Here is a 288358-nt window from a genome sequence, read left to right on the forward strand (position 1 = left end):
ATACTGAAGAGGACATCCAACAGGGAAATGCTGAGAAGTAGGCCCACACAATGCTGCAGAAATGGTAGCAGAATTCCCAAAACCTTTCTAGCTCCACAGGCCAAGTTGTAACATGTTACAGACCCTCCTTTGTTTTGAGACCTTCTCCACTGGTCAAGTCGTAAATTCACTCCCTACCAAAGTTCCCGATGATTTTAGAAATGTGGCATCTAACGTGCAGTTAGATGCAATAGAGATGAAGCATCCAGTGTCCCCACTTCTCCCTGAAGTTAGTCACCTGGGACAGGACCATTTACAGCAGCCAATGTTCTCACTCTGTCTTGCTGTGTAGCTCCATTGCAACACTGATGTTGATGGGGACCCTGCCACGGTACAAACCACGAGCAGGAGCAGGGAAGTGGTCATTTACACAGCATAAAGTCTAGTTTACTGGCACGAGTCAGCATTTAAGTGTTCGTAAACTAGTTTTCTGCTTGAAGACTTGTCCTTTTTAAAACCAAGTTCATCAAATTGTCTCAAATGGATTTATGGTACTGAAACATGTAGCTCAGCCATGTGAAAAAGCACCCAGACCACTAATACTGCTTTGTTTCCGATACATTGTTCATGCATTTGACGCCAGATAATGCTAACAAGAATTTGTTGACATTATCTACCCAGATATTTCATAATCTGGCATGTTTGTTATCCACAGGAGGAAGTCACTATTCTCTGATGGATGAAACCTCACAAGCTTTTGTACAAACAGTCATATGATCCGGATATCACCAAAGATGGCTAGTTTGATGATGCCAAGAGAAAAAAAAAAATCAGCTCACATAATAACAACAAAAAGTAATGAAACAATTATCAAAATAGAATATTACAAGAATAATGTGAATCACCATTTTATTTCTACTATGAATATTATGTGGGCTCTAGTGATGGTGCGTTTAGTCTACTGCCAGTTGCCGCTGCCAAGGACAGAAGCTGCAGTGCTATGCTGCCGTCCATGGCCAGTCACTCACCGCAACGTCCTTGAGCAGAAGCTCTACCGAGTGGCACCTTTGCTGTGACAGTCCAGCTCTTCCTCTGATGTCACTTGGTGTCACTCCCTGCCTGCACAGCCCGACCTGGCCCAGCCTTGTCCAGCCACCACCTACATGGCACGTAGCACCAAGAAAGAAGGTGGGAGCAAGAGTCCTATAGACTGCTTTGGCTGCTTTCAGCAATGTTTTGACACAAATGCCAAGTAAACACACCTAACTGCACTATCACCCCAGTGCCTGGTTGTCTATAAGGAGCCAGATCTCCCCTAGCCAGAAGCAAAACACGGGGCCCTGGACCTTTGGAAAATTTGGGGCTCCAAGCTTATCCTGGAGGATTTGTGGTTACATGGCATAAATCAGTGCCTGTTTCTTAGAGACAAAGTAGGTAAATTGGGAGGATGAAAGCACAGAGACATACCCTTGGCCAGTGGATCTTTGTGAGAGGTTTGGTGCCTGACATCTAGCTGTTCTCTGACTGTCATTGTCACAACTGGGATGCAGATCAGAATAAACTGTGAACTCTTTGCCTCCTTTTGCCCCAGAGCTGTGAAAAAGCAAGTGTTACTCATTCCTTGTATTTGAAATAAAGGTTCATTTTTGACACTGATGAATCCAAAGGAAAAAGAAACAGGCTGAGTTAAAGGTGATATGTTAAAAATGTCTTCTCTTTGAAAAGATTGTAAATATCATATGGCTTAAAATAAGAGCAGTCCAATCCCTACTAAGGTACCAAGTACTGTGGTGGCCAGCACTATGCTGATGAACTTAAAAAAGGATTTGCCAGCAAAACTGACAGGTTTGTGGATGCCAGGTACACAGTCTTGGTGATTTCTCTTTACAGTTCATTAATAATAATCTAACTTCGATTATCTGCAAAGCCCATCCGCATTCTTCACAGCTCCAGACAGTGGCTTCTTAAATACTAGGCTTTAAATAATGAAGCAAGGCTGCAAAAGTAATTCAGTGGAAGTTTTCTCTCCCTTCCCCATGTATGTAGACTTCTTTACCACATTATTCCTAGGAAAAGCTAATGCCACAAGGTAAAATAGACTTTACACACATTCATGGAATTTACTCTTGTAGTTTCAAGTCTGGGGATTTCCCTGGTGGACCTTGTTCTTTGAATCAAACACAGGACATTTCTAGGCTTGAAATTCAGTGGTTGTCTATCAACACATCAACGTAGGGCTGCTTCTCAAACTGAGGAATGTGGAAACAAAAGGAAGCACAAAACACAATGCATCTCTTTTTTAGACAGTATGGCACTTTCTCTCAAGGTTTCCAACTTTTTGATGGGACATATCTGGTCATCATCCATGTCAGAAATCTTCTGCGGGTGGCACAGGTAAGGCATCAGTCCCCTTAATGTTCAACTCAAAAGTCACAGAGTACACTGGAGGAACCCTTGGGTGGTATGAGGTTTCCTTTGTGAAGTTTACTAAGCATTTAAATTCATCCACTCTCCAGCCCTCCCCCAGGGGCTTTCCCAGTAGAGAATTTCCTAGAGAGACGACGTGCCATGTTAGTGGTTCCTGACATCTGGCTCTTCTTATCTGTCACAGCTTGGATTCAAACCAAAGCAAACACTGAGCTCCTTCTGCGTAGTGCTAAGAGCTCAGTTCAGTCCTTCACTGTTGCAAGGCAAGGGGTGAGGGGGAGAATCTTCTTGTTGAATTCTGCTCTAGTCTTCCCCAAATCTTGTTCCAGAGTCAGCGCAAAACCTGGGAGACTACTCTGGGGACAGGCTCTTCTGTTGATGAGGAAGATGAACGGGTCGTTACACCACACTCAGGGATTTGATGAGTTTGGAGCTATGATGAATGAGCTTCTTGTCAAGTGCCTTGGCTGGCGTTGACAGCTAGCTAGCTAGATATGTAGACAGATTTTGTAAATAGATTTTTGCCTATCGGCATAAACTGTTGTCTAGAGTTTTTCACACTGTCCATGGTTTCCTGGGAGGCAGGGCTTTGCTGCACTTAAATCCTGAGGCTACCTGAGGCACCACAATGCTTATCTTAACTCTGGCCTCTTGGAAAGCAACCTATGGCCTCCTACCTCACGAGCAAAGCGGCAAGCAGCCCAGAAGAGTGTGCTGTGGTGCGGGATGGGAGGATGCAGGTTTCAAGCAGGACAGTCATACATATAGCTGACAGGGATGTTGTGAAACAAGGTACATGCTCCTTCTATTTAAGAATGCTCTGAAAGTAAGCAAATCTTATAAGTATGGATTTCAGTGGTAGCAAACATCAAGGATTTTCTTTTTCAATCCAGAACTATTAGTGTGCAGTTGATTTTTTCTAATACACTTTGTTATTCTTTTCAACGGGACTAATTGAAAAGTTAACTAAATTTGTTAACATCTAAAGCATTAAAATTTAAAGAATTCACAATCTCTAAAACTGGTGAGGAAGTAGCCATTAAAATGCTCAATACCAATAGCACCCCATTAGACAGTCTTGCTTTTCCTCTCATACAAATAGATGTTCAGCCCCTTACCTGAGTTGCATGAATCATCTAGCATACCAATGTTATACTCAAAGGCCTCAATTCCTTGAAGGAGAAATTTGGCATAGCATAGTTGATGCTCTTAATCCCTCCTGCACTGCCGTAGAAAAATCAAGGTGTGCTCTGTAGCAGAGCTCCCTGCTGTTAGCAGGACACAGACTGAGATGGACAGTCCTATGTGTTGTGTCTTGATATTTCATCCCCATACCGCTGTGGCTTTCTGGAGTCGTGTGAAGAAGAGTTTTGAGCCTCTCTGATCACTAATATCCAAAAGTTGGGAACAGACTAAATTTGAAAACATCAGCAAAGAAAGAAAAACAAAATCCAACACAAATCTGACTCTCTATATAGAATATGGTTTGTTTGTTTGTTTTGGTTTGCTGTTGTTCGTTTTTTTGAAGACATTAACAATTCTCTCAATCTATGCAGGTTAACAGCTGCTGCCCTGTCCTTCCTGATTGAGTGGCAGAAACCAAGGTGGCAGAGAGCAGAAACTGTTGGAGTTCCTGATTTTAAAGTAGTAGAGATAGGAAAAAATACCTCAAGAGTGTAAGCATCCAAGGAAACAACTGCTTGAATCCAACACTGGTACTGTTAGAACTGAGGAATCATTTCACTGACCATCCTGTTCTATTTGTCTCTGCAAGTGCTAAAAGACCTCACAGCCAAAGCCAAAAGTTTGTTGTTGTTGTTGGTTGGTTGGTTGTTGTTGTTTGGTTTTTTTTTTTTGTGTTTTGTTTGTTTGGTTTGTTGTGGGTTGTTTTTTTAAAAATTTTTTTTTAAATTATAACATTGGGCCAGATACTCTCAGTCTTGTTAAGGAACATGCTCTTCCGAAGGAGTACCGGTTTGGCCTATCTACCCCAAAGTAAATGGAAGTGTCACCTTGCCCGGCGGTTGATGGGCTCAAACTGCCGGACTGTATTACAGTTGGATACCTCAGGTGGACTGACTAGCTATGTGCTCCAATAGCGAGTATATATAGCTAATCTAAAGATTGGTTTCATATTTCTTCTTTATTCAAATATACTAGTGCATTCAGACAATCTCTGTAACAGTTCCCAGAGAAATAACCACATAAGACGTGGTCTGGTACTGCTAGTGACAAAGGTCTTCATTTCAACGAGAGCAGAATCATGGTCTTAACCCCTAAGGCTCAACAGTAATTTTTGTTCCTGATAAATGGTGACTAAACTTCTGATTATACTGCTGCAGCATTTCAACAGATGCCTGCTTAAACAGGAAGGAAGTCCATCCCATTTTTCAGAAGTGTCTTTAAGGTTTCTACCTCTAAATTTGTTCCAAATCACTCAGAACTGACAAAAGGGAACACTGACCAAAGTTCATGCTGTTACCCCTTCAGCAGGGAGCTCCCACCTCTGTGGGTACCCCAGGACAGACCCTGCTACCCACCCGCTCCTTTCAGCCTGCAGACCCCAGTCCTGTCGTTCTGCACCAGCTTGGCCATCACTTCACAGGACACCAGCGTTCAAGCCTGCTCAAGCACTGCAGCCACAGCCTCTGCAACATTTATTGTTCAGACCTGACAAGTTTCAGCTGATACATAAAGATGTTTTAAACAGTAGTCCAGAAAGCCTGGCTCCAACTATGTCTTCCTTACCCACCACTGAACTGAGAGGCAATAACACAAGACATATCTTTATTTTATTTTGGTGCCCTGAATTGCACCACACTTGCTCAGTTCTCAGTCTCTGCCCAAACTCACTCCCTCATTTTCTCTTTGTGTGGGGACTCTCAAGTCGTGAGTTGTGCTCAGGTTAGATGCCTGAAATAAGAGAGGCAAATTCTACAGGGTGTTTGCACAGTGCTGAGCCCAACAAAGGCTCTTACGGCTGCTCTGCAGTCAAAGCTATGTATTCCTTAGACCTTAGGTACCAGCCATTGGCATGTTGTTATCAGATTTCCTATAGAAAATCTGAGATGAGGCTGTGAGCAGAAAAATGTGTAAACTTATGCCAGGAGCACAGAGATCACATCCTCCTCATTACCACTACGCAAACACTCTCTCACATTGCTTTGCCCCTCAACCCACTTCCCTTGTCCTCTGTCTCTCTGCCCTGGGTTCACTTTGCTTCAGTCCTTTCCACACGTGGTGTGACACACACAAGTCACCTACGCACCCTCTGAATGGCGTGACACTGTGTCGCGCTGGCTGCCACTGATCCTAGCCTCTTACTTGCTAGGTTTTTGTGAAACCCAGGCTTGAAAGCTGTTGCTTGGTCATTGAAATATGTTATAGTAGCACACTACTTTTGCATCTTCTTCTTGATTCCCACAGATTTTAAAACGGCAAATTCTTCCAATATAAAAAGCATGATGTTTTTACAGGAGTACTAGTGCTTATGGAAGGAGCCAGCCCCTGGGAGATAAGAGGAACATGGAACACACAAGAAAAATTCCCAGCCTTTGTGACGTTTACTCAGAATAGATGTCCTTTCCTAAGCATTGGAAATTATTTCGTTTGACAGTGAATTGTTAAACCGTAAGTGTTCACTTGGGTTTCAAAGGCCTAGGTTTCCACAGAGCATGTCTAGGCACTGCCTCAGTTACAACTTTCCTTTCATGTTGACTGAGTGACTCAAAACACACACACCCTTTAACCAGAGAAGCTGTGGTGGAAGGAACATGAAAGCTTTGCTTGGTTTGTGCATAACGCACATTCATAAAACACTCTAACACCTGACCTCTGTTTACGAGCAGAATCTTTCTTTGCAGTTCGGGTCATATTCCCTAAGAAGGGAAGAAAAACTGTGCCTTCTGTCCAAGTCAGGCCCTGAACAACTTTGGCTTCTTCATAAAGCTCTCAAAAAATCCTGAAGGCAATGGTGTGTAATGAACTAGTGCATAACAAGATGGAGCAAAAAAGATAGGATGTTTATGAAGAGGAAGGGTTAAGATCTGTACCACAGTATGCAGAGAACAGGATGAAAAGGCAGCAGGCTGCAGCAGGCACACCATGGCACCATGCAGGCCGAGGTGAAGAAGGGCAGAGCAAGGTTAATTCACAACCCTGATAATTCAGTCAGTCAAATGCTATTTCAGAAGGCTTAAAACTCACTTAACATGCATGCTAGTTGCATTAGCAACCGCTATTAAACAACAAAATTTATATTGCTCTCTGAGCAAATAAAAATCTGACAATGAATAATGGAAAGTTAATGTTTAATGCAGGACAACTTCCATCCTCTGAACTACGTACTGTCAGGCTTACAGTAGCTACTTCTCACAGTAAGTCTGGAAGAAGAGTGCGGCTGGTTGACTATGCTGGGAGTGATTCACTTAAATAACCAAACGGTCTCTGGAAAAAAATTTAAAACATACAGAGAAGATCATTCTGCTTCTCCTACCTCTTCCCTTATAAATAAAGTGCCATCCACAGGATGACAGATGGCTCAGTTTGGTCCACTGACCTTTTCGTTACTAAGATTTCTTAACATCTGCATGCATCATTCATTCACTGTGTTATTCTGAACCTATGTTTATTGAAAATGTCTAGCAAAAAGATCCAGAAAAGACAGCTGGCAGTCCAGCAGAACAGAGAGGGTGACAGTCCCAGAAGGGGTGTGACAGCAGAAGACTTTACTAACAGTGCCAAGGCATTTCTACTGCAGTGATGGCACAGGCTGGTCTTGAGTGTCCAAAATGTTTCCAGCAACCCACTTAAAATAGCAGTTGCAGATTAACTATAGGAGACAACAAATAATCAAATACAGGAATCATCTAGTCTTAATTGTTACAAATATTCTGATGTGCTAAAAAGATTAATTGCTCCAGGGTATGGCTTTTCAATTTATGATATCCAGAAGATACTTCTGTACCTCTCAAGACAAATGTCACTTTATCAGTGCAAAAAGAAAACTAAAAACATACCCTGCCACTATAGCTCTATAGAGACAATATTTACATTAAAAAAACCCAACAACAACAAACCTGTCTCTTCTTCCTTCACCTTAATTTTGGCCTTTTTTTTTTAGGTAGGAAACAGAAAAGTGATAAACACGTAAGCTTCTCAATTTCCCTTTTTAATCTGCTTTAAAGAAGATGTAAAAAGATGAGCAAAGCAAGGTGGGATTGTACAGTAAACTTACAGTTCTTCTACAGTAAACTTAATTTCTACCTGGAAAAAAATAAATAGGTCAAATTTCTTGAGAGGATCACTATCAAAAATATTTCAGAGAAGCATGAATATGTAAAATACACCAGGGGAAATGTATTGCAGAAATTATTTATTTCATGCCAACTTAACTCTTTCACTAGATATTTTAACACACATTTCAAAAATATATCCAGTACAACAATAATTTAGAACACTACAGTGAAAAATTTATAACTCAGTGTATTTCAAAACAAGGTATTATGCATACATACTTGCATCATAAGGCAAAAGAAGATAGTCTATCCATAAGCAGCACTCCTACATTCTATCCTTGATAAACACTGGAAAATGAACATCTTCTATTACTACACCTATACTTAAAAATTAATTCCCTTATCATCCAGATACCTCTACAGAAATATAAGGTATTTCTATAGAAAATAATTAATTTCTACCGTGATGGGTAAGCCATCAGTCTGCAACTATTACAATTCACAGGAGTATGTAAAATATAACAATATTATCCTGAAGAAACAACTGAAGTTGCACCTTATTATTGCCTGCCAATTACAACTAAAACACACACGCACAAAACCATGCTGAGGAATACTTTCCAGTGCATTTTAATAGAAACAAAGAATAAACCTGATGGGGCTTCCCATATGACTGGAACAGAAGATACCAAATATAATGCAACATAATCAATGACAGCAAGTAATGTTTTATAAAGGGATCTAGTTCAAGGTGCTTTTACGCTGGGAATGCCGGGTTTCTGTTAACATAATCCAATGGTGTAGGAGTGTCTCAGCTTTAGATTAGACTACTTAATTAGAGGCACAGGTAGTACTGGAGAACTGCCATGAAGCAGCACATACTCCTGCAGAGCCCATTAGAGAAAAAGACTGTAAAAGTTTCAGAAAGTTTATAAGATGCACAAATAAGTTGCTCTGAAAAAATTAATAATTTTCTGAATTTTAAAGAACAATTAAAAGCTAGAAGACAATACATACTCTAAGTAGTGTTTTTGTTAATAACCAAGATGCACATATTTGTCTGTTATGAATAGGTCAGATTTCTTTAACAAACCTCATAAAAAGTTTTCCTCCATAAAGTGATATCTATTTGGTATTGTAAATGCCCCTCAGATTGCAAGTAATTACAGCAATAATGAAAACTGGAACAAAATACTGTATTTTTCACATAGCACTTACAGTATTCCACAATAAATTAAATAAAAGACAAATTACCATAATCACAGAAAATCAGACTAATCACTTTTTAATACTTCATAAAAATTATTATCATAGTTGTCATAGCAAGAATAAATACTGAAAAGATAACAGTTTTCGGCTATCCCCATTAATACTGTCAATGACAATTTTACAAGTGCAATTTTGATTGCAATATAAAGGCAGATTATATATCATGATTTTATCCAGCAGTGTAAGTTACAGTAGTATAAAGTTTGTTGTTTCTTAACATGTTATCGTACCTAAATAATAAAATATACCATAGTTTCTCCAAAGTGTCACTATTAGCACATAGTAGAAGTTGTATATCCTTACCTTCCCTCATAAAAAAAATCCCTCATCACTGAGAGCTGCACCTTTCCTAAGCAGAGTGCAGAGGACTCATTTCCCAATACAGATATCAGAGTATGTATATTTGTATATTTGTAACTGCCTGAAAAAAATATACCTACAAATTTAGTAGAAGTAGTAAGTTTGACTAGAGCTTTTTGCTATTCATACTTTTAAAGAAATCTAGTACTGACACAGCGTGAAAGTAGTTACTGTTTTCACTCCCACTTTTCAAAGTTCACTACGACTTGCATGGATTCTTTTCACTGGTTTAAATCTTTGACATGAAGATACTTAAACATTCGTACTTAACTTGGGTGAGTTTTTTGGTGTCTTTGGGGTTTTTTTGGTGTTCACAGCTGAAAAGGAAACTGCAGAAATGATGATGAAATGGAAGCATAACCTAACTGCTCAGTAATTCAGAAAGTGAAATTAAAAAGACAATTGACATTTTTTAGCTGCAAATGAATATGACTATATACTGACAGAATAAATAAACCAACTTTCAGTTCACAAAAGCACAGTTTGCAAGGCAGTTATATTTTAAATCACCTAAGCTGGAGTATCAAATGTGATGCAAGAACACGATTAGCCTACAGTACAGTAATGGCTTCAACATATCAAAGCTAGTTTTAACTTTTTTTAGCTGTGGTAGTGTTAGAACTAGAGCTAAAGTGGCAATGAACTTATCAAAAGTTGCTGCAATTTGGCTAGGAATTGTCATAGAATCACAGTTTGGCTTGGAAGGGACTTTCAAAGCTCATCTAGTCCAACCCCCCTGCAATGAGCAGGGACATCTTCAACCAGATCAGGTTGCTCAGAGCCCTGTCCAGCCTGGCCTTGAATGTCTCCAGGGATGGGGCATCCACCACCTCTCTCAAGTGGGGTAAATCCTTAGGCATGTAGCCCCCAAGCAAGTTCTCCATTATTTGTACTAGCAGTAAGCAAATTAGTTTAGAACTAGCTCAAGTACACAGCAAATGTTGTGCAGGCATATCCCTTAGTTCTATGATGTTTTTTAATACTTGTAACTCTATATTTCTTTGTTGAAAGTCTTCCAGATTTAGCCACATGAGCTCACAATTGCTCTTCAAAACACACTTTAGATTAATTTGCCGACAAATTGCACATAATTATAGCAAGAGTAACTGCTTGTCAGCAATGAACGCTATGGATGAAACCTGACTTCACTAATCAACCCTGTATTTAAACACCCAGCATCCAGGGAGCATGTGACACCAGGGATATCCAAGTGGAATCCAGAGGAGAACTCCAGCACTTACGGAATTTGCTGTTTGGAAGGAAGGGGGTCAGGCAAAGAGTAAAGTCAGAACCCTGAATTTTAGGAAAGCCAGCTTCCAGCTCTTCAGGGAGTTAGTCAGTCAGATCCCCTGGGAAACTGCCCTCAGGGACAAGGGAGCAGAACAGAGCTGGCAGATCTTTAAGTATGCTTTCCACAGAGTGCAAGAGCTCTCAGTCCCCAGGTGTAAGAAATTATGAAACAAAGGCAAGAGACTGGCATGGCTGATTCAAGACCTGCTGGTCAAACTAAAGGGCAAGAAGGAAATGCACAGGCAGTCGAAGCAGGGACAGGTGTCCTGGGAAGAGCACAGGGACACTGCCCAGTTGTGCAGGGATGGGCTTAGGAAGGCCGAGGTGCAGCTGGAGCTGAACTTGGCAAAGGATGCAAAGAATAACAAGAAGGGCTTGTACAGATATGTCAGCCAGAAAAGGAAGGTCAAAGAAAGTGTACTTCCCTGGTGACCAAGACTGGCAAACTGGTAACAATGGACAAGGAGAAGGCTGAGATACTCAACAACTTTTTTGCCTCAGTCTTCACTGGCAGCCTCTCTTCCCACACCTCTTGAGTGGAAGAACTAAAACATAGGGACAGGGGGAGCGAAGTTCCTCCAACTGTAAGAGAAGATCAGGTTCATGATCACATGAAGAACCTGAACATAAATATGTCTATGGGACCTGGTGAGATGCATCTCAGAGCCCTGAGGGAACTGGCAGTTGTAGTTGCCAAGCCACTCTCCATGATATTTGAGAAGTCATGGCAGTCAGGTGAAGTTTCTGGAGACTGGAAAAAAAGAAACATCGCACCTGTTTTGAAAAAGAGTAGAAAGGAGGACCCTGGGAGCTACTGACCTGTCAAACTCACCTCTGTGCCTGGTGTGCTGGTTTGACTGAAAATGGGTTAATTTTCTTTGTGCAGTTAGAAACCTTTCATAGCTAGCACGGTCATTATTTCGACTTAGTTTGAGAACAAGCAGATAACACCCCAGCACAGAGTTAATGTTTTTAATTGCTCTGGTCTGAGAGCCAAGGACATTCTGAGCGCTCTGCCCACAGGTGTGAGGCATCGAGGAAGGGGGGCATGGATGGGGCAGAGCTTGACTGACATCCAGACTGGTCAATGAGAGTATTCCATCCCATTAGTGTCATGCTAATTATTTAAGAAGAAGTTGGGAGTCGGGATCTTCTGGTGTTGTTTCTTCTGCTATCTCTTGCTCTTGCTAACGAGCCGGAGGAGTTTCAGTCGGGACGTTTAGCTCAGCCTTTTGCCATCCTGCAGAGGCCTCTTGGCTCCTCTGCCTTTTTCCTCTCTTTTTCTCTCTCTGGGATTGGCTGTTTGGACCAGGTGTGGCTTGCTGGCACTGGCTGCTCAGTTGTGCACAGAGTTCATAAGGAATTGCCTTGAGTACCTTTTTTTTCTATTTTATATATATATATATAAATATGTACTAGTAGTGTATTAGTATTTTGTTATTTTATTAAACTGTGTTTATCTCAATCCAAGTTTCTCCCTTTTGATTCTCTCCCCCATTGGGAGACACCTGGGAAGATCACGAAGCAGATCCTCCCAGAAGCTATGCTAAGGCACATGGAGGATAGGGAGGTGATTCGAAACAGCCAGCACAGATTCACCAAGGGCAAGTCCTGCCTGACTCACCTAGTGGCCACAGTGACTACATCAGTGGACAAAGGAAGGGCTACTGATGTCATCTACCTGGACTTCTGTAAAGCCTTTGACACTGTCCCCCACAACATCCTTCTCTTCAAATTGGGGATATGGATTTGATGGGTAGACTGTTTGGTAGATGAGGAATTGGCTGGATGGTGGCATCCAGAGGGTAGTGATCAAGGGCTCAATATCGGAATGGACACTGGTGACCAATAGTGTCTCTCAGGGTTCCATATTGGGACCAGTACTGTTTAGTATCTTCATCAAAGACAGTGCGATCGAGCACACCTTCAGCAAATTTGCAGATGAAACCAAGCAGAACAGTGCGGTTGACACTCCTGAGGGACAGGATGCCATCCAGAGGGACCTGGACAAGCTCAAGAAGTGGGTTCATGTGAACCTCATGAGGTTCAACAGGGCCAAGTGCAAGGTCCTGCACCTGGGTCAGGGCAACCCCTGGTAACAACACAGGCTGGGGGATGAAGGGATTGAGAGCAGCCCTGAAGAGAAGAACTTGGGGGTGCTGGTGGATGAAAGATTGGACATGACCCAGCAATGTGCACTTGCAGCCCAGAAGGCCAGTCATATCTTGAGCTGCATCACAAGGATCGTGTCCAGCAGGTGGAGGGAGGTGATTCTGCCCCTCTGCTCTGCTCTGGTGAGACCCCACCTGGAGTCCTGTGTCCAGCTCTGGAGCCCTCAGTACAGGAAAGACATGGACCTGCTGGAGAGGAGCCAGAGGAGCCACAGAAATGATGAGAGGGCTGGAACAGCTCTGCTGTGAGGACAGGCTGAGAGAGTTGGGGTTGTTCAGCCTGGAGAAAAGGAGGCTCTGGGGAGACCTTATTGCGGCCTTTCAGTGTTTAAAAGGGGCTTATAAGAAAGATGGGACAGACTTTTTAGCAGGGCCTGTTGTACCAGGATAAGGGGTAATGGTTTTAAACTAAAAGAGGAAAGATTCAGGCTGGACACGAGGAGGAAATTTCTTATAATGAGGGTGGTGACACACTGGAACAGGTTGCCCAGAGAGGTGGTAGATGCCCCATCCCTGGAGACATTCAAGGCGAGGCTGGACGGGACTCTGAGCAACCTGATATAGTTGAAGATGTCCCTGCCCATTGCAGGGACCTATAAAGGTCCGTTCCAACCCAAACTTTTCTATGATTCTGTGATTCCATGACCGCTTGAGAGATTTTCAGAGCTCTAATTCCCATGCTTTCAAAGAGCAGCCATTGGTTGCTCCATCACTCCACTGCAACATCAAAAAAGGTCAGTGGATTCCCACCTCAATTTCTATGCTAGCAACCCAAATCCCACTGCCATTAATTTATACGGTCGGCTCCTCTAGTTATTGTATCCCAAAGAAAACTGTACAGAGGACTTACACCAGGGACTAGTTAGCTTTTGTATATGAAATCGTAACCAAGCTTCCACTGAAAATTCTGTTTGCAGTCATTCCACTCATTTCTGAGAGGTGAAAAGCAGGCCCCAAGAAAACTCAGTCCAACTCTCCGAAGTCAGCAAGAGCCAGGTAAAGATACTTCACAAGCATTCAGAACATCAAACATTCCTTCTATAATTTTTTCATTAGCACTGAATTAGATCCCTTTGTAGTGACATTTCAAGACCTAAAGAACTTGAGCTTCATTTCATCCAAAGATTTTCACAATAAGCTTTCGGGCAATTAAATGAGATATAATTTTTTAAAAAGGAAATATTAAGTCTAAGAACATTCATGTGGATGGATTTCTTAGAACATATAGAAAGTTGAATTCAGGATAGCATTTCTAAGTACATCTAAAATAAATTAATTAAGTGCTAACATAAAGTTGCTAAAGAGCAATCTGAATAAAAAGTTTCATTTTCTTGACTTCCAGTCCCTGACACAGCCATAAGATTTTGATCAAGCTTTTACAATACGTAGAATAAACTAAAGTAGTGCCCTCTTACAGGTGATCTGGAAATTGTGTGAGCTTGAATGCATGCGGGCATGGCTGTCATTCAGTGTATTCACCTAAAATAATCATCAGTTCTGTTCTTACGTCTTCTGATTTATTAATATAATTATTTCTATACAAATAGAGTATTTTTTCTCCTTCATAGTAACAATTCAGTGTTTTAAAACAGGCAGATCAATATATTACAAATAACCACTACTGTTAGAACACATAATGTACTAAATCACAGGAGGTAGTTAGATCCCCATTAACAATTACTTCAGAAAACAAAGACTATTTTTAAAAATTAGTAGAACACCTCATTAATTAAAATATACTTTTAGAATAACTAATACCCAGCTGCTTTAAGGGATATCCGTTTTTTAAGCATGATAAAAAAAAATTAAGACAGAAAGATGTTCTCTTTCAGTTTTCAACATAACTTTGCAACAAGCACATAAGAAAACTTTCAAGTGGTAAAGACATAAGACAAACCGCAATAAAGCAACGTTTTAAATTAATCAATTTTTCAAAGATATCATGAATTTGACCACATCTTTTACCTTATGATTACACTTGAAAATTCATTCAACTAACTACAGTTTAAAAATTTATCTACATCACAATGTAATGTGAAGCTTTTTTACACCGTTATAATTGGCATTTTTGAATGGCATTCAATTGAATAAGCATTATTCTTTTTGCAACAACTTACTGTAAAATACAGGCACCTTAAAAACAGACAAATAATGCAACCTGGGCATTTGGGACATCAAAAGTGTTTACCATTATCTAGTCATGCTATGTATTTCCCTTCTTTTATGAAATAGTCTACAATTTGAAGCTGTGCCTTAGGTGTGTGCAAATTATGTTTCAGCATCTAACTCAATTTTCACATTATATTTCTTTTACATTTAAAAAACCATTAGTATGCCAAGATTTTCAAACATTACAAGTGTAAAAATCTTAAGCAGACATCATATTGTCGATAATGTATTCTTGCTATTGCACATAGACTCACTCATATGACAGTGAAACTCGGGTCCATAATCAATTTCAACCATTTAAACATGCTACAATCATTTATCTGCATATACTGTTAGAAAAGAAAAAAATATAGCCTTTCTTGACCAATACATCTTGCTCCAAAATTTATGCCACTAAATGCTAGGAAGAACAGCCTGCCATGATATTTGAGAAGTCATGGCAGTCAGGTGAAGTCCCTGGAGACTAGAAAAAGGGCAACATTGCACCTGTTTTGAAAAGGAGTAGAAAGGAGGACCCTGGGAACTACTGACCCATCAACCTCACCTCTGTGCCTGGGAAGATCATGGAACAGATCCCCCTAAAAACTATGCTAAGGCACATGGAGGACAGGGAGGTGATTCGAAACAGCCAGCACAGATTCACCAAGGTCAAGTCCTGCCTGACTCACCTAGCAGCCAGTGACTACATCAGTGGACAAAGAAAGGACTACTGATGTCGTCTACCTGGACTTCTGTAAAGCCTTTGACACTGTCCCCCACAAAAACCTTCTCTCTAATTTGGAGAGATATGGATTTGATGGGTGGACTGTTTGGTGGATGAGGAATTGGCTGGATGGTGGCATCCAGGGGGCAGTGGTCAAGGGCTCACTATCTGGATGGACACCGGTGACAAGTGGTGTCCCTCAGGGTTCTGTATTGGGACTAGGACAGTTTAGTATCTTCATCAATGGGGATCAAGTGCACCATCAGCAAAATTTGATGACACCAAGCTGAGTGGTGCAGTTGACATGCCTGAAGGCCCAGAGGGACCTGGGCAAGCTCAAGGGCCTGTTGCAACAGGACAAGGGTTAATGGTTTTAAATTAAAGGAGGGGAGATTCAGGTTAGACATAAGGAAGACATTTTTTACAATAAGCGTGGTAAAATACTGGCCCAGGCTGCCCAGAGAGGTGGTAGATGCCCCATCCCTGGAGACATTCCGGGCCAGGCTGGATGGGGCTCTGAGCAACCTGATCTAGTTGAAGATGTCCCTGCTTATGGCAGGGGGGTTGGACTAGATGACCTTTGAAGGTCCCTTGCAACAAAAACTATTCTATGATTCTACGATTCAATCATTCTGCTTATACAGGGTCTGATTCAAAGACCACTGAAGCCAAAAGAAGCCTTAATTCAATTCAGTAGATTTTGGGCTAGGCATAAAGGTCAAATAGAAAAATTATATAAAGTGTTTACTATAGTAATTGATATAACTGCACTTTGGGTGCATCAAGATGCCCTCACAACCTCTCTTAAAATATAAAAAAATTTCATCTAAAAATTGTCTTCCTAAAACTTGCAGTGCTACAGTTCAAGGTATATTTATTAAGTTTACCCTCTATTAACTCAATTAACAGTCTTCTCTTTTTGGTAATGACGCAAAAGCCCACACTGATGCACAACAATATCTACAATAGAAGAAGCATATTCTTGTCATAAGCAGTATAGTTATCACACAAGTGCATTTCCAAAATAGTTGTTCCTTCATATTCTTTTTCTAAACAAAAATGGTCTTTTCTAGTTCAGCGATATACCATTAATACAATATTTTCTAAGCAATAAGTAGGAATAGATTTCCACGGAATTTTCTTTAGCTTTGAGGAGTTTAGACATCATCAAAAATTTTGCTTCGAGACATTGACAGGTATCTTCCCCCAGGCTGGTACCTGCAGAATCAATTTTAAATATGAAAAAGTATCACAGGAAGTAAAAAAATAAAGACCCATGAAATCATACAACTTTCATTGTACTCTTACTCCTTCACTCTCAATGAATTACAGGATCTGAAGTTCTACTGAATTACTGTTTCCATGAGAATTTCATAAGTAGTTATTAAACTAAATCTCATGTGACCAAGAAAAACACTGACACGAATACTGGGAGCCTTAAAGAACTTTTTTCCCTGATACAAAGGAAAGTAGAATGTTTTTGTTGAACCGAACTTTTTTCCTCTTTAAAAAAACCAAAATATCCAATAGCAAAAATAGTTTGAGTGATTAACAGAACAACTAATTCGGTATTCCTAGGAGAAATACAGTATCAAAGACAATGAAAACAAAAGGCTGAGTACTTAGTGGGAAAAAGAAGCTTCACAAATTGTTGGTCAAATATATTTTAAAAGCATTTTAAAAGCACAATTAAGTTCCAGTGCAAGCACAATGTATTTCCTCCCCAGTGAACTTGCCAAAACCTGAACATACACACACACACACACACACAGAATGCTTGTAGTTATTGCAGGAGCTCTAGTTGTAAAACTCAATGTTACATGAGCTCTTTCTAAGTGAATTGAGATTTCATACGCAATTATTCTTGATTTATTACCTCTATGAAATGAAAAGCAGGTTGCTAGAGGAAAGCTCAACTAAGCTCTGTGGCTCCAGATTTTCTTTTTAAATAAAAAGTTCAGAATGTTCCACTCTGCACAGTCTGTTATAGGTCCCAGAAGACTTCAGATACTGTACTTGAAAAGTATTTGCTCCAAAAGAATTATATATGCATATTGCTATTTTTGCAGACTACTACCCCTTTCACACTCTACAGAAGACAACAGCTGAGAGAATGGCTAGGCTAGTTCCTCTTTAAACTCTTGTGCTTAAAAAGAACAAACTTTTGGAATGTGGTGACATTAGGCTAGAACAGTTAAGTTGTTGACACAAACTAAGATTGCTGAATCAATCTGTAAAACCTGGCACTGTCATTTAACGGCATTCTTTGCATGTTTTTGAACTGACATTTATTAATATTTGTTGACATTATAGATATAAGTCAACCGAAAGCATTTATGATTTTTAAAATTTGATTAGGTATGCTGGTTTTAGCTGAAAAATAATGTAAACTATAACTTTTTGTAAGGGAATTTAGAATTATTTCTCATTAAATGGTTCTACATTGTAAATACCTAGATAAAAAAACACCCATAAATGTATTGCTTCTTATTACAAATAGGAACAGAGCTTAGTAGTTATACTCTATTTCACAGTCAAGGAAATTTGGTGTTGCAGTCAAACCCATAGAATCACAGAATTGTCCATTATAGATGTGATATGCTGTGTACTCTAGGACTTCTTGTTCAATAAGATCAGATTTTAATTTACTCCAGTAGTTCCAAGATTGGATCCCCAGGTGTATTCCTGCAACTTCTGGTCTTGTAATACTCAGTTTTATTTCTCGCAGCCCTTTACGACGGTTTTTGCACAGGGAAATCAAGTGAGCTTTCTAAAGTCTTATAGGAAACTATAGAAAACCTTTTATTGTACATATACATGTAATTCTTCAGTTCTTTCACTTCTGTTTTTATATGCAGTATTTTTCATATTATGCCAATACACAAAATTATATTCAACCTTCAGGTTTCAATTGGCTTTAAAACAAATCCCATACCATGGGAGAAAAGAAAGAAATGAAAAGAGCTAGGTGAGACAACAAATTTTGTTTACAAAACTATTTTTATGAAACCATCTGATATAGCTGTCATAGTTCACAAAACAGAAGACATTAGTATCTTTTAATTGTAAATAACAAAGATTCCTCACCTTCCCACATCTGCTTCAAGAGGGTCATCACTCATCGACTCTGCATTAAAATCCAAAGGTTCTGCATCCTGGAGGAGTTCTATTCTATCTCTTTCAGTCCTGCCATTTGATCGGGTATATTTTGATAGTGCTGAATAGGTAAAAGAAAGGAAAGCCTCATTTACTCTATGAACACCTTGGCGTATGTGGAGACATAAAATATAAAAGACGATAATAATGATTTGCCAGTATCTCATCCAAAGTGTAAATGTGATGATTTAGAGTTGATTCAATATTAAAGCAAATCTGGCTACATACTCAAATTTGTAGTATTTCATTTTTGTATCTCCAGAGCAATGTAACTATAACTTTTCTTTTACTCCTTAAATAGCATAATATCTGCTTAGCAAAGAATTAAAAAAAGAAAAAGAAAAAAGAGAAGTTATACGCAAACTTTACTTTTAAATCTATCAATCATTCATTCACTTCCCCAAACTCCCACTTTAACTAAGCTAGTTGGATGGTTTTGGGTTTGTTTTTGAAGAGGCAATCTCATGAAGTAATTAAATATAGGTTTTTTGCAGTTCACTTTGCCTCATTCACTAGGCTAGTACCTACAGATTGTTTTGGTGTTGGATTGCTACATATTTATATGGTTAACATTTAAATATAATTCCATATAATTTCAGTTAGTCTACCACTGAAAATTTGAGTTTCCAACTTTGTAAAGAGGAGGGAGAAACCTACCAGAGTTGTCTCAAAGCTTCCCTCCTCGTCCCTCTTTTTCCTTTTTTTTTCAGTTTCACTTACTTGTTAGCTTACAAGAGCATATAGAATACATAAAAAACATTAACACTGTGACAAGCTTTTTGGAAGTTTAGAGCATCCACAAAAGAGTTTTTGCTAATAGACATTATTAAATGAACACATATACACTCATGTGATAGATTATTTGCTTTATATTTGTTGATCATTTATCTGATTATTCCATTATTCCAGTCTGAGACTTCACTTGTAACTAGAAGAGGTAAATTTTAAGATTTAAAACTCCCAACTTCAAGACATATCCTAAATAAATTCTCTTTGTTGACAACTGCTACTCTAATTGCAATCATTGTATCCCATAAGATCATGTAACTGACACCAGCCAGAATCTCCAGCCTCAGCTAGCTGAAGTGTTGAAGATGGAAAGAAACACAGCACTCTTTTCAGGTGTCTTTAATGGGCAAGATGGTACTGTGCCACGGAAGGGAATATATCAGCGCATCATCCAAGACAAAAAGGAATCTATTTGAAGCTACTCATACAAATGGCACTGTGCAGACAAGATACTAAAAAACCAAAACGAGCTCAGCTCAAAATGCGCAAAGCTTACGTCTATTGGTATTGGTCTCTGAGAAGCTGGATTCTTTTTGGTCTGTGTGGACAACTCTGTTTCTAGTGGAATCATCTCTATTTCCATACCGCTCCTTCCATTCCTGAAAAAAAATGACAAAAATGAAAACACAAGCTGTGATAAAAAAATAACACAACAAAAGCATACGTAGGATCAAGAAATATTCCAGACCCACTATTTAGAGCTAATTGGTCAATTGCATCAGACTATGAACATAATATTTTGAAAATGGTTCTGTTCAGTATCTTGACACAGAAATAATTTTTGTCTTGTTTTAAACTCAAGATATGTCCCTTCACTAAAGCAGTTACCATAATGGTTCTTAAGAAGAAAGACTTGCAGAACTACATATTAAATCTGTACATGAAGTTCATTAACTGCTCTAAGTCACAGTGAGAATGTTGCTTTTTTGGATTTCTGCTTCCATCTAGTGGTAGAATGGTAAAATAACCAGATGTGGATAGCACCAAAAAAAAAAAAAAAAAAAAAAAAAAAAAAAAATCGGACAAGCCATGTTTTCTAAGCTTGTTGTTTTGTTGTGTTTCTATTCCACCACATTTTAGTACGTACACATATTAGTATGAAGTACAATGAAATACTGAAGAAGAAAATGTCTCATGCTTTTATTAGGACACAACTTCATGTCTCAATAGAAACTCCTCCAATTGCTGCAATAACTTTAATATGTTTCAGATGCAGATCTAGATCTCAGATCATGGACTGGTAGGAACTGGTATACTCAGAATTATTGTGTTAATCTATACCATCTTACAGTTCTAAGCTGCAGCAGGATCAAGCATTAAATCATGATCCAGAAGATAAGACTCTCTGAAGCCCCACAAGTTTCAAGAATGAATATACTACAGTATTTAACACAAACTCAAAAAACAGGTAACATCTGAAATCGTATTTGCTGTTGAATTAAAATTGCTGCTTAATGTCAGATCAGTTTATTGTATACTAAATGCATCATGCATTTGCTGCTACTTGGTTTCACAATAAGTTCAAGTTCTAAAATTATGAGATGGAGGGAGAGGATCAGAAGACAGGTCTATGCAGTACTGGCTTGCATAAAGAATTGAAGTACTCCTGACCTTGAAAAGACGAGTTTTCAGTCCCAGTATTATCTTCCTTTCTGCAGATAATATTTTTCCCTTATTTTAGTCTGTTCATTCTTTGTATGCATCCTTTCAATTTACCTCTTTCATTGTGACTTTCTATACTAAATTCCAAATGTTATAACTTAATGAAAACTAAAGCTTACAGTTAACTAAAGCTGCTTAAAATGAAGCTGTCTGAATTATTTTCTTATCCGGATTGACTGCCTTTACAAATCTTCCAATTCAATATAATTTGAATCAAACATTCGGTTTGTAACTCTGTTAACTTGAGTTAACAGTATTAATTCTGTCTTAAATATACCAATTACTTTCTAATGAGCACACAAAGCAACAGGTAAGTTTGGGAGAAGCATACAGTCTCCATTTCATTGATTACGACGACATTGCAACTGTAGTTATTTCAAGCAGAGCAGTACCAACAGAAAAAACTGATAATATGACCCTGCTTAATGCTTATTGCACTTTTTGACATAGACTGTTCTCACAGAACACTGAGTAACAAAAGTGTCCAAGTAGCATGACCACAATCACCCTCTTACCCTTTAAAATTAAAAAGTAAATTATTTTTTTCCCCTCAGCCAAGACTACTCTGCAAGATTAAACTGATTCCATCAATTATTGGAGATTTATTTTTTTGTGAAATACAACATACTGAATTAGATAGCAACGGCAAACCCTATCAGATAGCGTAGTAGATTAATATAATAATTAGCCAAAACAATCTCATACCCTTCTTCTGTTTTCACCTTCTTCCTGCCTTTGTCGTTTTCTTTTCTCTATAAATTAAAAAAAGTAGTTTGAGCTATATACAAGAAAAATAATTACCATTGTTTTAAACAAACAACAGAAATCCAAAGCTAACCAGCAAAGATTCTTATTGAAGTTGATGGCTTATACAATTAAATAAAAGCAAAAGACAGAGCAGCTTGTCTATCACTATGAAGTTTTCTATTAAAACGAATTCATCATGATGATATCTCAGGTCAAGGCATAACATCTGGATACCAGTTGGCAAAAAAAAAAAACCTCTTACAGATAGTTGGAAAAAGTATAATGTTAAGAAGAAACTTGAGCATTATTGCACCAAAATCTTGCTGAAGTTCTGTAAAGGCAAACATATGGCCCAAATAGTTCATGTCCACATCCGCTATTAAGATGGAAGTGGAACATCACAGTAACAAAGAAAGAGAAACCTCTTGTTTAAGGGAATGAGAGACACTCCTCTTTCTCCAAAAAAAGAAATACTGCTACTTTAAGTAAATTTAGGTTCTGTTTTTCATAATCTATGAAAGAAGGGTAAAAGTATTCTATAATATAACACTGTATCCAGAGATTTTAATATCTAAGCATTTACTCAAGAACCACAACAGCTTTTAACAACTTTCAAGAAACACTTCCAATTTAAAAAAAAGCAAGAAGCTCTCCAAAACAGCACATAATTACAGCTTTACAGAACAGCATGCTTTGTGTGATAAAACACAGCTGTTAGTTGAAACAGCAAAAAATCCTAAAGAAAATGACAGAATTTGGGCAGCTCAATCAACACGTTTACAGAAAAAAAAAAAAAAAAGATTAAAATGAGTTTGTTGATGGTAAAGACAATTTAAGTGCTAACTATCCTTTGTGCCAGATTACATAAGCACCTGCTCAGGTATTATTAGATCAGTAATGACTTCAGAGAAGCACCACTTATTTGCAGTGTAAAATCTTTAGAAAAATCTAAAATGCAGATATTGCATGAGTAAACCTAGTATTTTGCTTCGGATGCCAATGAAGTCAATCATTGTTTATACAGCAAACACAGAGCTGTAACTCTACTGCATTTTGTGCAGCAGACTGCCTCAGCAGTTTTTGAAATATTGACAAGCTATATGGAAGTTTTTTTGTGCAATGTTTCAGACAAATTTAATGCAACAACATATAATATTTTGTAGAAAAATTAGGATAGAGGACCTAACTTACCTCTTCTGATTAGCTCTTTTCCTTCATCGATCAAATCAGAGGTCATTTCGCTGTCCCCCATGAACTGCTGGAATCCCAAAAGATTCAAACAACGAGTTCCTAAACTGGTAAAAGCAGAAGAACCAATTTCCTTTGTTAATTTACAATGAATAGTTTATATTATACTGCAAAATGTAAGAAAAATTATTCAGAAATGTATGGACAATTAAAGCAAAAAAGCAATATAGAAGAAAAGACAGATTATTCTACTAGTTGAGAAATCAGAAAATTTAGAACAGTGACAGGTTCCTAAATCCAACTGAAAAGTGATGGAATGATGCCACTCAAATAGTGAGATAAAACTGTTTATAGTCTGAGAGTAGTGCAAATTATTTAAGGTAAGGCAATTGCTTGAAATATTCTCAGATATAACAGAATTTCTACCTATGATATCTCATTGACTCTTCTTTGTCAGAAGATGATTACTATAAAAATTCTGCCTATTATAACTTCCGTGTTTTTTAAAGAGTAATAACATAGGAAAGCCACCTGGATCTCAGGTTTCACTCAAGAGAAATGCGTGGCACACTCTTACACTGTAGGGATGCTGGCTGCCACTTTGGATAACTGTTATGCAGCAGTCAGGTCTTGCTCCATCTTTTTTAAGCTAGTCTTGGAACTACGTATCCTGAAACCAATTTCACCTTTTCAACTTCACACCAGAACAGAACTGCTGGTTCTGTTACAGTTTTCCTCTCTGCAAACTGGAGCATCAATATCATGTTCAAAGTTGGCTTCACTGTATATCTGTGCTGTAAAGTTTTTTTCCTATACTATCTGAACTTTAAGCTTGCTGGATTAAACAAGGGAGAGAGCCTTCCTTGATAGATTTTAATTAAACATTAAGTTTTGCACTTATCTGAATTATTAGAGGGCACTGAAGTTCATGCAAAGCAATCTCTCTTTTAGTTTATTTTCTTTCTTTTCACTATGGCATTCTAGATTCAGGATTAACACAGACAAAAAGTCACACAAATTATTTTCTCGTCATTAGGTTTCCTGTTTACTTTTCATTTTAGTGGGGTTTTTTTGTGTGGTTTTGGTTGGTTGGTTGGTTTGGTTTTGTTGTTTGTTTTCTTTTTTTCCTACACCACTACTTTTGTCACCTAACCTAAAGATAAGCAGTGAAAACCTAGGACTGACTCCTTGTCATTTTACTATCTGTGGATGCACCCAGGGTATTAATGTACATTCAAGGCATTTAACTACAATATATGACTCACAACACATATATTGCTTCTGACTGAATGGTAATGCAAAACCGATGAAGTGAAAATAAATGTAGCCCAGCAAGGTCAGACAGAAAGTATCTCATCCTTTACAGTGGTCAAAAGCAGACATCCTGAAATATAAGGATAAAGCAAGCATATAACAGTGTTTTCTGCAGTTACCCTGCCAGTCTCCAACAAACTGTGGCTTGGGGAGACAAGATCAAATGATCTAAACCAGTATGCTTTCAAATGGAATTCTGCTAATGGATCAGAGATTTGTTATAAGTCTATTAAAAAGTTCACTACATAAAGTTTCTGCTAATGCTTTTTAGCTTATTAGAAAAACCTTGCTGATAACATAGCTTCCTCATGGTAATATTGATGGCAAAAGCAGAATCCAAACGTTTGTGGGCTCCAAAGTTTAGAACAGATCAGACCTCAAAAATCTATGAATGAAGTTTGACGGGGAAAAAATGCCCACAAACTCAGTTATGAGTTAATACAATCAATATTCTTAAAATATACACATTTCACAGATATAAATAGCAAATTATTGTTTTAGTTTTTGTATTTTTATTAATATGTCACAACTCAACTGCTGCAAGATGAGAAGGGAATCTCTTCCTGATTGCTGAAACTAATATTATTAATGTAAAGAAACATGGAGGATCTATCTTGCAGATCTCTTACCTAAAGTATGTGGCAATACAAAGAATGACAACAAGCATTGGGTAATATATATAGAAACCATCTGCAATAAAAGACAGCACCCTCATGGATCCCATTATCTGAAAAAAAAAAAATCCATAAGAAACAAGCTCTAATCAGATATACTCTAAATATATCCATAAAGATTGTGCCACCTCCCTGTTTGCAGTCCATAACACACAAATACACAATCTTTTACAGTTACTGAAACATAGATAAGTATTATCATCACAAATCTGATGCAAACAGTTGACCCAAAATGCCCAGATACACAGGCCGCCTCTCACAGTGTACCCACTTTGAGGTTTCTAAAATGCTAGATCTTCTTGTCTCACCTAATCCAGAACCAGTGGCAAATCTGGTGACTCTTTTCATCTGCTGTGAAAGGAGTCTCTGGACAACAATAAGAATCTACCTGCTAACAGCCCAGGTATGAGATGTAACATGGTTTCCTAGAGAAACTGTTGTTCAGTAAAACCAAACTCACTAGTTTCAAATGACAAGTTAGGTTTGCTCCCAACGATGCCCTGTATGCTAAAGCACGTGGAAGGTAAAGCGATTAGGATATGAAGCACAGTCTGAACTCTTCACCATAGTACTCTACTTTCTTAGGATAACGAGACTGAAACAGAAAAAGTGATCTATCAATGACACCTGTGTAGCTAGTAAACATTGCCAAATGCCTGGTCTATAAGCAAGTATTTCTACCCCATTTAATAGTACTGAAACGATTAGAATATCTGAATCTTACTATAGGAAGTATTTAAAAATATATTGCCTATTCTCCAAACCATAGATAAGCCTCAAAAACACATTTTCTGTACTTACAGATGTATAAGCAGTTGGCTGAGTCTTTTTGTGAGAGATCGTTGCGTCCATATGGGTCAAGCCCAAAAAGTTCAAGCATAATGGTGGAGTAAGACGGCAAAATAACCTGCACGAATGCAAGTGGCAACAACAATTTAAATAATTTCTTGCACTAAAAATATTAAGAAATCATAACTGGATATATCACAGAATAATCATGTACTGGTCATTAGGATTTATACCCATATGTCTATAAATGGAAGAATATAAATGAAGGTTTCATGCACATTTTCAATTGACTATTTGACAGAATATCTGCAAAATATATGCCACATACTCACATGCCACTGAAAAGGAGACTGTACGCATCTGTCTGATGATGTGAAGCTAAGTAATAATAGTTAAATACACGGATCCTGAAGACGGTAGAGTAAACACAAATACTTAGGAAAAAGATGGTAAGAAAACAGGCCATCTAGGGGGAAAAAAAAAGTTATTTGAATGCAGAACTCTGCTAAAGGTTTTAATGTATTCAATACATAATTTGTACATGTAACAGGTAGACTGCAGTCTAATTTTTCATTTCAAGATGAGACACCACCACCAGCTCTGAGAAAAGTTTCAGTTGTTTTTTAAGTTGAAAATGATACTTTTAACATTCTGCACTTCATATAAGCTAACACAACTGACCCTAGGAATGTTTACTTTTTTTTGTTATGTAAATGAAATTGTTGTAATTGCCTTAATAATTACTATGACTGGTTTGACATTTCTTCTCACAAAAAGTGATACAAATAATGTTTTCAATTCAACCTATTTTGTTAATATATTGGAAATTTTCAGCTCAGTTCCTTTACTGGTCAGTTTGTGCACGCATACGCTAGCCACACCTGTGACTGGATTTCTGGTCAGCAGCAAATTCCTGTTCAGGAAAGAGAGATCATGTACACGGCTGATTAGACACAAAGTCTAAAAACCTAAGCTCCAAGTTAATGTTTAACAAATTACACATCATACTCAGCTCAACTGAGTATCCACATATTGGAAAGTTGTAAGAAGTGGCAAAAGGTAGACACAGAAACAAAGTTTGGTATTATGAATTTCAGAGACCTTCTGAAAACAGATTAGTCAGAGATATATTTTTAAATCAATCTGGTCTACTATTATTGTAATAAAAATCTATCTGAAAATATTTTTGTTGAGCAATTATCCCAAACTTACCTCTATGTATATATAATTATATGTCTTTTCTGCCAGCTGAATGAAAACTGCAAACAGTGACAAAACTGGTTTTGTGCTGAAAAACGTGCACTCTGACCACACAACAATTACAGAAAATGTGGCCAGAACAACTGCAAGCACCCTGTAAAACCATGGTCGCAGAAGACATTCCCAGTACCACTCTGGAAAAAACAAACACACACACATCCGGAATGGATTAATGAAGATTACACAACCAGAAACAGAACTCCTTCACAAAAGTGTTATGAATTTCTTGCACACACACCCTTAAAATCAAGGCTGGAATCTGTGGGTCACACACTTAATTTCAGGGCTACTCCAATAATATTATTGGCCTGCCCTGGAAATAACTCATTACTGGTGCACAACAAATTAGAAGTTAAAACACAATTAGGAGAAGACACTTTCTAGAAAGATGCACAAGCAGCCGCATCTCCTAATGTTTGGTACATGACAGATGAAGAGTCCCTTCCTCTTTGATTTACTGGAAGAGTGGTGCCACCTCAAGAATATCCCACGAATGTAGAAGGTAGCCATGATCCAATAATTTAAAGTTGCTATTTTTCTTCCCTTTTCTAAGGCTTGAAAGTTTGCTATTGCTATTATAACATGTAACTGCTATTAAATTTGTAAAAAAAATTAAGCTTATGGTCAAGTGCATTAACCAAAACCTGATGGCTATTCCATTACATAAATGCATTGAGATACATATTTGGTTCCCTCTATTGTAACTGAACATTTTACATAAACCAATTGGGTCTTCTTACAAAACAGTAACCCTCGTTCCTTTACATATTCAAAATGTGCATGACAGCACTTACCAACAGTTGGTGTGTAGAAATACTGAAAAAATTTATTCTCTGGTTCCTGGGAATGAAAGGTATGAACAAACTGTCGAGTTGCACTGGTTTCATTTTTTGCCACATCTTCTAGATAAAATGCTTGTTCTAAAAGAATTTGCCACTGGACCTGTGTACGACGATGTCTCTGTACTGAATAGATTACCTATAATAAATTCCAAGATATCATGGTTACGACATACTTGTTTCAAGAGACGAGAGAAAAAATTTGCAAAATCCCTTCAAATGTCTACATTATAGAGTTACAAAGATGAGTCCTGCACACCCACAGTCAATTCTCTAAATATATAAATCATAAGAGGACTATATACATGACTGCTGAGTTTCACAGTTCTTTCATCACAATCTATCTGCAGCAATTACTTTTTCCAACATGTCGCTTTATTTTTGCATCTTAGTTAATACCAGACTTTTAATACTATTTCTTTAGAATGCACTGTCTATCAATCATTACAAGGTTTACTCACAGGTAAAACACTGTCAAGATACAGCACAACAAGAACACTTTTATGGATGAGAAATTTCATCTGGACATCACTTGGGATATTAAATTTCTGTATTTTCTTTCACTAAGAAAAGTTTATGTTAAGTAGCAATCCCAAACTCCAATATACTCAGCAATTCAGGTAAAGCGCATTGAAAAATGTTTGTTTGACTAGCATTTATTCTAATTACACTACCATAATAAATGAGAGGATGCCTCACTTAATATACCTGCTTGTGAAGTTTGACCAAACTTTTTTCACTTGGGTAATTGTTCTGTCTTTCATCAAAATCTTCATAATCGTCCATGTTCCTACCCATTCTTTCCTGGTACTCAGTAGGACACTGGAAGGAAAAGGGAAAATTAACTGGAAGACAAAGGAGCACCATGTGTTCTTCTTAATTATTTGTAAATATTTAGGACATTTCACGCAGCTGAAAAGCTCACTCTAAGCACAGATTTTTCTCTTCCTAAAATGCTACGTATGTTAAAGTACAATAGACAATTAGATACATCATAAGAAAGCATTCCACAAAGACTTTGAACCCGAAGTCTGGTCAGAAACTCAGAAGATGCCAATTAGATTTTATATTAAGAGGAAAAGAAAGCAATGTACAAGAATTCAGTAGATGCGGAAGTACCCTCTCCCAATTATGGCTGAAGATGAGCAATTTGTTACCTTTTTCAGTATTGTATCAACACATTTTCTCAAAGGGTGGTTATACTTGATACACTCGCTTACTTTACGGACTTCCTGTTGAAGAAAAAAAAATATGAGTTGTTTCATTATGTTAAAAAGATTAAAAAATTTAACAGGGTCAGATAAGAGTTCCAGCCCTCCCAATGGAAAAGATAACCATCAGGGCTTAAAAACAACAGAACTTCCTAAAAGCCACAGCTTTACTAGACAACTAATAAAAGATAATTGAAGTATTATTTATAGGGAACATTATACTTTTAAAAAACAAACAAACCCACACATGTCAGTGTGCAAACATTACTCTGTGAACATCTGGAGGATTGGTTTCTATGTATGAATGCTGAAATGGAAAATACTTTCTTGTTTTAGTTGTAGGTAAAGAGGAGGAGCTTCTATCTTACCTGGTTTAGTTTCACTTTTATTGCTTTAAGCAGCTTGATGAATATCCTTTTACACTACTTCATTTTATATCTTCCTCACATTTATCTGCACATAGATCACTTCTGAGACCATTCGGCATTTAAGTACTAAAAAGATGCTACCTAACAGCTAGATAAGTTGTGTCGGAACTGACTCTAGCAGTTTATCAGGCTTAGTGAGAACTAGATTCTTCATCCTACTGGCAATCCAGAGATAATCTTTTGATGCTTTTTTGTTATTGTTACAAAGGGCACTTAAAAAAAAAAGATGTCAGTCCTAGACTCTGGAGGACAGAAATAATTGTAAAGGCTTAGAAATCTTGTGAAATAGGATGATTAGGCAGACAGAAGAATTGTGTTTGTGCGGTGTGACACAGAAGGCTAAATGGATATAGACAGTCCTTCAACATATAAAAGGGTGTTCTAATAGAGGAATGTCAGTCATTCTAGATGCCCTCTGAATCTCCTGAGGGAATGACCACAAGAGATCTGTTTAGTCTCTGGCAAAGAACTTTTCATTATGTAGTGGGATTATGAAAAACAAACAAGCAAACAAAATTCCACAAGAATGTCTTAAGCGTCAATCCTAACATATTCAGGCCTGTCAAGTAGAGCCCTGGACTGGAAAAAACAACTGGGATGTATCCTCAAGTATTACATTTTCTTGTGTCTTTGGAATCTCTGATAAGGGAAGAAAACAAAAGCCTAAACTAAACTGGGTGAGAGATAAAATGTTGTGACTTATTTGACACAGCAGCCAGTCATAATATTGACAATCAAGTTCTCAGAGTCAGTACCAGCATTCTTGAGAATTTTTCATTATTTTCCACACATTTCAGTGTTCCTGTGAAGGCTGAAAATCAAATATTGGCCAGCATTTCTAAAGTATAGTGCAATTGTTTCTAGACTGAAAGAAGAAAAAAAGTGGACAAATAAAAGTGAAGGACCAGTACTGTTCAATATCTTCATCAATGCCATAGATAGCGGGATTGAGTGCGCCCTCAGCAAGTGTGCAAATGACAGCAAGACTGACACGCAAGCTTGTCGATTGACGCTCCTGAGGGACAGGATGCCATCCAGAGGGACCTGGACAAGCTCGAGAAGTGGGTTCATGTGAACCTCATGAGGTTCAACGAGGCCAAGTGCAAGGTCCTGCACCTGGGTCAGGGCAACCCCTGGTAACAACACAGGCTTGGGGGAAGAATGTATTGAGAGCAGCCCTGTGGAGAAGGACTTGGGGGTACTGATGGATGAAAGATTGGACACGAACCAGCAATGTGCACTTGCAGCCCAGAAAGCCAATCATCTCTTGAGCTGCATCAAAAGGAGCGTGTCCAGCAGGTCGAGGGAGGTGGTTCTGCCCCTCTGCCCTGCTCTGGTGAGACCCCACCTGGAGTCCTGTGTCCAGCCCTGGAGCCCTCAGTACAGGAAAGACATGGACCTGTTGGAGAGGAGCCAGAGGAGACGCAGGAATGATGAGAGGGCTGGAACAGCTCTGCTGTGAGGACAGGCTGAGAGAGTTGGGCTTGTTCAGTCTGGAGAAGAGAAGGCTCTGGGGAGACCTTATTGCAGTCTTTCAGTGTTTAAAAGGGGCTTATAAGAAAGATGGGACAGACTTTTTAGCAGGGCCTTTTAACGACATGGGGTAATGGTTTTAAACTAGAGGAGAGGAAATCCAGGCTAGACACAAGGAAGACATTTTTTACAATGAGGGTGGTAAAATACTGGAACAGGTTGCCCAGAGAGGTGGTCGATGCCCCATCCCTGGAGACATTCAAGGCCAGGCTGGACGGGACTCTGAGCAACCTGATCTAATTGAAGATGTTCCTGCTCATGGCAGGGAGGTTGGACTAGATGAGCTTTGAAGGTCCCTTCCAACCCAAACTATTCTATGATTCTATGGTTGTATGAAGTGCTAAACTCTGAAACAAGGTTTTATCATACATTAACAATATAATGTATTTTATGTTGTGTATGATATAACCTCAGAATCTGTCAGTCACTCTACCTGACTTAAAGGACAATCTAGCACAAGATAACAGTCTAGTAGGAGACCCTCTTTTCAGGGAAGTTTGCTGCATTCCTGGGATTTAAATTAGGGATGTCACGACAAGACTAAACAGCTTAATATAACAGGCTGGAGAGTTGGGTGGAGATAAATTCAATGAAATATCAAAAAGAGATTTCAGAGTCCTGGGAAGAATGCTAGAAAATCAGGAGTGTAGGTTACTGTTTTCCGCAATCCTCCCAGTAACATGGGGAGACTTTGGAGAAACAGGCAAATGCAGGAGATCAATACCTGGCTCCAGAACTGGTGTTTCCACCAAAACTTTGTGTTTTTAAACCATAGAAGAGCGTTCAAGGCACAAGGTATGTTCCGTAGAATAGAATAGATTAGAATAGTTCAGTTGGAAGTGATCTACAGTGATCATCTAGTCCAATTGCCTCACCACTTCAGGGCTGACTAAAATATCATTTATATTAAGAGCACTGTCCAAATGCCCCTTAAACACTGACAGGCTTGGAGATATCAAGTTCCCATGGCTATCAAGTTGCCAAGTTCTTCACACCAGGGACTTTTTCTCTTTTGATTTTTAGACATTGAGTGTCATCAAGTAGCACACTATGATGATTCTCTTAATTTACTGGTACTTCACAGTAAGTTCACAACATTTACGTTTTCTTGCCACAAGTGCCCAACACTAGGAAATTCAGAGATGATTAACAGCAGCCTTTACTTCATAGTGCAAGCTAGTTACTTACCTCCATAATATCCTCTAAATTCTCCTCTGCATCTGCTTTTTCAGTCATTAGTTTGGCAGCTTTGAAATAGGTCTTCATGAGTAGATAACCCCTCTTGGCCCCATTCCAGTGAGAACGGGGAATTTCCACCAAACCATAACCCAAAAGCAACACAAGAAGAAAGAGACCCCATGTGTTTGCAGCAGCTATCCCAATAGTCTGAAGTTGGTTCCTAAGGAAAAAAACAAGAGCAAAAACAAACAAAAAAAATGCAAACAAACGGCATCCTCGTACCACAACTGCAAGAAAGCAACCTTGAAGTCTCACACTTTGGTCACAACAACCCCATGCAACGCTACAAGCTCGGGGAAGAGTGGCTGGAAAGCTGCCTGTTGGAAAAGGATCTGGGGGTGTTGATTTACAGTGGCTGAACATGAGCCAGCAGTGTGCCCAGGTGGCCAAAAAGGCCAACAGCATCCTGGCTTGTATCAGAAGTAGTGTGGCCAGCAGGACTGGGGAAGTGATCGTGCCGCTGTTCTCGGCACTGGCAAGGCCCCACCTCGAATCCTGTGTTCAGTTTTGGGCCCTTCACTACAGGAAAGACATTGAGGTGCTGGAGAGAGTTCAGAGAAGGGCAACAAAGTTGGTGAGGGGTCTACAGCACAAGTCTGATGAGGAGCAGCTGAGGGAACTGGGGCTGTTTAGCCTGGAGAAAAGGAGGCTGAGGGGAGACCTTATCGCTGTTTACAACTACCTGAAAGGAGGTTGCAGCATGGAGGGTGTTGGTCTCCCAAGGACTGAGCAACAGGACGAGAGGAAATGGCCTCAAGTTGTGCCAGGGGAGGTTTAGATTGGATATTAGGAAAAACTTCTTCATAGAAAGGGTTATTAAGCACTGCAACAGGCTGCTCAGGGAAGTGGTGGAGTCACCATCCCTGCAAGTGTTTGAAAGATGTGTAGATGTGGCACTTAGGGAGATGGTTTAGTGGTGGACTTGGCAGTGTTAGGTTAACGATTGGCCTCGATCTTAAAGGTCTCTTACAACCTAAATGATCCTATGATTCTAGGTATCTATGCACCAACATGGCTTCCACGTTTACAGGAAGAGACTTTGTGTATCTGCCATAATCTCATGTTTCTGCCCTTTCTGAAGGGAAGACAAATATTTGTTCTCAAAGGAGTATGTTCCTTTAGGAAACAACATGAATTTAGCAAACTTATTGAAAACCAGGTCAAAATACCATACTGCCAGTTACTGTAAGAAAAAGCCTCAGAACACAGGATTTGTATTCAGAAGTGGAAATTGAAAGCAACTAGGCACTACATGACAGTGTTTACTGCTATATTTAGTATGAAAGACTGTTAGCAATGTTATGAATACTTACCTTATGGCCTTTAAATAGCATCTACAGGAGACAGAAGCACTACACAGGAAATACTGACACAGATTTTTTGAAAGATGTTATTTTGAAAACACTGAGAAAGTTTCTACTAACTTCGCAAATGCTTTTGTGGGGAGAAAAAACCTAATGCATTGCAAATATAAGAGGATTCCTCTCCCCTACTTATCAAAATCAGAAAACCAGGAGACAAATTTCTACAAATAGCAAAAAAATCCCTTTCCAGAAAAAAGTTAAAAATTTCCAACTGTCTAGAAAAAATAGTATTAACTAAAATGTGGTGGTTTTTTTTTTTTTTGCTTTTTTGTTTGTTTGTGTTTGTTTTTGTTTTTTTAAAGACCCATTTCATCTACAGAAGAGATCATCTGGGACAATTTCTTAAGAACTCATGCAAGTGCTTACATTATTCTTACCATTGTAAATTGAAGTTTGGGTTTACAGCCACATATATTAAAAATGCTCCAAAAATCAGCAAGTAAGTGCCATAATAAATTGCGTTCTCAATCAATGCAGTTTTAATCTTTCCAGTAATGGAGAACCCTCCTGATCTGGCATATGATTGCATGAAAGGCAGAAGAATCCTAGGAGCAAAGCAAACAAAACCAAACCACATCAGCCAAACAAAACAAACCAAAAAATGTAGTTTAGCAGTGGTAGGATACTGAGGCAGGGGTGCTGAAACTAAAGACTCCCAAGCTTCCAACAAAATTAGCTAGTTACATGTTTTTATTCTACATGTACTGGTCTGATGGAAAACGTTAAACAAGCTGACTTTAATAATAAAAAGCTTTGTTATCAAAGAACTTGCTACCAACCCTGATATTCTTGACTGAGCTACAAAAATCATTATTTGATGTTAGGTTGATAAGAAACCACACATCAATCTAGCCCAAAAGCATAGACAATGAGTTTGCTGTAGCTGTATCTATAGCTTTATATAGGATTCCACACAAAACCAAATAATTTAATTAGTTCTCAAAAATTACCCAGGTTTTTTGTGGAATTATTTTGGTGTTCTGCTGCCCAAAATCACTTTTCTTTTCAGACAATCTATCCATAAACACCTCCATGGGTAAACTGCTCAGTTTCAACTACAAAATTTAACCAAGAATACATGGTTGCCACCTGAAAAGGTATAAAAAAAAAAGTATGCTCAATAAAGTACAGTAATTATTAGAGAAATTTCACTAAAAATAATATATGATTAGATAGCTTTGTGGAATAGTGAGATATATTCTTAAAGAGTATGCTATGACCGTTAAGATGTTACACTTAAAAATTATATCTATATTATAGCCTTTGTTACATGCTTTTGTCTTACTTACCATGTTAAAAACTGCGACGTCCAATAGACAACACGCCAGAAAATTGGCATAATTCCATCAGGAATATAACTCCATGGTTTTAAACATTTTGGCTTGCTGCAACAATGTAAAGAAGCTTATTGTTAGTTGTAACATCAAGAGTATAAAAAAATATTTTCTATAAATTCCCCTATCTAGAAAGGTCTTTGAAAGTAGCATAGAAGTAATACACTACTATTTGAGTAAGTACTCAACCATCAAGCATCTCAGAAGAAAATAAACTGACCCACCCTTTAAAAATATTTATCATTCTCCGCTCTGCAAATAACATATCTGGATAAGACAGCTTTCTTAGAGAAAAAAGCAGTAGCTCAAAGACTAAAGAGAAATAAGCAATTAAGCAATTTAAGGTAACAAGTCTTCTGTTTGGGCAGGAAATACTTTTTTTCATGCAAATAAAAACACTTCTGTAAGCAGAAGACCATTCAACTTTAGCTAGTGCAGCAGGTTTTTAAAATATATCTAGGGACCCCATCACCCAGCTCTAATACCCAGAGCATTTAGTGGTAAAAAAGATGTATTACTTGTTTCTTCTGTCACCCAGCTGGGTTTAGTCAGGCTTATATACACTTTGATTTGTTGAGCCAAAACTCTTCTGACAGGTAGTGTTTGCTTCAGAAGACCAGAAGAGCTATGAGAGTCTTTTAGTTTAAAGAGACCAAAAGACAAAGTGCTCATCCACACTATGACAGTTCAATTTTTTTAACCCACGCCTGTCTAGGTAATGAAACAACAGTGAGGCAAGGGGCAATAAAGTCAATTTAATAAGAGTATCTATTGAGAAATAACTGGTGTTTTCCAAGATCAAACTAGTTAAGCCTGAGTGGTGAGTTTTTATGTACACCACCTAAATATTTTCAAAACTATCAAACTACCATAGAATGAAATGTAGAGTGACCAAAGGTTTCAAACAAAGTTTTAAGATCTGAGTAGCACCACCACAGTATCTGCTCGATTACTACTTAAATTGATACTTCTATTTGATATATTCAAGTCACATATAGTACGACATCCACCAGCATTTTCTGAAACTATAGGTAAACTGAAAGGCTATGGAATAGTTTTCAAATTATGTATTTACCTAAGATTAGGTAATCAGCTAGAACTACTGTATAAATTCCTACCAATAGATGCAGATGCACTTGTCTTCACTTCTCCCTCACCTTCCTGTATGCTTACAATCTTCAGACATCATATCACACAAGTAACACCTGCTTATTAGCCTTAAAAACACATTACAGTCCTACCATTTAAAAAGAGAAAATCAGAAATACTTCTTTAAAAACAGACTAAATAAAAAAACATATAGCTGATACCTTGGAGCAAGAGTACCATCAGAGCCATTACTTTCTGCAGGGCTGGAGTTAACGGCAAGTTTGCACCGATTATAAATAGTCTAAAAGACAATTAATCTTATATCAGTGACCAGAAAAAGGTACAACATTTATTTAAATACCATAAGGCCCATTTTTAAAGACATTTCCTGTATTCCGGGTTTACATATGGGAGCAATTACACTAATAAACACTTAAACCAGCATGCAACCTACAGGACAAGTAAATAAAAAACTTAGTGTTTTTATGTTGCCTAAGCAGATTAAAAAATTGCTATAAACAAATAATGAAATTTTAAAACGTTTGAAATAGACTTTTTTATCTGAAGAGATCAACAAAAAATAAAATTAATTGCAAACACAGACATTGTCATGCAAAAGGTAACAAGTGTTTAGTTTAGTAAAATATTGTTTGGAAAAATTATTTCCTGTTTAAGATATTGTTGCAATTATGACTAAAAAAAATACCATACACATTTTACACAACTAAGCAGAAAATCTCACAAGTTTCTTACCGTACTGACATCCAGAGGCAGTATAAATACAATAAGAAAGCAGAGATACCAAGCCAACAATGTTGCTACAATCACCAGCCTATGCTGTTTCTTGAAGTCTCCATACCGATGAAGTAGGAATAAGGCCAGAAAAAAGACAAATACTATCTCAATGCCCAAAGCTGCACCACTCATTATTGAATGTTCACTCCAGCCACACAGCGCAGCTCACTTAAGAACACAGATCCAAACTGTAAGAAAAAAAGACATTTAATTACATTAAAATCTATGGAAGATATTTATGCAGAGAAGAGTTGTTTAACAGACATTTTTAAACATACTAATAGACTTTACTTCACATGACAAGAACTCTGATCAGATGAAGAATAAGATTTTCAGCAAAGTGTTTTAAAGTCCTCTGCAGAAGTCAAAATATTATGTCATTCCAATTTTGCAATTTCTAGCAACAATTAGGACAACGCCTCTTCATCTTCTTGATATACAATAGATCCAGAAATCAAATCTGTCATTGAATAAGACTATAAACCAAGTTTGTAAGTCCAGTATAAATTTGAAAAGCAAATCTCTTCTGGTCTTTTCTTTCTTCTAGAATAAATCAACTAATTTAGACAAAGGGTTATATGTTTAATTTAAACATTTCTGGAAATCAAGTGAACAATTTTTTAAATGGACCGTTCCTCAACTACACATTTAAATGGTGTGCTCAGTTAACAAAGCATAGAAACACAGCAAAGTGTGTGTTAGTCTACTTGTGATGTACCTGGTTTAGGTTTGAAATTTCATGTAATAAGTGGGGAACATGCTAGCTAATTCACCTTCCTGACCCTCTTCTATTTTTCTTCAGAGAAACAAAGGTCCCAATCAATTTGTTACTAGTCTTGCCATAACATGGTTTTGCTTTGCTCATCTTTCTGGGTTTAGTTTCTCTATGTTATTGTCAGGACTGCTGCAAATGCCTAGAAGGTTCATATGTCTTCATACAGGCATGCTATTATGCAAAGGGCCAGTGAGCTGCACAAATCTATTAGAGAAAATTTCACTGACTTGTTACATTGTTAGTTAAATGGCTTCTGACCTTTTAAATAAGCATCGTTTTACCACAGACATTTCACACATTAAAAAGTTTATTACTCTGGTCAGGCTAATTTGCTTCTCCACCAAGACTGCCATTTTAGTTGGTTTGACTTAACTGAAATGGCTTTTGCTGCGGCTTCCGCAGTTGCATTTTCAGTGTTTTTTGCTTTCCACTGGAACTTAAGAGATTTAGAAGAAATGCTACTAGTAAAATTTCCCTCAATTTACTTTTAAATCCCTTCAGAATTTGTAGAAGTGCAGCGTTTACTTTACTAATCTCTCAGTACACTGTTGAAGCAGATCTGTTATACATGAGGGCACGAAGCAGTGAAAAGTGTCTTATTTCCACTACCAAATCCCAGAGTTTGTGATGCCAGTACTCCATTGAGGTCACACAGGACAATCATTCTGTGATTTGGTTCCCTGACATGTTGTTTCCCCCCATTTTGCTCCTTTCACATTTAATTTCCAAATAGTGGTAGGAGTCTGTTTATGCCATATCGGCTGCTATACGCGGAGCATCCCATATTCTGAAAATAGGTCGAGTTACCTTCCCGTTTCTTATCAAAGATCACATATTTATTTTTAATCTTCTGCCTTTCATCTAATGCGTTTCTCAAATTATTAGCATTTCTGCTAGGTCAAAGTATCCCCTTACTATGTGCCTGTACATTTTGGCTAGATCATTTGTATATCATGAATGTAGGATATATCTAACCTATTTCTCAATCACTTCTCTATTCTATTGTACCATTCTTGTTTCCTCAGAAAACAGTGCCTTTTATGTTTATAGTATAGCAGCAAATTAAAACAGAAAAAATGAATGGAAAAGAAAAACTATTTATCACCTTTGTTAAGGCAGTGCTATCCGCCATATGTAGCTTTGTGTGCCTATTATAGCCACACCTTATGCTACGTGAACAAAAAAAAAATATACAGTATACCCTCCATTAGTCACACCTATACAATTTTTTACTACAGTCACACCTAAAGAGCTGCTATCAAAACAAAAGGTGAAATTTTTTTGTGCCAGATGCTCCACACCATAAAGGAACTTCCAAAAAGATTATAAAAACGTACTGAAAATGCTAAAATAGAGAAGGAATTGAGTCCTTCCATAACCTAACTAATTTTCAAAGCCAAAAGCAACTTTGCAGTTATCAAAGTAAACTCCATTTTTCTGCTCTTCACCTGGTTCTATTTTAATCTCAAAATAAAGACTGAGATGCCTGACTTTTACAAGACTGATGACAAATACAGTTATTTTGAAAAAAAGCATATGCATTTTCAAAATTATAGTTCAAATTTTTTAGACAGAAGCCACTTAAAACTAGTTCTTAACACAAAGAGCTTAAATAGAAAAAAATGACAAGGTGAGAAATGCAATGCTTGAGAGGAGCTCTCATTGAGAACTAAATCCTGCCTAACAGGACAGTCATATTTGGGACCCATGCTACTAGAACTACTTGTTATCAGACATTAACATATACTACTGCAGTAAATAAAGCCTGCGTCTTCCTGTGGCAAGCAGCATTTGCTTCTGACCCTGGCCGTTAGCTCAAAGAAAGGTAAGTTCCTTACCAATAATCCTGTTTCTTCATTTTATTTAGACAGGCTTCTCACTATTAGCACATGGCTCCCTGGTATCAGCTGGCTGTAGTTCCTGAACCCCTAAAGAATGTTATTCTGAGATCAATGAACTACTTCAGAAGACTTCTCTTGTACTGGACAACGTTCAACTGCTTAGAAGATGCTCCTATGAAGCAATGACAAAACGTAACAAAATTCCTCACTCTGAAGGAAAGAGTATCTATCCACATACCCTGTTTCTGAAAGTAAGGTGGCTACAGATTAAGACAAAGATCATCAAAAGCTGAAACACTGGCACTGGAAAGCACAACTTAACCAAAAAAGACAGAAAGACAAAGACATGCTCTAGTGTAGGCTCAGGATTTTCTTGCTATGTTTCAGACACAGGCAAAATCAGTAAGCTTTTAATTTTGTGAATGGAAGAGTTTGGCAACCCCTATACAGGCCATACATTTCAAACATCTGACATGAAAGCCTCTGTAGAGTCCAAACTCAGGTAATAACTCTTTGCAAACACCATAATGAGGTCAGTTCATACTTAATTCCCTTGGAGACTCCCTGCTATCAACAGCATTAAATTACCTTGCCAGCCTCAAGACTAACTACATTCATGACAATCCACATTACAAATGAACTAAACTACTCTGCCTGGTAAAGAAATGTGCAAGTTACTAAATGAAACAGCAAGAGAACAAAACACTCCCCACACTTTCTTAGAGCTTTTATACAGCACCAATTTAACATTCCCATATTATATTCCTAAGGAAGGGCTAAAAATAGTAGTGCATGTCTGTGAAGAAGGAACTTCTTCACAGTTACCAGATCAGACTGTACCAGTTTTATTCTTTTCAAACTTTGCAGGAAAGCATTTTACCAGCAGATTGTTCATTTTGCAGACTAATGTATTAATAATTGGTCCAGTCAGTCTAATAACCCCTGCAGTATCCCAGCTAGTGCCTGAAAAGGCCTGAACTGACGGTAAACATCACTTCACATGCCCTACAGAAATGTATAAACAGAAGTATAACCTGCATGATGTTCCCTTCATGTGTTCAGCTTATTATGGTGTCTAAATTCCTTCCCTCTACAAAACACAACACTGTTCTCTATCCTGTATCTGTGTAGCTGATACTCCTGCTTAAGCGCAGCCACATCACTCATTTGTATCCTTTCCCCTCCCACAAGCTTCTGAATCTTCAAGGCATTTTGATTTCCACTACCACACTCAAAAACGTCTGCAATCCCTCCCAGCTTTGTGCCTTAGGTTTTAATAATTACATTATTTCATTATGAAAACTGCAAAAAATACCGAAGAGTAGTTGACAAGGGACTGGCCTCTTAATCACAACAGCAGCTGTTCCCAACTGTTCTTCCCCAGCAAAAACATCCTGAGAAACAGAATCAAAAGTCCTATTAAAGACCAAATATAAGACATCAGCTGATCCTCTCGTATATAGCCGGCCTGTCAGTGAAATAAGTTAGATTATTTCAACAGACTGTCCTTGACAAACCAATGCTGTCTTTTACTCAGCTATTATATTCTAGATGCTTAGAAATAGCTTTTGTTCCAGACTTCTTTTCAGGAATCTAAAAGCAAGCAGACTAGTCTGCTAGTCTGTAGGGTCTCCCTGTCCTTAAAAACTAGTAATAAAGACAGTCACCATGCTTCTGGCTTTCCTATCTTTAGTACCTCTGTAATTTCTTTAATACTATAGCCTTTTGTTGTTGTTGTTCTTCAGGTATTCTCACATAAAGATAACCAAAGCGATTTGGAAAAGCCACATTTCTAGAAATCTTGGATACTTCAGGTAAAACACTTGAAGAACCAAGCAGCTAGACGTTTCCTTGCCTTACTCTGTATTTTCAACACCATAATTACATGTGAAAAAATTGGCACCAAGAAAGTTACCGAACTATGAAAGATATATCAAAGACAGCACTGGACGAAACTGAGTGAGAGCCACAGCATGTTGAAAGAATCATCTGGGCAACAGTATATCCCCTCTCAAGCTGAATGCACAACTCAGCGGCAGGTATAAACCGAAAGTTGCCATCTCCAGCAGAATATCAATCGCCAGTTCAATTATGAACTTCTGCCTTTCTGTCAGACTGCTAGTTCCTGTTGTTTCTTCCAGTACATTTCACTTAACAAAACAGTATGCCACAACACCTGTGATATGTTTCTGAAGCATGCCCTCCTCTGCAAAACTATGCTGTTAAGAATCCCAAAGTTAGACTTCACTTTACAGACACTTTTTGGACTGACAGAACTGCCCCACACTAAAAGCCCCTGACACTTCCATCTCTAAACAACAAAATGGGCTAAATTTGCATTTTAGAAATCTTTGAAAAAGAACAAGAATTAAAGCAATAATCTAAATAAATCCTTCAGGCATTTTCATATCCAAGTCAGCTTAGTGTGTTGTTGGGACTTCTTTTTCCTTCGTTTTTGGGGAGGAATTTTGTTTTGTGTTTTATTTCCTTATTACACATGGACCCTTGCAGCTTGGGGAAAGGTAAGTATTAATAAGCAGACAACATACAAAGGGCTGCTTAGTCTCAGCACAGTGAGAAAACTATCTAAAGAAAGAAAATAATCATGAACTGCCTGAGTAAACTGACCAGAGAAGTTATCCGATTGCACTATTTGAGAGAAATAAGCTCTGCGATAAATAAAGAAAACATAGTTTGCGTAGGTTTCTTCTTCCAAGAAACAATAGTCAGTCTATATACTAATTGATATTTTATTAGTACCTGTAATTTCAACTATACTGCAAAGAAGAAAAGATTTAGGACTGATTAAACATTTGATTGTATATCGATTTTAGGGAAACAAGTTTTGTATCTGTTAACAACAATCAAAAAATAATAAACTCCTGCCCTAACTCAATTCAAAATGGAAGTATTCTTTGCTTTGGTGGGAGATACCAAGTTCTCTACAGAAGCACTAAATACAATACTTACCTTACCAAGGAACAAAGACATTTTTGTGTTCAAAAGCAAGCAGGGACCATCAGTACAAACCTGTGGGAAGTTTACTTGCTTTTACACGGCACTGTCTTGTCCTCTAATGACAGACATTAAGTACCACAGAGACTGATGTTTTCGTAGAGTTTGGGGGAGTACTCTGGAAATACACACTGAAGAAAACAACTTGGTTGGAGGAACTAAAATAAAAGCAGATACAAAAGCTCTACAGCTGCAATAAGAATCTTAAAAAAGAACAGAAATTGCTACCTGGGCTGCCAGACCAATGCATGCACACAACACAGGTACCAGTATGGCAGTCAATCACATGATTACAACCCTAATGTAGCATTAAGACAAACTTAAGACTATTCAGTAATTCAGAGCTTTTTAAAAAATAATTGGATTTTATCCCCTTCAGCAAATTCTTCTTTCAATTTCCCATGCATTAACAGAGAAAAGTGAAAATATTGACAAAGAAAAAAAGGGGCTGCTGAACAGGTTAAATATAAGCAGCCTGGTTTTTTAAACTAAAAATACCACCTTTCTTTCATGTGATTACCACTTAAATAGCCTTTAGACAACTCTTCCATGACTTTAGCTAAAGCTGGAAATCGTTAACACATTTTTTTTAAGATTATATGAATGCTGATTTGAGTCACATCACCATCCATATGTGACTTAATAGCTGTGTACAATTTGACCTGCATTCTGTTACCATCTAAAATTTTATAGGCAGGTCTCTCCATCCTTACCCTGTAAACAAAGGACAGCATTCACAAGCAACTGACTGACTAAGAGCAGAGTAGTAGGTGTATTCAGAATTAGTTTTCCATCCCCACCAATTTCAAAACAAGTACTTTGGAGATAAAGCCTGAAGAGCTGCATTACTGAAGGAAAGCCTGATGTAAGTCTGAAACACGGTGCAAACAAACTGTAGACTTTAAACTACCATGCTGAGAGATAGGACCAGAATACAGCGGCAGTCCCTCAATTTCAGGCCTTCACAGTGAAGGCGTTTCCAAAACGCAGGAAAACCTTTGACGGTAAAATGTCACTGTCAGCGCGATTCTGGTCTTCCAAACCAGACAGTGCCAGACAGCTGGTGAAGCTGACCACTGCACATCCACTGGCCTGTAAGGGGCTCGGAATCAAAGTCTATGGACGCTTAACCAACACCAACATGCATGTCTTAAACGTGCGTGCTTGGAGTCCCCGAAGGACGGAAAAAATTAGCAGCTGTGAGCAGAAGCACGAAGACGCCGATTCCTGCCGTTGCCCCAGCCTCCCGCCGACCCTGCCCCAGCCCACCCCTCCTCACCGCCTCCTCAAGAGGGAACCCGGGACGCCCCCAGGGTGCCCCGCTCCCGACCCGCGCCACGGCTGCACCCGCGCTGCCCACGGCGCCGCGCCCGGCCCGGCCTGCTCCGGCGCAGGCCCCCGCCCCCCCGCGCCGTGACTCGGCGCTGCGGCTCCGCCGCGGCTCGGCCCTCCCGTGCCCGCCCGCCGCACGGCCCGCGGGGCCGCCCCGCTCCCTCACCGCGGGCAGAGGCCCCCGCTCAGCAGCCGGTCCCTCGCGGGTCACCGCCGCGCTCCATCCCCGCCGCCGCCCGCCTCCGCACGAGGTCTCAGATCGCCACGCAGAAAGCGGCGGCCGCGCCCGACTCCTTCCGCGTCAGGCCGACCGGGGCCGCCGCGGCCGCCAACATTTGCCTCTCGACGCCCGCCCGCCCGCCGTCCCCCGCGGCGCTGGCGTCACTCACGTCGCCCCGCCCCGGAGGCGGCGCAAGGCACTGTGGGTACGGCCCCTCCGCGCGGAGCGGGCGGGCGGCTGGGCAAAGGCGTGCGCGCGGCGAACTACAACTCCCGGCAGGCTGTGCGGCGGGCGCAGACCGGCTTCCGGCCGGCTGGGGCTGCGCCGCGCGCGCGGCGGAACAGCGCGGAGCTGCAGAGCGCGGGGCCGCACGGAGCCGCCTCCGGGGCATCCGCCGCCATGCACAGGTACGGGGAGAGCGGCGGCGCCTGCCGCCCGCAACGCCATCCCCGCCGGAGGGGCGGGGGAGAACCGCGTGGTGCCCGGGCTGTGCGCGAGCCCTCGCGGGGGCGTGCACGGTTCCCCCCTCTGCCCGGGGGTGCGCGTGGGCGTCCCGGTAGTCGGGAGCGCGCACGCGTCCCGGAGACGCACGCGTGGGTTCTTGAGGTCCCCCGAGCGTCCGGGGCGGGAGTGCGTGCGTGGGTCCCCCGGGGAGCCCGGGAGCGGGGACTTGCGTGCCCGAGGCCAGCGCGGGAGGCGCAGCGGGCGCGGGGTCCCGCGGCGGGCGGCAGCCGCAGGAGCAGCCCGCCCCCGGGCATCCCGCCGGCGCCCCCGCTGCCCGCGCAGGGCCCGCGGGAGGGACGGGGCGGCCCCGCTCGCCCGGCGGGCGCTGCTGGCGCCCAACGGCCGCCCCGCGCCTTCCCGCCGGCCGCCCCTTCCCCGCCCCCGTGCGGCGGCTGGTGCCGGGGCCGCGTCCGGATCCGCGGCGCGGCCTGCGCCGCCGCGACCGGCTTCTTTCGTGAGCGCCCCGCCCGCCTCGCCGCTCCATCCGGGAGCGGGGCGCGCTCCGTCCGCGGGCGGTTGTTGGCGTGAAGCCGCCTGGCCGAGCACACGCCTCCGCTCTGGCCGCTGCGTGTGCTCCCTGCGCCCGCAGCCTTGATTCCAGTTACTGCCCCGCACGGGGAGGTGGGTTACGCGTGACCGTGAGATGCTGCAGTACGAGGAGCCCCATCCTGTGTTCGGGGTCAGTCTGGGGGTACCTTGGGAGCTGGTGGGTTTTGCTGTGTCTGCAGGAAACACCTCCAGGAGATCCCATCCTCCAGCAGCAATGTTTCCACCAGCTTCACCTGGGACTGGGACTCTAGCAAGACCTCGGAGTTTCTCTCTGGCATGGGAGTGTCTGTCCTTAAGAAGGACAAGCTGGGCAATGAAAACACGCCACAGGACCTGCTGGTGTCATCCTGTCCTCCTCAGAAACGGCAGAAGGTGAAGGAGAAGGAAAGAGACTTTGTCATTGTGCGCCGGCCTCGGCTGCTCCGAGAGGCAGAGTCAGGTACTGTCACCCTGGTCCAGGTTTCATTTGCTCTTCAGTAGAAATGCAAAGTGGGCATCACAAGTCATTCATACTGTATTCTTTGCTTTTTTTGCTCTCTCCCAGAAGAATATGACTTCTAGATCTGATCGCTTTCAGGCTTGGGCTGATAAATTTTATGCAAGCCTTTAAGCAGAGGTGGTGTGTCTGGCTCCAGAACTGTGACCCGTGTCAGCCATGGTTGTCTCCTGCTGGGCCCTGCCAACCCATCTGTGTGTGCCGGGGGATTGTGCTGCATGTCCCTGTGTCCGTCCTTGCTGCCTGGGTCTTGCGTGGCACCTTGGTCCAGCATGGCCTTGAGCTGCATCTGTTGTTCTGCCCAGGGGGCCCATTCCAGGACATATTTTGCCCACATACCAAGCAGGGCCAGGCTCTTCACAAAATATGGCTGCAGCTGCCAGATGAATATGGACTATTGGCACTGCTATCCCCAATATAATCTTGAAACCTTGTGGAGCTTGACTTTTTTCTTTTTTTTTCTTTCCTTTTTTGCTTTTTTTTTGTTTGTTTTTTTTTTTTACATAAGCATCTAAGAAGTAAGATACTTGGTCCTCAGACCAAAGGGGTGCAGATCCACATGTCGCCATGCAGGCTGAGCTATGCCAGAGGGGCAGCATCTCCGCGTTGGAGCTGAGCTGTGAGCAATGCCAGGAACCCTGCCCGAGACCCACAGGGGAGGTGCAACGAAGGGTGTTAAGGCTCTTGGGCTAGAAAGGGACCTGTAGGGAAAGAGCAGGGCTGCAACCTGGAGGCCTTGGGCACTTGAAGAAGGGGTTATAGAATGCTGGGTTCCTTTGTCTGGTGTCAAAATGTGGTTTCAGTCTGCAGCAACTACGGAATGCAAAATAAGCAAAAAACTCTCTCCAGCTACTAGGGTTATATGAAACGTGGGAATTCCCTGCTTTTAAGTAAGAGGGAGTGCTGGGCCAGAGGCAGCTGTTGTTGAGCTCCACCACCCAGAAATCCCCATGTGAATGGCAGCACCTTCTGGAGCCTTTTATCTGCTCATGAGAAGTTGAGATCACACCATATTCTTTCAGATCAGATAATTCTTGTGGGGGTCATAGTTAGTATGCATGTTTTAAGGAAAAAACTTGGCATTTGCCAGTCATAAGAAGGCAAAGATGGCAGTAATATCTTCAACCTACAATGAAGAACTGAAAGGGGGATGAGTAGTGGGCTGACAGTGTAGCCTTCAGAGACTATAGAGGTGCTCTTAACAACCAAGCCAAACAAGGCATCTGATCAGCTTTAACTAGAACATGTTTCCTCTTTCCCTAAAGGTGTTTCTTGGGACGCACTTCCAGATGAATTGCTTTTGGCAATCTTTGCATATTTGCCCCTATATGATTTGTTGAAAGTTTCCCAGATTTGCAAGAGATGGCATCATCTTTCGTAAGTAGTACTTCTCATCATTTAGCAATAAGAAAACCTTTGCTTCAATAGACTGTTAAATGGTCTGGTTCTCGTCTTGTTTATTCATGTGTAATTCAATCTATGCTCTATGTGGGTTAAATGTGTGTATAATCAAAAGGTGGCTCACATTTTAACATTAGAAAGTTCTATTAAATGGCTTCCCTCCTCTCAGTTTTTAGTGACACTGTGGTTGTACACATAGTTCTGACCCTTAATAACTCACTAACAAGTAAAGTTCTGTGCTTTAGGTTTGATGAATCTCTCTGGCAGACTCTTGATCTGACTGGTAGAAATCTGCTGCCAGGAGTGATTGGACGGTTGCTGCCTGCAGGTGTTACTGTATTCCGCTGCCCAAGATCATGTTTGTGGAATCCACTGTTTAAAACGAGCAAGTAAGGCTTTTTCTGTGTGTTCTGAATCCTGAAACCACCTCTCAAGTATTCACAGTTTCTCTTTATTTTTGGTTTCAAGGTCTCCACCAGTAGTAGCATTTGTGCTGTCTCTGGAGTGTGGAAGAGCTGATCAGTGGTTAGGCGGGTCTTCAAATAAGAGGAACTCCATTCACCTGTCAGTTATTTAAAACCAATTGAATGCGATTTTTTTAAAGTATCAAGAACTATTATCCACTTGCAATTTATATCTCATAGAACCATGAATTGTCAACATCTCCAGCATTTTAATATGGGAAACTCAACAGAATTCTGTAACTCCAGCAGGATAGGTTTTCAGCTGTTATGATCTATCTTGAAAATTTCTTGAAGAGAGAAGTTCTGCAGTTTTGGCTGGTAGCTTAGCAGTAGGTTCAGTGAGCTTAGTAGTATGTCCAGTGTGCAGCTGAATACAAAAGTATAATTATTTTCTTCAAACTTTGCACCGTTTTAGTGTATTGAGTATATTTATGGTATGAGGCATTTGTGGAGCGGGTTTGAATGCAATTTTAGTAATCTGTCTTTCTCCTTTTTTTAGACCTCTCAAAGTTCAACATATGGATTTGTCGAACTGCACAGTGTCTGTTGCAGATCTCCAGAGTATTCTTTGTCGGTGTGAAAGGCTGCAGAACCTCAGCTTGGAGGGACTAGTGCTTTCTGATGACATCATCAAGTGAGTGTCATGTTTGGGAATATTCAGTAAATACCTCTTGTTTGGTGCTATCGTTTTGTGCAGGCTAGCAAACAAAAGCAGTTGAGAGTTGCTCATTGTGGGAGTCTTTTGAAATGGCACCTCACAGAGCTAGCTGGCAGGCTAAGTGAGCGGACTCTTTCCTCTCTGTCCTCCAAGAGATGAGGAGGAAACACACCTCTGGAAGAGTGTTTCTTGGTGGCTTTTTTTTCATTCCCCAGAGTAGTGGGAGCCTGAGAACTTGCACATCTCTCTAGGATTAACGTGTCCATTGGCTGTTCCCACAGCAAGCTGTACAGCAGATCTACTTTTATTTTCCATTTTCTGTTCTCTGAAGAGAACTTTGTGTTTGGCTTACAGGTTACTTTCTATTTTAAAGGGTCTCAGCAGCTCTCTGATCAGATGCTTGTTTTGCTTCTGTGTGGTTTCTCACTTCTTTGTTGAACTTCACACTGAGTGTCTGGAAGATTACAGATTCTGTCAAGCAGATGAACTGTTGTTTGGTTAAACTGGAAAGACACTAACAGGTGTGCGGTCAACCTGCTGTTCAATCACATCAGGTGGTTGTAGACATGCCAGGGACCGTAGGTCAGACGGCAGAAACTCTGAGTGTCCTGCTTTTTACTTTTGGCCTTTCTGATGCCTTGTTCACACCAGAGAAGTAAAAAAAAAAAACCCCACAAATACAGCAATATAGTTTGGCTTTTGAGACTAGATTAAAAGTATCTGAAAACTGGGTACTAATTAGCACCAATGATGGAATTCTGTTGCCTTGTGTACAAATACAGATACCGGATGTGAGGATTTTTCCAGGTTGGGCCAACTAGATGTCTGCTCTGGTCTTTCAAACAAATGCATTCAGGGGGATGCTATTTGGACATGTGTTTTCACACAATCACATAATGATTTGGGTTGGAAGTGACCTCTAGAGATCCTCTAGTCCAATCCATCTGCTAAGCAGGTTCACCAGAGCAGATCGCACAGGAATGTGTCCGGGAACGTTTTGAATGTCTCCAGAGAAGGAGACTCTCCAACCTCTCTGGGCAGCCTGTTCCAGTGTTCTGGCACCCTCCAAGAAGTTTTTCCTCATATTCAGATGGAACCTCCTGTGTTTCAGACTGTGCCCGTTGCCCCTCATCCTATCATTGGGCACCACTGAAAGGAGTCTGGTCCCATGCTCTTGACATCCACCCGTGAGATATTTATAAGCATTGACGAGATCCCTTCTCAGCCTTCTCTTCTCCAGGCTGAACAGACCCAGCTCTCTCAGTCTCTCCTCATAAGAAAGGTGCTCTAGGCCCCTCATCATTTTTGTGGCCCACTGCTGGACTCCCTCCAGTAATTCCTTGTCCTGCTTAAACTGGGGAGCCCAGAACTGGATGCAGTACTCCAGTGCAGCCTCCAAGGGCAGAGTAAAAGGGGAGGACAACCTCCCTCGACCTGCTGGTCACATTTTTCCTAGTGCACCCCAGGATACCGTTGGCCTTCTTGGCCACAAGGGCACATTGTTGGCTCATGGTCAACCTGTTGTCGACCAGAACTCCCAGGTCCTTACCTGCAGTGCTGCTTTCCAGCAGGTCCACCCCTAACCTGTACTGCTGCCTGGAGTTATTCCTCCCCAGGTCCAGGACCCTACATTTGCCCTTATTGAACTTAATCATGTTCTTCTCTGCCCAGTCCTCCAGCCTGTCCCGGTCTCGCTGGATGGCAGAACAGCCTTCTGGTGTATCAGCCACTCCTCCCAGCTTGGTAACATCAGTGAACTTGCTGAGGGTGCACTCAGTCTCTTCATCCAGATCATTGATGAACAGGTTGAACAGGACTGGAGCTAGTACTGACCCCTGGGGAACCCCACTAACAACAGGCCTCCAACTGGACTTTGCTCCATTGATCACAACCCTCTGAGCTCTGCCATCCAGCCAGTTCATGATCCATCTCACTGTGCACTCGTTCAGCCCAAACTTCCTGAGCTTTCCTATGAGGAGGTTGTGAGACATGGTGTAAAAAGCCTTTCTGAAGTCAAGGTAGGCAACATCCACTGCTCTTCCATCGTGTATCAGCCAGTCATACCATCACAGAAGGCTATCAGATTGGTCAAACATGATTTCTCTTTGGTGAACCCATGCTGACTACTGATAACCTTCTTTTCCTCCACATACTTGGAGATGACGTCCAGAATGAGCTATTCCATTACCTTTCCACTGACGTGACTGGAGTGACGTTGGCTTTCCTCCAGCCCTCAGGCACCTCTCCTGTTCTCCAAGACCTTTCAAAGATGAGTGTAGATGATCTCTAACCTGCTTCTCCTCAAGCAAGGGAACCTATTGCCAGACTTTCTCTTCTATCTCTAGGATCTGGGATTCCTGAGGGCCAGTTTTAGCAGCAAAGATGGAAGTGAAGAAGGCATTCAGTAACTCTGCGTTCTCTGTATTGTCTGTCACCAGGGCACCCTCCTCATTCAGCAGTGGACCTACATTTTCCCTAACCTTCCTTTTGCTGCTGAGGTACTTGAAGAAGCCCTTCTTGTTGTCTTTGACATCCCTGGCTAGGTTTAATTCCAAGTGGAGCTTGGGCTTCCTCACTGCATCCCTGCATACTCCTCCCCCTCTACTCTGCCCTGGTGAGACCTCATCTGGAATATTGTGTCCAGTTCTGGGTCCCTCAGTTCAAGAAGGACAGGGAACTGCTGGAGAGAGTCCAGCGCAGAGCAACAAAGATGATTAAGGGAGTGGAGCATCTCCCGTATGAGGAAAGGCTGAGGGAGCTGGGGCTCTTTGGTTTGCAGAAGAGACTAAGGGGTGACCTCGTTAATGTTTATAAATATGTAAAGGGTGAGTGTCACAAGGCTCTTCTCAGTGACAACCAATGGTAAGACAAGGGGCGATGGGTGCAAACTGGAACACAAGAGGTTCCACTTAAATTTGAGAAGAAACTTCTTCTCAGTGAGGGTAACAGAACACTGGAACAGGCTGCCCAGGGAGGTTGTGGAGTCTCCTTCTCTGGAGTCATTCAAAACCCGCCTGGACACTTTCCTGTGTAACCTCATCTGGGTGTTCCTGCTCCGGCGGGGGGATTGGACTAGATGATCTTTTGAGGTCCCTTCCAAACCCTAACATTCTGTGATTCTGTGATACTCTAACAGCCTCCTTGTATTCCTTCCAGATGGTCTGTCCCTTTTTCCACATTCCATAAACATCCTTCTTCCACCTGAGTTTTGTCAGGAGCTCCTTATTCATCCATGCTTGCCTCTTACTCCCTTTACTTGATTTCTTGTTCATAGGGATGCATCAGTCTTGAGCTTGGAGGCAATGATGTTTGAATATTAGCCAGCCCTCTTGGACCCCCTACCTTCTAGAGTCCAAACCCATGGGATTCTTCCAAGCAGGACCTTGAAGAGGCCAAAGTTTGCCCTGCTGAAGTCCATGGTTTTAGTATTGTCCTGCTTCCTCCACACAGGATCCTGAATTCCACCATCTCATGGTCGCTGCAGCCCCCAATCGTGATATCTCAAACCAGTTATTCTTGGTTTGTTAGGACAAGGTCTAGCAGCACACTTCTCCTCGTTGGCTCCACCACCATCTGTGTCAAAATGTTGTCGCCAGTGATCTGTAGGAACCTCCTGGACTGTGCGTGCTCAGCTGCGTTGCCCACCCAGCAGATGTCAGGGTGAATGAAGTCTCCCATGAGAACCAGGGCATGTGATTGTGACGTTACTTCCAGCTGTCTGTAGAAAGCCTCATCACCTTCCTCCTCCTGATCTGGTGGCCTGTAGTAAACACCCACAACAGTGTCCCACTTGTTAGCTTGTCCCTTAATTTTTACCCATGAAGATTCAACTCACCGCCCGCCCCCAGGCAGAGTTCAAGACATTCAAGTTGCTCTCTCACATAAAGTGCAACTCCTCCACCTCGCCTGGGTGGCCTGTCTTCCTGAAAAGTACATAACCCTCCATGGCAGCATTCCAGTCGTGAACTGTCCCACCACATCTCTGTAATAGCAATGAGGTCATGGTCCTGTGAACATGCATAGATCTCTGATTCTTCCTGTTTATTCCCCATGCTACGCGTGTTGGCGTACAGACACTTCAGTGAAGTACTCAAGCATGTGGGTTTCTCATGAGGGGTGCAGAAAGATCTACTGCAGCTGTGCGTACGCTTGAGGCGGTTGGCTCCCTGCTTCTCTTGGGAAGCAGCTAGGGAATGTTTGTTGCTGCTCTGATTGGTCCGGCATGTTCCCTAGTTGGACGTGGTTGCGTGAGCATCACCACTTTGGACCCCACCCCCCAAGCTTATGAATTTAAAGCCTGATTCACCTCACCCCTCTATGCTTGCTGTCTCATCCCACAGCATGTCACAGCATGTTTTGTTCTGGAATAACCTCCATCTTGCAGAAGTGTGACTTCAGAAATGGGATGATTGCTTTATCTTTTGTAGAGGTACAGTCACCTCTAATAAGCCATGGTTCTCCTCATCTACTCCACTCTCGTGAGACCTCACCTGCAGTACTGCATTCAGCTCTGGGACCCCCAACATAAGAGGCATGTGGACCTGTTGGAGCATGTTGAGAGGAGGGCTGTGAAAATGATCAGAGGGCTGGAACAGCTCTGCTGTGAGGACAGGCTGAGAGAGTTTGGGTTGTTCAGCCTGGACAAGGCTCCGGAGAGACTTTATATCCACCTTCCAGCACCTAAAGATGGCCTACAAGAAAGCTGGAGAGGGGCTCTTTACAAAGGCGTGTAGTGATAAGACAAGGGGTAATGGCTTTAAACTGAAAGAGGGGAGATCTAGATTAGATATAAGGAAGAAATTCTTCTCCATGAGGGTGATAAGGCACTGGAACAGGCTGCCCAGAGAAGCTGTGGATGCTCCATCCCTGGAAGTGTTCAAGGCCAGGCTGGATGGGGCTTTGAGCAACCTGGTCTAGTGGAAGGTGTCCTGCCCATGGCAGGGGGGTTGGAACTAGGTAATCTTTAGGGTCTCTTCCAGCCCAAACCATTCTGTTATTCTGTGGTGTGTGCTTAATGGCATGTACCAGGAGAGCACGAAAATAAATTGTTTCCTTTTAAACTTAGTAGTTTATAAATATGCAGACTTTTCAGGAGTTCCAGGTAAGTAGGCAAGTATCCCTTTCGAAGTTTTACTGTGATGCAGCAAGTACAGAGTTGAGATCCTTAGTCAATCTTAGGTTGGTCAGTTTACTAAAGATGCAGTGGGGCCTGTTTAACAAATAATTATGTGCTGGGGTCTTAGCTCTTAATCAGATGTCCTAGCAATGCAAGCAATGTTCCAATATTTAAGTTTTATCAGACTTCTTTTTTCTTCTCTACAGGAGTATTGCTAAGAATCCCAGTTTGATCCGACTAAATCTCTGTGGGTGCTCAGGGTTTTCTGCAGAAGCATTGGAGCTGATGTTGAGCAGCTGTTCTATGTAAGATAATAGTTTTTGCTATTCCTACTTAGTTCTATTCCTGAGAAAAATTATACTTTTTATTTTTTTCATAGACATCTCAATTGTACTTGTCTTTAGTATCTTTTTTTATGAGCCTGTTTGTGTTCCTAGATGCCTAACAGTTGATTGTTAGCTGAACAGTCAGGTAGTTTCTCTCTATCAAGTTATTTTCTTATTTAATAGCAAAGATGTACTTCAGTAGTTTTTCATGAGTTTCCTTAAAGATCCTTAAAGGAAGTCTTGTTAGTGAGTAAATCCCATTTATGTTCCTTTGATTATCATGTAAACTTGATTTTCTTCATGAAAGCAGTATGTGGTCCTCGCAAAGTGAAAGTATGTTTTTTTGAAACTGAAAAGTGGAATCCCAGAGCTCCTTTTGCAGAGTACAGCATGAATGGAAACAGAAAACATTTTGCCCTTCCATCCATGACAGAATAATCCTTCAGTAACCTTCTACGTCATGAAGCACTGTGTTTAGATTGACAGCTCCAGTAATTAAACCATCTGCTGGCAGGAAGTCGCTGAACCGAGCCCCAGTCAATCTGGGATTTATATCTTGATCTTTCTGCCGACTTCCTGTGAGATGCTGGACAATCTATTTAATCTTTGCTTCTGCAAAAGCATGTTTTTAATCAAGTTGCAAGTTAATGGACAGACAAAGCCCTAATCTTTCTCTGCCTCTCATGGGTAGATAACGCTTTATATTGCTTGGTCTGATTACTTGGATCATGAGCTCTTTAGAGAATGGTGGTCTGTACAGTGCACAGTGAATAGCAGATGGCAAACCTGATCCTAGGAATGCTAGTGGCAACTTAACTGTTTGTTTTTTCATTTACACAGAGATTGCCAGCTAAATACTCTTGTTGTGCTCTTCATTGTGCCTTTGTCCTCTGGTTACAACACCTGCACAAAACAGTTTGTCCCAGCCAGGAATGGTGATAGGCTATAGGTAGTCAAGCATATAAAAGAGAGTTAAAGTCACAGTATGGCCACCACTTATATAAAACTGTAAAGTATTTTATCCTAATTAGGATTAATTGGTCATCTGACCAAGGCTGATAATGGATAGCCTTTTTTCTGTTCAATGTGAACATCTGTTCAGTAGTAACAGATTCAGGTCACACACCAGAAGCAAGACGAAAAGACAGTGTCTCCACTTGGCAGTCCTGAGAGAGAACCATTTCACTTTCTAAGATTTTATTGAATCATTCCAGTTGGAAGTCACCTTGGAAGTCACTTTAACCCTTTGCCCAGAGCAGGGTCTAAATTCAGCACTGGCCAAGCTGATGAGGATGTTTTCTGGTTGGATCCTGAAAACCTCCGAAGATTCCACAGCCTCGCTGGGCAACATGCTCCAGTCCTTAATTGTAGCGAAATTTTTAGGAATGAATACAGGAAGTTGATAATAGACATGTTAAAAGTTTTTGCCTTAAAAGTATCAACTGTAATAGATAATATTAGAACTCAAACTGTATTTCAGTTATTCTTCCAAACAACACTTTGTTCATTTGTGTGTAGGCTGGAGGAGCTGAACTTGTCCTGGTGTGACTTCACAGCTGCACATGTCAAAACAGCAGTCAATCATGTTACTTCAAAAGTAACCCAATTAAATTTAAGTGGATACAGACAGAATCTACAGATGGCAGGTAAATAGCAGCATGGCAAACCTTTATCCCACTATGGGATAAAGCAGCAGGCCATAAATTTTCTTCTCGTTGGTGTCTTGGTAGGTTTCTACATCAATATTATTTGAATTATCCACTTGTTAAGTTGCTCGTGCATTTGACTTTTATGATCAGTGCTTTGGACCAAATGGATCTGTTTTGCTGAGGATTAAAAAAGTCCCTGTAATATATGTAACTGTATGCTGTAAGTCTTACATGTGTATCTTTTTAACAAAATTGTGGGGATCCAGTAGAGAAGATATAAACAAATTTATATGGAAGTGAGTATGCTGTAGAAAGCATGTTCGTCTTATTGCTGAAAGATGGACTGAGTCTATGTGATCTCTTTTCAGATGTCAAAACACTGGTGGAAAGATGCCCTTTCCTCGTCCATTTAGATCTAAGGTAAGAAGACCTGTGCAGCTAGTCCTTAAATCCCTGTGGTTCAGGGGATTGCAAACTCTGTAGTGGTGCAGGAATGACATAGCAGTAATTCATGATTGTGTAGGATTGCACAACCGGAAAACACTTTCTATGCTAAACCTACAAAAGATTTGCTATCTGGCACGACCTAATCTGGAGCAGGTAACTAGCTTGAAGATATTTTTATTACCTTAGCATAAATATTACATACATATATATGGGATTTGTTAACTAACAAGTGATCATAGGCAACAGGTGGAGTGGAATGAAATATTTAGATGCATACAGTTAATGAGCTTAGCATTCTAGAGAGGGTTTAGTTCAGCTCTGTTACAAATTTGTTACTTGGCCACAGAACTGTTAAAAAAAAAGTGTATTTTGATTTTGACCTGGTCAATTAAAATATTTTGAAATCTCAGTGTGTAATTATCTTCTCATGGCATGAGAAGTTGATATTTGTTAAATTTCTCAGTCTGAATTTTGGAAATAACCAAATTTACTGCTGCTTTATACTTAAACCTCTATTTCATATGCTTTCATGTACAGTGACAGTGTGATGTTGAAGCCTAAGTGCTTCCAGTATTTTCATCAACTCATCTTTCTACAACATCTGTGTCTTAGCCGATGTTATCAGATATCACCTGCTGCATTAGTGTAAGTAATCTTTAAATGGCTTTAGTTTGCTATTCATACAGAGGGTAAGTTAAACTTGCTTTATTTTAGGTTTAAAATTGCAAGTACTGTTTTGAAAAACTGACTGATATGAGGAATTAGGAAGAAGGAACTGAGATAAAATGACAGAGTGTGTACCTTTGAGAATCCAGACTGGAACCAAAGGTATCTGAGATAAGCTTTCCATGATGTCAGTCTGTACTCATGGAACTTGCTGCTCAGTGTGTGCATCGTGTCTTCCTTCAATAGCGTTATACTGCTGGTGCTCTTTACTGTGAGGTGCAGCTGGAGGTTCCAGTCCTGCCAGTGGCCAGGGCCAGTGTCAACATTAGGCTTTCAGTTATGCAGCAAGGAAGGTGTAGTCCTCTGAAGAGTTACCAGAGCTGACAGTACTTGCTGACTAGCTAATCTCTTTATATTCCTTTGCTTTTTGTGTGCAGCTGTGTCAGTTATTGGTTGCTGCTGAAACACACCTTAGTTACTTGCATGTGGGTTTTTCCTGCCTTTTATTAGTATAGCAGCTATCCATCTTAATCCTCTCAGGAAGGATGTCAATCCTGATGATCAACACCAAGGCGTTTTGAGAGAAACAGGACTATCAAAATGGGAATCTGAAGAACCTTTTCTGTAGCAGTGTGTGCTGTCATAAGCTTGTGTGTCTCTGCGTTTTGATTTTGTCCAATACTTGCTTACAGATTCACAGTTCACATGATGACTGGGCAAACGTAAATCAATCAAGAACTCAGGGCTGGCTGCTTTCCAAAATGTCCTAACAAACTGGAGACTGATAGTACTTAGGGGCTTGTGTCCTCTGAGCGATAGCCTGAAACTTCATGTGGGGCAGTTCCTTCCACTTGCTATAAATATTTAAGTCCAGGGAAACGGAATGAAAGGAACCAGTTTGTTTTCACTGTGTCTGAGAGAGAAAAACAGCAAGAAGCAATTTATTGAGCCAGTTTCCTGAATTATCAGTTTGGAAAACTAGTTTCAATTAAATATGTGCTTTTAAAAAGTGGGAAGGGGAATTTAGCTTAAGTAGTTCTCTTCTAAAAAATTAGTAGAAATGCAGTTATGTAGTTTGGGTATAGACTGGAAAAAAAAAGTTCAGGTTAATGATCAGTTTCTTATTTTTCTCCTTCTAGAGAACTTGGTGAAATTCCAACATTAAAGACTCTTCAGGTATTTGGAATAGTGACTGATAGCTCTCTACAGCTCCTCAAGGAAACACTTCCTGACATGAAGATCAATTGTTCACATTTTACAAGTATTGCAAGGCCAACTGTTGGTAGTAAAAAGAACCATGAGATTTGGGGCATCAAATGCAGATTGACGTTGACAAATCCTAGTGGCTTATGATCATGTACAATGTTCTGGATGTGATGGACACACTGCATATAGTGAAGCTCCTTATGAAACAGAGTGCTGGAGCACCTTTAATCATAGTACTGTCATTGTAAAAAGCATTCTAACTTGTTCTTAATGCCTTAATGTAGTTTTCATAAATATTTTTACAGTATTTTTTTACTTAAAGTCTTTAGGTGACGTGATCTGATGATCTATGAGCAATTGCAGAATTTTTTTCTAAGTCATTTTTTTACAGGAGAGCTTTTTCAAAAAAAAAAAAAAAAAAGAAACAGTCATAGTACTTAAATAGTGTCAGCCTCTGGCAACTCTTGCAGGTTCTGATGTGGCTTTTGTTGCTCTGAGGTGTTCTTAAAGGTGCTTTTGGTGAACTCTTCCAGCTCTGAAACTCCTGAAAGGGCTTGTAGAGGTGCTAGATATCTTATTAAGGGTTATAAAAAAAATTGTCTTGGTCTGAGTTTACAGAACTCAAAATTAATCATCATATTAAACCTATTCAAATCCTTAATTGAACAAGATGTACAGTAAGATAAGAAGCTACCTGCTGTTTAGGAGGGGAACAGAGGACTGAGTCTGAATTCACCAAACCTGAAAACAGTAAATTGCGCAAGGGATGTCTACATAAAAGCAGGTAAGAGACAACTCAATACTGTACAAGTTAAGCAGTATAAAGGAGCCACACTGAACTTTAGCAGGTAACATCTATTTTTAGTATTCATTGTTAGCGAAATACGGTCTGAAAACCTCAGTCAGAACAAGGATCTGTAAAAGTAGATGCTGGCTATCAATTGTTTCATGTTGTGGTGCTAGGTTTTCTGATCAGATATTACAGAACCTCTACATAGCTTCTGTAAGCTTGATATTAGATAAAACTTAAAAATACTATCTTACTTCCTTTAAAGATCTTTCAACTCCAACTGATAAATATGGCAGGAGGGCTCAAATGCTTCTAGATCTCAGACCAAAAAAAAACCTGGGACTGCAGCATAAGAGCACTGAAAGGAAGAGATACTTTGGTGCTATTGACATCAGTTTCTCTTTTGGAATAGCTTATGCTTGTATCATTTCACTTCTTGTAACACTGACCACTACTGTTTAATGTTGGTTGGGGTTTTTTTTAAAGTCATATGGAAAGCTGAGTAACTGTCCAAAACAAAAAGAAACCAAACCAAAAAAAAACCTCAAACCAACAACGAAAAAACCAAAACCAAGCTAAGGAAAGGGATGGGTAATGAGTTAAATAAAACTTTGATCTGGGCCCTCATGCATAAGCCCAGAATGTTCCAGCAGGTGTGTTAGTGGAGAAGTCCTAGGGCAAAACTTGCACCCTGCATAGGGCATGAGTGCTGCTGTTCCCATGAATGCAGTAAGTGAGCAAGTGGTGAGTTTAATCACGGATGTTTAAGATTAGCCTACAGCATTCCTGTATGGCTGTTGCCTAGGTATAGTGCTCTGAAGAGTTCAGGAATAAATACCTGGCAGTACAGATTACTTACTGTGGAAAGCTGTATGAGGACTAGTTTTATATCGAACTCTCTTTTCTATAGTGTAGAAAATACAGAATTATCTTGTTAATCTGTTCTAAATTGTTTTCTTTTTTATTAAACAGAGTGTAAGTAACACTTGAGTTGCTAGTGGGCTTGTGCCCCTTACAGAGAAGTTAATGGACAACATACCTTATGAAAGATGGAGTGGAGAAGCGATGGGAGGTTTGGGGATACTGGATATTTTATATTCTACTGCTTCACAATTTGCAGTCTTAGGTTTATGCCTTAAATTGCTTCAAGAAAAAAACATGAATCTTTGCAGCACTATTGTAAATGCTTCTTCTCCCTTTGCACAATGTAACTCCATGCAACTTCTCTTGCATTTAATAAAGATTAAGGAATTGCTGTATTGTACAAAGTGAGTGATGAATTGGAGAACACTTGCTGACTTGGTATGAACTTTGTGTCATGGGTTGAAAAAAAAAAAAAAAGATAAATTTGTCTAAGCAATGTCTGAACAATGGTGGTTTAGAGGACAGGGTGTTATCACCAATACATTTAGCATTTAATAGACTGCTTTGGGATAGTAGTACAGCTTTAGCTAGAAGAAGTAGTCCTGAACTGTTTTAAGTACCAGGTTCAGTTTTGGAAGGGGACGAACGTTTCTATTGCAGGTCTATTGGTTATGATGGCAGCTGTAGCATAGTGTGATTTAGCATAATGTAATACAACGTAACATAATGTAATATAGCATAATAATATATATAGTAATACATGTATTATAATATATCTGTAATATAATGCAATATAATATATACATAATATAGTGTAGCATAATGGAAGTCCTCTGGGTAAGGTGTACCACTGACCTTTTCCTAGCTGAAAAAATCATTTGGTAGCTCCAGGCAACTCATACCAAAAACTGCTACATAGATAAGCTCTATATAGGTTTAGAAAACACTATTTAAAAAAACTGCACAGTAAGTGAGAAGCTGAGCACATTAAACACTTTTGAAACTTGAAATGAGGCACAGGACAGCTTCATGTATCTATTAAGTTTTTAATTTTTATTACATAACATATAAACACCGCTTTTTAAAAAAAGCCAAGAATGACAGGTCAAGTTTAGCAGAACACAGTGTGGACTGGCAGTTAACAAAAATACCATGGATTGATTCAGTATATAGAAGAGGTGCAGAGTTCACTGCCCGTTCAGGCAGACTAAATCAGTGTTAAACCAATAAACAGCCCTGTCATGGAATACTGTCTACCAGGTAAGTTCTCGGTACTGCAATCCCTTGTGATAAAGGATCCTACAATTCTTACTATCTGCTTGCAGTTCATCTATTATAGATCTCTGAATCATCCTAGTTATTTAAACCAAGCACTCACTAGTAAATGCTTTAACAGAAGTGCAATTAAATACAGACAAAACCAGTAGAGGCCACTCACGAGTAGATCAAGTTCACATTTTGCTAAGCAAGTTAGGAATTTGACTGTGAAATCTCTTCCTAAGCCCTAAAGCAGATCATACATTGGCTCTGTAGGGCCTGAAAACACTGCCTTTTAGTCTCAGTGTTTGTAATAAGGAATGACAGGCATCTTTAAGAGGTATGTACCCCGATCAGACTCATCAGTCTCTGTGAAAACATGACAGCACACAAACGTCTCCGTGTAGGGGACAGGGTTTCTGCCGTGAATTTGTCTATGCAGGTTTTCAAGGACACTTTCAATACCTAAACCGCTGATCTAACACAGTGGTAAAGTCATAGGAAGTCATAAATTAGTGTTACTGGCATTGGTGGGTTGGGTGGGGTTTTTTTGAATCTTAACAGCATATTGACTAGTGTACTAGACAGAGGCACATAAACCATCCTTAAAGTGGTTATAGATAGATTAGGAATAATTAAAACACCCTGGTCTCTGTGAAGCCAACTTTCTAAAGAAAGATCACTCTTTTGCATCTTTACCTTTATACCAATTTTGCAGATTAGACACTAAGAGCTGTATTGTGAAAGTTCCTGAAATTACGTAGTTTTGAAAGAGTATTTGGTTACTTCGATTATCCCCTTCTAGTCTGCAATCCTGATAACTCAAGCAGACAGTGTAAAAAAACTCAATCTACAGCACACTTAGAAGGTGAAATGTACACAAACAGTGACAGCTTATTCAAAAAGCTCCATCAGTATCACATTTTCCTAGAATTGAATGGTCTGGTCAAATCTATTTCCTCTAAGTTCTGGTTTATAGTGAATACAAACACTTCAGTAGCAGAAGGAAAAATCCTTTATCCACTTCCTCCACCTATAAAGATCAGTTTACATTTTGTGATTGGCAATAAATACAGTGATTGGCCACACCGGAGAATGTTTCTATTAGACCTGAGAACATCTGTTACAGAAGTCTCTTCATTCAAAAGCAGTTGGAAGAAAACTCACTTTTGGATATAATCTGTAGTAGATAGAACAAGACACATTTGTTTCAAGTCATGTAGCAGAAGCATTCCTGCCATAGGAATCTTCATTTTGACAAATTCTGCCCTCTCGTCTATGTAATTATCAGCACAGACTTTGAAAGGCAGTCATAGTTCACAGCTTCTCTAAAAAAACCTATCTGAAAAGTCCCTTCCTCTTCTCTAAGAGCCTTTTTTTCTATTATCAACTTGTTCACCTAACACATGATTGGAGGCATGTAAAATTAAAATTAATTTGTTGCCAATTAAGTATCTGTAGAATTCAGCGTAAGATTGGAAATTTAAACTTTCTGGGGAAGTTAAAAACTCATACTTGGAAAACTGGGAGACATATAGATATCAACTTGGGCTCCAACTACCAGCATCCAGCACATTGCATTCTTCAGTTACAAAAAAACTCAGAGCCTAAAATTCCAAACCATTCAACTTAATAAAGCCAAATATTTTCCTTAATGACAGCCACCTACATACACTGCTGTGACCGAACACTTGCTAGCTAGCTAACTCATTCAGTGAACGAATATATCTTACTTCAATGTGTTTCCTATACTTTGTATATCCCTACTAAAGGGCTCAAGAACACCCTTGGGTTTCAAGTCCCTTTCTAGCCAAAAAAAAGGTAAGAGCTACCTCATTCAAGATATGATTAAACCAGACTTTTACTTTTCATGAACATCTACAAAGTAGAAAAAATACTGGAAAAGAAAAAAAAAATTGTCACAAGTTGTATGAAACTACAAAGTTGTAAAATTTTTCAAAAGCATAAAAAAGGTTTGTATTTCCATTTCTATTACATCAATATCAGAATTTACCAAAATCTATATATTCTTGCATCAGATCACCAGATTGACAGTCAACTTCCCTACAAAAGTTTATGTATGAAGGTGTTTAGTTAGATCAGTCCCAGACTGTTACTAAAAAACTGTACAACTCAGTATTTAATGCTACTGCCTTGATACCTAACCCATCTACCTGTGTTTAAAAAGAACTTTTTTTCATGTTTGCCTTACAGGTTAAAATGTCCATTTTCACTGAAGTTAGAGGTAAGACTTCAGATATATTTCTTTTACACCAGATGCAAAAAGAGCTTAAATATCAGGCTAAGATATCCCCAACCCAAAGGAATGAAAAGCGTCTCAAGCTTCCTCCAAATGCTCTTGCATCCAAAAAGGCCAACTTCCAACTTAATGCAGCATTGTGATGTGCTGTCTATCCCCAGGAGTTCCCTTTCTGGATCCAGAATTGTTTCTGCAGAAGACACTAGGCTCCTTCATTCTTCCAGCACAACAGTGCACAGTGCATCCTCTGTATCAATCATTATTGAAGCTATTGCCCCATCATTGAACTCAAAAGATGTTCCTCCATCTACAACCATACATGCATCCCAACAACGGGAACGGACACACACTCTGCAAAAATAAAAAAAGTTTTCAAGAAACAGCTTAAAAAATAAAGTATTTCACACAAGCACTTATCTGAGCAAGAAGATTGGTTCTTGGACATTCACTTGCATGGGTCAGTAAATGCTTAATCACACAGGAGCATACTTAAGAATACTGTACTAAGCACTATAATCTCCCAACCTAACAGTTCTTTTTATAGACTTAGCAGAGTCCAGACAGAACTGAAGGACTTGCTACTAACCATCTTCCTCTTCATTTACCTTTAAAAGGAAAATTAAATCAAGCATTGGAATTTATTCTTTCACATATGTAGAAAGTAAGAACACTATTAAACAAATAGTTCTCCAAACTTTTTTCATATTGCTGGATGAGAACTAATAGTTACGCCAGAGCAGCTGTAAGACTGCAGTCTCACATGGATGTGCTTCATCATTTCTGACTTAGGCCTTGGTCTAGACAATGTTCTGATCTCCAAAATGGAATCAACAATTATCCAGTGATTTTAAATTCTCATGAAGACACATCTTTAAGAAATTTGAAAAGCTTGGAAGCACAGCCACAGTGTCAAAGCTTAACTGGTCAGTGCATCACTAAAATACAGCGAAGTCTGGACACTGCAAAAGAACATGAAGGCATGTTCCACTCCTCCATTTCACTCTGGGCAGCTACTATCTCAGAAAGGATAAATAAGAGCAATGGGAATGTATCTAGTATCAAGAGCTAAAGGTCAACTGTAACAGGCAGCAAATTCCAGTTAAAAAAGGCAAACTGGGCAGATATCCCTCATAGGTATGCACACACTTGTAGCCCCAGTTTAGTTTTTATAGTATACAGCATGCTGAAGACTCCAAATAAGTCAAAACTTAGCCCTCTAGAGTACCTTCATGAAAATGCAGTTATTTGCTCATATTTTACTCCTTCCTCTTACCATCTCTTAAGATTTACTCACCCTTGAGAACTCCGAGATGCAAATGACTAAGAAGCAGTAAACATTTAAAGACATGACTCATATACAGTGCTCATCTAATATCATAATATTTAGTCCCAGTAGCCAGAGATGTCCTTTATTACTAGGTCATAAAATGTTATTGTAACACTGATGTGGCTAAAAATGAGAGGAATTTAGATCTCCTTAGAGTCAGAGCTCCTTTAGACATTTGTTTTAAAAGGTTGAATTAACATTTAATTAATACTTATATATTGTATTGTTCTCAACACAGTTATTCTGAACATACAATTAACAGTTGCATGTGCTTATATTTAATTGTGGGGAGCTCCAGAAAAATCACAGAAACATTTGCATTAGAAAATCTCATAAAGTCCAATCATTAACGTAACACTGCTAAGTCCAGCTCTAAGCCATGTCCCTAAGAACCTCATGTATGCGCCTTTTAAACCTCTCCAGGGATGGTGACTCAACGACTTCCCTGGGCAGCCTGTTCCAGTGCCTGACAACCCTTTCCAGGGAGAAATTTTTCCTAATATCTGATCTAAACCTTCCTTGGCGCAAGTGCCCTAACTGAATTACCAAATAATTTAGTTTGGAAGGGCATCTAGTCCAACCTTCCACTCAAAGCAGGCCTTCAAAGACAGATTAGGTTGCCTGGGCCCTTGCTCAGTAAAGTTTTGGGTATCTCCAAGAACAGCGAGAGCACAATCTCTGGGTAACCTGTTCTACTGCCAGACCGTTCTCATTGTAATTTTTTTTTCCTATTTTTATCAGAATCTTACATCCTATAAAATCACAGCTGTTGTCTCCTATTCTGCTCTGAAAAGAGTTTAAGGCAGTCAGCTCTATAACCATCCACTGGTGGCTGAAGACAGCAACTGGATCCACCCTGCTTAATCTTGTCTCCTCCAGGCTAAACAAAAGCTCCCTTTGAGTCTCTCCTTTATATACCATGTATTTCAACCCCATGTCATCTCAGCAGCCCTTTCCTGAATTCACTCCAGTTTGTCAATGCCTGTGTCTCATACTGAGAGAAATGGCACACACCCAAAACTGGGCACAGTGACAATCTTTTACTCTGTAAGATTGTGGATGGCTCAAACATTAAAAAAGTGTAACACGGCACAGAAACATTTTCTTCCTGTTGTTATAAGAACAACACTCAAGCCCCTCAAAACACAAACTGGATGCTGGAACACCTCAAGGGAAACCCCTGGATTACTTATACTTTGGCAAATACACCGAATCACAGAATAGTGGGGTTGGAAGGGACCTCTGGAGATCATCTAGTCCAACCCATCTGCTAAAGCAGGTTCACCCAGATCAGATCACATGGGAATGTGTCCACGCGGGTTTTGAATGTCTCCAGAGAAGGAGACTCCACAGCCTCTCTGGGCAGCCTGTTCCAGTGCTCTGGCACCCTCCAAGAAGTTTCTCCTCATACTCAGATGGAACCTCCTGTGCTTCAGTCTGTACCCGCTGCCTCTCATCCTGTCATTGGGCACCACTGAAAGGAGTCTGGTCCCATTCTCCTGACACCCACCCTTGAGGTATTTATAAACATTGATAAGCACAGCTCTTCAGTGTCTGCTACAGCCAACACTTACTTTGAAGAGAAGCCACGCTGCTGGGTACTTGAGAAAACTCTGTTTACAATAGGTTCTCGAATACTGAAAAACATCTTTGGTTCTTCTGGACTGTAGAGAAGGGACTCATTGTAATCGTTTGTTACTGCAAATAGAGAAATCAGCCATTAGTTTTTTGCAGAGAAAATTAGTTATTCTCAGAAATACACATTCCCCCAGGAAAGAGCAGCTTCCCTACCAAGAGGGACTACTGAATCTTGCCGCATCTTTAATTGCCTTCATCAAAAAAAAAAAAAATTGACTTTACAGATGATTCCTTTCCATTCTATTGCATGATGAAAACTCAACAGGTCTCTTCAGGTAATTAAAGTGTCTCAAACCTCTTGAAGATCTGTACATACAAAAGTCTAAATAAGTGCTTTTATATCAAGTCACACATTTTGCACCAAATGTGCCTAAATAATTTTTCTAAGAATTACTAATATTGCAGGAGCACTAAAATACTGATTGCAGTGCTGAGTATTAAGAGTATAAACAAAAGGAACTGGTCAAAGTTAAGATACCTTAAAGAAATCTTGCCTTTTTCACTGACCTTTTTGTACTAGTTCCATGTTCAATGGCATATTCAAACCTCCATGCTTTTTAGCTGTTGAGCCAAGAGAAAGAGCCCCAATTAGATAGGTGTACCTTTATATAAACTTGGCCAGTAATGCCATGCTGTTCACTCACCTATCTTAAGGATCTCTTCAACAGCTTGATGTGCTACCTTGTTAATATTATAGGACCTAGACAGAGAAGTAGAAGTCTTGTTTGACAAGCAACACAACTTGGGAGAAAAACAAAACAAAACCAAAACATGCATCGCATACAGATGAAGAACTATGTACAACAACAGCAAGAAAGAAAAAATAAAGAATGCTATTAGATGTGAGCAGACCATCAGTTTCTTAAAATAAATTGCTTAAAGTAACTCTTGGCCTGACCTGTGGCTTTCTAAGCTTTAGAAATCCATTAAGTGAAGTCATCAGGAAAGAAGAGCAAGATACACAGGATGTAGTCTCCTTATCAATAATCCTCTTGCCTTAGAACCCAAATAATTGCTGATTTAAGTCTGCATTAGAAAAACTGAACCATGACGGTTCTACAGACTGCATGTGTCCTTATCTCCTCTATCCATCTCCTGCTAATTAATTTCTTCTGCTAGTTCTCATTTATGAAACTCAACACTTCTTTACAAATATTATGCCTCTTTGTCTGTATCCTAAGGTGTGGGCTTGAATCTCACAAGAATCAGTGTATATAGAAAAGAAACAGTTAGATCAGGCACTTTTGCATTCACCACATTTGCATGCACAAGTCAGAATAAAACCTCAATCTGAACCAAGTCTAAACTCCGATAGAAGTCTCCCTCCTGTGCCCAGGCTCAAAAGAGATCAGTTACTAATCACAGCCTCAGTGCACCGATATCGTGAACATCTCAGCTTCCCAGGTCTCTATACAGCTTAAAATCCTCACTCCAGCACTTCTGTCATGGTCAGTAAAACACCTCAGACTGCAACAAACATCCACCATATACCTAACAGACTTCAGAGCTGCTGATGGTGCTTGTGCAAGGCTCTTTCTCTTTCATGTGTTGCCTACCTGCAAGCCTGAGTAGATCCTAGCAAGAAACTGAGATGCACAGTTTGAAATTGTTCTCTCTCTCAACTATTCTTTTATGCAAGTTTTGGCAGCTGAAGGAAGGGCTCGGACATTTAAATGCCTCTCAGGCCAAGGAGGTCTGAAATCCCAGGAGAGTTCCCAGACTACAGGCTAAGGAAGATGACTCCGCTGAGCCTTAGCCTTGGTTTAGAGAAATCCAGCAGCACACATTGATTCCAGCAATGGAGATGGGCAATCCTGGAGTTAGGTCCCTGGTTCTGGGATTGCTCAGTACAGAGGATATAAGAAAATGAAATGCATAAGAACAGCTTCATACATTCCCAAGGTACTGAATGCTAGGAAAGTTCCCCTAGCAGTCTGCCAATTTCATCCTTGGCAGCCTCCAGGACCAAGTCATGCTGACTGAATGCAAAATCGCAAATTACAATGTAGAGTAAAACCTAGTAACCATGGTTACAGCATGAATATTCATTTTTGAATTTCATTTAAAGCTTGGTTTAGTTCATCATAGCTTGCCACATAGATCCAGCGTCTGTTGTACAACTTTAAACTATAAGCACAACCAGTGAGGTTCTCACTGTACTTGTCTTTCGCATCTCAAAACTAAGTTTATTAGACTTGCAGCTTGTTTAAACTGAAGATAATTTATCCCTTTGATTAAGCTAGCACAGCTCCAGTTAGATATGCCTGTCTTTTTTTAATGGGAATATTTTGGCAAGGAGACCGTGCCCTTTCAATAAAATTTGAAAGAAGCAAGAGGCTTGGAAGGAGAATGGACAGTAGGTATGCCAGAGAACATTTAACACTGTTTGCAAGTACATGTTTTATCATTCTTCTTGAAGCTTAGATTTTTTAAGTTTTCTGAGCTACTTTATCTAAGAAGTTTCATTTTAACCAAAAGGAGGAGTTCAGGTCAGAGCAGAATCTCCTCCCCTTGCCACCCCCAACCATTCGCCTCCACATGTGGCATGCAACCACTTTCATTAAAAGCGACACCTAAGGTAAACTTCTGTCTCAGTGCCTCAGCTCCTCATCCTTTCAGCTTTTCTCTCCATACCTACAAGTGAGGGGTGCTCTGCTTTTCTCAGACACCTGAGACAGCTCTGAACCAACAGTGAGAATATCTGGATATAACTGACATGCACTGACTTACCCATAGCCCAAGACAGTCTCAGTATGGACAAAATGCTTAAGCAAAATTGGTCCATCTCATCTAGCTTATCTGAAGTGACATTTTGTATCAAAGCAGCAATATGTAGAGCATGTACTTACCATGCTTTCGATCCTGTTCCAGTACACACATTAAGCCCTGAACTCTTCTGTTTTTCCCAAGGACCATCATCAACTGATATCTCATAATAAGACGCCCTATGAAGCGAGAATTTAAAACTGGGTTTGCAGGACTTAAAGTTCTCCCTGAATAAGACAGAACACACAGCCTTATCAGGCACATAAAAATTTAGAGGGGCTACTTTCAAATCTGGATGACAATTTCACACACTTTGCACAGTGTTTCCAATTTGGCAGCCACTTTCAACTGACTGTTTTATAGCGGCTTTTACAATGGACAAAAGCGATTTGCAGCACAAACTTTTAAGCACTATTTCTGAAGCTACTTTTTTATTAAATTCTGCACAAAAAACTGTGGTTCATCTGGGAATAGTTCTGTACACAAACAGGGTTTGCTGGACTTACAAATGAAACTACAAATACATTACCTTCTTTGCATAATTGTTGAACTAACAAAAAACTGTGTTTATGCTGTGACTGGGTCTCATAAAACTACATCAGTGAACACTAAGAGCTAAGGGACTACAATGCCAGTAAGTAATACCATGGCTTCAAGCTGAATTCTTGATCACTTCAGTAATTAAAAATCCACTGTGATTCTTCAAGAACAGTTTTAGATTTAAAACAGCCAGCAGGCTCATGTTTCTTGCCAGGGCAAATTCTTCCTAAAACTCAAATGTAGTAAGTCTTGGGGCACAATCATCATTCTGCATGGTATTATTTATGTATCAGGGGATTCCTAATGTTAGGCCTAGAGAGACCAGACAGTATCTCTCAGTAAGCTTCAGAACATCCAGGTGTATATTTATGAACTGAAGTTGTTCACAGTGCCTAATTCAAACAGTAACATGTGGTCTTCAGATTAATAGGTACCCTCAGAAAAACACCACATTCACTGTGCTCAGCACAACCGAGTTTCACCTTTCTCAGTAAAAGGAGCTTACTGATGTGTTTTAGGTGAAGCATATTTGGTGACAAATAGTTTAAACTCTTAGTAACTAAGAGCATTTTGTGTACTCACTCTTGAGAAGATGGGAAGATGAAAGAACTGGAAGCAAATTAAGAACACAGGTGCACAGCTTGTTTCAGTTTGAGATAATTTTTGCAAGCTACACATGAAAGGTGGTGGTGTTTTTCTCTTTCAGTTTCCTTGTTTTCTTAACTGACATGCAGAATAAGACTTTGGCAGAAGCATCTAGAGTCATTTTGTCTTAATATAGAGCAGACGAGCGTATTTGAACCTTACAAAAGATTCATCTGTGTGACATCATTACTTAGTCTTCAAGTGTAAGGTCCTACTAACAGAAAATCTATTACTAGAGATTCGTTCCTATGGGCATTGTGTTCCTCAATGCTTCTCAGACGTATGGGAACCGAAGAGCATAATGTATTTGTGACAATTAGAAGGAAAGGGCTATTCTAAAGCATTGGAAAGCAGCTTTGTGTTCCTCTATCATGGTAGGTTTAAGAAACTTTTTACAATCTTGACAAAATTAGGTCTGATTTAGTAGAGAGCAAAATTTGTATCTCTTTGAGACTAATTCCTTCTGCCAGTCTGAGGCTGCAGTCCAGACGGAGAATAAAGCACTCATGGAACATTTAATACTGTTTCCAGCAGCAACCACAGTGTTCCAGGCACTGTACAAACACAAGAATATGTTACTCTCTAAAGTTAAAAAAAAAGATACAGAATAAAGGGAAAATACAAGTAAAAACTTGGCCAAGTCCTGACCATAGATCATGTTTGAACTCCTTTCCGGCAGCCCCAGTCACATTTCCCACATCTTTCTTGTTATCATTTGGCTGGCAGAAATGCATTGATCTTCAGGACAGAAAGGACAGTCAAAGGTATCCTGGATCACACGGTACCAAGGTTTGATGGAAACTGGTTTCTTACAACGAGGAAATAAATGGTTTCCTACAGTAACAAAGCTTCCACCAAAGGCAGGCGGATACCTTTGCCTCTAATGACAGAGAGGCAGGGAAAGGAGTATTTAGTCATGCCAAAAGTTATTTCTGCTTGGTCATGCTAAGAGCTTATGAAAATATATTTAAGAAGAGATGCAAGAGAAAAGGCAGTTTAAAGATAGATGTTTAAATCTTCAACCCATTGTAAAGACAGTAACTGAAGGTACTTGGGTACGTAACAACTAACTAACGAGGAAAGAAGTAAAATCATGAAGAGGAAAGAAAACAGTCAGGAATGATGAAAGAATGGCCAGACAGGAAGGTGGAAAACCAGAGATTAACATCACTGCACCTACATCTCTGAAAATACTCTTTGTAACCAGCAACAATACAATCAGTGTTATATATTCAAGGACTAGAACTGAAATTTGACAGCAAAGACATCCCATCATTGATTGCCCATCGCAATGTCATAAAAAGAAATTAAGTAAATTGTGCCTTGCTGCAACAACAAACAATCGAACATACCTGGACGAAAGAGATTCCCCAATGAAGACTTCATTGAGTGCTCTCACTGGCAAAAGATGTGGACCAGAAATGTCAGATCCTGCAGATATTGAATATAACAGTTTTGAATCATGGCTCTAAATCATGGATTTTCAAAAACAATTCACAAGTCATTGGAGGACACACTCTGCTGCCTTTGTTTTCTCGACCTAGTGCTCTACTTTCCTCAAGGACTCAATTTTTCACTGATTAATTAGTCTGTACCCAGTCAATGTCCTTTACTGGAGACTACAAACATTTGAATCAAGGTCAACAAGGCAAATGCACTTCTGTTCAGACATTGCTTGCCCTGAAAACTCATGAGCAACCAGACAGACTGAAGTCTTCTCTTCTGTCAGTCCCTCTTACAGCCTAGTTAAATTTACTGACAGTGACTAAACAGACAGTTCTGATGAAGTTCAAAGAATCAGAGTTTGTACCACAGGGTAATTACAGGAGATTTTGTTAATGTTCGTGTTGACTAAGGACTTCCCAGTGAGGAAATGCAGTGCTAGACACAGGTTAAGGATAGAACCATGCATCTTTGAGCCCTCATAAAGAAAACAGTCCAAAGTGTCTGATGACCAAAGAATCACCCATGGAGAGATTCTCACTTCTAATTTCTCATTTGCTTGCTGGCAGTCTGAGACCAGCTTTTTCAATTGTGAAGTAACCTACCTCAAATTTAGTACAAGTTAGGAGTGCACATGCATGCACACACACAACTTTTAGTGTGGAGCAGCTAAATGCATGGTAAAATGCTCATGCGGTAACTCAAAAGTGTCTGCAGAAACCCTAAGACACAGCATTTTAAAAAAAGCTCGGGTATTGTGCCAGCAGATACTATTTAAAACCATCTCTAAATTAACTGTTAATAATAAAAATTGGTTCTAAGTGTACAGTCCAGAATAAACATACAGAATTAAAAAAACTCCCATCTAAAAAAACCTGGGTCTTCAGCTAATGAGAGCTGTCTCTCCCTGCCTCTCAAATACAGCAATCAGGCTTCAAATACTTCAGCTCTTAAAAATCTTTATCTCCTGTTCCAAGTTCTCACAGCAAAGTGATTACATTCTTGTCAGATTTTAACTTACTTTGATCCTGGAATCTTTCATTTATGTGAGCCCTGCTGTGCTGCTCTTGGCTTAGCTGCTGTTCATGCAAATCTACAGGGGTTGGGTTAATACCAGTTCCTTCAAGATACAGTCGGATTCTTTGCCGCCACTGCCACCTTAGAGGGAAGAAAGAAGTTGGTATCAGTAGCTGAAATATTCATTACAAAATTAGATAGGATCAGAGCATCTTCACTCTCAAAGCAGAGCATCTTAAGATTAAAACTTAGATAAATTCAAAGTCCGTTTCAAGTTTTATAGCTTCCACTATCATTTCTACATTTAGAAAGTTAATCATACTAAAATGTAAATACTTTACACTGAAGAATTTGCTACCTAAGTTCTTTTGTATGTATAAAATAAGAGGACATTGGCCAAAAGTAGTCTACAAACATTATAGATAACAACTCGTCTTTTTAGGCATGTGATCCTAACTTACGAAATAATGACTGATGCAATGATTCTGAGAACAAAAAGCTCTCAGGAATTTATACAGCAACACATGTATTTTTACCATCGTTTGTTTGAATTTGTAGATGTCCAGAAAAGCAGCTCTATCCACCTTTTTATACATAAGGGCCACAAGTATCCTCAGATTTTAAGTGTCTCTCCTAACCTAAGAAAGTTAGGATGCTTAAGAGGAATTAAAATGAAGAAAGACAAAGATATAAAAGGCATTCTTCCTTTCAATTTTTCCTACGTGAGGTATCAATGGGACTGTACCCCTATTATACTCCTATTCTGAGATCCTGTTAAACCATTTACCACCAAAAAATAAATATGCACAGTCTGATATAGTTTGTCCTTTATAAATCGATGATGACGGTTGTTTCATGAGACTACAGCTAAGTGCTTAGGCAGACTGTTGCACTGAAGTGTCTAACACTTCAAGGATAAGGAGAAAAAACAACTCCTCTTTTCCAGTCTCTGGCACCTCACCGTCCTTATGGAACTCTGAGCCACCAGAAGCTCTTCCAGATGGGCTTATCCAGTTGCCCACCTATTCTAAAGTTTCCTTAGGGCAAAACAAATCTGAGAGCTGCCCAGGCAAATACCTGCTCAGGTCCTTGCTTAGGAATATCACTTCCTATTATTTTGAAAAAATAACCAGGGAGATCCCTTCTGTTTCACTCTGGCGAGGCTTCAGCTCCATCACGAGCAACAAAACAGCAGTGTCAGCAACAAAAATATAATATGGCATCCAAGAAAACATTAGAAGTGCCACATTACCAAGGAAGGTTATCTGCATTAGCCCTACCAGCTTTACCTAAGCAACTTAGCATGATGGAGAGTTAAAAGCTTCTGTTTTCTAAGTTTCAGACTATGTGACTTGAAAGTACCTTTACACTTAGCAATACCTATTGAAACTTCTTCAGCTATCTATAATCAATCCCAATTACTGTATTCATCTCATTTTAGAACTTGGAACAAATACAGTTACACATCAAGCTACAAATTAAATATGCCAGAAGTATAAATAAAATTCAATTGCAATATATTTTCACATGAATGACTTATTTCTGTTTGAAGGTTTGCCATCATAAACCATCATAAAATTATTCTGGAATGTTAACACACCACAGAACAATGTATCTTCTTAAATAGTTATTAAAAAACTCTCCCCTGGTGTTATGGAAGTTTTACACGTAGTCTGTCCTTTAAAATTCAGCTTGCTTCCTTCTTAATTCATTTTAAGAATATCTAGTATTAAAAACATCAAGCTATCTTCAGCATAAAAAAAAAGCTTTGCCTTACACTAATCTTTTAACAAAACTGTAGCCACTCCACCATAATCACCAAAACCCCGGATGCAACACATTGACCATATATGCTTCATTAGTTTCTATTAGCATGGCTCATCCCTCTACTACATATGATTTTGAGTGTTAAAATACGTAAACCAACACAGCCTTTATGACAATGCAGTTCCTCATTTATGAATTTGCTAAGTCAGAAAATAATAAAAAAAATAAAAGTCAGAAAATAAAAAAAAAATACTGAAGGTCATAACAAGTCTTTTTTCTGAAACTGACAGTCAATTTTATCCTTCCTATTCTGATCTCACTCTTGACTATAAACCCATTTTTCAACATGGTAAACATCTACACAGAATTGACTATTTGAGGCATTAAGATTTTTACTAAGCATCATCTGTTGCTTAGGAACTGCACATCATTATGTATTTTCCAATGATAACAGGTTCTGGAAAACCAAAGATCAGTGAATCCTACCTGAACTCACCACGATAAAGCTTCTGTAGCGCTTCAGGGAATGAATGTGTGTATCTCACAGGCAAGCATAAGTGACCCTCAGATCTGGAAGAAAAAAATGACAATGAAAATGACAGTATAACTATTAAGATCTGGCATCTTTAAAAAACAAAACAAACCAAACATCTCTTTATGCTACATAAAGCAAAGCTAGATTTTGATCTTTGTGAATCTATACTATTCTTACATAACAGCACATCAGCAACAATACACCCTCTTTCAGCTCCTGGGGTGTACGTGTGAGATATAAGATCTTTCTCCCACATTTTCCCTGAAAACTGGCTGTCTAGACAGTAATCCTGCAGTAATATGTAGGTAACTAATATAGTTCCTGTAAGCATAGCTCTTGGCAAAGAATTCAAGCTTAATAAACCTTGCAAGTTAGAAAGAAGATTTCTTCCATTTATACACAAATTAGTGATACGAGATAGGCAAGCAACAAGCCTAAGATCAAGCGAATCTCATGTCAAAGCCAGAAGACTAAATGCTGTTCGACTCATGAGTGATATTTGATAACTTGTTATTTGAACACTGCTATTCAGGCTTGATACTGGAGAACGTCTATCCACAGCATTTGAAAAGTTTTGGAAGAGAAGTAACATACAGAAGGAATGAAAACTTCTGGCCACCACTTTCTTACCTACTAAGATTAAATTAACTGGTAATATCAAAAGCAGAAATCTATATCTGGGAATCTCAGCAGACACAGCCTTGGTGAATTCTGAGTTTTACTTGCTATCCTTTTGAAGGTTACACCAACCAGGCAGTACTAAAACACTGTATCCACCTGCCCAAATCAATCTTACAGCTAGGTGGATGCAACTTGTGTGCAGTTTATAATAGGACAACTAAATGCCATTAACCGGCTGAGGAGAGTGCGTCCTCTGAGCAATGACATTGTTTACATGAAGAAACCAAAACAAACTTCTTCATTTGAGGCCCTATCAGATTTCCAGTAGGATTCACCTTCACAGAGAAACCAAGTTGCTCTGTGTTCAGGCACCACATTGTTAGTTCCTTTTGTTAAGTCCCTTTTCCTGTCCCTGTTCTACACTGCCATCCCTAGCCTCAAACTTCTGGTCAGTAGTACGAGTTAACTAACTCCAAGTGCTGTTACACTGGTGTGTGAAAACAGCTGTGGCAGTTCAAACAGTCATGCTTATCCAATACCCCTTAATGTCCTCTCAGACAAGATAAGATAACTCATTGTGGAAACTTTTCTAATAAAACAACAGGTTCATTTGATAGCTACAATCCACCAAAAGAGACATTTATGCTGCCAAATGCCACAGGCGTGCCTTGTGCATCATGGAAACAGATGTATATTGTGCCTGATATTCAATAAAGTATAGCTTTCCCAGATGTGCTTTTACCTTTCCGGATCGGTATTTACTCCAATAACTGGTTTAAATTTATCAAAGACTTTACTGGCTGCCAACAACATTGTACCATCACCTACAGAAAAAGCAGAACCAAAGTTAGTTTCACTTCACATTTTGATATCCCAAAAGAAAATAGTTTCACATCTCCTGCAGCATTATCACTACATGATTTTCTATCAACAATTGATCACATAAGCTGCACAGAAATAAAATGGGACCATGGAACTACTAACCCCTTTCAAAGTGGTGTAGTGACAACTGAATTCAAGATGACAAATGTGACTGGAAAAAGTACTACTTCTCTGATAGCTACACAGGCCCAGGCAACTGAATCTGGCAGAAGCGAGTTTGCAAAGAGATTTACAGAAATTTCTCTATCAGCTGGTAAAAGAAATTCTTTAAGAAAGTAAATTTAGAAAGTATTGCTAATCAAAGACACAGGACACAGGAAACAATACCAAATTTTACTGTGCATCATGTGAACACAATGACTTTAGTTCCATTTCCATTTTCATCCTAGAAGGCACAATTTAAAGGTCTCATTTGGCCCCAAATAAGCACACTTGGAAAAGAAGTCTCAGATAAAGCTGTTGAAACAGAAATCTTTCAGTGTCATTGGTTTCTTCAGCTATTGATATTCTGTCCTATCTGTTAAACAGAAGGACAACTATAACCTGAATCAGTCTTTGCACCAAGACTCAACCTCTGAAAACCTCTGACGATGTATCACTTCCCAGCTGCTTGCCTCATAACCACGACAGATGTTGCCACAGCCAAACTGGCAATTTAATCTCCAGCTTGGAGGAGTTCTTTGAAATCTATAGGAGTATGTTAGAATGCTTCAGGAATGCACACATATGCCTTTTTACTCATTCTGGATGGTAACCAGTAGCTATGGGCAAAGTGGACGAGCAGGGAGGAGAGAAAGGCAGAGCCTGGTCAACTCGAACTGCCACAGAAGACTGAACAATATGTCAGAGCCCAGCAACACACTGCAGTATTTGCAGCAAATCACAAAAATAACTGAACGAACTGCTGCAATCCAATGTTAAAAAGAAACAATCAGGTTAACTGTAGTTGCTTCTGAGGCTGCTCAGAAGACACATACTTTCACCTGTACCATCCGACTAGATACTCCAGTGACTGGAATTAAGTGTGGAAGCAAGAAAGACAGTTTGAGCAAGGGCAGGAAAAGGTAGTACATTAGTCTCCATCTCACATACTGAAAACCAAGGAGTATTGTTTAGGGCTATGTATAACCACATGACAGAAAGCATTTTATCCTCTTTCTTCGAAAACCATAGTAAATTCCACAGTTTATACTGTTTTACACAAAACAATACTGAACATTTCCAAAGTGGCCATGCACTGAGATTCACTTCCCAGTGCTACACTTTTAGCTACTAGAGGTAGAGAGGATGGTCACAACCATTGCATTTTGTCATATTTTCTGACAATTAGATGAGCAATTTGTTTTCAAAATGTGTATACATTCAAAACGTGCAGATGCTCCATGCACTGCAAAATTTTTTGAAAAAAGTACCTATGAAAACATACTGAAACAAATACTTCCCTTCCATAAAGTCGTACCTCCTGCTGATATAATAGCATCTGCCCACCGAACTGTTTCTTCATTATATTCACGACGTTTAACAAGACGAACTTCTATCCTCTCGTTCCTACAAAGTGCAGAAAAAGCCTGAGTGTATCCTATATTGTTCCCTGTCACATCCTTCTGAAAAACTGACACGTAATTAGGGACACTATTTACAGTGCTATTTGGCTTAAAAGCATTTGACAGTCACACAAAGCCTTTATATCTTTTTCACGTGTTTTCAAGGTATAACATGGTGTGTTACTTAACTGAACTGAGCTAGTTCACATTATGATTGTTTCAGGGATGACTGTTAATCTGCATCACTCTGTTTTCAGTATTTGTTTTATTAGAGTTTGTAACACAAAGCTTCCTTTTGTTGTTTTACACAATCCATGGATATTTGCACTTTGTCTGAAAATCTCAACATACATACATTCTTACCGTAAACTGTCTACAACGTGCTCCACATTTTTTGTATGAATGCGATGCCGCTCCAGCAGACCAGCATAGTTAGATCCCTTCAAGGCAAGCTGCAAGACATTAATTGATTTTGTTGAAGTTAATTACTAGAGCAAATGCTCTTGAGTAATACAAATTGAAGCTATAAAAACCCCATGTATCTTATCTCAGTAGAGACACATGCTTTCATAAGCACTCCATTAGTTACACCTCTATACATACCAGTCAGCTCACATTGACTGGTTCATTAAATGAGTTACGTGGCCACAGCAGCCAAGAAATCACAGGCCTTTCAAGGGCTCTAAGCAAATATGCAAATAAGTATGCTACACTTACTTCTGTGCCACTTAAGACACTTTGCATTCCCTGAATCTGTTAAGTAATTTAAACTCTAGGTAAATCTACATTAAATAGTTATACTAACTACACTCCTGTCATGTGCTAAAAGCACCCAGACAAACGGCTAATTACCTGAAGAGTTAAAAACACTGTGCTATAGAGGACAACAGAAAAAGCAACAGGCATGATAATTAAGAAAACATGTATCTTTGAAATACCTAGAGAATTAACCTTCAAATTGTATTTGAGCTAAAATGGAAGACTGCCAAGTGGTGACAGAGGTGACATGGCCCCTGTGTCAAAAAAAGCTTAAGGACATTCTATCTACTACCTTTGACACTGTCCCCTGGACTACAGACCAGATTTTTCAAACAAATTCATAGCAATAACAACATAAACAGTATTTAGCAGTTGTATTCTAGCATCATTCTTCTTGGAAGTCAGAGAATTTAAATCAAATCTTGACACACCTTTTAGACCATATGAATGTTTTGCAGTTCATATAGACAGAATCTTATGAGCAGGCAGGTCAGACTGCTGGCTGAAGACTGGATTTTTTTTAAACAGGTTTCTGTGCAAGTAATTCAGTCACCATCTGTATGCACTCGTTTTTCACTTCACTTAGTGTGTGCTCATGTGGGGCTGGTACTGCCCGATACAGGTTTGCATGGAGATTAAGCAAGTAGAAGAAAGAGGGTGAAAGGGATGTTAAGCAAAATGAGTTATAAATACATTCTCATAATTACAGTGATCCTGCTTTGAGCAGCAGGCTAGACCAGATTAACTCCTGAGGCTCTTTCTAGCCTGAGTTATTCTACAGTTATACTGCCATTGTTTCCTTTGCCCTGACCAGTTAAAACCAGAACTTCTCCTAGCATTTGTGTAGAGAAATTCATCTGTGCCAGAAGCCTTGAACAAGCACTTCCAAAAACTTATTCAAGTGCCTTTACTCAGTGTTGCACACCCTTCCAAGAGAAAATGGTGCCAGAGAACCACATCTAATTCCATTTCCACAGAGACGCCCACACCACAGAACTCCAAAGCAAAGGGGGGAGGAGTGGCAAGATATGACAATTACAGTTAACTGCAATCCAATGCCCAACAAATGCAATCTTTCTTTACCCAAAACCGTTCATGTCAAGTAATCCAACCATGAGCTAAGCAAAAAGAAAGATTCAGTGCTGAAGGAATTGCAGAAAAGAATGGAACTGTTCGTTCTGGAACTGCATCACTGTCCTACTAACAGTGTTTACAATCAGCAATTGACCTGCAGAACAAAACCTTTAGGTGGTCTTACAGCTGGGATCAGGAAACCACCTCCAGCAGAGCAGCTCCTGGACTTCAGGGGGATGCCAGCAACACCACTACAGGCAGAAATGGAAGCAGCTTCCAGCCGTGATTGGTCTCACGCGCAGATAAGCATATGAGTGATCAGAAAATAACCAGACAAAACCTGTTGATACTGACTGACTGTGGAACAGGGTGTTATGTCCCGTTTCTTGCCTCACACACTTACACCCCTTGTTTCTGCTCCCCACTACCATGCTTGCACACGTCTTGCTCCTCCAGCGCCCATGGTGTTGCACGGGAAACCTGAACGGTGCTTCTGTCCTGCTGTGGGGAGGGAAATAGTACGCAGGGCTATGGCCAGTTACAGCTCTGCCCATTGCTGGGTCTGCTGTCAGCCTCTCACGATCCATTTGGGGCAGAAAGAACAAAGTGGAAAGGAGAAAAGAAGATATTTGCCCCCCACAGGCAACATCTGCCTCTGAGCACCGTAGGTCTGATGTGCTAGAAGAGGGATTTTCAATTATATGTTTGAAGCACAAATTGACCTTGCTTTACTACCAGAAAGAACAAGAAATCCACAGCAAATAACCTCAAAAAAATAAACTGTATTGCTAAAATCAGGGCTCCCATTCATGCCTCCTCTAGAAACATCTGCCATGAATGAAAGACGAGCACCTGACGAGCAGATTGCTGCTGCAGCACACGTTTTTCAGGCTGCTATTTCCACACACAACAGGTATCAAAAACTCCATCTTGCCATTTTACGTACCTCATTTATGTGGCTAATTTGTCAGCACGCTGTATTTCAACTTGGTCAAAGAGCTTTTATCTCAGAACAAAGAGAGTGTAATGAATCTCGGTATGATCATTTGCAAGCCTTTGAGCCACCAACATCAGTGGCGAGCCTACAGATAACATTTCACTGGCATTACTAGCAAGGACAGGTACGGGTAGTGTCATCGGTGTGGAACAGTGTCTATTCTGTAACTTACATTTCCCTTAGGTGTGTTAAATTATTTCATCAACGCCCTCACAAAGCAGAATAAGATGCTTAGCAAATAAACTGCCTGTATCCTCAAGACTGGCTGAAGAATTACCAGGGATACTTCTACTCTTGCTAAGAGCAGCACCACAGAACACGTATCCAACAGGTAGAGGCCTCCTCTTTGAATTTAGCTCTAGAACAAGCAAGCAGGTATCACTAAGCAACAAGATAGGGCCTTGAGTTTAAATGGCGAAGATACATCTACGGAGCTAATGAATCGTCCTAATTTGCAAAAGGCTCCAGAGATTAAAACATGCTGCTCACCTCTAGCCTCATCCCTCTAGTTCAGAGATAAATAACTCACCAGTCCATTCATCTAAGCACCCACAAAGTGAGAGCCTGCCGGAGCCTAACCGCAGTCAAGTATATCAAACAGGAATGCTGATCATCAGCTGCTTTTCATGTAACTCCTCCAAAGAACCAGAGAAGTGCCTACAGCCCTTGTTGCCAGAGGCCACAACAAATGTTCCTTAAAAGAGCTCTGCACCAAGGATAAAGAACAAGACAAACTACAGACCACCACCTCCTTTTTGATTTAAAATAGCTGAAGGCAAAGATCAGACGGCTGAGTTGCTGTGTGCATGATCACCTCCGCAAGGAGCTTGGGAGGAACTTGTGACGTACAGAAAACCCCAGACTGCAGGAGAGCCTGGCTCCCGAGCCCACTCATCGGACAGGCCCGTGAACCCAGGCCAGACGTGGGTCTTACCAACCGAGCCCCCAAAAAGGCCCATTGGTTTTAGCTTCTGCACGAAAACAATATGCAAATACTTCTTTCTTCAGAGGAAGCTCTGATTTACAATTGTCATGGTCATCCTTCCAAAACGAAAGGGTCTGACAGGCCAGCCTCCACTTTAAACATTCAAGAGCAAGTCCAAAAGTCTTACAGAGCAGATATCTTTATACCAAGTATTGCGATTCTTGGCTAAAATGTGAAAAAACAGCTATTATGACAGACACATATTGAGTTTATTTGGCATTTGAAGCTGCATGGAGTAACAATTTGATCTGAGCACCAAGTCTTCCTGAAGAAAAGCAGAGATACCAAACGTCAGGTAACACCTATGTAAGCAGCTTTGTATAAGGTAGTTTCTTCGGGTTTTGTTTTTTAAAATCCTCATTAAGACTTAAATGAAGTAAAACAACAGAGCTCTGACATTTTACAGCAAAAAGTTCTCATCCAGAGTAATCCTTCTACTTCATTTCACCACTAACTTTTTATAAAAAGTCACTTCCTTCCATGGAACAAGAGGCTATGTTTGGCCCATGAAACTGAAGAAAACCTCATAAAATTGAAAAAAACCCTTAAGTAGCTGCCATGGTGTAGTACGGTACATTCCTGCAAAACTTACCTTTAGTAACACAGAAAACCTAAAAAATAACAAAGAATGGGAAAAAGCCTTTCAGATCAGTAAAAGGAGTATACTAAAAAATCCCAACATTTCAACTTAGTGATACTCCACCAGAAACTGCAGACTGCAGACTGACTTTCTAGACATGGGCTAGAAAATAAAACCACTATTCCTACAGAGCTCAGAATCTTCAAACTGCAGAATACTTGGCATTTCTTGGTGTTGAAGCTGTAAAAGCCTACGTGAGGGGCCACACACAGGTCTGGAGCCCTGCACTGCAGGTTGAGTAATTCCCTCCAGCGGTTATCTGCAAAGATCAGTAAGAGCAAAGGAAACTGAAAAGTACTGATGAATACAAGTTATCAGGTCTAGGTCTGCAAACACACAGGAAACATGCTGTTTGCCAAGTCCCACTTGCTGAGGCTCCTGGAACAGGAAAAAATAAGGGTAAAACATGCAGGAAATGTCACATAAGAGCACAAGCGTAGTCAGCTACGAGTGGCATTAGTGGAAGTTCCGAAAAGCAGAAGTATTCCTGGAGAGTGGGAAGAAACAAGTGCAACTGTAGGTCTATTAATTTGAGCCCAACGGCACACAAGAATGTAAAATAAAATGTATTAATATTTACATGAGAGCTATTGTAGCTAAAAGTACATTAGCATATGAAAACAGGCACCAACTGGACAAAAATACATTCAGGCATAGTTTCAGTGTTCTTAAACCTCACGGCAGGGATGTGAAGCAAAGAAGGCTTCCAGAAGAGCCTGCACTGGAAAACACACTCAGGTGAGCAGAACGTGCCCTATAACAGAACTATTTTTCCTTAGGAGACTGAAGGACAAAAGGTCTAGACTAAATGCCTAAAAACAGTTCTTCTGGTATCTTCTGGCCAGATCCTTCTTTGATAAAAGGATAATTTTTCACAGAGCTCCTTTAACAGTCATCTAGACAAAAGCCATTTGATGGACTGCCTTCCTCCTGGAGCCTTAGCTCTCACCTCTGGCAAGCCTCACCCACTGGGTTTGGACCCTGGGTCTGCTGTCCTTTGGTAACGCTGGCCCTCCAGGAGCCACGCTGCACAAAGAGGACATGGCTTGTAGCCACAAATACAGAAAAAACAGGAAGCCAAACAATACCCAAATACCCATTGTTGTCCACGTATTTGGATTATGATCCTTGATTTAGCGAATGGGGAAAAGAAAATCCACAGCCAAGTCTCACTGGCATTGCTAACCTAGGCGTTAGGATACAACAGCATCCTCTCTCAAAACTGTAATGTGAACATTGTCCAGAGTGCAAATGTGAATCAACCACCTTCTACATCTCATCCTAGTACACCATGATTAACAGGAACCTTTCCGATCTATTCTGGCTATATATGAATAAACATACATAAAATGTATATTCATATTATTTTTATTATGCTCATCCTGAATTGACAGCACTAACCTTCATCTTGCCTTAAACTGCCACTGCACCAGGTGGAATTAATGCCTCAGTGTACCAATCAGTTGGTTTATGACTCCTGATCATTCAGGGGTTAAGCTAAATGTCTGACTAGAAAAACAAACAAAACCCACAAAAACCCCACAAACAAAAAACCACATAGATCCAGAAATTATTGCTCTCTTCATTTTCCACAATGAACTTGCCCACACATGCACCCCAGCAGGGAAACAAGAACAGATTACGGCTTCCCAATCTGGCTAATTTTTACAGAAAGAACGAGCAAACGAATGGATTTAGAGAGCAACAGCTAAACACAGGAGTTTAACCTGAAGATGAAAATGCTATGACATTGACAAAAACATCTAACCATTTCTAGGCAGAGTACAGCACTGTTAAGAGTCCTGTATTTTCAGAAATTGTCCCCCCTCCCAGGTATAGACAGAGTTAGTGTTCTCGGTTTTAAAAGGAACAAGCATTTATTTTGACAGGAAAATGGGAAAAGAAAAAATTCCAAAAGCGTTAAGTTTTGAACTTACACTAGAAAAGCTTTGAATATAGCACATGCCTCAAATAATACACTCCTCAGCTTCCCTGACAAATAAGGAACACTGACTCAATATTTGCTCAAGTGCCAAAGTCAAAGACTGGCATCTGTAGTTGCATGCAAGTAAATTTCTTATGTTCTAATGTTAACTACTAGACAAGTTAAATCTTCATCTGTCATGTTAAAAAATCCAGTTTTCTTCACAGGTCAGACAAACACTGAACTTTTTGGTCTCTAAGAGCTCAAATCACTTATTAAGCTTTCCTATTTGTAATGTAACCCACATACAAATAAATAGGATTAAAGCATGACTTAGCTTCTGAATCTTAAAGTGCAGAAGACAAGAGAGATAAAAATAAACTGAGCAGTTAGCCATGGCAGAACCTGCCGAGTGGAAATCTGCATTTCAGAGACACATTTCAAGTGCTCCACAGAAGAAGATTTCCTTGAGGCACTGCCACAGCAATCCTGAACATTCAGTGGGTTTTTCAGCATCAGCTGAAACTCACTGTGGAGTTGAATTTGGTGGTTGGATACAACAGATGTCCAGGTTTGGATATGACACCAACTTTCACTTTAAGTATAGGACCGCATGTCACCTTTAATTTCTTCTAACTAGAGGAGAATTATCATGACAATTATCACTTAGGAGCTTCAACTGCTGTATTTATACTTATGACAGCAAGTCTGCAGATGACACCAAGCTGAGTGGTGCAGTTGACACTCCTGAGAGACAGGATGCCATTCAGAGGGACCTGGACAAGCTCGAGAAGTGGGTCCATGTGAACCTCTTGAGGTTCAACAAGGCCAAGTGCAAGGTCCTGCGCTTGGGTCAGGGCAGCCCCCGGCATCAATCCAGGCTGGGGGAGGAAGGGATTGAGAGCAGCCGGGTGGAGAAGGACTTGGGGGTACCAGTGGATAAAAGATTGAACATGAGACAGCAACAAGTACTTGCAGCCCAGAAGGCCAATAGTGTCTTGGGCTGCATCAAAAGCAGCGTGTCCAGCAGGTCAAGGGAGGCGATTCTGCCCCTCTGCTCTGGTGAGACCCCACCTGGAGTCCTGTGTCCAGCTCTGGAGCCCTCAGTACAGGAAAGACATGGACCTGCTGGAGAGGGGCCAGAGGAGCCACAGAAATGACCAGAGGGCTGGAACAGCTCTGCTGTGAGGACAGGCTAAGTGTTCAAGGTGAGGTTGCATGGGGCTTGAGCAACCTGGTCTAGTGGAAGTGACCCTGCCAAGGCATGGGTGTTGGAACCGTATGATCTTGAAGGTTTCTTCCAACCCAAACCATTCTAGGATTCTGTGACTCTGCTTTCACAGAAGTTGCTTGAATTAAACTTTTCAAACTTCTTAAAAGGAGAAGTGTGCTCTCCTACTTGCTTTCTCATCAAGTCTGATGTTGCATGGTTTTGCTAGAGAAAAAAGACATAGTAGGGTGAAGTGACCATATTTGGAAAAAAACTAGTTTAATTTTAGTTTTTATTGAAAAATTCCATTCCCATTGAATTCATGCTTTATTTGATAAGCCTCTGGCTCAACTTTTTTGCTAACAATAGGGCAGGTTTAAGCAAAATCATGCTTGCAGTACTAGTGGATTTACTCATTTTGGGACATTCAGTTCTTTCAGATACCTTCGGTCCAAGTAATTGAGACCAGAAGGAGTGCTCTGAAGCCCTCTCAGAAGTGAACCTGAGAACCAGTTTCACTGAGCACCTGCAGGTCCCAGGTGAACTTAAAATTATTGGTTTCAGGTAAGAGTTCAAAAAATGCAATCCACAAACACTGTTTACAGGATGGCTTTAATAATAAGCATTTACTTTAGCTAAAGCAGTAGCAAAATATGCAGCTTCCCAAAACAAAGTCGTACTGAGAATCAGCCCTACCTAGGCTCAGGTTTAAGTTCTCTACAAAGCTTTGAACATGAATCACATCTTCAGTTACAAACTACTGCTGCACTTCAAGCTGCAGACTCTCAGCCCAGTTCCGCCACCCTTCCCAGCCTGGGTCATTAGACATTATACAGGCCACTAATTGCTCGTTTATAAAAAACTGTGGTAGGTTAACCTATGCAGTAGGTCAATACCTACCACAAAGGCAAGGCAGTAGGCTGGTCCTACCTCACCAACACTCTTGCCTGTCTACTGTTAACTGATGTACTAATCAGCTGTCGATTGCTCAGAATTGTTTACAATATTGTTCCTGCCCTTTTGCTCGTTTTCTACCAGTTTTCTGTGTCACCTCTCGTGCTGCAGAAGCCCAGTGTTCTGCTTTAGCTAGGAAACTTTTTTGCTTATACTTTTCCTCACTGTTTTCTTCAGCAACTTAGACCCCCAGCTTTCAATACACAGCCATGGCAGCCTTTCAAATGGTGCCTCTATTTCTGCTATAGAGTAATGAATATTAAGTGTTTTGTATATTGTAGCACTTTGTATGACATTACTTCTGTAGCAGCTGACTTGAATAATTTCTTCATGTGGAATGTGAAACTGGCAACACTATGTTCCTGAAGCTTTACAGAAATGCTGCTTTGGGGCAAGAGTTTGATCTGTACGTGAACACAAGTAAAAATGCCACAAACTGTCTTCTAATTCTTCGTCTACCACATTAAAGCATTATTGTCTTTTTAACCATAACTGAGGAATCCACATAGTGGTTTTAATTCAACAGCTAATGCAGAGCAAATTGTTGTGTTAACTATAAACAGAGCAGTAACTACTTTCTTGCACTGACAGGTTTCTAGAAATTCAGTGCAATCCAGGCAATTCAATCACTCAGTTCTCACTAATTCAGCAGGATACCAACATATCATAAATTGCAACTAGATAACAACTTTAAAACAATTATTAACATCACTTTCAAAAAGTGGCCTTTTTCAGCTGTATATACTTTCAGATGCTTGGTGAGATAGTCCATGAATTTTAATTCAGGTACACCGGAACACCACACTTTTGCATCTATTTGCTATATATGACTGAGTGTACTACAACGGCGTGCTGGAAAATACAAATCCTGTGGAAAAATGAATTAGTACATCCCATTTGTTTCCATCATTTTCTAGACTCCTCTTATGACAGAATGACAACCTAGGAGGAACTTTGTAAAAAAACAGATGGAACTGAACTTACTTAACATTGATGCAAGTATATCAAAGTTCAAATGTAAAGATAAACAAATGTGCATTGATTGTGTAACTTGAAAAACATTTACATCCAGGTTTTCAGTGGATTAGCTCAAAAATTTTATTTCTGAAAGAAGTGTCTTTACCTTTATATAACCGTGGTGCACTATAACCTCTGTCTTGAATTCTGCATGCTTCAAATTCAGTAGATTGAGATGAGGCCTTTTCAGGGTGAGGTATGGCTAATGACAGTCCTACCCATTTTTAAGCACTTTTATGTGCTCCCTAGAACATCTACTGAAATAATTCACATTAAAAAAAATAAGCAGAGATGGGTAGTCTGAATTCATCAGAAGGATAAAAAGCTTCACAGTACCACTTCACTCATTAGCTAAGTTTCTATTTAAAGATATTACCTTCAAATGTACCACTGTGTATTTGGATCCACAAGAGAGCATGGAGTAAATACCCTAGTACTTACTGCTTTTTAGAATATCTCAACTGTTTCAAGAAAACAAACCACAATTTTTGAAGGAAAGAGACTGCTGAATTATCTCATTTAAGTTTAAAATTGGAATTCAGCTGAACTTTGAAGTTTGCATAATACTTTTTCCTTCTGCTACCTTCCCTGCATCTGTAAAAATCCTAGTGTTCTGAAAATATTTGGGTAACATTTTGTAATTAGAGTTCTAGTGGATCACACACACCCGGGTTGAAGTGCAGTTCTCTAAAACAGGAAACTAAGAATGAAATAGCTGGCTGGTTTCCAAAACCCCACCTTGGGGTGGTGCTGTGAAATTCCCAAATGTGAAACACTAGTACTTAGGAAACGTAATTCAAAAGCAATACTAAAAATGTATCTTTCACCCTTTAATGTAAAAAGTGGTTAAGAATTTATTTTTATAATTAAAAAAAATTTTAAAAGATCAATCACCTATCAAGTTACAGGTAAAATAGTACATTTATCCCAATAGAGAGAATTTCCTAAGAAACGTGAAAACTTTAACATGCAGATTAGTAACAGCTGGTGCTAAAAACACTTAAATTAGGAAATGGGGGGGAAGGCAGGGGAAAGGTGTTCCACACCCACACACGCCCCCCCTCCCCCACAGTTTTGTGGTATTTGTTTGGTGCACAAGACAGCAGGAGCTGCAGCTGAAGCTTCTCCCACTGGGAGATGCTCACTCCTCCCTCCCTTCCCTCTGGACCAGCCCTGCTCAGCGCTGCTGCTACTGCGAGACACGGAAGTTCATGTTGTGCCTCTTTTAGAGGAGGCAACATCCTGCTAACAGGTTACCTCTTCTCTACGCAGATACCAGTTTTCAAGAAAGCTACATGAACTTCACACTTCTGAGATGACCATCCCTGCCAACTTGTTGCAGTGGTCCAAAAGAGCAAAAACTTGTCCCAAACTCCCAACTCCTTCCTCTCCCTCCCCACTCCAAATAAAGACACATAAACCAGCCACAAGAGAGTATCAGCTGTGGTCCACACTGAATCATTTTTCTCCATTCAAGACCAAAACAAACAACTTTTCATCTGACAAGACATTTTCAAAGGTAATTAAAACTGCATATGAAATGTGTTTGGACAGCTAAATTATTGATCTTCCCTAGACACCTTCCAGCACTGAGAAGTCGCCAGCTGTATCTCAATTGCACTATCAAAGAAAAACAGGACTCAAGAAATTAGCTTTATCTATTAATGCTGCTGGCATATTAAGCTCCCTTAGCTTACATAAGGACAACAGCAATGCTTGCTCTGCATGGGTTTGCTGAGAGTTAAATGAAGAGTCAGGACACACAGCGGCCTTCATTATTAGTTGACTGGATCATTCGTTTTTGTAACCAGCTGTATTTAGATGCCAATTCCAATAACCAGGTCAGAGGAAACTCAAATTGCTGTTATTTGTGGTAAACAAACTGTTCGTAGGGACTTAAGAAAATTACTAGTATTTTTATTTAAGCTGGTAACTGCAAGTGTTAGAAATCCCATAGTCTCTTTATATCTCATGAAGGAAAACAAAATTATTTTTTGTGTGATTTCATGCACAGAATTTAGTGATGCAACACTTCTTTTTAAAGTGCTGGGTCATTTGGGGGCATTTTTCTTTCCTGGTATTACAAGAGAAATCTCTCATTTTTATAGGTCTATAATCTCCCTTCTGAACTAAAGACTCTAAAATCCTCCCCTGGACAACAGCATTCAGAGCACTCAATTACAATTTTTAAAATAGTTCAGAATTAGAATACTAATTACAATAGTCAGATGTGATTAGGTACAGCTATAAAGAGATTTAGAAGACCTGCGTGTAAGTATCTGCCACAAGATACATAAAAACAACCACCTGGAGCAAGCATGTATAACATGTGCGTAGAGATGCAATGAAAGATTTAATCTTTCATAGATCTACCAAACACTCTTTGAAGAGTGTTCGCCCTTGCTCGCCATCTCTTCCCCAACTGCTCTGCTTTTCTGCTGCCCGCACTGCTTCTTCACCACCCTGGCCTCTGTTTGCACAGAGAAAGAATTCGGGAATTGTGACCTTGGCAGCTTTGACTCCATAACATTTAGTAGCGTTTGTACAGTACAACTCACTTGGTGTGTCCAAAAGCAAGGCCACAGAAGTATTTAGGCCACAGCTGCTCAGGGCCTCTGTTGCCATTAGAAGCACCAGCCAGCCAGCTTTGATACTCAGATATTCTGATTCTTGAAGTATGCTGTGATTTATATATCATATATATGATACATGCTATGATCTGTATCATATTTCAATATCTATTGTGCACACCAATGATTCATCTTCAGCATCCTTAAATATGGAACAAATCTCATTTAATGAGGATGGGTGCCCAAAGGCACGCATGCAGTGTCACTTCTGCACTGAGTGACTTTCTGCATTTTCTGTCTTAATACACAAACACTCTGATGGCAACAGCTAAGTTCAGGTCTGCTCTCCTGTGAATCAGTCACCAGGCGTAACTGCTTAAGCCCATGATGATCATTGCGTTATACTAAAATTTGAAGCTTCCAAGTAGAGACATGAGCCCTCTTCGAGGAACTTGCAAACATCTCTTCCGACTGCAATCAGTAGGCAAACAAGCCCAGCTACAGCTTCTCAAATATAAGCCTCTAACATTGCCTTGAAACTGAATTTCTGTATTTCAGATATCCAGCATCTGGACATCTGAAGATCCATGGTATGGGCCCCCTCACGTCTCCATGCTGTCACACCACTTGCCAGCTCCAGGGTCACCTGAGCTTGAGCCCCTGCAATGTAACACAACCACCCACCAACTCATCCTCTGGGTTAGCTAACAGCACCGGGCGACCCAAGCCTCTCCCATGCGCTTTTGCTTTCACTCTTTGCCGCTGCCCCGACAGCAGGCTGTCCTGGGAGCCTGGACGCCCACCCTGCTCTCTGCACAGCCATTCGGCCACCGAGCCCCCATGCCAGATGCACGAGAGCTGCAATTCACAACCTGCAGGATAAACCCAGCGTCGACCTGGGCAGCAGCAGCAGAGACTCACTGCAGGTCCATGGGCAGCTTCTGGCCCCATTTCTCAGGGATCAGCAGCCTTGGGAGCAGCATCTGAAGCTTCCCCAGGAGAAGCAGGGGCACAGGGAGCACAGAGCACACACAGAGCACACCTAACCTCAGGAAGCAAAAGGCATCACACTCCCAACCTGCCCGCAAAGTACGGCACAGAGGGCCAGGCATACTTCGCAGCAATCACTCTGCTAAGAAGTGATCTCTGCCCACAACAGAGAGGGTAAGAGTTCCCTGAACCTTCACATAACATATTTACTGAGGCTGCCATTAGCTCAGAAAGTTTGAGGGGAGGAATAAAAAAAAAAGGGCAGTAAGGAAAATTCCTTCACTCTCTTATTTTGCATTTCAAAAGATAGCATTCTGGAAGAGCTTTTCAGTGTGTTCTTGCGCAAATCTCTGTACTCCCACTGACATGGCAAGAGCCTAACTTGATATTGCTACACACACAAGCAAGTTAGGCTGCCTGGCAACATCATGAGTTTTATTGCTGCAATCCCTTACACAGAGTTATTTCCAGGGGAAAGCTAGACTTTAAAAACCACCAGTCCTAGAATAAAAATTCTAGAATTCTCCTATAAATGGAAAATGATCTTATACCTGTAAGTTCCTCCAAAAGGACAAACTCTGAAGTGTTTCTGCAACTATTGCAGTCACTGTGTGTTCAGTTACTTTTTTGAAAATGCACTTTCAGACGGACACAGGTTACCGAAAATGCAAAACTTGCATTCCTGTGAGAAGAGGAACTGCAGCTATCATTTCATGGAGTCAGGAGCACCTCGAGGGCTGTGCAATGCTGAGGACACTGCTTGCTAAGTGATTCACTGTCCCTTTCCTACCTGTACACACGCAGTTAGGGAAAGGTGACCAAACATGCCATTCTGTTTTTCCTGGTTTTAGCCATGCACTAAGGACAACCTGTTTCTCTACACTTAAGAGCAAGAAAGGCTTCCTCGAAAGAAGCTTAAAAAAGACAAAAACCAGTCTTATAGATGAGCTGTGAAAGACATTGCTTCTCCACAGCTACCATATGAAAGGAAGCACAGGGGCATGTCAGCGACAGGAACCTACGTGTAGCTGAGAATAAGAACACGTGTTGATGTTTGCATGTTAAACTTGGTGCCGTGTAAAATTTGACTAGAGAGCTTTACAAAGGAAGTAAAAATGTTTGGACAGTAATTCCACAGGAGACAGATGACCAACCAAAGTACGCTGAAAAATTTAAGAGCAATCTTGCTTTAGATACTGTACTTTTTATCCTAGTGATTTGCAAAGCAAAGCTATGCAACCACAGCATTTGTCACGGCTATGTATGTTAAGCACATTTTCAAGTTTAACCCAAGCACTACAAACAAGTAGAGGTCTAAAATATTTCCAGTTGTAAAAGACCAAAGACCAGACAGACCCAAATTAATGGGTCTTATTCAGAATAAAGACAATAATATGAGCTCATGACCTGGTCTGCATAGACTGCTGGCAACTGAAGTAGCTCCCTAAGGTACCATGCTTTATTTCCACCAGCAGCAGATGAGCACGAGAAGGAGACAATCACAGGGATGTGGGGAATAGGATGGGGTCACTAAGCTTGGTGAAAATGAAGACACTACTAACTGGGTGCGTGCACTGGCACTTAGAGATACCTCCTTTGTTTAGCATACCTTCATTGATGTAACAACCACCTCTTTTTGCACTGAATGTTTCTTAAACACCAAATAAAAAGGCTTTCCTAAAAACTGGAGCAAGACAGATGGACGTGAATAACAGATTTGGCTGCTTGGCTGGAGGAGTTTTTAGAAAAATACCTGGAGGATGAAGTGAGGCAGGGTAACGGGGCAAAGGGGCGGGAAAAATGGGAATGAGTCCCTTCTAAGTCTCAGAGGGAATTTTCACAACATAGTGCTTTTCTCAGCATGCACTTCTCTAAATATACTTTATATTACACACTGCAAGAAAAAAAAAAACCCTGCAACTTGCAGAAGGCTGCTGGAATCACTCCGAGGATAAAAGCCAAACACGCTTACTAAACAAATCCCTCAGTAATTTGCAACAGATGAAGCGAGAACGGGTAAGCGGCGCTGCGAGGAGCGCCCCTCCCGGGCTACCGCGGCGGCAGCGCCGCTCGCCAGCGCAGAGCCGAGCTCCCGGGCCTGGCGAGGCGGCGGGACGGGCAGAGCCGCCCGGCAGCGGCCGCGCCCCCCGCACCAAGGCGAGCTACGTCCCAGGCCCACTCCGGACGCCCCGGCCCAGCGAGCCCCCCGGCAGCCCGCGCACCGCCCCGGTAACGCCGCCAGCTCCTCTGCGCCCGGACCCACCGCCACGCCGGCGGCTGCGCCCGGGCAGGCTGGGACCGCCGCCCCCTCCCGCCGCTCACCAGCTGCTTGAGGTCCTCCTCGGAGAGCCCGGCGTAGCGGTACCGCTGCTGCTCGAACTCGTACCGCGTCGTCTTCACCACCACCGCCACCCGCGACGGCCGGAACCCGCCTCCCGCCGCCCCCAGCCCGCCACTGTCCCGCGGCCGCGGCGCGCACGGCCTGGGCCCCGCCGCCCCACGCCCTGCCGCCGCGCAGCGGCCGGCGGGACTCAGCCCGCGGATGGCGAGGAGGCACCGGCGGGTACCGCCGAGCAGCGGCAGCCCCGGCACGGCGGAGGAGGTCGCCGCCGCCCTTTGGCAGAGCAGCAGGGCACGGCGGGCGGCCGCCCGGCTGGCGAGGCAGAAGTAGCCGTAGAGGAAGCCCCGCGCGGAGCACATGGCCCGGGTTCGCGCCCCGCCCGGGGCAGGAGCCTGCGGGCGGGAGGGCGCGGCGCTGCCCGGCAGCCACTGCCCCCGCTCCGAGGCGGACTCCGCGCCCGGGCAGCGCTCGGCACACATGGCACCGCCGCGCCGCGCACCCCGCCCCTCCTCGCGCGCAGGCGCCGCCTCCACCAATAGGGAAGAGCGTCGCCGGACACCCGCCCTTCGCGGGGGCGGGGCAGGAGAGGTGCGGAGCGGGCCCGAGCGGGCCCGGCGCCGCGTGCGCATGCGCCCTGCTCGACCAACCGCGCTGACCCGAGGACGGGAGGGCGGGGGTAGCGCGTGGCGAGTGCTCGCTGTCCCGCGCCTCGGGAGTACGAGCTGCGCATGCGCCTGGCGCGTGGCGCTTTTCCCCTGACACCGCCCTGCGCCGCCGGCGCTTGGCACGGGGCGCGAGGCACGTAGGCTGGCGCGTGGGCTCCGCGCGGCTGGCGGCGGCGGCGGCCGTTGCGAGGGGCCGGGTCCGCAGCTGCCCGGTCCCCTCCCGGCCCGGTCCCCTCCCGGCCCGGTCCCCTCCCGGCCCGGTCCCCTCCCGGCCCGCCGCTCAGCCCCTGCCTGTGTTAACGCTTTGGGGAATCAAGGCAGTTGTGTTCGTGTGTGAGCTGATGGCGGCAGGAGTCGGTACTAAGTAGACTCTGGAAATCCTGAGGGGGACCTCGGTGAGGCGCCTGGCTGGGAAGCTGGCTGGCTTCGTGGTTAAAACTTCTCTGAGGAAAAGGACTTCGAAAGTTAGAAAGACACAACAGGTTCTTTGTTTTAAAATTACTAAGTACCACATTTTGTGAGCATCTGATAAGAAATGTAGTTTGAGAAGTCTGTCTCGTATTCCTGACTACTCTGGTCTTTATTCCATCGGCCACAATGGACGAGGAAGCGCAGAACAGGTAGCAAGGTGAAAGCACCGGGTTTGGGAAAAGACCTGTGCAGCAGTGCTGTGAACGCATGTGAGTCTGTTTTGCAAGTCCATGTAAAAAAATCAAATAATCCTTTTTTGATATTGTAAGCAAGCTGTCTAGAAATAGTGTGAGGTTTTTACATCATTATTAATAACCGTCTTTTCAGGTATGGACTTTCGGAAACAGTACTTCCGTACTAAATGCCTCATTTATGCACACTTTTCTCATTGCTCACCTTGTCTCTGTTTTTTCCCTGGGGGATGTCATGGCCTCTGGCTGGGGAGAGATTGAAGCAGCAGCTTTTACCTGTCAGTGCAGCACCCTTCTACAGTTCTTTGCTAAGACAGTCATAGAACACAAGAGCAGCTAAAGCTGTTCAGCTCTTCCCTACTCTTGTATAACAATACAAAAGCTCCATCCAGTCTTTACTGATGGGTAGGAGGATTTTCTATCTGCTGATTAGCTTAGCCTTGAAAGAAGCTACCACAAACCAGATTACCAGGAGAGTAATTAAACATAACTAATTCCTTTGCTAACCAGGAAATGTCTCATTCTGTGTAACTATTAACTTTTGGATTGTACAAAGCAGTAGTTAATATATGAGATCCTGGAGACCAAAAGTATATAAGAAGTTTTGAAAATTTACAGCTCTGCTTTGAGTGGTATCTCTTTTATAACTTGACCATTGAGCTGCACCTCTAGGATTCTGTGCTTCATGTATTACCTACTTATATTGAACTGTTTCGATTTTTTTTTGAAAAACAAATCAGCTTCAACCACTAAGGCAAGCTTCAATATGGATCAGTATTTTACTTTGAGGCCATGCAGTTATCATGTTAGGGTCTTTGAACTAATGCCCATAGCAAGCATTAGAAGCATAAAATATGAAATACATACTTTAAATTCAGAACAGTAGGTGATATCTTAATGTTCTGGAAGCAAAGCTGAGGCACAGAGTGTAAAGTGATTCACCCAGAGTTCCCAGAGGCAAGTCCCTGACAGACTAGCTGAAGGGTACACAGATCATCTGACACACCATTGTCTAGGTGGAAAAAGGTTAAAACTTTCCACAACACATAAAATAGAGTTTGTGGAATGTTACTGTTTGCATCTTAATTTGTAAATGGACCTACTTATCAGATGTCCAACAGACATGACCTGATCTCTCCCTTACTACACCTTTTGATTTGAACATACACTTGGTACACAGGAACAAGATACAAGTATCTGTCAAAAGACACTTTACTTATTCTGAAATATATTCACAGTGTGTGACATATGATGTCTTCGTGCCCCATCTTCAGTAACTGCAGAGCAATATGTCCAGTGCATTAAGGGACAGATTTGTTCATACAGAACTAAATTAGTAAGCATAGGCATTTTGGCCTGCTATTCTTACAGGATATGAGTATGGAGGATGGAAGAATTCACACTATAATAACTTTTCAAACCCTTGGCTGACCACAGCCAACTTTCTTTTGGGCATAAAGAACTTAAAAATTCCTTTTGGAACTAGACATCTCAATACTGTCTGCAGTATGGAAAACACTTCAGAGTAATGCCCATTTTAGACACCAAGGAGTGATAATACATGACTTAAACTTCAAGACACAAATCCATAGAAAACCAGGCATCCTTAGCTCTACATTCTTCAAGTTATGTAGTGGACTTTTAAAAAAACCCTATATAACAAAATAGTCTGTTCTGTGTTACAAAATAATGTAACTGGAAAAATTCCTATGTAAACAATAAATTATAACTAAGTCATTATACTAGCTGCAAAACTGTCAATGCACAACTGTGCCAGCAGTTTTACATAAGTTGGCATCCAAATGTAGCCTTTTTTTCATCCAAAAGAATTCACATATTGTTTCTAGTCCTGTTACAATCTAGGACAACTGTTCATTTTTACTCCTTGTTGAAGTCTGTGAGTAATGCCTTCTTGTGATCATTTAATTAATAACCATATATATAATTAACTAATCCAATCATTTACATTCTCTAGACTTTTTTAATATGTCCCTAAGTACTACTGATACTTGAAAATGATAGTGCTATCTTTGTGTTGAAAATGATAATGCTATCAGTGCCAGTTGCATTCCCAGAGGAGGAGGTAAACAGACCATCATAGTAACATTTCACAAAACTGAGTCCTCAGATTTTACGCCCAGCTGACCACAGCTGTTAATTCTGATTATGCAGAGGAAAACTCCAGACTAATGCTTAAAGAACATGTCACTCGTGTGACATGTCAGAATCTTTCAAATCAGGCAGATTAACAGGTGTAGTCCAATTGAATATCTGATCCCAGGTTCTGTGCATGTGTGCTTGCATTTTGATTGCCATGTATGTACCCTCATCAATGATTACATAGCTGGGTCATATAATTTGCTTCATAAATTCAAAAATAGAGGATGATGCTTCAGAAGAAAGAATAATAAATGCAGTTATTCTTGTGAATGCAAATTATTGAAACAAACCTGATGAGAAGGGGCAAGGTTTCTTGTCCACGCTTGCATCAGAATGTTTTAATTAACAGAAATTTACTTTTCTTCCCAGTCTTTGTTTATGCAAACTACATCCTCCCTGAAGTAGACTAACATAGCTGACTTCTACATTTCAGAAGCAATTTGAATATGCTCAAAGAGCTGCAGACACATTGTTTTGTAAGAATCGTGTTTGTGAAAGGCAACTCAGAAATCCGAACTCCACTTTTTAGACAGACAGCTGCTGTAGAACAGGCAATGTATGCTTTTTTCTAGATTTTCTTGCCAGCATGTCTCACTGGTCAGTCCTCTAAAACCCAGCTAGGGAAAAGAGGATGCTCTTTCGCTCTCTGTATGTGTTGTACAGGCTGTCAGTAGCACTGAAAGCAATATCAAATGTGCTAAATGTTTCCCCTTCATTTATTCAATGGAGACATTACCAAACTCTTAACTTCATACAGTTCACCAAAACTAATTCAGAGGTCACTAAAGATCATTACATGAAAACCTGAGTGGAAAGATTTAGGAAGAGATGCAAACATCTCCAGGACATAAAATAAGCCATTTAGGCTAACCCATCCATGTAGATTTTGCCAGAAACTCATAATCTTAGCAGCAGTGTGCTAAGCAGCTAGCACACATGCGTGTCCTTATATTAGGAATTGTTTTTCCTCCTTTTAAAAATTATTACTGCAGTAATACATAAGAGCTTTCAGCTCTGCATCCCTTATGTATATAAATCAATCACTGGGAATTGTTATAAATAAATAAATAACAGTCATCTGAAAAAAAATTAATAGAAGAACAGGTTGCTCCACAAACAGCAAAATTAGTGATGTCTAGTTTCATATGGATTTGGGCCATGTCCCTATACCCCTCTTCAGGCCACAGTAATCCCAGGTATCAGTCCTTCCATGGTTTTCCTTTCTCTTCTCCCCCAGCAAATGCTGCACCTTGGAATGCGCCACTCAACCCCACAAACCTCACAGAAAATACCAAGCTTAACCTGAAACTTTTTCCTCAAAGGATACTTTACTCTTGAGTTCTGTCACTCAACAACTGCCAGTTTTCCTTAAGCACTTAAATTGTCTTTGAGTTTTCTACCTCCCATCCAGTTTTTCTGAAACTGAACAGTCTGACAGATCGATGGACAGAGTACACAACTGTTTAAATCTTGTTTTCTTAGGAAAGCAGGCTTGAAATTCTGCAGCATGGAAAGAACTGTCTGTAGGAAACTCTAACTGGGACACAAAATAAGACAACTAGTTAGATGGAGATTACAGCTGTAAGAAAATTGTTTATTTTTCAGGCATAGAAATTGTTGCTCTGGCTGTCATGACAAACTTTACATTTTTAAAACCAAGTTATTACATTACATGTTAGCATGCCTGCAGTCTTGAGAAACAATGCATTTTAGTGCAATGAGACTAAATAGAATAACGTATTATGATCTCAAGAGTAAAAGTTCATACTATAAATATGTCTGCACATACATGCATTCATATGTTCTCTATTACCACAATATCCAAACTCTTCAAAGTAATTAAACATCTTTTTTCCTCCCCAGCTTTTAGAAAATGCTGCTTCATGTTTAAGAGTGTGTGTGCATGGGCATGTGTTCTTGTGTGTATACTTGTCTATACAGGTATTGATTTTGGGAAGAGGCAGATCAAAGGTCAGTTTATTTGTGAATGATCATAAGCCTTGTTCCTTATGCTGTGGGAACAAATGACAAAATTTAAGTCCTGTGTCTGTAAAAGTTCCGTTGTGCCTGCTCTGGAGCACTCCTTCATTTGCCAAGGATTTTACAGCTATAGTAGAATTTAGAGGGACATCACAACTCTGAAGTGCTTAAATCATGTTTCAGAGAAGGCTTTGATTATCAGGACAGACTTTGAAATCAAACTCTGCACTCAGTGCAAAGCCAGCTGAACTCCAGGGCAAAGTTATCACGATGACCTATTGCTAAATACATAGGGCTGATGTGGTTTACAACTGCTGAAGTTTTTATAGCATGGAGCTTTGTTCCTGAGTATCAGTTGCAGCAATGAAATAGAAGGCTGGAGATGCACATATTATTGTCGTCAGGAATGAGGCTGATTGAAAAGGACCCAATGTATAGCTACTTATGGGAAGAACATTTTTGTTATCAGCATAACGAAGAGTTAAAAAGAATCCCTGTGCTCCACTATTTGATACTGGTGCTCTGTTGTGAAGCAGTCCCATTTTTCTGAAGGCAAAAATCCAGTCCCACTTAAGCTTACTGTCATCCAGATGCTAAATCAACGTCAGACAAGTGCTAATTTTGGCAGGCTATTTAGGACTCAGCATAATCCAGATGCTAGTTCAGCTTCATCTGGATGTTAATCTTGGCAGGGCACTGAGAATAGAGGAAGAATCTGCTTTTCTTCCAACTTCATACATGTGTTCAGATGGGAAAACTAAATTGTATTTTGACTCTTCAGGTGTGATGCAGAGAAATTGTTAAAATTACCTTAATTAAAAGGACTTAAGATATTTCAGAACATTTCTTCAGCTATCAGGATGACAAAGAAATAACATTTGGTAACCAACAATACACAAGGCAGCAGAGACTTGCAGCAGAATTATTAGAGACTGTTTTCTTTATCTTTTGACAGAATGAATAGAAAACACAGAGCATAAATGGTGTCTGTACTGTGCACAGGTTTATGAATGATCCAGTAAGTCTTAATTCACCAGTGGCATCAGAGAGAATTGATTTTTCCAATTCCTCATGAGAATGGTTAGGTAGAAGGCAGTAGTTTGTGGAATCACTTTTACAGAGTGTCTTGGGCACTGTTTGGATTATTGCACACATTAGGATGTGTAACATTCATCTGTTTGAAGGAATTATGCTGTTTAGAGATAGCTACAGTTTAGGCAGAAGTAATCGTAGATAATCTCCCACATTTAAGATAATTTTTTATGCAGATATCCAGTTATAATGTACATGCATTTATTTGTGTATATCACATGGACCATTAATAGTGCAAGTGCTTGTTCTGTGCATCTGAAAAGGTGTTCATGAATGCAAGCAGATACACTTTTAGATATTGAAGCTCATATGCCCTCTAGAACTGGCTTGCAGTTCTTCATGGTGAATTGTCCTGGTGCTGCGGCTGTAAAGGCAGATTATGGTTCTTTGCACTTTAACAAAATTCTGCAACTTGTATACAACTCCAGATATTTTCAAAACAAAAACCAAAACCCCCTTTTGTTATGAAGGCTGGTTTCTGTAGGCCTTGGTTATGCTAAACTGCCACTCCCAGTTCTGCTTGTATGTATTTACAAACAGGATGCTGAACATTACCACAGTTTTAAATAAATGTTTTCAATGAAGTCTGACTTAACTCTTTCCAAATATATCTTTTAAATAACAGAAGAAACATAAGAAATATCTTTTCACTTATATTATTAGTTCATGGCTATGTGGTTTTATCCATCAATATGATGAATACACATTTATTCCTTATAAAATTTCTTTAATAATGCATCTAAATATATTTAGTTCTAAAATCTTAAGCCTTTGTAACACTTTTTGAATATTGGAAGCCATTATGTCATTCCCATCTCAGTGCAACGCAGGGCAACAGGAATCCTCAAAACTGCATCATAAGTTCTTTCTCAATGCATTAAACTTAAGCTGTCCCTAAAATTAATCTTTGGTTAGAAGTCATAAAGCAAAATGCACCTGATTTCTTCCTGCCAGGGATTGATGAGTCAGCTTTGATGTTTTGGGAAGATGAGTTCCCAGCCATGCTGTTGTAACCTCTGGTAGGTGTCATGAGCAGACTACGGGTTGCCTGCGGTTCCATCTAGAATGATCTGAAAAGGAGTTTTTAAAAAGTCTTGCTTATTTGAGTGTATTCATGTTTTGAAACAACTTGGCATTTCATAATACCAAAGCAATAGGTTAAAGTTTGGATATGATCAGTTTGTGGTTTAGGTAAAATCTAACTAGATAACACAGGATTATTCACAAATATTTGAGCATGTGAATAGTGAATGAAGACTGTGACCCTCCCATGTCAATAAAGACAAGCACATAAGCACTAAGGATTCAGATGTCTAGATAGGACAATGTATCTCATTCTGTACGGGGAACACTGTGTTAACACGTCATAACAGATGCTCAATAAACTGTGAGAAATCCAACATATCTTCAAATAACTCATTTATCATTATGAAGTAACCAGGGGTGTTTTTGGTGTGTAGTATCTACAACTTTGATCATCTGCAGAAAGTAGATTTAACTGACTAATGTCAGACACATTAATATCACTATCTCAGTATCTGCTTAAAAATTGCTGCTACCGTCTGTCCAGTGCTAAATTCTTAAAAAAAGTTTTAAACCTCTTAGAGATGAAATGAAAGGCCTTGCATTTGTCAGAATATTAAATCTGATTTCCCCCCTCTATATCCTGATATGTTAGAATTTAAAGCAAATCAGAAGTTGTCTTTTCTTCTCTGCTTTGGACATTACCGATATCTGATGGAAACAATACAGAAACTTGGACTCCAACAAAGAAGTTAATTCTTAACTTTTAATTGGTTTTAATCACTATCAGGTATGTGTGTGTGTGTTAGATTTGTGATTCAGAATCCTTAACAATTGGTAAGAACTTAAATTGACAAGAAATACCAAACACAGATGGCAGTTTTTCAGGAGTTCCTATGGAATTGCTGAACAGTAGTTCCTTTAAGAACTTCAAAAGTATTTTACTTAAAAACAGGAAAAGCTCTTGTAACATTTTTTATCTTGACAAACACAAGCAGATGAGAGTCCTAATATGACAAACGTGAGGTACGTGTATAGTAGACTAGAAAATGTCTGTAAAATAAAACAAAGGTTGCACATCTGTGAAATGATACTGTCTGGCGCTCAGTTCCAGTGGTCTTCAAAATCCATGCAATTCTTTGTGGACTCATATGGGGCACACTATGTCTTTGCACACTATGGTTTTCTCTTTAGGTCTATGGCTATGTATGGAGACACTTCTTAGGACTTACCTAGTTGTACACTCCACTCTTGGAATTCACCCTAACAGCTTCTAAAATAAAATTCCATGCCAGGAAAGAGAGGGCACCTCAATCAAAAGGAGGATCTCTCAATCAAGATTAAGTTAGGAGAAGGTTTGAGAAAGTTATTGGTGAGGTGCAGTGTACGATATTATGCATAGAACATTTCTTTGCCTAGTGTCACTGTCATCCTTGTCCCTCACATGTACTTTTCCAGGTTCTGTGTTCCCGCTCAGGAATAAAAATTTTAAAAAATCATGCAAAATGAGTAAAGGGAAAAGGATGGAAATCATAGGAACCATCCTGCCTATTGCCTCGTGCTATTCCACTCCTACAACTGACATTTCTTATTCCCCTGTGAAAGAAATGCCTTATATCTCTCAAGGAATAATGGTTCTTTCTAAATACTTAATGGGGTTACAACACTTTTAAGGACCTTCCACTATTTCTGATGACATGATGGAAACCGCACTTGTTTCTATATGTAAACAAAACACATTATTTTGGAGCAAGGACAGAATCTCCTTATGGCTATGAAGAAAACATGAAAAAATCTCTTAGAACTGTCAGATCCAAGGAATAACATTTTCAGAGACATCTCAGTCACTTATGGGCCTAAGTAGTGACTTCAGATCACCTGCTACTAATGGCAAGCTTAGGTGTTGGGGCTCTAACAGATCCATGATCTGGCAGCATGACTGTTCATTTGTTTGTTTGTGCCACCAATGGAAAATATGAGTACCCTGCAAGAGTTGAACAGTGTCTATGTTAGACCTGTCTATCCAGTAACTACATATGGAATTTATGCATATTAGCAGTGTAACTCAGTACTCCCACATGCTGAATTTGTAACTGCCTGTAGTCAAGGTGCTTAAAAAACAAGACCAGAAGACTTTGTCTGCACAGATACCTGACACAGGTCTGCCAAGAGACAGGAAAGCCCCAAACAGATGGTTGAGATCAGTTAGCAGAGGAGGAGATGGTAGTGGCAACAGTTTGACACTCTGTTCCTCGTTGCATAATGTGCCCCAGACACAGACCTGCAGAGTGCTAGGTCCTCCTTATCCACAGGGTCAGGTGCAACTCCTTGCCTACCAGGAAGGAGAGCGTGCTTCCTTACTAGACTATTCTGTATGCCTGACTAAGGGGAATTCTCTGCTCTGTTTGTTGAAGCAGACCTACCACACAGGAAAGGATTTAAGGTTTACAAGTCCAAGAAGAAGAATGAAAGGGGAGAGTCATGCAAGTGTCTGAGGCCAGTGGCACTTCCCTCAGGAGAGAGCACTCTTCGTCCAATCATTCCCACACTGTCATATTAGCATTTTTCATTGTTTTATTTGTTAAATTATTTAGGGTGAAAATTTTTTATATGTATAATAAAGAATTCTGGTGATCTTTTCTCAGCTAGATATTACAAAGACAACTGAAGGCAAACATAGTTACAATACATAGCAGTGAAATGAATTAGCAATTAAAGAAATGGAAGAGGAGATTTGCTTGACTTTGGTCAGCTTGGAAGTTTGCTGTCTAGTCTAAATTCACCTCCTCAGCTCACTTTGTAGTCAGTGGGAAAAGATAAATACTTCTGAGAGAGTTATTGATCCCATCCACTCTCAAAATCTGTTTAAAGATGGATTGTTATGTTTCTCTCCATTTAGATTTACAGAGCCATTTGTTGGTAAAAATATCCAAGCTGTAACTGGTGAAATATGATCTGATATCAGGTACAGCAACTTATTCTTTGTAGACTTTATAAAATTAATATCGCTACTTGAAAGTAAAGCAATTCAATTAAGAATTTTAAAAATATTGGAATAAATGTCTATACTGACTTTGTAAAATGGTACAAATATATCTGCTACCTTATACACTGTCCTTATAGAGCATTAACATTCTGTGGATGTGAAGAATTCTGTGTAAAAAATTCTTGCAAAAATGTCTTGCAAGCATATAGAATCACTTTAATGTTCATAATGCTTCACTTATTGTGTATATCATATTTGCTTTCTTCAGTCTCTAGCACTGAAGATAATTCTAGTCTATTTTTTCATGTTCTTTGCAGTGTCATGAAATATGTAGCATAATCTAGGGAACTGTGTTAGTTGAGTTTAACGAGAAGGAAATTGCCTACATTAAGAAAAGAAAGAACAGTCATTGGGATTTTTGAGATAAAACACGTGGAATGGAATGAAATAAAATGTAAGCATACTTTCTAATTATATTTATTGTAATGAAAGTTACTGAGAATTTATGTTTCTTAACATTTATGTGGTCTTAAGGAGAGGCAATCTCCGAAACTGAGTTACATCCAAAAATAAGAACTTATTTACGCACATCTGTTAATAAAAAGGAAAGCATAAAAATTAAAGATTTAAACAAATGCGCTTAAATATGCAGGATCTGATCTGTTGCAGCCAAATGGACATTTCTATGTTGATATTTAAAACTGACCTCACCCTTTTCAAAACCATGAGGTATATTTTTCTTCCTGTTTGGGAAATGGGAGCTCCAGGGACAGGCATGTATAAGATAAGAATGTCTGCAAGTGAAGTGTGACTTAGATACCAGTATCTGAAATCTATATAAAATTAAAATCTTATGGCTCTGAGAATACTAGAAGTGATTAAGATAAGAGGGAAATCCTAGAAGTCACTGAAAATCACTTGAAAGGGATTACTAGAACTGCTGTCAGTAACTGGACATAAATGAGAGACAGATACTTAAACTGAAAGGTCAAGAAAAAACAGCACCTGACACATCTCAGAATCTGTTCGCTGGCTGCCATCTGAATATTTGTATTAGAAGTCTCTGCAAATCAAAATAAATCTTTAACTTGTAAATCTGTGCTCCTACACTGCTTTGATATTCCCTGCCCCGCCGCCCCCCCCGCCCCCCTTCCCCCTAAAAGAGCAAAGAGTTTTTATCATCAGTAATTCTGGAAAGGAATCAAGCTCCATCCAGAGTGTTCAAGTTACCAGAAACTCTTTTTAAAGTCAAAAGAGACTATTTAGGAATTACAGACAGAATATTTGATTATCTGGGAGCAATCCAGGGATTTCTCAGAGCTAACAATTTTCCCATTTACTAAACGGAAAAAAGGTATTTGTGAGAAAATGTTTTATAAGAGCATCATGTTTTGTTTAGACCACTGAATTGACTACTGCAATGTAGTCAAACAACAACTGAAAACGGGAATAAACACTGTAAGCTGCAATCTATTTTCCTCAAGGGGAAAAAGACTTGTTTCCTTAAGGAAACAGTCACTCATAGCTGTTACTCATACATGGCGTGATTCTTACTGAATAGTTGCTAAATGGAAGAGTTTATAATATAAGGACAGTATGTTACTGAGTTGCAGAGGGAAACTAATGCTGTGAGCAACAACTCAAACAAGACTTCTGTAGTCCTTCTGTTAGAAAATTGAACGTAATTCACAGCTTCTGTATCCAGTGTTACAGTTCGGCACAAACAAGTGACTTTGCCCCATAAATGTGACTTGCCTTTTGCTAAGATAGAAAAGCTTTTAAGCCTGACAGCTGTTTCTGCCTTGTTTTCTGCAAATGTGACCCCAGCCTTGCAAGCTGTATTTACAGCTTCTAGGGTAGAATTAAGTCAGCAGCTTGCCCCTTGTATCTTTTTTTAGTTGCATTCTTCCTTCGAGCCTACATTTTTTCTTATGTTGAAGAAAGCTGGCAAAACTGCTGTGTAAATCTTGACCTGCAAATTTCATAGTGAGGTAGTTGTTAGAGCTGATCAAGAATCAGTGTTCTAAATCAAGTTAACCACTGCATAATAAATATCTTAGCAAACACATTATGGTTGAAGCCATTAGTAACTAAGCACTGATGTGAGTGGACTCAGCTTGCACTTGCTCAAGTAACAACTAGTATCTCAATACCTGTAGTTATTTCTACTGAAATATACCGAAGAAACCTTTAGGTAAAACTTGATAATATTAAAATTTCTTAACCCTCAACCTTTTGTCAAAAGCATATTCCACTGCAATAAAGACGTGTAAATACATGATCTGGCAAAACTTGGCATTTTAACAGTAGTAAGTTAAAAGACTAAAAGGAACTACCCTCTTCTACCTGAAAAGGGGTAACAGATGAAAGCTGCAGTCAACCTGGAAAAAAAAAGTGTACCATTTTCATTGCTTACAAGACAATACCCTGAAAGGATTACGGCATTCCCAGGAAAATTTCTGCTTACCAGATCCACTGCTGCTCACTTGAGCTACTCCCTCATCATCTTCATCATCACTATCACAGTTTAACGGCTGAAAAGCTATTTCTGACTCTGTGTCTAATTGATTAGCATCTGGCTCTTGCTCAGAAGACCTTCGCAATGCCACAAGGCGGTGATGTATTGCTGCATACAGGTATCCCGTGTCTTTTGGGCTTGCCTGCAGAACATAAAATGCATACAGTCCAAACTCAGTGAGAAAAATATCTATTTTCCACAGAAAAGGTGACTTAGAAGTTTTCAAAAGTGCTGTATTTCGTCCTTTTAAATAAAAAAAATACATTTAAGATTTACATTTAATAATTCATTTGAGAAATTTAAATACAAGTACTGTAAGGTTTCTTTAAGTGGTCTGAGTTTTATATTGTAGCTGTAGAATATTTTCTTTATAGCTACAACAAACATAAGCTTAAAAATTATTATTTTCCCTGAAGAATGCCTCAGTATGTACTGAGTATTTGATACTCTAGAGTCTAGACAATTCATGAATATTATTCCAGAAGTAATAAAGCACCGAAATGTTAATATATATGTTGCATTTTGGTTTACAGAATAAATAAGAATTTTTAAACCTAACTACAAAAAATATATGTGATTATGAAGTTTAAAGATACCATGGATTCTGCTGCTACTGTTGAATAGATAAGCGTCATCGAGAAGGGTACTGAGAAGTAGACAAGGCAGCATTTTGTCAGTGCGTAAAACTTTCTAGCAGCCATGTCCTGAGTACTGTGTTCAATTCTGGTCAATATAGTAGAATTAAATAAGGTAAAGACAAGGGCACCAAAAGTCAGCAAGGGTGTGGTGCACCATGTTATGAAGAATTCATAGAATAGTTTGGGTTGGAAGGGACCTTTATAGGTCCCTGCAATGAGCAAGGACATCTTCAACTAGATCAGGTTGCTCAGAGCCCCATCCAGCCTGGCCTTGAATGTCTCCAGGGATGGGGCATCTACCACCTCTCTGGGCAACCTGTTCCCGTACTTTACCACCCCCATTGTAAGAAATTTCTTCCTCATGTCTAGCCTGAATCTCCCCTCTTTTAGTTTAAAACCTTAACCCTTTGTCCTGTTGCAACACACCCTTTTAAAAAATCTGTTCCCATCTTTCTTATAGACTTCTTTTAAGTACTGAAAGACTGTAATAAGGTTTCCCTGAAGCTTTCTCTTCTCCAGGCTGAACAACCCCAACTCTCTCAGCCTGTCCTCACAGCAGAGCTGTTCCAGCCCTCTCATCATTTCTGTGGCTCCTCTGGCCCCTCTCCAACAGGTCCATGTCTTTCCTGTACTGAGGGCTCCAGAGCTGGACACAGGACTCGAGGTGGGGTCTCACCAGAGCAGAGCAGAGGGGCAGAATCACCTCCCTCAACCTGCTGGACACGCTGCTTTTGATGCAGCCCAAGATACTATTGGCCTCTGGGCTGCAAGTGCACATTGCCAGCTCGTGTCCAATCTTTCATCCACCAGCACCCCCAAGTCCTTCTCAGCAGGGCTACTCTCAATACCTTCCTCTCCCAGCCTGTATTGGTACCAGGGTCTGCCCCAACCCAGGTGCAGGACCTTGCACTTGGCCTTGTTGAACCTCATGAGGTTCACATGGACCCACTTCTCAAGCTTGTCCATGTCCCTCTGGATGGCATCCCGTCCCCCAGGAGTGTCAACTGCACCACTCAGCTTGGTGTCATCTGCAAACTTGCTGAGGGTGCACTCGATCGCACTGTCTTTGTCATTGATGAAGATATTGAACAGTACTGGTCCCAGTTTGGACCCCTGAGGGACACAACTTGTTACTGGTGTCCATACAGACATTGTGCCATTGACCACTACTTTCTGGGTGTGACTATCCAGCCAGTTCTTCATCCACCAAACAGCCCACCCATCAAATCCACACCTCTCCATAGTCAGTCTGAAGTGAAGGATGAGGAGGGTTTTCAAAAGTATAAAAGTGGTGGATAAACTGAATATGGTATAGCTGTTCATCAGACCACACAATAAATGCACTAGGGTACATGCCTAGAATTTGCTGCCTTAGGAGAGAGTAGGGACAGACAATATAACCTAAAAACAACAGGCCAGAAATATAGTAATAAAAGTTTTAAAAAACTAATTAGAAAAGTCAGGGACAATAATTTCATAAAGCAGATATATAAGGAAACAAGTAGGAACTCTCATGTGCCTCATACAATGCTTGTGGATGCTGGGGGCCAATGAAGTGAACAGACCATACAAAGAAAACCAGGATTCCCAAGACTATTGTCTTACAAAAGGTGACATCACAAAGCCTGTGTTTTCCTCAATTGAGAAAGGGAGGTCCTACAATGGATGGATTATTGCAAGCACCGTGTTGAAAACTGTGGCAGAAAACTGCTGCTTGTACCAAAGTAGCTTATGAATATGTAACTGCCCATGTAGAAATGCTTACAGTGTTGCTTCTGTAAGAAAGAGTAATTGCTGCATATGACTGGAATGTTATCGCTTACATCAGTGGTATGTGAAAGAAATGTCTGTCCTAAGGCCATATCCTATCTTCACGCATATTTTTTAAAATACCAAGGGATAGCACCTTTAGTTTATTTCATAATAAAAGCCATAAGCTAAGCACAGCCTGTCAGAGCATAAAAGGCCATTTGCTAAAGCCAAAGTCTCAGCACGTCTTCAGAATCCCAGATGAAATGGTGATTTGGGTGGAGGTTTTATCTCTTGCTTACCTGAATTAGAAATACTTGAACAGAGTGGTCCTCTTGGCCTGTTGCAGTGAAGCACAGGCTCTTTCTGTTTGCTCGTTTTATAACCATTTGATCCCAGAGTCGAGTGTTGAGAATCAGTCTTAAACTGCCTTGATTTCGCATAACTAAAATAAGAAGGTTTATATGATAAGTCATTGGAACCATCTTTATTTATACTGCAGCAGTTTTCTCTAGCACATGTATACAACTATTTTCATGAGTTATACTTTTCAGTTTGGTTTAAAACCTGACATAATGAGATTTTTTAAATTATTATTCTTTTAAATACCAAAACATATTAGTTTCTTTCAATACATCGGCCATAGAAAGCAAATAATCTGCTGAAACTGTGCAATACAGTACAAAAAATGACAGCAGAGTAAAAACAGCATTCCAGAAGTTACTTGAAACAGTGCTTCTAGAAAAGCAGAATCAATAAAGAGCAAACTGTCAGACTGGTGACTGAGCTAGAAATACATTGCAGTAGAAATACACAGAACATAACAACATACGCAAGTGTGGGTGTACAAACTGAGTGAAAAATGCCCAGTGCATCAATCCATAACACAGCTAACTTTATCAGGCAATGTTAAAAAGATTCTCAGCAACTTGACTTCAATAAAGCTAGGTACTCAGTTTTTAACGTTCTGGAATAAACAGGCCAACTGTGTCCTGGGTGCATCCAGCACAGCATTGCCAGCCGGGCAGGGAGGTGATTGTCCCGCTCTGCTCTGCACTGGTGCGGCCTCACCTGGAGCACTGGGTGCAGGTCTGGGCAACACAGGATAAACAGGATATAAAGCTACTGGAGAATGTCCAGAAGAGGGCTATGAAGTTGGTGAAGGGTTTGGAGGGGAAGTCGTATGAGGAGCGGCTAAAGTCACTTGGTTTGTTCAGCCTGGAGAGACTGAGGGGAGACCTCATGACGGCTACAGCTTCCTCACAAGGGGAGGAAGAGGGGCAGGCGCTGATCTCTTCTCTTTAGTGATCAATGACAGAATCTGAGGGAATGGCAGGAATATGTGCCAGGGGAGGTTTAGGTTGGACATCAGGAGAAGGTTCTTCACCCAGAGGGTGCTGGAGCACTGGGACAGGCTCCCCAGGGAGGTGTCACAGCCCCAAGCCTGACAGTGTTCAAGAAGAGACTGGACAACACCCTCAGACACATGGTGTGAACTGTGGGGTTGTCACATGCAGGAACAGGAGCTGGACTCGATGATCCTTCTGGGTCCCTTCCAACTCAGAGCATTCTGTGATTCTATGATTTTTCTGGTCAGCAATAGTACAAGTCATTTAGTGTTTTGCGTATGTGTTACTTTGTTCTTTAATTCTTACGTAGCCGTGACTGCAACATTCCGTGTTTATTGCTAGAAGTGTCATTGAGCCTCAGGGATCCTCTGCCTCTTTCGATCCAGGTTAAGGAAAACTTATTAAATACAAAGAGCTTGCAGTTGATCTGAAAGAGAAATATAGGATGGAAATTGCCAGCCAATGTTAATTGTATTGGTTCTAAAACTTTATGTTTTTAAACCTTATGATACTGCTTTCAATACACCTGTATGCATGTACAGAAAGATAGTTATAGAGCTATGTCACCATCATTACTTAAAATGAAATGGCTCCAAGATCTGTTCTAAACTTTCTGCTCCTCATGGAAAACGTTCAGCATGCATCCCAGTTTACTTTTTCAGTTACTTCATCTTCATTAACTCTTCATCTGTGATATCCACTAACACAGGTGCATTTGTTGCAAGTGTTCTACAATCTTACTCCCTCACACATTAGAAACAAGATGCAGCCCAGAATATCCATACCACTAGTAGGAGAGTAGTACTTCAAAGAGAGTAAAACTTCCATTTTCTGACAAGACAGAAGATTTAATCAGTGATAAAATAATGTAACTTCAATGCTAAGATTTTTATATCATGTACATCATTGCTGTTTTCTGAGATTATAACAGTTTGAAGAATAGCAAGATTCTGGCCCTGCTGGGCCAGAAAGATAATTGATATTTAAGATGAATTATACAACTAATTACTTTGAAAACACATGACTTTTTTCCCAAAAAAGTTTTGCCATTAAAAAAATCCTAAATCACTTCCAATTTTGAAGTTTTATTTACTGGTGGTATACTGTGTAGATGCTTATAAAATACAGCTGTAGAATGAAGTTCTGAAGCAGTCACTTACTGAAAGGGACTATAAAATTAATAAATATAATATGAAAAATAAAATATCAGCCTACAGAAAAATGGGTTAGCAGAAGAGTATCTTAAAAAAGCAAAAATTTTAAATGTAAACAAGTTATTTTTAGATTGCTGCAATCTGTAATAGATCTTTTCAGCAACAAAACTGTTCACCATCAAGGCTTTATGAAATACACACCTGTAATACATTGTGTTCTGCTTCTTCTCCAGTTATAATTTCAACTTTATCTAACAGAATTTTCTCCATTGGCTTGGAAATAAAAGCAGCTGCTGATTCAATTAGTGTTGCATTCCTCAACAAAGCTGTAGGAAAACAAAAACAAACAACACAAAACCAAAACATCAAAACCAAACCAAGCCAAACACACACACACACACACAAAACCACCACCACCACAACAACAAAAAACCCACTACACACAGGAAATCCTTTCTGTATAGGATGCATTTTCAGGACAACAAAACTAGCACATAGGATGGCCTGTGACTTCAGTAATTCCTGTGGTGTCTGATATTATTTAGTGTTATTAGTAGGTTTTTGACCAAAGCAGCAAATAGAACAGAAAAAGAAAAAGGCTGGAATACTGCAAAATGTCTCACCTGTTTAGACACATTTTGAATTGAACAGGATTCTCTGCAGTTGCAGGGGTTTGCCCCAAGGTACAACTTGCAGAAACAAGCCCTGAATAATTAGAAGTTGATTTTCTAGATGAGACTGGTCTGTCACCTTGCTGTGCAGATTAATAAATAATGAAAACCACATGTCCCAACATTCAGAATAGTAATATATATACAATGAATATTTGAAAGTTCCATGAAAGGACAGGATTTGAAAGGAACAAAATTGCTAGAAACTTGTGTATATTTGCACAATCCATATACATTTTCCACAGGCTTTTATATGTGGTTTTTTTTACTTGTAAGAAGATTCATATAACCTAAGAGGATTCAATACAACCATTACTAAAAAGAGGTGCAAAATTTGGCAAGAGCGCTCAAGATATGGCCCAATTTGGGATTCCCTCACAGCCTAGGTTTACATGGCTTTCCTAGTAGAAAAGCTCACACCCAAGTCACAAACAACCCCTGAAATCTTCCTGTATAGAAGTTTCAATCCTACAATTAGGATAAAAGTATGGCAAAGTAACTTATATGTGCAGTAACAAAATACAAGCAGCAGACATCTTACAATTGTTGTTAAAAATATGGTCCAAAAGGCATTCACAAAGTTCACTGCATTTTTTTCAAATAATAAATAATAATAATAATCTGTAATAAATACTAATAATCTGTAAAACTCTCTCCTTTCCTGAGTAACTTAGATCATTCATTCTGAAGTTAGTCCAGTTCAAATTTCATAAATCAAACTGTAGCTGCCTCCTGAACACAGACTTTGGCACACACTGCAAGTGTGCTATTGACTGGATAACTTGAGAATAGATGAAAACTATTGACCACCACTCATTTGACATCCTCCAAGATACAGTGAAACACAATAATAAAGCTAACTGTACTTGTTTACGAAGTATGCTTACTTGTTTGTGGACTGACATGAAAAGATTCTATGCGCATGGATGTTACTTCTCCTTTGTATGAATCAACTTCATTACATGGCTTGGGATGCTTTTCAGGACTCTAGAGAAAAACAGGGGAAATAAGAATTCCTATTTAAATAAAATGGTTAAGTTACTTCCTATCCAACAGAACACTGGATCATTTAATGCATGCTAGGCTGAAGATTAGCAATTGTAATATCATCAGAGTAAAAACTGACCTAGATGGTACAATTTCAGTCTCTAGTGGAAGTAATTTTATTGTCCTAAAATGGGTACATCTTTGTTCCACCAGAAGAATGGCCTATTTGTATGGATCCTGGACTAAGACTTGAATCCACTGAAGGACTTGGATGTTTAACTACCAGCTAATTTCCAGTTTAAGCACTTAAGCCCCAGAAAAATAGTTTAAAACTCCCAGAGACCACAAACTTAACCTCAGAGGAACTAAAAATTCCCATGACTAAAAATTCAGTTTTTGCAGATGAAGTTTCTTAGGCATGTCTATTAACAAATAAATGTTTCTGGTTCCTGACAATGCTCAGTGGCTCAATGCTACCTTATAACTAAATCCTGGTCAGAAGTCACAACCCTGTCCTACCATTGCGAAGCTTTTTCACTGGCAGATATACATATTGGTGTCTTTCTACTTCTACTAGAAACTGCATTTCAATTCCATTTTAAATGGTGTAGTCCTTAGCCTGGAACCACATTTTTGTCTGAGTTTCTTTCAGGACTTGATCCATTAAGCTGTCTCACAGGTTGCACAATGTAGTTTAACATGGACAGCATCTAGGATGGGTGTTCAGTTTTGCCCTTATGCTGATTTCTCCAAGCTCTTAACAGTTGTGATGGAAACCATTAAAGCAGTGGGAACCACACTCTTTTATCTCATTTTGTGACTGTCCTACTTTACAAGGAATATATAAACAAACCTTTTTCAGGTCAAAAAATGAGCAAAAGTAAAGAAGTGGATACTGGTATAAGTTAGTAATTAGAGTACTTACCTAGAATAGGGAAGATAGGGATGCCTACCTCCTCCTACAGCAAATATTTAGTTATTTTCTCATCAACAGTCATTAGAATTATATTTACTCACATCTTTAAAAGAACAGGAGGAGCTAAAAAGAATCAGTCCCTGAAAACAATTATAAGTACATTAACCTTGGTAAAAAGTCTGCCAGCATTCACGGATCTTACCAAAACTCTCTCAACCATGTTTTCTCCAAACACAAAATCGGAATTGCTGCTGTTTTGTACACTTCTGTCCTCAAACAACTGACTTCTGTGGGAACAAAATAACATAAGAATGTGATTTACAACTATTTAGAACTTTGTAAAGAATATAAATAAGTTCATGCATTTAACCTACCACACCTTACAGTAAAGAAAAACAAAAATGACCACTTAAGTAATCAGACAAATTGTTCAGGAGAATCTGAGAGTATTCTCTGCATAACATTTCACAAAAGGAACAGAGAGTAGGGTATCACATGAATACTATCAAGGACATTCCTTAAAAGCAAAGAACAAGAGGCAAAACAACATGCCTCCTGCTTCTAAGAGAAGTGTCTTACTCCAGAAACTTTAATGAATTACATTTGTTTGCCTGTTTCTTTATGCTCCACTACCAACAATTAACAATTATCCCTTCATACTGGTGCAGCACTGGTACTCCACAGTGCCTTACAGGGCCTCCTTGGTCATCCACCTTACATCTTGGAAAGGCAGAGAGGTTCACACTTTCAATCTACATAAATACTGCAAAAATGTAAAGGTATGATAGCAGCTGGCTTATGATGTGCTATAACTAAAACAGGAAAGAAAGATCTTCTTTCTGGTTTTCAATGACCTGTTCCATAGATACCTTTAAAATGAGAAGTGAAGAAACCTGAATACTTGCAAGCCTTTTGTACTGGCCAACTATAGTTTGGGGATACAAATTTGGGAGAAAATTTTGTACAGTAGATAAATCATTTTATGTTTAGGATCTCGAGTTCCTTGAGTGTGACTGGTTTTGGCAGAAGCTACATTAAAACAATAATAGTCCTTCTTCTCTTCTGTCCCTTTTTCCTCCTTAGTGTCTCAGGTTTTCCAGATAAAACACTTTTAAAAATTTTTTTTAATTCCCACCCTGAGTTTAACTACTCTCAGTTAGGCTCTTACCTCTCAGGAGGTTTTAAGAGAACGTGGTGGATGCATTTTTCAATAGTGACATAGTCACAACTTGTAAAAAGTACAAGACTTGTGGATTGCACTCAAGAATATTCTGATATGAGTTGTGACTTGACCTGCTAATTACATAGCTACTTTTTTTTTCTTTTTTTTATGAAAGTCACTAGAAAAGTCCTTGTAAACCTCTCGGTGTGGAAGTTGTTCTTGCTGCTGGGTTTTAGGGTTCTTTTGACAAAAGGCTTACAAGTTTTTCATACATTCTCTAGAGCTTAATCACTGCATCTCTTGCTGGCAACAGCAAAACTATCCAAATTTTTGTCTCTTTCAGTTCCAGAAGGATGACTTCGCAGGAAAGTGATCTGATACTGTATCACAAACTGCATACTTCAGCACATTATCTGCTCTTCCAGATCAATTATCACCCTTGGGAGAGCTTAATGGCACTTATGTCATGCAGAGGATATTCCTGTTAATAAGCTGGGGGTTTTGCGAGAACTTGGATGATTGCCTCTAAAAACTTAGTTTCTGTGTTCACAACTAGAGGAGTGTGCTTGAAATCTCACATAGGATGAAGGAATTCCCAAGTACAAGCTATCTTCATTTTATACTTAAGGAAAAAAAATCCTTAACTTATGCTTGATGTGTTGCTAAGACTAAGAGCAAATAAGAAACAGAAACCAGAAAACCCATCTCTTTTCAGTGTTGTAGCCTTCCATATGTGTTTTGGGCCATGAACAGGGAATCTGAAGTGTGTTTAAAAGAGTTCCTTATCATTAAAAAAAGTCCTCACTAAAATTCACTGAATTGTGATCAATTTCCATTCTGAACTTTCATCTGCTACTTCTAGACTGCTCTAGTAGCAAATCAGTAAGGACAGCACTCCCGAGGAGCTAAAAACCAGAACCTAGAGCCTTGTCTCAAAGAAATAATGTGGGAAACAGGTTTTGATTATTTTCAGAGATGTAAGGAAAAAGTAATCAGTGCAGGAACTTTCATCTTCCAGACAGTTAACTGGAAGTGCCAGCCTTGAAGTCTTATTAAAAACTCAATACCCTTATGTCACTGCAGGGCAAGAACAAAGGGTGCCAGGGATGATATTGCCATGGAGATGCAAATCAGAGGCACTGAATTCAGGAAATCACTTCTAAGAAGGAAGAATAGGAGAAGCAGAAATGTCGGTAAGATACTGGAAAGGAACTATGGAAAGGGAGTAGATCCAGTACTGTCCTTCTCCATGTCCAGAAGGGTCTGATTAGCTGCCAGTTCCAGTGCTGGCCTTGAACCCTTGCAGTTTTCCAAGCAAATCCTTGTCCAAAGCTGAATGCATGACCAGATGCCTATGTTTTCGCAGCATTATATTTCTGTCACTTAGAATACAATCTCATTTCCAAGCTTTTAATCAGACTCAAGAAACTGCAAGTTTCTACTTTTCAGTTCATTATTACAGCCAGTTCAGGAAATGGAACTGTTGGTGGTTTCCTGAGACATAGACAGCTGCAGCAACTGAAGAGGGCTAAAAACCATTTTCATTCATCTCTATACAGAACTGTATCACATAGAGAAGAAGAGGTGGAAGAGGAGGGAAAGTAAAAGGGATGTTTGCAGGCAGGAGCAATTGCTGCTGTTTAGGCTTTCTGCATTTTATTTTGTAAATAAATGTCAATAGTTACACCTTGATTGATAATTAAAAACAAATCTAGAAAAGTATTTTCTTAGTAATGATCAGTTCTGGCTGCAGTGTTGGCTATTGTTTAGCAGGCATATGGAATTTAGCAGTTGTTTGTCTGAATACTTGTCAAGTTATGCATGAGCAAATAGCTATGCCAAAAACATTTTACTGAAGTACTTTAGAGCATCAGTCACTTAATATGGATCAGTAGAACAGCACTTATGCCCCCCTGCTATCTCAGAAGAGAAGTAAGCACCTGGTAGTCTTTAAATTAATTTTCAACTTGTCAAGTAAACCAACATTTACCACAATTGCAATATACAGAATTAATAAGGCACAAATACCCCAAGAAGATTGGCAATTCCTCTTTAAAAATGAAAAGGAAAATAAATACCATAAACACTTTTAAATCTTGTAAATTGTCAGCACTGAAACACTGCATTGCATTTCATTATCCATCTACTTCACAAGAGAAAGCCAGTCACCTATCTTTTCCTAGATATTGTGCAGGTGACAGAAGGTAAATAGACTTGGAATATCAATACCGACTGATTTTGAAGTCAGTGCTATCTTTCCTTTAGCTTTTCCATCATGTGCATTACCACCATTTCAAATCTGCTAAAATTCCAGCGTGCTGTGTGGCTCCATGTTGTCCTCACAGGGCATCATCATAGCATTAATTGTGATAGAAAAGGACAGGCTGTCTCTTCCAAAATCACAGTGAATGCCTGTCCTCTAATGATACTCTTGTTGATAAGGATTAAGAATCTAAGTTGTCTGTACATCTAAAAATCCCATATCTCAGAACCTGGCACTGTGCATCCCAAATGTTGTGTGCAGGAACCTTTATCTGTGGCCCATCCAGCCATGAAGAAGACTGGAATAGACTCCTTCACAGTTAAGATGTTCGCTGGCCTCTTTGGGAGGGAGGGGGAAAGGAGGCAACATCACAAATATGCTATCTGTGGCTTTAACAATTTTGCCATTCCTTCATCTTAACAGATCTCAGGTGTATTCCTGTTGCTCACAACTTCCAGATAAAAAACCGTCATCAACCATCACCAGCATTATTAATACCCACATGATAACCTGCCAGCTAGCCACAGACCTAACATTCTAATCAGCCAGCCCGCAGAGAGAGGCAATAGCCCACTTTTGCACCAGCGTGAGCTCTTCCAGTCATATATAGAAGCAAGGGCACGGAACAACATCCTAGTCCAAGAAAGACAGCTTCCTCATGCAGAACCCATGTCTGCACAAAGATGCCACCCTATCGCAGTCATCACAGCTAGCTGTTCATGCCAGAAATTCTGGCGTGTGCATGGAAGTAGAGCATCAGTTGCAGCATTCACCTTCTTTTCCAAATCAGTCCTCTACAGTTTTCTTCATGTCTCCTGTGTCCAAAATGCTGGTAATTCCAGCATATTTTGGTAATTCCTGAGTTCCTCTGCATTTGATGAGACACAGCAGCTATGCAATCAGAAAAGAGTTCTCCAAAGCAGCTCAAGAATGACTGTAAACTTTCAAAACCAGGACGTATTTTGAACTGCCAAAGCTGCAGGAGATAGCAAATAGTTTCTGACTTGAGCATTGCTAATGAGAAACAAACTGTCCCACAAAGATTAATTCCCAGAAGCTGTCCACTTCTTATGGTGTACGGAGCTCATGTCAGCATCCACAAATCCTGCCACCACACAAAAACACCAGTGAGCACTGTGTGGGTGTAGACAGGATTGGCTTAGTACCATGTTAGACATTTAGGACAAAAGGGCATGCCATAGGCCCAGTGACAAAATGGTGTAGAAATATAATAAACAAAAACTTACTGTGTTATTTTAGAGCTAGAAAGATCCATGCTCGTAGATGACTTCGCTGTTCTTTCAGAATTTTCTGAATTCTCAGCTGAGGAATAATAGCTGTCTTCAGATAGCTAGGGATAATAAACCCAGATGAATTAGTTAGACCAAACTTATTTTCTGCAATAAAGGTCTGCTACAAGTTCAGAGTCTACTGGGGCGTGTGTATATATATACATGTGCGTGTGTGTGTGTGGTACTTGGCGGAGCTTGCTCTAGCTGTGTACTACGCCAGTGTCCTTAATCAAAATGCTAAAATGTTACTTTGTAAAATCCAAAAGACCCCCCAAAGCTGATTTGCCCACAGAACACTGATATCTGAAAGTTGAGACACCCTGCAGAGAAGACATGTTTTTTCAAACACAGTCAGCATGAGTTTGACCATTCACACCATGTCAGTGATCCATTGATTCCACTGAAACTGGTATGGGAACTTTCTTGAAAATCATGCAGTGGAATAATTAACTGCTTTAAAATAACACTGTTTTGTTTTGTTTTGTTTTAATTTGAGCTCCAAACATGCATTAGCCAGTAAAATGATGATTCTTTTTACCTGAACATGTGTTTCTTTCTTAGTCACTAGAGATAGTACAGGATTTTCAGGACAGGTCAGGGCTTGTGGGGGCCGTAAAATGGCAGGTCTAATGACATTCCGGAACTGACTTTGTGACAAGGATCCTTGCAAAATACATAGGCAAAATACAAAGGCAAAACATTTAAACAGAGACTTTTTCTTCACATTTATTTCATACCTATGTGTCTAGCCTCTTTAACTGAAAGCTTCAAAGCATATTTAAATAACATTTGTTGTTGTTTACTTGCTACATATTCTGAAAAATAGTTATCCCTTCCAAAATACACAGCTCTGCAGTGACACCAACCCATTATCCTATCAGAATAAAAAGGTTATGCATTATGTACATACATATACTCATTTATATTTATAAAATATATTTGTATTTATGTATTTAAATATATTTTTATATTAATTGCTTTGTGTTAGACCTGTCTTCTGATATTTCAAATTTAATCTTGCTCTTGCAGACACCAAGAGGGTTCTTCATTGCCTTGTTCAGGAGCAGTTCTTCAGTAATAAATGTGGAATTTCACTATTCAAGGTTATATCCAGTCCACTGAGGAATTAAGTAGTTAGAACAGAGGCTCAGAACAGAGCTCACAGGATATTTACACTGTCATAAAAAGAACTTATGAACCTCATAAAGATACTTACCCTATCACTCAGCACAGAGACGAGTTGTCATTTTTATGTCTTCTGTGTCTGTTAAGAACATCTTTGTGAAACTACAGTGAACAAATATTGCAATGACAGTTACCTTCATTTGTACTTTTGATCAAGTCAGGGTTTCTTCGAAGAAGAGCTGAGGTCATGAATATGTTATTCTTCTTTACTACAGAACAAGGAATTCAAACTTTAATAATGAGTAATAACAAACTTTCATTATTAATTCATGTTTCTGTAAACCCTCCCTAATTTGGTAGTACCTTAGCAATATTCCAACCTATCCATCTAAACAAGATCTCTAAGATAACTGTTACTGTCTCCATTTTACAGGTGGGTAGACTTAGGCACAGAAATCACCATGGGTTTTCTGGCTATGTCAAACAGATATCTTTTGGATATTAACTGATCTTTTAAACTCATAAAATCTTTCATCAGCTTTGAAAACCAGGTGCTGCTTGTTTGCAAAAGCTATTGAAATGGCAATGTTATCTGGTCCAGTCTTAGGCATTTTTAAGCTGAGTAAATGAGGCCCAAGAACATGGGAATAAATAAATATACCCTGCTCTGTTCTGGTAAAAAGGCTTTCATAGGTAACTGTAATGATGGCAGTGCACTACTGATGCTTTCACTGTTTTAATAAAGGTGCCAAACAGGAGCCATAAAGTGATGGCAACCATGTACCACATCCCATAAAATGACACAACTGATACTGTACACACGATCACTACTTGGTATTGCAGATGGAGTGTGGTATGTTGCTGTAACAATGTGAGTCTTCGTAAGACTCCTTTGTTCCATTACTAGTAAGTGGGAGAATACTCTGAGGGTCACTGCTTAGGTGGAAGACAGGCTCCCAGGATAGAAAATTATATTCCTATAGGAACCATGACCATTTAATTGCAAGTAAACTAATTCATGTAGTAACTCGAACTCCATTCTGTTTTTATAGTATAATTTGTACCACACTGTGTAAACACTTATTTGCAAATAATTCAAAGCTTCCTCCCCAGAACTGCAGAATTCGCTAACACCAAATGCAAAAAAGTTTCCTTCTATTGAACTGACAGTCTTCCTCCTAAGATATTGCTTTCTCCTGTCCAGATACCAGCATAGTCCAATGCACTCCAGCTCTGTCCTGCAGGAAGAGTATTTCTGTACACCTCTTTATTTTAGCTAATACCTGCTTTTCTACGTAAATATTTATTGGGTTTGTTGTTTGTTTGTTTTTAAATTACCTGGCTGGGAGGGAGGGAAGGTAGGAAGGATGGAAAAGGAAGATGATCTCCCTCTTTTCTGAATAAGAGTTGTATCTGAAAGGATAATAGACTGAAATTACCATTTGTTTGGACAAAAAAAGAAAAAAAAGATTCATTTCAGGTTAGCCAATTTGATGTCATACCTTCATTGGCAGTAGAATAAATTATTATCTACTAGCTACCGGCTTTCTGAAGTAGACTGTTAGCTTATGCCCATAATGGTGAGTTGAAGAGGTCTCTGAGGCCAAGGGGCACAGCCTGGCTCAGGCACACTGCTTATGGCTAGTCTACTCTGTAACAGTTCTGTCTTGGAGACCATCAGTTGGAGAGACTCAGAACCAGGGAGTGAGCCATCAGTTAAGCAGTGTCGATGATCAAAAGGTCAATCACTCAAGCTTCCTTTTGCATGCCGCTTTATTTTTTGGTATAGGAATACCCTAAAATTTCTACTATATCTATGATTTTTTGTGCATGATCTCAGTATAATTTTCAGAGTAAACCCAACTTAGCTTATCTTAAACCCTCTTAGCTACATTCATGTGTGTCACATAACTAGATAAAATGAAATATAGTGTATGCATGTTAATGCCTAAATTCAGAAGTAACTCTCTGGTCCCATCCATATGTTAAATAAACACTGTAAAAAACAAATCAGCCCTTCTGCACAGTAGCCTCAGTGACTTGTGTGCATTTCCCATTGAAGCAATACACAGTCCTTAAAGGGCCTTACTGGACGGCTGTTGGCTGGATGGAAGGAGAAGCCGTTCTGGAAACTGCTGGAATTGACCAGGAAACACTGATCTCTTCCACAAACCAGGAAATCTAATTTCTTTCCAGCCCTCCTCCTCCCTTGACTGTGTGAGCAATTAAAGGAAATTATATGAAATATACAGATTTTTTACTACTTTATGCAATATTGTGTACGTATGGAAAATTAATATTTTTTACTTTAAAAAACAGAGTAGTTAAAACATGACTGGAGCTAAACGGCATACCTGTGTTAGACTGAGAGTCAGACTTCTGGAAAGTAAAAGATGATGATCTTGCACGTTTTCTGGAACAACTAATGAAATCTAGAGAAAAGTAAATATAATGTTCTGCAGGGACAGATTGGCAGGAGCTTTCAACACAATGTTATGATACAGAATTAAACCATAAACACAATAAATTCTAGGAATGACTTACAGAACAGCTTTAAGGCAGTACCTAAGGGTAAGAAGGCTTTGGAATGTCAGTCAGCACCTGGCATAAAGCCCAAAGAATCTTCTTTATTTCTACTAATTTCAGGGAACCTAAATCAAGCATGTAGAACCAGTTCATAGTCCATAGGCTTGGAAGACATTAAGAATGAGAAGTTGCATTATAATGTAGCCTAAACAAATAGAAAAGGGCAGACAGGAACTCATACAGCTGAAGAAAGTACTTGGCTGCTTTTCAGGACTTCTGGAGTTTGGATTTCTGGTAAATATGAGAGGTAAGAAAGATGGAAGAATTCTCGAGGTAACACAGGGACATACATATTAGGACATAGTAGGTGGCTCTACAAACCACATAGTCTTAGTCTACGAACAGGGGTTTGTCCCTGCTTATACTAAACACTATTTTCACAGGCAACAGTCAGACCTGTGAATAACCCCATGTATTTTTATACTGTTTCAATGAAGTGGTTATTACCATTTTCAGCTTTGCAAACTGGGTCTTCTGCTGGCCTCTGGAAAAAAAAAGAAAGAAGTTTGGAAAGGTCAGAGAGAATAGCACAGCCATTTTCTAGGCCAGGACACAAAGTATATCAATCCAGCATATATGCATTAAAAGCAGTCTTGTTTCTAGTTTCTACTCTTCCTTGTTCTATTTTGGGAACATTTATTACAAGTCTTAAGTTGAGTTAAAATCTTTTATTAGTTTTATGATAATTGTCTATAGAATTCTCATTTCTAAGCATTTTTTATCAATTACGGAAAAAAAAAAGCTTTTTACCTTCAAAGGACAGGCCTTCTTTTCAAAAACAAATTTTGGCTGGGAAATCACCGATCTCTCTGGAAAAGAGAAAATATCATTTTTAATAACAATTTTGTAATAGCACTACTTAACCACAGTTCTCAAAGTGCTGTGCAATAACAAGCAGGACTTTATCCTTTTATTATTATACAAAGGAAGAAAATATAGAGCTGCAGTCATGTACAGCACAGTGCATAAAATAATTAAAAAAAAAGCTAAAGTCCTCAAATCCTAGAGTGAGTTTTGCATAACTAGAGGTTGCATGGTTTGGCATCATTTTTTTTTATACTTCTTTTAGTTAAAAAGAACAAATAAGTGCTTTTAGCCTTTACAAATATCTGCTGTACTTTAAGAACAAGGGTGAACTGCAGCTTTGGTTCTCAGAAAAGTGCAAGGATGTGAAATGCAAAGTGATTTCAAACGGAAAGCAAGGAAATGTGTTACACTTGGCCTCTCACACTGCCCATTATTTAGGCTTCAGGTAAGTGAATGCTTAGTGTCAGTTTCAATATATAAGTATGATATATAAACATACGAAGTTCTGTATAGGAAATTCTACTCTTAGGCATACCTCTGCATTTCTTAGGTATGACTGAAAACAAATTTGGATCTGTGGTTTTTGTTTTGTGTGTGGTGGGGTTTTTTTAATGAAACATATTTCAGTTGCCTCACATCAAATTTTTTCTTAATTTAGGTTTCAATTCTATGTCTTACCTGACTTCTTTGGGCTACTTACTTTGCTAAGAATGAGATCTTCACAGCCCATGCAGCTCTAATGACGTAATTTTGGTTGTCAGTGTAAAAAAAGAAGCTGTTTTCACCAGTACCACCAATTAACAACACCTTTATTTTGCCAATAAACGGCAAATTAAAGAGCAAAGAAGCAGACACACAGACTTTTTTTAGACTATCGCATAAAGGATTCACCTCATGCTAGCTTGAGATGTTTGTAATGTGCAGGCAATAGACACAATCAGCTTCTGAACATGAATATATTTTATTTCTGTACATTAGGAGATTAATAGAGACTTATACGCATGTATTTCTCTCCATGGGTGATAAAGACAGACCACAGTAACTGCCGAGCTCCATGACTGGCTTTTGGCCAGAGAAATCCCACACTTGATATCTTGTTAACTGACATTTGACGGAATATTTATCATGTATGCACCATTTTTATAACGCTGGCTTCCTCTGTTACCTGTTCAACAAAAATGTCCACATGAGAATATATTTTTATCTTGGCTTGCACATCTGTCTGTGACTAAACCACTCTAGCATTGGTATCAATTACTTAATGTTTTAATAAAGCAAACATCAACCTATCATGCAGGAGTTAAAATTACTAAATTAAAATATATTTGACAATCACAAAAAAGTAAACATTGTTAAAATAAACACTGCCTGTATATAAACAGAGGCAAGAAGCATTAAACTATTACTCAAACTCAGTGATATACAGACACAGCAGTAATAATTAATACAGTTTTGCTGTTGTTGAAATTAATTTTATATTTACTTAGGCATTATGTGTGTGCAAAGGACTGAATTTAGCAAACTTGGTATGCTTTGCAATGAAGGTCTGGTTTGTCTTTGATCAAAAAAGCAGAAAAATAATTACATTGTTCAACTCCAAAAAAGATAACTCTCTGTCACTGAAAGCTGAAGAAAATTTCCATAGTCCAGTTGCAGCTGTGGGTCCATGGCACGGCATGAAATTCCACTTCTATTCACTAGAGGGGAGTGGCACACATAGACAATAGTAGTTCACTGAAATATGATTTATTCAATATAATAGGCTTTTTTTCTTGTCTTCTTTAAAAATATACTTCTTATTGAATGAAGGAAAAAAATCAAAAATTAAAGCGTGGTTACAGATGCCTTCATATTCTCTACAGTACCTCTCAAGCCTCAGAAGTTAGCAATATTTTTAAAGGTACATTTACTACTTCAAAGCATGGAATTAGCCAAGAGTGAATTGCTGTGAAAAAGGAACTGACTTTCTATCACGGAGTTAACTTTTGCTGGAGCTAAAAGGCTGTAGGGAGTTTGAAGGAATTAGGAAAATTCACTACAATTTAAACAACAAAATTCCAGTAATACTTTAAAACCCAGAAGTTCCTGATGAAAAATTTTTAACTGGTTGATTACTAACAGAAATATGTGAAGCTAGGCTACAATGGTACCTCTTAAAGATAAATACACATATTTTGATATTGCAGTAAATATGAAATATATATCCCATGAACTGCTTTTGAGCCAAAGGGAAATCTTACTTGCCATCTGTAGATTTACTCAGCTGCTGCTGATGCGGACATAGTTATTTATCGTTTTTACAGTTCTGTATTGCTTCTACCCAAATCAAGAAAACCTTTTGTAATTCCTGAAAAGTATTCAATGTAGCTCATCAGTAAGATGTTCACTCCTCAAAAAGGGCATTCATAACAGTTTTAAAAAATATTACGTGTTAACTCTGTGTGTACCCTCTGCATCAATTTCCAATTACATTTTAAACTTCTCAGATATTCAAGCATAAATCCCCACAGAAAAAGCAATGCAGAATTACTTGTGGATGTAACACAAGACCATCGAGGAGTTACCACAATCGAGTCAATGTGCTAATTTTAACACTGGTGAGCAACTTTGCATTTCTCTCCTTCATTCTCTGCCCTAAGGCTGCGGCTGCCAGGGTAGATGGTCATGTGCTGTGAGAAGCCCTTCTGCACCCTTGTCTCCCAGCAGCAGAGGGGGATACCCAGCCAGGCAGTGCCTGACTGTCCTAGGGAAGCAGCAGCAGCCGAGGCTGGCAGGATGGGAACAGGGTGGGCTGGAGTCGCTCCTCCTCCTCACCAACAGGACACAGAGAGACACAGCTGGCTAGTGCCGGTTTGAGACTGGGCCACTCCAGTCCTCAGCAGGCTGGTACTTGTGGATAAAATAGGCTGTTGGAGGAATTACCAGAAGAACCTGCCAAATGGTCTGCCTCTGGCTGCAGGGACCGGAATAATCCACCAGCCTCAGCCAAGAGTCCAGACAGAACCTGTCTGTCTGCCCATGAATAATCACCACAGATTGGACTCTCTTTTCCTCGCTACAGTTCCCTTCAAGCTGCTGAATTAGAAAGGTCTTGGCCTAATGTTTGCTGCATTTGGAGTTCAAAATAAGTGCCTGCCCAGAAGACACATTAGAAACTTGCAGTTCCTTTGAGATCTTATCTGCAGGACCACGTGGCTCCAGCCTCCTGTCCTGCACAGAAGCACTATCAAACGCGCTCCGACCTGAGCTCCCTGGCACGGAACACACGCGGGTCTCGGGCCTGGTGCCTGGTCTGCTCTACTCCACAGCACAGACATCCTGGCTCCAGCACTCTGCTCAGCGCTCTGCCCAGCACCGTTCGAGTGGGCAACTGGCAAATGACAGTTGTTCAATGCCCAGATGAAGACTGCATTTATAGAGTTCCATTCAAAATAAAATCCAGAGATGGGAAAATATCTGCTGGCTGCTGCCTAAGCCAAGAAAGCACTAGTCAGAAAGATGTGCAAGAAATAATGTAAAATTGCTTTCATCAACTTCTTTTGTATCCCAAAAGCCAGCATTGTCTGTGAGGTATGTATGGATTCTACAGAGTTTTCTGTGACATTCCAGTCTTCACTTCTATAGCTATTGCTTTTCCTAAAGCTGTAGAAACTTCACAAAATATATGTTAGAAAATAAGCAGGACACTGATGGTTTTGAAAATTTTAGAGTTGTTATTACCACTGCTCCATCCTGCCTAGAGAACAGATTAAAGATCTTTAAACTTTGAGGGCTAAGGACACAGTGGAGAGAATATGACCCCATATGGCTCTCCAGTGTTCACGCAGTCATATGCCTGAAGTCATAGGTTAAAAGTGGCTGACAGTCATTCCAAAGCAAAGCAAAAAAACCTCAAATCTTTAAGAGGATAACATAGGAATCTATCATTTCAGTAAAAGCTGACCTTTAAACAGTTAATTTTTACATTTTTGGATTCAAAAGAAAATAAATTCTGTTGCTTATTCACCTCTACCAAACTTGCCAGAAGTCTTAAAACATTTTAATTCATATTCATACCAAATACTTTCACATTTTTGTAACTAAAGTTAGGAACCTACATCTATAAAACATACTAGTAGAATGTTTCATATGACGCAGGATGGCTGACTCCAGTTAAAGTTGTGAGCATCCATCAAATCTAAAAATCAAACTGATTTTATACATGCATTAAAGTATTAAAAAGCAGGCATCAGAGTCTGACAGCACAGTTCTTACATGTGAATAATATTGTTCTCCTCCAGCCTTAGCAAGGTACACTATTGTAGAAAGGCCATACAGAAACTGATTTTTCTCATTCAAATTTGTGTTCTGTTCGAATCGATTTCATTGGGTAGTGATACCCTTTAGCTAATTACAAAACTGATTTCTGTCATATCAGAGTTATGCAACACGCCAGCCACATTTTTTAATTCAAGCTTAGTGACTAGACAACACCTTCTTCAGGGACTAGCCAGTCAGTGTTGAAGAAAGCTGTAATTACTTTTTTAGTACATTAACCGAATGCCTTATAAAATGCAAGGTTAGACACGTTACGTGGTGTTCCTCTTTGTATTAGATTTTAAAATTAGGCCTAACTGAAAGCTATATGAAAAACCGTGCTTAAAATATTCCACCACAGAGCTGGCAATAAGCGTTTTTTATTCTAATTGTCAATTGAGTGCCATTGACCAGTTAGGTGGCAGGATTCTCATGTCTCTCTCATTTCTTTCAACAGCTTCATACAGAGAATTTCTTTAAAGACCTAATGCCAGTCCAGTGGATTTTGCCTGAGGTTCTACTATCCCCACAACTTTATGTATTATTTATACAACTCTTTACAAATAACTACCAATCCTCCAATCAGATATTTCAGGTTGGTTTAGCTACAAAATTAAATCCTTCACAAAAATCTGAAAAAAACCCACCCAGTAGTTCATAGCTGCCAACAAAGATGTAACACCGATAACAAAATCTGACTTGTAAAAAATAACATTTTTCTCATAATTTCTTAAATTAAAATAACAGCTTGTACCTCTTTGGTTTTTGTAGCAATCCGACTTGCACCTCATAGGAATACTTTTAATTCTAAAACAGAGACTACAATTTTTACGTTACATGGTAAAAACAAACCAAACCAACCAACCAAATAAATACTTCTTAATCAAACATTATTTTCCCAAACAGAGTAAGATTCTGGAAAATTGTACAATCTCCAAATAATATCACCGAATTATAAACCTTCAACTGCATCCAGCTTTCCCTCACAACCTCCTAGTAAGCATTACACAACACAGAAAAACTACTACATGGAAATTTATAATCAGGTTATAATTTTATCCTGTCAAGAGATAAAGCTATGATGCAGTATTAGCAAGTTTCTGTGCTCTGATATGTTATAGTGTGAATTTCACTAGCTTTGTATATTACTGCTATAAACTGCAAAAATCAAAGCAGAAACACCTCTAAATTCTGATGTTACAGCCTATATTGCTGGTTCCCAAGTCACAGAAATCAAACCAAATAACGTTAAGCAATAAAAACAAATTCTTGCATATAACACTGCCGTTTTGTTTATTTCGCAGACAAATTAGCTCAATGGGAACATGTCATTGGGGAAGATGTTGAGAAGAAAAGCAGATATGCTGTGACTTTTTTACATCCACAGAGATAGTTTTACATTACTAAAATATTAAGGAAAAAAAAAAAGCAAGGGAGAGCTTTGCCTCTTCCTTTTATGAATATATGCTGTTTACAGCCATTACTTGAAAAAAACACTGAAATAAAATATTGTGCCTGGTATTTTGTGGCAATATACATGAAGAAAAAGAAAGTAACAATGGAGTAGCATGTAAGTAGAAAACATAGATGCAGAAATTAGTATAGTTCCATTCAAAAAAAAAAAAATTATCTTGACTAGGCTAGCTGATGATCTGTCCATTAACATGTTGCCTCAAGGAGCATCAGAATTAAACTGTGTACTAATATGATGGATTTTTGCTCAATATGCTGTAAAAGCACAGAAAATTACCTATACTTAATAGAACTGCAATGGCAGGGAGAAGAGAAATACAGATGCTGGAAATATGCAGTAGGATAAATTAACAAAATACTTTGCTATCCAAGCTCGGACTCATGTTTAAATATTATTTCTGTTCTTTGCTACAAAAAGACATCTGTCAGTATTTCCAGAGATGGATCATTTTAATCTAAAAAGAGGTGAAAGAATAGTATTCTAAAAACCTTCTGGCTAAGAACAGTATTTGCCAAACCTGCAGTAGAATCGTGGCTTCTGTTTCATACTCACTGAACTCCACAACATAAAAATAGAGTCAGTTCACAGCCAAGTGAGAGTGCAACAAGGCTGCCAGCAAACATCTCAGGTCCCTCAGTGACCTCACTACATACACCAGGCCTTCCTCTGCCAAAACTTAAATTAGGAAGATGACACAAGGCAAAATGGGGATGTCCTAAACCAGTACTTTAGACACCCAACTTAATCAAACTGACTAATTTTAAGACATACAGAAAAAGCTTTTAAGAATATTGCATTGCTGATCCTAACAGGTCTGTTTGTGGAAGCGCTGGGCAGTTGAGAGCGCTGGTGGAATTCACATGCACAGCTGGCTGCTCAGCACCTTTGAAAAATCAGGTCACTGATTTAAGGCTCTAAATATGGACCTGGAAACCTACTTTCTGGTTCATGTTTATTACCCTTCACTCTTTTGAGTTTTGCTTATGACGCATATTCAGTACTTTCTAGGACAACTCCCTTAAAAATTGAGACAGGTTTTAATGCCAGGACAGCAGGGTTTTCCAAGCAAATTTACTTTTTTTTCTTTTTTCTTTTTCTTTTTCCTTTTTCTTTTTTCTTTTTTTTTTTTTGTTTTTGCTAAGACATTGTGAGGCAGACTGATTAATTTGTTTGCATCAAAATCCATTACACCTACATGGTGGGGTTTTTTAATTGGTAAATAAAAACAAAATGGGAAAATGTGTCAGGGTCATAAATCACGTGAAAGTCTAATCTGGTCAAATCTCTTATGCTCATCGGAAGAGTTTTCCATACGCAGAGGTGCCAGAGATGCATGTTGCTATACAGGCAACACATTTTCAAGTTCAGTACCTTAGTCATACTTCCAGACTTGTAAGCTAAGTGCATTTTTTCTTTTCAATACTTCTCTGTTGAAGAGTGTCAGTGAATCGATAAATTTGCAACAAGTTCTCATGAATAGTGATTGTCCAAAAATGTTCAACAGAAATTGTTCTAAATAACTGATCCAAAATCATGCTGAAGTGTTTTATGAGAGGAAACAGTTTCAGCATTATTAAAGTACTTTAAACATATTGAGATTAAATTTTGGACAAAGCCTTTCAATTTTTGAAAAACAACATTCTCGAGAGTTTTATTTCTAGAGAACTTAAACATATACAACAGATGTTTGGCCACATGGCTGTGCTTGCTACAGAAGTGACGATACTTCAATGGCCCATGAAGAGATTGCTGAACACGGCACTGCATGCTCTTCAAACACTGTATCGAATATGAAGTGTATGTTGCTTATCTTGGGTTCAGATAGCATCCTGTAAATACAGTTTGGGGCAGTGATGAATAACTTCACGCATTCCTCTTTGGATCAACAGAGAGTACACAGTCAAAGAACTGAGTTTCCATTTCATTGTACTCAGAGGAAAAGGTTAATCCAACTGGCTATTGCAAAATAAAACTTCTGGAAGAATTTGTCCTAGACAGCTTTACTGTATTGTTAGACACCAGTGTTGTACATTCTTGGTCATATAATTAGTTCATAACCCACACCAATAATTTCACTGTCATCAGTGAGGCCAGTTATGAGAACAAGGCTTCTTGATCCAGGCACAGTTGTGCAGAATCAGGCTCTAACTTTTTAAGGCATGTTGACCCTCTCTTTAGTCACTCTTCTTAGTGCCATGCATTCTAAATAACAGATTTCTTGATCATTGTGGAAAGGGTTCTTTTACCCAAACAATTCCATTTACTACTCTCAGCTTCCATGACGAATTTATAGCACAGCATATAAGATTTACAAATTATCATACTTCTCTTTAGCCGTGGAAAAAGAACCAAAAAAAAGAACAAGCTGACAGCCTGCAAAAGTGTTTATAAATACAGCATATGTCATGCCCATTCATCTCTATAGAGCATAGCCTCATCTTTATATGGCAAGACATAAATAGGCATTAAAACAACAGAAAAATCTCTATCCCAGCAATACTTTAACATCATTTCTGAGAGAAATCAAATCCAGTTCGCTTTATTTCAAACATTAGAGTGAAGAAAATATTTTGGGAGTCTCATCACTACAATGTAATTCTAGCAGTGATGCAATGCCAGAAGTAACTGTGTCACTAGACCAGTGGTGCTATGCTGAAATAGGGAATCAAAAATTGTTTTATAAACACTGAGACTTCCGACATTCCAGTGCTCAGCATTTTTAATCTATCATAAAAGCCTGTAAAATACTTGATGCAAGGGCAATAAAATTCATAGGGCATTGTACAGATCTTACTTTTCATAAATCTCTACAAAGTAGCATAGAAGAAACACTTTTTTTGCACAGAAATGGAACTATACAAGTGATCAGACTGTGATCCAACAACACTCATACATACTTAAATCTTAGTCATGGAAGTAAATTGGACTATATGTGCTCAACACTAAGCACAAACTGAAAGGCTGGTTGACCAATAAATTAAATCTGGGCACTCCAGACTATATCCGTCATAACGTCAAGTTTAGACCCTGAAAGCGCATGCTTCCTCTTGCTATTTTGGGTTCACTCATCAACCTGCACGGCAAGAAATGGTAATGGCATCATCTGCAAAATGTCCTTAATATTAGCACTTGTTTCTTTATGCATGTTCTTAAAAAACATCACTATTACAATCTCATGTAAATCATTCGCAATTCTTAGCCCCTCTCACTACCCAGATGATAAAGGGTTTTGCTGTCCACTCCTGTAGTCAGGCATCTCTCTGAGGAGCTAGACTGAGCCAGTTTTGCTCTCAGTTTTGCGCGAGGCAGGGCAGGAACGGACAGGAACGCCCGCGCTGTCCCTGCCTGATGTCAGGCCACACATTTTGGAAACCTGCAGAAAGTTTAAATGACAAGGAAGTCAACAGTCTTATAAACACAGAGAGACCACTTTGGGATGCTCTACAACTAACCCCCCAAATATACATTATCTGGTAATGTCTTTTCTTCAACTAAGATACAAATTGGAGATTCCTGACACGTTTCTACTAAAACCTTGCAATAAGAAACTACAGCCAGCCAAGCTCTTGTTTTGCATCACCCACAACGCTGTTAACCAACTGTGCGCACTCTTTATGTTCATCCCATCTCCCCAGACATTTCCTTGCAGGGGGAACATAGGACACATGCGAAAGATATCAGCCAACAAAACCTACCTGTACAGCATTCCTCCTCGGGATTTAACTTGCCACTACAGGGCCAGTGAGCGTTCTGTTCTTGCAGGCGAGCAGCTCCGTGCAGACCCCAGGGGTCCCTGGGCCAGTCTCTTCTTTCGGGAAGGTCAGGCTTAGCCTTCGCACTGTGCCCGGCTCTGACAGAGAAGTCATCACCGGCATAGGAACGCCGTATACCTGTGTATAGAACATTCCCTTTGCCAGCGGGAATTGGCTGGTTTCTCATCATGAAGCCCTCAGATGTACATATGTGTGGGTATAATAGCCGTAGTTGGGTCTCGAACTTTAGACTTTGCCTTACCAGCTGCTCCCTAGGCCATCCCCCCGCCCTCAACACGGGGCAGGCGAGGCCCGGGAACGAGCAGCCCCCGCAGCCGCCGCTGAGCGGTAACGGCCGCGCCGTAACGGCCAACGGCCGCGGCCGCCGCGCGACAGCGCCCTCGGGCAGCGCCTCAGCCCAGCGAGCAGCGGGCGCTCTGGCGGCCCGCGGGGACTGAGGGCGCGCCGGGGCTGCAGTGACAGCCCGGGGAAAGCTCTCGGCGGGGCCGGCCGTTGGGAGGGGATATGTAAAGTCGGGAAGATTAACATAGGAGGGCGGGCGGGGAAGCGGCCGGCGTGGCTCTGCGTGGTGTTCACCGCCGGCGGCAGACAGAACGCGCGGGGGTTCAGTCGCCCCCTGTGGGTCGGGGTGTGAGGGTCCCCGGGGTCAGGCTGCCTGCTGCCGCGGCTGCCGGCGTTGCTAGTGCCCGCCGGCGGCTGAGGCAGCGGGCAGGGCGGGGCTGGCCGCCGCGGCGGCGCAGGGAAAGCACCGCTGGGGCTGGCTCGGCTCCGCTGCGCCGACGGTGTCCGGCTGCTCCGCGCCGCTCCGCAGGCCGCCGGGATCCCACCCGCTGCCCGGCGGCACTGAGGGAACGGACCCTGCAAGGCTTTCACCAGATTGTGAGGGCCGAACGCCGTCGTCCACCACCGCCCCCAGCCCGGGCAAGGCCGGCTGAGGGCCCGCAGCCGCCTCTGGTGCCGGTCGCGGCGCGGCCCGCAGCCGGGCCCGGAGCACAGCGGCCCGCGGGGAGCGGCGCTGCCCCTCAGCGCGTCTCTGCCCCTCAGCGCGTCTCTGCCCCAGCCCCGCCACCTGCGCCTCTGTGCGGCCGCCCGAAACGCGGCACAGCGTAAAACTGCGCTCAGTAAAGCCGACCCCCTTAACGGTGCTGCTGCCCTAATTGGTGGTTGTATCACGAAGGACCCATGTTTTCCCCTCTAAAGGAACTGTAGATTTTCCTTAGCGGCTGTCTCCATGGATACTGCACTTGGTATTGATTTTTATTTTCAAATAGAAGACGAACCATCAAGCAAATCAGGCTGACATGAACAAAATGTAGTGTCAGCTAAAAAAAGCTGTTATGGTCCTCTCCTTCCAGATGCACCACGTAACAAGTGCAGTGCGCAACAAGCCAGGCCTGTGTCTCCTGTTGTTCACTCAAATGATAACCGTCCTAAATTCTCAGTTCAAGTGCGAGCAATTTCAGGCCATTATATTGCAAGCCTGTTGTTGAACTGCCTCTAATCCTATTAGTTCAAACCAAAAAGGTAGTGGTTTGCTAAAAGTTCGTGAGAACCATGCATCCAGTCTAATCTAGTTTCACCACAGCCAGTGTCAGATTTTGCACAGAAAAAGCTGCAAGAAGTCCAAGAGCACGCAGATGTTGAATAATTTTCCCTCAGTCTGTGTTAGCATAAATCCCGAAGTGTGCTGTTTTACCCCTACTGCAGTAGAATCACAGAATCATTTAGACTGGAAAATAACTAAGACCATCAAGTCCAACTGTTAACATTGCCGAATCCACCACTAAACCAGGTCCCTAAGAACCTCATCTACGGGTCTTAAATACCTGCAGAAACACTGATGCAACCACTTCCCTGGGCAGCCTGTTCCGATGCCTGACAACCCTTTCCGTTAAAAAACCTTTCCAAATATCCCGTCTAAATCTCCCCTGTTACAACTTGAGGCCATTTCCTGTTGTCCTGTCTCCTGCTACCTGGGAGAAGAGACCAACACCCTCCATGCTACAACCTCCTTTCAGGTAGTTGTAGACAGCGATCAGGTCTCCCCTCAGCCTCCTTTTCTCCAGGCTGAACGGCCCCAGTTCCCTCAGCCGCTCCTCATCAGACTTGTGCTCCAGAGCCCTCACCAGATTCGTCACCCTTCTCTGAACTCTCTCCAGCACTTCAGTATCTTTCCTGTAGTGAGGGGCCCAAAACTGAACACAGGATTCGAGGTGCAGCCTCATCAGTGCTGAGTACAGGGGGACGATCACTGCCCTGGTCTTGCTGGCCACACTATTCCTGACACAAGCCAGAATGCTGTTGGCCTTCTTGGCCACCTGGGCACACTGCTGGCTCAGATTTAGCCGCTGTCAATCAACACCCCCAGGTCCACCAGGCAGCTTTCCAGCCACTCTTCCCTGAGCCTGTAGCACTGCCTGGGGTTGTTGTGACCCAAGTGCAGGACCTGGCACTTGGCCTTGTTGAACCTCATACAATTGGCCTCAGCCCAACGATCCAGCTGGTCCAGATCCCTCTGTAGACCCTTCCTACCCTCCAGCAGATCAACACTCCTACCCGACTTGGTGTCGTCTGCGAACTTACTGAGGGTGGACTCGATCCTCTCATCCATATCATTGATAAAGAGATTAAACAGAACTGGCCCCAATACTGAGCCCTGGGGAACACCACTCGTGACCGGCTGCCAACTGGATTTGACTCCATTCACCACAACTCTTTGGGCCTGGCCATCCAGCCAGTTCTTTATCCATCCAGGCCATGAGCTGCCAGTTTCTGCAGATGAATGCTGTGGGAAACAGTGTCGAAGGCCTTACTGAAATCTAGGTACACATCATCCACAGCCTTTCCCTCATCCGCTAAGTGGGTCACCTTGTCATAGAAGGAGGTTGGGTTGGTGAAACAGGGCCTGTGTTTCATAAACTGATGCTGACTGGGCCTGATCACCTGGTTGTCCTGTATGTGCCGTGTGATGGCACTCAGGATGATCTCCTCTGTAACCTTCCCCAGCACCAAGGTCAGACTGACAGGCCTGTAGTTCCCCGGATGATTCTTCTGACCCTTCTTGTAGATGGGTGTCACATTTGCCAACTTCCAGTCAACTGGGACTTCCCTGGTTAGCCAGGACTGCTGATAAATGCTGGAAAGTGCCTTGGTGAGCACCTACACCAGCTCCCTCAGGACCCTTGGATGGATCCTATCTGGCTCCGTAGACCTGTGCGGGTGCAAGTGGTGTAGCAGGTCATGGGGGCTTCATTTTTCTACGTGTCCCATTCTTTCGGCTCAGGGGGCTGGGTACCCAGAACACAACTCATCTGACTATTAAAGACAAGCGAAGAAGGCAGTAAGTACCTCAGCCTTTTCGGTGCCCTTTGTCATTGTGTTTCTCCCTGCATCCAGTAAATGATGGAGATTCTCCTTAGCCTTCCTCTTGTTGCTGATGTATTTACAAAAGCATTTTTTGTTCTCTTTTAGAGCAGTAGCCAGGCTCAGCTCTAATCGGGTTTTGGTCCCTCTTATTTTCTCCCTCCGTAACCTCCTGACATCCTTGTAGTCCTCCTGAGTTCCCTGCCTCTTCTTCCAAAGGTCATAAACTCTCTTTTTTTCTTGAGTTCCAGCCAAAGCTCTCTATTCAGCCAGGCCGGTCTTCTTCCCTGCCAGCTCATCTTTTGGCACATGGGGACAGACTGCTCCTGCACCTTTAAGATTTCCTTCTTGAAGAATGTTCAGTCTTCCTGGACTCCTTTGCCCTTCCTCCCAAGGGACTCTGTCAACCCAGCCTCTAAACAGGCCAAATTCTGCCCTCCAGAAGGCCAAGGTAGCAGTTCTACTAAGCCCCCTCCTGACTACTCCAAGAATAGAAAACTATCCATTTCACGATGGCTGTGCCCAAGGTGGCCTCCAACCATCACATCACTCACAAGTCCTTCTGTGTTCATTAACAACAGGTCTATGGGGCACCTCCCCTCGTTGGCTCCCTCACCAGCTGTATCAGGAAGTTCTTTTCCACACACTCCAGAAACTTCTTGGCCTTTTCCTCTCTGCTGTGTTGTATTTCCAACAGACATCTGGTTAGCTGAAGTCCCCCACAAGAACAAGGGCTAGTGATTGTGACACTTCTCTCAGCTGCCTGCAGAATATTTCATCTGCTTCTTCACCCTGGTTGGGTGGTCTATAACAGACTCACACCTTGTTGGCCTTTCCCCTCATTCTTACCCACAAACACTCAACCCTATTCTCACCATCATTAAGCTCCAGACAGTCAAAACACTCCATGTGACAGATTTTATAGAATTCTTTCGGGATCATTAGATGTTCCTAACTACAACTGCTGGAGAAGGAGTGAATGTTCTGCAGAAGCATCACACTGGCTTGCCCTGTTCTCGGCTTCAGTATCCATTGCTTGACACTGCTGGAGACAGGATGCTGTGGTCCAACCCAGCATCACCATTCTCACATCCTTGTGTTTATCCCGTATTCATTTTCCTTGCAGAACTCCTTCAAATAATAAAATCTTTAATACACTGTGACAGCCAAGCGAGTGCAAAACATCATCTGAAACGGTAAACTAAAAGTAAAACCAGGCAAAATAATTTGTTTGGAAATGAAAAAGCACGCATATTGCACCTATGAAAATGTAAGTTAACCAACAGTTATCTTCTCCATAAGTAGTTTCTCATCGTGGTGAAATTAATTTTGGACTGAGAAAAAAGTAAAAAGCAGAGAAGTTAGCTGTGCTATAGTCTCAGCTAGGTAACAAGATAAATTCCTTATTTCTTCAAGCTTCTAAGAGGTTCCTTTATACAAAAGTAACTATGAACTCTAGACCAAAGACATTAGAATCTAATTATGAGTCTAACAGCTTTGTGGACGCTCAGTTATAACAAACAGAACTAAATGTTTGCAATTAGTGTTCAGTTAAAGCCCTGAAAATGCCTGCATGTGTCCTGCTGTCATTGGCAGAGCTGGCACTCTCCCTTGTAGATCTGTTCCTTTCTCCGAGGATAGCACAGATTTTGTGAATGTCAGCGTGATGCACTCACATGACTCCTACTTATCCAAAGATAATCTCAGATAATTCCTTATTTAACATGAATAAAGCAAGCACAATACATTCATTTTACATTTTCAGGTATATTAATCGCTTGACCAAAAGGCACCTATCCCATGCTCTAAGCACTCTCCATTTATTAAATTTTTAGGAGATAATATCATTCGTATGATATCTGTCACCTTCTCCCCATCCTCCTGAACAAATACAGTCTATAATGGCACCCTGCAGCTGCAACATTTCTGTTCTTCACATCTAAACAACAAAAGAATGAACATGAGATTTTGATAACAGCCGACATATAGTTTCAATGAATAAATACTTTAAAAAGCAGTTTTCTTATTACTTTTGTCATTGTCTTTTACTGTTTTCCCGTAACACAGTTTACACTCTGCTCAGTTTGGCCTAGTGCAGTGGCACATTTTATTGATTTTTAACCCCTTCCCACATTTCTTTTTTCAGATCGCTTCCAGTGATGTATTTGAGAGGGGTCTATGTGTCAGAATTTCTGGCCTGCCTGTCTGTTCAGTTGTGTGGTAGAACAGCCGAACAGCCGGGAGCTCAGTGAGGTAACTCAGTGCGTGCCAGTTACGCTGTGAGTACTCACAGCATGTTGTCCTTCCACCTGCCCCAAAGGCAAAAACAGCGAGAGGCTGCAACACAAACGGTGTTTGAATGGGAAGGAGGCACGAAGGTGGTGAGAGAGCACGAGTTGCTCAGAGCTCTAGTTACTGCTTACGCAGACAGGGAGAACTAGTGCCTGGATGTTTACGGCAGCCTCAGGGCTGGTAAGTGAGATCTAGCTCCTAACTTGGGCACAGTTACACAGAAGGAAAAGGAAAAAGCTCTGAGCCCTGCTGGGTCACCCAGCACGGCTGCCTGACACAGAATTAGGAGGAGGTGCAAAGCTTGGTGAAGACTGTTGAAACTAGAGAGGGATGTATTTGGCAGTAAGTTGCTACTTACATTTTCACTATAGTATTCGAGAACAAACATGCAGCGCAAAACAAAAGTATTTTTAACAGTTTGGGGCCATGTGGTGTTCTGCTAACCAACAGCTCTGGAAAATGAACTGATTTCCAAAGCATGTTGCTCATTCAGGATATATGCATTTATTTTTTATGCCCAGAGCTGCCAAATCAAACTCATTAAGAGTAAGAGACACCAGGCGGTTCAGAATTAACTCTGTGTTTGTTATATCATCCTCCAAGTACTTCTAAGTCCCAAAATGAAAGACATTATAAAAATAAAATCCATTCTTGCTAGTAGTACTATGTAAGATTTGGGAGAATGCACTCTATTAAAAGGGCACATTTTCCAAAGATGTATGTCTGTGTGAATGTGCATGTGCAGTGCTTCTTGTGTACTTATTTGTGAAAGCAATATATGCACTTCTGAATCTATTTATAATACGTATTTTGCACTAAAGAACTGAAACTATATATATGTCAATATGAGTATTTTTTTCAGTTTTTAAATCATTGGCTTGATTTTTTAAAATTTATTTTGATTTTCCACATCAAAAATTATGTATAAAAATCACAGAATAACAGAATGTTTCAGATTAGAAGGGACCTCAGGAAATCATCTAGTCCAATCTCCTCCTCAAAGCAGGATGGACACTGAAATCAGACCAGACTGTTCAGGTCTTTATTCAGTTGAGTCTTGAAAACCTCCAGGAACAGAGATTTCACAACTTCTCTGGACAACCTGTTCTTTTTTCTTTACGTTAAGTAAGATCCTCCCCCATTTCAATTTATGACCACTCTGTCTTGTTCTGTTGCAGTGCACCTCAGTAAAGAATCTGGCTCTATCCTCAAAGGTTTCAGAAGACTGCTACCAGGTTCCCGTGAAGGTGTTTCTCCAGGCTAAACAAGCCCAGATCCTTCAGTACCTCCTCACAGGTCAAGTGCTCCAGCATCCTGCTCACCTTCATGGCCTTGTGCTGAACTTGCTCCAGTGTATCTGTATCTCCCTCCAGCACATCCTCTGGACAGGCAGGGCAGGAGAACAGGACTGCTTTAAAAACAGATTGCCAGTGCACCCTGTATGACCTCTAGTGCTTCCAGAGTTAGGGCTCTTCACAAGACATTTTCCCACTCTCTGCGGATGTACATATTCCCACTACTAGACTTTTAACTTTATATTTTGCCATATTAAAGCATTCTTTCATTAAATAGGCCTGAGTTACAAAGCCATCGAGACAACACTCTCCAATATCATTATGCCATCGATACACTGTATAACAGCTGCAGGCTTCCAACCTCTGGAAAAACCCACACATGTTCACTGGTCATTACCTAAAGACTGCTACTTTTTGAGCAACACCAGCCAACTTTTAATTCATTATACATATGCTCTATTTGTATTGTAGAGTACAACATTTTAATCAAGACACGATACAGTACTAAATCAAAAGCCTTGCAAAATTTAATTTGAAAATATACAAGAGCCATACCATTAATTTAAACAGAGATGTACTATGAACTTTTACTCCAGAGCCTAATTTTATGATTGAAGTCTAAATATTTGGACCTTTATTTTAAATCACTCACGATAATTTGCAAGACAACAATACTTACTTTGATCCATCATTTCAGAGTACATCATGAGTAAGTATCCAACAAAGCATATAATACAGTAGAAAATCTAGCAAAACACTCACATTTCTGGCTTTCAAACAGGAATAAAGAAAAGAATTGTTAACAAAAATTGTGAGGGGTGCTACTGCCTGGAGTTACTAAAGGAAAACACATTCTAGTTCTGTGCATCCAAAGCACTATTGCCTGAAATTACATGCATCTAATTTAGGCACTTAAGTAAGGCATCTAAATTAAGAGCATTATTAGTCTACTTCTCCATTATACCTCAGGGAAGGTGGTTTATTCCCATGATCTGAATGGCCTCTGAATGGACACTCCCTCTGCACTGACTGTGGAAGGAGCCTAGGGTCTCAAGGTCTTCCTTCAGACACTTCATTTAGGTTTCCAAAGTGAGACAGTTGAAGTCACATCTGTGAAAAGACAGAAATAAGATGAAGCTTAGTTTAAAGCAATCCAGTAGACATAGACTGCAAAGTGGGGGAAGGGAAACTTCTTTATCTTTTTCTCTACTCAGCCCCTCCAGTAACCCATCTGTGAGAATCTCCTGTGAGCACCTCCCCTCTGAGCCAAATGTCAGATGTTGAAAGCAGAGCATGTGCAGCATGTGTTATTCTTGTGCATAACAATAACAGAAATAAAGAAAATTCCACTGCTTCTAAGAGCCGACATTACTGTGCTGCTAACTGCTTTTCTAGCTAGGGCTTTTGACTCTCATATTTTGAAAAGAGTTCCTGTGGCAATTTCATATTTTACCACCTCCCAGCTGTTCACCCATCAGAGTTTAGTGTCCTGCAATAGAAGGAAATTTGTACTTGCATAGCAGTCAATAGGCTAGTGCGTGTTGGTTTGAGTGGCCAGAGACAGCGCGTTTACTGCCAGACTCCGAATTTTTACAAGTGTAAACACAAGTGTAGGGTCAGTAAGTCTGCTGGGAGCAGTGCGTTCTTAAGGTGTACCATAAAGACTCACCAAAGCCCCACTGTGGTAGCTCTCACTCAAAAGATAAGTAAAGGTGGCACTGTATATATAGTCATTTAAAGAGAAAGGTTTGAAAAAGGCCAGATGACTCATTCCCTGGGGATGTAAATTTGCTTGCAGGGACTGTAAAAGAAACCAAGTGTCATTGCCCCAGACGTAGATGTCCTCCAGCTGCAGATAGGTTGGATGGATCCCATCCTCAACATGAAAATTTCACTATGTAGAGCACATTTCAAAAGCAGTTCAGGAAACTCATCACCAAGTGATATTACCAGGGCTTTTTAATAAAAATCAGGCCAAACTCTTCTGTTTCCAAACTTTAGAAAGCTTCATTGTAATGTCATGAAGAACAACCAGCTCACTAGGCGAAGTATTTTAGTTAAGGTACAAGGAGATTGTGCGCATCAGGTTTCTTTAAAAATAATTCTGAAGCTAGCAGGTTACTTTCTCTGTAAAGATTGTCCTCTTTGTGTCCTCTTTGGCTGGTATTTAGTAAACTATGCAAATCCTGAGAATTTTTACAATCTTGAATAGTCTAAACTTAGAGAACTGTCCCTCTGAAGTGTCTAGAACATTTTGCTATAGCTTATGCATAAATACAATAAAAGCCAAGAGTTGTAAGTATTTGTAGAATCATAACTACTTTTCATATGCATTAAAATTCTTACCATCACTTCTTATAAAATGACGTAGATTACAACAGAGAAACCTTATTCTAAGGTTTTTATTTCATTTGTTAGTCATTTATCACTGGAATATCTTTGTGTGCAAAGATAAGGTATAAAAATTTATTTCTTGGTATTCTTCATCTACTACCTCATCCAATTAATTTCTGTTATACTGTGTTAACAGCATCATGACATTACAAAGTCTAAGATCAGATTGTGTGACACTGCTGCAATGTTGCTATTAAAATACTGTATGTTCTGCTCTAGGTCACATGGCAGAATTAGCTCATTCAATGCCCTGGCAACTTTCCAGTGTTTCTGTAATAGATATTCTAGGACACTGTTAACATTACTTAATGCTATGTACAACAGACTTGGTTTTAATTAACCTGCCTCCAGTAATTCTTGAAAGAAAACTGAAGGAGAAATGGAAAAAAAACCTCCTGAGTTCCTAAGTGGGACAGCATCAGAGCATGGGCTGTCTTGTTTGCTCTTCCAGAGAAGGACTTGAAGCAGTCCTCTGTCTTCTCCATCAGCTGACCTCAAGACATGTTAACAGCCACCTCAAAGATTTCTGTGGGAGCTAGTCCAGAGATGGAACTAAAAGAATGAGAAGCAATCAAGAAGAAACACCTAGGAAACCAAGAGAAAACTGAGTAGAACAGAAGTTAAATGAATATATAATAAATCTAGTAATGAACGGAAGTCTTTGAAACTGACTGTAAAATACTGTGCTTTTAGTTAGGAATGTCTGGTTTGTGCCTTGCTGTTAACAAGTATTCTGTTCTCTGTTGGTATCTGAGTCCGCTTAATACACTCCGCTTTCACTGAGTTTTCAATCTCTTCTCTGTTTGTGTTGCACTCTCTTTCCTCCTGGAATAGGAAATGGGCTCATTACCATCAGACCTCTAATCAAATACAGATGCACAATGAGCTACAAGACCCACATGTAAGTCTCATTCTTATGTTGTAATTTGTATAATATTTGAGATCTCCGTAAAGTTTTGAATTTTATGTCAAGTTGTTTTTGAGTAGCAGAAACTCCACAAATTGAACAGGCCACTTACATTTAATAATGAATATTATGAAGAATGTGTCTTAAAGTGAAACCTTAACACTGTTTGCAGTAGGTTTGTGCCTTCTTTTCTTGTCCAGATAATAATCTTGGAGGCTTTTTCAGATGATTTGCAAATGGAACAATAATACTAAAGGCCAGGGGTGAAGTCTTTGGACAAGCTATGCTATTAAAAAAATTAATTAAAACAAAATTTTCCCTATGAAACGCAAATCAGTTATGTCCCCTTACTCTAGTATAGAAAATCTAAACCACTTCGGAGTGAAAATTCCTGTAACACCTCCTTCAGTGATCTTAGTACAGAACAGGCACTTTCAAACATAATTTAAACTGTTTAAATACTGTCATTATTAACCACATAATTTCAAACACTTTTACTTATGCAGCCTTTAACGTCAAAATGGTGTGGATTAAATGTAGAAGCTATTTTAACACAGCCTTAATGTTGTAAAGTTTATGTTAGAAAAACAACAACATCTATGCTCAATCAGTAAGTAAAAGTGCCTATTTTAAGTGGGTTTTGGAATTTATTAAACAAGGTGTACAAAGATAGTAATCTATGTATTTAGCCAGGGAAACAGGAACAGAAAGTAAAAATCAGTTGTAGTGGTGGTGTTGTTAGAAATATCATGTTTTCATTTCCTGGATTCTGTGATATGAACTCTCCAACCTTTATCTTGGGTGAATGTGGCAGTTTTTTGTTTATCAACTTAACTGCAGAAATGCTTTCACTCTAAAGTGTTTGTCTCCCGGAACATCCCTGGAACACTTAAGCTGTTCATCACCACTCCCCAGTTCCAACACCCTATCAAGATTCAAGGAGACATTTCCAAAGCTGAGTGATGCGAATAGCAGTTCTACTAGTTGATAGATGACAGTGGTAAATGTAATAAAAATTAATACTTTGCAAATGAGATGACAAACAAAACACACCTTTTGTTATTAAACTGCTTCTATTCTGAGGGGAGACCTTCTGATCTCTGAACTGCCTGAAAGGAGCTTGGAGCCAGGGGGGGTCGGGCTCTGCCCCCCAGGAACAAGCGCCAGGACCGGAGGGGACGGCCTCGGGTTGCGCTGGGGGAGGTTGGGGTTGGATCTGGGGAACAATTTCTTCCCCGAGGGGCTGTGGGGCATTGGAGCAGGCTGCCCGGGGCGGTGCTGGGGTCGCCGTCCCTGGAGGGGTTGGACAGATGGGGATGAAGTTCTCGGGGACATGGTTTAGCAGTGGACTTGGCAGTGTTGGGTTGGCGGTTGGACTCGGTGATCCTGGGGGTCTCTTCCAACCAGGGTGATTCTATGATTCTATGATTTTCAGATGTGTCTTGTTCAACTACCTACATTTCTAAAGCCAAAACCAGCCAAAATGTGTTCTGAAATAAAGCATTCCTTCCAGGTTATCCACCTGCCTTAGGCATCCTGGAAATCAGAAATGAGAGTCTCAGCAAATGAACTTTTATTAACAGTGGAACTTTCTGTCTTCAAAGAATCATAGAATTATAGAATAGTTGGAGGGGACCTTTTAAGGTCATCTAGTCCAACCCCCCTGCAATGGGCTGGGACATGTTCAACTAGATCAGGTTGCTCAGAGCCCCATCCAGCCTGGCCTTGAATGTCTCCAGGGATGGGGCATCTACCACCTCTCTGGGCAACCTGTTCCCGTACTTTACCACCCTCATAATGAAAAAATTATTCCTTATACCTAGTCTGGATCTCCCCTCATTTAGTTTAAAACCATTACCCCTTGTCCTATTGCTATAGGCCCTACTATAATAAAAAGTCTGTCCCCATCTTTATTATAAGCCCCTAAGTACTACAAGCCCCCTTTAAGTACTACAAGTACCACAGTAAGGTCTCTCTGGAGCCTTCTCTTCTCCAGGCTGAACAACCCCAACTCTCTCAGCCTGTCCTCACAGCAGAGCTGTTCCAGCCCTCTCATCATTTCTGTGGCTCCTCTGGCCCCTCTCCAACAGGTCCATGTCTTTCCTGTGCTGAGGGCTCCAGAGCTGGACACAGGACTCCAGGTGGGGTCTCACCAGAGCAGAGCAGAGGGGCAGAATCACCTCCCTCCACCTGCTGGACACGCTGCTTTTGATGCAGCCCAAGATACTATTGGCCTCTGGGCTGCAAGCCAATTCCTTATCCACCAAACAGTCCACCTGTCAAATCCATATCTCTCCAATTTAGAGAGAAGTATGTTGTGGGGGGCTGTGTAAGAAGCATATGAGTCACATATTTCTCTGCTAATGGAAAGTTTCACAGATAATCCTTATCTCACAGTTACTGCTTCTGAAAATTAATTACAAATGTACTGTTTCATTTTTAATGAAATGCAATGTCTGTCCTAAGGTTTGCTGATCTAAAGAACACAGGCAGATCATGTGTTCTGCAGAGGTTTTAGTACTGATGATGAGTATTACATGCATTGTATTCTGTAGCATAGTGCAAAACAACAGATTCAGCCCTTAATAACCAAGGTGTAAGGAAGTTTTACAGTTGCAGGAATACATATTTCTGCACAGATTAATATATTTTACTCCTCTACAGGTTAAAGCTTCCTCGGGTATTTTTGCACACTTCACACAACTGGGAGATGCCTTCTTAAAGCTTCCAGTGAGTCGTTCTGTTGCTACTTATACAACCTATTGCTAGAAAAAAATTGTTTCCAGAGCTGACTGAAAGAATTCAAGAGGAAAGGGAAAGGCAGCTGCATGCCTGACTTACATGAGTGTCTTAGAATTATACATGCCTGTTTGAGTAAATGCTAAGGGTCAACAAGGTTTCGTTTAGCTTCAAATAAAATAATGCTGATTAATAATGGGTGTGGCTATGCTACTAATATAATTATGCCTTGAAAATGAATTTTAAGGACAAGAATGTGCAGAGTAGAAGCCCTATTACCCCACTTACCTGTCAGGACAAGATCAAATGGATGAATTTGATAGAAAAAAATATTTTGTATTTCACCACTTTGTTATGTCAGAGGAGCAATTTCCCAAGAGGACCACAGTGATCAAGATATTTTTTGAAACAAGGATAGAATAGAGCCCTCTGTGGTCCTGGGAGGGTTTCCATATTGCAGCTGGGCTACCAAGAACCGTCAGCAGATTATCGTGCAGCAGAACAGAGACTTTTGATGATTACTTCAGACTTCACGCAAAACTAGGTTTTATTATCAGTTATTTTCTGTTTCTTTGCACATTAAATGACCAAACTGTAAGAATCATTCAATTGTTTTGTGGTGTCATAGTACTGCATTTTTATTTGCCTTTTTTTTTGGTGCTTTGCAAATACAAAGTGACTTCCTGAATCACAGGGCAAGAATAACTTAAATGCTTTCCCTGTGCTATGCAGGAGGTCATGAAATGTTCAAAATGATCCCTTTTAGCAATATAACCTATTATTCTGTAAATCCATGAATAGGAAAAGCTGGTCAAGCTGTCAGGGCTCCTTAGTTTTTAGCAGATGCAGAACAATCCCTTCTCACTTCTTTTGCTTCTTAAAACATCCAGAGGAAATTCCTTAGTCCTCTTCTGAGTACAAGACTTGTATTACTTCAATTATTCAAATATGCTATAAGTAGCACTGCTCCCTTGGTAAGTAGGCAGATGTATTCTTCAACTCAGTCTTCATTTACTCATGTGGAGGAAAAGGAATAAGCCATAAGGTCCCTTTGTACTGGTGCAATTAAGTCAAGCTTGGATATGATCAAGCCAAATATATATAGTGCCCTTGACCAAATCTAATTCCACGTTTCAAAATCTGGGTATAAAAAAAAAAAAGTCTTAATTTGACAAAACTACAAAACAGCCAGGTAAATGAAACAGTATTTTTCCAAGAGTGTTGGCAAAACACGTCTCCACTTCAAAGGTGATTCCTCAGTCATTTTTAAAAAACACTAGATTTGTTTGTCGTTAGTACAGTACATGAAATCAGCTAGCTAGCCCTGGTCACCTGCTGATGATTCACAGAAACATAAACTTGAGCTTGAGGCATCTAAGAGCCAGAACCATATAAGTTCTATTAAAGCTGGGGAAACACTTTCGATTTCCACAAGAACCAGTTCAAAACCTTATTAAATTCTATTAAATTTATTAAACTCTGCTTCCTTGCAGCAGGTAACCAGCCTGCTTTGTGATGTGAAACATGAAGTGTTGTTTATTTCCTTTTTTACCTTTTTTAGAAAGAGTTCATTTACCTAGTCCTTTAAAAATAAAATGTATATACACAATCCAGACATTGTTTTTTGATGACTCCCTGCAGCATTAAATTCCCCAGGTTTATCTTGTGGACTAGATTTCCTTATATGGAATTCATATTTCCATGTTTTTAGAGTCTGAACCCTTTGGAGTTCATTTGAAGCTGATACTCAAAGTAAAATGTGGGCTGTTAAAGCCTAAATCAAGTGAAATTCTAAAAAGAGCCTGGACAAGCCCTGTGGAATGGAAGTGTATTATTTCACACTCTGTGAAATATCAGAGTAGTGACTCCGATAAATAATTATATCCCACCATTTGCTTCCCGTTTAGGGGTAATTTCAAGAGTGCGTTTGTCAGAGAGGCACCCCAAAAGTCAATCTAGGCAAAAACAAGTTCCAAAACAGACTTTATTCTAGCCAGAAAAGTATAGCAAATAAACCGACTAGAAACAGGGTTTATACGAATTATTTAGCGCTTGACAACAATAGAGCACAGATTCAGATACCGGTTGAAGAGATTATTGGGTACGACCACATAAAAATAATGAGACTCCACGGCGTGCATGCATTCACTCACAAGAAACAAAACCAGAGACCTCTCACTCAAGGGTACACAGAAGAAATAATCACTCACCTGGGTTAGGTGAGGGCTCGCTCAAGGATATATCCAGCAGAGAAAAACAACCGCTCGCCAAACAAGGAGGTGAGGCGCACTCGATCCCAGGAAATTTCCTTAGATGGCGTCCCCGTCTAAGGGGAGGGCTCCAGTTCACAGACCCGCTGCTCCGAGGAGACCACTCCAAGGGGTTCTTCAGTGGGTACCCCATTTTATAGCCTGGTCAGATGTGGCTGTGGGCATCATGACATCGTCCGGAAGCTTCGCAGCTACTCTGGGCACCTCCTTTGCTGAGGACCCTGTAAAGTGAGTGCAGGTCCCAGTCCTCCTACCCCCCAGCTGGTGGAGGTGAAGTCACCCTGCCCCGGGGCAGGGGAGGGTGTGACTGGCAGTGCCTTGGCACCACCCTGGGTGTGCATGTGGGGACAGGCACGGCGGGGCACAAAAGGTGCTGAAGAGCCATCAGCTGCCCCACTGGAGGCTCCGGATCCCATCAGAGCGTTGTATGCTATGGCGGTGTGTACAGCGAACAATCGGGCAGGTCCCAGAAAGGCGAAACTGAATTTCAGTCAGTGCTGTACCACATCAGCAGGCACTAAACACGAGAAGTCTTCCCTCCTTTGCAGACCCCAACATGCAAGTGCCAGGGCGACCGCAGGAGTGGCTCTGCCTGTCTCTGAGGGGTTGCTTAATGCTCACCACAAAGGAGAGAAACGTCACTTTCCACATCCTGCAGTGGCTGGTGGACCTTGCCGACGCAGAGACATGGCAAGGATGATTTTGCTGCTCTGAATAAACTTTTGCTGGCAGAGAAACATCATCAAGTCCCACAAAAGCTACTGTGCTGATATAATCTCCCCATCAATGAGTAATTTATTTTGGTTTTAGTGTCAACATCTTTATATTACTTTGTTCATTCTACTACATAGTTGACCAAGTAGCTAATGACTCACAGTTGGCAGTTCATGGTGTTTTAGAATAAACAAGACCCTAAATGAAGTAGCTCTGCATGAATATGTTTTTATGTGGTAGTTTGTCATACAGTATATTAAAATTACTGTAATTAACATTGCTACAGTGGAAGCTATGAACTTATCAGGTGAGTTTTTCATCATTAGACAAACACAAACAGGAACTGAGTTGCAAATGCTGGCTTTTTGTTATCCTTTATTCCAGGAAAATCAGGGAGCCAAGGAGGATAATACACAAAGTGAGGGCTGGAAACAAAAGCTGCTGCTCAAGGTTAGAGTAAATACAAATTCTGAAAGCCTGAAGCGAATCACTGGGACTGATAGCAAATATGGGCATTGAGAGTTTGTTTGGGATTTTGTGTAACATAGCAGCAAGTGAAAAGAAAATCAAGGAGAAAGAGAGAAGCACTTAAATTCTTTTGAGAGGAAATGAAGCAGGGCAACTTCAGCATAGGAAGACAAGTAGTTTTGTCTCTTCTCATCACAGATGTTTTATCCATTTTCTTTTTGGTTAAACTGAGATAATAATAACAAGAATAGTGGATATTGACAGATTTCACTATAGTCCAGAAAAGTTTAATTCATTAGTAATCGTTGTGGAGCTCCTCAGTATGGTTGGAGATAAATTGCCAGAGAAATGCAAATAATAAAAACCGCAGTTACTGACTATAAATAAAAAGACAGCATTGTAAAATATGTAACTGTGGTTCCTGCCCCCTCCCTCCTCGCCCCCCGCCACATATGTAATGACAGGCATGTCCCTTTGAGTTTGGCCTATGAAACAGAATGTGTTTTCATACTGTCAAAGCACAAGCAATTACATGCCTTTGCTTCCCTGTAACTGGTCTTAACTTCATTGAAAACAAAGATGGAGATCATTTACTTGTGTAAAACTAGTGAGAAATGAGAACCGGCCAGCGTTATACCCTATTGTGCAACTACGTTAAAGCAGTTCAGCCAGTCAATTGACTATTCAACCAAATGGGAAAAAGTCCTGAGTCAAAAGAATGCCTACCTCTCTGTTTAACAGAGAGCTGAATGTTCCTGCATGAAGCTCAGCTCAGGTAACAGCGGCTAATCCTGAAACTGAACAAATAAAAATCTTAAAACTGAGCAAAAAACGTTCTTTCCAGAATGGACAAACAGCACTCTCTGCCACAAGACATATTTTTAGTAATATAGTAGTAAGAGTGTAGAAGATACTACATACAGGAATAATACATTATATAGACTGATAAATAAATAAGGGATAAATTCTCATGACCCAAGCATAAATCACATGTGCATTTACAAGAGGCAGGAAGAAATATCCCACCGAGGTATTATGGGATAGCACCTTCCTCTGAAGTTCACTCAAGATACTTTCATGGACAGAATAACAAACCATTTATCTCATACATGTCTAAAAATAACAGCCTTAAAACAGGATCTGGTTTCTATAAAGTCCTAGATTTAGACTTGTGTGAAGCATTTGATGAAATATTGGACTTCTTTTGATTTGGAAAGCCGTGTAACTTCCCTACAGGATGTTAAGAACAGTAACATGCTAGTAAAAAAATGTCTTTCCTCATGAAGATACTATTTCTGCTTCCTATCAAAACACGGATCCTCTGATACTATGATTTTGTAACTATTTATTTCCTGACTTCATTTATCAGGTGACTTCCACTAAAGACCTGAGCATACCCTGATAATAATTAGGTAAAAGGATAAAATAACAAGATGGATTGGGAAGAGGTGAGGGAGACAAAACCACTGATGAAACCATCTGCACAAACATTCCTCCTCGAACGCGATTCACCCATAGGGAAAGAGAAAGGCAAGAGGGTGCAGAAATAAAGGAAGAATTTGGAGGAAGAAAGAAAAACAAATCAAGACATGACAAATGAATGAAAACTAGAGGTTTACAAGCAAAGGAGACAGATCAAGGGCAGGGATGGAAATCCAACTGCTAAGCACTACTGCTTCAGTCTACTTTCAATCCAATGGAGAACAAAGTCACGTAATGTGAAAGCCCTGAATTTGTACTCCATCAACTGGCAAGAGTTCCACAGAAATAAATAGGATTTAGGATTCCCAAAGGCTTATCTGGCATAACTTTTTGAAAAGAGTACATGCAGAACCCTAGTAAGAACAGAAGCAGGTACTTTCTGCATCTCCCTGGTTGAAATAAATTGTACCCTTTCACTATGTCTCATTAGGTGCGCATCCCGCTCCTCTTTTGTGGCTAACAGCTCTGGTTCCTCAATGAGAGCAGAATATGAACTCGTTCTTGCCTGGTTCATTCTCTGTCCTTTTTCACCTCTCCTCTGAGGCAGAACTGCATCTGTGCATCAGAACTCAAAAGCTTACTTCTTCAAAGGAGGTAAGCTGGACTAATCAATTTCACATCTTGACACAACATTACAGACCCAAATTAAAGAAAGAGCTTGATCTAGGAGTGTGCACCTGCTGTAAATATGTGTTGTCTGTTCACAGCTACATTATGGAAAAGTCACAACTGTTAGTCTGGAAGACTGTACAGAACAAATACCACATGTTATGCAGCAGTAAGTTGTACAAGGATGAGCCTGTGGATATATTTATCAGCAGAAGACTAAAGTAAGTGGTGTAATAAACTATAAGAAAAACAGGGATTCAGTATCTCACAATCTGCCATGGTATTAGTCGAAAGCTGGCCAACAGGAAATGCTGGCAAAGGAAATGCTAACCAAAGACAATACAAGCAAAGTCACAGGTATTGAAGCAGAACTAGCTGTACGATGGAAAGTACAATGGCTTCTAATACTTTCAGACACAGAATCATCAAAGCCACCTTATTAAAAGCCTAAATTATATTCACTTTCCAGTTATGTGTTAAACACTTGTATTCCAAAGGTATCCTTTTATCCTTTGTACCATTCTTCATGCCAGATTTATATGAATGCTTTCACAGCTAAGGAGAATCTCCTTTTTTTTTTGTTTTTCCTTTCCCCATCTCTGCTGACTAGCTTTTCAACATCAAAGTTTGTGTTTAGGATTTCTTAAACAGAAAAAATTAACTGTTGTTACTGTTTTATGGATCTTCATTAGCCTCTGACAGTCAGTACAACATTCATCTTCTTCAAGAGTAATAGCCAACCCCTGGCTTTGTGAATCTGTTCTGCGTGTCCTCATGGAATGCCACGGTGCCTTGCCAGTATATTACAGTGAGATGGCAACAACAGCAAAGATCTATGCTATAGCTAAACTGTTTTCATTACACAAATTTGCTTGTTTGGAATTTTCTTTGGTATCTTTAGAGTGTGGTAGTTCACACAGATAAACGTATTTCCTTTCATAGCTGTATTTCCTTTCCTATCAATGTTAATGATCCGAAACGTTTCCATAGCAAGAAAAGCATTTCTTTTCAAATGCATTCTCATCCAAAATTACTTTCTTCATCCATGCTGTAATTTCATCAGCCATTATCTTCTTTCCATTGAAAAGGAATTGCCTATAAATACAAATGATACTGGGTTTACCCTAACACAAATACCTGGACAGTCAAGAGAACAAGCAAAAGCAAAAAGATTTGGCAACTTCCCAGACAGACAATAAACTACCACAGCCTGCACCTTTCTTCTGATTGGTGTAAGCCAGGAAAGTCCAACTAGTATCGCCAGCTCCCACTGCCTAAAAAAAAAAAAAAAAAGGAGTGACTGTTCAAATATTCTGAGATTTTTAAAAGTATATTCAGTATTTTCTCTCTTTAACATTTGGTTTTTAGCCTTAAAGACAGTTGCATGCCTCTGTAGATCAAAAGTGAAAGGAGAAGAGTAAATCTGGAAAGGTGGTCTTGACTCATGGTGGGACGGAAGAGTATTGCAGCCTCCCAGAAAGGCACAGAGCCTTTTCAGAGGAGCATGCAGCACTGCACAGCAACACAGTGGTTTTCACGGGAAACAAGACATTCTGCCGTACAACCTAGCCAGAGCAGTATTTCAGCAGAAGAAACAAATGTTTAAACTACGTTGAATCTTCGGTTGGAAGTTTTGTCTGGCTTTATTGTTTACTGAATTAATTTATTTTAATTCAAGTTAAGGAGCTTTCATAAGCAGAGGAAAAAAAATATTTACTCAGTTTTATTCTGTATTTTATAATCTCTGTTGGCCTTGTTGCTGAAAGGCCAGGAAAGATTTAATTGAATCTTGTGTAGCGTTGTCCATTTTGTTTTATTTGTTTATTTGTTGTGTTATTCACGTGGATGCTTTTAAGGGTAGCCAGGATTGCTCCTTGTTGTCTTCAAGTAACTTCTTATCTGTCTAGTAAAATGTTAAAAGAATCAAATTCTTTAGTATTGCGGGTTTAACAGGAAACTCACTGCTGGTGAGTGATAAATATTTTGTGTTTGTAAATCTTCCTGGAACAAGACTCTTCTTATTATTACTGTAACAAAGAGACCTACTGTTTCAACTGTTCAACATGTACTCATGTCCCCTTAGGAATTCTTAGGGGATTTAAGACACTTTGAAATCCCTTGGGTGATGAGTTTTTAACTTGGTTAGGCTCCTTTGAAATCCTAGACTTACGTTCTGAAATGCTGACTAGAACTGCTCTTTGCAGAAATAATTCACTACTATATCTAGTGCTCAGTCTTGACGTTGACGATGAGCTGATACACAAAAGCCTAAGGTAGACCTTAGATGAAAACATATTTATTGGTAATTAAAACTGTGAGATTTATGAGTTTTATTCTTCTCAGGAGTTCCCTAGTATTGAATTGAGACACATTTATTTGATTTTACAATAACATTGTTTATATTTGGCTTGCATTTCAACTGTAGGATTTGGAAATTAGACTATACTTATCACAGGACAGGATATACATGTACGAGACATCTTTCCTCCAGAGTTTTTAAAGCAATCAAGAGTCTATACTTCTTAAACTCTACAGAAAGCTCATCATTTTCATGTGAACTTCTTGAAATAAAATCTAAAAATATATTTCTTAAAGTCTTGGTCCTAAATTGAGACCTATTACCTAATCCAATAACATAAACTTCTGCTGAATGTCTAGCAGACTTGTATTGGGAGTTTACCTCAGAAAAGACAAAAGATGAGTAAAAACTGGGCAGAGGCTTCAGAAATTTGCGAAGGATTTTTTTACCTAGACAACAGAAGAGGAGACCTGGTTAAAAAAAATAACCGAGCTACCTAAGAAGCTATGTATGCAGAGGTATAGTTTTACAAATATCTCAGTGATCCAGAGCTGAATGTGTCGTATATCCTCTGAAAACTGAAAAAGCTGTTCAGATTATTTTCTCATTGCTTGCATAAAAAAAAATAGGAAACATTTCTTTCTATACATAAAGAAATATTAAATATAAAAAGCTATGAACACTCATAATAATGCAGTATCTATATCCATACCATTTATTATTATGCAGAAAAGAAGACAATGTAAAATAAACAAATGTAACAAAGGGGCGAGGTAATGAGAAGCTGGCAGTCAGCAGGATTGTAAATCCTTTTACATGTTTATTCATATACCTGTAGGTGAAAGTATCCCCTGTTTTCCAGGTTGCCCTGGAAGCAGCCACATTTCATGTGGAAGTGAAGCTAGAGGAGAAATATTAAACTTGGGCAGAAGATACTCTGTGAATACCCTCTCATTCTCCTGCCCACATTGCATGCCAGGTCACTGCTTCTCTTTGGTACTCTGAGATGTGACAGAATCACTGAATCACAGAATCACAGAATGTTAGGGATTGGAATGGACCTCGAAAGATCATCTAGTCCAATCCTCCTGCCAGAGCAGGAACACCTAGGTGAGGTTACACAGGAAGGCGTCCAGGCGGGTTTTGAATGTCTCCAGAGAAGGAGAATCCACAACCTCCCTGGGCAGCCTGTTCCAGTGTTCCGTCACCCTCACTGAGAAGAAGTTTCTTCTCAAATTTAAGTGGAACCTCTTGTGTTCCAGCTTGAACCCATTACCCCTTGTCTTACTGTTGGTTGTCACCGAGAAGAGCCTGGCTCCATCCTCGTGACACCCACCCTTTATATACTTATAAACATTGATGAGGTCACCCCTCAGTCTCCTCTTCTCCAAGCTAAAGAGACCCAGCTCCCTCAGCCTTTCCTCATAAGGGAGATGCTCCACTCCCTTCATCATCTTTGTGGCCCTGTGCTGGACTCTCTCCAGCAGTTCCCTGTCCTTCTTGAACTGAGGGGCCCAGAACTGGACACAATATTCCAAATGAGGTCTCACTAGGGCAGAGTAGAGGGGAAGGAGAACCTCTCTCGACCTACTAACCACCCCCCTTCTAATACACCCCAGGATGCCATTGGCCTTCTTGGCCACAAGGGCACAGTGCTGGCTCATGGTCATCCTGCTGTCCACCAGGACCCCCAGGTCCCTTTCCCCTACACTGCTCTCTAATAGGTCATTCCCCAACCTGTACTGGAACCTGGGGTTGTTCCTGCCCAGATGCAAGACTCTACATTTTCCCTTGTTATATTTCATTAAAGTTTTCCCCGCCCAACTCTCTAGCCTGTCCAGATCTCGCTGGATGGCAGCACAGCCCTCTGGCATGTCAGCCACTCCTCCCAGCTTGGTGTCATCAGCAAACTTGCTGATAGTACACTCAATTCCCTCCTCCAAGTCGTTGATGAATATATTGAATAGTATTGGTCCCAGAACTGACCCTTGAGGGACTCCACTAGATACAGGCCTCAACACTGACACTGACACTTCAGCCTTGCAGCCAGTGGTTTCAGGATCTATACTAGGTAAATAGATACCTAGATAGATGCCTCCCTCCTTGGGTGCTTATAAGATTAACAACCTCTACCCCTCCTCATGCCCATGCTCCTTCCTCTACCTATTGTCTTTTATTCATAAACAATCCATCTCTGAGTCTTCCCTTCACCCCATACATGGACTCCATTTCTTAGGCTGTCTTCTTGGAAGGACTCCTGCCTGTGCTTCAGTGGCCTGTATCTTCCCAAAGCACAGCACAAAAGGGTTGAGAATGACACAGTGCTGAGAGATTTTCACGGTCTTGTGAGGAACCTGGGAGCTGTGTCTCTCCTCAACAAAGTCAGTTGTAAGGTGAAGGGTTGGAGGTGACTGAAACAAATGATGGAGAACTTCTCTGTAGACCAAATTTGGCAGTTTTTAAAATCTTTTAATCTGATGACCTGATATGGAGGTAGATCATGAGTTCTGGGTAAGAGAGGAAGACAAGCAAAAGTCCCATGCCTAGTAGGCCTTTTTTATTTTCTTTGTAATTTTCTTTTTTTTTTAAAGACTGGTTACACTGTTTTCCCCAAACTGCATAACTTTCAGACAGCCTTTTGTCTTGCTCTGGAGGCCAGCTTCAAGCGAGACAGTTGGAAATGTTCACCTTTGGTACCCGTTTTATACGGTTTAGGCCTCTGTTCTGCTCTCACAGCAGGCACTGATGGGAGGAAAAGATCCTTTGTCCTTTATAACAGTAACACTTTCTGGGTCTCACCAGTAAAGTGTGTTTTAGATAACAAAGGTTTTCTCTCCTGATGTTGTGTCCTACCCCGTGTGGGCTGCCATGACAGACAAGATTGGGATGGGGGCAGAATCCAGAAGGCCGGTTTCTCAGCTGAGCCAGCCCTTCTGCTTCTTGGTACGTCAGTCTGGTAGGTGAACAAAGTCAGGTGGTATTCTTTATATAAGATGACAAGGAGGATCACGTTCCAAATGTGCACATGAAGTGGGATCAAGATGAGTATTTAAGGGCCTTGCTGAGATGGTGAAATGACTTTTGGATGAAATAGGGCACCCAAGGGCATTCGGGGCAGTGTATTGTATGGGTGTGACTAGCGCAATTGGAAGACCCTTAAACCTCTGGGACAGTCCTTGGAAGTGATCTAATACATTAGCTTAGATGTAGCCAAACATGTCCCAATTATTTTACAATAGAATAGATGAGCTTGGACCATTAGGGGTGGATTGTTTGCCAGGATTTGACTTTTAAATAACAACCAGAAACTGCAGAAACATAACTTAGAGTCATTCATACTGTTTTGCTTACGGGAAGTTATTTAATCTCTTTTGCTCATTAACAGCTTTTCCAAGTGCTATTTCAAACCTACTGTATCCAGAATGGTGCATTGTGTTAAAGGATGAGGAATTAAATCATGGCCTTCTACGCAATGGTAGAAAACCAGCAGTTTTAGGCAGTGTTTCCCTTCCTATAGCTTTTCAATACTGAAAAAGGACATTTCTGGGTAATGTAAAAGTACTTCCCCAAATTTACTTCTGAAGAATGAGCAATAAAGCTGAATGGAAGAAGTCTGTACAGGACACCAACTGAAGTATGTTCTTCTTGGCAGCTACACTATGGCATATGGCCACATCTTCCCCTCCTTACTGAACCTTTGTGTAGTCAATGTTCTCATTTAACCCAGTATTTTTTTTTCCTGGGTGGAAGTTGGCAAGGTGAGCAGCTTTACAGGAAAGATGGGTATGGAGGGGCAAGAAAAGATAGACACCCAAAGAGGCATAAAGGAGGGATGTTTTTATTTGTTTGCTCACTCCTGTGGAGTGAGATTTCTGCAGAGAATTAAACAATTTTATGCTCTGCTCCTCTCTGACATTTCTCCTTGGCCTTCACTGGAGAATCAGCTTCCTGTCTCAGTATCCCACTTATGAAGTGGAAAGAATATTCAGTTGTCTCCATAATCACATAATTAATTAATTAGTAACTGTAAAGTGGTTTGATATTAATAAAATCATCAATCATTGGGGAAAAAAAAGTATTATAGAACACCTGCTCTAAGTATATGTTATAACATCTGCTAAACTGTGTTTCATTCATAATAAAAGATTTTTACCAGACTCAATCCTTTATGCTCTGCCATTTGTTAATATGCACCATCCATTTTATTTGGCAGTTTTAAGTTTTAGGGAATGGTCAAAGTCTCTCTGGTATCACTGAAGAATTCCCCTCTGACATCAACAGGCACCAAAATTGATCCATTAATTGTAAAGTACGACTATTTAGGTTTTCTGACAAAACTCTACAATCTAGGTTTAGACATATGTTTAGAAAACCTGTCATTAAAGAATTCCTTCCTTTTGTTTTTTTTAATGTGATTTCATATACACCTCTCCTACTATTACTGTTTCACTAGTTTTACATTTGTGGTACTTTCACTGTACTACTTTTTTCATATTCATTTAATCATTCCTCTGTCATTTACATTTAATCAGATTTATTGGGTTCTAAATGTTACCTGTACATTTAGGTTCTTCTAAAGGGAGTCAGTGTTACCTGTGAGTATTGCCCAAGTTTAACTAAAAAGCTGAATGTACATTCTTATTGTCAATCATAACTTCATCAGAAATATCTCGCGCTTTTTTGATGAAACATATTTCAGTTCTGGAGTGCTTAATAAACATGAATGATATCTATTCCTTAATGATATCAGTAGTTCCAGTGTCTTTGTTTATTCTAGAGAATGTCAGTGATAAAGAGAGCCAAGGTAATGTCTTCAATGTTTTCCTGTTTCCTTCTGGCCTACTGCTTATTTTTCAAATATAAATGTTAGAATGACAGGGAGAAACTGCTGCCAAATTTACTTGCTTCTGCTACTCGTAAGTCTTGCTTGAATTCAGGATGAATCACTGTTTCACAATAAGATTATTGCATAACTTTGGGTACATGACCTCCATATAGATTTAAGTCAAAAAAGTATATTTTTCAATAACATTCTTTTACTACTTTCTACTGCTGAGAACTTAGAATTTGCAACCTCAGTTCTCATTCTAGCTGCTACTGGCTTAATGTATTGATTTGTGGCTTTCCACTTCCCAGGGTCCCAGGTATCTATAACACCATGTTTTCCTGTAATTGTGTTCTCCAGTGAAAGGCAGAGAAGCAAAGAAATACAAGACTGTTGATACAGCTATATTGTGGTAGAATATACATTACTAGGAGCAATGGATTATTTGTGCTGCCTCAAATACTGAAAAATCTTGATTCATGTGGCTAAATATAAGAAGGCACGACATAAATCACACGCAGTGGACTCATTCAAATTAAAAGTCCTGTGACAGTTGTTCAAGCACATACACAAATCTAACAAATCTTACTTTGTAATGGACCGTGCAATTGTCTTTTTATAGCTGAAGGGATCCTTCTTTTAACCTACCTGTTTTGGGGCTCAAATCCATGAAGACAGGTAGATATCTTCTTCCAGTCAGAAAAGGTTACAAATCTTTTGAAGCATATCGACACTTTGCAGATCAAAGGAGCAAAAAACAATTTAAATTGATTAGCTGATTGCTTGTCTTCCTGACTATGGAGGTCAGAAGTTGCCACATATTAACTTATTCAACTTTATTGTTGAAGTTGCCATATATATCAAATGGCTAGTACATATTATTACAGCATCTAAATAGATATTGAACTTAAAGAATTTGCAGCTGAAAATTAGAAATTTCACCTACTTAATATTGTTCGTAAATCAACTGTTAAAGTTTAAGTAACTACAATAGTTTTATCTGACCTGATCTATTTTGTATGCCATTCTGTTTCGTATTCTTAAACTGACAAAGAATTTCTCTCTTTTTCTATGTGACTTCCATATCACTGCTTTTTATATAGGACATCTCTGTGGGTTATGCCTAAGAAACTTAGGAAAATATTGCTTCCTACAATATAAGAAGCTTCTCTGATTGATAATAGGATCTACTGCATAACACACATCAGAAAAAGAGAAAGATGCAAAGCCTGTCTCGTGCTCATTTATTTACACTGCCATTAAGTAACTAAATAGTCATACCCATCAGTAAGACTAAATGAACTGAGGTGCTGGGAAGCTGTGAAGGAAATGTGATCTGATAAATCACTTAGAAATGGCTAACAGCAACTTTCTGGTAATAAGTCAGGCTTACTGTTAGTTCCTTTTTTTTTTTTTTTTCTTTTTTTTCTATAACGCACTGCTTAACATATAGTGGGATAGGTTTATATGGAAAGCACCTGCTCAGTACCACCTTAATTACTATGATTTTCCAATGGCTCTATCCTAACCGTACTCCTGTATTTAAAGCTTGAAATGCCTGAAGCATAAATCTTGGCAGTTCTTTAGCTCTTATGCTGTCTTCAGGACAGCAATCAAGTCTGCAAATTCACGCAGCTAATAGGAGCCGTATTTTGAAAAGATCAGTCCCTGTGTCTGTCTTATTAAGGGTGATTAAAAGAATGAGATTATCTTGCCATGTTAACTTGCCTACCTTGCGCCTCAAACCAATGAATAAAGAAAGCTGACAAAGTTATTTCCATCTTTGGTTTGGCCCATTCCTGCTACGAAGGTGGCTGAACCGTTCATGAAACAGCTGTTCCATAAAACAGCTGACTCATATGTCGCTACAGTGCTCTACAAGAAGCTGAAATCAGTGACGGTTTTACCGCAAATGTGCTGGGGGTAATTGCAAAGGGATTTACCAGCTGTGGCTAACACCCCACTGTAGCTGCCCAGGCTGTGCAGGAAGTCACCAATTGGTATTTGAACACAGCAACCACAGTCTAGAGCTCATGCATTAATGCAAACTTGAGTCAGTGACTGTGTTAATACAGTGGCCTATGGACTAATGCAGCTAAGAAAAAAATAAAACAATTCTATTCAGCAACCAACGACAGTCCTGCTACTGAGGCAGTGATTTCGGGTGGCCCAGCAGAGCAGAAGACTGGTGGCTCCAATTACTTCAGCTGAGTTTGGCTGTGACTGTTGTAAGCATTGAGCTGCTCTGTCTGTGCTGCTACTACCTTCCCTTGCATAGAAGTTTCCCTTCTGGAAAGAAATCCCTGTGTTCTTGGCACTGCAGCTAACCAAACCATTCAACACAATCCTTCCTAGTGAAGCATGGAAGATCTCATGTGCCCTTACTGGTGAAGGCCTAGCAATGGCAAATGAAATGATCCAGTAACTCTTCCACAGAACAGCTGTGTCAGCTGCTGGGGAGTTGTGCTGGTTTCAGCGCTCAGCCAGTTCACCCTGAGCTGAAGGGAGAGTTAGGATTTCTGAGTGAATGGAGAGGGATGTGCATTGTGATTCGAATGAACTCCGCAGTGAAGATAAAACCAGTGAGGTAAAATATCTCTCAAGAAAATACACGTTGGGATTTAATTCTAGAAATAATGGAGACCATGATGATAAGAGAAATTTTGCCTCAAGGATCCCTTTTTGTTCAATATCGTATTTATTTTAGTAGAGCATAGAGACTAAAAGACCTGAGGTATCTCACCAAGTGGAAACTACGCATTTGGAAACATGAGGGAGGTGCCTATATGACGTATGGAGCAACGTAACAGGGAAGGAACTGTAATGCTGGGGTGGGATGGTGAAATGGAGCCCTGCCTGGAGTCACACTCCTTGGCTTCAGTATAGCATTGCACTGCTTTCTGCTCTCTGGGATTAAGGCAACCACCTCAGCCTTAGAAAATGAGAGGAGCATGTACCTCCATCTAAATGAGCCAATGCATTAACGAGACGGGTCTTCTAAGTATTTATACTACATGGTCACAGTAATGTACCGCAGAGATCAGCCATGCCCTGACCTTACCCAGTGATGCTTGTCCAAAAGCTTTTCTCTATGTCTCAACTGTTTCAGAGGGACCAAATACTACATCACAGAGGGGAATGAAAGGTGCATGCACAGTAACCTCATCGTTCCCCTCCTTGCACAAAAATTAACAATAACTTGTTTGTTGAGGGCTACAAGGTAGTTGTGTTGCAGTTATGAGCTTTCATAAAAAAAAACTCAACACATTTCTAATCTTCTATTTCATGTTTTTCTGATCCTTTTCCACACTCAAATTCTGTAATAGGGGGCTGGAGTACCTGGAAAGCTGGTGCTGGTTACAGGCACACATGGTGACAGGTAAATGATTACTTTTTCTCTATCCCCCTCTCCGAGCTGGGGATTTTCCACTACCGTGTCTTTGCTTAGGGAAAATTTTAAAATGGCAGCAAAGTCTTAAGCTGTCTGATTTTAGTGCTGATAGAATGGTACTTGATTTGCTTGACTAAGGAAGCTGCTGGCAAAAAAATTTACATTTGGCAATTTACTTGTCTCCATGCTTATTTCAGCTCCATATCAACTTCCTTAAGGTTTTTTCCAGACACGTGCAGAATAATCAGCACATCTGCCATACAGCCAAATGTATAATTGATGAAAATATTGTATTTATTCAGTCTAATTGAAAAATGTAGTATGGTACGTTACAAATGTCAATTCTAATACTACCAACTAAAGCTGTAATCTCATTGTGGAATAAAAAATATTTTTCTCATTTACTGGGACTGTATTTTCTTTTTTTAAATCCAGGTTTAGGGTTCGTAAGATCAAAAACCTTTCTTGCACAATTAATACTAAACACCGGGCATCTAGTAGGAGCAAATATTAGAGGCTTACTTCCCTTCTCACTTTCAAATATATAACTTTACATTATCTACTAATACTATAAAAAGTCATAGCTCTGAAAAAGTTTTGTCAATGCCCCTATACATACCTTCTGAACACAGATCACAAAAATGAAAGATGGAAGTAGTCTATGCTATAAATTACTGCAGTTCAGTTGCCAAATATTTACATATACTCATCTTTTTTTTTCCTAATAAAGCAAAAAAAAAAATTACTCTATATGAAACAGGTTTATGTTACATATCATTTTGCATAGGTTGTACAGAATTTTTTTGAAAGACAGTCATAGAATGCATGTGGATAAATATATAGCAGTCTTACACCATTAAAAAGATATTTCTAGCCCAGTAAGTCTTTTTATTTTTCATCTCAAATATGTAAAATAAATAAAACAGAAAATCTACTATTCAGTGCAAGTGAAGACATCAGATTCTTATTGCTAGCAGACTGCTAGAAAAGTCAACCCATCCTAAAAACATGTTGTAAAATGTAAGTCAGAAAAAATATAATTTAAATGAAAACTTGGAAAACATTAGAGAAGAATGATGATTTAGTTCTAATTCAACAAATTATCACTATTTGACAAAGTTTTTAAATCCATGTGCATCTGTATATACAGCATAAGCTCATGCTTAAATCTCATTTATGTGAATAAGACCTAAGCATATGCTAAAGTTATTTGCTGAATTACAGCCCTAATATAGCTGTCTTGTAGAGTCAAAATCTGGGATGGTATAAAGTGACTGCCACTGTGACTTCAGATTTCCTCATCAATTTGAGCTTCCAAATTTTGTATTTAAAGATGGCTCAGGAATACTGAATTTTCTGCTGACATTTGTGACTATGTTGTAATAGAGTTTACTAGTTGAGAACTTTAAATCAAAGTTTATCTGGAGTTCTTATTTTCTTCTACACTGTGCAAGGCAGGCAGTAATGGTTTGCAGGTTTTTTTTACTCAGCTAAATATGCCAATTTTTCATACCTTACATACGATGTATGTTGCTAGGAAAATTTCCCTGGAAATTCATGAAGTCATATCCATTTATCCTGCTAAAAATTAAGCTTCTTGTTTATTATAATACTCAGATAAATTCAAATATGTAGAAAGGTCAAAAGTAATAATGCACATGCATACTTATTTTCTAATTATCTTCTTTATGTGCAACTGTTAAGTGCTTTCTTTCTGCTTTGAGTTTTCAGGATTGTGGGTTTACCTCAACACTTCTTTAAGGCTTTTTATTTTATTCCATTGCTTTAATTCACCTAAGTTCTTTCATGAGGGGATCTGAAAGTAAAGGGTAGAAAGAAGCAAAAACCATTATATCTACTTAAACAAGGGAGAATCCAAAATAGAGGAAAATTTACATCATCACGTTCACATAGAAAATTTAAGAAAAGATTCTGTAAAAAATTACTTACTAAAAATCTTATGTCACAATGTGGTCAAGTTTATTTTGATCTTCTACAGCGTGTTGTATTTGATATTTAAAATTCCAAATTGAAATTGTGTTTGTTAGCTTGGATATTTCCTGTCTGCTCTTTAATTAGATCATTTTTAAATAGAATTTTTAAAAATCACGTGAATATTCACACTGCCCCTGTGAAGTAATCATTCTTGAAGTCAGTGTTTGCACCAGGAGTATGCTGCAAGTGGTTCAGTCCAGTTTATCAGTAATGCATCTTAAAATCACAAGTAATGGGTTAAAACCTGCCTGAGAGTGTCAGGCCCTACTGGATTCCCATCATAAGGGATTTCTTTCAGAATAGATCATATTTTGGGGACAATTATGACTCCTGGTTCCTGCCTTCTCTTATATATAGTGTAGCTAGCTATATATGTAATGATTCAAACATATCAGCTTTAGAGTCTCCAACAGTTTTGAGATTCAGTTTAACTCTTTGTTGTGCTTCATGCACACTTTTAACAATTTGCTTCTGTTTTCTTGACTCTGTTTGAAGTACATTTCATGTCTAATTTTTTGAGTTCAAAACGTGCAAGTTACACCACAAAGGAAAATCAGTTATCAAAAGTACTACTATATATTAATAAGCTTCAGTGCATGTGAAAAAAGTTTAACTGCCTAGGTTTTAATTGCTGGTGAATTGTTTCTTGTAAAATATTCATAAAAGGCATCTAGATAAGCAGATAATCTTCAATCTTTCAATTCCTAAATAAGTTTCCCCACTTATGTCAGAAGTTCCAACTTCAGCTCATGACTAACACTGCCAGCTGTCAGAAATAAGTATGTTCAGTTTTCGTTTTGTACAGTTTGTCCTTTACACAAATTTGAAAACACACTATTGGCTCCAACAACAGTTGAGAAGTAATTTTCTTTGTCTACACAATTTAAAATAACAGCTCTATATTTAGTTGGTTTTAAGTATTTGACTAAAAGTCCCACTCAGACTGAAATAGTATTTGAAGAGTTTGAACAGTTTGATCTCTGCTTAGATGGAAGTCCATTTTTATTTCCTAACCCTGCATGAAGAATACTCAGCTTAACTGCTTGGATTGTTACCACCTGTACTTACCCACACACATGAATGAGCAGAAAGACAACTTTGAGTTTAAAAACCAGCTTAAACCAGCTGAAGTGATATGGAAAACAAACCATCCACTGATATCAGGAAAAGAGAAAGGGACTTGAACACTGTAGCTGGAGGAAAGGGTAGTTTTGGATAGACTGAAGAAGTGGAAAGGAGAAGGGAAGGTTAAGAACACTTGGGCAGCCATCACAACATAGATGATTAAAGGGAGGACAATGGCAATGTAACCGAGAGCCCCTGAACACAAGAAGTCCAAGTTCACTGAGCAGCAAAGAGATTTACAATAATAAGGAAACAGAAGACTTCAGGATGCAGTAGTAGTTGCTAGAACGACTCCTGAACAACATATAGATACAATGAGAAGATGCAACTGAGCACAGAACCAAGGTGGACAACAGATCTAAACGAGAGATGATGCTAGAAGCAAGAATGTGATGAAGCTCAGCTGCACATTTATGGAGAAGGGAAGCAAGAGCCTTTATACAGTAATTATTATAAACACAGAAATCTCAATATGGCTTTGTAAAAAACTTCTTTTCTTCACTGCGTTTGTCCTTTAGAGCTCAGAAAGGAGAAAGTCAGATAATACATGGCCACTGTTCACAAGACAACAATCATTCGATATCTATCAGGACAATTTGTAAAAAGTGTAAAGTAAGAAGGAGTAAGAATAAGGAATGAAGTCACATCTACATCAGAATCACAGAATCACCTCCTGGCTGAGCACCTCCAGATGAAGCCATACCTCCTGCAAATTGACACATTGAATATTGTGCCATTTTACAGACTTTTCACCTGAAAATGCTGTAAATATTACAAGAATTTTAGGATTATTTACAAATTACTCCTGTTTTTGTCACTTTTGCAGTATTTTATCCCACTGAGAGACAAAATCTATCAACGTGATGTAATGAATTATATACAATTATAATATGTACATCTAAATACAGTGGCATCCACCCCTAATTAGAAATTTTGTTTTAAAAAGACTTTAAAATTATAAAGTTTGAGAACAAATGTAGACCATTTCCTTTATAAAACACTTAAAACCTTAAAAAAATTAGACTCTCCTGTAATTGTTTCAGGATTCATAACAGCATTTTTGCTTGTAATCATTTACTCCATCTGATTTTCCTTGTTCATCTGACCATAATCTTCTCCCTTGAAATTTGAAAATATTTTAAAAAATCAAATAACAAGCTGCTAGAAAACTGTGAACTTTTTTCTTTACAGAAAGATTGGTTTTCACAGTATTCTTCTGATCAACTGTTTTTCCAACTTCCACATGTATCTTTTAAAATTTATAAAGTCCATATTAGTTAGAAAATGTAAACTGGGCAGGAAAATAATGAATGAAGTGAGGAACTGACTGGATTTATAACTGTTCAATGACAGAAACTAGTTTGCTTTAATGTTAACATTTTCCAGAAAGGACAAAGTATTTCTGGGCTTCACTGAAACGTGGTGTCATACATATTTTACTTGACATTAAGAAGTAGATGCTCTTGTATGAAAAACATCCTGGCTTTCCCTTTCAGTCTTCCTTCAGGAAGTTAAGAATGCAGCGGTTTATATATGGAACACTGTTTTAGTCTCTAATTTATGAACATTTTACTAATTTACATGAAAACTTTTAAAATAATGAACAATTTATCTGCTGGACTGCAAGGGACATTTTGCTACTATATCACCACACTTTTCTAATTAGCCTTAACAATAATTCAGGTGCAAAACCCCCCATGCCCCTCACCCAGCATCCAAAGACCTCCAACCTGAAAAAAAGGCATCACAGCCATGCTGGAACTGCTACTTAAATTCCTTAAAAAGTTTCCCTCTACTGGTATAAGGGAAAAAAGATAACATTCAGATATATAAGCAATAGATTTTGTATCTGACAATTAATTGCTCCATCTGCATGGAAAGGGAACATGTTATAAAAATTCTGGGCAGTGGAAAGTTGTGCTGAAAAATGCTAAGATAATATACTTACTTTTAGTTTAGTTTAGATCATGCTCCCACTGAAGTCAGTGGCAATTTTGACTGTGACACCAGCTGGAGCAGGCAGGGTAGGTATTCTGTATTGCTCTCACACCTGTTGCTAGAAGGTAATAACGGTTATTCTGACATCCTGAAACACATAGCTTTTTTAAGGCTCTGGTTTACTGAACCTAAAGAAGCCTGACTTGTGATAATGTGTTTTAGTGTATGTAGAAGGAAGCTGTATGCAAGATGCGCCTCCAGATTTCCATATTGTCTCATCACCAGCAGATGTGAATTTGTATCTGAGAATACAAGAAAGTACCTGACAAGGAGCCTTATATTGCTCTAAGAACTGACAAAAAGCTTCAATTAGTTTTGTCTCTCTTTGGATGCTACTATATTTTTTATCTTGTTTACAAACGATATATTTTCATTCCATCTTTTGTGCATGAATGAGCTTGAGGAGATTTATTCTACTGTCTCAGCAATTTCTGAATTCAGCGATCTTACATGCACCACACTTACTGTAATAAATGAAACTCTTTGGAGAAAAATCTAAAGACACATCTTTCAACTTCACCTCTTCACCAATTCGAAGCTGTTGTACTGAGAAGTTAAAGGAAGCTGCTATTTCCTTCTCTATTCTTTTGCACAGCCAGATGAATTCAGTCTTCTAAGAGTTTAACACTCTGTTTCCCACAGATCAAACTCAGGCCTGCTATGGGACTGAAGAATCTCCAGATGAGCATGATGGGAGAGTCACAATTTTCAAAGGAAAAGGCAACAATATTTTCAGAGCTGTCAAATTTTCTAAATTAATACCATTCAATAGGATTCATCTACTTTTCTTACAGCTTACATCTGTGACAGGGAAAACACAACTCTAAACTTTCTGAAAAACCTGGACCAAAGTGTGAATAATTTTTATCAGCTTTTTAGTGAAAGTCATCAAGAATATTTGCTTTGAGGTTTCTATCAAAAACATAATGTTTTTAACTGAGTTTCCTCTTACATTTTTCTTTGAATTCTCAGTGTATGCAAACCTTATGCAAACTGCAGCCAGAACAAAGTCAGAACTCTTGCCAACAAAAACTGCTGAGTTTCACACAGCTTTAAATATTTTACAAGGTCTGAAGCTTTGTTTGCTCTCATTTGAAAGAACTGTTAGGATACTGCTCACAGTTTGCCTGACCTCAGCCTGTCATTTGGAAGGTTTACTCTGAGGCATACCTGTAACTTTCCACTTCACACTCAGTCTCAACTATTTAGGAAGAATAAAGGGGGCAAAAAATGGAAGGAGAGTCTCAGTCTTTGTCAAAAATGGTATTACTTGTTTCCAAGTCACTGAGAAGCTAAAAAAAAAAAAAAAAAGTTGTTATTGAATGCTTACAAATCAATGCCCTAGAGGATAAACAAAGCAATATACTCTGTGGGGGTTAATACATATCAATCACACTAGTGAGCATGGTGATCACCATTTTGAGAACTGGTTCATAATGTGTAGGCTAGAAAGCTGTATTATCACAGGGGCCCTCCATCTGAGAAACATACGAACAGTGCAATCAAGTTTAAATGCAGGCAGTGGACTATAGCCACTCCTAGTGATAACAAAATGTATCCATGTTTATTTTTCCAACTTTTCGATTTCAAAGTATCACTAATGAAATATTGATAATAATTATTAGTAAAACAATAATTATCAGTAACAATTTTGTAATTCTAAAGACACTGCACAGATAAAGAAGACCTGGACATTGAAAGAAAATGTAGCAGTAGTTAAGTCACAAGAAACTCTAATTTGAGCAGATTTTCATAGGCGAACAGAAGAATACTGAAGCTACTAATATACGTGCACGTATTTATACATCTGTTAACATATTTAAAGGCTAATTTTTTGTTGCTAAAATCAGCGAATCAGCTGCCTAGGAGAAGAATGTGAATGGTAGTAGAAAATGTTTTAGGGATATCAAGAAATATTTGAAAACAAAGACATTTTCAGAGAAATGTGACAGCAGTAAAGATCTGTCTGTATGTCTATATCTGTATAAAAAATGCATACACAAATGGAAGAAGCTGGCAACTGTCAGCAATAAAAATAAACTGAAATCTGTAAACTTTAAAAAAACAGTAAAGAAACCAACAGCACTAAGGAGAAATCTATGGTCTGTAGGGATATGGACAATAACAAGATTTTCCATACATTAGGAAGAATAGGTTCCTAATATTTCATATAGACCATGGCCACACAGATAGAGTAGAATGTTAGTAAAAGGCAGCATATGATTATTATTTCTGGTCTGTATCTACAGAGGAAAAAATGACATGATTTATGTATTCCAGAAGATAACTGCACAATTTTCTTGCAAAAACTAAGCAAGGATATAATAGAAATACTAGGAAAAGAAAAAAGAAAAAAAAGACAAAAACCCCACAACATTTTTTTAAAGTCAGTAGGTCAATATAATTCACATTTTAAAGTTTTAAAGAACTAGAGATTTCAGAGTTATCTGAACCATAACTGTTGATTTTCAGTGACTGTTGGAACATTGGAAAAGTTCCAGAAAACTGGAAACAAAGCTAATGTTGAACATGTATTTAAAAGGTGATCAGTCCAGATAATTACATATTTATCAATGTGAAATTGATTCTAACACAATTAATCACTGATACATTTTAATTACACAGAATTTTTAGAAGGTACTAAAAATATCGTTTGTCAATAGAAACATGATGAAAATAGAACCTGATAACCCACTGTTGCTTTTGCTAAGACTCCAAGATTGGAGTACTCTTTCTGACACATTTGTACAACAGCTGACTCTGTATCATGCAGCATTTTGACTATCACAAAACTAGGAGTATTGCAGAGGTTAAGAACCGGTTAATTTGAACTATAACATGCGACGTTTAATATGAATAAGGTCTTTTCTTTCCCTAATTACTGTTTACTGTTACCATCAGTTATCTGGAAGAAAAGGTAAAATGATCACGGCTACAACCTGTAGATGACACGGTTTCAAGGCTTGGGAAGCAATGATAAAAATGGGTCACTGGTACAGAATGGGGTCACTTACTAAAATGGATATACTCAATCAGTATGCAAATTAAGACAAACAATCATGAAGCTATATATCAAACTACATTACCACAGTGGGTACTTTCTCATCCTACAACCTATAAATTAAACCATCTGGTGAAAATTGTCCTTTCAGCTGTGGGGCATGGGAATGCTAATCACCACAACTCAGATCCCAACCACAGCCAAGTCCAGTTTTGGTATCTCCAAGTGACAGGGCTAATTAAAAAGCTGCAAATAGTAACACAGACTTGCAACTCTATTGCAACCTGATCTGCTAACAACAATACATAGATAGCCTCCTTATCCTCAGTTTCTCCAAAAAGGACAGTAACAATATGATTAGGTTCAGAGTCTTTGCAAGATTTGAGAGGCAAATACATGGGTTATGTAATTCTTTGTGCCTGAAATCTAATGAGATGGCAGATGGCAAGTTTGCAGAGATGGGAAGACCAGGGTCAAATAGAGGGACAGGAAAATGGCTTTCAATGACAGCATTTTTAAAGGATCAGCTCAAGAAAAAGGTGTTGCAGCAGGTAATGCACAGTGTAACTGAGGCTTACTCTGGAGATACACAGCTGAGACTGGTAAGAAGAAGGGATGCTAACGAAGTAGTAGCAACAATGAATGGCTTAAATATGTGAGACAGGAGGAAGAAATATAAATCTCCCCGTTTGCACAAAAATAGAAAAGTTCAAGTGTAGAAGGTTTACAAACGTCAATCAAAATTGAGATCACATTTCCATCAAAAGGCAGATGTTTTCAAATACTGAGCACTGAATGCATAACACTAGGCAGAGACATAACGCCATCACTGGAGTTCAGATCAACAGAAAACAATTTTTTTACATCTGAGGAGCATGCACCTTCAGCTTACAAATCTGTGTTAAGCCTTTGTACCTCAGATCTGAACTAAATTAATCCTGCTACCAAAGACTCCCACGGAAAAAGGCTTGTCAAGGAACAGTAAGAAACAGCATTACCACTCTTGCCACCGCCTCCTTTCTCCCTTGCTGTGCTTTGTGTTGATGCAGCACAGTAAAGGAAAGCAGCACGAGAAGCTGTAGTGCAGACACAGTCAAGACCACCACAGGAAAGCTTTTTGGAAAGGGTTGGGAGGTGGGCTCAGCTGGCCCATGAGTTTTCTTAACAAAATAATGGGGAAAAAAAGAACTCCAAACCAAACAAAGGTGAATTAATCATGGGAAGTTTTATCATCTGTCCTTTGTACCTCAAAAACAAGTACTCATTCCTTTTCCCTTGTCTCATTATTCCAAGTTATATACCACAATTTATTCTTACTTAGCAACTCCAGGACACCCTTATTTCTAGTTTTTATATTCTCTTCTTTCTCAAAATCATGCCTTAAAACACATTTTCTTAGAAATGCTTTCTGCTCTTTCCTCTTCCTGATTATTTCTCATCTCTTTTGTGTCCATCTGCTATGTTCTTTTAATTCTATCTGCTTTAAATAATAATGCTTTTAGTGTAAGAAAATGATCATGTTCAGTGGTTCATAAATGCACATTTAGGCATATGGGCACACGTTTAGTTGACTGTAATGAGCTACACAGGCTTAAAAAGCTCAGCCTATCAAATGCAGCAATGGAGCTGGTTTCTGTTCACAAAGTGCCTTGTGATCGGCGTGCTCGGAATGTAAATGATTACTGCGAATAAAACAAACAATTTATTACTTATTAACAACTATTAAATATTAAAACCTAAAAATACTTATATTTGCCATAGATATAACTACTGATTTTATCTATTAAAATGTTGACCTATATAAAATTATTTCAATTTAAAACAAATATTTATTATTAGGTAAGATGGCTGCTTATTATTCAAATTATGACATCTACGTATTTCTCACTAGAATGGTAAAAAAGCACCTTTTTTGGATTAAACAAGAAAGATTAGATTAGATTTTTAAAAGCAGATTAGTTATCTTTAGTAAGGTAAAGGTTATACATTTCAACTACCATAAAGAATTGCAAAACTTCAGTATGTGTAGGGTTAAAGAGTGGAAATGTGTTGTAACTTGCAGTGGAAATTTCCACTGCGTGCTTTATTGGTAGAGGAATGAGCCATACCCATGGTAAGGGGGGGTTGTGTGTGTGGTCTCTTCATAAACACATTGGAATGCTGTGTCACATTATTTTTCCTTCCAGCCTCCTGGCCAGTTTTCGGGTATGGTCTTCCTGAGTTTTCTGGGCTCACAATGAATACAGATCCACTAAAACCTATGGGGTGTTTGCCTAAGAACAAACTGTTTTCTCATACTGACACGTTGTACTGTCTGTGGTATTCTCCAGTCTTTGTCACCCACCCAGTTAGTCATCCTTTTTTATTACTGAATGCAACTGTTTGCCTCTTTTTAAGTCTGTATAGCCAACACTTACAGATATGGGAAAGCTGTGAGGTTTTAGGGACAAGAACTGTTCTTTTGTCAGTAAAACAGGAGTTCCTGTGCTTCTCATCTAGTAATTGGTTACAGGATACAAGAGGAAAGTTAGGAATACTTGGAGAGAAACTACCTGGAAAGTCCCAAGAGCTCAGAACAGGAATTAATTTGTCAATGATATAGAAAAGAGTTTGCACAGTGAAGCAACGAATTGAACAGCATTGTTATTCATAACAGTCGAGAATAAAGGTGGCTGCAAAGGAACTGCAAATATACCCACTTGGGTGATAAAAGGACAACCACAAGAAATGAAAAAGTTAACAGAAAAAGAATCACTAAGCATATGTACAAATATGGCCTTTATTGAGCTTTTCACACTCAGGGAATAAAATCTTAGCCAATGTGGGTATTTTTCTGAAAGTATTAATTCAGTGGGAAGCAGAACATTACACAATGCTCTGAATTATTAGGAAAGGAATAAAGAAAATATAGATGGTTATGCCTCTTTGTAAATACCTTTTGTTAATGAATCCTTAATGCTGCAAACAGTTCTTCCTCACTGCTAAAGAGAATACGCTGGAAACAGTAAAGGTATAAAGAAATGAGGGACAAAGACAGTGGGATGTATAGCTTCCATATGATCATAGCCTGAGCAGAGTATGACTTCTCATCTGAAAAAAAAAATATCTCAAAGATGATAAAAACAAGATTTGACTGAAAGTAAATAGAAAATAGAGTAACAGAATCATAGACTAACAGAATCATAGAATAATAGAATTGTTTGGGTTGGAAGAGACTTTCAAAGGTGATCTAGTCCAATCTCCCTGCAATGAGCAGGGACATCTTCAAGCAGATCAGGTTGCTCAGAGCCCCGTCCAGCCTGGCCTGGAATGTCTCCAGGAATGGGGCATCTACCACCTCTCTGGGCAACCTGGGCCAGTGTTTCACTACCGTCGTTGTAAAAAATTTCTTCCTCATGTCTAACCCAAATGTCCCCTCCTCCAGCGTAAAACCCATTACCCTCGGCCTGTCACAACAGATTCTACTAAAAAGTCGATCCCTATGTTTCTTATAGGTCTCTTTTATGTGGCAATAAGGCCTCCCTGGAGCCTTCTCTTCTCCAGTTCTTCTCCACAGGGCTACTCTCAATCCCTTCATCCCCCAGCCTGTGTTGGTACTGGCAGTTGCCCCAACCCAGGTGCAGGACCTTGCACTTGGCTTTGTTGAACATCATGAGGTTCACATAGGCCCAGTTTTAAAACTTGTCCAGGTCCCTCTAGATGGTATTCCTGTCCTTCTGGCATGTCAGTCGCACAATCCAGCCTGGTGTCATCTGTAAATTTGCTGAGGGTGCAACTGATCGCACTCTCTATGTCATTTATGAAAATACTAAACAGTACTGGTCCCAATACAGAATCCTGAGGGACACCACTTGTCACTGGTGTCCATCCAGACACTGAGCTTTTGACAATTACTCTGTGACTATGACCATCCAACACAATTCCTCATCCACCAAACAGTCAAATACATCTCTCTCAAATGTAGAGATGTGGAGGACCGTGTTAAAGGCCTTACATAAATACAGACCGATGACTTCTGTAGCTCTTGCCTTGGCCACTGATGTAGTAATTCCATCACGGAACAAGACTAGGTCAGTTAGACAGGACTTGACCTTGGTGAAGCGATGCTGGCTATCTCAAACCACCTCCACCATGTGCCTTAAAATCGCTTCTGGGAGGATCAATTCCATGATCTCCCTAGGCACAGAGAGGAGGTTAACAGGTCGGTAGTTCCCATGATCCTCTTTTCTCCCTTCACATGCAACCTCCACAGGTGCCTGATCATTGCAGCCACCTTTGGCAAGTGGACACTCCGGGCTCGGGGCTGGAGGCTCCCGTGGTTCGAGTGGCGCCTGGCAGGGGCTGTGGGGACCCCAAGTCCCTGCGTTTGATCAAGCGCTCTCCAAAGTGCCCCAAAGAAGCATTCAGGAGGGTGGCGCGGCCCCTTCCCGCACCACGTCCTGCTCTGGAGAGAGCCTGACGCCGTCTCTGTGGCGGACAGGCGAGTCCCTCTCAGGGCACTGCGCCGGCTGGGTCCTGGCAGGGGCTCGAGAGACGCGACATCTCTGGGTGCCACTGACGGTCCTGGGCAGGGAGATGGCCTTGGAGCCGTGCCGCTGGGCGGCAGATGCGGTGGGGCTTGTGCCTGTCCTGACACCCGCCAGCGCCTGTGCCTGGCCAGGCCCCGCTAGCACAGCGGCCGCGGATGGGGAGGCGGGATGCTGCCGGCACGGCACGTGGCCATCTTCTTCGTGGTCCCGGAACTGCACTGCCAGCAGTTCCCACCCATGAGTCCCCAGACCAAGCCGAGGTTTGACTCGGAACAGGCTCCAGCTTCTTCCCAAAGCCGCTCCAATGGCTCACGGCAGGCACAGACGCTGGGGTGTTTGGTGCTGTGTCCCCTGTCACCCTGCAGACTCCAGACCCAGCCCGGCCCAAGGGGCATCGGGAACTGAACACAAAGACCCTTCTAAAGAAGGGCCCATGTCCTAAAGTCTCCATAGGCTGCGTGCAGTGCAACCACTTCTGGCAAGTGGACACTCCGGGCTCGGGGCTGGAGGCAGCCGTGGGCTTTGATCTCCCCTGGGTAGAACAGGATCCCCGAGAGGCAGCCAGGTGCTGCCTGTGACCCTGTGTGGGAGGAAGAAGGGGAGCCCAGAGGGATGGCCAGCAGTGCTGGGCTGTGGGGAGAGCCCGTGGCACTTCGTGCTGCAGCCTCCGTGGGAGGCAGGAGGCGTTACTGAGTGAACCCTCTTGTCGCGTGTGCTTGGAGACGTCAGCCATGGCCATAGTGACCTGAAGGGACCCCGGGGAGACGTGGCCGGAGGGGTCGGTGACTGGAGTGAAACACCGATGCTGAGCTGAAGGCAAGGGATGGGGCACGGAATGGGCAGTGGCATTGCCGTGCCACCACATATGTGTTTGAGCACTGCGGGAGAGGATGGCCGGTGGTGACTTCGTCAAGGGAAGGACGGCGATGTCCCTGAGCGGTGGATGCTGACGTCACCGAGCAATGGATTGTGACCGCGCATCCCTCGCTGCTTGTATCTGGGCGCCGAGCCCGACCCCGTCGGTTTTTGCCCGCACGCCAGCTGAGCGAGGACGCGAGGTTGGAGTGTTCTGCGAGGCGGTTCCTGGTGCTGAGGTCGTGTTCGGGGAGTTCTTCAGTGCAACTCTCAGTGCCCGACCCCAGAGCCATTGGAGGTTTTTGCCCGGCCCTGACTCGTTCAGGCAGCCGGGACACCCAGGCGCAGCGCTCGCAGCAGCAGAGGTGAGCTGAGAGGGGAAACCTCACCCTGGGGAGCTGGGAGGCTCTCCTTGAGGGGCCTGGGCGTTGCTTCCAGCCCTGCCTGGACCGGCGATGGACTGTGGCCTCTCTTCCTTTTCTAGCGTGACACCCGCTACTGCAGCGCCAGCGAGAGGGAGCAGCGTGACGTCCCCAGCTCCCCACAGCCCACCGCCGCACGTGGAGAGCATGGCCGCGGAGCTGGACACCCGCTGTCCAATCTGCCTGGACAGCTGGCAGGAGGCCAGCTACGTCCTGCCATGCCTCCACCAGTTCTGCTACACCTGCATCGTGCGGTGGGCTGAGACCAAGCCCGAGTGCCCCCTCTGCAAGAGGAGGGTGACCTCCATCTTGCACTCGGTGCGGGCGGACGACGACTATGAGGAGCGGGTCATTCCACCACCCGTACCACTGGTCGTCGTCCGCCTGACAGCAGGGGCTCCCGGACACCCAGCCGCCCACGGCCTCCATCAGCCTGCAGCGGCCCGGCCACCGGCCGCGGGGCCGCTGCCCAGGGCTCCAGTGGGCGGCTTCCATGCCTACACCTGGGCGTCCATCTTCCGCGTCCACCCCGCTGTCCTCCAGCCCCTGCTGCCCTGGCTGCGCCAGGAGCTGGGGCAGCTCTTGGAAGATGCCCAGGAGGCAGCAGCGGCGCAGAGACTCATCATCTCCAGCCTGCGCCGCTTCGGCCTCATCGAAGACTCTCTGGTCCGGGTGCTGCAGGCCTCCCTGGGCAGGCGCACGAGGAGCTTTGTCCAGCAGCTCATCGACACCATCGTGCGCCTGTGCAGCGGGGAGGTCCGACGCCAGATGGGCCTTGAGGACCCCCCTGCTGCTGGGGAGCGGGAGAGCAGGCCTGATCCTGCTCCGGGCCCTGCTGCCTCCCAAGGGGAGTCTCCTGCCCCCAGCCCAGCTCTTCGGGGGGGTCCCAGCAGCCCCCGCAACGCTCCCCATCCCACCCATGGGGAGCGAGAAGAGCTGCAGGAGGACCCGGAGGAGGCTGTGCCCGGGCCCTCCACTTCCAGCCGGGGCAGCCAACGCTCCCGTGGAAGGCCCCGGCGAGCCCCGAAGAGGAGGGCCGGCGGCGCTGAGGAGCCCTCCCAGCCCCGCAAGAAGCCACCCCACCACCAGTGACGCTGGGAGGGTCCCTCAGGGCCTACCAAACCATGGCCGGGCTGGCAGCTGGCTCTTCAGGCTGGTCCCCAAGAGACCCCAGCCCCCTAGACCTCCTTATTACACAATAAAACAATCGCATGAAAAATGCAGCAAAGCTCTCAGGATTACTAACAATGCAGGTGGTGTTGCTGTCCACAGCCGTGTTGCTTTCTCTGAAATTCAGGGTCCTGACTTTGCTCTTCGCCCGTCCCACTCCCCTCACACTGCAAACTCCACAGGCGCCTGATCGTTGCAGCCCTGGCTGCCTCCAATCTTGACGTCGCCAATTAGCTCACTTGTGTTGGTGACCATCAGGTCCAGTCTTGCACCTCTCCTGGTCGGGCTGTCTATCACCTGCCTGCGGAAGTCACCCCCAATGCACTGCAGGAGTCTCCCAGATTGCCCACAGCTCGCCGTGCTACTTTTCCAGCAGATGTCGGGGTGGTTGGAGTCCCCCAGCAGGACAAGAGCCTGCGAGTGCAATACCTCCTGTAGCTGGAGTAAGAAGGCTTCGTCAGTAGTCTCCCCCTGATTGGGCAGCCTGTAGCAGGCACCAGTTTCCTTTGTTGCCCTGGTCTCTGATTGTTACCCATAAGCTTTCAACCTGCTCGTGGCTGTTCTTCAGAGACAGCTCTTCACACCCTATCCATCTCTTGATGTGGAGGGCGACACCTCCACCCTTCCATCCTTGTCTATCCCTTCTGAACAGCCTGTAGCCACCCATCGTCACACTCCACTCGTGGGATCCGTCCCACCAAATTTCAGTAACGGTCACTAGGTTGTAGCCTTTCCAGCAGCACAGTGGCTTCCAGCTCCTCCTGTTTGTTGCCTATGCCGCGAGCATGGGTGTAGAGGGACTTCAGCCGGGCTCTTGGCCGCATCACCTTCCTAGAGGAACACCCCTTAATTCCTTTGAAGTATTTCACTGGTGTTTTTCTGTTGGCCTCTCTTACCTCAGGAGTCCCTGGCTCTACTCCATTAGACTTCAGGTGTGCTCCAGTGAGGCCAAAACATCCCAAGGCCACAGGCTGAGGGTCCTCGCTAGCACCCCACCCCTCTCTATCCTTGGCTTCTCATCCCACAGCTTGTCACGGGCAAGCCTCATATCATCCCCCTTCCCCATCCTGTCTAGTTCAAATCTCTGCCGATGAGCCCTGCTTGCTCACGTGCAAAGACCCTCTTCCCTCTTTGGGAAAGGCGAACCCCACCCGACGCCAGCAAACCCGGTGCCACGCAGGTCATTCCGCTATCAAAAACCCCCAAATTGTGGCGGTGACACCAGCCACGGAGCCATGTGTTAATAGGCGGCGTCTGCCTGTTTCTTCTGATGTCACTGCCTGCAACTGGAAGGAGAGACAGGAAAATGACCTGTGCTCCCGATTCCCTTACCAATTGTCCCGAGGCCCTGAAGTGTCTTTCGATGGCGTTTGGACTACGGGTCGCAACCTCATTGCCACCCACATGGAAGACCCGTTGTGCGTAGTAGTCCGAGGACCGTACCAGGCTAGGAAGTTTCCTGGTGATGTCCTTAAGCCAGGCCCCTGGAAGGCAGCAGAGGTCTCTTAGAGGAGGCTCTGTCCAGCATATTGGACCCTCTGTACCCCTCAGAATGGAATCACCTACAACTACAACCCTTCTTTTCTTCCTCGTGCAGGTGGTGCGGACAAACGTTCGTTGTCTGGCCTTCCATGTCCATCTTACCCACTAGAGACGCTTCAGAGCCCCAGATTGGTCCAGAGAGGTCCTGGACTTCTCGCCATCCTCTTTGAATTTGTGACTTAAGGCTATGCCTGTGGTCGATGGCTGACTGTACGGGCAGTGCTTAAACAGCGATGCTACCAGGGTGCCTTCTGTCGTCACCTGCCTGCAAGAACACCTTGGCGGATGCTCCTCAGGGCTTGCAGTGCACCATCTCCAGGCACCAGGGCATCCCCTTCTCCAGCCCCCCTCGCACACGGCTCCAGGAGGGAAGAGCCCCAGTGCTGTGCTGCCTGATGACTGTCAACCCCTCCTGGGCCTGCAAAGCACCGGTCGCGCATTTGGGGAGGTGAAAGCGGGCTGCGGGGAGGCTGCAGACGCCCAGAAGTTCCTGCAGTGATTTGGCTTTCTCCTTGCTTAGGGCTTTGGCCTTGTTTTTTTGATTTTGTTTTTTTGTCTTTTTATCCCGAGAGCAAGAGCAAGGAGCACTGTTTGCCAAGGCTGTCTGCCTTCCCCCACCCTCCCAGAACGAAAAGGTCTCCATCGGTGGGCAGAGAAGCTGGGAGCAGGAAGAAGGGCTGGCAGTAAAAAGAGACGAGAGCCAAAGGCCTGACGATGCCGTCTGTTATTGCAGGCCCATGGGCTCCCGTGGTTCGAGTGGCGCCTGGCAGGGGCTGTGGGGACCCCAAGTCCCTGCGTTTGATCAAGCGCTCTCCAAAGTGCCCCAAAGAAGCATTCAGGAGGGTGGCGCGGCCCCTTCCCGCACCACGTCCTGCTCTGGAGAGAGCCTGACGCCGTCTCTGTGGCGGACAGGCGAGTCCCTCTCAGGGCACTGCGCCGGCTGGGTCCTGGCAGGGGCTCGAGAGACGCGACATCTCTGGGTGCCACTGACGGTCCTGGGCAGGGAGATGGCCTTGGAGCCGTGCCGCTGGGCGGCAGATGCGGTGGGGCTTGTGCCTGTCCTGACACCCGCCAGCGCCTGTGCCTGGCCAGGCCCCGCTAGCACAGCGGCCGCGGATGGGGAGGCGGGATGCTGCCGGCACGGCACGTGGCCATCTTCTTCGTGGTCCCGGAACTGCACTGCCAGCAGTTCCCACCCATGAGTCCCCAGACCAAGCCGAGGTTTGACTCGGAACAGGCTCCAGCTTCTTCCCAAAGCCGCTCCAATGGCTCACGGCAGGCACAGACGCTGGGGTGTTTGGTGCTGTGTCCCCTGTCACCCTGCAGACTCCAGACCCAGCCCGGCCCAAGGGGCATCGGGAACTGAACACAAAGACCCTTCTAAAGAAGGGCCCATGTCCTAAAGTCTCCATAGGCTGCGTGCAGTGCAACCACTTCTGGCAAGTGGACACTCCGGGCTCGGGGCTGGAGGCAGCCGTGGGCTTTGATCTCCCCTGGGTAGAACAGGATCCCCGAGAGGCAGCCAGGTGCTGCCTGTGACCCTGTGTGGGAGGAAGAAGGGGAGCCCAGAGGGATGGCCAGCAGTGCTGGGCTGTGGGGAGAGCCCGTGGCACTTCGTGCTGCAGCCTCCGTGGGAGGCAGGAGGCGTTATTGAGTGAACCCTCTTGTCGCGTGTGCTTGGAGACGTCAGCCATGGCCATAGTGACCTGAAGGGACCCCGGGGAGACGTGGCCGGAGGGGTCGGTGACTGGAGTGAAACACCGATGCTGAGCTGAAGGCAAGGGATGGGGCACGGAATGGGCAGTGGCATTGCAGTGCCACCACATATGTGTTTGAGCACTGCGGGAGAGGATGGCCGGTGGTGACTTCGTCAAGGGAAGGACGGCGATGTCCCTGAGCGGTGGATGCTGACGTCACCGAGCAATGGATTGTGACCGCGCATCCCTCGCTGCTTGTATCCGGGCGCCGAGCCCGACCCCGTCGGTTTTTGCCCGCACGCCAGCTGAGCGAGGACGCGAGGTTGGAGTGTTCTGCGAGGCGGTTCCTGGTGCTGAGGTCGTGTTCGGGGAGTTCTTCAGTGCAACTCTCAGTGCCCGACCCCAGAGCCATTGGAGGTTTTTGCCCGGCCCTGACTCGTTCAGGCAGCCGGGACACCCAGGCGCAGCGCTCGCAGCAGCAGAGGTGAGCTGAGAGGGGAAACCTCACCCTGGGGAGCTGGGAGGCTCTCCTTGAGGGGCCTGGGCGTTGCTTCCAGCCCTGCCTGGACCGGCGATGGACTGTGGCCTCTCTTCCTTTTCTAGCGTGACACCCGCTGCTGCAGCGCCAGCGAGAGGGAGCAGCGTGACGTCCCCAGCTCCCCACAGCCCACCGCCGCACGTGGAGAGCATGGCCGCGGAGCTGGACACCCGCTGTCCAATCTGCCTGGACAGCTGGCAGGAGGCCAGCTACGTCCTGCCATGCCTCCACCAGTTCTGCTACACCTGCATCGTGCGGTGGGCTGAGACCAAGCCCGAGTGCCCCCTCTGCAAGAGGAGGGTGACCTCCATCTTGCACTCGGTGCGGGCGGACGACGACTATGAGGAGCGGGTCATTCCACCACCCGTACCACTGGTCGTCGTCCGCCTGACAGCAGGGGCTCCCGGACACCCAGCCGCCCACGGCCTCCATCAGCCTGCAGCGGCCCGGCCACCGGCCGCGGGGCCGCTGCCCAGGGCTCCAGTGGGCGGCTTCCATGCCTACACCTGGGCGTCCATCTTCCGCGTCCACCCCGCTGTCCTCCAGCCCCTGCTGCCCTGGCTGCGCCAGGAGCTGGGGCAGCTCTTGGAAGATGCCCAGGAGGCAGCAGCGGCGCAGAGACTCATCATCTCCAGCCTGCGCCGCTTCGGCCTCATCGAAGACTCTCTGGTCCGGGTGCTGCAGGCCTCCCTGGGCAGGCGCACGAGGAGCTTTGTCCAGCAGCTCATCGACACCATCGTGCGCCTGTGCAGCGGGGAGGTCCGACGCCAGATGGGCCTTGAGGACCCCCCTGCTGCTGGGGAGCGGGAGAGCAGGCCTGATCCTTCTCCGGGCCCTGCTGCCTCCCAAGGGGAGTCTCCTGCCCCCAGCCCAGCTCTTCGGGGGGGTCCCAGCAGCCCCCGCAACGCTCCCCATCCCACCCATGGGGAGCGAGAAGAGCTGCAGGAGGACCCGGAGGAGGCTGTGCCCGGGCCCTCCACTTCCAGCCGGGGCAGCCAACGCTCCCGTGGAAGGCCCCGGCGAGCCCCGAAGAGGAGGGCCGGCGGCGCTGAGGAGCCCTCCCAGCCCCGCAAGAAGCCACCCCACCACCAGTGACGCTGGGAGGGTCCCTCAGGGCCTACCAAACCATGGCCGGGCTGGCAGCTGGCTCTTCAGGCTGGTCCCCAAGAGACCCCAGCCCCCTAGACCTCCTTGTTACACAATAAAACAATCGCATGAAAAATGCAGCAAAGCTCTCAGGATTACTAACAATGCAGGTGGTGTTGCTGTCCACAGCCTTGTTGCTTTCTCTGAAATTCAGGGTCCTGACTTTGCTCTTCGCCCGTCCCACTCCCCTCACACTGCAAACTCCACAGGCGCCTGATCGTTGCAGCCCTGGCTGCCTCCAATCTTGACGTCGCCAATTAGCTCACTTGTGTTGGTGACCATCAGGTCCAGTCTTGCACCTCTCCTGGTCGGGCTGTCTATCACCTGCCTGCGGAAGTCACCCCCAATGCACTGCAGGAGTCTCCCAGATTGCCCACAGCTCGCCGTGCTACTTTTCCAGCAGATGTCGGGGTGGTTGGAGTCCCCCAGCAGGACAAGAGCCTGCGAGTGCAATACCTCCTGTAGCTGGAGTAAGAAGGCTTCGTCAATAGTCTCCCCCTGATTGGGCAGCCTGTAGCAGGCACCAGTTTCCTTTGTTGCCCTGGTCTCTGATTGTTACCCATAAGCTTTCAACCTGCTCGTGGCTGTTCTTCAGAGACAGCTCTTCACACCCTATCCATCTCTTGATGTGGAGGGCGACACCTCCACCCTTCCATCCTTGTCTATCCCTTCTGAACAGCCTGTAGCCACCCATCGTCGCACTCCAGTCGTGGGATCCGTCCCACCAAATTTCAGTAACGGTCACTAGGTTGTAGCCTTTCCAGCAGCACAGTGGCTTCCAGCTCCTCCTGTTTGTTGCCTATGCCGCGAGCATGGGTGTAGAGGGACTTCAGCCGGGCTCTTGGCCGCATCACCTTCCTAGAGGAACACCCCTTAATTCCTTTGAAGTATTTCACTGGTGTTTTTCTGTTGGCCTCTCTTACCTCAGGAGTCCCTGGCTCTACTCCATTAGACTTCAGGTGTGCTCCAGTGAGGCCAAAACATCCCAAGGCCACAGGCTGAGGGTCCTCGCTAGCACCCCACCCCTCTCTATCCTTGGCTTCTCATCCCACAGCTTGTCACGGGCAAGCCTCATATCATCCCCCTTCCCCATCCTGTCTAGTTCAAATCTCTGCCGATGAGCCCTGCTTGCTCACGTGCAAAGACCCTCTTCCCTCTTTGGGAAAGGCGAACTCCACCCGACGCCAGCAAACCCGGTGCCACGCAGGTCATTCCGCTATCAAAAACCCCCAAATTGTGGCGGTGACACCAGCCACGGAGCCATGTGTTAATAGGCGGCGTCTGCCTGTTTCTTCTGATGTCACTGCCTGCAACTGGAAGGAGAGACAGGAAAATGACCTGTGCTCCCGATTCCCTTACCAATTGTCCCGAGGCCCTGAAGTGTCTTTCGATGGCGTTTGGACTACGGGTCGCAACCTCATTGCCACCCACATGGAAGACCCGTTGTGCGTAGTAGTCCGAGGACCGTACCAGGCTAGGAAGTTTCCTGGTGATGTCCTTAAGCCAGGCCCCTGGAAGGCAGCAGAGGTCTCTTAGAGGAGGCTCTGTCCAGCATATTGGACCCTCTGTACCCCTCAGAATGGAATCACCTACAACTACAACCCTTCTTTTCTTCCTCGTGCAGGTGGTGCGGACAAACGTTCGTTGTCTGGCCTTCCATGTCCATCTTACCCACTAGAGACGCTTCAGAGCCCCAGATTGGTCCAGAGAGGTCCTGGACTTCTCGCCATCCTCTTTGAATTTGTGACTTAACGCTATGCCTGTGGTCGATGGCTGACTGTACGGGCAGTGCTTAAACAGCGATGCTACCAGGGTGCCTTCTGTCGTCACCTGCCTGCAAGAACACCTTGGCGGATGCTCCTCAGGGCTTGCAGTGCACCATCTCCAGGCACCAGGGCATCCCCTTCTCCAGCCCCCCTCGCACACGGCTCCAGGAGGGAAGAGCCCCAGTGCTGTGCTGCCTGATGACTGTCAACCCCTCCTGGGCCTGCAAAGCACCGGTCGCGCATTTGGGGAGGTGAAAGCGGGCTGCGGGGAGGCTGCAGACGCCCAGAAGTTCCTGCAGTGATTTGGCTTTCTCCTTGCTTAGGGCTTTGGCCTTGTTTTTTTGATTTTGTTTTTTTGTCTTTTTATCCCGAGAGCAAGAGCAAGGAGCACTGTTTGCCAAGGCTGTCTGCCTTCCCCCACCCTCCCAGAACGAAAAGGTCTCCATCGGTGGGCAGAGAAGCTGGGAGCAGGAAGAAGGGCTGGCAGTAAAAAGAGACGAGAGCCAAAGGCCTGACGATGCCGTCTGTTATTGCAGGCCCATGGGCTCCCGTGGTTCGAGTGGCGCCTGGCAGGGGCTGTGGGGACCCCAAGTCCCTGCGTTTGATCAAGCGCTCTCCAAAGTGCCCCAAAGAAGCATTCAGGAGGGTGGCGTGGCCCCTTCCCGCACCACGTCCTGCTCTGGAGAGAGCCTGACGCCGTCTCTGTGGCGGACAGGCGAGTCCCTCTCAGGGCACTGCGCCGGCTGGGTCCTGGCAGGGGCTCGAGAGACGCGACATCTCTGGGTGCCACTGACGGTCCTGGGCAGGGAGATGGCCTTGGAGCCGTGCCGCTGGGCGGCAGATGCGGTGGGGCTTGTGCCTGTCCTGACACCCGCCAGCGCCTGTGCCTGGCCAGGCCCCGCTAGCACAGCGGCCGCGGATGGGGAGGCGGGATGCTGCCGGCACGGCACGTGGCCATCTTCTTCGTGGTCCCGGAACTGCACTGCCAGCAGTTCCCACCCATGAGTCCCCAGACCAAGCCGAGGTTTGACTTGGAACAGGCTCCAGCCTCTTCCCAAAGCTGCTCCAATGGCTCACGGCAGGCACAGACGCTGGGGTGTTTGGTGCTGTGTCCCCTGTCACCCTGCAGACTCCAGACCCAGCCCGGCCCAAGGGGCATCGGGAACTGAACACAAAGACCCTTCTAAAGAAGGGCCCATGTCCTAAAGTCTCCATAGGCTGCGTGCAGTGCAACCACTTCTGGCAAGTGGACACTCCGGGCTCGGGGCTGGAGGCAGCCGTGGGCTTTGATCTCCCCTGGGTAGAACAGGATCCCCGAGAGGCAGCCAGGTGCTGCCTGTGACCCTGTGTGGGAGGAAGAAGGGGAGCCCAGAGGGATGGCCAGCAGTGCTGGGCTGTGGGGAGAGCCCGTGGCACTTCGTGCTGCAGCCTCCGTGGGAGGCAGGAGGCGTTATTGAGTGAACCCTCTTGTCGCGTGTGCTTGGAGACGTCAGCCATGGCCATAGTGACCTGAAGGGACCCCGGGGAGACGTGGCCGGAGGGGTCGGTGACTGGAGTGAAACACCGATGCTGAGCTGAAGGCAAGGGATGGGGCACGGAATGGGCAGTGGCATTGCCGTGCCACCACATATGTGTTTGAGCACTGCGGGAGAGGATGGCCGGTGGTGACTTCGTCAAGGGAAGGACGGCGATGTCCCTGAGCGGTGGATGCTGACGTCACCGAGCAATGGATTGTGACCGCGCATCCCTCGCTGCTTGTATCCGGGCGCCGAGCCCGACCCCGTCGGTTTTTGCCCGCACGCCAGCTGAGCGAGGACGCGAGGTTGGAGTGTTCTGCGAGGCGGTTCCTGGTGCTGAGGTCGTGTTCGGGGAGTTCTTCAGTGCAACTCTCAGTGCCCGACCCCAGAGCCATTGGAGGTTTTTGCCCGGCCCTGACTCGTTCAGGCAGCCGGGACACCCAGGCGCAGCGCTCGCAGCAGCAGAGGTGAGCTGAGAGGGGAAACCTCACCCTGGGGAGCTGGGAGGCTCTCCTTGAGGGGCCTGGGCGTTGCTTCCAGCCCTGCCTGGACCGGCGATGGACTGTGGCCTCTCTTCCTTTTCTAGCGTGACACCCGCTGCTGCAGCGCCAGCGAGAGGGAGCAGCGTGACGTCCCCAGCTCCCCACAGCCCACCGCCGCACGTGGAGAGCATGGCCGCGGAGCTGGACACCCGCTGTCCAATCTGCCTGGACAGCTGGCAGGAGGCCAGCTACGTCCTGCCATGCCTCCACCAGTTCTGCTACACCTGCATCGTGCGGTGGGCTGAGACCAAGCCCGAGTGCCCCCTCTGCAAGAGGAGGGTGACCTCCATCTTGCACTCGGTGCGGGCGGACGACGACTATGAGGAGCGGGTCATTCCACCACCCGTACCACTGGTCGTCGTCCGCCTGACAGCAGGGGCTCCCGGACACCCAGCCGCCCACGGCCTCCATCAGCCTGCAGCGGCCCGGCCACCGGCCGCGGGGCCGCTGCCCAGGGCTCCAGTGGGCGGCTTCCATGCCTACACCTGGGCGTCCATCTTCCGCGTCCACCCCGCTGTCCTCCAGCCCCTGCTGCCCTGGCTGCGCCAGGAGCTGGGGCAGCTCTTGGAAGATGCCCAGGAGGCAGCAGCGGCGCAGAGACTCATCATCTCCAGCCTGCGCCGCTTCGGCCTCATCGAAGACTCTCTGGTCCGGGTGCTGCAGGCCTCCCTGGGCAGGCGCACGAGGAGCTTTGTCCAGCAGCTCATCGACACCATCGTGCGCCTGTGCAGCGGGGAGGTCCGACGCCAGATGGGCCTTGAGGACCCCCCTGCTGCTGGGGAGCGGGAGAGCAGGCCTGATCCTGCTCCGGGCCCTGCTGCCTCCCAAGGGGAGTCTCCTGCCCCCAGCCCAGCTCTTCGGGGGGGTCCCAGCAGCCCCCGCAACGCTCCCCATCCCACCCATGGGGAGCGAGAAGAGCTGCAGGAGGACCCGGAGGAGGCTGTGCCCGGGCCCTCCACTTCCAGCCGGGGCAGCCAACGCTCCCGTGGAAGGCCCCGGCGAGCCCCGAAGAGGAGGGCCGGCGGCGCTGAGGAGCCCTCCCAGCCCCGCAAGAAGCCACCCCACCACCAGTGACGCTGGGAGGGTCCCTCAGGGCCTACCAAACCATGGCCGGGCTGGCAGCTGGGTCTTCAGGCTGGTCCCCAAGAGACCCCAGCCCCCTAGACCTCCTTATTACACAATAAAACAATCGCATGAAAAATGCAGCAAAGCTCTCAGGATTACTAACAATGCAGGTGGTGTTGCTGTCCACAGCCGTGTTGCTTTCTCTGAAATTCAGGGTCCTGACTTTGCTCTTCGCCCGTCCCACTCCCCTCACACTGCAAACTCCACAGGCGCCTGATCGTTGCAGCCCTGGCTGCCTCCAATCTTGACGTCGCCAATTAGCTCACTTGTGTTGGTGACCATCAGGTCCAGTCTTGCACCTCTCCTGGTCGGGCTGTCTATCACCTGCCTGCGGAAGTCACCCCCAATGCACTGCAGGAGTCTCCCAGATTGCCCACAGCTCGCCGTGCTACTTTTCCAGCAGATGTCGGGGTGGTTGGAGTCCCCCAGCAGGACAAGAGCCTGCGAGTGCAATACCTCCTGTAGCTGGAGTAAGAAGGCTTCGTCAATAGTCTCCCCCTGATTGGGCAGCCTGTAGCAGGCACCAGTTTCCTTTGTTGCCCTGGTCTCTGATTGTTACCCATAAGCTTTCAACCTGCTCGTGGCTGTTCTTCAGAGACAGCTCTTCACACCCTATCCATCTCTTGATGTGGAGGGCGACACCTCCACCCTTCCATCCTTGTCTATCCCTTCTGAACAGCCTGTAGCCACCCATCGTCGCACTCCAGTCGTGGGATCCGTCCCACCAAATTTCAGTAACGGTCACTAGGTTGTAGCCTTTCCAGCAGCACAGTGGCTTCCAGCTCCTCCTGTTTGTTGCCTATGCCGCGAGCATGGGTGTAGAGGGACTTCAGCCGGGCTCTTGGCCGCATCACCTTCCTAGAGGAACACCCCTTAATTCCTTTGAAGTATTTCACTGGTGTTTTTCTGTTGGCCTCTCTTACCTCAGGAGTCCCTGGCTCTACTCCATTAGACTTCAGGTGTGCTCCAGTGAGGCCAAAACATCCCAAGGCCACAGGCTGAGGGTCCTCGCTAGCACCCCACCCCTCTCTATCCTTGGCTTCTCATCCCACAGCTTGTCACGGGCAAGCCTCATATCATCCCCCTTCCCCATCCTGTCTAGTTCAAATCTCTGCCGATGAGCCCTGCTTGCTCACGTGCAAAGACCCTCTTCCCTCTTTGGGAAAGGCGAACTCCACCCGACGCCAGCAAACCCGGTGCCACGCAGGTCATTCCGCTATCAAAAACCCCCAAATTGTGGCGGTGACACCAGCCACGGAGCCATGTGTTAATAGGCGGCGTCTGCCTGTTTCTTCTGATGTCACTGCCTGCAACTGGAAGGAGAGACAGGAAAATGACCTGTGCTCCCGATTCCCTTACCAATTGTCCCAAGGCCCTGAAGTGTCTTTCGATGGCGTTTGGACTACGGGTCGCAACCTCATTGCCACCCACATGGAAGACCCGTTGTGCGTAGTAGTCCGAGGACCGTACCAGGCTAGGAAGTTTCCTGGTGATGTCCTTAAGCCAGGCCCCTGGAAGGCAGCAGAGGTCTCTTAGAGGAGGCTCTGTCCAGCATATTGGACCCTCTGTACCCCTCAGAATGGAATCACCTACAACTACAACCCTTCTTTTCTTCCTCGTGCAGGTGGTGCGGACAAACGTTCGTTGTCTGGCCTTCCATGTCCATATTACCCACTAGAGACGCTTCAGAGCCCCAGATTGGTCCAGAGAGGTCCTGGACTTCTCGCCATCCTCTTTGAATTTGTGACTTAACGCTATGCCTGTGGTCGATGGCTGACTGTACGGGCAGTGCTTAAACAGCGATGCTACCAGGGTGCCTTCTGTCGTCACCTGCCTGCAAGAACACCTTGGCGGATGCTCCTCAGGGCTTGCAGTGCACCATCTCCAGGCACCAGGGCATCCCCTTCTCCAGCCCCCCTCGCACACGGCTCCAGGAGGGAAGAGCCCCAGTGCTGTGCTGCCTGATGACTGTCAACCCCTCCTGGGCCTGCAAAGCACCGGTCGCGCATTTGAGGAGGTGAAAGCGGGCTGCGGGGAGGCTGCAGACGCCCAGAAGTTCCTGCAGTGATTTGGCTTTCTCCTTGCTTAGGGCTTTGGCCTTGTTTTTTTGATTTTGTTTTTTTGTCTTTTTATCCCGAGAGCAAGAGCAAGGAGCACTGTTTGCCAAGGCTGTCTGCCTTCCCCCACCCTCCCAGAACGAAAAGGTCTCCATCGGTGGGCAGAGAAGCTGGGAGCAGGAAGAAGGGCTGGCAGTAAAAAGAGACGAGAGCCAAAGGCCTGACGATGCCGTCTGTTATTGCAGGCCCATGGGCTCCCGTGGTTCGAGTGGCGCCTGGCAGGGGCTGTGGGGACCCCAAGTCCCTGCGTTTGATCAAGCGCTCTCCAAAGTGCCCCAAAGAAGCATTCAGGAGGGTGGCGCGGCCCCTTCCCGCACCACGTCCTGCTCTGGAGAGAGCCTGACGCCGTCTCTGTGGCGGACAGGCGAGTCCCTCTCAGGGCACTGCGCCGGCTGGGTCCTGGCAGGGGCTCGAGAGACGCGACATCTCTGGGTGCCACTGACGGTCCTGGGCAGGGAGATGGCCTTGGAGCCGTGCCGCTGGGCGGCAGATGCGGTGGGTCTTGTGCCTGTCCTGACACCCGCCAGCGCCTGTGCCTGGCCAGGCCCCGCTAGCACAGCGGCCGCGGATGGGGAGGCGGGATGCTGCCGGCACGGCACGTGGCCATCTTCTTCGTGGTCCCGGAACTGCACTGCCAGCAGTTCCCACCCATGAGTCCCCAGACCAAGCCGAGGTTTGACTCGGAACAGGCTCCAGCTTCTTCCCAAAGCCGCTCCAATGGCTCACGGCAGGCACAGACGCTGGGGTGTTTGGTGCTGTGTCCCCTGTCACCCTGCAGACTCCAGACCCAGCCCGGCCCAAGGGGCATCGGGAACTGAACACAAAGACCCTTCTAAAGAAGGGCCCATGTCCTAAAGTCTCCATAGGCTGCGTGCAGTGCAACCACTTCTGGCAAGTGGACACTCCGGGCTCGGGGCTGGAGGCAGCCGTGGGCTTTGATCTCCCCTGGGTAGAACAGGATCCCCGAGAGGCAGCCAGGTGCTGCCTGTGACCCTGTGTGGGAGGAAGAAGGGGAGCCCAGAGGGATGGCCAGCAGTGCTGGGCTGTGGGGAGAGCCCGTGGCACTTTGTGCTGCAGCCTCCGTGGGAGGCAGGAGGCGTTACTGAGTGAACCCTCTTGTCGCGTGTGCTTGGAGACGTCAGCCATGGCCATAGTGACCTGAAGGGACCCCAGGGAGACGTGGCCGGAGGGGTCGGTGACTGGAGTGAAACACCGATGCTGAGCTGAAGGCAAGGGATGGGGCATGGAATGGGCAGTGGCATTGCAGTGCCACCACATATGTGTTTGAGCACTGCGGGAGAGGATGGCCGGTGGTGACTTCGCCAAGGGAAGGACGGCGATGTCCCTGAGCGGTGGATGTTGACGTCACCAAGCAATGGATTGTGACCGCGCATCCCTCGCTGCTTGTATCCGGGCGCCGAGCCCGACCCCGTCGGTTTTTGCCCGCACGCCAGCTGAGCGAGGACGCGAGGTTGGAGTGTTCTGCGAGGCGGTTCCTGGTGCTGAGGTCGTGTTCGGGGAGTTCTTCAGTGCAACTCTCAGTGCCCGACCCCAGAGCCATTGGAGGTTTTTGCCCGGCCCTGACTCGTTCAGGCAGCCGGGACACCCAGGCGCAGCGCTCGCAGCAGCAGAGGTGAGCTGAGAGGGGAAACCTCACCCTGGGGAGCTGGGAGGCTCTCCTTGAGGGGCCTGGGCGTTGCTTCCAGCCCTGCCTGGACCGGCGATGGACTGTGGCCTCTCTTCCTTTTCTAGCGTGACACCCGCTGCTGCAGCGCCAGCGAGAGGGAGCAGCGTGACGTCCCCAGCTCCCCACAGCCCACCGCCGCACGTGGAGAGCATGGCCGTGGAGCTGGACACCCGCTGTCCAATCTGCCTGGACAGCTGGCAGGAGGCCAGCTACGTCCTGCCATGCCTCCACCAGTTCTGCTACACCTGCATCGTGCGGTGGGCTGAGACCAAGCCCGAGTGCCCCCTCTGCAAGAGGAAGGTGACCTCCATCTTGCACTCGGTGCGGGCAGACGACGACTATGAGGAGCGGGTCATTCCACCACCCGTACCACTGGTCGTCGTCCGCCTGACAGCAGGGGCTCCCGGACACCCAGCCGCCCACGGCCTCCATCAGCCTGCAGCGGCCCGGCCACCGGCCGCGGGGCCGCTGCCCAGGGCTCCAGTGGGCGGCTTCCATGCCTACACCTGGGCGTCCATCTTCCGCGTCCACCCCGCTGTCCTCCAGCCCCTGCTGCCCTGGCTGCGCCAGGAGCTGGGGCAGCTCTTGGAAGATGCCCAGGAGGCAGCAGCGGCGCAGAGACTCATCATCTCCAGCCTGCGCTGCTTCGGCCTCATCGAAGACTCTCTGGTCCGGGTGCTGCAGGCCTCCCTGGGCAGGCGCACGAGGAGCTTTGTCCAGCAGCTCATCGACACCATCGTGCGCCTGTGCAGCGGGGAGGTCCGACGCCAGATGGGCCTTGAGGACCCCCCTGCTGCTGGGGAGCGGGAGAGCAGGCCTGATCCTGCTCCGGGCCCTGCTGCCTCCCAAGGGGAGTCTCCTGCCCCCAGCCCAGCTCTTCGGGGGGGTCCCAGCAGCCCCCGCAACGCTCCCCATCCCACCCATGGGGAGCGAGAAGAGCTGCAGGAGGACCCGGAGGAGGCTGTGCCCGGGCCCTCCACTTCCAGCCGGGGCAGCCAACGCTCCCGTGGAAGGCCCCGGCGAGCCCCGAAGAGGAGGGCCGGCGGCGCTGAGGAGCCCTCCCAGCCCCGCAAGAAGCCACCCCACCACCAGTGACGCTGGGAGGGTCCCTCAGGGCCTACCAAACCATGGCCGGGCTGGCAGCTGGGTCTTCAGGCTGGTCCCCAAGAGACCCCAGCCCCCTAGACCTCCTTATTACACAATAAAACAATCGCATGAAAAATGCAGCAAAGCTCTCAGGATTACTAACAATGCAGGTGGTGTTGCTGTCCACAGCCGTGTTGCTTTCTCTGAAATTCAGGGTCCTGACTTTGCTCTTCGCCCGTCCCACTCCCCTCACACTGCAAACTCCACAGGCGCCTGATCGTTGCAGCCCTGGCTGCCTCCAATCTTGACGTCGCCAATTAGCTCACTTGTGTTGGTGACCATCAGGTCCAGTCTTGCACCTCTCCTGGTCGGGCTGTCTATCACCTGCCTGCGGAAGTCACCCCCAATGCACTGCAGGAGTCTCCCAGATTGCCCACAGCTCGCCGTGCTACTTTTCCAGCGGATGTCGGGGTGGTTGGAGTCCCCCAGCAGGACAAGAGCCTGCGAGTGCAATACCTCCTGTAGCTGGAGTAAGAAGGCTTCGTCAATAGTCTCCCCCTGATTGGGCAGCCTGTAGCAGGCACCAGTTTCCTTTGTTGCCCTGGTCTCTGATTGTTACCCATAAGCTTTCAACCTGCTCGTGGCTGTTCTTCAGAGACAGCTCTTCACACCCTATCCATCTCTTGATGTGGAGGGTGACACCTCCACCCTTCCATCCTTGTCTATCCCTTCTGAACAGCCTGTAGCCACCCATCGTCGCACTCCACTCGTGGGATCCGTCCCACCAAATTTCAGTAACGGTCACTAGGTTGTAGCCTTTCCAGCAGCACAGTGGCTTCCAGCTCCTCCTGTTTGTTGCCTATGCCGCGAGCATGGGTGTAGAGGGACTTCAGCCGGGCTCTTGGCCGCATCACCTTCCTAGAGGAACACCCCTTAATTCCTTTGAAGTATTTCACTGGTGTTTTTCTGTTGGCCTCTCTTACCTCAGGAGTCCCTGGCTCTACTCCATTAGACTTCAGGTGTGCTCCAGTGAGGCCAAAACATCCCAAGGCCACAGGCTGAGGGTCCTCGCTAGCACCCCACCCCTCTCTATCCTTGGCTTCTCATCCCACAGCTTGTCACGGGCAAGCCTCATATCATCCCCCTTCCCCATCCTGTCTAGTTCAAATCTCTGCCGATAAGCCCTGCTTGCTCACAGGCAAAGACCCTCTTCCCTCTTTGGGAAAGGTGAACTCCACCCGACGCCAGCAAACCCGGTGCCACGCAGGTCATTCCGCTATCAAAAACCCCCAAATTGTGGCGGTGACACCAGCCACGGAGCCATGTGTTAATAGGCGGCGTCTGCCTGTTTCTTCTGATGTCACTGCCTGCAACTGGAAGGAGAGACAGGAAAATGACCTGTGCTCCCGATTCCCTTACCAATTGTCCCAAGGCCCTGAAGTGTCTTTCGATGGCGTTTGGACTACGGGTCGCAACCTCATTGCCACCCACATGGAAGACCCGTTGTGCGTAGTAGTCCGAGGACCGTACCAGGCTAGGAAGTTTCCTGGTGATGTCCTTAAGCCAGGCCCCTGGAAGGCAGCAGAGGTCTCTTAGAGGAGGCTCTGTCCAGCATATTGGACCCTCTGTACCCCTCAGAATGGAATCACCTACAACCACAACCCTTCTTTTCTTCCTCGTGCAGGTGGTGCGGACAAACGTTCGTTGTCTGGCCTTCCATGTCCATATTACCCACTAGAGACGCTTCAGAGCCCCAGATTGGTCCAGAGAGGTCCTGGACTTCTCGCCATCCTCTTTGAATTTGTGACTTAACGCTATGCCTGTGGTCGATGGCTGACTGTACGGGCAGTGCTTAAACAGCGATGCTACCAGGGTGCCTTCTGTCGTCACCTGCCTGCAAGAACACCTTGGCGGATGCTCCTCAGGGCTTGCAGTGCACCATCTCCAGGCACCAGGGCATCCCCTTCTCCAGCCCCCCTCGCACACGGCTCCAGGAGGGAAGAGCCCCAGTGCTGTGCTTCCTGATGACTGTCAACCCCTCCTGGGCCTGCAAAGCACCGGTCGCGCATTTGAGGAGGGGAAAGCGGGCTGCGGGGAGGCTGCAGACGCCCAGAAGTTCCTGCAGTGATTTGGCTTTCTCCTTGCTTAGGGCTTTGGCCTTGTTTTTTTGATTTTGTTTTTTTGTCTTTTTATCCCGAGAGCAAGAGCAAGGAGCACTGTTTGCCAAGGCTGTCTGCCTTCCCCCACCCTCCCAGAACGAAAAGGTCTCCATCGGTGGGCAGAGAAGCTGGGAGCAGGAAGAAGGGCTGGCAGTAAAAAGAGACGAGAGCCAAAGGCCTGACGATGCCGTCTGTTATTGCAGGCCCATGGGCTCCCGTGGTTCGAGTGGCGCCTGGCAGGGGCTGTGGGGACCCCAAGTCCCTGCGTTTGATCAAGCGCTCTCCAAAGTGCCCCAAAGAAGCATTCAGGAGGGTGGCGCGGCCCCTTCCCGCACCACGTCCTGCTCTGGAGAGAGCCTGACGCCGTCTCTGTGGCGGACAGGCGAGTCCCTCTCAGGGCACTGCGCCGGCTGGGTCCTGGCAGGGGCTCGAGAGACGCGACATCTCTGGGTGCCACTGACGGTCCTGGGCAGGGAGATGGCCTTGGAGCCGTGCCGCTGGGCGGCAGATGCGGTGGGGCTTGTGCCTGTCCTGACACCCGCCAGCGCCTGTGCCTGGCCAGGCCCCGCTAGCACAGCGGCCGCGGATGGGGAGGCGGGATGCTGCCGGCACGGCACGTGGCCATCTTCTTCGTGGTCCCGGAACTGCACTGCCAGCAGTTCCCACCCATGAGTCCCCAGACCAAGCCGAGGTTTGACTCGGAACAGGCTCCAGCCTCTTCCCAAAACTGCTCCAATGGCTCACGGCAGGCACAGACGCTGGGGTGTTTGGTGCTGTGTCCCCTGTCACCCTGCAGACTCCAGACCCAGCCCGGCCCAAGGGGCATCGGGAACTGAACACAAAGACCCTTCTAAAGAAGGGCCCATGTCCTAAAGTCTCCATAGGCTGCGTGCAGTGCAACCACTTCTGGCAAGTGGACACTCCGGGCTCGGGGCTGGAGGCAGCCGTGGGCTTTGATCTCCCCTGGGTAGAACAGGATCCCCGAGAGGCAGCCAGGTGCTGCCTGTGACCCTGTGTGGGAGGAAGAAGGGGAGCCCAGAGGGATGGCCAGCAGTGCTGGGCTGTGGGGAGAGCCCGTGGCACTTTGTGCTGCAGCCTCCGTGGGAGGCAGGAGGCGTTACTGAGTGAACCCTCTTGTCGCGTGTGCTTGGAGACGTCAGCCATGGCCATAGTGACCTGAAGGGAGCCCGGGGAGACGTGGCCGGAGGGGTCGGTGACTGGAGTGAAACACCGATGCTGAGCTGAAGGCAAGGGATGGGGCATGGAATGGGCAGTGGCATTGCAGTGTCACCACATATGTGTTTGAGCACTGCGGGAGAGGATGGCCGGTGGTGACTTCGCCAAGGGAAGGACGGCGATGTCCCTGAGTGGTGGATGTTGACGTCACCGAGCAATGGATTGTGACCGCGCATCCCTCGCTGCTTGTATCCGGGCGCCGAGCCCGACCCCGTCGGTTTTTGCCCGCACGCCAGCTGAGCGAGGACGCGAGGTTGGAGTGTTCTGCGAGGCGGTTCCTGGTGCTGAGGTCGTGTTCGGGGAGTTCTTCAGTGCAACTCTCAGTGCCCGACCCCAGAGCCATTGGAGGTTTTTGCCCGGCCCTGACTCGTTCAGGCAGCCGGGACACCCAGGCGCAGCGCTCGCAGCAGCAGAGGTGAGCTGAGAGGGGAAACCTCACCCTGGGGAGCTGGGAGGCTCTCCTTGAGGGGCCTGGGCGTTGCTTCCAGCCCTGCCTGGACCGGCGATGGACTGTGGCCTCTCTTCCTTTTCTAGCGTGACACCCGCTACTGCAGCGCCAGCGAGAGGGAGCAGCGTGACGTCCCCAGCTCCCCACAGCCCACCGCCGCACGTGGAGAGCATGGCCGCGGAGCTGGACACCCGCTGTCCAATCTGCCTGGACAGCTGGCAGGAGGCCAGCTACGTCCTGCCATGCCTCCACCAGTTCTGCTACACCTGCATCGTGCGGTGGGCTGAGACCAAGCCCGAGTGCCCCCTCTGCAAGAGGAGGGTGACCTCCATCTTGCACTCGGTGCGGGCGGACGACGACTATGAGGAGCGGGTCATTCCACCACCCGTACCACTGGTCGTCGTCCGCCTGACAGCAGGGGCTCCCGGACACCCAGCCGCCCACGGCCTCCATCAGCCTGCAGCGGCCCGGCCACCGGCCGCGGGGCCGCTGCCCAGGGCTCCAGTGGGCGGCTTCCATGCCTACACCTGGGCGTCCATCTTCCGCGTCCACCCCGCTGTCCTCCAGCCCCTGCTGCCCTGGCTGCGCCAGGAGCTGGGGCAGCTCTTGGAAGATGCCCAGGAGGCAGCAGCGGCGCAGAGACTCATCATCTCCAGCCTGCGCTGCTTCGGCCTCATCGAAGACTCTCTGGTCCGGGTGCTGCAGGCCTCCCTGGGCAGGCGCACGAGGAGCTTTGTCCAGCAGCTCATCGACACCATCGTGCGCCTGTGCAGCGGGGAGGTCCGACGCCAGATGGGCCTTGAGGACCCCCCTGCTGCTGGGGAGCGGGAGAGCAGGCCTGATCCTGCTCCGGGCCCTGCTGCCTCCCAAGGGGAGTCTCCTGCCCCCAGCCCAGCTCTTCGGGGGGGTCCCAGCAGCCCCCGCAACGCTCCCCATCCCACCCATGGGGAGCGAGAAGAGCTGCAGGAGGACCCGGAGGAGGCTGTGCCCGGGCCCTCCACTTCCAGCCGGGGCAGCCAACGCTCCCGTGGAAGGCCCCGGCGAGCCCCGAAGAGGAGGGCCGGCGGCGCTGAGGAGCCCTCCCAGCCCCGCAAGAAGCCACCCCACCACCAGTGACGCTGGGAGGGTCCCTCAGGGCCTACCAAACCATGGCCGGGCTGGCAGCTGGGTCTTCAGGCTGGTCCCCAAGAGACCCCAGCCCCCTAGACCTCCTTATTACACAATAAAACAATCGCATGAAAAATGCAGCAAAGCTCTCAGGATTACTAACAATGCAGGTGGTGTTGCTGTCCACAGCCGTGTTGCTTTCTCTGAAATTCAGGGTCCTGACTTTGCTCTTCGCCCGTCCCACTCCCCTCACACTGCAAACTCCACAGGCGCCTGATCGTTGCAGCCCTGGCTGCCTCCAATCTTGACGTCGCCAATTAGCTCACTTGTGTTGGTGACCATCAGGTCCAGTCTTGCACCTCTCCTGGTCGGGCTGTCTATCACCTGCCTGCGGAAGTCACCCCCAATGCACTGCAGGAGTCTCCCAGATTGCCCACAGCTCGCCGTGCTACTTTTCCAGCAGATGTCGGGGTGGTTGGAGTCCCCCAGCAGGACAAGAGCCTGCGAGTGCAATACCTCCTGTAGCTGGAGTAAGAAGGCTTCGTCAATAGTCTCCCCCTGATTGGGCAGCCTGTAGCAGGCACCAGTTTCCTTTGTTGCCCTGGTCTCTGATTGTTACCCATAAGCTTTCAACCTGCTCGTGGCTGTTCTTCAGAGACAGCTCTTCACACCCTATCCATCTCTTGATGTGGAGGGCGACACCTCCACCCTTCCATCCTTGTCTATCCCTTCTGAACAGCCTGTAGCCACCCATCGTCGCACTCCAGTCGTGGGATCCGTCCCACCAAATTTCAGTAACGGTCACTAGGTTGTAGCCTTTCCAGCAGCACAGTGGCTTCCAGCTCCTCCTGTTTGTTGCCTATGCCGCGAGCATGGGTGTAGAGGGACTTCAGCCGGGCTCTTGGCCGCATCACCTTCCTAGAGGAACACCCCTTAATTCCTTTGAAGTATTTCACTGGTGTTTTTCTGTTGGCCTCTCTTACCTCAGGAGTCCCTGGCTCTACTCCATTAGACTTCAGGTGTGCTCCAGTGAGGCCAAAACATCCCAAGGCCACAGGCTGAGGGTCCTCGCTAGCACCCCACCCCTCTCTATCCTTGGCTTCTCATCCCACAGCTTGTCACGGGCAAGCCTCATATCATCCCCCTTCCCCATCCTGTCTAGTTCAAATCTCTGCCGATAAGCCCTGCTTGCTCACGTGCAAAGACCCTCTTCCCTCTTTGGGAAAGGTGAACTCCACCCGACGCCAGCAAACCCGGTGCCACGCAGGTCATTCCGCTATCAAAAACCCCCAAATTGTGGCGGTGACACCAGCCACGGAGCCATGTGTTAATAGGCGGCGTCTGCCTGTTTCTTCTGATGTCACTGCCTGCAACTGGAAGGAGAGACAGGAAAATGACCTGTGCTCCCGATTCCCTTACCAATTGTCCCAAGGCCCTGAAGTGTCTTTCGATGGCGTTTGGACTACGGGTCGCAACCTCATTGCCACCCACATGGAAGACCCGTTGTGCGTAGTAGTCCGAGGACCGTACCAGGCTAGGAAGTTTCCTGGTGATGTCCTTAAGCCAGGCCCCTGGAAGGCAGCAGAGGTCTCTTAGAGGAGGCTCTGTCCAGCATATTGGACCCTCTGTACCCCTCAGAATGGAATCACCTACAACCACAACCCTTCTTTTCTTCCTCGTGCAGGTGGTGCGGACAAACGTTCGTTGTCTGGCCTTCCATGTCCATATTACCCACTAGAGACGCTTCAGAGCCCCAGATTGGTCCAGAGAGGTCCTGGACTTCTCGCCATCCTCTTTGAATTTGTGACTTAACGCTATGCCTGTGGTCGATGGCTGACTGTACGGGCAGTGCTTAAACAGCGATGCTACCAGGGTGCCTTCTGTCGTCACCTGCCTGCAAGAACACCTTGGCGGATGCTCCTCAGGGCTTGCAGTGCACCATCTCCAGGCACCAGGGCATCCCCTTCTCCAGCCCCCCTCGCACACGGCTCCAGGAGGGAAGAGCCCCAGTGCTGTGCTGCCTGATGACTGTCAACCCCTCCTGGGCCTGCAAAGCACCGGTCGCGCATTTGAGGAGGGGAAAGCGGGCTGCAGGGAGGCTGCAGACGCCCAGAAGTTCCTGCAGTGATTTGGCTTTCTCCTTGCTTAGGGCTTTGGCCTTGTTTTTTTGATTTTGTTTTTTTGTCTTTTTATCCCGAGAGCAAGAGCAAGGAGCACTGTTTGCCAAGGCTGTCTGCCTTCCCCCACCCTCCCAGAACGAAAAGGTCTCCATCGGTGGGCAGAGAAGCTGGGAGCAGGAAGAAGGGCTGGCAGTAAAAAGAGACGAGAGCCAAAGGCCTGACGATGCCGTCTGTTATTGCAGGCCCATGGGCTCCCGTGGTTCGAGTGGCGCCTGGCAGGGGCTGTGGGGACCCCAAGTCCCTGCGTTTGATCAAGCGCTCTCCAAAGTGCCCCAAAGAAGCATTCAGGAGGGTGGCGCGGCCCCTTCCCGCACCACGTCCTGCTCTGGAGAGAGCCTGACGCCGTCTCTGTGGCGGACAGGCGAGTCCCTCTCAGGGCACTGCGCCGGCTGGGTCCTGGCAGGGGCTCGAGAGACGCGACATCTCTGGGTGCCACTGACGGTCCTGGGCAGGGAGATGGCCTTGGAGCCGTGCCGCTGGGCGGCAGATGCGGTGGGTCTTGTGCCTGTCCTGACACCCGCCAGCGCCTGTGCCTGGCCAGGCCCCGCTAGCACAGCGGCCGCGGATGGGGAGGCGGGATGCTGCCGGCACGGCACGTGGCCATCTTCTTCGTGGTCCCGGAACTGCACTGCCAGCAGTTCCCACCCATGAGTCCCCAGACCAAGCCGAGGTTTGACTCGGAACAGGCTCCAGCCTCTTCCCAAAACTGCTCCAATGGCTCACGGCAGGCACAGACGCTGGGGTGTTTGGTGCTGTGTCCCCTGTCACCCTGCAGACTCCAGACCCAGCCCGGCCCAAGGGGCATCGGGAACTGAACACAAAGACCCTTCTAAAGAAGGGCCCATGTCCTAAAGTCTCCATAGGCTGCGTGCAGTGCAACCACTTCTGGCAAGTGGACACTCCGGGCTCGGGGCTGGAGGCAGCCGTGGGCTTTGATCTCCCCTGGGTAGAACAGGATCCCCGAGAGGCAGCCAGGTGCTGCCTGTGACCCTGTGTGGGAGGAAGAAGGGGAGCCCAGAGGGATGGCCAGCAGTGCTGGGCTGTGGGGAGAGCCCGTGGCACTTTGTGCTGCAGCCTCCGTGGGAGGCAGGAGGCGTTACTGAGTGAACCCTCTTGTCGCGTGTGCTTGGAGACGTCAGCCATGGCCATAGTGACCTGAAGGGAGCCCGGGGAGACGTGGCCGGAGGGGTCGGTGACTGGAGTGAAACACCGATGCTGAGCTGAAGGCAAGGGATGGGGCATGGAATGGGCAGTGGCATTGCAGTGCCACCACATATGTGTTTGAGCACTGCGGGAGAGGATGGCCGGTGGTGACTTCGCCAAGGGAAGGACGGCGATGTCCCTGAGCGGTGGATGTTGACGTCACCGAGCAATGGATTGTGACCGCGCATCCCTCGCTGCTTGTATCCGGGCGCCGAGCCCGACCCCGTCGGTTTTTGCCCGCACGCCAGCTGAGCGAGGACGCGAGGTTGGAGTGTTCTGCGAGGCGGTTCCTGGTGCTGAGGTCGTGTTCGGGGAGTTCTTCAGTGCAACTCTCAGTGCCCGACCCCAGAGCCATTGGAGGTTTTTGCCCGGCCCTGACTCGTTCAGGCAGCCGGGACACCCAGGCGCAGCGCTCGCAGCAGCAGAGGTGAGCTGAGAGGGGAAACCTCACCCTGGGGAGCTGGGAGGCTCTCCTTGAGGGGCCTGGGCGTTGCTTCCAGCCCTGCCTGGACCGGCGATGGACTGTGGCCTCTCTTCCTTTTCTAGCGTGACACCCCCTGCTGCAGCGCCAGCGAGAGGGAGCAGCGTGACGTCCCCAGCTCCCCACAGCCCACCGCCGCACGTGGAGAGCATGGCCGCGGAGCTGGACACCCGCTGTCCAATCTGCCTGGACAGCTGGCAGGAGGCCAGCTACGTCCTGCCATGCCTCCACCAGTTCTGCTACACCTGCATCGTGCGGTGGGCTGAGACCAAGCCCGAGTGCCCCCTCTGCAAGAGGAGGGTGACCTTCATCTTGCACTCGGTGCGGGCGGACGACGACTATGAGGAGCGGGTCATTCCACCACCCGTACCACTGGTCGTCGTCCGCCTGACAGCAGGGGCTCCCGGACACCCAGCCGCCCACGGCCTCCATCAGCCTGCAGCGGCCCGGCCACCGGCCGCGGGGCCGCTGCCCAGGGCTCCAGTGGGCGGCTTCCATGCCTACACCTGGGCGTCCATCTTCCGCGTCCACCCCGCTGTCCTCCAGCCCCTGCTGCCCTGGCTGCGCCAGGAGCTGGGGCAGCTCTTGGAAGATGCCCAGGAGGCAGCAGCGGCGCAGAGACTCATCATCTCCAGCCTGCGCCGCTTCGGCCTCATCGAAGACTCTCTGGTCCGGGTGCTGCAGGCCTCCCTGGGCAGGCGCACGAGGAGCTTTGTCCAGCAGCTCATCGACACCATCGTGCGCCTGTGCAGCGGGGAGGTCCGACGCCAGATGGGCCTTGAGGACCCCCCTGCTGCTGGGGAGCGGGAGAGCAGGCCTGATCCTGCTCCGGGCCCTGCTGCCTCCCAAGGGGAGTCTCCTGCCCCCAGCCCAGCTCTTCGGGGGGGTCCCAGCAGCCCCCGCAACGCTCCCCATCCCACCCATGGGGAGCGAGAAGAGCTGCAGGAGGACCCGGAGGAGGCTGTGCCCGGGCCCTCCACTTCCAGCCGGGGCAGCCAACGCTCCCGTGGAAGGCCCCGGCGAGCCCCGAAGAGGAGGGCCGGCGGCGCTGAGGAGCCCTCCCAGCCCCGCAAGAAGCCACCCCACCACCAGTGACGCTGGGAGGGTCCCTCAGGGCCTACCAAACCATGGCCGGGCTGGCAGCTGGCTCTTCAGGCTGGTCCCCAAGAGACCCCAGCCCCCTAGACCTCCTTATTACACAATAAAACAATCGCATGAAAAATGCAGCAAAGCTCTCAGGATTACTAACAATGCAGGTGGTGTTGCTGTCCACAGCCGTGTTGCTTTCTCTGAAATTCAGGGTCCTGACTTTGCTCTTCGCCCGTCCCACTCCCCTCACACTGCAAACTCCACAGGCGCCTGATCGTTGCAGCCCTGGCTGCCTCCAATCTTGACGTCGCCAATTAGCTCACTTGTGTTGGTGACCATCAGGTCCAGTCTTGCACCTCTCCTGGTCGGGCTGTCTATCACCTGCCTGCGGAAGTCACCCCCAATGCACTGCAGGAGTCTCCCAGATTGCCCACAGCTCGCCGTGCTACTTTTCCAGCAGATGTCGGGGTGGTTGGAGTCCCCCAGCAGGACAAGAGCCTGCGAGTGCAATACCTCCTGTAGCTGGAGTAAGAAGGCTTCGTCAATAGTCTCCCCCTGATTGGGCAGCCTGTAGCAGGCACCAGTTTCCTTTGTTGCCCTGGTCTCTGATTGTTACCCATAAGCTTTCAACCTGCTCGTGGCTGTTCTTCAGAGACAGCTCTTCACACCCTATCCATCTCTTGATGTGGAGGGCGACACCTCCACCCTTCCATCCTTGTCTATCCCTTCTGAACAGCCTGTAGCCACCCATCGTCGCACTCCACTCGTGGGATCCGTCCCACCAAATTTCAGTAACGGTCACTAGGTTGTAGCCTTTCCAGCAGCACAGTGGCTTCCAGCTCCTCCTGTTTGTTGCCTATGCCGCGAGCATGGGTGTAGAGGGACTTCAGCCGGGCTCTTGGCCGCATCACCTTCCTAGAGGAACACCCCTTAATTCCTTTGAAGTATTTCACTGGTGTTTTTCTGTTGGCCTCTCTTACCTCAGGAGTCCCTGGCTCTACTCCATTAGACTTCAGGTGTGCTCCAGTGAGGCCAAAACATCCCAAGGCCACAGGCTGAGGGTCCTCGCTAGCACCCCACCCCTCTCTATCCTTGGCTTCTCATCCCACAGCTTGTCACGGGCAAGCCTCATATCATCCCCCTTCCCCATCCTGTCTAGTTCAAATCTCTGCCGATGAGCCCTGCTTGCTCACGTGCAAAGACCCTCTTCCGTCTTTGGGAAAGGTGAACTCCACCCGACGCCAGCAAACCCGGTGCCACGCAGGTCATTCCGCTATCAAAAACCCCCAAATTGTGGCGGTGACACCAGCCACGGAGCCATGTGTTAATAGGCGGCGTCTGCCTGTTTCTTCTGATGTCACTGCCTGCAACTGGAAGGAGAGACAGGAAAATGACCTGTGCTCCCGATTCCCTTACCAATTGTCCCAAGGCCCTGAAGTGTCTTTCGATGGCGTTTGGACTACGGGTCGCAACCTCATTGCCACCCACATGGAAGACCCGTTGTGCGTAGTAGTCCGAGGACCGTACCAGGCTAGGAAGTTTCCTGGTGATGTCCTTAAGCCAGGCCCCTGGAAGGCAGCAGAGGTCTCTTAGAGGAGGCTCTGTCCAGCATATTGGACCCTCTGTACCCCTCAGAATGGAATCACCTACAACCACAACCCTTCTTTTCTTCCTCGTGCAGGTGGTGCGGACAAACGTTCGTTGTCTGGCCTTCCATGTCCATATTACCCACTAGAGACGCTTCAGAGCCCCAGATTGGTCCAGAGAGGTCCTGGACTTCTCGCCATCCTCTTTGAATTTGTGACTTAAGGCTATGCCTGTGGTCGATGGCTGACTGTACGGGCAGTGCTTAAACAGCGATGCTACCAGGGTGCCTTCTGTCGTCACCTGCCTGCAAGAACACCTTGGCGGATGCTCCTCAGGGCTTGCAGTGCACCATCTCCAGGCACCAGGGCATCCCCTTCTCCAGCCCCCCTCGCACACGGCTCCAGGAGGGAAGAGCCCCAGTGCTGTGCTGCCTGATGACTGTCAACCCCTCCTGGGCCTGCAAAGCACCGGTCGCGCATTTGAGGAGGGGAAAGCGGGCTGCGGGGAGGCTGCAGACGCCCAGAAGTTCCTGCAGTGATTTGGCTTTCTCCTTGCTTAGGGCTTTGGCCTTGTTTTTTTGATTTTGTTTTTTTGTCTTTTTATCCCGAGAGCAAGAGCAAGGAGCACTGTTTGCCAAGGCTGTCTGCCTTCCCCCACCCTCCCAGAACGAAAAGGTCTCCATCGGTGGGCAGAGAAGCTGGGAGCAGGAAGAAGGGCTGGCAGTAAAAAGAGACGAGAGCCAAAGGCCTGACGATGCCGTCTGTTATTGCAGGCCCATGGGCTCCCGTGGTTCGAGTGGCGCCTGGCAGGGGCTGTGGGGACCCCAAGTCCCTGCGTTTGATCAAGCGCTCTCCAAAGTGCCCCAAAGAAGCATTCAGGAGGGTGGCGCGGCCCCTTCCCGCACCACGTCCTGCTCTGGAGAGAGCCTGACGCCGTCTCTGTGGCGGACAGGCGAGTCCCTCTCAGGGCACTGCGCCGGCTGGGTCCTGGCAGGGGCTCGAGAGACGCGACATCTCTGGGTGCCACTGACGGTCCTGGGCAGGGAGATGGCCTTGGAGCCGTGCCGCTGGGCGGCAGATGTGGTGGGGCTTGTGCCTGTCCTGACACCCGCCAGCGCCTGTGCCTGGCCAGGCCCCGCTAGCACAGCGGCCGCGGATGGGGAGGCGGGATGCTGCCGGCACGGCACGTGGCCATCTTCTTCGTGGTCCCGGAACTGCACTGCCAGCAGTTCCCACCCATGAGTCCCCAGACCAAGCCGAGGTTTGACTCGGAACAGGCTCCAGCCTCTTCCCAAAACTGCTCCAATGGCTCACGGCAGGCACAGACGCTGGGGTGTTTGGTGCTGTGTCCCCTGTCACCCTGCAGACTCCAGACCCAGCCCGGCCCAAGGGGCATCGGGAACTGAACACAAAGACCCTTCTAAAGAAGGGCCCATGTCCTAAAGTCTCCATAGGCTGCGTGCAGTGCAACCACTTCTGGCAAGTGGACACTCCGGGCTCGGGGCTGGAGGCAGCCGTGGGCTTTGATCTCCCCTGGGTAGAACAGGATCCCCGAGAGGCAGCCAGGTGCTGCCTGTGACCCTGTGTGGGAGGAAGAAGGGGAGCCCAGAGTGATGGCCAGCAGTGCTGGGCTGTGGGGAGAGCCCATGGCACTTTGTGCTGCAGCCTCCGTGGGAGGCAGGAGGCGTTACTGAGTGAACCCTCTTGTCGCGTGTGCTTGGAGACGTCAGCCATGGCCATAGTGACCTGAAGGGAGCCCGGGGAGACGTGGCCGGAGGGGTCGGTGACTGGAGTGAAACACCGATGCTGAGCTGAAGGCAAGGGATGGGGCATGGAATGGGCAGTGGCATTGCAGTGCCACCACATATGTGTTTGAGCACTGCGGGAGAGGATGGCTGGTGGTGACTTCGCCAAGGGAAGGACGGCGATGTCCGTGAGCGGTGGATGCTGACGTCACCGAGCAATGGATTGTGACCGCGCATCCCTCGCTGCTTGTATCCGGGCGCCGAGCCCGACCCCGTCGGTTTTTGCCCGCACGCCAGCTGAGCGAGGACGCGAGGTTGGAGTGTTCTGCGAGGCGGTTCCTGGTGCTGAGGTCGTGTTCGGGGAGTTCTTCAGTGCAACTCTCAGTGCCCGACCCCAGAGCCATTGGAGGTTTTTGCCCGGCCCTGACTCGTTCAGGCAGCCGGGACACCCAGGCGCAGCGCTCGCAGCAGCAGAGGTGAGCTGAGAGGGGAAACCTCACCCTGGGGAGCTGGGAGGCTCTCCTTGAGGGGCCTGGGCGTTGCTTCCAGCCCTGCCTGGACCGGCGATGGACTGTGGCCTCTCTTCCTTTTCTAGCGTGACACCCGCTGCTGCAGCGCCAGCGAGAGGGAGCAGCGTGACGTCCCCAGCTCCCCACAGCCCACCGCCGCACGTGGAGAGCATGGCCGCGGAGCTGGACACCCGCTGTCCAATCTGCCTGGACAGCTGGCAGGAGGCCAGCTACGTCCTGCCATGCCTCCACCAGTTCTGCTACACCTGCATCGTGCGGTGGGCTGAGACCAAGCCCGAGTGCCCCCTCTGCAAGAGGAGGGTGACCTCCATCTTGCACTCGGTGCGGGCGGACGACGACTATGAGGAGCGGGTCATTCCACCACCCGTACCACTGGTCGTCGTCCGCCTGACAGCAGGGGCTCCCGGACACCCAGCCGCCCACGGCCTCCATCAGCCTGCAGCGGCCCGGCCACCGGCCGCGGGGCCGCTGCCCAGGGCTCCAGTGGGCGGCTTCCATGCCTACACCTGGGCGTCCATCTTCCGCGTCCACCCCGCTGTCCTCCAGCCCCTGCTGCCCTGGCTGCGCCAGGAGCTGGGGCAGCTCTTGGAAGATGCCCAGGAGGCAGCAGCGGCGCAGAGACTCATCATCTCCAGCCTGCGCCGCTTCGGCCTCATCGAAGACTCTCTGGTCCGGGTGCTGCAGGCCTCCCTGGGCAGGCGCACGAGGAGCTTTGTCCAGCAGCTCATCGACACCATCGTGCGCCTGTGCAGCGGGGAGGTCCGACGCCAGATGGGCCTTGAGGACCCCCCTGCTGCTGGGGAGCGGGAGAGCAGGCCTGATCCTGCTCCGGGCCCTGCTGCCTCCCAAGGGGAGTCTCCTGCCCCCAGCCCAGCTCTTCGGGGGGGTCCCAGCAGCCCCCGCAACGCTCCCCATCCCACCCATGGGGAGCGAGAAGAGCTGCAGGAGGACCCGGAGGAGGCTGTGCCCGGGCCCTCCACTTCCAGCCGGGGCAGCCAACGCTCCCGTGGAAGGCCCCGGCGAGCCCCGAAGAGGAGGGCCGGCGGCGCTGAGGAGCCCTCCCAGCCCCGCAAGAAGCCACCCCACCACCAGTGACGCTGGGAGGGTCCCTCAGGGCCTACCAAACCATGGCCGGGCTGGCAGCTGGCTCTTCAGGCTGGTCCCCAAGAGACCCCAGCCCCCTAGACCTCCTTATTACACAATAAAACAATCGCATGAAAAATGCAGCAAAGCTCTCAGGATTACTAACAATGCAGGTGGTGTTGCTGTCCACAGCCGTGTTGCTTTCTCTGAAATTCAGGGTCCTGACTTTGCTCTTCGCCCGTCCCACTCCCCTCACACTGCAAACTCCACAGGCGCCTGATCGTTGCAGCCCTGGCTGCCTCCAATCTTGACGTCGCCAATTAGCTCACTTGTGTTGGTGACCATCAGGTCCAGTCTTGCACCTCTCCTGGTCGGGCTGTCTATCACCTGCCTGCGGAAGTCACCCCCAATGCACTGCAGGAGTCTCCCAGATTGCCCACAGCTCGCCGTGCTACTTTTCCAGCAGATGTCGGGGTGGTTGGAGTCCCCCAGCAGGACAAGAGCCTGCGAGTGCAATACCTCCTGTAGCTGGAGTAAGAAGGCTTCGTCAGTAGTCTCCCCCTGATTGGGCAGCCTGTAGCAGGCACCAGTTTCCTTTGTTGCCCTGGTCTCTGATTGTTACCCATAAGCTTTCAACCTGCTCGTGGCTGTTCTTCAGAGACAGCTCTTCACACCCTATCCATCTCTTGATGTGGAGGGCGACACCTCCACCCTTCCATCCTTGTCTATCCCTTCTGAACAGCCTGTAGCCACCCATCGTCACACTCCACTCGTGGGATCCGTCCCACCAAATTTCAGTAACGGTCACTAGGTTGTAGCCTTTCCAGCAGCACAGTGGCTTCCAGCTCCTCCTGTTTGTTGCCTATGCCGCGAGCATGGGTGTAGAGGGACTTCAGCCGGGCTCTTGGCCGCATCACCTTCCTAGAGGAACACCCCTTAATTCCTTTGAAGTATTTCACTGGTGTTTTTCTGTTGGCCTCTCTTACCTCAGGAGTCCCTGGCTCTACTCCATTAGACTTCAGGTGTGCTCCAGTGAGGCCAAAACATCCCAAGGCCACAGGCTGAGGGTCCTCGCTAGCACCCCACCCCTCTCTATCCTTGGCTTCTCATCCCACAGCTTGTCACGGGCAAGCCTCATATCATCCCCCTTCCCCATCCTGTCTAGTTCAAATCTCTGCCGATGAGCCCTGCTTGCTCACGTGCAAAGACCCTCTTCCCTCTTTGGGAAAGGCGAACTCCACCCGACGCCAGCAAACCCGGTGCCACGCAGGTCATTCCGCTATCAAAAACCCCCAAATTGTGGCGGTGACACCAGCCACGGAGCCATGTGTTAATAGGCGGCGTCTGCCTGTTTCTTCTGATGTCACTGCCTGCAACTGGAAGGAGAGACAGGAAAATGACCTGTGCTCCCGATTCCCTTACCAATTGTCCCAAGGCCCTGAAGTGTCTTTCGATGGCGTTTGGACTACGGGTCGCAACCTCATTGCCACCCACATGGAAGACCCGTTGTGCGTAGTAGTCCGAGGACCGTACCAGGCTAGGAAGTTTCCTGGTGATGTCCTTAAGCCAGGCCCCTGGAAGGCAGCAGAGGTCTCTTAGAGGAGGCTCTGTCCAGCATATTGGACCCTCTGTACCCCTCAGAATGGAATCACCTACAACCACAACCCTTCTTTTCTTCCTCGTGCAGGTGGTGCGGACAAACGTTCGTTGTCTGGCCTTCCATGTCCATATTACCCACTAGAGACGCTTCAGAGCCCCAGATTGGTCCAGAGAGGTCCTGGACTTCTCGCCATCCTCTTTGAATTTGTGACTTAACGCTATGCCTGTGGTCGATGGCTGACTGTACGGGCAGTGCTTAAACAGCGATGCTACCAGGGTGCCTTCTGTCGTCACCTGCCTGCAAGAACACCTTGGCGGATGCTCCTCAGGGCTTGCAGTGCACCATCTCCAGGCACCAGGGCATCCCCTTCTCCAGCCCCCCTCGCACACGGCTCCAGGAGGGAAGAGCCCCAGTGCTGTGCTGCCTGATGACTGTCAACCCCTCCTGGGCCTGCAAAGCACCGGTCGCGCATTTGAGGAGGGGAAAGCGGGCTGCGGGGAGGCTGCAGACGCCCAGAAGTTCCTGCAGTGATTTGGCTTTCTCCTTGCTTAGGGCTTTGGCCTTGTTTTTTTGATTTTGTTTTTTTGTCTTTTTATCCCGAGAGCAAGAGCAAGGAGCACTGTTTGCCAAGGCTGTCTGCCTTCCCCCACCCTCCCAGAACGAAAAGGTCTCCATCGGTGGGCAGAGAAGCTGGGAGCAGGAAGAAGGGCTGGCAGTAAAAAGAGACGAGAGCCAAAGGCCTGACGATGCCGTCTGTTATTGCAGGCCCATGGGCTCCCGTGGTTCGAGTGGCGCCTGGCAGGGGCTGTGGGGACCCCAAGTCCCTGCGTTTGATCAAGCGCTCTCCAAAGTGCCCCAAAGAAGCATTCAGGAGGGTGGCGCGGCCCCTTCCCGCACCACGTCCTGCTCTGGAGAGAGCCTGACGCCGTCTCTGTGGCGGACAGGCGAGTCCCTCTCAGGGCACTGCGCCGGCTGGGTCCTGGCAGGGGCTCGAGAGACGCGACATCTCTGGGTGCCACTGACGGTCCTGGGCAGGGAGATGGCCTTGGAGCCGTGCCGCTGGGCGGCAGATGCGGTGGGGCTTGTGCCTGTCCTGACACCCGCCAGCGCCTGTGCCTGGCCAGGCCCCGCTAGCACAGCGGCCGCGGATGGGGAGGCGGGATGCTGCCGGCACGGCACGTGGCCATCTTCTTCGTGGTCCCGGAACTGCACTGCCAGCAGTTCCCACCCATGAGTCCCCAGACCAAGCCGAGGTTTGACTCGGAACAGGCTCCAGCTTCTTCCCAAAACTGCTCCAATGGCTCACGGCAGGCACAGACGCTGGGGTGTTTGGTGCTGTGTCCCCTGTCACCCTGCAGACTCCAGACCCAGCCCGGCCCAAGGGGCATCGGGAACTGAACACAAAGACCCTTCTAAAGAAGGGCCCATGTCCTAAAGTCTCCATAGGCTGCGTGCAGTGCAACCACTTCTGGCAAGTGGACACTCCGGGCTCGGGGCTGGAGGCAGCCGTGGGCTTTGATCCCGCCTGGGTAGAACAGGATCCCCGAGAGGCAGCCAGGTGCTGCCTGTGACCCTGTGTGGGAGGAAGAAGGGGAGCCCAGAGGGATGGCCAGCAGTGCTGGGCTGTGGGGAGAGCCCGTGGCACTTCGTGCTGCAGCCTCCGTGGGAGGCAGGAGGCGTTATTGAGTGAACCCTCTTGTCGCGTGTGCTTGGAGACGTCAGCCATGGCCATAGTGACCTGAAGGGAGCCCGGGGAGACGTGGCCGGAGGGGTCGGTGACTGGAGTGAAACACCGATGCTGAGCTGAAGGCAAGGGATGGGGCATGGAATGGGCAGTGGCATTGCAGTGCCACCACGTATGTGTTTGAGCACTGCGGGAGAGGATGGCCGGTGGTGACTTCGTCAAGGGAAGGACGGCGATGTCCCTGAGCGGTGGATGGTGACGTCACCGAGCAATGGATTGTGACCACGCATCCCTCGCTGCTTGTATCCGGGCGCCGAGCCCGACCCCGTCGGTTTTTGCCCGCACGCCAGCTGAGCGAGGACGCGAGGTTGGAGTGTTCTGCGAGGCGGTTCCTGGTGCTGAGGTCGTGTTCGGGGAGTTCTTCAGTGCAACTCTCAGTGCCCGACCCCAGAGCCATTGGAGGTTTTTGCCCGGCCCTGACTCGTTCAGGCAGCCGGGACACCCAGGCGCAGCGCTCGCAGCAGCAGAGGTGAGCTGAGAGGGGAAACCTCACCCTGGGGAGCTGGGAGGCTCTCCTTGAGGGGCCTGGGCGTTGCTTCCAGCCCTGCCTGGACCGGCGATGGACTGTGGCCTCTCTTCCTTTTCTAGCGTGACACCCGCTGCTGCAGCGCCAGCGAGAGGGAGCAGCGTGACGTCCCCAGCTCCCCACAGCCCACCGCCGCACGTGGAGAGCATGGCCGCGGAGCTGGACACCCGCTGTCCAATCTGCCTGGACAGCTGGCAGGAGGCCAGCTACGTCCTGCCATGCCTCCACCAGTTCTGCTACACCTGCATCGTGCGGTGGGCTGAGACCAAGCCCGAGTGCCCCCTCTGCAAGAGGAGGGTGACCTCCATCTTGCACTCGGTGCGGGCGGACGACGACTATGAGGAGCGGGTCATTCCACCACCCGTACCACTGGTCGTCGTCCGCCTGACAGCAGGGGCTCCCGGACACCCAGCCGCCCACGGCCTCCATCAGCCTGCAGCGGCCCGGCCACCGGCCGCGGGGCCGCTGCCCAGGGCTCCAGTGGGCGGCTTCCATGCCTACACCTGGGCGTCCATCTTCCGCGTCCACCCCGCTGTCCTCCAGCCCCTGCTGCCCTGGCTGCGCCAGGAGCTGGGGCAGCTCTTGGAAGATGCCCAGGAGGCAGCAGCGGCGCAGAGACTCATCATCTCCAGCCTGCGCCGCTTCGGCCTCATCGAAGACTCTCTGGTCCGGGTGCTGCAGGCCTCCCTGGGCAGGCGCACGAGGAGCTTTGTCCAGCAGCTCATCGACACCATCGTGCGCCTGTGCAGCGGGGAGGTCCGACGCCAGATGGGCCTTGAGGACCCCCCTGCTGCTGGGGAGCGGGAGAGCAGGCCTGATCCTGCTCCGGGCCCTGCTGCCTCCCAAGGGGAGTCTCCTGCCCCCAGCCCAGCTCTTCGGGGGGGTCCCAGCAGCCCCCGCAACGCTCCCCATCCCACCCATGGGGAGCGAGAAGAGCTGCAGGAGGACCCGGAGGAGGCTGTGCCCGGGCCCTCCACTTCCAGCCGGGGCAGCCAACGCTCCCGTGGAAGGCCCCGGCGAGCCCCGAAGAGGAGGGCCGGCGGCGCTGAGGAGCCCTCCCAGCCCCGCAAGAAGCCACCCCACCACCAGTGACGCTGGGAGGGTCCCTCAGGGCCTACCAAACCATGGCCGGGCTGGCAGCTGGCTCTTCAGGCTGGTCCCCAAGAGACCCCAGCCCCCTAGACCTCCTTATTACACAATAAAACAATCGCATGAAAAATGCAGCAAAGCTCTCAGGATTACTAACAATGCAGGTGGTGTTGCTGTCCACAGCCGTGTTGCTTTCTCTGAAATTCAGGGTCCTGACTTTGCTCTTCGCCCGTCCCACTCCCCTCACACTGCAAACTCCACAGGCGCCTGATCGTTGCAGCCCTGGCTGCCTCCAATCTTGACGTCGCCAATTAGCTCACTTGTGTTGGTGACCATCAGGTCCAGTCTTGCACCTCTCCTGGTCGGGCTGTCTATCACCTGCCTGCGGAAGTCACCCCCAATGCACTGCAGGAGTCTCCCAGATTGCCCACAGCTCGCCGTGCTACTTTTCCAGCAGATGTCGGGGTGGTTGGAGTCCCCCAGCAGGACAAGAGCCTGCGAGTGCAATACCTCCTGTAGCTGGAGTAAGAAGGCTTCGTCAGTAGTCTCCCCCTGATTGGGCAGCCTGTAGCAGGCACCAGTTTCCTTTGTTGCCCTGGTCTCTGATTGTTACCCATAAGCTTTCAACCTGCTCGTGGCTGTTCTTCAGAGACAGCTCTTCACACCCTATCCATCTCTTGATGTGGAGGGCGACACCTCCACCCTTCCATCCTTGTCTATCCCTTCTGAACAGCCTGTAGCCACCCATCGTCACACTCCACTCGTGGGATCCGTCCCACCAAATTTCAGTAACGGTCACTAGGTTGTAGCCTTTCCAGCAGCACAGTGGCTTCCAGCTCCTCCTGTTTGTTGCCTATGCCGCGAGCATGGGTGTAGAGGGACTTCAGCCGGGCTCTTGGCCGCATCACCTTCCTAGAGGAACACCCCTTAATTCCTTTGAAGTATTTCACTGGTGTTTTTCTGTTGGCCTCTCTTACCTCAGGAGTCCCTGGCTCTACTCCATTAGACTTCAGGTGTGCTCCAGTGAGGCCAAAACATCCCAAGGCCACAGGCTGAGGGTCCTCGCTAGCACCCCACCCCTCTCTATCCTTGGCTTCTCATCCCACAGCTTGTCACGGGCAAGCCTCATATCATCCCCCTTCCCCATCCTGTCTAGTTCAAATCTCTGCCGATGAGCCCTGCTTGCTCACGTGCAAAGACCCTCTTCCCTCTTTGGGAAAGGCGAACTCCACCCGACGCCAGCAAACCCGGTGCCACGCAGGTCATTCCGCTATCAAAAACCCCCAAATTGTGGCGGTGACACCAGCCACGGAGCCATGTGTTAATAGGCGGCGTCTGCCTGTTTCTTCTGATGTCACTGCCTGCAACTGGAAGGAGAGACAGGAAAATGACCTGTGCTCCCGATTCCCTTACCAATTGTCCCAAGGCCCTGAAGTGTCTTTCGATGGCGTTTGGACTACGGGTCGCAACCTCATTGCCACCCACATGGAAGACCCGTTGTGCGTAGTAGTCCGAGGACCGTACCAGGCTAGGAAGTTTCCTGGTGATGTCCTTAAGCCAGGCCCCTGGAAGGCAGCAGAGGTCTCTTAGAGGAGGCTCTGTCCAGCATATTGGACCCTCTGTACCCCTCAGAATGGAATCACCTACAACCACAACCCTTCTTTTCTTCCTCGTGCAGGTGGTGCGGACAAACGTTCGTTGTCTGGCCTTCCATGTCCATATTACCCACTAGAGACGCTTCAGAGCCCCAGATTGGTCCAGAGAGGTCCTGGACTTCTCGCCATCCTCTTTGAATTTGTGACTTAACGCTATGCCTGTGGTCGATGGCTGACTGTACGGGCAGTGCTTAAACAGCGATGCTACCAGGGTGCCTTCTGTCGTCACCTGCCTGCAAGAACACCTTGGCGGATGCTCCTCAGGGCTTGCAGTGCACCATCTCCAGGCACCAGGGCATCCCCTTCTCCAGCCCCCCTCGCACACGGCTCCAGGAGGGAAGAGCCCCAGTGCTGTGCTGCCTGATGACTGTCAACCCCTCCTGGGCCTGCAAAGCACCGGTCGCGCATTTGAGGAGGGGAAAGCGGGCTGCGGGGAGGCTGCAGACGCCCAGAAGTTCCTGCAGTGATTTGGCTTTCTCCTTGCTTAGGGCTTTGGCCTTGTTTTTTTGATTTTGTTTTTTTGTCTTTTTATCCCGAGAGCAAGAGCAAGGAGCACTGTTTGCCAAGGCTGTCTGCCTTCCCCCACCCTCCCAGAACGAAAAGGTCTCCATCGGTGGGCAGAGAAGCTGGGAGCAGGAAGAAGGGCTGGCAGTAAAAAGAGACGAGAGCCAAAGGCCTGACGATGCCGTCTGTTATTGCAGGCCCATGGGCTCCCGTGGTTCGAGTGGCGCCTGGCAGGGGCTGTGGGGACCCCAAGTCCCTGCGTTTGATCAAGCGCTCTCCAAAGTGCCCCAAAGAAGCATTCAGGAGGGTGGCGCGGCCCCTTCCCGCACCACGTCCTGCTCTGGAGAGAGCCTGACGCCGTCTCTGTGGCGGACAGGCGAGTCCCTCTCAGGGCACTGCGCCGGCTGGGTCCTGGCAGGGGCTCGAGAGACGCGACATCTCTGGGTGCCACTGACGGTCCTGGGCAGGGAGATGGCCTTGGAGCCGTGCCGCTGGGCGGCAGATGCGGTGGGGCTTGTGCCTGTCCTGACACCCGCCAGCGCCTGTGCCTGGCCAGGCCCCGCTAGCACAGCGGCCGCGGATGGGGAGGCGGGATGCTGCCGGCACGGCACGTGGCCATCTTCTTCGTGGTCCCGGAACTGCACTGCCAGCAGTTCCCACCCATGAGTCCCCAGACCAAGCCGAGGTTTGACTCGGAACAGGCTCCAGCTTCTTCCCAAAACTGCTCCAATGGCTCACGGCAGGCACAGACGCTGGGGTGTTTGGTGCTGTGTCCCCTGTCACCCTGCAGACTCCAGACCCAGCCCGGCCCAAGGGGCATCGGGAACTGAACACAAAGACCCTTCTAAAGAAGGGCCCATGTCCTAAAGTCTCCATAGGCTGTGTGCAGTGCAACCACTTCTGGCAAGTGGACACTCCGGGCTCGGGGCTGGAGGCAGCCGTGGGCTTTGATCCCGCCTGGGTAGAACAGGATCCCCGAGAGGCAGCCAGGTGCTGCCTGTGACCCTGTGTGGGAGGAAGAAGGGGAGCCCAGAGGGATGGCCAGCAGTGCTGGGCTGTGGGGAGAGCCCGTGGCACTTCGTGCTGCAGCCTCCGTGGGAGGCAGGAGGCGTTATTGAGTGAACCCTCTTGTCGCGTGTGCTTGGAGACGTCAGCCATGGCCATAGTGACCTGAAGGGAGCCCGGGGAGACGTGGCCGGAGGGGTCGGTGACTGGAGTGAAACACCGATGCTGAGCTGAAGGCAAGGGATGGGGCATGGAATGGGCAGTGGCATTGCAGTGCCACCACGTATGTGTTTGAGCACTGCGGGAGAGGATGGCCGGTGGTGACTTCGTCAAGGGAAGGACGGCGATGTCCCTGAGCGGTGGATGGTGACGTCACCGAGCAATGGATTGTGACCACGCATCCCTCGCTGCTTGTATCCGGGCGCCGAGCCCGACCCCGTCGGTTTTTGCCCGCACGCCAGCTGAGCGAGGACGCGAGGTTGGAGTGTTCTGCGAGGCGGTTCCTGGTGCTGAGGTCGTGTTCGGGGAGTTCTTCAGTGCAACTCTCAGTGCCCGACCCCAGAGCCATTGGAGGTTTTTGCCCGGCCCTGACTCGTTCAGGCAGCCGGGACACCCAGGCGCAGCGCTCGCAGCAGCAGAGGTGAGCTGAGAGGGGAAACCTCACCCTGGGGAGCTGGGAGGCTCTCCTTGAGGGGCCTGGGCGTTGCTTCCAGCCCTGCCTGGACCGGCGATGGACTGTGGCCTCTCTTCCTTTTCTAGCGTGACACCCGCTGCTGCAGCGCCAGCGAGAGGGAGCAGCGTGACGTCCCCAGCTCCCCACAGCCCACCGCCGCACGTGGAGAGCATGGCCGCGGAGCTGGACACCCGCTGTCCAATCTGCCTGGACAGCTGGCAGGAGGCCAGCTACGTCCTGCCATGCCTCCACCAGTTCTGCTACACCTGCATCGTGCGGTGGGCTGAGACCAAGCCCGAGTGCCCCCTCTGCAAGAGGAGGGTGACCTCCATCTTGCACTCGGTGCGGGCGGACGACGACTATGAGGAGCGGGTCATTCCACCACCCGTACCACTGGTCGTCGTCCGCCTGACAGCAGGGGCTCCCGGACACCCAGCCGCCCACGGCCTCCATCAGCCTGCAGCGGCCCGGCCACCGGCCGCGGGGCCGCTGCCCAGGGCTCCAGTGGGCGGCTTCCATGCCTACACCTGGGCGTCCATCTTCCGCGTCCACCCCGCTGTCCTCCAGCCCCTGCTGCCCTGGCTGCGCCAGGAGCTGGGGCAGCTCTTGGAAGATGCCCAGGAGGCAGCAGCGGCGCAGAGACTCATCATCTCCAGCCTGCGCCGCTTCGGCCTCATCGAAGACTCTCTGGTCCGGGTGCTGCAGGCCTCCCTGGGCAGGCGCACGAGGAGCTTTGTCCAGCAGCTCATCGACACCATCGTGCGCCTGTGCAGCGGGGAGGTCCGACGCCAGATGGGCCTTGAGGACCCCCCTGCTGCTGGGGAGCGGGAGAGCAGGCCTGATCCTGCTCCGGGCCCTGCTGCCTCCCAAGGGGAGTCTCCTGCCCCCAGCCCAGCTCTTCGGGGGGGTCCCAGCAGCCCCCGCAACGCTCCCCATCCCACCCATGGGGAGCGAGAAGAGCTGCAGGAGGACCCGGAGGAGGCTGTGCCCGGGCCCTCCACTTCCAGCCGGGGCAGCCAACGCTCCCGTGGAAGGCCCCGGCGAGCCCCGAAGAGGAGGGCCGGCGGCGCTGAGGAGCCCTCCCAGCCCCGCAAGAAGCCACCCCACCACCAGTGACGCTGGGAGGGTCCCTCAGGGCCTACCAAACCATGGCCGGGCTGGCAGCTGGCTCTTCAGGCTGGTCCCCAAGAGACCCCAGCCCCCTAGACCTCCTTATTACACAATAAAACAATCGCATGAAAAATGCAGCAAAGCTCTCAGGATTACTAACAATGCAGGTGGTGTTGCTGTCCACAGCCGTGTTGCTTTCTCTGAAATTCAGGGTCCTGACTTTGCTCTTCGCCCGTCCCACTCCCCTCACACTGCAAACTCCACAGGCGCCTGATCGTTGCAGCCCTGGCTGCCTCCAATCTTGACGTCGCCAATTAGCTCACTTGTGTGTTGGTGACCATCAGGTCCAGTCTTGCACCTCTCCTGGTCGGGCTGTCTATCACCTGCCTGCGGAAGTCACCCCCAATGCACTGCAGGAGTCTCCCAGATTGCCCACAGCTCGCCGTGCTACTTTTCCAGCAGATGTCGGGGTGGTTGGAGTCCCCCAGCAGGACAAGAGCCTGCGAGTGCAATACCTCCTGTAGCTGGAGTAAGAAGGCTTCGTCAGTAGTCTCCCCCTGATTGGGCAGCCTGTAGCAGGCACCAGTTTCCTTTGTTGCCCTGGTCTCTGATTGTTACCCATAAGCTTTCAACCTGCTCGTGGCTGTTCTTCAGAGACAGCTCTTCACACCCTATCCATCTCTTGATGTGGAGGGCGACACCTCCACCCTTCCATCCTTGTCTATCCCTTCTGAACAGCCTGTAGCCACCCATCGTCACACTCCACTCGTGGGATCCGTCCCACCAAATTTCAGTAACGGTCACTAGGTTGTAGCCTTTCCAGCAGCACAGTGGCTTCCAGCTCCTCCTGTTTGTTGCCTATGCCGCGAGCATGGGTGTAGAGGGACTTCAGCCGGGCTCTTGGCCGCATCACCTTCCTAGAGGAACACCCCTTAATTCCTTTGAAGTATTTCACTGGTGTTTTTCTGTTGGCCTCTCTTACCTCAGGAGTCCCTGGCTCTACTCCATTAGACTTCAGGTGTGCTCCAGTGAGGCCAAAACATCCCAAGGCCACAGGCTGAGGGTCCTCGCTAGCACCCCACCCCTCTCTATCCTTGGCTTCTCATCCCACAGCTTGTCACGGGCAAGCCTCATATCATCCCCCTTCCCCATCCTGTCTAGTTCAAATCTCTGCCGATGAGCCCTGCTTGCTCACGTGCAAAGACCCTCTTCCCTCTTTGGGAAAGGCGAACTCCACCCGACGCCAGCAAACCCGGTGCCACGCAGGTCATTCCGCTATCAAAAACCCCCAAATTGTGGCGGTGACACCAGCCACGGAGCCATGTGTTAATAGGCGGCGTCTGCCTGTTTCTTCTGATGTCACTGCCTGCAACTGGAAGGAGAGACAGGAAAATGACCTGTGCTCCCGATTCCCTTACCAATTGTCCCAAGGCCCTGAAGTGTCTTTCGATGGCGTTTGGACTACGGGTCGCAACCTCATTGCCACCCACATGGAAGACCCGTTGTGCGTAGTAGTCCGAGGACCGTACCAGGCTAGGAAGTTTCCTGGTGATGTCCTTAAGCCAGGCCCCTGGAAGGCAGCAGAGGTCTCTTAGAGGAGGCTCTGTCCAGCATATTGGACCCTCTGTACCCCTCAGAATGGAATCACCTACAACCACAACCCTTCTTTTCTTCCTCGTGCAGGTGGTGCGGACAAACGTTCGTTGTCTGGCCTTCCATGTCCATATTACCCACTAGAGACGCTTCAGAGCCCCAGATTGGTCCAGAGAGGTCCTGGACTTCTCGCCATCCTCTTTGAATTTGTGACTTAACGCTATGCCTGTGGTCGATGGCTGACTGTACGGGCAGTGCTTAAACAGCGATGCTACCAGGGTGCCTTCTGTCGTCACCTGCCTGCAAGAACACCTTGGCGGATGCTCCTCAGGGCTTGCAGTGCACCATCTCCAGGCACCAGGGCATCCCCTTCTCCAGCCCCCCTCGCACACGGCTCCAGGAGGGAAGAGCCCCAGTGCTGTGCTGCCTGATGACTGTCAACCCCTCCTGGGCCTGCAAAGCACCGGTCGCGCATTTGAGGAGGGGAAAGCGGGCTGCGGGGAGGCTGCAGACGCCCAGAAGTTCCTGCAGTGATTTGGCTTTCTCCTTGCTTAGGGCTTTGGCCTTGTTTTTTTGATTTTGTTTTTTTGTCTTTTTATCCCGAGAGCAAGAGCAAGGAGCACTGTTTGCCAAGGCTGTCTGCCTTCCCCCACCCTCCCAGAACGAAAAGGTCTCCATCGGTGGGCAGAGAAGCTGGGAGCAGGAAGAAGGGCTGGCAGTAAAAAGAGACGAGAGCCAAAGGCCTGACGATGCCGTCTGTTATTGCAGGCCCATGGGCTCCCGTGGTTCGAGTGGCGCCTGGCAGGGGCTGTGGGGACCCCAAGTCCCTGCGTTTGATCAAGCGCTCTCCAAAGTGCCCCAAAGAAGCATTCAGGAGGGTGGCGCGGCCCCTTCCCGCACCACGTCCTGCTCTGGAGAGAGCCTGACGCCGTCTCTGTGGCGGACAGGCGAGTCCCTCTCAGGGCACTGCGCCGGCTGGGTCCTGGCAGGGGCTCGAGAGACGCGACATCTCTGGGTGCCACTGACGGTCCTGGGCAGGGAGATGGCCTTGGAGCCGTGCCGCTGGGCGGCAGATGCGGTGGGGCTTGTGCCTGTCCTGACACCCGCCAGCGCCTGTGCCTGGCCAGGCCCCGCTAGCACAGCGGCCGCGGATGGGGAGGCGGGATGCTGCCGGCACGGCACGTGGCCATCTTCTTCGTGGTCCCGGAACTGCACTGCCAGCAGTTCCCACCCATGAGTCCCCAGACCAAGCCGAGGTTTGACTCGGAACAGGCTCCAGCTTCTTCCCAAAACTGCTCCAATGGCTCACGGCAGGCACAGACGCTGGGGTGTTTGGTGCTGTGTCCCCTGTCACCCTGCAGACTCCAGACCCAGCCCGGCCCAAGGGGCATCGGGAACTGAACACAAAGACCCTTCTAAAGAAGGGCCCATGTCCTAAAGTCTCCATAGGCTGCGTGCAGTGCAACCACTTCTGGCAAGTGGACACTCCGGGCTCGGGGCTGGAGGCAGCCGTGGGCTTTGATCCCGCCTGGGTAGAACAGGATCCCCGAGAGGCAGCCAGGTGCTGCCTGTGACCCTGTGTGGGAGGAAGAAGGGGAGCCCAGAGGGATGGCCAGCAGTGCTGGGCTGTGGGGAGAGCCCGTGGCACTTCGTGCTGCAGCCTCCGTGGGAGGCAGGAGGCGTTATTGAGTGAACCCTCTTGTCGCGTGTGCTTGGAGACGTCAGCCATGGCCATAGTGACCTGAAGGGAGCCCGGGGAGACGTGGCCGGAGGGGTCGGTGACTGGAGTGAAACACCGATGCTGAGCTGAAGGCAAGGGATGGGGCATGGAATGGGCAGTGGCATTGCAGTGCCACCACGTATGTGTTTGAGCACTGCGGGAGAGGATGGCCGGTGGTGACTTCGTCAAGGGAAGGACGGCGATGTCCCTGAGCGGTGGATGGTGACGTCACCGAGCAATGGATTGTGACCACGCATCCCTCGCTGCTTGTATCCGGGCGCCGAGCCCGACCCCGTCGGTTTTTGCCCGCACGCCAGCTGAGCGAGGACGCGAGGTTGGAGTGTTCTGCGAGGCGGTTCCTGGTGCTGAGGTCGTGTTCGGGGAGTTCTTCAGTGCAACTCTCAGTGCCCGACCCCAGAGCCATTGGAGGTTTTTGCCCGGCCCTGACTCGTTCAGGCAGCCGGGACACCCAGGCGCAGCGCTCGCAGCAGCAGAGGTGAGCTGAGAGGGGAAACCTCACCCTGGGGAGCTGGGAGGCTCTCCTTGAGGGGCCTGGGCGTTGCTTCCAGCCCTGCCTGGACCGGCGATGGACTGTGGCCTCTCTTCCTTTTCTAGCGTGACACCCGCTGCTGCAGCGCCAGCGAGAGGGAGCAGCGTGACGTCCCCAGCTCCCCACAGCCCACCGCCGCACGTGGAGAGCATGGCCGCGGAGCTGGACACCCGCTGTCCAATCTGCCTGGACAGCTGGCAGGAGGCCAGCTACGTCCTGCCATGCCTCCACCAGTTCTGCTACACCTGCATCGTGCGGTGGGCTGAGACCAAGCCCGAGTGCCCCCTCTGCAAGAGGAGGGTGACCTCCATCTTGCACTCGGTGCGGGCGGACGACGACTATGAGGAGCGGGTCATTCCACCACCCGTACCACTGGTCGTCGTCCGCCTGACAGCAGGGGCTCCCGGACACCCAGCCGCCCACGGCCTCCATCAGCCTGCAGCGGCCCGGCCACCGGCCGCGGGGCCGCTGCCCAGGGCTCCAGTGGGCGGCTTCCATGCCTACACCTGGGCGTCCATCTTCCGCGTCCACCCCGCTGTCCTCCAGCCCCTGCTGCCCTGGCTGCGCCAGGAGCTGGGGCAGCTCTTGGAAGATGCCCAGGAGGCAGCAGCGGCGCAGAGACTCATCATCTCCAGCCTGCGCCGCTTCGGCCTCATCGAAGACTCTCTGGTCCGGGTGCTGCAGGCCTCCCTGGGCAGGCGCACGAGGAGCTTTGTCCAGCAGCTCATCGACACCATCGTGCGCCTGTGCAGCGGGGAGGTCCGACGCCAGATGGGCCTTGAGGACCCCCCTGCTGCTGGGGAGCGGGAGAGCAGGCCTGATCCTGCTCCGGGCCCTGCTGCCTCCCAAGGGGAGTCTCCTGCCCCCAGCCCAGCTCTTCGGGGGGGTCCCAGCAGCCCCCGCAACGCTCCCCATCCCACCCATGGGGAGCGAGAAGAGCTGCAGGAGGACCCGGAGGAGGCTGTGCCCGGGCCCTCCACTTCCAGCCGGGGCAGCCAACGCTCCCGTGGAAGGCCCCGGCGAGCCCCGAAGAGGAGGGCCGGCGGCGCTGAGGAGCCCTCCCAGCCCTGCAAGAAGCCACCCCACCACCAGTGACGCTGGGAGGGTCCCTCAGGGCCTACCAAACCATGGCCGGGCTGGCAGCTGGCTCTTCAGGCTGGTCCCCAAGAGACCCCAGCCCCCTAGACCTCCTTATTACACAATAAAACAATCGCATGAAAAATGCAGCAAAGCTCTCAGGATTACTAACAATGCAGGTGGTGTTGCTGTCCACAGCCGTGTTGCTTTCTCTGAAATTCAGGGTCCTGACTTTGCTCTTCGCCCGTCCCACTCCCCTCACACTGCAAACTCCACAGGCGCCTGATCGTTGCAGCCCTGGCTGCCTCCAATCTTGACGTCGCCAATTAGCTCACTTGTGTTGGTGACCATCAGGTCCAGTCTTGCACCTCTCCTGGTCGGGCTGTCTATCACCTGCCTGCGGAAGTCACCCCCAATGCACTGCAGGAGTCTCCCAGATTGCCCACAGCTCGCCGTGCTACTTTTCCAGCAGATGTCGGGGTGGTTGGAGTCCCCCAGCAGGACAAGAGCCTGCGAGTGCAATACCTCCTGTAGCTGGAGTAAGAAGGCTTCGTCAATAGTCTCCCCCTGATTGGGCAGCCTGTAGCAGGCACCAGTTTCCTTTGTTGCCCTGGTCTCTGATTGTTACCCATAAGCTTTCAACCTGCTCGTGGCTGTTCTTCAGAGACAGCTCTTCACACCCTATCCATCTCTTGATGTGGAGGGCGACACCTCCACCCTTCCATCCTTGTCTATCCCTTCTGAACAGCCTGTAGCCACCCATCGTCGCACTCCAGTCGTGGGATCCGTCCCACCCAATTTCAGTAACGGTCACTAGGTTGTAGCCTTTCCAGCAGCACAGTGGCTTCCAGCTCCTCCTGTTTGTTGCCTATGCCGCGAGCATGGGTGTAGAGGGACTTCAGCCGGGCTCTTGGCCGCATCACCTTCCTAGAGGAACACCCCTTAATTCCTTTGAAGTGTTTCACTGGTGTTTTTCTGTTGGCCTCTCTTACCTCAGGAGTCCCTGGCTCTACTCCATTAGACTTCAGGTGTGCTCCAGTGAGGCCAAAACATCCCAAGGCCACAGGCTGAGGGTCCTCGCTAGCACCCCACCCCTCTCTATCCTTGGCTTCTCATCCCACAGCTTGTCACGGGCAAGCCTCATATCATCCCCCTTCCCCATCCTGTCTAGTTCAAATCTCTGCCGATGAGCCCTGCTTGCTCACGTGCAAAGACCCTCTTCCCTCTTTGGGAAAGGCGAACTCCACCCGACGCCAGCAAACCCGGTGCCACGCAGGTCATTCCGCTATCAAAAACCCCCAAATTGTGGCGGTGACACCAGCCACGGAGCCATGTGTTAATAGGCGGCGTCTGCCTGTTTCTTCTGATGTCACTGCCTGCAACTGGAAGGAGAGACAGGAAAATGACCTGTGCTCCCGATTCCCTTACCAATTGTCCCAAGGCCCTGAAGTGTCTTTCGATGGCGTTTGGACTACGGGTCGCAACCTCATTGCCACCCACATGGAAGACCCGTTGTGCGTAGTAGTCCGAGGACCGTACCAGGCTAGGAAGTTTCCTGGTGATGTCCTTAAGCCAGGCCCCTGGAAGGCAGCAGAGGTCTCTTAGAGGAGGCTCTGTCCAGCATATTGGACCCTCTGTACCCCTCAGAATGGAATCACCTACAACTACAACCCTTCTTTTCTTCCTCGTGCAGGTGGTGCGGACAAACGTTCGTTGTCTGGCCTTCCATGTCCATCTTACCCACTAGAGACGCTTCAGAGCCCCAGATTGGTCCAGAGAGGTCCTGGACTTCTCGCCATCCTCTTTGAATTTGTGACTTAACGCTATGCCTGTGGTCGATGGCTGACTGTACGGGCAGTGCTTAAACAGCGATGCTACCAGGGTGCCTTCTGTCGTCACCTGCCTGCAAGAACACCTTGGCGGATGCTCCTCAGGGCTTGCAGTGCACCATCTCCAGGCACCAGGGCATCCCCTTCTCCAGCCCCCCTCGCACACGGCTCCAGGAGGGAAGAGCCCCAGTGCTGTGCTGCCTGATGACTGTCAACCCCTCCTGGGCCTGCAAAGCACCGGTCGCGCATTTGGGGAGGTGAAAGCGGGCTGCGGGGAGGCTGCAGACGCCCAGAAGTTCCTGCAGTGATTTGGCTTTCTCCTTGCTTAGGGCTTTGGCCTTGTTTTTTTGATTTTGTTTTTTTGTCTTTTTATCCCGAGAGCAAGAGCAAGGAGCACTGTTTGCCAAGGCTGTCTGCCTTCCCCCACCCTCCCAGAACGAAAAGGTCTCCATCGGTGGGCAGAGAAGCTGGGAGCAGGAAGAAGGGCTGGCAGTAAAAAGAGACGAGAGCCAAAGGCCTGACGATGCCGTCTGTTATTGCAGGCCCATGGGCTCCCGTGGTTCGAGTGGCGCCTGGCAGGGGCTGTGGGGACCCCAAGTCCCTGCGTTTGATCAAGCGCTCTCCAAAGTGCCCCAAAGAAGCATTCAGGAGGGTGGCGCGGCCCCTTCCCGCACCACGTCCTGCTCTGGAGAGAGCCTGACGCCGTCTCTGTGGCGGACAGGCGAGTCCCTCTCGGGGCACTGCGCCGGCTGGGTCCTGGCAGGGGCTCGAGAGACGCGACATCTCTGGGTGCCACTGACGGTCCTGGGCAGGGAGATGGCCTTGGAGCCGTGCCGCTGGGCGGCAGATGCGGTGGGGCTTGTGCCTGTCCTGACACCCGCCAGCGCCTGTGCCTGGCCAGGCCCCGCTAGCACAGCGGCCGCGGATGGGGAGGCGGGATGCTGCCGGCACGGCACGTGGCCATCTTCTTCGTGGTCCCGGAACTGCACTGCCAGCAGTTCCCACCCATGAGTCCCCAGACCAAGCCGAGGTTTGACTCGGAACAGGCTCCAGCTTCTTCCCAAAGCCGCTCCAATGGCTCACGGCAGGCACAGACGCTGGGGTGTTTGGTGCTGTGTCCCCTGTCACCCTGCAGACTCCAGACCCAGCCCGGCCCAAGGGGCATCGGGAACTGAACACAAAGACCCTTCTAAAGAAGGGCCCATGTCCTAAAGTCTCCATAGGCTGCGTGCAGTGCAACCACTTCTGGCAAGTGGACACTCTGGGCTCGGGGCTGGAGGCAGCCGTGGGCTTTGATCTCCCCTGGGTAGAACAGGATCCCCGAGAGGCAGCCAGGTGCTGCCTGTGACCCTGTGTGGGAGGAAGAAGGGGAGCCCAGAGGGATGGCCAGCAGTGCTGGGCTGTGGGGAGAGCCCGTGGCACTTCGTGCTGCAGCCTCCGTGGGAGGCAGGAGGCGTTACTGAGTGAACCCTCTTGTCGCGTGTGCTTGGAGACGTCAGCCATGGCCATAGTGACCTGAAGGGACCCCGGGGAGACGTGGCCGGAGGGGTCGGTGACTGGAGTGAAACACCGATGCTGAGCTGAAGGCAAGGGATGGGGCATGGAATGGGCAGTGGCATTGCAGTGCCACCACATATGTGTTTGAGCACTGCGGGAGAGGATGGCCGGTGGTGACTTCGCCAAGGGAAGTACGGCGATGTCCTTGAGCGGTGGATGCTGACGTCACCGAGCAATGGATTGTGACCACGCATCCCTCGCTGCTTGTATCCGGGCGCCGAGCCCGACCCCGTCGGTTTTTGCCCGCACGCCAGCTGAGCGAGGACGCGAGGTTGGAGTGTTCTGCGAGGCGGTTCCTGGTGCTGAGGTCGTGTTCGGGGAGTTCTTCAGTGCAACTCTCAGTGCCCGACCCCAGAGCCATTGGAGGTTTTTGCCCGGCCCTGACTCGTCCAGGCAGCCGGGACACCCAGGCGCAGCGCTCGCAGCAGCAGAGGTGAGCTGAGAGGGGAAACCTCACCCTGGGGAGCTGGGAGGCTCTCCTTGAGGGGCCTGGGCGTTGCTTCCAGCCCTGCCTGGACCGGCGATGGACTGTGGCCTCTCTTCCTTTTCTAGCGTGACACCCGCTGCTGCAGCGCCAGCGAGAGGGAGCAGCGTGACGTCCCCAGCTCCCCACAGCCCACCGCCGCACGTGGAGAGCATGGCCGCGGAGCTGGACACCCGCTGTCCAATCTGCCTGGACAGCTGGCAGGAGGCCAGCTACGTCCTGCCATGCCTCCACCAGTTCTGCTACACCTGCATCGTGCGGTGGGCTGAGACCAAGCCCGAGTGCCCCCTCTGCAAGAGGAGGGTGACCTCCATCTTGCACTCGGTGCGGGCGGACGACGACTATGAGGAGCGGGTCATTCCACCACCCGTACCACTGGTCGTCGTCCGCCTGACAGCAGGGGCTCCCGGACACCCAGCCGCCCACGGCCTCCATCAGCCTGCAGCGGCCCGGCCACCGGCCGCGGGGCCGCTGCCCAGGGCTCCAGTGGGCGGCTTCCATGCCTACACCTGGGCGTCCATCTTCCGCGTCCACCCCGCTGTCCTCCAGCCCCTGCTGCCCTGGCTGCGCCAGGAGCTGGGGCAGCTCTTGGAAGATGCCCAGGAGGCAGCAGCGGCGCAGAGACTCATCATCTCCAGCCTGCGCCGCTTCGGCCTCATCGAAGACTCTCTGGTCCGGGTGCTGCAGGCCTCCCTGGGCAGGCGCACGAGGAGCTTTGTCCAGCAGCTCATCGACACCATCGTGCGCCTGTGCAGCGGGGAGGTCCGACGCCAGATGGGCCTTGAGGACCCCCCTGCTGCTGGGGAGCGGGAGAGCAGGCCTGATCCTGCTCCGGGCCCTGCTGCCTCCCAAGGGGAGTCTCCTGCCCCCAGCCCAGCTCTTCGGGGGGGTCCCAGCAGCCCCCGCAACGCTCCCCATCCCACCCATGGGGAGCGAGAAGAGCTGCAGGAGGACCCGGAGGAGGCTGTGCCCGGGCCCTCCACTTCCAGCCGGGGCAGCCAACGCTCCCGTGGAAGGCCCCGGCGAGCCCCGAAGAGGAGGGCCGGCGGCGCTGAGGAGCCCTCCCAGCCCTGCAAGAAGCCACCCCACCACCAGTGACGCTGGGAGGGTCCCTCAGGGCCTACCAAACCATGGCCGGGCTGGCAGCTGGGTCTTCAGGCTGGTCCCCAAGAGACCCCAGCCCCCTAGACCTCCTTATTACACAATAAAACAATCGCATGAAAAATGCAGCAAAGCTCTCAGGATTACTAACAATGCAGGTGGTGTTGCTGTCCACAGCCGTGTTGCTTTCTCTGAAATTCAGGGTCCTGACTTTGCTCTTTGCCCGTCCCACTCCCCTCACACTGCAAACTCCACAGGCGCCTGATCGTTGCAGCCCTGGCTGCCTCCAATCTTGACGTCGCCAATTAGCTCACTTGTGTTGGTGACCATCAGGTCCAGTCTTGCACCTCTCCTGGTCGGGCTGTCTATCACCTGCCTGCGGAAGTCACCCCCAATGCACTGCAGGAGTCTCCCAGATTGCCCACAGCTCGCCGTGCTACTTTTCCAGCAGATGTCGGGGTGGTTGGAGTCCCCCAGCAGGACAAGCGCCTGCGAGTGCAATACCTCCTGTAGCTGGAGTAAGAAGGCTTCGTCAATAGTCTCCCCCTGATTGGGCAGCCTGTAGCAGGCACCAGTTTCCTTTGTTGCCCTGGTCTCTGATTGTTACCCATAAGCTTTCAACCTGCTCGTGGCTGTTCTTCAGAGACAGCTCTTCACACCCTATCCATCTCTTGATGTGGAGGGCGACACCTCCACCCTTCCATCCTTGTCTATCCCTTCTGAACAGCCTGTAGCCACCCATCGTCGCACTCCAGTCGTGGGATCCGTCCCACCAAATTTCAGTAACGGTCACTAGGTTGTAGCCTTTCCAGCAGCGCAGTGGCTTCCAGCTCCTCCTGTTTGTTGCCTATGCCGCGAGCATGGGTGTAGAGGGACTTCAGCCGGGCTCTTGGCCGCATCACCTTCCTAGAGGAACACCCCTTAATTCCTTTGAAGTGTTTCACTGGTGTTTTTCTGTTGGCCTCTCTTACCTCAGGAGTCCCTGGCTCTACTCCATTAGACTTCAGGTGTGCTCCAGTGAGGCCAAAACATCCCAAGGCCACAGGCTGAGGGTCCTCGCTAGCACCCCACCCCTCTCTATCCTTGGCTTCTCATCCCACAGCTTGTCACGGGCAAGCCTCATATCATCCCCCTTCCCCATCCTGTCTAGTTCAAATCTCTGCCGATGAGCCCTGCTTGCTCACGTGCAAAGACCCTCTTCCCTCTTTGGGAAAGGCGAACTCCACCCGACGCCAGCAAACCCGGTGCCACGCAGGTCATTCCGCTATCAAAAACCCCCAAATTGTGGCGGTGACACCAGCCACGGAGCCATGTGTTAATAGGCGGCGTCTGCCTGTTTCTTCTGATGTCACTGCCTGCAACTGGAAGGAGAGACAGGAAAATGACCTGTGCTCCCGATTCCCTTACCAATTGTCCCAAGGCCCTGAAGTGTCTTTCGATGGCGTTTGGACTACGGGTCGCAACCTCATTGCCACCCACATGGAAGACCCGTTGTGCGTAGTAGTCCGAGGACCGTACCAGGCTAGGAAGTTTCCTGGTGATGTCCTTAAGCCAGGCCCCTGGAAGGCAGCAGAGGTCTCTTAGAGGAGGCTCTGTCCAGCATATTGGACCCTCTGTACCCCTCAGAATGGAATCACCTACAACTACAACCCTTCTTTTCTTCCTCGTGCAGGTGGTGCGGACAAACGTTCGTTGTCTGGCCTTCCATGTCCATCTTACCCACTAGAGACGCTTCAGAGCCCCAGATTGGTCCAGAGAGGTCCTGGACTTCTCGCCATCCTCTTTGAATTTGTGACTTAACGCTATGCCTGTGGTCGATGGCTGACTGTACGGGCAGTGCTTAAACAGCGATGCTACCAGGGTGCCTTCTGTCGTCACCTGCCTGCAAGAACACCTTGGCGGATGCTCCTCAGGGCTTGCAGTGCACCATCTCCAGGCACCAGGGCATCCCCTTCTCCAGCCCCCCTCGCACACGGCTCCAGGAGGGAAGAGCCCCAGTGCTGTGCTGCCTGATGACTGTCAACCCCTCCTGGGCCTGCAAAGCACCGGTCGCGCATTTGGGGAGGTGAAAGCGGGCTGCGGGGAGGCTGCAGACGCCCAGAAGTTCCTGCAGTGATTTGGCTTTCTCCTTGCTTAGGGCTTTGGCCTTGTTTTTTTGATTTTGTTTTTTTGTCTTTTTATCCCGAGAGCAAGAGCAAGGAGCACTGTTTGCCAAGGCTGTCTGCCTTCCCCCACCCTCCCAGAACGAAAAGGTCTCCATCGGTGGGCAGAGAAGCTGGGAGCAGGAAGAAGGGCTGGCAGTAAAAAGAGACGAGAGCCAAAGGCCTGACGATGCCGTCTGTTATTGCAGGCCCATGGGCTCCCGTGGTTCGAGTGGCGCCTGGCAGGGCCTGTGGGGACCCCAAGTCCCTGCGTTTGATCAAGCGCTCTCCAAAGTGCCCCAAAGAAGCATTCAGGAGGGTGGCGCGGCCCCTTCCCGCACCACGTCCTGCTCTGGAGAGAGCCTGACGCCGTCTCTGTGGCGGACAGGCGAGTCCCTCTCAGGGCACTGCGCCGGCTGGGTCCTGGCAGGGGCTCGAGAGACGCGACATCTCTGGGTGCCACTGACGGTCCTGGGCAGGGAGATGGCCTTGGAGCCGTGCCGCTGGGCGGCAGATGCGGTGGGGCTTGTGCCTGTCCTGACACCCGCCAGCGCCTGTGCCTGGCCAGGCCCCGCTAGCACAGCGGCCGCGGATGGGGAGGCGGGATGCTGCCGGCACGGCACGTGGCCATCTTCTTCGTGGTCCCGGAACTGCACTGCCAGCAGTTCCCACCCATGAGTCCCCAGACCAAGCCGAGGTTTGACTCGGAACAGGCTCCAGCTTCTTCCCAAAGCCGCTCCAATGGCTCACGGCAGGCACAGACGCTGGGGTGTTTGGTGCTGTGTCCCCTGTCACCCTGCAGACTCCAGACCCAGCCCGGCCCAAGGGGCATCGGGAACTGAACACAAAGACCCTTCTAAAGAAGGGCCCATGTCCTAAAGTCTCCGTAGGCTGCGTGCAGTGCAACCACTTCTGGCAAGTGGACACTCCGGGCTCGGGGCTGGAGGCAGCCGTGGGCTTTGATCTCCCCTGGGTAGAACAGGATCCCCGAGAGGCAGCCAGGTGCTGCCTGTGACCCTGTGTGGGAGGAAGAAGGGGAGCCCAGAGGGATGGCCAGCAGTGCTGGGCTGTGGGGAGAGCCCGTGGCACTTTGTGCTGCAGCCTCCGTGGGAGGCAGGAGGCGTTATTGAGTGAACCCTCTTGTCGCGTGTGCTTGGAGACGTCAGCCATGGCCATAGTGACCTGAAGGGAGCCCGGGGAGACGTGGCCGGAGGGGTCGGTGACTGGAGTGAAACACCGATGCTGAGCTGAAGGCAAGGGATGGGGCACGGAATGGGCAGTGGCATTGCAGTGCCACCACATATGTGTTTGAGCACTGCGGGAGAGGATGGCCGGTGGTGACTTCGCCAATGGAAGGACGGCGATGTCGCTGAGCGGTGGATGCTGACGTCACCGAGCAATGGATTGTGACCGCGCATCCCTCGCTGCTTGTATCCGGGCGCCGAGCCCGACCCCGTCGGTTTTTGCCCGCACGCCAGCTGAGCGAGGACGCGAGGTTGGAGTGTTCTGCGAGGCGGTTCCTGGTGCTGAGGTCGTGTTCGGGGAGTTCTTCAGTGCAACTCTCAGTGCCCGACCCCAGAGCCATTGGAGGTTTTTGCCCGGCCCTGACTCGTTCAGGCAGCCGGGACACCCAGGCGCAGCGCTCGCAGCAGCAGAGGTGAGCTGAGAGGGGAAACCTCACCCTGGGGAGCTGGGAGGCTCTCCTTGAGGGGCCTGGGCGTTGCTTCCAGCCCTGCCTGGACCGGCGATGGACTGTGGCCTCTCTTCCTTTTCTAGCGTGACACCCGCTGCTGCAGCGCCAGCGAGAGGGAGCAGCGTGACGTCCCCAGCTCCCCACAGCCCACCGCCGCACGTGGAGAGCATGGCCGCGGAGCTGGACACCCGCTGTCCAATCTGCCTGGACAGCTGGCAGGAGGCCAGCTACGTCCTGCCATGCCTCCACCAGTTCTGCTACACCTGCATCGTGCGGTGGGCTGAGACCAAGCCCGAGTGCCCCCTCTGCAAGAGGAGGGTGACCTCCATCTTGCACTCGGTGCGGGCGGACGACGACTATGAGGAGCGGGTCATTCCACCACCCGTACCACTGGTCGTCGTCCGCCTGACAGCAGGGGCTCCCGGACACCCAGCCGCCCACGGCCTCCATCAGCCTGCAGCGGCCCGGCCACCGGCCGCGGGGCCGCTGCCCAGGGCTCCAGTGGGCGGCTTCCATGCCTACACCTGGGCGTCCATCTTCCGCGTCCACCCCGCTGTCCTCCAGCCCCTGCTGCCCTGGCTGCGCCAGGAGCTGGGGCAGCTCTTGGAAGATGCCCAGGAGGCAGCAGCGGCGCAGAGACTCATCATCTCCAGCCTGCGCCGCTTCGGCCTCATCGAAGACTCTCTGGTCCGGGTGCTGCAGGCCTCCCTGGGCAGGCGCACGAGGAGCTTTGTCCAGCAGCTCATCGACACCATCGTGCGCCTGTGCAGCGGGGAGGTCCGACGCCAGATGGGCCTTGAGGACCCCCCTGCTGCTGGGGAGCGGGAGAGCAGGCCTGATCCTGCTCCGGGCCCTGCTGCCTCCCAAGGGGAGTCTCCTGCCCCCAGCCCAGCTCTTCGGGGGGGTCCCAGCAGCCCCCGCAACGCTCCCCATCCCACCCATGGGGAGCGAGAAGAGCTGCAGGAGGACCCGGAGGAGGCTGTGCCCGGGCCCTCCACTTCCAGCCGGGGCAGCCAACGCTCCCGTGGAAGGCCCCGGCGAGCCCCGAAGAGGAGGGCCGGCGGCGCTGAGGAGCCCTCCCAGCCCTGCAAGAAGCCACCCCACCACCAGTGACGCTGGGAGGGTCCCTCAGGGCCTACCAAACCATGGCCGGGCTGGCAGCTGGGTCTTCAGGCTGGTCCCCAAGAGACCCCAGCCCCCTAGACCTCCTTATTACACAATAAAACAATCGCATGAAAAATGCAGCAAAGCTCTCAGGATTACTAACAATGCAGGTGGTGTTGCTGTCCACAGCCGTGTTGCTTTCTCTGAAATTCAGGGTCCTGACTTTGCTCTTTGCCCGTCCCACTCCCCTCACACTGCAAACTCCACAGGCGCCTGATCGTTGCAGCCCTGGCTGCCTCCAATCTTGACGTCGCCAATTAGCTCACTTGTGTTGGTGACCATCAGGTCCAGTCTTGCACCTCTCCTGGTCGGGCTGTCTATCACCTGCCTGCGGAAGTCACCCCCAATGCACTGCAGGAGTCTCCCAGATTGCCCACAGCTCGCCGTGCTACTTTTCCAGCAGATGTCGGGGTGGTTGGAGTCCCCCAGCAGGACAAGCGCCTGCGAGTGCAATACCTCCTGTAGCTGGAGTAAGAAGGCTTCGTCAATAGTCTCCCCCTGATTGGGCAGCCTGTAGCAGGCACCAGTTTCCTTTGTTGCCCTGGTCTCTGATTGTTACCCATAAGCTTTCAACCTGCTCGTGGCTGTTCTTCAGAGACAGCTCTTCACACCCTATCCATCTCTTGATGTGGAGGGCGACACCTCCACCCTTCCATCCTTGTCTATCCCTTCTGAACAGCCTGTAGCCACCCATCGTCGCACTCCAGTCGTGGGATCCGTCCCACCAAATTTCAGTAACGGTCACTAGGTTGTAGCCTTTCCAGCAGCGCAGTGGCTTCCAGCTCCTCCTGTTTGTTGCCTATGCCGCGAGCATGGGTGTAGAGGGACTTCAGCCGGGCTCTTGGCCGCATCACCTTCCTAGAGGAACACCCCTTAATTCCTTTGAAGTGTTTCACTGGTGTTTTTCTGTTGGCCTCTCTTACCTCAGGAGTCCCTGGCTCTACTCCATTAGACTTCAGGTGTGCTCCAGTGAGGCCAAAACATCCCAAGGCCACAGGCTGAGGGTCCTCGCTAGCACCCCACCCCTCTCTATCCTTGGCTTCTCATCCCACAGCTTGTCACGGGCAAGCCTCATATCATCCCCCTTCCCCATCCTGTCTAGTTCAAATCTCTGCCGATGAGCCCTGCTTGCTCACGTGCAAAGACCCTCTTCCCTCTTTGGGAAAGGCGAACTCCACCCGACGCCAGCAAACCCGGTGCCACGCAGGTCATTCCGCTATCAAAAACCCCCAAATTGTGGCGGTGACACCAGCCACGGAGCCATGTGTTAATAGGCGGCGTCTGCCTGTTTCTTCTGATGTCACTGCCTGCAACTGGAAGGAGAGACAGGAAAATGACCTGTGCTCCCGATTCCCTTACCAATTGTCCCAAGGCCCTGAAGTGTCTTTCGATGGCGTTTGGACTACGGGTCGCAACCTCATTGCCACCCACATGGAAGACCCGTTGTGCGTAGTAGTCCGAGGACCGTACCAGGCTAGGAAGTTTCCTGGTGATGTCCTTAAGCCAGGCCCCTGGAAGGCAGCAGAGGTCTCTTAGAGGAGGCTCTGTCCAGCATATTGGACCCTCTGTACCCCTCAGAATGGAATCACCTACAACTACAACCCTTCTTTTCTTCCTCGTGCAGGTGGTGCGGACAAACGTTCGTTGTCTGGCCTTCCATGTCCATCTTACCCACTAGAGACGCTTCAGAGCCCCAGATTGGTCCAGAGAGGTCCTGGACTTCTCGCCATCCTCTTTGAATTTGTGACTTAACGCTATGCCTGTGGTCGATGGCTGACTGTACGGGCAGTGCTTAAACAGCGATGCTACCAGGGTGCCTTCTGTCGTCACCTGCCTGCAAGAACACCTTGGCGGATGCTCCTCAGGGCTTGCAGTGCACCATCTCCAGGCACCAGGGCATCCCCTTCTCCAGCCCCCCTCGCACACGGCTCCAGGAGGGAAGAGCCCCAGTGCTGTGCTGCCTGATGACTGTCAACCCCTCCTGGGCCTGCAAAGCACCGGTCGCGCATTTGGGGAGGTGAAAGCGGGCTGCGGGGAGGCTGCAGACGCCCAGAAGTTCCTGCAGTGATTTGGCTTTCTCCTTGCTTAGGGCTTTGGCCTTGTTTTTTTGATTTTGTTTTTTTGTCTTTTTATCCCGAGAGCAAGAGCAAGGAGCACTGTTTGCCAAGGCTGTCTGCCTTCCCCCACCCTCCCAGAACGAAAAGGTCTCCATCGGTGGGCAGAGAAGCTGGGAGCAGGAAGAAGGGCTGGCAGTAAAAAGAGACGAGAGCCAAAGGCCTGACGATGCCGTCTGTTATTGCAGGCCCATGGGCTCCCGTGGTTCGAGTGGCGCCTGGCAGGGGCTGTGGGGACCCCAAGTCCCTGCGTTTGATCAAGCGCTCTCCAAAGTGCCCCAAAGAAGCATTCAGGAGGGTGGCGCGGCCCCTTCCCGCACCACGTCCTGCTCTGGAGAGAGCCTGACGCCGTCTCTGTGGCGGACAGGCGAGTCCCTCTCAGGGCACTGCGCCGGCTGGGTCCTGGCAGGGGCTCGAGAGACGCGACATCTCTGGGTGCCACTGACGGTCCTGGGCAGGGAGATGGCCTTGGAGCCGTGCCGCTGGGCGGCAGATGCGGTGGGGCTTGTGCCTGTCCTGACACCCGCCAGCGCCTGTGCCTGGCCAGGCCCCGCTAGCACAGCGGCCGCGGATGGGGAGGCGGGATGCTGCCGGCACGGCACGTGGCCATCTTCTTCGTGGTCCCGGAACTGCACTGCCAGCAGTTCCCACCCATGAGTCCCCAGACCAAGCCGAGGTTTGACTCGGAACAGGCTCCAGCTTCTTCCCAAAGCCGCTCCAATGGCTCACGGCAGGCACAGACGCTGGGGTGTTTGGTGCTGTGTCCCCTGTCACCCTGCAGACTCCAGACCCAGCCCGGCCCAAGGGGCATCGGGAACTGAACACAAAGACCCTTCTAAAGAAGGGCCCATGTCCTAAAGTCTCCGTAGGCTGCGTGCAGTGCAACCACTTCTGGCAAGTGGACACTCCGGGCTCGGGGCTGGAGGCAGCCGTGGGCTTTGATCTCCCCTGGGTAGAACAGGATCCCCGAGAGGCAGCCAGGTGCTGCCTGTGACCCTGTGTGGGAGGAAGAAGGGGAGCCCAGAGGGATGGCCAGCAGTGCTGGGCTGTGGGGAGAGCCCGTGGCACTTCGTGCTGCAGCCTCCGTGGGAGGCAGGAGGCGTTATTGAGTGAACCCTCTTGTCGCGTGTGCTTGGAGACGTCAGCCATGGCCATAGTGACCTGAAGGGACCCCGGGGAGACGTGGCCGGAGGGGTCGGTGACTGGAGTGAAACACCGATGCTGAGCTGAAGGCAAGGGATGGGGCACGGAATGGGCAGTGGCATTGCAGTGCCACCACATATGTGTTTGAGCACTGCGGGAGAGGATGGCCGGTGGTGACTTCGCCAATGGAAGGACGGCGATGTCGCTGAGCGGTGGATGCTGACGTCACCGAGCAATGGATTGTGACCGCGCATCCCTCGCTGCTTGTATCCGGGCGCCGAGCCCGACCCCGTCGGTTTTTGCCCGCACGCCAGCTGAGCGAGGACGCGAGGTTGGAGTGTTCTGCGAGGCGGTTCCTGGTGCTGAGGTCGTGTTCGGGGAGTTCTTCAGTGCAACTCTCAGTGCCCGACCCCAGAGCCATTGGAGGTTTTTGCCCGGCCCTGACTCGTTCAGGCAGCCGGGACACCCAGGCGCAGCGCTCGCAGCAGCAGAGGTGAGCTGAGAGGGGAAACCTCACCCTGGGGAGCTGGGAGGCTCTCCTTGAGGGGCCTGGGCGTTGCTTCCAGCCCTGCCTGGACCGGCGATGGACTGTGGCCTCTCTTCCTTTTCTAGCGTGACACCCGCTGCTGCAGCGCCAGCGAGAGGGAGCAGCGTGACGTCCCCAGCTCCCCACAGCCCACCGCCGCACGTGGAGAGCATGGCCGCGGAGCTGGACACCCGCTGTCCAATCTGCCTGGACAGCTGGCAGGAGGCCAGCTACGTCCTGCCATGCCTCCACCAGTTCTGCTACACCTGCATCGTGCGGTGGGCTGAGACCAAGCCCGAGTGCCCCCTCTGCAAGAGGAGGGTGACCTCCATCTTGCACTCGGTGCGGGCGGACGACGACTATGAGGAGCGGGTCATTCCACCACCCGTACCACTGGTCGTCGTCCGCCTGACAGCAGGGGCTCCCGGACACCCAGCCGCCCACGGCCTCCATCAGCCTGCAGCGGCCCGGCCACCGGCCGCGGGGCCGCTGCCCAGGGCTCCAGTGGGCGGCTTCCATGCCTACACCTGGGCGTCCATCTTCCGCGTCCACCCCGCTGTCCTCCAGCCCCTGCTGCCCTGGCTGCGCCAGGAGCTGGGGCAGCTCTTGGAAGATGCCCAGGAGGCAGCAGCGGCGCAGAGACTCATCATCTCCAGCCTGCGCCGCTTCGGCCTCATCGAAGACTCTCTGGTCCGGGTGCTGCAGGCCTCCCTGGGCAGGCGCACGAGGAGCTTTGTCCAGCAGCTCATCGACACCATCGTGCGCCTGTGCAGCGGGGAGGTCCGACGCCAGATGGGCCTTGAGGACCCCCCTGCTGCTGGGGAGCGGGAGAGCAGGCCTGATCCTGCTCCGGGCCCTGCTGCCTCCCAAGGGGAGTCTCCTGCCCCCAGCCCAGCTCCTCGGGGGGGTCCCAGCAGCCCCCGCAACGCTCCCCATCCCACCCATGGGGAGCGAGAAGAGCTGCAGGAGGACCCGGAGGAGGCTGTGCCCGGGCCCTCCACTTCCAGCCGGGGCAGCCAACGCTCCCGTGGAAGGCCCCGGCGAGCCCCGAAGAGGAGGGCCGGTGGCGCTGAGGAGCCCTCCCAGCCCCGCAAGAAGCCACCCCACCACCAGTGACGCTGGGAGGGTCCCTCAGGGCCTACCAAACCATGGCCGGGCTGGCAGCTGGGTCTTCAGGCTGGTCCCCAAGAGACCCCAGCCCCCTAGACCTCCTTATTACACAATAAAACAATCGCATGAAAAATGCAGCAAAGCTCTCAGGATTACTAACAATGCAGGTGGTGTTGCTGTCCACAGCCGTGTTGCTTTCTCTGAAATTCAGGGTCCTGACTTTGCTCTTCGCCCGTCCCACTCCCCTCACACTGCAAACTCCACAGGCGCCTGATCGTTGCAGCCCTGGCTGCCTCCAATCTTGACGTCGCCAATTAGCTCACTTGTGTTGGTGACCATCAGGTCCAGTCTTGCACCTCTCCTGGTCGGGCTGTCTATCACCTGCCTGCGGAAGTCACCCCCAATGCACTGCAGGAGTCTCCCAGATTGCCCACAGCTCGCCGTGCTACTTTTCCAGCAGATGTCGGGGTGGTTGGAGTCCCCCAGCAGGACAAGAGCCTGCGAGTGCAATACCTCCTGTAGCTGGAGTAAGAAGGCTTCGTCAATAGTCTCCCCCTGATTGGGCAGCCTGTAGCAGGCACCAGTTTCCTTTGTTGCCCTGGTCTCTGATTGTTACCCATAAGCTTTCAACCTGCTCGTGGCTGTTCTTCAGAGACAGCTCTTCACACCCTATCCATCTCTTGATGTGGAGGGCGACACCTCCACCCTTCCATCCTTGTCTATCCCTTCTGAACAGCCTGTAGCCACCCATCGTCGCACTCCAGTCGTGGGATCCGTCCCACCAAATTTCAGTAACGGTCACTAGGTTGTAGCCTTTCCAGCAGCACAGTGGCTTCCAGCTCCTCCTGTTTGTTGCCTATGCCGCGAGCATGGGTGTAGAGGGACTTCAGCCGGGCTCTTGGCCGCATCACCTTCCTAGAGGAACACCCCTTAATTCCTTTGAAGTGTTTCACTGGTGTTTTCCAGTCTTTTCAGTTTTTGCCGATGTCTTACCTTCGCTTCCTAATTTCTTACACCTGGGGACTGAGACCTCTTGTGCTCTCTTGAAAGTGTCCTTCAAGATCTCCCAGGCCCTTTCTCCTTCCTTGTCCCTGAGGGCAGTTTCCCATGGGATCCTGCTGACTACTTCCTTGAACACCTGGAATTTTGCTTTCCTAAAATTCATGGTTCTGACTTACTCTTTTCCTGTCCTGTGTCCCTCGGGACTATGAACTCCACCATTGCGTCACCAGTTCAGCCCAGGCTGCTTCCAATCTTGACATCTCTGATTAGCTCACCTGCACTGGTCTTGGTTTGGTCCAGTAACTCATCCCCTTTCGTAGGGCTGGCTATTACCTGACTTAAGAATATAGTTATTAATATTGATCTCAATTCAAACACTGAAGGGCACCGATTAAATCACCCATCAGCAGATTTGTTAATCTCAGGAGCAAGTATTCTTTTCAGCAGAACACAATTCACTGAGATATTTCTTGCTGTAAATTGTTGTGGTGGTCAATATTTCAAGGAATTCAGAAGAATAGTGACAAAATGCAGTTAATGCAAGGAACAGTGGTGAAGCTCTACAGTTTCTGACTTAGAAAATACTTAGAGAGAGGATACCCAAGTAGAAGGTATGCCTTTTCTCTTTGAGTATTCCCCAAGCAGCTGCTATGGGGCCACTGTAGGAGGCAGACTCTGATTAGACTAATCTTTGGATTGTCCTAGCATGACAAATGAATGATACTGACACTGAGCATACAACACCAAGGTTAATGATAACCTGATACCAACATCTAAAAACTGTGAAACCGAGACATTTGTAACATAAGTAGCTGAAGGGCAGGGATCAAAGGGCTGTAGTGAATGAGGCTACATCTGGCTGGTGACCAGTCACCATTGGTGTTCTTTGGGGCTCAATTCTAGGGCCAGTGATGTTCAATATATTTATCAATTATCTGGGTGAAGGAATTGATGGAACAGTTTGCACGTTTGTTGATTGTACCAAACCAGGATGTGCTGTTGAGCCTCTTGAGGGACAAGATGGTTCTAGGTAGATTGGAGCATTAGGGAATTGTCAATGGCATCAAATTTAACAAGAACAAATTCTGGATTCTGCACCTGGGATGGAATAATGTCAGGCATTATTACCACTGGGAGAGGGGTGGCTGGAGAGCAGCCCTGCAGAAAGGGACCTGGGAGTGCTGGTCGACAGCAGCTCAACATGATCAGCAGCGTGTGCCCTGGCAGCCAAGAGTACAAACTACATCCTGGGGAGCACCAAACATGGGATAACCAGCCAGTCAGAAGAAGGGATTGTCCTGCTGGATTCAGCATTGGTGCGGCCTCACCTTGCGCACTGTGTGCAGCTCTGGGCCGACCATTTAATGAGCGTGTGAAGGTCCTTGAATGTGTCCAGAGAAGAAGAAAGCCGGTGAAAAGGCTGAAGCAATGTCCTGTGAGGAGCGGCTGAGGACTTCGGGCTTGTCTAGTTTGAAGAACAGGAGGCTGAGGGGCAACCTCATTGCTCTCTACAGCTTCCTGAGGATGGAACGTGGAGATGGAGGTGCTGAGCTCTTCTCCTTGGGATCCAGTGACAGGACATGTGGGAAAGGTTCAAAGCTGCATCAGGGGAGGTTCAGACTGGACATTAGGCAGCACTTCTTTACTGAGAGGGTGGACAAACACTGGAACAGGCCTCCTGGAGGGGAGGTCGATGCCTCAAGCCTGTCAGTGCTTAAAGGGCATTTGGAAAAGGCCCTTAAAAACCTCCTGTAACTTCTGGTAAGCCCTGAAGTGGTCAGGCTGTCAGATTAGATGATCGTTGTAGGTCCCTTCCAACTGAAATATTTTATTATTCCATTCTATTCTATTCTATTCTATTCTATTCTATTCTATTCTATTCTATTCTATTCTATTCTATTCTATTCTATTCTATTCTATTCCATGCCGTTCCATGCCGTTCCATGCCGTTCCATGCCGTTCCATTCGATTTGATTGTGTTCTACTCTATTCTATTCGATTCCATTCCATTCCGTTCCATTCCGTTCCATTCCATTCCATTCCATTCTATTCCATTCTATTCCGTTCTATTCCATTCCATTCTAGTCCGTTCTATTCCGTTCTATTCCATTCTATTCCATTCTATTCCATTCTATTCTATTCTATTCCACTCTATTCCATTCCATTCCATTCCATTCCATTCCATTCCATTCCATTCCATTCCATTCCATTCTATTCTATTCTATTCTATTCTATTCTATTCTATTCTATTCTATTCTATTCTATTCTATTCTATTCTATTCCTCACATACTGAGAATTCCCAAAGAAATGCTAGTAGTGTAAAACATGCAAAAGGAGAGAGATTTTTTTTAAAAATCAATATTAATCTACCTGTATTCATCTTGCAACAAAAGGATTTTATCAATGGTATCAGTAAGAACACAGTTAAATGAATGCTGAGCAACTGATTTTAAAACTCACATCTGAGCTGTCTGTATCACTTTCTGGTTAGTAATGGTTACCTTTGGTGGTTTCTATGTCTAATTAGATGTACAGGAGTGTATAAAGAACCACCTTCACGTATTCTGAAAGGAAACGTGAATGAAAGTATCATTACATATCAAGGAGTGTAAATGATAAAGTAGGTTCAGACTATATATAAGCTAAATGTAACACGCTTTTTTTTAAAAAGTTTTTTTTTTCTCTTTGCAATATTTCATTCATATAATTTGTAGGGACTTTGATTTAATGAAATTCTTTTACAGGACTGAGAATCCAATAAATTGCTCTGTCTAGGCCATGGCCAGGGCATGTGGCTTGTAATTCAACAGTTCAACTAGTGCTGTACATTGTTTCTTGTTACTGATGGTAAGCTTTCAGAAGCTCTTTGACAATCAACTTTTTGCACCTATGAAAAAAAAAAATCAACCAACCAACCAAACAAAAAAATAACAGTATTATACTGATTTTGGGTCCAAGCTAAAGTATCAAAGGGACAGCTTGTGTAAGAAAATTGTGTGATTTATAAGTATGGTAACCATTATGCAAATTGATGTTCTCATTCCTCTACCTTGAAAATAACTTAATGGAAACAGACAATTTGGGTGCATTCAACACAGATGATGAGATGGCTACCACAGAACTGGAGATTAAATAGGTGATAAAACTTGGAAAACAAACAAACAAACAAACAAACTTGGAAAAACAAGGGGAGTATGGTTAAGGGCTATGAAACTATGAATAGTGTGTGGAAGGCAAATATGGAATGGCTGCTCAGAATTTCTTCTATCAAAAAAAAATTGTGAGGGATCAAATTATCAGACAGAACTCTTTACACAGACAAAATTTTCCATACAGTGAATAATTAAATGGTGGGATTGACTGTCACAGGATTCTCTGAACATAAACATTATAAATGAAATTTTAGAAGCAAGTAGACTAAATAATGGGGAAAAAAAATCAAGTGAAAACCTCCAAACACAAAGATACGTTCATAAATTCCATTCACAAGTTACGTATTGCCTAGAAGGGCACATCAAAGGAAACACCAATATATTCCCATCTTGCTTGCAAACTCTTGCCCTACAGAGATGCTTTTGGCCATTGGCATGAATAGGATTCTGGGCTAGATGGACTTTTGGGCAGACATTGTACAATATAAAGATATTTATTTCAGATTTTTATAAAACATTTAGTCACGCAGTTTATAGAATTAATATTAACTCAGTATGAGTAAGCTCATTTCTCAAGATGAAAGAGGAAAACCAAAAGTGGTTAACCACGCATAAATCTCTAATTAGGTGTCAGGATGTATATTAACATGTTTGAATAATTTTAGGCAAATGAAATTACAAAATATAAGAAGGCAACATGGCTTACCTTAATTAAAAAACAGTGTTTGATTTTTTTCTTATGAAACTTTTCAATATTCTTTAAATGCGAGACTGAATGTGTGCCAATGAAAACTTGGTTTTTGCTTCTTTAGAGGAATAAGTCAACCAAATGAAGTAATCCATGCAATATTTCCTTGATATTTCTTCTCCAATGTCAGAATTTCTTGCATGTTTTGTAACTTATAATAAATAACAAGTGGCTCCAACTTAAGAATTATGACCTTTTTTTCCTCATGTCATGGGATATATTTTGAATAAGACATTTTCTAAAATTAAAGAAGGCATTTAGATGTATTTGCTGGCATTCTGCAGTAAGCCTGTTGTGAATTAATCATCATCTGTTCCAAAGAGAGTTCTTCTTTCCTTAGGAGTGATCACCAATCCCTATTACTGCCTCTTGTAATTTGTAAATCCATTTGTTATCATTGATTTACAAAGCTCATGTGTCACAGTCATCCTTCAGAAAGGGAAGCAGTGGCTGATGTGCACTGCTTTAGTTTGGAGATCTCTGTTGAAACTTGGAGAATTTACAATAATTTGCGACTCTAAGGAACTGCGGTGTGAACTTGTTATTACGGTAAAATTTACTATGCAGTGTGTGAATTAATCATTCCTTTTTATGATGACCAATATTTTTGGGTGAAGATATAAAGAAAAAGGAAAGTTTGGTTACTACCTTGATTTGTTTTGCTGTTTTGTGAGCTCTTCATCTTTACAGAATAAAGCAGTCATTTAGCTGAAGACACACAGAAGTCAGAAACTCCGTTTCACAGGAAACTCTGCATTTGGCCCAAATACATTGTAACTATCTCTACATCTACCTATAAAAAAGTTAATTTTGAAAAAACGTTCTGAGCAGAGATTGTCAAAATCAAAATTCACTCTGTAACTTTGAACACAGCTGAAATAATTGCCAAACTTGTTGAATTAATTCTGCAAATTACCAGAAAGCAGTTCAAGAATACCAGACCTTCCAAACACATTTCTAATGGAAAAATGAAATACAGCTGTGACCACGCTTCACAACAGCTGGTATCCTTAGAATGGTGTCTTGAGACAGGATTCACAGATTTCAAATCTATTTGGCCACAGAGCTTTCATCCTCTAGCACAACCCTTCCAACCTGGGCTATAGGGAGGTGTGGAACAAAGGCCCAATCATTACTACTGTTGTAGAACTAGGATGAATCTATTATTCTGGAAAAATATAGAGATGCAAAGTCTACAGCTAGATGGTATCCTCTTGAAAGACATCTGGTTTTGTCAGAGAAGCAGCATGGACTGTGATAACTAAAGCAATAACTCAGGATGTGAAGTAATATCAGTGGATAAGGCTTTAAGTATGTGTTTGAGAGGGAGATGTCACTTCCGTGGAATTATGTTTAGAGGCATCAATAATTTCCTATGTTACATAAAGAAACCTAGTATGTTAAAAGGAACTATAAATCTAATTTTGGGGGGGATTTAAAAATCTAATGTAACAGCGAGAAATGTTTTATGCTATCCTTCTGTCAGTAGCAACAAATTATGAAGTCTTGATCAACATGCTGAAATTATAAGCCAAGTCAAACAGAAATGCCCAGGCTGGTTCTAACTGGCTTCTTGGAGAAAGGCAGGCATAGGCTTGATTGAAAGGCTCTTCAAAGAGTCGTGCACAGATTTTAAACAAATATTCTTGAGAAGAAATTACAACAGCAAAACAGCAGAGATATTTTTGCTAGATACCCTATATCCTGCATCTAACGGAAAGCTCCTGGATTTGCTTTTCAGTAATTTGTACTAATATCAATCCAAATGACTTTCAGTGGCATTTAAGCAGATGTATTGAAGCTACTGATAGCTGCTGAAAACAGCATTAAAATGATAAATAAACTACTCATTAATGATGAAGAGTCAGACCCTTATCTATCCTTAGTATTGTTAAATCAAAGGCAGCACTAATGAAACCTGGTTTGTCACCTTTCATTTTAAATGAAGGCTAAGAAATTGAAAGCTTACTATAATCAAAGCAGATTTCAGAAGTATACAAAATCCCAACACAATACTGGATCGTGAATCTGCCGTCACTGAATGAACAAAAGATCATGCTTCTGGGGCAGAAATTGAAATGGTCACAGAGAGTGCTGTTCCTTGTGTGGTCTCATGTGTCCCTGACATGACTTGTAATCACAATGACCTACACCTATTTGTGAAGAAGAGCAAAGTAAGACACAGGATGCCTATAGTTTGGCCTTGAAGAAATCACAATCACATCCAAGGCGCACAATCAGACCATAAACAGACCAAATAAGCTCTCTGCTGCAATGAAACTTCAAAAGAAATTGGCCGGATGACTATCTAACTTGAAAAACATACAAATCTTCTGCTTAGCTTTAGTTCTGTTAAAAGGAGACAGGGGAGCGTATTTCCATTCTCTAACAGAATTGCTAATAAATTTGGTTATCCACATGTTAAGGAATAAATTGCCATAATGCAGAAGTAAAGCAGCAGGTAAGGGCGTTTCTAAGTGCTGGTACTCCATGGCTCATGCAAGTCCGTTCCCTTGGAAGTGCTACATCATGTGGTGCCACACTATACACTTTTGCAAACAGAACTATACATGCACAGCAAGGTTTCTGCTGACAGACGGCAATGCCACCGTCAGATTTCTTAAGAAAACTGTGTACGTGTGGCTCATTACAGGTTCAGTAAACATTTCTTAAAATAACACATCAAGCCTGCTGTTTCAACTAATGAGGTTTCAGCCCTTCTTCAGGTCACTTATAATTCAGTTATGTCAAGAAAAATAAGGCAGAAATGTTGCAAGAAATAACAAGTATGTTTTAATGATGAATGCTACTGCTAAACCATAAAAACTTTTCTAAACTGATGAAAACAGAGGTCAGAAGACAACATTGGATTTCATATCATATTTCTGGTGTCAGAACAAGAGATTGTAATTATTTTTAAAAGTAACATTGTTGATATAATCAGTTACATTTACCTAAAACTGACACTTTAATGTTTTGGAAGCTGAGACAAGAGTAAAGAATTTCCTTTTAGAAGATGGTGTTTGGAACTTTCAGACCCATCATGCCTTTCATCTTGAATGTCAATGTGAGGCTTTCAGTCCTTTACACTATCTTTTTTTGATCTACTAAGATTTTTTAAAAACAGCTCCCACTATAATAAATACAGTTAAGATCATGATACTTTTAAGGAAACATGCAATTAATGATGAGAAAAAGAAGGCCCTCTCAGAAAGAATGCTTTAATTTAATTGTAAAAAATTCAGATCTCAACAGATATGCAGTGAGACTTTCTAGTTCATGCTGACCTTTTTATCCAAAGGCCGGAGGCAGGCAGGGTATCTGGAGCTAGGGCACATTCAAAGCTACACTACATGTGGTAATGAGGAAAGGTAATATCCAGTAGATACACTTGGAGATGAAAAATTTGGATTATATTTTTTGAATCTTTTGGAGATTTACAATAAGTTATTACAAAAATGCCTTAAATGGTTACAACTGAGACTCACTATTTTTAACATCATACAAGCATATGATTTACTTAAAACAATCAAAAAAGGTGCTTAAATACTTCGTAATGTAATCCTCTCCTCACTGTAGTGATTGTTCAAGGTTTGTATCAGTACCACAGATGTTCTTCATTTCTCATCCAATCATGTCCTCAAATCAAATATGTTCTAATCCTTCCAGTAAAAGAAAGCAGACAGTATAATCTATTTGTTAATTCAATATCAGCTGTGACTATAACCATCTCTCACATATTACTCACTTTGCATGTTTTATTGTTTGCTGCACAACTGGAGGGCTTGGTGGATGAGGGGAGAGCAGTGGGTGGTGTTTATTTCAATTTCACTAAGGCTTTTGACACTGTCTCCCAAAACATCCTCATAGACAAACCGATGAAGTACAGACTCGATAAGTAGAAAGAGACATGGGCAGAAAACTTGCTGAACTGCCAGGCTCAAATGAATGTCCTAAGAGGCACAAGTCCAGCTGGCAGATAGTCACTTGACCTTAGGTGTCAGTACTGGAGAGAGTTCACTGAGGGGCCACAAAGATGGTTCAAGAATTGGAGTGTCTGAATATAAGGAGAGGCTAAGAGAGCTGGGACTATTCACCCTGGAGAAGAAAAAGCTCAGGGGGATGTTATCGATGTGTATATATACCTGGGGGTGGGATGACAGACCGATGAAGATAGAGTCAAGCTGTCTTAGTGGTGTCCAGTGGTAGGACAAGAGGCAAATGGAGGAAACTTAGATATAGGAAATACCATTTAAATAGAAAAAAAAAAGTTCTTAATGTAGAGGTGATTGAGCATTAAACCAGGTTGCCAAAAGACGTGGTAGAGTCTCCATCCTTGGCAATATTCAAAACTCAAATTGACCTAGAGCTGGGCAGCCTGCCCTAGCTACCTTGCTCTGAGCAGTGAGGTCAGACTAGGCAATCTCTGGAGGTCCCTTCCAAACTCACCTATTCAATGATTCTATAATTTAATTCACATCATAAATTCCTCTAAACAGGCTTCTTACTGTCTTCTATATTAAAAAAAGTGTATTGTGACAATCTACAGAAAACTCCAGTAACAGATTAAATTACATTCTGAACTGATCTAGAGGCTTTCTGTCATGTTTCCCTAGTGGGACACTTGCAAAAGGAGGGTCTTCTACTTTCTCTGATATGTTTTCTTTTTCAAAGACTGAAGAATTATCACCACCTGCAAAACATTATTCAAGCAACACCCAATAATTTAAAACATCTGCTTTTCATGAGCAAATCTGAAAAAACAAACTGAAAGCTTTCTAATAAAAATGCTGTCTATCAGTATAATGAAGCAGTCTGACAAGCTGCCCAATCCATTCATGGCTGGTGCCTTTTAAAACTACTCCCTGATGTGCAGCTGTTCGCTGAAGTTTCTGAAGTCTGTTTTGTCTTGCCAGCATTGCTACCCTCTATCACAGTTCAAAGACATGCCATGTAAAGCACGGCATTTTTTTGACATTAACAATTATCATTGTTTATTATTTTATCTTTCCCTGAGTGTGCCAGATATTTCTCAGAAGAAATATCAGAGAAACACATGGGCCTGCCTTCATCTCATTAATAGTCTTCATGCCTAATACAGCACATTTCCTTTTAGCCATATCAGTTATTCCATGCTACAGAAAAAACATCTTCTTGTATTCAATAATTCACTTCCCTTATCATCTAGAAAACTCAGGACCAGTGCAGCCTCCTCCCACATGCAATTGCCATCTGCACACAGAGCTATAGGCTGGAAAAACATAATGAACAGTTGTTTTGCCCCTTTCCTGGGATGAAACCAGAAAAGAGATTGAAAAGCCCATTCGTTCCTCCTGTTCTAGCCCCTTGTTGGTGGCAAGTTCAGCACACCTGGATTACTATGTAACCTGAGTATTGCCTTGGATGCAGACTTTGTTCAAGAAGATTCCAGTCTTACACTGAGGCTGTGCTTGATTGCCACTTGATTGCCATGTCATAGCAAAACCCTTGAAGTTTTTTAGTCACATTTCTGTTAGGGCTTTTCTTCCTTTGACTATGTTGTCGTGCTTATATGTATGAAGAACAAAATATTTTTCAACTTGTTATTTTGGCCCTGACACAATCTTCTGGGCAGTTTTTCACCAACACTTTTTTCTTTTTCTCTAGGAAACAGAAGCCATTGTCCTCTTCCCCATCCCTAAGACTCTTTTGGGCCCACAACTCTATCTACTATTTCCCATTTTTACTGAGATATTGAATTCAGTATTCCATCAACTACATTCTCCTGAAATATCCCTGGTGCTTATAAGCAGCACTCGAAAACAGTCTTCACTAGACTGCCTAGAAAAGCAAGATAATTCAGTTTGTGGTTTGCTTATCATACTGACCAACAGTATCTCAATGCCCCCTTGTGCTTGTCTGATGGTAACTAATGTCACCTGGTTTATATTGTCAGATTTTTGACCAAAAAAATCACACAGTGGACTCCTGATCCATGAATCAGGCTTATTCTCATTAAAGTAATGTTATTATTACTCCATGAGATAATGTGAATAATTAGGTATTAATAGTTGCTACAACAATTATTATTATTATCAATTCTTAATATTAATTCTTTAAGCTATCTATCTTGCTACAGTGTGAAAACTGTCAATATCACAGAGTAATAAGCTCAAAAACAGACTTCCAGGAATAAACAAGAGATCTCCTCTAGCCCTGTAATCACTAAGCTTTTACCAGCAGGTGGTGCTCATGTGCCACTAAATAAAATGACTACACAGTCCTCCAATTTCAGGCATGTTTCCCACATAGTGAAACAGAAAATAAAACAATAATTTACGATTCCTCGATTTGTCTTGAAGAGATTGTCAAGATAAGGAACCAATATCTTTCTTCCACAGGAGATGACTTTTCCAAGATTTTTTAATTGGGCTTTCATCTCATTTTACATGCAGACTGACAGTGATAGGTTTTTAGTGCTGTCCAGTATTAGTCTGGGCACAAAATAGTGAGAAATAATCTCTAATTTTTTACAAGAAGAGAACATGTAAGGTGGTATAAGTATAGAATATTTAAATGAGTATTACTAAACACCTGATGAGAAGCTGCAGTTTTGATAACTGATTTTTACTATTCTGGATTAAGAAAATGTTTTTTAAAGACAAAAAGTGATGATAACAACATATTCTCAAAAATTAGCTCAAAAGGGGTTCCTCTAAATTAAACTATAAGGTGTCTGTGTAACAAGAATCTGTAAAGAAAATTTCTTTTAAAACCAAACGTTTTTATTTTCACACTATCTTTCATCCCATGGAAACACAGAAATTATTTTACAGGCTTTGGTATGTAATATTTAAAATTTCAGAAGTTCTATTTAGAAAGCTGATTTGGAATGGTGGAGATTGCATCCTCTCCATCTCTTATCATTTGCTTCTAAGTTCTTGAAAACTATATGTCTTGATCTGAAAATTTGCTTAGTCTGCCTTAAACAAACGGTCTCATTCACTGATTTCAAATGCAGGACTGAACCACAAGAGACCAGAAGATGCTCTTCTGTTATGTCTGTGCCTCCGCAGATTCACTGCTAGCCCAGACCACAGCATCTCCAGAGATACTTGAACTATTCTGGCATCCAAAACGGCACAATGCAATGGCAGTGCTATGGTCACCACAGTTTTATCTTGCCATATGGCCTGGTTCTTGCCCTGTAAACATATAGCCTTCCCTGCAGACCTCTGTGTCTTGCTCAAATTCTTTACTGGGTAAAAGCGTTTAGTTGCATTTATAGATTGGATGAACCAGGCGGATACCTCTCCAGTCTGGGTAGCGTAGTGCCTGCCTTTATCTTTTGCTCCAGGATATGACCATTGTTCTGTCAACCTGAATTAATATTAAAGTGAATTAATCTTAAGTTTTATTAAAATCAAACAAACAAACGAACAAAATACAACCAACCAAACAAAACCCCCACCCACAACCAAAACCCAAACAAAAAAAACAACAAACCAAAACAAACAACGAAAATACCCAAAATACACGCACACAAAACCACACAAAAACAAACCACCAAATGAACAAAACCCAAAACAAACCACCAACCACCAACAGAACTACAATTAAAGAGAAACAGGCAATCCAGTATGGCTGAATAATTTCAGTATTCAAAGCTGGATGTTCATTACACTAGCTATCTGCTCTCTTGACAGAGCCTATCATCTTTACATCACTACTTATTGCCATACTACTGGGTTGAAAAGTTTAGCCAAAATCCAGGGCCCTGTTGGTTTCCTTCCATTAGGATCAGGAATGGGGATTCTGAGTTCAGGTAGTCTCCAGACATATTTACAGAAAAATGCAGTTGACATTCTATTTTCTTAAAGATACTAAAACCCAGCAATAGGCAGATTCTTCAGTTAGAAACTGCCCAATCCATTGTCCTGGCAAGTTCTCTGTTCAGGAACCTCTATCCCCCTTTAAGTACATTCTGTGCCTATTCTGAAAGTTCTGCCATTAGAAGCTATTTTAACTTGCTGCTGAAGGTGACTGGTAGTAAACTCTTCCCTAGGCCCAGTGAAAAGCAGGAGATCACCTCTGTTTCCTTTACATGCACATCCAATGACTGTGGATACAGTACTTCCAACCAGGGTGCTGGCAGCTGGATGCATTTGGTCCTTTACAGGAAAAAATAAGAAAAGAAAAATATCCTCAAGCAACTCAAATGTGCTATTTCAGTCTGTGGTAAGGCAGCAGAAAGCTATACAGACAGATAGCACTGATTCGCTTCTGATCACCATTGCTTGGTTACCAACTGAGTAGGCATTGATCACATTGAGAGGAATTGGGCATTATGTGGCAGTGGAGTCAGATCTCTGAGCTGCAAAAGGAGTGAGTGTCTGCAAAATAAACAACATTTCCACTTCTGTATTATTTGTTGTATATGCATGAGCAATGAAGGAAGTTATTTTCAAACCTGGTTTACCAGAAGGCCAAAGAACAAAAGGAATATGCTGCATGAGGAAGAAAAATTAAATCTACCAGAGTTGTCCTCACTTTGGTTTGCTTCTTGGAACTAACCCTGCCTCTTTCGATAGAGCTTAAGTGACTTAAAGTCTGAACTACATCTACCTAGACCTTGTCCCTTCCTTGTTAGGAGGTTCTTTTCTTTCTCTTTCACCTCTTCTCTAAGGAGCTCAGAAATACGGCACCTTGCACAGTTGCAACTGTGCAGTGTTTGTTCCCCTCAAAAGAACGACGTGAGGCTCCCTATAGAAGGAATGAGACTCAACAGCTGCTCCAGGTTTTTTGGCTGTATTTATTGAGGAAACAAGGCTTGCAAGAGATCACGCTCATTACATACATCTTTGTAAGCTAAGGATTCTCCTCTGTTTAGGTTCTCAGGTATCTTGCACAATACAAATTTCAATTAAACCTTTTCCCATGGCACAGACATTCCTAGTATTTTTCTCTCATTTTCTGAAGTTTGATAAGGGCTGAGCTGAAAGCATAACCTCAGCATCATTCAGTTAAACAGTTACTCAATCAGCACATACAAGAACTCAAAGTTCACTAGGTCCAGCACTCACTGAAATACTTCTTGTTCCATGGAGTCACGCCAGTATCTCTGGAAAGGATGTGACACTGCCTCTCATCCCACACTTCTACCTGGTGCCTGAAAGTCCTTCAGTAACAGATTGTAGGCATTTCTCTCCCAGAGTTTCTCAGAAAGCATGGCCTGCGTAGTCACTGCCCTTTCCTCACAGCTAGTTGAGGTATCAAAGTAATGAGAGCGTAGCGTTTTTTCCTTGTTATAAACTTGGACTGTCAGAAATGCACTTTTTGTTCAAGGCTTCTAAGGGTAGCTTCTGCTCAGCCACATCTCAGCCAGCAGACCTGAAACCTCTGGCCGAGAGGCTGGTGTAAGATTTGGAGGACTGTTATTGCAGAATTGTTAAACACAAAAAGACCAAAGATATGTCTACACTGGATCTGGAGTTACTCAGCCCACACAGAACTGAGGACTTGCTGCCTCATATGTGGAGCCATATTGGCATCCTTTCTAAGGAAAGATCTGAACCACAGATCTTGATTTTTGCAAGTGTACACACAGACTGATGTCTAAACCAAAATGACAACCTCCCCCCCACATAAAATGCTGTATTTTACAAAAAGGACTTTTTCATTCTCATGTACCGCAGTAGATAAAACAGATTAATACATTGCTATATATGCTGTTCTCTCATTAACTGTAAATCTTTTGCAGGATTCTTTCATCAATAGTTCTGAGAGGCTTGATAGTGCTACACATCCAAGCAGCAGCAGCGTGAAGGTTACAAGACTACCCTTTGTTGGATAGTTCTGGATCCCAGTTTGAGAGACACCTACTTCATATGTTTACGTGGTGTTTTATACATTTTGTACTGACTTGTAACCTCTAGTAGCACTACATTTGCCTAGTACTCTTACAGTTCTTTTTCACGTGCAAGAACTCTGCATACATTAACTAACATAATCCTGTTAATCTTCTAAATTAATCTCTTCAGTACTTCTTGTTATTTCTGCCCCTTCACACCAAAATAGTAAGGACCAAGTTCAAGAGTTGCTGCTGCAGCATTAACTCCATGTCTTAAAGAAATCAGCACAAACCTCACCAACATCCACATGAAACACAGGATTCTACTGCAGAAATATTTGAAGTTTTGCTTAAAAGCAGTGGAAATTTACAGTACACTGAAAATAAGTTTGATAAGACTTTCTTACTGCATACAAAATAATGAAAAGAGGTTTCGAGAAAATGTTATTGTAAAGGACCTAGCAGAATTATAAAAAGAAGTCTAAGAAAAAGTCTAATACAAAATACTGGTGGCATACGCACACATATAATAAACTATTTCTTTTAAAAGATCACTGTTGCATGTGTGTCATCTTTTACACAATATTTCAGTATTAAAAAGCATAGCATACTGCAGAAATAGGTTCATTCTCTAACCTAATATATAGGATGTGTTCTTCAGAGGTAACAAAGATGAATGTAGAGTTAAAAGAGACAAAAGAATTGGTTAATCAGAACAGGTAGTTACAACTTTCAGTGAAATTATAACTTGACTTCAGACAAAATGGATTAACCTTTTAAAAGTGAACAGAAGGTTTGATGCAGGAGACGTCTTAGAGGAGAAAAGGATTTTCAGACAAGTCATGTGCTTTAGTAGAAAATGAAACAAATCTAGTTCTAAGAAAAATTTGAAAGCCGAGAAAAGAAAACCTGCCTGTTCTAATAATGTTAAGTGCTGCCAGTGGGAACGTTTATTTTCTTTTGATTATAAAATTTGGATCAGACTGGAAAATGAAGTGCTTGAATTTGAAGGACTGAGTCAATCTTTCTCTAATTATGCTCTCTCTGTAATTCTTTCTTGAACTTTATCCTGAGTGATCTTCACATGCACGCATTGCATTCTAAGTCATTAAGGGTTTTTTTCCACCTTGTTTTGAATGGACCAAGGACCGGCTCCAATAGAGCAACTGCTGTACCCTAAATCAGTAGTTCTCAAACTATCGTTTGCAGTCATCCACAGAGAGCTGGCTTGTCACATGATGCTGGCTGTAACCTTGTGAACAGAAATAAAAGACACTAGAAAGATGTATTAAATACTTTCCCATGACATGGTCTCAGCAAATAAAATTGAATTGGCCATGAAGTGCTCTAAGAGAATTGGTAGTGTTCTTTGACAAATCTTGAATACTGGATGTGATTTTGTGCACATCTAAACATTCAGAGGCCTTCCACTGCTTCCCTGGAAGATCAGAACTACTTACCACAGAGAAATCTGTTATGAGAACAACAGTAAAGAGCTGTGAAGCCAAAGAGAGGAAGGCAAAATAAAACCAATAAACTTCAGGAAGGTAGATTCCAGTAAACTCAGGGAAACATTTGTTAAGAATTTGTGGCAGGCAAGTTCATGGGGAAAAGGAGTTAAAGAGACCTGGCAATTCCTCAAAGAAATGGTATTGAGGCACAAGTACAAACGGGTCCAATGCAGAGGAAGGATGGAAAATGTAGAAAGAGACCAATCTGGCTAAGTCATGAGCTTGTTATTAGCCCCAAACACAGGAAGAGAGCACAGAGAAAGTGGAAATTAGGTTAGCCTGCTAGGGACAAGTGTTTTTCAGAAGACACAAAACTCAGGCCAAGGTATAAACAGCTGCAATTAGCAAGGAAGACCAAGAGTAAAAGCAAATAAATATATAAGTAATAATTACATTATGAACCATAAGGAGAACAAGGATGATAGAGCTTTGCTCCATAGGAGAGATGAAAAGTTACAGAGCTTCAGCGTTCACTAAAGAAATCATTTGTAAACAGGAAGCTAAAACACTTAATTGAGAGATAAAACATAAGCCTTTAGCTTAAAATAAGGAAGGAACAAGCTAGGCAATTTTAAAATACGTTATAAATGAAAGCAGCTTAAAGTAATTTTCACCTCAGCTTGACTCACTATCAAAATTTACTTAACACAATTCCTGATAAAGCTTCAGAGCATAAGCAGTCCTCTAAGTACTTGTGAAAAACAAAACCAAAACCAACCAACCAAACAAACAAACCAAAAGAAACCCACTAAGATGAGAAGACTCTACAGAGCAAAAATGCAATACACAACTTTAATGGGGAAGAAGGAGATTGAAAAAAACCAAATGTTCAATTACTGAAAAAAATCCTCTAACAAATAAACAACTTGCAAACATTGTCAAGAATAATGTTTTAGGTAGCTCTACAAGGAGCCCAGAGTTGGACTTGATGATCCTTGTGGGTCCCTTCCAACTTGAGATATTCTATGACTATATGAAATCATGTCAAGTCTTTTATTACAAACTAACAGGGCTTGCAACTGAGGATGCAGCAGATGATGCCATGTTTCCAGACACTAGTAAGGCTTTTGACAACTGTGCCATATAACATTCTCGTGAGCAGATCAGGCAAGGTTTTTGTTGACTCTCCTAACATAAAGTCGGTGCATAATTTGTTGGAAAATCATACCTAGAGCGTGCTTATTTATGCTTAGCTGTCAAAATGTAAGGAAGCATAGAGTGATGCCATGATTTTAATGAAGCCCAGCAAGCATGCATAAAAGTATTACATGAAAGCAAGAGTAAACAACCAATTGTACAAATCCTGTACATGGGACAACTGGCTAAGGAAGAACTAGGTATAAATCACAAGCTGAACATGAGCCAGGATTGGCTTGCTGTTACAGAAGAGGCGAAGCTCAGACTAGGTTACATGAGCAGAATATGTACCACAAAACAAGTGAAGTAATCTGTCTAGTCTGATTGGCACTGATAAAACCACATGATATGCAGAATAGGGTATCCATTTTGGGGCACTGCCCTTCAAGAAAGACACAGATCCACTGGGCAGACTGTAACAGAGAGAAACAGAATTTTCAGACATGTAGAAAACATTATCCACATAAAACATAAGCAAAAGAAGCCTGAAGAGGAATGTGATAAGTCAGGAATATAAATGTTATTGTAAAGAGAAAGGTAATGTTTATAGGCGCATGTGACTGCCATCAACTGATGGATCTATTTTTCTATGTATGTAAGCACTAAAATTCCCCAGTCTTAGACACATTCCCATTGTTCTCATCAGGCATTAAAAAGTATTGTAGAAGATGAATTGAAGTTGTGTTTATGCTTTCATTATTGTAATGAAAATATACCACATACCACTCATAACTTCATAGTCAGCTCCAACTCAGAACTGCCACGTTCCTCAGCTGATGCAAAGTGTAACACATATACAAACATTGCTCCCAAATCCTTCATATTTATTTAATGCTTCTTCACTTTCCTTTTAAGGCAACACATCACCCAAAACTTAGTAATGCTCTTCTTTACAGCTTCCTTTTGTGTTCCTCTCACCTACACAGTAGCCACCAAAAATGCCATCTAGGTACATTTAATAATCTGTCTTGTACACACTCAGAAAGCTCTCTTGAAACATATCTGAAAAAATAAGACTACTGGTTTTCTGATCACTCTGCAAGATCCACTTTCACAATTAAGCCTGTGCAACTAAAACACAAGTGAAAAATGGGGAAAATTCACAGCAGAACAACTATGAAAATTCTCATGCTTAAATTTCACCTTTGAATGTGACTGATTGTGACAATGGAAAATTTGTGGCTATCTCAATTTATAGTTTTTTGAAATCAGGTTTAGCCACTGGCCAAAGATACTGAACATTCAAGTTTCATGCAAATATACAGTACAAGATGAGCTGCTTTTACAACACACTTTTCATTAGTTTTTCTCAAGGTATTTTAGAAGACATTAAAATAACTCCAAAAAATACCCAGTCAAGTAGCTCACTTGTGCAAAACAAAACACATCTTAAGGATGAAGGTTAACCCCTCTATTGTGTCTCAGTATGAAAATCCCATTGAGTCTCTTCTTAGGAATAGTTCTTAGTGTTAGTTTCTGGTTTTATTTTATTTTATTTTAATTTTTTAAAGATACTTTTCTTTTTGTTGTTTGGTTTTTGTTTCCTGCCACAGAGAATGCACAGAAAGTATTCTTGAAAGAAACTGAGATTCATTACTGCTTCAAAATGCTATGGTAAGAAATTATTCATTCATAAGTTAGCAAGAGAATTAATACAGAATAACTCCTACTGTGTTTTGCGTACTCCCTCCTTAAAATGCCTCCTTAAAATGTCAGTCCCAGAACCTGAAATGTATTTGGAAACTGTTTAGAAGATTTTTTTTTTTTTAAACCATTACTCAGTTGTTGTCTTGACAAGTAACCAAGATTCTCACATCTCTGATACCGCATTTTGAAGGGTTATTTAACAGGTAGTCAACTAGGTGCTATAGAAGAATTTGAGATTTCAAACATTATATAAACTGTTACTTTTTTATGCTGTCACCAGTAGATAGTAAAAATTCAGCCTCTCACAATATGTAAGTGCAAGAGGACATGTAAGGGCAGGTACATGGGTGCAATCATACAGGTACAAGAGCATGATAGAGCTGTGTGTATTGTATGACCGAATATTGCTAAGTTCTTGAGGACAACGGGCTTTAAATACTTACAGACAATACCTAAACAACAAGCTAATGCGTTAGATGCAGTGATTCCATATTTAGGAAATAGCTATGAAAATTTGATTAACGTTTCAAAAATCAACCACCAAAGAATTAGGAAATCCCATCTGCAACCTTAGCTTCTGCAAGTTTACAGTAATTTCACACTGAGTATCCTTGCAGATATCCTGCTCCAACAAACGGCATGTTCCTAATCCAAAAAGTTTTTGAGTTTTTATAATATGATGTGATGAAAAGATAGCTTCTTCGACCATCATTTTGGCAACAGCTAAGCTCCTGCAAGAAATTCCAGCCCAAGACACTTGAAGTTGGGAAAAATTCAGAGCATTGGAAAAGAAGATTTTATAAAGTTTTAACAGAAAAATGATATAAATTTATTAGTAACAATCCTGTAACATACATACAGCTGCAGACACAGACAGACACACACAACTTTTCCAGACTGGCAAAAATAGTAGTGTAACTTTGTGCTGTTCTGGCAGTTACAGCAGTACTAAAATAGGCAAAGGTGTCATTTGTAAGTTTTAAAATATTCAGGAAGTATCCCTAACATAAACTTATTTTCTAAGTAACATCCAGGCAACTTGATTTTTGTGGTGACACTTGAATTCTGACTGGATATGTTATAATCTGGTTTGATTTGTTTGTTTGTTCGTGGGTTGTTGGTTTGTTCATTTGTTTGTTTCAATTTAGACCAGTGGTACTTTTATCATGCAGTGATTAGAGTTATGCAGTGTTCACATTTTTTGTAAGGGATTGTACTGTCTTTTATTCTTCATTTCTTATGTGCTTTCTTTCTCAGAGTGCTGTTCTCTCTTTCATGGTGAATCACTTAAAAGTACCCCAGCAAGGGTGCATCTTGCCATCTTGCAACTTACTCAAGGCTTACGCTCTCTCCCTTGTTTTGGGGGTCTCTAATTTGTGTTTGGTGTAAAAGGAATGACAGTTAGTGTGTGCTCAACTAATTTTTTTAAGGGTACATTTACTGGTTGCCTAAGAAAATGGTAAAATTACATACCTGCTACTAAGCAGGTCCTGATAAAATAAGATCCTGTTCTCCTTCAGACATGAGAAAAAGCTGTAGCCATTTCTCGTCAACAGTAACTGAAGAGAATAGTAGCGCTCATTCGAAGTTTAATCCAGGAGGATCACAGCACTAGTTTCAGTGTGCTGGTTATGTTTCTGTCCTCAGAGTGACCTTTCAGGTCTCCTATTCCCTGTCTCAGCATCAATGCAGGAGGTCCCCTGAGAACAGACATTCTCTAATACACCTTGAGGAGGCTAGAGGAAATAAATAATAGAAGTAAGATTTATTTACAGGTAACTGGGATGCTGCAGTGTTACATTTCTATGCCACATGGTTCAAAACATTTTACAAAACACCAGATGATTGCAGGCTGGCAATGAAAGGAGGCAATTTAAGTAATGTATCTAAAAAGCAAGGAATGGGTTTTTTTGAGGTCGAATCACAGTTCCTGCAAAATCTATTCATTCAATGAGACCAGCTATTCGTTCTATTAAGGTCACTTTAGTTGTTTGTAAAGGTAGCTCTAGTGTTCATTTACAAATTGCATAAGTACAATTGAAGTTCATATTCTATTACTTAGAATATCCTGCTTTCTTTAGACTACAAGACTTATTTTACCCACTAAGCATGTTTTTGAGGAAAAGAAACACTTAATTTTATCAATACAATTCTTACATACAAATATTTCTCTTCAACTGTACTTATAATGCCACAACAGACACAGCAATTCTTTGAGTTGAAAAGAACCAAGTGGTGGTAGAGAACGCATTTGCCTGTTCTTTCCCTACTCCTGACTTTCATTTATGACCACTGCTGGAGAAAGGAGTTTGATGGACACTTTTTGTGTGGCACAGAATGGCCATTCTCATATTCTGATGTGGAGATCCTTCCTGTTCAGGAGCAAAAAATGACTGATGTGATTAAGTGCAGTTTAGCAGATGGAAACTGCACTGTAATATGCTAATCTTTGATTCAGCTCAGATGTTTGATGAACACGAGTTTATTTCTGTCTATACAACTCGGAAGTAAAAAAGTCTGTACTACACAGAGGAGTGTTGATTTATCATATCTGCTCCTTGCAATTTCATTTTAGCAACTTCTTTTTACTGCACAGCTGAGCATAAGGTAGATAAATAGCTATAATTAAAGAAGGGAGAATTATATATTAATAATAAACAAAAAGATCTGAAAAGTTCCTAAACACTTGGCTTACATGCACACCTTTTTCTAAAGAGACTTCTGAGATATTTGCTCAATTCATCTACATAGTCCTTGGAATAAGATTAGGGTGCATCTGTAGACACACAAAGTTGTCTGCAATAGCATATTAAACACTGTCTGAAACAGAGGCGTTTAACAAAAGTAAATTAAAGAGCATGACACTGGAAACAGAAGACTATTGGAAGATTTAGAAAGGTAAGTATTGTGAAAGGAATATAGTCACAATGGCCAGATTGCTGGTGGGTTTCGGAAAATATTTTCCAGTGCAAAAGGAGCGTAGCGTTCCATCCCCTGACTAGAATGCCTGAAACTTCCAGCCCACAAGCAATAAGAGGAAATATCTAAATGGTCCCACTGTAGCACAGATCCTCAGTCTTTGTCTTGCATCACTAATATGAGACTTTTACCATTTGTTTGAATGATGTGTTTGAATTGGTTTTATTGCAAGCATGTGCTGCCCCCAAGAGTCAACAGCTCAGTTCCCATGGTGCTGTGTATTTTTTTAAAAAATATTCCGTACGTACAGTATCACGTGTTTCTGTGGTTGCTATGGTAATGCAAATCCTTGCCTTCTACAAAATTGCAGGGTGAAAAGCAAGGATAAAAAACATGAACACTTAACAGCAGAGTTTTAAGTTAATTTCTGAGGGGATTTTGGCTAATTTGGTAACTGATGTATCAGTGGACTGCACTTTCTTTCTGTTCTAAAGTAATATCATTAAAATAACCCCTTTATCTAGATAACAGAATTCCTGCCTCTTTGATTCGTGCATTATTTGCACAAACGCATACTTGAATTTGTATATTTGTTAAAAATGTGTCAATAACTGATCAGAAAATAAGTATCTCATTTTTTTTCCTGTATTTTCCTGTACAGTATACTCATCCTGTTACTTCTAATGCATATCTTCATTGGTGTTTTTACTGAACAATGGCAATGTGGCTGTTTGTGTCCAAAGCCAGTATACAAAGCAATCCCTGTACTATAAAACTACTATTTTGAAGCTTAAATGCCCCCCCCACACACTCTCATGTAAAGAGGGGAGCACAGTCCCCCTCACCAAAGTTTGCTAACCTGCAGAGGAAGAGAACCAACCAGGATACTGTATTTTGCAAGAAATCCAAATATCAAAGGCAGCAAGGAAATAAAATACAACAACACTGACAAAACAGAAGTATAAATGCAAAATAGCAAACCAGCATCTATTTGTTGAAAATAAAAGCTAACCCACTGCGAAAGTGATTTATTATGTCACACACGTACACTGTTATGTACCTTCTATACAAACACAAAGAAACATATGTAAACATAGTTCTATACACACAAAGTATAAACGCACTGTGTACCTAAAAAGGACTGAGAAAAAGTGGCAACAGAGCCAAATAAGATAACAGATAGGAAATAAGCTATGTGTGTGCAAAGAGACATGGCTAAAAGCTAATATTTTTTGAAGTGCTTATACCCAAGTAAGCTGGCACTAAGCAAAATAAGAATATCTACACTCTGTACAGTTCTGCTGCAACCATGCTTGTAATACTGAATTTGCCATATTTGTCTGAGTAGCACATTAAATCCTTCTTCATCTGTTGGAAACAGCTTTTTCCAACTGTTAAGCTCCTAGTGATGTTTTCAATGATCTAAAAATATGTTACCTTACAATTCATACTATCACATTTCTACTACTTCTGTCTCAAGGCCATTCAAATCTTCCTGTATGATCTTAATTAACATCAGGTGCCTCTCTAATCTTATTGCAGCACATACAGGCATTAAAGAGGTTCTTGCCTTGACTTTATGGTCTGTAATTATCATGTAAAGAGAAAAGAAATTACATGAGAAACTAGATGAAAACTAAGGCCACTGAGTCTATGTGAGTTAACTATAGTGTTATACAGCATGTCTGTAACTAAGCCAAGACATGATCCCAGATCACCAGGGTTTCAGGCCAATGCCTAAACTGCAAAACTGTATTTTGTGGGTGGGAATAATGCTAAGCCAAACAAACCCTAAAACCATCACTGACACAACAAACTTGGTATTTTTTTCCTTCTTCTTAATGATGACAATTGTAACAATTTTATTTGCAATAAACATTTGTCACATATAAGCATTTTCTTGCATGGTTTACGTATGACAAATATTTTTCTGCTTGCTCATATAATAATGGGAGTGTTGCTCAGCAGTAGTTCTAGAAATTATTTAGCACATGCTACTAAAATCCTGTCTGACAACAAGAAATAATCTTTTCCTTGTGTGTTTTTCTCCAGCATGTATTAATATGATATCTGAGTCGTTCATTCTTGTCAATTTAACTTTTAGGACACTCAGGTGAAATTAAGGTGAGATGTATCACTTTACAGATACAAGAAACGAGTCGAGTGGATACATAGTAATTCTAGGTAACTACTCTGAGGCGTGCGTTATTTCCTAGACTTTCCCTCAAAGCAAATGACAAAAAACCCAAGCAATTGACAAAAAAACCTCTCAAGTTTCATCATGGGGTTTCTTATTTTTTTCTTTTTTTCCTTTTTCTTTTTTTTTTTTTTTTTTCTTCCAAGACCAAGAGAACCGAGAGAACATGAAGTTTAGATGAAGTTTAGGCTTATGGCACAGCAACTGTTCTAAAGGAGTAACTCGTATCATTAGCATTTGCTATCTTTAATAAGGCCCTGAGAGGTACCAAGACAAACTACCAGATGGCCAGATGCATAGGTACTTTTTGGGAGAGGAGCAGTGAAGTACAGAAAACCTGGACTTGAATGTTCTTTAATGAATGCTTTTTCACATCTTATGCTATTCTCTCCATACTGAACTATGCTAAAGGGTGCAAAGTGAATGCTGTGTCATGTATTCACTCTCACAGGTCTTTAAAAAATTGTTAATAAGTCTATATTACATCCAACCTTTGAAGGGAAATAGTTCTAAAGACATACCGATAACTTCTTAATTTCTGTTCCATACCCCTTGCCAAGTCAGTCAACCACAAACTCAACGGGGTTATCTTTTGTCTTCTCCTTTTTATTTTCTCCACGTTTTGATTTATAGTCCCCGAGTATACGGTGATAAAAAGAAAGTAAACTGACTATCTTGGTTTACCATTCACTTTAGCATTACCAGCAAAATTCCTTAGTATCAGTGAAATCCCATCACCTTTTAAGACCTTATCACTTGTCTTTTTGTTCCAGACAAACCCATCATGCTTCTAAAAATCAGACTTCTCTCTCTTGACCTGCAGCCCATGCCCCCACCAGTAACCAGATCAGCCATTTTTAGACATCCATCAATTCACTCTATGAATGCAGTTCCACAAAACAGACTGAACAAACTGTCCCAAAAAGGGAGACTTTCTCAATGACTGCACTTTATTCTTCTCCCCTGTGGGCTATGGGCCTTCCACTTAATTCATGTTGGAATTGACATTTGTTGGACCCCTTGAATGGTCACTTTAGTCTCTTAATGCTAAGACAAACTGAGTAGAAAAAGCTAGGTTGGTTTCTGCTGAATGTTTTGCATTTAAGACAGCTAAGGGTAGCATCATCAGTGTTAAGGCATGGAATCAGACCATGTACCCATAGGATAAGGGGAAAGGGAAGGAGTAGAAAGGGAGTGGAGATTAAGGGAAGTGGCACAGTGATCTTCATCTTGGTTCATGCACTCTCACAAGAAACTGCAGCCTAAGTCTCATTTGTGTCTGTCTACCTCAGCATTTTCCAGCCTCATTTCTTATCAGTTCCCTACCTATAATGCTGTGCCGTGTACGTGTCCAAACCCCAGCCCCCAATTCAATGCTCCATTCCCCTTGCCCACCTGGCCCTTCCTCACAAGACAACACTCAGCTCCCCATAGTGACCCTGGTTCAAGCCTTGTCTCCACTGCACTCCTGTCAGGTGTCTCCTGCCCCTGAGCTGTCTGCACAATGGAGTACAGGAGGGACCCCACTGCTTTCAGCATTTGCTTGCCTCAAAATGAGCTGGGCCACAAACACCTGGGAGTAACGACACCGGGAAAGATTTTGTGTCTTGGCTACTAGGCAGCACACACAGCTGTGCTTTTGAAGTGACACGTACAGTCTGGCCAGGGTCAAGGACTGAGAGAGGCCACTTCCATCAATCTTCGGATTAAGATGCTGAACTCTAAAGAAGTCTTGGAGTACATTCCAACTGAGATAATTCGAAGCATAACCTAGCTATATGAGGGGGGAGCTCCATAGGAACACCTATAAGCACACAGCCAAACTGCAAATACCATAGTAAAGAGGTGGCGGGGCTTTTCAAAGAAAAGGTTGAGAGAGATTTTTTTTTTTTTTTAATTTAAAAGAGGAAAGGCTACTTCCATCTGAATCAAAGCATTTCATACAAAAACATTCCTCCAAATATTCAGCTTATGACACATTAGGTCTGAAATGTGACTAAAAGCTTGAAAAAGTTATAAGCAACCAAAGGTAGATGCTTAATAAATATGTCAGTCAGCTTTCATAAAAGAAAATGCTACCAGACCTACCTGTAATTGTTGTTGTATACATTACAGCTATAGGGTTGCATGTTTTCCTACAAGTTTATACAAGTTACAGCCTATTTCTTACAAGTTCAAGGAAGCAAGCCTCACAGAATTATCTGATAGGAGAAAATAATTCCATGGGAATTAGTTCAGGCAGTGTGTTCACAAAAAAAAACCCTGACCACATACCAAAAATAAGAACAAAGGCAAGCACACACACACACAAACAAAACCATACACACAAAGAACCCCAAAACTAAAAAATGACCATGATATTTTATTAAGAAACAGTCAAACTCACAGCAGAAGTTAAGATGATCAGAATTTGTAATAAGACAATATTATATGACTGTGCAGATAAACGGAGTTTTCCTAATTATAAAATTATGAAGGGCCTGAAATGCAAGGACAAGAACTGTAAATGATGGGCAAAAGTTGGCTAATGATGTTATTCCAAAAGGTAATTAATGTGGTCAGGCAGTGAACTAGAAAAATTTCATTAATTGCTTTGAATGCTGTAAAGGGTTATAGTGTATGTACTCAAAAGGCTTGTTTTACTACTAAAGAAATCAAGCTTAAAGCAATTTACATAGCATACTGACCTTCATTCTGATCTGGAAAACCAGCCTAGCTATGTGAAAGGTTACCTCTTTTTTGGCCTTGTTGCTAATAAATCCTGCTCATCCCTATAGACTGCGTTTATAGAAACTGGACAGCAATGACAATATTTTTGTATAGGAATAAATGAAGGAAGGATTCCACCAATGGATCTCTAAACCCCTGGATGACACAAGTGGAAGCAAAGTCAGGCAAGGCCAATATTGACTGATTTTGAGAACCTTTGCCAAATTGTTTTCACTCCTGGATCTTTTTTTTCTTTACCAGTGTGGCAGAGCTTTACGCCAGCATGGCATAAAGTCAATCTGTGGAACTGAGTGAATAACTGATTCTTTGGTTAACTGGAAATACGGAAGAGACCATTTTGGATGGACCAACATGATTTATTGGTTAAAGTAAAATGCCACCCCTTATTTTCAGGTGTTTCACCTTTTCAATTAAATATAGAAAAGTGAGGCATTTCAGAACAATAACAAAAATACAAAATACACTTATAAAAATCTGTATTTTGTTTCAAAAATCCCTGAAATTACTTGAGGAGTTAAATGAGTTTCACCTGAGATTACTTTTTCAGATGACACTATATGTTCTAATTTTTGCCCACCTCGCTCCATTTGTTTTGTTATGTTTTACATCTTGGTTAAATGGATTGATTGTGATTTGAAAATTTAGAGGTTTAAATGAATTCTATTCAGAAAAACGTTATGCAGTAATTTAAGAATTTTATTCACCTGCAAGCAGTGATAAATGCAGTAGATGCAGTCCAAAACAGCAAAAGACAACAAGAAAATCCCTAAATATACCAATTACTGTTAAAACTTTTGTTGTATTGATTACCTTGGTTCTGCGTACCTCTAAAGAAACACATGATGAATGGAGAAAGCTAACAAAGACAGATAGCAATAGGCATTGACTCTGAAAAGTAGTCAGCACTACATGGCTGAACTAGATTTTTCTGGTGACAAAACCAAAACCTGTGTCCTTGTAATGCTGCTGGCCAAAAAAAAAAAAAAAAGTTATCTAAGCTAGTCCAGTCTTCTTCCTGTGAAACTGAGAGAAGTATTCATGTGTACTACACTCCATTAACAAAGAAAATACTATTATCATTGTGGCCAGAATATAAACACTGCCCTACCAAAAAAAGAAAAAATGACAGAATGAGATGCTTCTAATGTTACTGTTTTGTTTTGTTGTTGTTATTGTTGTTTAGTGGTTTGGTTTTGTTTTGTTTTTTAAACAGCATTTATAAGGAGTCTCATTTTCTTGAATGTGGTAAGATCAAACTACATCAAGTAATTCCTTACTCACAAGTCCAAATCTCTTATGTTCTCTGCTTGCTTGCATGTGTGTGTTTCCAGCATCTCTCTGCTCTTCAGATATTTTTAATACATACACACACCTTCACCCATGCCTTCCATTTCATAGGTGTTGTGCAAAATACAGCAAGTATCCAAAATCTCAGTGATCTACAGGCAACTTAGCCTTTACACAGTAAAAGGGAACCCAGTCATCATCCGTCATCTGCCTGTTGTCCCAAAACCAGTGTTCTTTACTGAGTATGCATACAACTGAGTCAAATTTAGCACACAGAGATGAAATCTTGTTTATTACAGAGAAATCTTGTTTATTACAGAGTTGCACAAGCCTGGATGCTGGAATAAAGCCAGTACACCAGAAAGAAAATGAAAGCCATTATATACAAAACCTTATATAAATCTTATATAAAATCTTATACAAAATGCAGGGCAGTCTTAAAGAGCCAATTAGTTACACATTTGCACACTGCATTACGTAATCCTTTTGGCATAAAATGAGCAATGTTCAGCTAAATGACACTTTATCCAACAATCTTGAGATATGCATTAAAGCAAGACTCAACTAATTGTGTGGGCTTCAAACTGTCTAAAGCTGCAAGGTCAGTCTCTCTGATCAGGTGTTTCGCAAGTAACCCTTACCTTTGTCAGACTGACCTAAACCTGGAAGGATTTATGCATCTTTAGGTTAGCAATTGCAGACAGGATTCATTCTTTTAGGTGAAAATGACAACAATAAATAGAATCATAGAATCATTTTCATTGGAAGAGACCCTCAAGATCATAGAGTCCAACCATTAACCTAACTCTAGCACTAAATCATGTCCTTAAGAACCTTGTCTATACATCTCTTAAACACCTCCAAAGATGATGACATAACCACTTCCCTGGGCAGCCTGTTCCAGTGCTTTCTAAACCTCCCCTGGCCCAGCTTGGGGCCATTTCTTCTTGTGCTATAACTTCCTACTTGGGAGAAGAGACCAACACCCTCCATGCTACAACCTCCTTTCAGGTAGTTGTAGACAGTATCTCCCCTCAGCCTCCTTTTCTCCAGGCTAAACAGCCCCAGTTCCTTAAGCTGCTCCTCATAAGACTTGTGCTCCAGACCGCTCACCAGCTTTGTTGCCCTTCTCTGAAGTCTCCAGCACCTCATTGTCTTTCCTGTAGTGAGGGGCCCAAAATTGAACACAAGATTTAAGATGGGGCCTCACCAATGTCAGGTACAGGGGAATGATGACTTCCCTGGTCCTGCTGGCCACACTAATCTTGAGGCATGCCAGAATGCTGTTGGCCATTTTGGCCACCTAGCAACACTGCTGGCTCATATCCAGCCAGCTGTCAAACAACACTCCCAGGTCCTTTGCTGCCAGGCAGCTTTCCAGCCACTCTTCCCCAAGCCTTCAGCATTGCAGGGGTTTTTTTGACCCAAGTGCAGGACCTGGCACTTGGTCTTGTTGAAACTCATACAATTGGCCTCAGCCCATCAATCCAGCTGGTCCAGATGCCTCTGTAGAGCCTTCCTACTCTCCAGCAGATCAACAGTCACACTCGATTCAGTGCACTCAATCCCTGCATCCAGATCATCGATAAAGATATTAAACAGAACTGGCCATCAACTGCATTTGACTCCATTCACCACAATTCTTTGGGCCTGGCCTTCCAGCCAGTTTTTTAACTCACATAGCAAAGTTTAACATCACTGAGAAACAGCAAGGGAAGCTGGAGTTGTATCATATATTAACAGCATTTATGCTTCAAAAATTTTCGACAAACCTTTCTTATTTGGGGAAACCAGAGTAGCCTTGTTCACAGATGAATCCAAATTATTTCCCATGTTTTGTATGTGGATAATGTCTCACTCTGCTTTAGCCATCAATCAAAAGGAGTAGATGTACTTGTTTCAACATTTTGACTGAGCAGGCTGCAGCTAGCATACCTACCAGCTTAAGTGAAGTCTGAAACTTCCCTAGACCAAAGATACACTTACCAGTGATCATTCAATATCTAGCATAACATATATTTTTTCACTAATGAGCTTCAGGCAAAATTCCATCTGCATATATGACGGTTTTGGAAAAGATAAAAGTCTTAGGAAATACCTGACAGAAATGCAGATTCAAGCTTATCTAACTAACTAAATTGCTTGCCTGGTGAAAAGAAGTTGCCACAAGACAGGAAGCCACAGAGGGGCACAAAACATTTGACGAGAGCAGGAATGACCACTGGCAAAGAAGCACTGCTCTGTTCGCATCAGTTTGAGGCTTAACTGACATCATGAAGACTACATGGGCTCAGATACCACAGCACATTCAGCCAGAGACATGTTGTTGAATATTAACAAGTGCCACAACTTGCCTGTTGTGCAGCAGCCATGGCGCAGCCCAGAAGAGAAGATGGGCTGTCAGCATAACGGTTTCTCACATGATCACCCTGCCCTTCAGCAGAGCACAGTGTCATCCAGAAGAAAAGACCAGGCACAGTGGTCCCATCTGGCCGCGAACATGAAGCAGACAGGGCTGTGGTGTCCCCAGCCGCCATCAGCCCCCCAGGCTCTCTTGGGAGCTTCTCAGCAGTCTGCTGACTCCACCCAGCAACTGCAGAAGGAGCATGCCTGGTTCTGACTGGCTCTAATTCCTGCATCACCTGCTGATTGGTTGTTGCCATGCTCCCAGGCTGCCCTTCTGAAAGGTTCTCCACATATTGGCAAGGTCTCAGCGATGTGCAGCCTACCTAGGGGGGGCCATTTGAGTGATCGCAGGGGCACCAGGGCTTGTACTGTTTTGCTCACAGGCTTCATGTGTGACACAGAGGGCACAGTCATGGATTTGGGTTACCTTAGCAAATTAACTGCCTGTCATCTGACCCAGGGTGACTGACCTCTAAGCTCCGAGCTGTTTTATAATTGGTTTAGTAACATTTACCACAAGTTTAAAAACAGAATAACTGCATTAAGGTGCCCACTGCATTATGGACAAGGTGGCCTGAGATCCATGTGAACATTTCTGTATTTGAGCCATATTCAATAACGTTTTTACACTTTTTTAAGATAATATTCAGCCTGGATTTCAGCTGTAGAAAATACAACATACCAACAGTGCCTGAACTGTATTCATGCTTTTTGATTGCTGTATTACTGTGTAACGTATGGAAATCTTTCAAAGTAAGCTACAATATAGTGGGTAATAAATTGCAATTCCTGCATAGGAAAATGAACAGAAAGCTCTCAGACCAAGACTCAAAGCCAGACACTGTACTTCCTCTCTTTTAGGTCTTCTAACATGTAAATTGACCGTTACAAAGAGGATTAACTACTAGAAGTGTACGACTGAAGCCCGACATTAAGCCCTGCTCTTTATTTGCTGCCAGAGCAGACCAGGTGTCCAGAATCCTAATGCTCAGCTCTGCAGTTAGGGTTTATATGATCTGCATACTAAGCACAAGTCATCATTGTTTTCTGGCTTTAATTTATTGGTGGCCTTAACAACCAGCTATTTTACTGCTAATCGTACTTTAAATTGTCAGTACAAAATCAAACAGCAATTGGGACTCTAAACAAGCACTTTCATGGAGTACAGTTATTTTTTAAAATTGTTTATTTTATCAGAGAATTAGATTTATGCTCAGAACCCTCAAGCTTTCTCACAGAAAATTACCTTGTGGTATTTTAGTTATGTTAATGGCTTAAGCTTGTCATTATTTTCTTAGGAAAGCTTTATATTATGTACTAGAAATGGGATGATGGTGTAAGAAAGCATTTTCAAAAGTTGCAATAATTGGCTTATCTGTGTCATTGCAAAATGAAGCCACAGGCATTTGAGAATCTTCCCTTTCAGCGCTCTTGCAAAAACAAGCCCAAGTAGTCTGGCAAATTCCTATCTGGAAAAAGGTGTCATATTTACTTATTTATCACATGGCTTCAGTGTGTAGTTGAAAGTATATCTTGTCCTGCTGACTATGGGACAGAGATGAGGGCTGGCAGGGAACATGGAATCCACCATGCCTAACCACAGATCTGGATGTTATTCTAGTACAGTCTAGTCCATGTCTTCTAAGAAGTAATTTCCACTTGAGGAAGTTAATTTAAGCTACATGGCTTGCCAAATATTTTGGGATTTGTCCACTGAAAGACATAGCAAAATAATAATAGCTAGCTTCTTTCCCTGGAGCTCAGAGTATTTTACATATCTAGAAAGAGATGTCTCTTATTAACCCATTTTTGTAGATGAAAAATCCCTCAGGTTTAAAGATTGTGAGTAACTTATCCTGGGTCACACTAAGCACCCCTTGCAAACCTGGGGGCAGACGCTCAATCTCTCATTTCTACCCTGTGCTCAAATAACAAGATTATAATTTTTCAATGAAAACTGGGAGTCGTCTTGACCTACAAAATATACAGGGGTTGGTACATAACTCAGAAATAAGATCCCCTTTACAGAGTGCAGGACTACATGCCTTCTCTTCCACGGCCTGGCTTCTTTTCTCCACTTCAAAATGCTGGCCATGCAGAGTTGCCAGAACTTTTGTTTTTCCCTATATTTACCATATGAGCAGATGTGACTGCAAGGTTAGAAAAAATTAGTGAGAAATACGGCAGCCGTGTAGTCAGTTCTTGGTTATATGTGTGTAGCTATTTGCGTTGCTCTCTACTCACCCTTGCCAAGCAAGCTTGGATCCTTCTGCTATTAGAATGTCAAACAGTTGCATCTCCATCCAATGAAACATGGTCCTCATGTTGCCAGCTGTGGAATGGCCTGTGATGCTTCTAACAGCAATGAAATTGTTTAAAGTTCTTGGAACAAAAGAAAGAAAAAAAATGAAAAAAATACTAAAACGAAATTGTTTCTCAAACTCACATCACAAGAGTAAAATCCTGGTTGCAAGTAGCACTTGTAAAATCATAAATTCATTATAAAATACTTTAGAAGGATATTTTAATGAAATTCTTAAAAATATTAAACCTGGGTTGAAATCTGTAAACATTTGATAGTGTTTAATCTGTGATAAGCAGTAGATTTAAAAACCTCTGGGGAATACATAAGCTCAAGTGTATTCTGTTTCCTATCTCCCAGAGCTGAAATCCCAAATGCATTGTAATCTCTGTACTTTACTTGAGTGAACTCACGCACTGCTGAAATGCAGATGTCCTCCCTTAGCCCCCGTCCTGTGAAGAGGCATGCAGTAGCTATTTCATGCCATGCAAACACTCAGCAAAGAGTGGGAAAAAATTGTAGGACTACTTCAACAGATAGTAACCAAGCTGGATTTTCTTCTTTTTTTTTTTTTTTTTTTTCCTCTTAACCTTGGCAAAGATGCAAAGGTAAATAACCTTACTTTTATGAATGGAGCTGCGAATATTTTTGCTATTTGGATGAGGGCAAGGGCTTGGTTTCGTACTTTATTCAAGTGGTACCAGCAGCTTTTGTGTGATAACATTGCTGAGACGGTATGTAAGACAATACCTTGCACAGAGAAACTACTATGAGCTGAAATGCTAACATGGGAGAAACAGGAGCAACACTTTCACCGAGTTACGACATGCAACTATTGAAGCTATCAGAATAATTTGAGAGACCTGTTTAGATTACAGACTGACACAGGATTTGGTTAGCCTATGTAACACCTAGAGCATTTTCTCCAATGAGAAATGGTTGAGCAGCTGCAAGGTGACACTTTGAACTGTGTTATTGGAAAATCAGCATTAGGCTTGAAAAAATTTATTAATCAATCCTGCTCCTACTCTATTTTCAAAGCAAGAAGAATTAAACCATCATTATTTATAAAGCATGACAAATGTAAACAGAGTACTGAAACTTCACAGATCTTTAAGTTTTTGAGATTCTTGGTTATTTGTCTTCAGAAATTTGATACTGTCATGTGACAGAGGCTTGGCAGAGCTCTACTTTGTGCACAGTTATTATTCTGTTGCTATCTAGACCTGAATTAAGTCGTATACACCAAGCTATGATTCTTTCCTATATGTTTAAAATGTATTGTGTGTAAATAGAAATGAGCAAAAAAACCCCTTAGATTAAAAGATACATTTGTTTTATGAGTGATTAATATTAAATGTCAAATCCACATATCACATCTGTACATCAAATGTGAAGAATTGTACCCTTTGTCAGTCTGTTCTACAGATTCAAGAAAAAAAGGTTAGATTGTCACTCTGGCAGATATGTACGTATTTATATTTTGAAAGTGGTGTCACTTTTCCTGTTTTGTGTTCCTTACTTTCACTCTGAAAACCTTAGAGTAAACTCATGTAGTGTTTGGATTACTTGCTAATAATTTTTTTGTCTAAGTTATGTGGACAAGATTTCTGTCTTTACAACCTAGAGTAACACACGCTGTTGTGGCACTTCCTGCTGGAATAGAACTAAGTGCTTTTCAAAGATTTGTGGGCTGAGGCAAGGGAGACTTTTCACTTTTATTTTGTTTAGGGCATAGAAAGATTGTATTTTGAAAATTTTCCCAATAGCTATGGATGGTTCATTTTTCAGATAGTTCACTTGAAATATTTATAGTGAGAATCTGATGCTGAGCCTCTATCTCATTGCTTTGTTTGAAGATCAAAAATCAAGCACTCTCAGATGATCTATAAAAATGCTGGGCACTTTTGAAAATGTTGAGCTACATCGTATCTCAAAAAATACACAGGAGTTCTGTGAAATATTAAGGATCGGAACATATCTCTTTTGAGTATGATTCCAACCCCAGAATTCTTCTACACTGCATGTTAGTTGTTCTCAAAGAGCTTTAAAATTTGCCCTGTGGTGGTCAGCAAAAGGTACAATGCACTTGACAGATGCAGCCCAGCTGCTTTAGCAGGAGTCACTCCTTTGCATTATGACTTTGGCATTTTACTACTGAACAGAGTGAGTGAAGGGGCTTTTCATGCAATGCTATTTAGCTTATGAAGTCAAGCCAAAGAGCAAAAATTATATTTTTCTGAATCTATAAGCTCACTTTTGAAGTTGTAGTTCTTACCAGTCATCAGCTAAAGGATAATCTTTCACATCTCCATTTTCAAGTCTAGTGATAAAGCCAAGTCTATGGATATGGTAAGACTAATAGCATATTTGAAAGTAGTCTGAAATAACTCTAACAGGAAACCATCTGGCTCCTCTTTATGTTAGGGAGATGCATATGCGTGCAGCTTATGTCAAAATATACCTCGAGTGATTTATATGGTTGGGGTTGGTCCATAGGTCATAGAGAGAAATAAAAATACCCTCACTGAGTAAGAGAATTCACAATGGAATATTTACTCTCTAGTTCTTCAGTGGGAATCATGTATCATTCACACATGGAAGAGTACGAAACAGAGAAGAAAGTCCAGAAACATAAAACATGGACTCTATCTGTCTCTGAGTATTTAAGTATAAAGAATTATATTACATACTGGTCATCTAAATAGAACACTACAGTAAGGAATAACTCTATAAACAAATGAGAAAAAAAATTAAGACTGCAGAGATTAATTCTAAGTTTATTAGGGTCCTGTTGGATCCTAAGCTATATACTTATTTGTATTATAGCTATAGCTTCTATTTCAGAACAAACTAAGCTGCTTATAGACGTTCAAGAATGTTATAATTTAAAAGCTATGAGATACTCAGTTTCTCCTATTTAATAGCCTGTGCCTCATCACTAGAACTCCGAAGTTCTGTAGGAGTGTCTTTACTCAGGGGGAACAACAGAATAAGATTCGTTCGAAAAGGTCTGTCAGATTCTGGGTTACAATAGCTGTAGGTGCTAAAAATGCCACAGATATCCAGTCCCTTCTGTATCTGGGTGGTTCTTTGATTATTCTCTTTAAATGTCTTTACCTTAAGCAAACCATCTTAATTTAAAAAAAAAAAAAAATAGTTAGACTACATTTTCAAAATCATTGCTGTCATGGAATTTAACTTCAGTTATTAACAGTCCAGAGATCCTTAAAGTGTTTCCAGTGTAACTCAGTTTACAAGGAAACAAAAAGGGAGCTCAGGTCTGTAGAGATCTCTATTTCAGTCCCGTTTAGTACCCTATCCATTCATCTAACTTTTTTCTCAGTTTAGCACCTAAGTTAGCTTACCAGCATTGTAAGTGTACAGCTGCTGCTACTCTGTGTTTACTGAAGTCATAATTTTAAAAGGAGAATGACTCATTTCCATCATACTTCCCTCTATGTAAACACTATTTGTGATAGGTTATTCACTATGTTGAGACTTGTTCTTTCATGTACAGAGCAAAACCTGTCTTTGTGACATAAAATAAATGAAGCCACCTATGCTAAAGAAATGCTAAGGAAAAAATCAACACCAGATCCTTTCTCCTTCCTTTACTATAGTTTCTCCTGCTGTAAAATGAGTAAAAGACACTGAGTTACTTTGTGAAATGCTTTCAAATCTGCACATGGGAAGCACTACGTAAGAAATAGGTATTATTGTTTATTATAGCTAATGTTAGCAATATTAAGTGAAATCTACCTATTGAGACACTAGCTTCGGCACCAAAATTTTGCTAGTTTAGACACCCTAGAGAGATGCAGGTAAATGTAAATATGCATTTACTTTAATATCTCCTTTCACATCATAACCTGGCCAAACACCTTTACAGTAAGTGAGTATTTGACAAACTGAGCTTCCAGCAGCCTTCTTTCAAACTCTAATAGGAGACAGGATTCTGGATGTGTGATGAAAGACATTAGACAGCCTGGAAAGACATTCCTGAAAATATTTACAATAATCTGTATAATACATGCAATATGCATATACTTTTTCAATGTACACATGTCCCCTGACATTACTGACATTACTGTTTACCTTAAGAACTGAAAATGAAGGCCTAATAAAAGTTTCCAGATTTCCACAGATAATGCTGCCTTCCAGTAGACATGGGCTTAACTATACTTACAACATGCCAAGAAACCTCTTTTTATGTCTTTTTCCTTTAGTCCAACCTACCTTTCACTAGAAGCAATTTGTGTTTTCCTGTCTGACCTACAGAATAGAATATACACTGGAGCAGTGAAATAAATAATACTGACCTCTACAGCAGAATATAAAACAAAACTGTAGTATCTCTTCATACAAACATTAATTTATGAATATTAATTAATTTTAAAATATTGTCATTCTTCAACATTTTAACATCTTCCATAATACATTTTCTTAGGTTTTGTTTGTTTGTTTTGGTGTTTTATTTGGGGTTTGTATTTGGGGTTTGGAGGGGGTTGCATGTTTGTTTGTGTTTTGGTTTGGTTTGTGGGTTTGTTGTTTTGTTGTTGTTGTTTGCTTTGATGTCTTGCTTTTACATATTTGCACAAAAGAAAGGTAGTAATCACTTGAGTAATAAGTAATTTGCAGTTCACTCTCTTGTCTAAGTCTTTCCACAGTGCAAACGAAAATATAGCCTATCGGGTTATTGAATAAAACAGAAAAAACCTGTGCCTTTTACTGGGACTGGAAGCTATAAATTCTGTGAAGACTCAGCTGTGACTTTGTTACAAGTTTCAAGTAGTTGGGTACTGTGCAGGTATGCTGCCTAAGGACCACGTCTGAACCCAAAATATAAATCAAAGTGTTGTAATTGATCACTAGGTTTCCTCCATTCCATCTCTTTAAAGATGTTAAAACCACAACCTTTGCTTTAAGCATTTTTGTACCATTCTATAAATTTGCTGAACATACTTTTGTCTGAATGCACATAAACTGTTCTCTTTAAATTAAATGGTAAACATAAGTAGCATACACCTCATCCCAGATTCAGATTTAATTGCAATTGAATTTATTTAATCAAATGCTTTTGATTAATATAACAGTTCATACTTCGTTCTTTCTGAAGATCAGGAGGATATTTTTCCATTCGAGTAGGCAGTATTTCTGACTAGCTAGGTGAATCAACCTTTAGCAAAAACCACAATGCAATTCAAACATTTCCTGCTAAGAATTATATGTGAATAATAAGATATTGACACATTTGTTTGTTGCTTCTGATATTAACTGCTTGGTTATTCATAAAATTACAGATTTCAAACTGATTTTCCATATGCTTCTAATATTTCTTCATTAGAACCAGTTTTATTATTGGCTTGTACACAAACACACAATGAATCATTTCTGGATGGATATCTATTCTACAGAAATGTTTTTAGCAAACTTCACAAATATTTTGGGACATATACTGGCCAAAAATTCAACTGATAGGAATACTCTCATTGCTGCCTTTTCTTTTTCCAGAATTTTTCTGATGAACAAAGCAAAAATATATCTCATATGTCTGTCCAAGAAAACTGTGCTTCATGACAGATATCAAAAACTACCTTCAATATATTATCTGCTGCATATTTTGTGATCATTGCTTCATGCTAGTCTTCATAGAAATGTAGCACTTCCCTGCCATCTAGGTTACTAGTGGACTGTACTAGTAAAGGATGGAATCAAACCTAAACAGACCACAGCAACACATTGTCTGAAGCTGCCTTATGGCAGACCAACACATATTATATAAAATTACTCTAGGAATTCCGCCAATGAAGCTGGGTTGCCTGCAGCTTCTTAACATGACTGAAGACCCATAAAAGGTAGGCAGAATTAAAGAGGAAAATGAGACAGATATGTAACTTCCTTATGTGCTCTGAAGTACAGCAAATACCAATGGAAGGGTGGGGATGTCCTCCAGTAAACTTTGCTGCACTAACGTTTTAGTAAATGAACAACAGTGACAAGTATTAGAAGAATTTATGTCCTCCAGTGATACAAAATCAGGAATTTACATTTACTGCCTATTAGTTAACCAAATTGTCAGAGATTACATTCTTATGTATTACACTAAGTGTACAAGAGTCACATGTGTGGGTTTTGGGTACCTGCCTGATAGGAAACTTTTACAGAATTTTATATTCTGGTAGAAGGCCTTGAAACCATGGATACAAATGCATGTAAAAATGGGCAAGCAAGGCATATAGGAAGAAGAAACTGGTCTTCATTAGGCCAAGTGATAAAGTTGGAAAAAACAGAGAAATGTTATCATTTGTTACTTTGTGCCTAGTTATTTTGAAATTATTTTTACAGAACTATAACAGTTTCACCCTGCTAAATTTGATTATTTTCCTCTTGCAGTTTCTCTTTTAAATAACTGGGCTTTTTCTGTGATCTTGGTTTCAAAATTAAATTAATTAAGGTTCCATAAGTCTCTCAGATAGAATAACAGATGTGGAAAGTTTTGCCCATGTTTGAATATTCCAGATTTCTCTTTATAAAACCAGTAGTACTAGCAAGTCATAGCATGTCTCCCATTTATGTCCTGAATTTTTCAATTGTAATTGTGGTATTTTTCAATGTGGTATTCTGCAAATTCCCCTGCAATGTCAGCCTTATGATTGATTTCTTTAATAATTTTGTAAGATTTTCATTTCAGTATCAGGAAAAAAACTGGGAGAGAACCAGTCTCCATAGGTAGCACTAGAACTTGAGTTTAATATTCAGATTGTTGGAAAAGATAGAGTCAGATTCCTTTTTTTTGGCGGAGTTTAATTCTGACAGCAATAGCTCTTGTTCTTGGCATACTGTAATGATTTGTTGTTCCTTTTAAGATACAGTTCCATGCAGACTTACTTGTCTGCATTTTGCTGGCAAAGCAAGCACAAGAATCCACAAAAGAGGAATTAAGGTGCCTGTTTCAGACATCTCTTCCATTGCACAGAGGCTATCCAAACCGAACTGCTACACTGCACTCTTCCAGCCCTGACAGGTCAGGAAGCCAAGGAAGAATGCCTTGTGTTTGAATCTTTTCAGGTACAGTTGTGACCCCTTGTAGTTTTGGGGTTTTTTTTCAGATTCAGGTGGACACTGATTGATAAAAATTGCAACTTAAAATTTGTATTGATAAAAAATTGCAACTCCCTGTCACTACCAGAGAGTGAAGGAAGCTTTTTTTTTTTTAAAAAGAAAAAAAAAAAAAAAAAAGGGGTACTTTCCATCCTTAAGTGGCACATAAAAATTAACAGAGGTTCCCTGGGTCATTGTGAGTAAAAGGTTTCAGGTACAGATGATGGGTCTCACATTGTTGCAGTATACTCAAAACTGCAGTAATTGAACACAAAAATCACACTTGCTGCTGCTGCATTTTCCTGGAATAAATTTTCAGGCCTGTTTATCATGTACCAGAGAAAACTACTAGTTATTCAAACCTAGTTTATGATTTTGATTCTACAGGTTAGAATAGGCTCATATACTTCCATGAATGATTCTTCTATTTTTTCCTCTTCCTAGGGATTCTGTAGTCCACATTCAGAAGTTGCAATTTTTATCAACACAAAATGCAGCTTAAAAGGTCTAGCAGCTTCTTGTTAAATTAGCAACATTTCATGTCCAGGGTTTTATTATATCAAAGATGCAATGTGTTGTTTAGCCTCCAGTATGAAACAATCAGTGTTCAGCTGAATCTGAAAAAAAAAAATTACTACTCTAGGGAAGGTGCAGGAAGGGAAGATGCAGGGAGGGGAGGTGCAGGGAGGGGAGATGTGGGGAGATGTGGGGAGGTGTGGGGAGGTGCGGGGAGGGGAGATGCGGGGAGGGGAGCTGCGGAGAGGAGAGGAGAGGAGAGGAGAGGAGAGGAGAGGAGAGGAGAGGAGAGGAGAGGAGAGGAGAGGAGAGGAGAGGAAAGGAAAGGGAAGGGAAGGGAAGGGAAGGGAAGGGAAGGAAAGTGAAGGGAAGGGAAGGGAAGGGAAGGGAAGGGAAGGGAAGGGAAGGGAAGGGAAGGGAAGGGAAGGGAAGGGAAGGGAAGGGAAGGGAAGGGAAGGGAAGGGAAGGGAAGGGAAGGGAAGGAAAGGGAAGGGAAGGGAAGGGAAGGAGAGGAAAGGAGAGGAAAGGAGAGGAAAGGAGAGGAAAGGAGAGGAAAGGAGAGGAAAGGAAAGGAAAGGAAAGGAAAGGAAAGGAAAGGAAAGGAAAGGAAAGGAAAGGAAAGGAAAGGAAAGGAAAGGAAAGGAGAGGAAAGGAAAGGAGAGGAAAGGAGAGGAAAGGAAAGGAAAGGAAAGGAAAGGAAAGGAAAGGAAAGGAAAGGAAAGGAAAGGAAAGGAAAGGAAAGGAAAGGAAAGGAAAGGAAAGGAAAGGAAAGGAAAGGAAAGGAAGAGAAGAGAAGAGAAGAGAAGAGAAGAGAAGAGAAGAGAAGAAAAGAAAAGAAAAGAAAAGAAAAGAAAAGAAAAGAAAAGAAAAGAAAAGAAAAGAAAAGAAAAGAAAAGAAAAGAAAAGAAAAGAAAAGAAAAGAAAAGAAAAGAAAAGAAAAGAAAAGAAAAGAAAAGAAAAGGAGAAAACACATCTTACACTAAACTGCAGGAAGAGAAACCATTTTTCTCTTCAGCTTCACTTGCTGCAGGACCAGATTCCATTGCCCTTTCTCGTTCAGTGAGTTAAGGCACAGAGCTGATTATGGAGAAAAAAAGCTAGCAGAAACATGGTGGAACATAGGAGGTTTCACTTAAATATGAGAAGAAACTTCTTTACTTTGAGGGTGCCAGAACACTATAACAGACTGCCCAGGGAGGTTGTGGAGTCTCCTTCTCTGAAGACATTCAAAACCTGCCTGGACACATTCCTGTGTTCCTGCTCCGGCAGGGAGATTGGACTAGATGATCTTTCAAGGTCTCTTCCAATCCCTAACATTCTGTGACTCTCTCTGTGATTCTGTGAGATAGAATGAAAGTCTCTAAATTTACCCTATAAGCTTAAGTTTCCTGCTTCTGCAGAGCTCTTTTCAACTGTCACTATACTGCTGGCTTAAACAAAGACTTCTTTTAATAAGACCTTAGTTTAAAATCAGCCATTATCACTGTTTTTACAAGTTACATAGATGATACAAGGTTAAAAGTACCAGCCAATTCGTAATGTATTTAGTTTCACAAAACTCCTGTGCAGACACTCCAATGAGCTGGGAAAGCATTCTGCAGAGGGAAGATTGAGATACAGAAAAAGTACCAGATACTTGGCTGAGTGCGTACAGCGTAATGGATTGCAGTCAATAGCAAAGTCTCAGTACTACTTTATGCATGTTCCTAGCCATGGCAAACATGAATAAATGCATTACCTTATATTTCAGAAATGTAACATGAGAGACATCATGTTATCTTAAAGGCTAAGTTAAAAGTCATGGGACCCAAATCTATAACAGGAATACTTCATCACTGCTGTTCTGTCTGAGAAAGCTTTAAAAAAAATTATATCTCTATATGTTATTTTTGTTCATATAATAAACAGTAATCAGTGCAGTCAGATTTATAGATGTTCAAAGTTTCAATCTAAACTTTAAGTTTCAAATTAAACTCCAGCTCACAAGGTGGAAAAGACTATTCTCTTCAATTTAAATTAAAAAAAAAAAGGTATTTCTTAGCAGGTTGTGTCTGTTGCTTGCTTGGGTAGAAGCCTTTTCAATCTAAGTTGGCCCTGCTGGCTTTAAGGGTTTTATACATTATGTAGAAGTAGTAAACTCCTCCCAAAAGGCTCAACTTCCATATTATGTTCACAGAAATCCTAACTGAAAAAGAGAAGGGTGCAGATTAAGTTTGAGTAAGAAGGCAGTTTGAGGAGAGGGCACCACATTCTTAAGAGCTTTGAAAATTGGAAGGCAGGACCCTTCTCAGTGAAAATCTGAAGGGTTTCCAGGAGGTAACAGAATACTTCAACTACCTGTACAGGCAAGTCTGGAGGATGTAATATGTGAAAGGGAGATCTTTACATGAGTAGACTAGATGTTATTTGACATCAGTGTGACAGCAGGGAAAGTACCTAAACTCTGAAAGTCTCTTCCAGAGAGTTTGCAATGTATGATCTCACTCAGATACAAACCCCAGTGTCAAACAGAAAAGCAAGAAATGGCAACTTTTTTCTTTCTCATAGCCATTTTCAATAAATCTGTATCTGGCTTGCAGAATAATCAACACAGGAGTATCACACAAAGCTATTTCTAGAAGTAGTGTATGTAGCTATTAAGAATACCTGTTTTGTTAGTATATTATTTAGTAGGTCTCAGTCATCAGTCTTGAAAAGAAGATACAATTATAAGCTAAAGAAATAATGGAATTTTACATCTCACAACCACAATTAACAGTAGTTAACAATAGAATTATAAAATATGAGGGGTCACAGAATTGCTTGCTAATGAAGTACTATGAGTTCTCCAGTATTAATCCAGGCTGTCAAACCGCACTGCCCAAACAGACATTTTCTTAATGATTTATTTTATGCAGAGGAATGAATGTTGTAAGAATAAGATGCCATACAGAAGTCTAAATGGAAGTTTTCTTTCTGTAGCATTTTATATCCCTGAATATAGGTTGTCATTACACATAAATCATGTAAATTCAAACCTGTATGACCATGAAATGATCTACTCAATGCTCAAAAGCTATCGGAATCTAGTTAGACAAGATCAACAGAAGAATAACGATGTCCATGCGAGAGCTGGGATGAAATCAACAGCCTAAAGTATGATGGTTAAGTAACGGCTAGATGGTGATATAGGAGAGATTTAAGGCACAGAATTATGAAGGAGAGAGACATTATTTTATGGTCATGAAAGAACATTATAGTGAGAAAGCTTTGTGAAAGTAATTTTGCTATGGGCACAGTCTCTTGCAGAAAACATTTGAAAGTAGCTGAAACAAAATACTAAGTAATACACTGTAGGAGACTGAGCTAGATCCTTCCCTCTGCCTGCTCAGTCCCTGTGAAAAAGCAGAAAAAGGGCATAATTTTTAAAAAGGGCAATGAATGAAATCCACATTATCACTTTCCATCTTGTAGAGAACTCCTAAAGCTGTGAAAATGGGGTTCCTTTACAGAGCCAGAATGACTCCTGGACTGTTGTGCTGTCTGGAACTCAACCAGAGTTGTGGTGGGCAGAATCACGTAATCTCCATTGAGTCTTCTGTCTGTCCTTGGATATCTGATGTATTTGGGGAATAAACACTGTTCTCAGTTTTGTCTACTAGGGAGCATCCCTCTCCTCTGGTCTCAAAAGAAGAATGGTTCACCTGTGTACAGCCTTGCTCAGACTCTCATATTCTGCCACCTTCTTTTAGAAGGGGATCATTTAGGTAAAAAGTCTCTCTCCTGTACCTCATCTTTTAGAGTTATTTCTACCTGTTCTCCCCAGCTTGCACGTTGTGTCTCATTCATAGCTAAGTCCTATTAAATTCCTTAAATACTTTATGTTCATCACTTTCTTAAACAAAAATATACTACTTGCACATATCCTACTGCATTAGTCGGCTAACTACCTCCACTAACTACACACACTCCAGCATTCTCAAAGGAAAGCTTATGTCTTTCCAGCATAATGCCAGGTACTTTCTGCCTTTTTGAAGCTTTCATAAAATAAAAGAACATATTGTCGGGTAATACTTGACATTTACTCCAGGAAGACAACACATCAGAGGGCAAAACAATAACTGAAATTGGGAAAGTACCTGTGGCAGTATTGATTGTGCTTGCAGCCCAGAGGACTGATTGTATCCTGGGCTACATCAAAAGCAGTGTGTCCAGCAGGTCGAGGGAGGTGATTCTGCGCCTCTACTTCGCTCTGGTGAGACCCCACCTGGAGTCCTGTGTCCAGCTCTGGAGCCCTCAGTACAGGAAAGACATGGACCTGCTGGAGACGGGCCAGAGGAGGCCACAGAAATGATGAGAGGGCTGGAACAGCTCTGCTGTGAGGACAGGCTGAGAGAGTTGGAGGTGTTCAGCCTGGAGAAGAGAAGGGTCTTTAAACTAAAAGAGAGGAGATTCAGGCTTGATATGAGGAAGAAACTTTTTACAATGACGGTGGTAAAGTACAGGAACAGGTTGCCCAGAGAGGTGGTAGATGCCCCATCCCTGAAGACATTCAAGGCCAGGCTGGATGGGGGTCTGAGCAACCTGAACTAGTTTAAGCTGTCCCTGCTCATTGCAGGGGCGTTGGACTAGATGACTTCTGAAGGGCCCTGTCAACTCAAACCATTCTGTGATTCCAAGACAGTGTGAGATGCAGACAGAGAAGACAGTGTTAGTGTGCATCTTTTGCCTCTGAACAGCTGTTATGCCCATAGCATTTCATATCAATGAAACTATCAGTGGCAAATACAGTAACAAATCTTTCATCTTCACATCAAAAAGAGAGGTACCAAGGGTACTGGTAAGAGAGGGAAAATACTGCTCTTTATACTCAAGTTTTCAGAATTCTTACTTTACATACGATGCACATAAAATTAACATTTTTTCAGAGCATTATGATTTCACATACATTTACAACATGCTGTTAACAAACCAACCAACCAAAACCTAGCTGAGAAAGTAATATGTTCAGTAAGGAAAATCAGATTATGTTATAGTTTTTATATTTTATATATAATTACTGTATTATATCATATGATGCCGCATACTGGTATCAGTTAGTATTGTTCCAAACCATGGGCTTATATCAAGAACCATTCTCTGACAAATATCTTTAAGTGATGTTAGGTCTGAGCTGGCATGATACAAGTTACCTGAACTTCTTTACAGACAAAAGTAATAATACAGCAATATTTCATTCCTTTTCTCCCCACCCCTCCTCCCAATTAAATGGGTCACTAAAGCTTTGGAAAGCTTTCTATAATCTTTCCTGAGCTGTCCTCTAATCTTATTCATTGGGTGAGACACAAAAAATTAGTTTGTTATTGAGATGCTTAATGCATCAGTGCCTAAAAGTTAAATACAAGTTGCAGAGAAATTCCTTATATAGTGACTGTGAGTGAGTTACATATCTAGACAGCAGCCAGTGTAAGGAGGAGGCAATTTCTAATCCAGGCACCAGGAAATGCTAAGAAAAGAAAAAAAAAAGTGGTCTGTAATGCTGTCACTTTCCTGTCTGAAAGCTGCAGTTGTGAAACTTCAGTTCAGAGCTCAGAGCCCTTGAACGTGTTACCGCTGGCACTTATGTGTTTGCCTGGAGAGCCACTTCCAAATCAAGGAGGTGATTGAGCTGAAAATTTGCAAATTTGTTAGTGATGCCACAAAGTTAATTCTCAGTGAGATCATTCCCCCAGACTGGCCAAATGTTTAGCTTTGCTAGAATTAATTCTGTCAAATAAGACTTTGGGCAGCAGTTGTAGCAAAGGCTTAAAGAAATAAAGAAACTGCAGCTTGAGAATATGGTATAATGGTACAGGTAAGTGCATCTCGTAGCTGAATACTGCTAACAGGCAGAACAGGTCTCCCGTTTGTCCCTGCTGGAATGTTTCTACTCCTTCCCTTGCATTAGCAGTGGTGTTTCTTTGAGCCTTCAGTGATCTGGATCAGGAAGCTAAACTGACTTAAACTAACGTTATGGGGGGGAAAAGTGGCATTCCCCTCTCACCACTGTCTCCATGTCCATTTGGATGCTATGCAAAACACCAAGGAGTGTGATGGGGGTCAGAGAGATGAGATTAGAGCAGGACACACAGTGAATAAAATTGAGACAGGCTGGACTAAGTGCTAGAGCAGTCAGAACAGTTTGATATAGATGTTAGATCACTTCAGCTGTTAAAAGCAAAAAGCAGTCATGCATTTGAGTACTGGGATACTGATCATTGTTTTCTTCTAACAGTGTAAAATAATGTAAGTAGGGGCAGGTAATTTTACCTTTATCATGGCAGTCTAGTGATCTGAATATTTTCCTTGTCATTAGAAAACATTGGTTGTGTTCAGTCTCCCCCTCTGAGATTTTCAGTGATTGTGGGATTTTTTGTTTTATTTTGGTCTTACCTCATACATGATACACAAATGTTAAACAAGAGCACTTGAAATGTTCGGTTTTGAATATTATGGTCTTAATAGCATCAGTAAACATATCTGAGTAAAGCATTCCACTGTTCAGCAGCTGGTAAATTATGTAACTACAGAATCATATGGGAATCAAAAATGAAATTTTTTAAAACATGCATGCAATTAATTCTGTAAAGATCAAAGCTCCCTCTCTAAAATTAATTCCTTTTGCATTGTGTTTTCTATAATGTTTTAATGTTTGTTCTGTCTAGAAGTACGGTCTGTCCCAATACAAGAACAGATACATTTAAACAGATCTTTTTTGGATTCTGTCCATTCCATGCAGTACCTTATCTTCCTGTTCTTTGGGCTCTTGCTTTAGTTTGGATACAAAAATCCCTGAATAATGAGTACAAAATATTGTCCCTTTTTTCACTTTCCCTCAGTTTTGCAACTTAATATGCAATGTTAGTTAGCACTAAAAACATTTCCCCAGGTTTTAAGGCATGCAACCTATTGCCTACTTATCGTTGGGAGTCTTTATAGACATCCAAGTGCTAACAAACGCAAAATAAAAGAACCTGTTTTTCATGTGGCCAAAGGAAAACTTCAAACAAAGGAAAAGCAAAAGAAATATTTGTTCAAGATTCTCTAAACTTCATTGAGAACATGAGTTCTAATAATGGCATTTCCTGCATTTCCACACACATCCCTCAACTGAAAGTTTATGTGTAAGTAAAATTATAGTGGGTAGTCATCACTGATGATATAATCATGTAATGCAGACACCAAAGTCACAGCCTCTATGATTTCTCATTTTACCCCTTCAAAAGAGGTAGTAGAGTAGGAATACATTTCAAACATTAATCAAAGAAACCTGGTTTTATTTTTTTTGTATCTCTCATGTGCCTAAGTGTGGTTGCAGAAATAGAATTGTAGCCTTAATAATGTTGGGGAGGGCTAGTAAAACATATTTAAATCTCATCCCTTCTTAGTCCCAATCTTTGGTAAAATCAAAAGTAGAAGTAGGCACTCAGAGTGTAATTTGTGCAGAATTTTAAAGCTTATGTTTGTGAGAAGCGACCTCTGAACTATCAAATGTTTTAAGCCAAAACTTTTTTCCTGTCTAAACTTGACATGCCCTGCATTCCAGATGTGCTGTCAGCTATCCAGGTATCACCTGAGGCCACCTGGAACCCCCAGCAATACACCACTCTGTCTATGTCCTCAGAAAGAAAAGGGGTAAAAAAGAAAAAAAAAAAAAAAGTTATGCTCTGCAGTACACAGAATGAAGCTAATATTTGCCCTGAGATGGAAATTCTGAGTGAAGGGAAGAATTTGTCCTGAGGGTTTATGCAGTGCAGAAGTAGGTGCAAATTATCTCATTCTTATCTTCTCCAAAGTTGCCCCTGTAATTTGAATTCCTTCTAGACCACTGAATTAGGATATCTTAGCACTAAATTATTCCTGTAGCTGGCAGGACTAGCTTCCAAGCCTCGTTTATTCACAAGATCAGACTTTTCCTGTATTGTTCCATGACAAAATATGAGTTTACAAAAGCACAAGGACAGAATAGAGCACTTTCTCTAATTCCATCTTCTAAAGACTTCTAAATCCTTTAAAGAAAATACAGTAACAAAAGTTTTCAATTTAAATCCTGTTGAAACTTGACATGTTCAGAGCATCAATTTTGTATATATTTAGATCTGCCTCTGTACAAATTTTTAACTTTAATTTTTATAAATTATGCAAACTCAATTCTGATGTTTATTAATTATATGTACTACTCCAAACCTTCATGCACAAATGGCTGAAAACAACCCAGCCAACTAACACAATGAAAGAGATTGCCAGCCAACCAAAGAAGTTACTAGCATTTAATAGGTATGATCTGACAGATATGTCTAACACAGAAAATCAGAGCAAAGAATTAAGATGTTCATAGTAGCCTGGAAAACCAAGATCTAAGAGTTTGAGAAAAAAAGTGACATGCCACCTGAAAAAAAAAAAAAAAAAAAAAAAAAGAGGAAAAAAAAAAAAAAGAAAAAAAAGTAAAAAATTAGACTGATGTACTCGTTGACAGTGAAAGGAAATACGCACAAATAACAAAGAAAACATAGTCTAGGGAAGAAATAGGTGAAGTCTTTGTGAATATTAAACACTGAATAGACATTTTCCCAAATCCCAACAGTGGTAAGGAAAAAGACATCACACATACTGCGCAGTTTCATCTGTCTTTCACAAGGCAGCTGAAACCACCTCCACCCTTAATTCTAATTCATTGTTAGAATATAACAATGCCTGCACTGGGTCAGGCTGAAGATCTCTCTAGCACAATATTTTGTTTCCAGTATTGGCCAAAAAGAGGATCCTTAGGGAAGTGTACAAAAGCAGAACAAAGATCAAAGAGCAGAGCAAGCACACAGTGATTTCTTGATATACTCATCTAGTGAGCCTTATATTTGCTCCAAGTATGTCTTAGAGGTTTATACTAAAACCAGAGTACCCTAAAGCTGCATTAGGAGCAGGCTTTGTTTTTTAAGCAAGCCAGGGAATTTTCTAGGTGTTCAATCCTACGTAGTGAGTATTAGTGGTGAAATGCAGGACCCTCAGTGTGGTATCATACAGAGAATCTGTCCTTAAATTATGAGGCAAGTAACCAGAAAAACCCTTCCAGTCCTTGGTCATCTAGACCAAGAAACTGTGTGCATTTCCTCCCAAAAGGGAACACTCAGCCCATATTTAGTAGGAGCCAAAGATCCCTTGAGCTTTCCATGTCCTAGGCTTAGTCACACACCTGCCTTAAGGGGAGGAAATCTTACATGGGTGCTTGGCCAAAGTTGTTATGTACAGCTTGAAACTGAACAGGTTACCTGTTGAATACGAATTCTACTAAACTACATCTAGCTCCATAGTTTCATATAACTCATGAAAAGATGAGAGCGTATATATTTTATACCTCTATAGAACTTAGTGTACAAACAGCTAGCAGAAGTCCATGGCAAATTCTACAGGAGAAAAGTAGCCAGCACACCCCCTCCCTCCAGGCTCTGCAAAAATCTTGCATAAACTGCCAAGAGAAGAGAAGTATAGAGACAGAATCTGATTTCCTGTAAAGTGGCAGACCCAGTAAAGTCCAATGTTATCTAAATGCTCTTTCTATCAAGTCACTACTTGGACCAGTGGGTTTAAACTAAAGGAGGAGAGATTCAGGCTAGACATAAGGAAGAAATTTTTTAGAGTGAGGGTGGTGAAACACAAGAACAGGCTGTCCAGAGGACTGGTCGATGCCCCATCCCTGGAGACAATCAAGGCCAGGCTGGACAGGACTCCGAGCAACCTGATCTGGCTGAAGGTGTCCCTGCTCATTGCAGGGGGGTTGGACTAGATGAGCTTTGAAGGTCCCTTTCACCCCAAACTATTCTACGATTCTGTAACAGGCCCGGATAAAATGTCTGTCCCATCTTTCTTAGAGAGCCCTTTAAATTTTAAATACTGAAAGGCCAAAATAAGGTCTCCCTGGAGCCTTCTCTTCTCCAGGCTGAACAACCCCAACTCTCTCAGCCTGTCCTCACAGCAGAGCTGTTCCAGCCCTCTCATCATTTCTGTGGCTCCTCTGGCCCCTCTCCAACAGGTCCATGTCTTTCCTGTACCGAGGGCTCCAGAGCTGGACACAGGACTCCAGGTGGGGTCTCACCAGAGCAGAGCAGAGGGGCAGAATCACCTCCCTCGACCTGCTGGACACGCTGCTTTTGATGCAGCCCAAGATACTATTGGCCTCTGGGCTGCAAGTGCACATTGTCAGGTCATGCTGAGCTTTTTTTGTACGTGATGCTCCCCTAGTATTCTCTACAAATAAACAGAGAGAAAACTCTATAACTCCCACTTCAATTCTCACCTTGTACTCCAGTTTAATTTTGTACAAGCTTTCCTTGAGAAAAGCCTTTCCAGGTCAATTTAAATCTATGCAACTATGACGATCACTAAAGGCAGGTTTCACTGGATATATTGTATCTCTGCTATTAAATCTCTTTTCAGAACCAAACTGACTCACTGTTTTTCTTTGTTAAATACTTGCATTGGTTTAAGTTTACTAGCACTGTGAATAGATACTGTTATAGTGACTTAGAGACACTTATATCGCTGGAGAAATGAACATCTGGAATGCAAGAAGAAAAATGCCAGTGCCCTGCAAGATCTAAGCATTTTTTTTCCCTGTGTGAATAATGAAGACTTTGCTTTGTGTATTCCTTGTATGTTACTCTTTATATTTTCCAAAAGGTCCATGTGGCACTGTGAGAAATTGACTTCCAGCACAAATACATCCCCCGTGGGCTACACGCAGCTCACCCTGCTGGAATTCAACAGCAAGAGAACAGAAGGAGACTTTTAGTCTGTTTTATGGCAATGCACATCTCAGGCTCAGTTTAAATAACATTACATTCGCTCCTGCAAAATATAAATAAATTCTGTAGCTCAAGACAGTTTTGATCCCTGTTACTCATCTGAGCTTGTTCACGCTCTTTATCTGTAGTGTGTTGTTGCCCAGATTACATCCTACTATGTCTTTGAGGGTAATGCCCTCAAGAGACAATGACTCTGTGCAAGGTCAACAGTATATCAACAGAATGACAGATTTGTGTGATTTAAGGCCTTTCTGCTCAGGGCTTTGTCCAGCCACATTTTAAAACTCTCCACTGATGGAAAGTCCACAACTTCTCTGGTCCCCTGTCCCAAAGTCTGCTACCTTTGTGGTAAAAAACAATACTATCTTATGAAGTCAAAATTTTCTTTTTTCCAAGTTATGCTCATTGCCCTTTTGCCCTTCCACTGTGCACCTCTGAGAAGAGTCTGAATTAATCTTCTCTATACCCTTTCATATTTGAAGTATCTGAAGACAGCGGTAAGATATACCCTCTTTTGTCTTCTCTTTTAGAGGCAGAACCATCCCAGTTCTCTCCCTATATGTCATGTGCTTCAACCCCATGACCAACTTCATAGCTCTCTGCTGGACTCACTCCAGCATGTCAATTTCTTTTTTGTACTGGGGACCCCAAGATTTGATGCAGTAGCCTGAATAAGGTATCACTGCTGCCAAGTAGAGAGGGAAAATAAGTTTCCTTGACCTATCAGCTACACTCTAAAAGTCATCTTGTTAATGTAGCTGGCATTCTGCAAGGACGCAGTGACATATTTGTGAAAATATGTTACTGCTAACAGAGATGAAGATACATATGCGCTGACACTGAGTTACAAGGCCAGGAAAAACAAAGGTTCTGTTTTGATTGTACACTTAAACTTATCATGAGGCCTTTATTATTCAAATTTCAAACAAAACAATTATGCATATCTTATACTTTACTGTCCAGCTTAGGAGACATTCTTCATTCAAATGGCAACTTACTGATTAGCCCATAAGGGAGTAATAATACAAATGGTATTTGATCCCAGTGACTAAAGAGTGCAATAGGAAGAAGTGGTTTGAGAGAGAGTTGTAATGAGAAGCAGCAAGAAGGAGCAATGGCATGGAAAGAAAGCAAGAGGGACCAATGAAAGGGAAAAATGAGAAAAGGTGGGAGAAAGGGCAAGAGAATTATTCCAGCGGTAAAAGGTAGGGAAGAAACAGTCTTTA

At 44.3% G+C, this 288358-nt stretch overlaps 4 protein-coding genes across 6 annotated transcripts; 1 reads left to right on the forward strand and 3 right to left on the reverse strand.

The window, feature by feature from the left end:
- Positions 1 to 7794: 7794 nt before the first annotated feature.
- Positions 7795 to 44341, reverse strand: LMBRD2 (LMBR1 domain containing 2). The gene is made up of 18 exons (XM_065656240.1): positions 44146 to 44341; positions 36975 to 37204; positions 36443 to 36522; positions 35088 to 35183; positions 34176 to 34343; positions 32384 to 32594; positions 29181 to 29255; positions 28732 to 28845; positions 27979 to 28162; positions 27137 to 27318; positions 26257 to 26390; positions 25937 to 26042; positions 25091 to 25188; positions 23151 to 23254; positions 21918 to 21964; positions 20047 to 20149; positions 18693 to 18822; positions 7795 to 16823 (listed from the first exon to the last, which is right to left on the reverse strand). Exons 2-18 carry the CDS (start codon positions 37146 to 37148, stop codon positions 16763 to 16765), a joined length of 2067 nt encoding a protein of 688 aa, XP_065512312.1. The 5' UTR covers positions 37149 to 37204; positions 44146 to 44341; the 3' UTR covers positions 7795 to 16762.
- A 181-nt stretch (positions 44342 to 44522) lies between these two features.
- Positions 44523 to 59681, forward strand: SKP2 (S-phase kinase associated protein 2). 2 transcript variants are annotated; one of them, XM_065656328.1, is made up of 10 exons: positions 44523 to 44606; positions 45432 to 45691; positions 47014 to 47125; positions 47395 to 47538; positions 48113 to 48247; positions 53594 to 53692; positions 55232 to 55359; positions 55731 to 55782; positions 56347 to 56454; positions 57615 to 59681. In XM_065656328.1, the coding sequence occupies exons 1-10, from the start codon at positions 44599 to 44601 to the stop codon at positions 57826 to 57828; spliced, it is 1260 nt and encodes a 419-aa protein (XP_065512400.1). In that variant the 5' UTR covers positions 44523 to 44598; the 3' UTR covers positions 57829 to 59681. The 2 variants fall into 2 exon arrangements, with proteins under 2 accessions (XP_065512400.1, XP_065512401.1); XM_065656329.1 differs by lacking the exons at positions 47395 to 47538; positions 48113 to 48247.
- Positions 59682 to 60379: 698 nt separating this feature from the next.
- On the reverse strand, positions 60380 to 93537 carry NADK2 (NAD kinase 2, mitochondrial). 2 transcript variants are annotated; one of them, XM_065656662.1, is made up of 12 exons: positions 93020 to 93537; positions 77941 to 78029; positions 77493 to 77581; positions 75894 to 75975; positions 74482 to 74565; positions 72233 to 72369; positions 71121 to 71199; positions 68667 to 68762; positions 66462 to 66517; positions 66325 to 66378; positions 65754 to 65877; positions 60380 to 63203 (listed from the first exon to the last, which is right to left on the reverse strand). In XM_065656662.1, exons 1-12 carry the CDS (start codon positions 93515 to 93517, stop codon positions 63065 to 63067), a joined length of 1527 nt encoding a protein of 508 aa, XP_065512734.1. In that variant the 5' UTR covers positions 93518 to 93537; the 3' UTR covers positions 60380 to 63064. The 2 variants fall into 2 exon arrangements, with proteins under 2 accessions (XP_065512734.1, XP_065512732.1); XM_065656660.1 differs by having other exon boundaries at positions 68667 to 68810.
- Positions 93538 to 98098: 4561 nt separating this feature from the next.
- RANBP3L (RAN binding protein 3 like) lies at positions 98099 to 132783 on the reverse strand. Its single transcript, XM_065657884.1, has 15 exons — positions 132289 to 132783; positions 122767 to 122825; positions 122464 to 122500; positions 121785 to 121862; positions 120769 to 120843; positions 119625 to 119699; positions 118844 to 118968; positions 118261 to 118364; positions 113791 to 113875; positions 112573 to 112672; positions 111216 to 111340; positions 110167 to 110287; positions 108814 to 108956; positions 106074 to 106266; positions 98099 to 100667 (listed from the first exon to the last, which is right to left on the reverse strand). The coding sequence occupies exons 1-15, from the start codon at positions 132533 to 132535 to the stop codon at positions 100624 to 100626; spliced, it is 1611 nt and encodes a 536-aa protein (XP_065513956.1). The 5' UTR covers positions 132536 to 132783; the 3' UTR covers positions 98099 to 100623.
- Between the last annotated feature and the right edge of the window lie 155575 nt (positions 132784 to 288358).

Source organism: Caloenas nicobarica, chromosome Z (genome assembly GCF_036013445.1).
Source record: "Caloenas nicobarica isolate bCalNic1 chromosome Z, bCalNic1.hap1, whole genome shotgun sequence".
Lineage (NCBI taxonomy): Eukaryota > Metazoa > Chordata > Aves > Columbiformes > Columbidae > Caloenas > Caloenas nicobarica.

What these genes read in the sequence shown, in the direction of transcription:
- RANBP3L (XM_065657884.1), bottom strand. Translation starts at nt 132,535, where the DNA reads ATGATGAGAAACCAGCCAATTCCCGCTGGCAAAGGGAATGTTCTATAC. An exon ending in TGACTCTCAGTCTAACACAG is followed by an intron (nt 120,844 to 121,784) that starts GTATGCCGTTTA and finishes TTATCCTTTCAG; the next exon opens with ATACAACTCTTATTCAGAAA. An exon ending in ACATGGTTGAGAGAGTTTTG is followed by an intron (nt 112,673 to 113,790) that starts GTAAGATCCGTG and finishes GTTTTTCTCTAG; the next exon opens with AGTCCTGAAAAGCATCCCAA.
- NADK2 (XM_065656660.1), bottom strand. Translation starts at nt 93,517, where the DNA reads ATGTGTGCCGAGCGCTGCCCGGGCGCGGAGTCCGCCTCGGAGCGGGGG. An exon ending in GGAACAGGATCGAAAGCATG is followed by an intron (nt 66,518 to 68,666) that starts GTAAGTACATGC and finishes TTCTCTGTCTAG; the next exon opens with GTCCTATAATATTAACAAGG. An exon ending in TGAAGAGATCCTTAAGATAG is followed by an intron (nt 66,379 to 66,461) that starts GTGAGTGAACAG and finishes TTGGCTCAACAG; the next exon opens with CTAAAAAGCATGGAGGTTTG.
- SKP2 (XM_065656328.1), top strand. An exon ending in ACAGAATCTACAGATGGCAG is followed by an intron (nt 55,360 to 55,730) that starts GTAAATAGCAGC and finishes ATCTCTTTTCAG; the next exon opens with ATGTCAAAACACTGGTGGAA. An exon ending in ATATCACCTGCTGCATTAGT is followed by an intron (nt 56,455 to 57,614) that starts GTAAGTAATCTT and finishes TTCTCCTTCTAG; the next exon opens with AGAACTTGGTGAAATTCCAA.
- LMBRD2 (XM_065656240.1), bottom strand. Translation starts at nt 37,148, where the DNA reads ATGAGTGGTGCAGCTTTGGGCATTGAGATAGTATTTGTCTTTTTTCTG. An exon ending in GATGGTACTCTTGCTCCAAG is followed by an intron (nt 35,184 to 36,442) that starts GTATCAGCTATA and finishes ACATTGTTGCAG; the next exon opens with CAAGCCAAAATGTTTAAAAC. An exon ending in ATAATTATATATACATAGAG is followed by an intron (nt 26,391 to 27,136) that starts GTAAGTTTGGGA and finishes TTTTCCCCCTAG; the next exon opens with ATGGCCTGTTTTCTTACCAT.